Raw genomic sequence first — 288,358 nt, forward strand, 5'->3', positions numbered from 1 at the left:
GCCCAGTCAGCAGAGGCGCACGCTGTTCAGCTGGGGAAGAAGACAAACGTGGTAGGGAAGGGGGAAGTGGGCTGGCTTCCTCAAGCCGTGTCAGTGAGGAATGACACCTCCCACTGCAAATGTCCCCAACAGCTATCATGCGTTAAGAAAGGAGGGGGAAAAGGGCCTGAACCTAGCTAAGAGAGCAGAGTATTCCTGACAAGAGTAAATAGAAGGGCTCGGTAGTAAACCAGAAATGAGGTCCCAGTTTTCCCCTTACACCTCCTTCATACCAGATCAAGTTCCTTGACTCCCAATCCATCCCCAAAGGAATAATCTTCCCACTTAAGCCCTGTGTTAAATGAGCAAAACGTCATAGAGTGTTGCAAATTGTTTGACACCTTGTAAAAAACCCAACAGAGGGCTTCCCTGGTGGCGCAGTGGTTGAGAGTCTGTCTGCCGATGCAGGGGACACGGGTTCGTGCCCCGGTCCGGGAAGATCCCACATGCCGCGGAGCGGCTGGGCCCGTGAGCCATGGCCGCTGAGCCTGCGCATCCAGAGCCTGTGCTCCGCAACGGGAGAGGCCACAACAGTGAGAGGCCCGCGTACGCAAAAAAAAAAAACAAAAAAAACAAAAAAAAAATCCCCAACAGAAAGACGGGCAAAAGACGTGAACAGGCAATTTGCTGAGACTGTGAAGATACAATCAAAAAGAAGTCCAAGCTAATTATTCCTCAGAGAACTGCAAATGCAGACCTCAGTGAGACACCTACACCTACCAGGTTAGCAAGAATTAAGGACACTGACAACACCAGGTGTGGGCGAGGAGGTAAAGCTACAGGAAGTCTTTCACATCCCTAGTGGGAATGTAAATTGGTATAATGACTTTGGAGACCCATTTGGTTTTGTTGTAAAGTTCAACATGCATGTAACTAGGACTTTGCAGTTTCGCCCTGGGTATATATTCTACATCAGATTTTTTTCCCAAACAGGCTCCCTTAGCAGGTCATGAACCTAGTTGAGTGGTACACAACCAACATTTTTGTTTGTTTGTTTTTGCGGTAGGCCGGCCTCTCACTGTTGTGGCCTCTCCCGTTGCGGAGCACAGGCTCCGGACACACAGGCTCAGCGGCCATGGCTCACGGGCCCAGCCGTTCCGCGGCATGTGGGATCTTCCCGGACTGGGGCACGAACCCATGTCCCCTGCAACGGCAGGCGGACTCTCAACTGCTGCACCACCAGGGAAGCCCACACAACCAACATTTTTAACAAACAAAATAGAATACAATAGAGTAGAAAAACTTAGAGGACACTGTCTGTAGTATGGGTAAGTTTTGTTTCCTAAATTGTTTCATATATATGTGTGCATCCATGTGTGTGTGAGTTGCGACGTGATTTTCATGGTTGATAAATGAACCAGGCAAGACACCTGTTGAGGAGCAGAATGTTTTCTCCTGGGATCAGCCTTTGAATGCTAAAGCAGAAAAGGTTTCCAGAATAAGTTCACCCAAGTTAGTAACAGGTCATGTTCCCTGTCTACATTTCTTGACTAAAATAGATTATTTTCTTCAAACTGTATTTTTGCACAAACCCATTTTTACCAGTGGCAGTACAGCATGTGCCACCTGGACCAGGCTCTTCTGTGGACACAATTCATTAGCTGCCCTCACTCTCACAATGCCAATGAAATGGTTGCATCCTTTAAACTGAATATAAGCAATGGCTTCCAGGCATGCGTTTGACTCAATAATTCATGAAGTACTCATGATTACTTATGACTGAGAATAAAGTAAATTTAGCCACATAGAAGCCCAGGAAATGTATCTGCCATAAAGTATTAAGTGTCTCTACAGTACAGCAAACTTTACTGTCTTGAAAACCATTCCTAGTCCCAAGGACTTACTGGAATAAAAGCATCAATTGTAAACTATTCGGCTTGCAAAGGTGGAACAAACTTTCATATCTTTGTGTTATGGGTTGAATTGTTTCCCCTCAAAATTTATGAGTTAACCCCTACTACCTCAGAATATGAGCTTATTTGGAAATAGAGTCACTGTAGATGTAATTTGTTAAGACAAAGTCATACTGGAGTCGGTGGGTCCTTAATCCAATATGACTGGTGTCCTTCTATAAAGGGGAAATTTGGACACAGACATGCACACAGGGAGAATGCCATGTGAACATGAAGGCAGAGATCGGAGTGATGCAGCAGAAACCAAGGAATGCTAAAAACTGCCAGAAAACCACCAGAAGCTAAGCAAGAGGCATGGAATAGATTCTCCCTAACAGCCCTCAGAAGAAGTCAACCCTATTGATATCTCAGTTTTGGATTTCTAGTCTCCAGAACTATAAGACAATGATTTCTGTTACTCTAAACCACCCAATTTGCAGTACTTTGTTACAGTAGTCATAGCAAGCTAATACTTTGGATCATTAAGATTTAGGCAAATGCTTTATCTCCTATTTAAATACTAAATATTATAATTACAACTCTGTAGGTTTATAGTCAACATTTGAAGTCAGGAGACCTGGAATAAAGATTCTACTTTTAGTTGGCTGTTTAACCAATCAGTATCAGCTGCTTCAGTGTGATGAAGATTTCTTAGCATTAAAAATAGGCATAGGGCCACCAGTTTAGAACTCAGATAAAGGACCTCAATTTTTTGTTTTTTTGGCTGCACCGCATGTGAGATCTTAGTTCCCTGACCAGGGATCAAACCTGTGCCCCTTGTGTTGGAAGCGTGGAGTCTTAACCACTGGACTGCCAGGGAAGTCCCCAAAGACCTCAATTTGGAACTGGCTTCCTGATCCTGGGTGGTCCACGTTGAATTAATCTAGATCCACTTTCATACCCCCTACCTGTTCCCAGCCTTCCTTACCCCCAAAAGGCTAGTGTCTTGTTTTCAAAAGCTACTTGGAAGAACTGGTAATTCTCTCCTGGTGCAATCACAAGCGAATGAATGGTTCATTGTTAAAGAAGTCATTCAGCTGAATAAGGCAATCTCTCCTTCAAACAAAGTTAGGGGTGTTGGAACAAACGTTATAATTAAGTCAAGTATTTGTCTAGTTTCTTGTTATGCAGCTCAATGTATGTAGGCGTTTCAAATAACTGAATTTTGGGGTTCCATCAATGTTATTTACTTATTAAGACGAATGAATTTATAGATGAGTATGTAGTAAAGTACAATGATACTATCTTACTTTTTAAAAGGGTTCAAAGACATCTGAGATGTTTGAAAACTTAGACATTTTACAGAGGGTAGGAAAAGCAGCTAGCAATTTCCTGAATTGCTAAGAGCATCTTCTAGAGTTAAGTTACCAGTACAATTATACTTTTACTAGATGCCCAAATCCTACTTATCCGCTTATAATTTCTGTTGATTTGTGAGTGAGAAATAAAGATATAACTTACTGGCTAAGCCAGTCCTATAATGAGTGGAACAAAACAGGATATGCTTGAGAAGTAATAAGCACTTGTCTTTGATTTCCAACACTCTGGTCAGGAAATCTGAACTGCTCGTGATTTAGATCTTTTGGAAAAGAAAAAAAAAAGTGTTGTTAGGGTTTCCTAAACTTTCTGCTGGGAGATGTTAGTTTATTTGTTTGTTTGTTTTATTGTGGTGAAATATACATAAAAATTACCATCTCAACCATTTTTAAGTGACAGTTCAGCAGCATTAAATACATTCATTCACATTACTATGCAACTATCACCACCAGCCATCTACAGAACTTTTTCATCTTGCGAAACTGAAACTCCCTACCCATTAACAATAACTCCTCATTTCCTCCTTCCCCTAGCCCTAGTAACCTCTATTCTATGTTCTATGTCTGTGAATTTGACGACTCTAGGTACCTCATAAGTGGAATCATACAATATTTGTCCTTTTGTGACTGGCTTCTTTCACTTAGCATAATGCTTTCAAGTTTCGCTCATGCTGTATGTGTCAGAATTCCCTTCCTTTTTAAGGCTGAGTAATATTTCACTGCATCCAGATATCACATTTTGCTTATCCATTCATCTGTCAGTGGACACTTGGGTTGCTTCCGCCAGAGTTGTTACTTTTCATACCTTGTCATTTTCTGACATCTCCCGTCTTTGGATCACTAAAGAAAGTCAGACACAGCTGGGGAGGGGGCAGGTGATGGGTTGAAAGTGAGGCAGGTGAGGGGGAAAGATGAGGCAGGGTGGGCAGCCAAAGGGCCTGTGCAGAGGGAGGCAGAGGGCCAGGCCGGCTTCCCCAGAGGCCAGTCAGACAGCAGCACCATCTGCCTGAAAAGCTGTACCAGCAGCGGTTCTTCTTAGTTTCAGGTGTCCTTTGACCCCTGTGTTTAGAACCCCTGGTCAGGTACAGCCTCTGGTAGGTGACTCTAGAATGACACTCAGATTTCTAAATCAACGTTCCCTGAAGCCCATCAGAAAGACCTTTACCAGAACTAAGCAAGCCAGTGAGAGCATTTTGAACTAGTCCAGATGAGTAGTTAGGAAGAGTGAGCTCCAAACCCCCTATTAACTCTAAACACCCGCTTTTAAACCCAGGTTTTCAATTTGACTGAAATGGGATCGTGTTACAAGCTCTTCCTGAATTTACAAAAAAAAAAAAAAAAAAAAAAAAAAAAAAAAAGGAGGTATCTGGTCTTGGGCAAATTAGGCTGTAAGACATTCTGTAAGTAAAAATATTGATAATTTCAGTACTTCGACACATTCAACATTGATATTTAAAAGTCAATTTAGGGCTTCCCTGGTGGCGTAGTGGTTGAGAGTCCGCCTGCCGATGCAGGGGACACGGGTTTGTGCCCCGGTCCGGGAAGATCCCACATGCCGCGGAGCGGCTGGGCCCATGAGCCATGGCCGCTGAGCCTGCGCGTCCGGAGCCTGTGCTCCGCAACGGGAGAGGCCACAGCAGTGAGAGGCCCGCGTACCACAAACAAAAACAAAAACAACAAGTTAAGCAGGTGTGTCTCACTTTGCACAGCAGCTGTGATAATAAAAATCATATTATAAATGTAGTATAGAGGAGCTAGCTATTTAAAAGAAGCCTATAATCGGGACTTCCCTGGTGGTCCAGTGGTTAAGAATCCATCTTGCAATGCAAGGGATGCCAGTTCGATTCCTGGTCAGGGAACTAAGATCCCACATGCCGTGAGGCAACTAAGCCCTCGTGCCGCAACTAAAGAGAAGCCCACGCACCGCAATGAAGAGCCTGCATGCCGCAACGAAAGATCCCGTGTGCCATACCTAAGACCTGACACAGCCAATAAATAAATAAATAATTTTAAAAAGAAGCCTATAATCAGTTATTTTAAGTTTTGTTTTGTTTTTTTGCTGCTTTGGGTCTTCATTGCTGTGCGGGCTTTTCTCTAGTTGCAGCAAGTGGGGGCTACTCTTTGTTGTGGTCCGTGGGCTTCTCACTGCGATGGCTTCTCTTGTTGCGGAGCACTGGCTCTAGTCACGTGGGCTTCAATAGTTGTGGCTCATGGACTCTAGAGTGCAGGCTCAGTAGTTGTGGCTCACGGGCTTAGTTGCCCCGCTGCATGTGGGATCTTAGTTCCCTGACCAGGGATCGAATGGGCATCCCTTGCATTGCAAGATGGATTCTTAACCACTGGACCACCAGGGAAGTCCTGATTATAGTCTTCTTTTAAATAGCAGAATGTGGGATCTTCCCGGACCAGGGATCAAACCTGTGTCCCCTGCATTGGCAGGCTGATTCTTACCCACTGCACCACCAGGGAAGTCCTAAAAGATCTTTTCAAAAATAACTTTTTATTATAAAATAATATATTCACTGTAGAAAATCTAGAAATTATAGAAAAGTGAATAAAAGAAAATAATGCCACTGTCTAGAGATAACTTAACATTTGTGTTCATATCCCCCCATTTTATACACTTCCCCACCACAAATACATATTTATATATGTATATATTATGTATATGTATATTGTATATATAAATATATAATATATATATTTCCTGTCATTTTTCTTCCCTATCATTTCTCCCCTGACCCCCAAACCCCTCATAAACTTACACCTTAGACTGTTGACCACTCTCTCATCCTGCCTTACGTGCTCATGGATTTGTGGCTTATCCACTCTTATTTTTAAAAATTGGCCTTATTCCATTCTTACAGTTTGGTAGCCTGGTTTTCTCACTTCATAATATGTTAAGAGGGCTTCCCTGGTGGCGCAGTGGTTAAGAATCTGCCTGCCAATGCAGGGGACACGGGTTCGAGCCCTGGTCCAGGAAGATCCCACATGCCGCAGAGCAACTAAGCCTGTGCGCCACAACTACTGAGCCTGTGCTCTAGAGTCCACATGCCACAACTACTGAGCCCACATGCCACAACTACTGAAGCCCACGCACCTAGAGCCCGTGCTCCATAGTAAGAGAAGCCACCGCAATGAGAAGCCTGCGCACCGCAATGAAGAGTAGCCCCCGCGGTCCAGGAAGATCCCACATGCCGCGGAGCGGCTGGGCCCGTGAGCCATGGCCGCCGAGCCTGCATGTCCGGAGGCTGTGCTCCACAACGGGAGAGGCCACAACAGTGAGAGGCCCGCGTACCGCAGAAAAAAAAAAAAAAAAGAGTAGCCCCCGCACGCCGGAACCAGAGAAAGCCTGCGCACGGCAACAAAGACCCAGCGCAGCCAAAAATAAAAATAAATTTTAAAAATAAATTTATTAAAAAAATATGTTAAGAGCATTTTCCCATGTCATCATATTTTAAAATAATTTTCAGATACATACTTTTTAATAGCTGTACAGTAAGAATCCTTAAAAAATAATCACCTCTTATTATCTTTTTGGGAAGTATTCATGTTCTGGACTTTCTCAGGGATACTGTAGAGTTTTAAGAAAATAATTAAACCTGTTTTTACAGGCGTCCCACTGGGTAGACTCTTCCCTAAGACTGTTAATCCCATTTTATAGATGGTGAAAGACAGACACGCAGAGAGTTATTTCTGGTCTGGTATTTTTTTCTAAATGGCAGGAATATTGATCTGTTACATATGGGAAAGAGACATGCAGAATAGGCCAATTCAACGTGGCATTCAAACTGTCAGAGGAGGAAGAAAATCCCTAATTTGGACAAAGACTCCTAAAAAATATGAAGACGCCCTGGAAGATTATTATGTAAAAATTCCATGAGCAGCTTTTGCTTCAGAGTTAATTGACAGTTAATAATCGTAATGATGCTTTGGCATCATCAGACCTTTGGGGCTCATGCCTTCATGTGTGTCTTTTTATAGAGCAATTAATAAGTGTTGGCAGTGTGCTTGTGATCCTTCTGAAATGCTTGGGAAGGATATTGTTGCTGCTGTAGCTTTGAGTATTTTGGGTCTTACAAATGATTTACCACTTACTAAATTCAAAATCCAAATTGTGGATTTGGCTCTCACTGTTGCCAGCTAACAAATGCTATAATACTGGGAAGAAGTTAAGAAGCTATTATAGACTGCTTCAGGGTAATCATGTGGAAGAGAAACTTCTCTTAGCAGGTTTGAGCCCTGCTCTGGGAAGATCCCACATGCCGCGGAGCAACTAAGCCCATGCGCCACAACTACTGAGCCTGAGCTCTAGAGCCCACGAGCTGCAACTACTGAAGCCTGCGCGCCTGGAGCCTGTACTCTGCAACAGGAGAGGCCACTGCAATGAGAAGCCCGTGCACTGCAACAAAGAGTAGCCCCCACTCGCCACAAATGGAGAGAGTTCATGCACTGCAACGAAGACCCAACGCAGCCAAATAAATAAATAAATAAATAAATAAATAATAAAAAAGCAGTATGTGCACTTTAAAAAAAAAGGTAGATAATTTGTATTATTTAAAACAATAATTGTCATATCCCCATATGGAAAAAATTTCTTCATTGTGTATTTTTAACATGATATACTTCAGTAAACAACATTTTTTTAAAGGTTATAAATACTGCAAGTTACAATTTAAGTAATAATTACTAGATTGTTTTAATTGTGACTATACAGCTAAATAGTAGACTATATTTTCCTAAGTATTATCATTCTTCTTCCTTTTGCCTTCCCTCAAACTGTAAAAGAAGAGAAAAAAACACAACATACAGAAACATCAAGGCACAAATTTACAGGAAAATGTGAGAATGTACTGTTGCTGCTGCATTGTAGATTTAGACTAAAATGGTGCAATTTTTCATGATCACATCTGCTAGCAAAGTTAATTGTGAAGAATCCCACTATTTTCCTCCTATCACTTCATAGTGAATAAGATGCTGCTCCTTAAGCATCAAAGTCAGTGACAATCCACCATTATCTAATTAGTACCACTTCGTCCATCATCCAGTTTGGAATATGTTGAAATATACTGTTTTGCTGGATTTCAAATGATAAATATAGAATTTTAAAAACATTAGAACTGGAAAGATGTTATATATCAGTTATTCTTACTTTCTCAATTTACAGATAAGGAAACGGAGGGGGTAAACAGAGACGGTAAACAACTGCCTAAAGGCAGATTTTTTTTTCATTTATTCACCCAGTCATTTATCCACACATTCAAGCAACCATGGTTAGCAAGCAGGAGTTAATGTGAGGCCCTCCGAATGCAAAAAAGAGTGTAAGACACCAACACTGTCCTTAAGGAATTAAGGAGAGGAGAGGCTGGCAGCCCCACAGCTAGTCGCTACAGCAGACTGTGGTGAGGACCTTGATGGCAGCATGGGCTAAGTGCTACCAAAGCACAAAGATAATTGTTAATTCTACCTGAGGAGGTGAGGAAATCTTCCCAGAAGAGGATACTTTTGAGCTGGGCCTTGAGGAATGAGCATTTCTTGTATTCATGTAGAGGAGAGCAAAGGGCAACCCAAGTAGAATATACAACATGAGCAAAGCTACAAACTCATGAGCATCTGTGACAGGATTAGGGAATGGTCAACAGTGTAAGGTGCAAGTGTGCAGGGAGAAAAGATAGGGGAGAAGAATAGCAGGAAATTGGTCTTAAAGAGTCTCATGTGGCTAAATTGGTAAAAACTTTGAATGTCATGCTAAGTGTGAATTCTATTCCAAGAAAATATGGGTCTGTGGAAGGTTTATAAATAGGGCTGGGATATGATCAGACCTCGGTTTGCACTGGAGATGAGTTAGAAATTTACATTCTAAACAGGAGATGATGAGAGCCTGAATGTGGAAGAGTGGCAATGAGGAACAAAGAAGATATATGAATGGCCAATAAGCAAATGAAAAGATAGCCAGCTTATTAGTCATCAGGGAAATACAAATTAAAATCACAATGAGATAACACTACATATCCACTAGATGGTTTAACTTACAAAGGCTGACCATACTAAGTGTTGGCAGGGATGTGGAGCAACTAGAATTCTCATATACTGCTAGAAGGAATGTAAAATGGTACAATTTTGGAAAACAGCTTGGCAGATTTCTATAAAGTTAAATATACACTAACCATATGATCCAGCCCTTCCAAATCCAATTATTTACCAAAGAAAAATGAAAACATCGTCATTTCAGTATTTAAAGTCCACAAAGTCCATACAGAGACTTGTCCATGAATGTCCATATCAGTTGTATGCATCGTAGCCTAAATACTGGAAACAACCCTAATGTGTATCAATGGATAAATGGCATTAAAATGGATACTCAGCAATAAAAAGGAATGATCTATTGATACACATAACAACATGGAGGAATCACAAATGTGTTCTGTTGAGTAAAAGAAGTCAACACAAGAGTACATACTGCGGGCTTCCGGCACAGTGGTTGAGAGTCCGCCTGCTGATGCAGGAAACACAGGTTTGTGCCCCGGTCCCGGAAGAGCCCACATGCCGCGGAGCGGCTGGGCCCATGAGCCATGGCCGCTGAGCCTGCGCGTTCGGAGCCTGTGCTCCGCAGCGGGAGAGGCCACAACAGTGAGAGGCCCGCGTACCGCAAAAAAAAAAAGAGTACATACTGCATGATTACACTTATGTGAGACTCTGGAAGAGAAAACTCTAATCTATAATGACACAAAGAAGACCAGTGGTTGCCTGGGGCAGAGGGTGAGGGAAGGATTGACTAGGAAGAATCACAAGGGAAGTTTTTGGAGTGATAGGGTTGTTCTATACCTCGATTGTGATGGCAGTCGCAAGGGCATATAAATTTGGCAAAACTCAATAAAATGCAGATGCATTTTATGACATATAAATTATACTACATTTCATTTAAAATAATAAATTGAACTTAGATGGTAAAATAAACTAAAAACATGGCAGCTGATCTGATTTGCAGGTTTTTCCATTGGTTCTATTTAATTATGAATTGATGTCTTAAAATAATAAAGAAGACACAGACAGAAAGAAATATAGAAAGGATCTCCCATTCCATTCCATTCAGCCAACCAAAGGGAGAGACTTATACAATAAAATTCAGTAGCCAGTATAATACAGAGCCCCAGTTCCACACGTTAGCAAAAAGCAACTCAAGTAGATGTTAGTGTGGTATTAATAAACTCCACTAGATTGGAAATAATTTATGTTAAGGATTCATGCATCATCTTTCACCCATTTGAAAAGTTATTTTTATATTTTTCTATATTTTAAATGTGTCTCTGCTCTATGTAGTTAAGTTTCATAAAACAGTTATCTTTAATAATGCTGGTCTTAGACATTTCTTTTCTTTTTTTTTTTTTTTTTTGTGGTACGCGGGCCTCTCACTGCTGTGGCCTCTCCCGTTGCGGAGCACAGGCTCCGGACGCGCAGGCTCAGCGGCCATGGCTCACGGGCCCAGCCGCTCTGCGGCATGTGGGATCCTCCCGGACCGGGGCACGAACCTGTATCCCCTGCATCGGCAGGCGGACTCTCAACTGCTGCGCCACCAGGGAAGCCCTTAGACATTTCTTTATTCCTTTGTATTTTCATTTTTATCTTATTTTCACATTTTTAGTATACATCCAGAGGAAAAGAAATGTGGAAAAGTAAAATATGATGGAGGATAAAGTGAAAGAGAGAGACATTGCCCAGAACTCATTCTATAGCCGCTCTGCCATCATTTAGACTTTATTGTTTTCCATGTTACTCTTTAAAGGAGTGATCCCCTGGGAAGGAGCAGAACTTGGTCAGGAAGCCAGAAGAATTGAGACCTGCTTTATCTCTGTCTTCAGGGGAAATTCCCTTCCTTCTTTTCAGGAACCTCTCTTCCTCCCTCCAGAGGTGTGGTTCTAGGAGGGCCCTCAAGCTAGGCAAGGACCCAAGCTGGACCAATCAGAGTACTCATCCCCTGGCCAGTGTTAGGGTCAGGTAGGCACACAGGACCCAAGCAAGTCAATCACAATCTATCTCCATTTCCCTCATGTACAATTTATTGGGGCAGAGCATGTCCCTCCCTGATAGCCAAGTAAGAGGTGAGCCAAGAGCTCTGGCAGCTGTGTTATAGCCTTGTGAATAAGCCAATCTGAGAGAAAGAAGCTAATACTCAGAGAGAGGTAGAAACAAGACAGAGAAAAAGTCTTGACCATTTGGCACACTGGTCATCCCTGTCTTTCCTGAGATTTTATGACATGAGAAATAATTCCCTCAGTTCAAGCTGGTTTTCTGTCTATTACAACCTTTTAAAAGGAGTGATTAACATAGGTCTCTTGTCCTCTGGCAATGGACTACAATGCAATCAACATTTCCAGGGCAGCAGAGAGTGGTTGGGGGCTCTAATGAAAAAAAAAAATTCAGGGGTCCTCCAATAAGGGCATATGTATACTGATATGCAACTTGTTGGTTTCCAGGACCCCTTCCAGATCACTGCACCCCAGATATTTCTAAAGGGCCTCCCCTCCCACTCCCATCCATTCCTCCCCCTTCCTGACCGAGATTACCATTTCCATTCAGACCTAAGTGTCTTGAGCTCTAAGTTCCCTTCTTAGAGCCTTCTTGGATCTATCAGATGCTCTTGCTTCACTGCAGTCATTTCACTGGACTGCTGCCTATAAGCCTGGAGGCCAAGATCTAAAATATTGCTCTGAGACCTCCAGGAATATCTGCTTCATCCTTTCTTCCCTCCATTGAGAGAAACCGCCTTCTTGAACTCTTCTGAAGAATGACCTCAATGTCTTTTTCAAGTTGGAGAGAAACATGGGTTTCATCCCAACTCATGCCTGGCTCCTTAGCCATGATATATAGACAATGGTCCCTCACTGGGAACTTTGCCAAGAACTGAGTAGGAGCTGATTCCTAAGAGTTTGGTGGATTAGGGGGGAGTTTCTTCCTCATATTTACCTCTTCCACCAAACTGATGGCCTGAGAGGGATGCTCTCCCCCATAGGAACTTGAACATGAACAAAAACTTTGAATAACTTGTGGACCAACTGAGAGCAGTTTGGAGCATTCAAACAAGATTTTTGCTAAAGATTTGTGGATAACAAAAGGAAAATAAGCAGAGAGGGAAACAAGAATCTAGATCACCTGGTACATAAATTACAGTTCTTGCTTGTGACCTCAAGAGCTCCTGTCTTATCTGCTTGTAATTTGGTGACCTAAGAGGTCCTGCCTTTTTATCATTCTGTGCATTCTTCCCCATCTTGCAGGTTCTGCCTTCTTCTGGAGGAAGAACTTTAAAGTATAATAACCACCCAACCAATGAAGAGTTTTGGTGTCTAAAGGCACATAGACTCTGAGAAGTCTTCAGAGCATCCCTTGATAAGAGAACCTGGGCACAAGTGAACATCCTTCAACTAGAGCAAGAGCTTTAGTCACACATTTCCCTCTCAGTGCAGCAGACATTGCTCTACTCAAAGAATGTGGGAACTGCTTGAAGAAGAAAAAGTTGTAATAGTTAATTTTGCTGTGTAACAAACTATCCCATAACTTTAGCGGCCTTAAAACAACAACCATTATTTCTCATGATTCTGTGGGTTGACTGGGCAGTTATTTTGGTCTGGATCTGCTCAGCTGGGGTTGGATGGTCTGGAACTTTCTCTTTTTTTTTTCTTTTAATATTTATTTATTTATTTATTTATTTATTTATTTAGGCTGCACCAGGGCCTAATTGCGGCTTGTGGGATCTTCACTGCAGCATGTGGGATCTTTTATTTTTAAGCTGCGGCATGTGAATTTCTTAGTTGCAGCATGCAAACTGTTAGTTGCGGCATGCATGTGGGATCTAGTTCCCCAACCAGGGATCGAACCTGGGCCCCCTGCAGTGGGAGCACACAGTCTTACCCACTGGACCACCAGGGAAGTCCCTGGAACTTTCATTCACAATCTGCAGGTTGACAGGCTGTTGATCTAGGACCTCAACTTGGACAACTCCCTTTCATCCATGTGGATAAACCAGCCCAGGGTTCTTCATATGGCCATCTCATTTTTGGTTTCCAAAGAGCAGCCAGCAAGGGCAGGCAGCCTTTACAAGTCTCTGCTTGCGTCACATTTGCTATTGTCTCCCTGGCCCAAACAAGTTACATGACCAAGCTCAGAGTAGGTATGGGAGAGTCCAACCCAAAGCCATGGATACTGAGAGAATATTTATAATGGCCATTTTGCAAAAAATCTGACCACAGGGCCCACAAGTTGGTCCTGCCTAATTAAAGAACCTCTTCACCCTGCCCATAGTGGCTCAGGATGGTGCTGTGGCTCAAGCTGGACAATCAGAGTCCCTGCTGCTTGGATGGACTGTCCAGCTTTGGGATCACAGTGCTGATAGGATGTGAAATTGTCGGTAGTATAGTAGGAGAGAATAGGTCAAAACACAATAGTCAGAACAAAAAGGCAAAGATAAGCAGAACTATGAGATGAAGATGATGATGTTGTTTGAGCCCCTGAATCTAGCTAGCCTGAAGATCATACTTGAAATATACAGATACCTTTTTCTTTTTTTTTTTTCTTAAGCTACTTTGAATTGGATTTCTGTCAGCTGCCATCAGAAACCTAACAAAAAGACCTGAATAGAAGGTCAAGGGGGATAAGTTCCTTTTATTTGATAGATTAAAAAATTTTTTTTAATTTTATATTGGAGTATAGTTGATTAACAATGTTGTATTAGTTTCAGGTGTACAGCAAAGTGATTCAGTTTCACATATACATGCATCTATTCTTTTTCAAATTCTTTTCCCATTTAGGTTATTACAGAGTATTGAGTGGAGTTCCATGTGCTATACAGTAAGTCCTTGTTGATTATCTATTTTAAATACAGTTCTTTGATAGGTTGATGGTAATGGTGGGAGTAGTTACATATGGTAGATGTAGCATCAGGGCCTCTTGTTACTATACTCCACTTAGTGTCCTCTTACTAGAAACCCCATCATTAGGAGAGGGTTAAATGCCTTATAGTCTATGGGTTGATGTCAAGTGAGTAGGAGTTAACCAAGACAGCAAATTGCTGCATGTCAATAACTTTTATGCATTTTTGCTCATCACCTAGACTGCTTTAATTCTTCCTTCCCTACTTGTATCACCCCAACCAGGTTTAGAACAGAGTTATTCTGGAAAGGACTCACTGAGTCAAACCTGATATAAACTAAGAACTTAGCTAGTTACATCAACTTTCAAAATCAAACAGACTGTCCAGAGCTTGGGATACCAGAAGAACATGAAGAATCACAGGCCAGCTTTCTTAGGAATTGTTTCTTAACTTAATTTGGGCATCATTCAGTAGGAAAGGAATGCCAAACCAGACCTGATATTAAACAGAAGCCTGAAGATATAAATAACTCAAATAGCAAATCAAAATCACTGTTTCATTAGTAATAGGACAGAAAATAAAGTGAAAAATAAGAAGGGGGGGTTTCGCTGGTGGCGCAGTAGTTAAGAGTCCGCCTGCCGATGCAGGGGACGTGGGTTCGTGCCCCGGTCCGGGAGGATCCCACATGCCGCGGAGCGGCTGGGCCCGTGAGCCATGGCCGCTGAGCCTGCGCGTGCGGAGCCTGTGCTCCGCAACGGGAGAGGCCACAGCAGTGAAAGGACCGCGTACCGAAAACAAAAATAGTAATAATAAGAAGGAAAAGACCAGACTGTGAACTTTTGAAGGGAAATATTTGCAAGCGAGAGACACTGAATAAAATGAAAAGCAATGAGATGCTCAGTGAAGGCAACATTACAAAAAAACTCACGGGCTTCCCTGGTGGCGCAGTGGTTGAGGGTCCGCCTGCCGATGCAGGGGACACGGGTTCGTGCCCCGGTCCGGGAAGATGCCGCGGAGCGGCTGGGCCCGTGAGCCATGGCCGCTGAGTCTGCGCGTCTGGGGCCTGTGCTCCGCAACGGGAGAGGCCACAACAGTGAGAGGCCCGCGTACTGCAAAAAAAAAAAAAAAAAAAAAAAACCTCACATAAAACAGGAGCTATTTAAAGAAAAATTAATTATGAGATGCTTGACAGATATAAAATGCCACCTAAGTTAGATAAGAAAGCCTGAACAGGAAGCTAAGATAGCAGGGTTCTATTCAAGGCCTTTCCCTAAAATATTGTAGCCAATATGTATTGGTGATAAATTTTCAATGAGTACTTAAGTCCTAAAAAGGTCTTTCACAAGAAGATAAATGAAAAAATAGATGATCCCTTTTCAAAGACTTTATTAAGTCTCATCCTAGACTAAGACTTTTATAGCCAACTGCTTTGCAAACAACCATAGCTAAAGATAGCACATGGTCACCTAGGGGGTATGGTATTCCCTATCTAGTCTCTCTGATATTAGTTAGAATATTAGTAAAGAGTATGTAGACACTTCTCTAAACACCTTGAAAAACACTTAGGCTTGGCTTCATTTCGTTTATTGCCCTGTATTCAACAAAAAATGTTAGCCAATATACTCTAAGCATTTCTATATGAGTTTCTGGTTCACCAAATTGATTTAAGGAAACTTGACCTTTGTAAGCTCTGTTAACCTCTGGTAGCTGTATGGCTGGAATATCTAAGGGAAGGAGTGGTGAATGAGTGAATTACCACTGGTCACTTCTCAGTAGCATTATCATTCTGGAAAAAAATATTAATTGGAGTTCCCTAATTTGAAGACTCATTTAACTCATTTATTGAGCCCCTGCATTGCACAAGGTACAAGCCTAGGCACTTGGGATAAAAATCCCTGCCTAGGGGAGACGTTTATTTATAGTTTGGGTAACCCAAATGTCATGACTTACTAGACGGGCTATTGCTGTAGCAGAATCAGGAATTAAATGACTTGTGTTTTGTTTGTTTTGTTTTTAACTATGCTAGTTCTATTTCCTAAGTAGAACCTGAGTCGTCTTCTTTTTTTTTTTTAATTAGAGAAGTAAAGTGAAATAGAAGAAGCCACCTGGTGCAGAGCTTGAGTGTGGCTTGTGGAACAGGACTTTCTGGCTTTCCCTTTCCTAAGCTGTGTGGTTTGGGTTATTCTCTGCACCTTTCTGTACCTGACATTCATGAGCTACATGTATGGCAAGGATGACTGTAATGGTACCCAGTTTCTAGGAATGTTGTGAGGATTGACTGAATTAATGTATGTAAGTGCCTAGCAGGTTAGCAAACATCATTATTGGCTATCCAGTCACTTATCTATGTTCATCTCTTACATTCCTGTGACTCAAAGAACACTTCTTCCTTCAAATGTAAAGCCTATCTCTGTTGGTTTCCATCTATAGCAGGCATTAATACAGATAGAAGAGGGGAATGAGAGTAAATTTGGCCATTAATTGCCTTCATTGTTGATTTGCAATTCGATTCATTTACCACTAGAATATTTAGCCACTGGCTACTTTGGTCAAAGGACTCAACTTCTTAACACACAAAATAAGTACAATATCACCATTTTATTTCACCATAAGTTGGTAGCAATGAGAAATGAATTAAGAGCATTAGAATGTTAGGTCAAATGAGAGTATTAATGATTAGGGACATAAATTATTTTTCTAATAATTGCTGCTTTTCTTTTGACTTCAGGAAAACTTGACTAGAGATTGAATTTTGACATTAAACCCAAGAAAATTAAGTTTTGAAGATAATTTCTCTAACTAGAATTTGGCCATGTTACCATGCTGAGCAACAGTTTCAAAGAGAAAGATAATTGGGATTTTTAATGAGCTTTGAAACTTACCAGAAAGATGGGATAAAAGCTATAAAAGATGTGGTATTAGGCAGCGTGACTTTAGATACCTCTTACAGGATACAGCCTAGTGGTAATATCTTTCTTCTCTACTGTGATTAGCCAGAAAATAATCTTTTCCTTATTAGCTTTTCTCCTCATCTCCTTTGAGGAAATACTCCAAGGTCAGTTGTCACCCAATCATAATGTCCCTAGGATATTGACTGATATACTCAAATTTGATTAAGTCAATGGGACAAGTAAGTCAATTCAATACAAGAAACAGGGCAACCACTCATTTTTTTCTTGCCAAGCTATCAGCTAGATTTTATAAAATAAGAGATAAGAGTTCAGAATTGGGTTATGGTGATGCTTCTTTTCAATCCAGTTCTTAAAGCACCATGATTTGATTGTTATCTAGAAATGGAGCCCACCTGCCATATTCATTAGATGGCAACCATAGCTGAATTTTGTGGAAATAATGCCTTGCATTTTATAGAATATGGCCTCTACCAATTGTTATTCCAATACTGTTCAGGCTTTAGGAATCTCCTGCCAAGTTTAAACACTGTGGCACTAAGAAAAGAAAGAGACTCTGGGGAAGAGGAAATGAAATTAGCTTAATAAATCCTAATTTGGAAGGGAGAAAAATGACAAATAGAAGAAAAATGCAAATGGCAGAGAGGCAAATAGTTTCCTCTAATGTCTGTCTCCTGATAATATTTTAGAACCGAGATTATATATGGACAACTAAAGCTGAAAGATGAGTAATAAAAATATCTTGAATTCTACTGGAATATCATGTTCTACATTATTTTTTCGCATTCTTGGGAAAACGAACAAAAATTACACTAATTGCCACAAAAGAAAACTCAATACTGTTACATATAAGTAGAAAGTATACAATCACATTCACTCCAAACTATCTTCTTGTCCTCACCTATCCCTAAGTAACTCCTGAATTTTCAGGGTAGAACCCTTTTTTGGGTGATGGAGGAGACTGTGCCTACAATCCTTAGCAATGATTTCCTGACTGCTGAGCAACATTAGTCATGCATCCTCCTCATGCCCATAAATGGAGGACAAGCCTACACTGATGCTCTCAGATGAATTTAAACAAGGCCTGTTCTGAGAGAACCCTCAGAGCCAGACTGACAACACTCCTGCAGCAAACCCATCTTCAACAGAAGCATGTTTTGTTTCATCGTACGCACGCTAATAGAGGTGTAGAACAACTTGGGATCGCTGTGCACACCTAGGGCTTGGAGCATTGTGGTGTTAAGCTGGGGTGTTGCTCTGCGAGCCAAAGTTGAGGTCCACATACTCAGTGTTAAGAGGTGACTGTATTTTCTTTTTTTAGTTAATTAACTAATTTATTTATTTTTGGCTGTGTTGGGTCTTCATTGATGCACATGGGCTTTCTCTAATTGTGGCGAGTGGGGGCCCACTCTTGGTTGCGGTGCTCAGGCTTCTCATCACGTTGGCTTCTCCTGTTGCAGAGCACTGGCTCTAGGGCGTGTGGGCTTCAGTAGTTGTGGCACGTGGGCTCAGTAGTTGTGGCTCGCAGGCTCTAGAGCGCAGGCTCAGTAGTTGTGGCGCACGGGCTTAGTTGCTCTGTGGCATGTGGGATCTTCCTGGGCCAGGGCTTGAACCCGTGTCCCCTGAATTGGCAGGCGGATTCTTAACCACTGTGCCACCAGGGAAGTCCCTAGACTGTATTTCTTTTGATGAAGAGTTTCCTCTTCGATTAGAGCATTCATTCATTCATTCATTCATTCGTTTATCCATTCATTTACTTCCAAACATCCGGGTGCCTACCTGAGAGCCTGGTATTGGGCTTCAGGCTGGGTAGCCCTTGTGAGAGAAAAATTCAAGTGATTTTCACCATTCAGCCAAGCCAACACAATCTTGGCTAATTTTAGAGCAGGGTTTATGAGAAGAGAATCCGCTTTAATTCTTACTGTCTAACCCACTTACTTATGCCATAGGAAGGCAGTATGACGTGGTAGAAGGAGCAATGGACCCATAATTATAAATCCTGGGTTTAAGTTCCAGTTCCACCAAAAAGAGACTGTGTGACTGTGGGCAATTTACTTAACCTCTCTGGGCCTCACTTTCCTTTTTTGAAAAATGAGTGGGTTGGACTTAAGATTCCTTCCATCTCTAAAATTCTTTTATTCTATATGGTAACACATTCCACAAAGTTTCCTTTGTGACCAGAATTAGTTGGTGATTTCTTAGCTCAAGTTTCCCTTTGCCCTCTTTTATTGTTAAACCAAATATGAACAAGAAGCAATAACATTTTGTCACAGCCAACAAATTGCCCTTCCACTGAATGACCTTTGGAGGTCAGGCCACCCATTGCAATATCTAAATCCAAAGGCAATGGTATGACCAACTTGTGAGCTGGCGGGCTGCCATCCAAAAGGATGGAAATGGTTGTAGGCGGCCAAAATTCTTGGCTGGTACATTTTAATAAACATAGAGAATAAGAACAGCATTTTCCACTTGGATTGCTTAATTTGGTGCCCATACCATCAGAACATTTGCTGTAAGGATAAAGATGATGTGATATATCACTTATTTAGTGCAGGATGAATTAACTTTCACAAATGAGAACTAGGTTATGGAGTCATCTGTAAAGCATTTTTATCCTTGCCTCTTGTCTCTGGCAAGAGGAGATAGTTTGAGTCACTACAGCAACATCTCCACCCCTTTTGGCCCTTTGTAAGAGTTTTCCCTGAAACATAAGCTCTGCTGGATTTACTGTATTGCTATGAATGAACTAAGGCAAATTGGTGTGGATTCTTTGTGGTCAAATATGTCTTAATACTTTTCCAGGATGGTTTGATTAAGTCTTATTATAACTTTTCCAAGAAAAAAGCCTCCACAGCAAATATTCTTTGGCTAATTTGGAGAATATTTGAGGTACATGTGTTTTAATTACATAAATGACAGTGAGTATTTATGATAAGGCAATGAACCTCATAGTTAGTAGCTATGGTTTTTAATTGTGCCTATTGCACACTCATCTGGTTCTTGGGTTCTCTATTTCCGTCTCTACTTGTAATATGGCAACAAAGGCATTTGACTGGCAAGGCTGTTTTCTCTCCAGTGCTTGGAGATCCTTGAATAAAATGCTCTTCTGTGATGGTAAGCTGTAATTAGACATGTGGGTGGAAATTAGTGTTCAAGTACACCATGTTTAAGCAGAGGCACCGTACCTTTTGACTACTTGAGGCCACTCTGGTCCTGTGCCATAGGTCCAGATCACTGAGTATATAAGGCTGTTGGTTTGAGGCTGCAGGTTCCAAAAAGAAAATAACTTGGTATTGAGTCTGAAATGGGGAAGCTTTTTATAGTTAAAACTGGGCCACACAGTTCTATTATAGACAAGTCAGACATTCACCAAGTATGACTATAACTTGTTCACTTTTCTTTTGGAAGTGTAAATGATCTCAACTATCAAAACTGTAATTTGAATTGTGCCTCCATCTTAAAATAAAACACCAAAACTTTTGAATAGGTTCCTGGAGTCATGGCAGGTCTTCCATTTTGGATTAGATCCATCCTAGTCATCTTAAAAAATACACACTCCTCCTCGGGACTACAAGAGGCCTGCAATTTGTCCAGTTTAAGTTTTCATTTGATTTTTGGATTTGCTTTTCGATACCTAAAAACTCCCACAACTATAAATCCTGGCTTCCTGGATGGACTCCCCCCGCTCCCCATGCCATTGACTTTAAATGTTTTCTTCGCCAGCATTTTACGTTTACCTTTTCAAGGTGATTTCAAGACCAAACGAATGACGAAAAATTTAAAACTATCATTATTTGACATCACTCCCAGGACCCCCCGCCCCTCTCTCCCCGCCTCCCGCGGCCGGAATTCCCTTTTTGCTAATGACGATAGAAAGCGGTTTCACGGGCTGCGTTTCTGTTCTTCCATTCCCGCTGCTGCACACGATGCCGCGCGCGTCTCCCGGCGACTGCGTTTCCCCGCGAGTTGGCTGCGTTCTTTCGGGGATGAAGTCATCCCTATACTTGGTGTGTGCATATCAGCTCGTTAAATCGGTACAACACACTGGGATTCCTCGGGAAGAAAAGGAGCGAAGCGAACAATGATGACCATATTTTACATTTATACGCCACCCCTCCCCCCCCCGGAGGACTCGCGGGGAGCGGCGCGCGGCGGGGGCGGGCCGTGAGGCTGGCCGGGATGCCCATCGACTGGCAGGTCCCGGTCCTGAGATAGCAACAGTACGAGCTGAAGACAAGCCCCGCACGAGGGCACCCGGACGGGCAGATCCGGAGTCCCCCGGCCCGGCGCCCAGTCACGCATCCTGGTTGCCGCCTCCTGGCTTCCCAAGCCGGTGGCCGCAGGTCCCGCGCCGGGAGGTCCCGGCGCCCCAGTCTCCGCACTCCGGCGCGGGGGAGGCCCGGGAGCTCCCCCAGTCTCAGGGGAGCGGTAGGCGACCGGGGGGGGGACGACGGCCAAGGACAACCCCGGGGGAGGAACCCTAGCCGGCTGCGGGCGGGGGGTGAGCAACCCCGATCCCAGGGGGCTGGGGAGGCAGGGTGGGAAAGCAACAAAGAGCCTTTGCTAACCCGTAGTCGCCGAGCCCGCTCCCGCCCCTCCCCGCTCTCTGCAGTCCCGCGGGGGGTCCGGCCGGCGGCAGGGGAGCGCCCGGCCCCCCGCCTCCCCTCCCCCCTCACCGCCCCCTCGCCCCCGGGGGAAGGGGGGAGGAGGGCGGCGCCTGCGTGTTCCTCCGCCGCGCGCCCCGCCTCCTCCCGGGCTTCTCGAGGCGATCCCGACTCTCCTCCCGCGGCTGCCGCAGCTGCCGGTTGCACACGGCCTCGGCGGCGGGCGCGGCGAGCGCGGGCCTGTGGAGCTGCGGCCGGGCGCGCGGCCCCGGCGGGCACCCCTCCGAGGGCGGCCGAGGAAGCTCCCGGGGGAGGAGGAGGAGGAGGAGGAGGAGGAGGTGGGGGGCTGTGGCGGCCGCGGGACCCGCTTGGCGCCTCGGCCTCTCCGCCCCCTCCCCAGCTTTTCTTTCGCCCTCTTCTCTCCCACTCCGGGCCGGCGCCTCGGCTTTGTGCGAGGAGATGGTGTAGCCCCGCGGCCGCCCGAAGGAGAAGCTGGACACTTGTCTCCCGGCCCCGAGCTGCGTTCCCGCCCCTGGAGGAGAGACCCCCCTCGGCTCGGCGCCTCCCGCGTCTCCCGGCTGCTGGGGAAGCCTCGGCGCGGCCGACACCATGAGGTGAGGGGCGCGCGGGGCGGGGGCCGGCGGGCCATTGTGCCGCGGGAGCCGCGACCCCGCTCTCCCCGGACCCCGCCTTCCCTCTCCCGGCCCGGCGAGTCTCCCCGGTCTCTGGTCTCTTTCTCCCCCCTCCCCCTTTGTCCCTTCTCATTTCTCTTTCTTTCTTGTAATCCTCCCCAACCCTCTTATGGGGGGGGGTCCTCTTTTCGACGTTGTCCTGTTTTTCCTCAAATGCTCCTCTTTCGCCCAGGATTTCCCTTCCTAAATTTAATTTGCTCCTGGCTCCCTCCCCCCACCAGCCTTGCAAGCCAAACCTGGGAGATGGGGAGGGGTTCGAGAATCGAAGCGTGCATGTTGCTGGGAAACAGGTATTTTTCCGTCTGTATGTAAAAATTCCGTGCACTTTTATAACAAAACTCTCGTGTTTAATTAAAAAAGGGAGAAAAGTTTGAAAGATCTGAAATTCCTGCGGGGAATAAAGTGCTCTGGTAGCGATAGGTGAAAGCTCTGAAAGGTGAAATTTCACGATGGTGGGGGAAGGGAAAGAATTTATTAGGTTTATATTTGGGGAGACACAATGAAAGACTGGGATAAGTAAGTTGTTTGGGGTGTGTAAACGGGGGCGGGAGAGGGATTTGTTTGGAAAACCGTTTTCTCTCCTTCCTCTGTAGCAGCCTGTGTTGCATTGCAGCAGCTGCTTTTTCCTTTTACTCTGTAATCAGTAAGACAGAAGCTAAATTTTTTCAGCCCCAAAGAATTGAAGGTACGGTCGTAAAATATTTTAATTGATACGATGAAACATATGGTGTGATATTTTTCGGTTTTGTTTCTCCAATTGTGTAAGAGAATAAACCATGATGTGGTGTGTCATTCATTGGAGATTTTTTTCAGTCTTTTCTAAGCCTGTTTTGTGTCCCTAACCTTCTCTTTTCGGATTGGTGCAAGACTTCGTGAGAAATGGGACTTGGTAGACTGAAGGCTGATCCATTCTGCGTTATCATCCTTACGGCCTTCCTTTTAGGTTAAACAGTTGTGGATAAAGTAAATTACTCCATTTCTGTCTTCTGGAAGAGATAGTCTTACAGTTCATTTGGATTTGAATCTCCTTTGTGTTAAAAGATTAATGGCTAACCGTTGCCAAGACCTTTATAATGTAATACAATGAGATTTGAATGATATAATCTACACATTCCTGCGCTTTGGCAAGAAAATGTCATGTCATTGGAATTCTTTCTCAATTTAAGTAGTTTTCATTTTAAACTTTTTTTTTCTGTCAAGGTTGAACACTACCACTTTGTTTATATGTATATGTTTTTTGTGGTATAAGCTGTGTTGAGTTTTCACTTCAGCTTACTGTGAATTTGAATTATGTTTTTCTTTAATTCCAAGTTATAGACCTTTATTTGAAGGCTTTAAAAATTGTTTTTAATGCTGTGTTTCTAAGTGACCCTTTTCCTTAGTGATTTCACATGCAAGTTATTTTCAAATATAATGGATCAGTTCGAAATGTAATTATGGCATACGAACCAAAAAACATAATCTTCATAAAATGTGGCTTGAAAAATGCGAGTCATGCATTTGAACGTGGTTTTTTTTATCAAGTTACTGATGTCCTTGAAGACTCAGGAACTATAATAAAACATCCGTAATGTTAACATCGTGTAATACAACATATTGTTGATTTCTGCTTTAAAGATTTAATGCTTATAGGGGTCCTGCAGACAAGAATTTATCAAATTTTTCCAAACTTTGGGTAAAATTTTCTCAACATTGAGGAATGTAAAACAATGAAAGTGGGATATTTTAAAATAAAATGATCGTAAAATTGTCATACTCAGAGATTGTGAACCAAAAAAAAAAAGTTAGAAGTATTCAGTGAAGTTTGATCACTATCATGTATAGTTGTGAGTCTGTCAACAGTAAATTATGTCTTCACTTAAAAGTTCCTTTTCTTATAAAAAGTAACTTGTAATTTTTAAGCTGTTTTCCTGCTCTATTATTAAATGTAGAGAGGAACGAATCACACTGATTCTTTCCAGTAGCATAAATATAGAACATGGTACACAGGTCAGAAAAGTTTGTTCAGGTAGTCTACAGTAATTCTTTGTAGACTAATTGTGAATAATTTAAGAGCAGAAAAGAGGATCAGCTTTTCACTTTGGAAGGCATTGGATTATTTGGTAGGTGGTTTGTACAACTCATATATACACATTTCCTTCGATACCTGTAAAAGCAGGATGGTGTGGTATGAAAGTAAAAGGTTCTTGTGCTGGCTGCAAAAAACTCTGCGATATTTTGGTGCTTAAGAAAGGGCTCTTCAGGTTATATTCGTATTTGACTTAGTCCAAATGATGCTTTCAAGTATGGTAGGACATAAATGTTATGCTAGTCAGTCGAGTCTCTCTTATTTATATTAAGGAGTAGTTCTGATGTTTTAAAGGCCATCCGGAAATAGGAGTGCATGAGTAGGAATTTCCATTTAAGTTGGTCAGAATTCTGAAGAGAGGATATGCTAAATATGTTGGCGGTTTAGGCATTTGTGATAAGATCTTTCAAATGACTGTAATTTCAGGAATAGCACGCTCATTGTGGTATTCCTATAAGAAGGAAACAGAATAATACTGTACATTTCTGAAACAATCTTAACGGCATTCTGTACTTGTAAAAAGCTGTATATAGAATTACTTGTTAATGTTTTGCTTACAGATAAGAATTTAAGAAATGAGAAAGTGTATTTCTTACATAAGACAGTGAAAGGGTTGAGACCCAAAAAACTGGTACTTTAGTTAGTGTAACACCCAACTTTTTGGTTCTGTTCTTATTGTTAATTTATGTAATGTTTCAAAAGTATAAGATTTATGATTGAGGTAGGTGTATATATGTAATATTAATATAGTGTATGCTTTTTAAATGATTACATTTTTACTTAGTTGGTTAGTTACTCAAGATCTTATTTTGGTAGAAAGAGGAGCTTGTCTGATCTAAAATAGTTGCATGTAGCCTAGTGGCTAAGAAGAGCTCAGAAGATTTTGGATTGACATTCTTAGGTCCATATTAAATAGTCCAGGCTTCCACTCACTATTCTGTGACTTTCTCATGGAAAAAGGTGTTGTGGAGTTGTGAGGATTCATCCAAGCCACTTATTAGCTGGATGACCTTGAGCTGATCACATTATTTCACTCATCTGTATTTTAAAATATGTAAAAATAGGGATAATTCTTTACTGGGTATTAAGGATCAAATGATAATGGAAGAGAGTGTGTATTGTGTACTTGTAAGCATTATACAATTATATTACTTCTCTTGTTTTAGGGCTTAGTTCTGTTTTAGACTAGTTATATAAATCTTTTGGGTAGTTAGCTTCACCTCATCCAGTCCAAGTGTGGCAAGAAGGTTTTTTTTTTTAAATAAATTTATTTATTTACTTATTTTTGGCTGCGTTGGGTCTTTGTTACCACGCTGGCTTTCTCTAGCTGCGGTGCGGTGCGTGTGCTTCTCATTGCAGTGGCTTCTCTTGCTGTGGAGCATGGACTTGAGGCGCGCAAGCTCAGTAGTTGTGGCTCGCCGGCTCTAGAGTGCAGGCTCAGTAGTCGAGGTGTACGGGCTTAGTTGCTCCGTGGCATGTGGGATCTTTCCGGACCAGGGCTTGAACCTGTGTCCCCTGCGTTGGCAGGCGGATTCTTAACTGCTGTGCCAGCAAGAAAGTCCCACAAGCCGGTTATGTTTTGCTTATCTACTCCCAATTGGTAGTGACTGCCATGTTGATAAGGACATAGCTGCATTTCTGGGTTTGGTGAGAAAGTGCCATGATTAGTAATGTTTAATTGGGATGAGGGTCCCAGAGAGTGGCAATAGAGTGTTTCCTGGAATGCTCATTATTTAACCATCTGTGATCTAGTCCACCCTTCTTATTTTATAGGTGAGGAAACCGATCTTTAAGTTTCCTTCCTGTGTGTATATTTAGTCTTTGAAGTAGTTGTTGTGATTTTGTTACCTTCATTTAAATTTAATATACATTTTAGAGTGTGGCACAATCAAAGCTCAGAAGATCCAGGGTTTATATGCTGACTTGTTAATGGAGAAAACAGATAAAAATGGAGATAATTCTATTATTTCAAGGATTGTTGTGTCAGATGTCAAGTGAGATACCCATGAAAGGATATAAATAGTCTCTGTGCCCACGGATCTTCCTTTATGCTTGTAGCTTTTGGATGTGTGACTTTCTCACAAACGTTAATTTTAGGGGCAGGAGCCAAATTTGCATTTTTTGGAATGTTAGTGCATTGTATTTAGGCATTGTTTTGCCTTGTAGGTATTAAGTGAACACTTCTTGAATAAGAATGTAGATTAATGAAGAAAATTTACCGGTTTTTACAGTAGTCAAGGTTTTGGATACCTTTTTAGCCCAGTTGGAATAAGCAAAATAAGTGGCAGGCCCATTTGGCTGGTATAGAAGAAATTACATACTGGACTGACAGTTTTGGTTACTTATCCTACACACAGCTTAACTCTGGGGTGACTGTATAACTTGTAAAACACCCAGTCTTTATCATAAGTGTAAGAAGGATTTGGAAAAATGTGATTTCAATTTTTATGCAGTTGTTGGGGAGGAAAAGGATACTTAGTCTCTTCCTGTGCCACTCTCCCCCTTCTTTGAAACTGACAGATGGAACTGAGTGGAAGTAAAAGTTAAAAAGGAGAATCTGAGCTGAGGCTGTACCTCAGTGAATGATTCCCCTAATAAGGGCTTATGAAGTTTTCTAGAATAGAAATCAGGAAGGGAATTCCTTGTCAGACTTTCTGGGAAGTAGTCCTTGATTTATCTGCCTCCCAGCTCTCCCTTTGTGTTACTATGTACTTTGCATGTTTTTTGGCCATTGCATTTATTACATTGTTTTATAATGATCTGGGTCTATCTGTCCCTCTTCATTGTAGGCTCCTTGAGGGTAGGACAGCGTTTTTATATTCACGGTACCAGCAAAATAGTAGGCAAATAGTGGGTGCTCATGTAAATGCTTAACTTTGAGGTGTCCTTTTCCAGAATCTATGTACTAACAATAACCACCACCATTTTTGGAGCACCTGTAGTGTTCTAGAAGCTTGCTGGGTATTATAGGATGTAAAATAGTATTTGGCATATAGTAAATGTTAATAAAGTTATTTAATGGAAAGAAACAAAAACAAGCATCCTGACCACAGGAATAGTGTTCAGAAACAAATAGAGTATGTTTCTCACTCAAACACAAAGCTCAGAAGTGGCCAAAAAGAGTCAAACTCAGGGGCTTCCCTGGTGGCGCAGTGGTTGAGAGTCCGCCTGCCGATGCAGGGGACACGGGTTCGTGCCCCGGTCCGGGAGGATCCCACATGCCGCGGAGCGGCTAGGCCCGTGGGCCATGGCTGATAAGCCTACGTGTCCGGAGCCTGTGCTCCGCAACGGGAGAGGCCACAACAGTGAGAGGCCCGCGTACCGCCAAAAAAAAAAAAAAAAAAAGAGTCAAACTCAGGTTTGTCTAACTCCAAAGCCCTTTTGGAGGATACCGGGTTTCCTTGACTTTCTCATTAAATTCTCCATTAACAGAATGGCCATCATTCTGTTTTTTAGTCTCTTTGATCATGGGACTTGCAGATATTTTTGAGCAACAAGCTTATGCATGTCTATTGGTTTACCTTATTTCTGCTCTACTTAATGACTGCTTTGTTTTGATTCTTAGTAGTGCTTAAAATACCAATAATTGGATAGTTTGTGATATTTATGAAGGAGGATGTATTAGCTTAGGATGCTGTAAGAAAATCCCACAGGAATTTATTTTCTTAAAGTTCTGGAGGCTGGAAATCTTGAGATCAGTGTGCCATTATGACCAGGTTCTGGTAAGGCTCTCTTTACTGGCTTGCAGACTGCCATCTCCTTGGGCACCTTCTACTATGTCCTCACATGGCAGAGAGCGAGAGCGAGAGCGAGAGCGAGAGCGAGAGCGAGAGCGAGAGCGAGAGCGAGAGCGAGAGCGAGAGCGAGAGAGAGAGAGAGAGAGCGCGCGAGAGCGAGAGCGAGAGCGAGAGCGAGAGAGAGAGAGAGAGAGAGAGAGAGAGCGAGAGAGCGAGAGCGCGAGAGCTCTCTCTCTTCTTACAAGGTCACTGATCCTATTGGATTTGGGCCCCACCCTTATGAACTCATTTAACCTTAATTACCTTCTAAAAGCCCTGTCTCCAAATATTGTCACATTGGGGGTTAGGGCTTCAACATATGGATTTTTGGGGGGGAAATAATTCAGCCCACAGTAGAAGATACCCAGATTTTTTTTGTCAGTGGATATAACTGATGGAAGAAATGAATCTGTATAATGCTTAGATGATTTATAGATTGGTTTTATTAAGTAAGTCTACATGAAGAAATCATTTACTAACAGGGAATGATTTACACAAGAGACCTCTTATATTTTCTAGAAATTTCTGTATGCTGGAAGCTTCTGTTTTATAATGATTCTAATAAACTTAGTTAACATGTACTTTTCCAAAGAATCCTTTTGGTGTAAAGCAGTCAGTGCGCGTATATTTCAGTGCAGAGGTTGCATGGAAGAGGGTAAAGAGGACAGGCTTTGAAGTCAACCTGAGTTCAAATTCTATTTTGACGTTTATGAACTAAGTGATTCTTGAGTAGGTTACAAACAGTTTTTGAGATATGAATTCCTTCTGTAAAATGGAGATGCTTTTTGCATTACAGAGTTGTTAGGAAAATTAAGTCAGAAATTATATAAAACCCTGGCATAGCATTTGGCATGTAAAATGGGTTTGAGAAGAGTAAATCCCCTACTTCTATGAAAGTCTGACATCTCTTAAGTTTATGTTAAGAATGTGAAAAACGATGTAAAATGGTGCAGCTGCTTTAGAATCAGTGTGGTAGTTCCTCAAATGCTAAACATAGAGTTACTAGATGACCCAGCATTTCCACTTGTCGGTATACACCCAAGAGAAATAAAAACATATATTTGTGCAAACTGTACACAAATGTTCATGGCAGCATTACTCATAATAGCCAAAAGGAACATGGATGGAAACATGCTAAGTGAACGAAGTCAGACAGAAAAAGCCACTTATTTTATGATTCCATTGATACGATATGTCCATAATGGGCATATCTATAGAGACAGGAAGTAGATTAATAGTTGCTACGGTCTTGAGATAGTGAAGGAGGAGTGGGAAGTGAGTGTGTGCAAAAGGGTTCCCTGACCCCATTCTACTCTGTGTGTGTGTGTGTCCGGGGCGGGGGGAGGTTGGGGGCTTCCCGAAACCAACAGGCAATTCCCAGATGCCATCAGGGTGTCTGAGAATTCATCTCAACCCTGACACTGTCTGCCTGGAGATAGAATGAGATTCCAAGGGTAAAGGGCTCAGTCCCACAAGACCCACCCTCCACTTCAGAGGTGAGTTGCAAGTCCAGGTTGTCACCTGTACTTCTGACCAACTGGCTGTGAATCAGAGGGTCCCCACAGCTCCCTCCTCAGGTGTGGTTAATTGGCTAGAACAGCTCACAGAACTCAGGAAAACTTGTTTACTCACTAGATTACTGATTTATTATGAAAAGATTATATTAAAGAGTAGGAGCCAGATGAAGAGCTGCTAGACAGGGTGAGTTCCTGAACAAGGGAGCTTCTGTCCTCGTGGAGCTTGGGGCCGGCACAGTGGCACGTGGAAGTGTTCTGGTTCCCCAGTGTGGAAGCTTTCAAAAAAGAGAGCCTAAAAGGCTGTTCTTTTGTTTTTTGTGGAGGCTTCTTTACATAGTCATGATTGACTGAATCATTGGCCAGTGGTGATTGATTCAACTTCCAGCCCCTCTCTTCATCCCTGGGGACGGGGTGGGGTAGGGGCTGGGACTGAAAGTTCCAACCCTCTAATCACTTGGTTGATTCTCCTGGCACTAGCTCCCATCCTTAGGTGCTTCTGAAAGTTACCTCATTCACATAACCAAAAGACACCTTTATCACTCTCTACACATAGGAAATTCCAAGGGTTTTGGGAGCTGTGAACCTGGAACTGTGGAGGAAGACCAAATATATATATATCTGAATGACCAAACATATATCTTACAAATCACAGTGTGTATGGGGTTTCTTTCTGGGGCGATGGGAAATGTTCTAGAATTAAACAGTGATGATAGTTGCACAACCTTGTAAATACACTAAAAGTCACTGAATTGTATACTTTAAAATGGTGAATTTTATGGTATGTGAATTATGTCTCAACCTCCACTCCCCATCCTTGGATTATTATTTTCACTTATGCACTAGAGTAAATAATACCGGAAGATGGTCTTGTTTGCTTTACATTGTTTCTGACATTTTTGTTACTTTGGACTAATATTTTAAATTGACATCTTCATGTTTTCTAAAGAAGAGATATTGAAGGTAGAACCGTTGGGCTTTTCTCTTTAGGGAACCAGGCAGGTAGGAGTGGTGAAGTGGAAACATTAATTAGTGGTGCCTTTGAGAGGCCTAAACAAATTTTGGAGTCATATATTTGTGCTCAGGTAGCAGCCATCTCTCTGGTAGCCCTGTTATAAGCAAGAATGACTAAGGTCACTGATTATATCAGTGAAGCAAATCCATCAGAATCTTCAGAAAACTGTTCAAACCAGGTAGTGTTTTTTTTTTTTGGGGGGGGGGGTCTGTTTACAGTAATCTCAAATACCAAAGAAAGGTTTTGTCTTTGGGAAATGAAGCAACCTTGATGACATTTTTTTGCCCTTCTAGAACATCTGGTTTTGGCAACCAGTACATCTGATGATAATGAAGTCAAAATGACTAACTGTGCTTCAGAGGTCTTCAATCTATCCTTTTTGGTATCTGTTATTGTATGTGTCAACTTGGTAGGGAAGAAGATTCATAAAGAACCTCAGAACATAAAGTGAAATAAAATGAATAGCTCTTTAGGTCAAATCTCAAGGGAGTCCAAATTGTTTGTCTAACAGTGCAGTGAAGGGATCTTTCTGTGCAGGTTTTGTAATGATAAAATTGGTTATATTTGAGTGTCTGCTTTGCTCTGAGATGTCCCTTCCTCTCCTCTCCCAAATTCTTGTCTCACATTCGACTAGTATCACAAGCAAATTGTTCATTTTTTAACAATTTAAGATTTACGAATCATAAGTTTTCATTTCAGTTATTTTGATCTCTTTTTAGTCTCTTTAATCTTTTATTTGCAGTATTTTAAGAAAATGAACCAGTTTACTATTATCCAAATAAATGTCGGGTCAGTGTTGTTTTATAGAATTACTTTTTTTCTTTCACTATAAAGCAGTACAGGTTTTGCATAGATTTTAGAAGGTATGGAAAGTATAAAGATTTTAATAACTTAAGTCCAAAGCATCTAGAATTTTGATATTTTGATGTATAGCTTTCTAGACTTTCTGTAATGCACATAGGCAGCCATAAATGTGCTTGTGTGTGTATGAGTATGTTTTAAGTAAGTGAGATCATACTATTTAGAAGTGAAATTATGTTCTGTATTTTGTAACTGGCCCCTTTCCACATCTTGTCACTAAATAGAAATCTAAATAATTTTAAGTGACTGCACAGTGTTCTCACTATGCTTGGAGTGACCTTAATCTCTTAGGGATAGACTTTTAGATTTTTTTTTCATTATTTTTGTTATTATAAAAAACACTGCCATGAACATCTTTGGGTATATATCTTTGTACACCTGTGTATCATATTTTATATCTGCACAGATACTTATATTTTAGCATACATTCCTGGAATTAAAATTGAGGACTAGTATTTATTTTTCCCCTTTCTTTGACTTTTTTCTGTCAGCAGGTCCCATCACGTCACCCTCCCCTTGCTTCTCTCCATCTCACTGACACTGCTCAAATCCAGGCCACTGTTAACGCTCACTGGAACAATCAGTATCTCCTCACTTGCATTCTTGTCCCCCATTCTCTATACATCAGTTAAACTGATCTTAAAGTGGAAATCCGATAGTGTTCTTCGCTTGCTAAAGCCTTCAATGCCACCTTAGTGCTCTTAGGATAAAACCCAAATTAATAATAAAAGCAAAATTATTAGTAGGTCCTGCCTGATCTGACTATATTCTAGTTCCTAGCATAGGCCTCTGAGTATGCAATAAGTATTTGAGTGAATAATAAATGAAATTACCAGACCAGAGGGAATTTTATCAGTTTTTGACACACATTACCAAATTAACAACATGGATGAGAGTGCCAGTTTCACCACATTGTGATCAACTCAAGCCATTATTGGCCTTTTTAATCTTTGCCAATCTGATGGCAAAAGGTGTTATCTCATTGTTTTAATTTGTATTTCTTTGATACTAGAGTTGGACATTTCTTCATGTGTTTACTGGACATCTCTGTTTTTGTGTGAATTGTCTATATCCTTTGCCTGTTTTCCCATTGGGATGTTTAGTTGTTCCTGTAATGATTTATACCATCTTTAATAAGTAACCCTTTATGGTGTAGCTATATTGATATCATACCAGTTATCTAATGTGGTATTACAAACCGCCTCAAAACCTAGTAAAACGTGTGAGTTGGCTGGGCAGTTCTGCTGGTCTCACCTGGATTCACTCATCTTTTCATTCCCTGACTGGGTTCACGTGGTGTGTCTGTCTGTCTCTCACTTAGTAATAGCAGCCTTCCATTAGATCATGCCCCAGTGTTCAAGCTTTTATCAAACTTCTGCCTGCATCCTGTTCCCTTAATCTTCTTGGCCAAAGCCAGTTACATGGTCAAGCTCAGAGTCAGGGTGGGAGAAGAAGACACAAGGGTGAATCAAGAGGTGTGACTGTTGGGTGCTGTGATGTAAAATCAACAGACGTATCTTATAAAGAAATTTATCACTTGTCTTTTAATTTTGCTTTGGTAAACAAACATCAAAATTTCCTGTCAGATCTGTTGGTTTTACCTTTATAGTTTCTGCTTTTGGTGTCATGCCTTTCCCAACCTAAAATTATATTAGTATTTACCTACATTTTTTACTATTACTTTTTGGTTTATGGTTTCATTTATGTTTAAATTTAAGCCGTCTGAAATTTGTTTTGATGTAAGATGGGAGGTTAGTATTTGACAAAATATCACATATTTAGTCCTTTGTCATTTGTTGAATAATCTGTCTTTTCCCATTGATTGGAAATGCCACACTCATTGTATGCTGAATTCCCATAAATACTTGGTTCTTTTCGGACTCATGAGTTACTTGTCTAATTCTTTGTTACTACCTCGCTGTCTTAATTACTTTGAGTCTGTAGTATATTTTAATTTCTAGGAAGGAAAGTTACTGTTCATTTTCTTGTTTTTCAAAACTTTATTTGCTATTCTACTTACTACATTCTTTTAGATTAGTTTTGGAATCATTTCATCAATTAAAACGAAAATGAAATAAAAAAGAAAAATTGCACCCCGAAACCTGTTGGAGTTTTGATTAGAATTGTGTAAAATTAATGGATTAATAGGGGTAGGGGAGAGAATTGACCCCTTTATAATACTGAGTTTTTCATTCTTTTTTCTCCTCCATATATTCAGATTTTTAATTTCATCTTTAGTAAAGTGCATCAACACTTCAGTTTCTAGTTTAGTAGGTTTGATATGGTACCTTTAAAAAGTTCTTACATATTTAGAAATTAAACTTTCAGCTTATTTTTACTCTAAGTATATCTGTTCTCATTTTTGTCTTAATTTTATTTAAAATGTTTACTTGTATTTAAACATAAAGCCTGTGATTTAAAAAAAGTTTTTTCCTTCTCCAATAACTCAGTTCCAATGTTGGCATTTATGTTCCTCAGTTTTCTTAGATTTTGGAATGTAATAGCTAATGGTTACTGAGTACTTACTGCCTGCAATATCAATACTTCCCATATTAACCATTTAATATTCCTCTTATAACTTATAAGGTAGGAACAGTTGTTATTCCCCTTTTATAGATGAGAAAGCTGAGTCGCAGAGGGTTAAGTAACTTGCCCAGGGTCACGCACTGGTAAACAGCAAACTGGGATTCCATCCCAGGCAGTCTGATTCCAGAGCCCATGCTTTTAACCAGTATGCTTGGGTCTCTCATTCAGACATGAACTGAGGTCTGTGTTTGAATTTTTTAAGTGTTGATGTGTGAATGAATAATTTACTTTTTCTTTGTGATTTCATCATATAAGGAAGGGTTCTTTATTTTCTGAAAATAATTGGTACAAGAACAAGGCCATGTAGGATGAATTGACCTAGAATAGGAGTAACATTTCAGAGATAGCAAGGGTGGGGAGAAAAGACTTTACTTGGGTTTAATCTTGAAAAATGAAACAAAATTATGGAAACATTCATGTTATAGTTGCTACGATGTGTTAAATTCTTAAAATGGAAGAAGAATGAATCAAGTGTTGGTTGCTTGTTTTGCATAATTTTTCTTTAAAAATTGCAAGATCGCATGAAACTATATACTTCGTGTAATGATGGACTTTTCTAGTATGATCCTAAAGAAGTCCATTTTTGCCAAAATATTCAAAGGCTTCATTATCAAAGCCCACTTATATTTTCATATTATTTTCTTTTGCCCTCCTATTATCTCATCTTCATTAGCTTTCTCCAATTATTTGCTCATGTTATCTGTTCAAATGCTTTCAGGGGCAAGTATCAGACTTAAAGTACTTAAACGTTAAGAACATTTACTATTTCATATAATTGGAAGTCCCGATAAAGAGTGGGCTCCAGGCCCACTACACTCAGTGGCTCATGGATGTCTCTGAGAATCCAGGTACATTTTGCCATCTTGAGTATCCATTTCATCTTCACACAGGTAGCAAGCAGGCCATGGGATTTCTAGGCTTCACATTCAGAACTAGCAACTCTTACAGGAAAGAGGACCATCTCTTCTTTTGTTCCTTTTTTCCCCTCTTAAGGTATAATTTACATACAGCTAAATGTATTAATCATAAATATATCTACAGGTTGATGGATATTTACTACATATACACATCTGTGTAGCTACCAACCAGGTCAGGATACAGAACATATCGAGTACTTTTCATCCCATTAAGTGCCCTTACGTTCCTTCCCAGTCAGTGTCCCTCTCCAATTTTCATTTCTGCCAGTGGCTTTGCCAATAGTTGGAAACAGTTCTCATCATTTTTAGTGACTTTGTAAAGCCCTGCATCTTTTGGAAGCTTTGCACTTCTACTTTGTACATGATACTCATTGTGTTGCTTTGTCATTGAAATACCTGCCATCTTTGAGAGACTGACAGGGCAAAGGTGAAGTGGACTGACAGAGGCTCCTGTTACCGTAGGACAGATGTTTGACAGGGATGAATTTTATAAGTTGTCAGTTCATTAGTTTTTCTGGTGTGTGTGTGTGAGGATGACTTTGCTTCCCTGGGCGACCTGGCAAGTTGTGGGAGTCTGGCAATGAATCATATTAAGACCCCTGAACCTATTTTGGCCTATGTTACATTTTTACATATGTGTTGCTGTATTTTCTAATTTATTGCATTGGCGTATTACCCCATCCAGTATGTGATCTATGCAGCAGTCAGGTCTTTCTGAAATTCAGATTTTATCAGCTCAGTCTTACCTCTAAAACACTCAGTGGCTTCCCATTGCTCTTAGAAGTAATACCAAACTCTTCATTATCATGGCCTACGTCCCACATGGTTCCTCTTGCTCTGTGATTCCAAAGTTAGTAAAATGGCCCAGTAAGGTGAATCCTCAAAAACCAGTTACAGGGAATTCCCTGGCGGTCCAGTGGTTGGGAGTCTGCATTTTCACTGCTGTGGGCCTGGGTTTGATCCCTGGTCGGGAAACTAGGATCCAGCAGGCAGTGCAGCGCGGCCAAAAAAAAAAAAAAAAAAGGAAAAGAAAAAAAAAACCCAGTTATAAAAAAGTCAAGATGTGCATGGACATACCCATTCCCTTATGCTTACAGTTTAGTGGGGGAGGAGGCATTAATCAGTTTGGTACATGGTATTGTGAGGGTAGAGACTTTCATATATTTTTGTTTGATTCCTTTTTAAATAATGTCATGTGCAAATAATATTTTAAAATTTTGTCTAGTATGTATGCCTTTTAATTACAGCAGGTTGCCAGTGTTATTTTATATTGCTTTAGTATTTTGTTATACCCGTTTATTATTTTTTTCAAAGCATCTACTTTAAGGGAAATTCCTCCATCATCTTTTTATATTCCTCTGGATACGGAAGTTTTTCAAGGTGGTTTCATTTGGGGAGGAGATAGGTCTAATAGAATCATCATTGGCTTCAAAGCTTTTCTGCTCTTTACTGACTGTGAGACCTTGGCTGTGCCCAATCTCAATTTCTGTTTCTGCCAAATGGAATTAATAATCCATTGCCTTGTTTTGTGGTTTGCCATAATGTATTTAGAGAATTTATGGATTTAGTGTATTCTAGCTATCGTTTTCTTTGTGTTGCACCATAACTTTCTTTAAAAAATGAAGTTCAAGCTCCTGAATGTTCTTTTGCCTTTTTCTTTAACTTTTAATGTGAAAGACTTCTTATTTTAGGCACTCTAAAAGCAAGGAGCTAGTTAAGTTCTTAAAGAACCTATATTTTAAAATGTTTTAAACTTTGTTAAAATGAATCTTTAAAAAGCAGACCCCCTGAACTGTGGAACCGTTATTTGTATCACTAGGAACCAGCCCCCTTTCTCGCGCAGTGGCCACCTCAAGTCTCTCACTCTACCTTCCTTTCATATGCTTGGTTCCTACTTTGTCAGCTATTCTTCCCAAACTTCCTCCTAAAAAACCTTCACCTGCACTCTGTAGCACACAGATGTCTCAACCTGGCATTCAGGGTCCTCTGCAAAACATTCCAGCCATGCCTGTCCATACACCCCACATGAATTCATTTCACAGTGGTCTGCTGCTTGTTCCCCAAAGGTTCTGGTGGAATTTTGGTCTCATTACTTTTGTTCTGTCTTCTGGAAAGCTGCCTTCTCTGTGCTCACTCAGACTCACTCTTGCTTCAGTTTCCTCTGCTAGTTTATGTCTTTAGTTATTACTCCAGGCTAAGTCTCTCTTATTGAACTCAGATCATCTGTTGACTGTTCAGCTCACTTGGTACTTCAGACCTAAAATTTTCCCTCAAAAAATCAAGCGTGAGCTCCCTTTACTCATGGCACATTTCCCTAAGCACTTTGTAGCATGCTGGGTACAATCAGGGACTTCCAGTAACTTTAAAAAAAGAAATATAAAAATTAAACTCATGATTATTGAGTGTTTTAGGCCTTCTCATTTTAATTCTCTAGATAAATCATCTGATTTTCAAAGGTATTAGGTAGTAGTTCGCACAACTTAATATTAAACACAGTATGTTTTTATACTCCTTTAATAAAGCTATGTAAAGGTATGGATAAGTGGTGGTAATGATATTTGGATTAAAAAATTTAATATTTACTTGAAAGCATAAGGACCAACACATCAAATATGTGTGTGTGTGTGTATATATGTGTATATGTATATATATACTTTTTCCTACCTGGAAATCTTATACAAATAAGAATTGTGTCATCCAGTCAGCAAGCCTGTTTCCCTTCAAAAGATTAACTGTTGTAGTTCTTTCTATCTGAGTATGTAAAAAGTACTAAACTTAGAAACTAATTCAGTAAGGTTTTTATACAGATCATGGATACAGTGATGAACTAGGCAGTTTATTTTTTGTGACCTCCAGATCTAATCTTTCCCTTCCCCCATTTTCCTAAATGTTCCCATAATTTCTGTATCAATAAGATTCTCTAGAGAAAAGAACTAATATTTATTCATTCATTCATTTAAAGAAACTGACTTACATGATTGTGGGGGCTGATTAATCTGAAATTTGTTATGCAGGCTGGCACACTGGAAACTCAGACAGGAGTTGATGTTGTACCTTGAATCTGAAATTTGTAGGGCAGGCCAGTAGGCTGGAAACTCAGAATTTTTATGTTACAGTCTTGAGGCAGAATTCCTTCCTTGCCTCTTCTAGCTTCTGGTGTGTGCTGGCAATTCTTGGCATTTCTTGGCTTACAGATGCACCACTCTAATCTCTGCTTCTGTGGTCATAGGTCTGTCTTTTCCCTGTGTGTCTCTGTCTTCACATGACGTTTTTCCTCTTTTAAGGAGACTAGTCATACTGGATTAAGGGCCCAGCCTACTCCAGTGTGATCTCATTGTAACTAATTACATCTGCCATGATCCTGTTTCTATTCTAAGTAAGATCACATTCTGAGGTACTGGGGGTTAGTACTTCAACACACCAACTCTAGCCTGAGTTTCCCATTTGGGTATGGACCACGACTTTGGTCTCATTCACCTCTCACTTTAATCAGTTGAGCTAACTGCCCCAGATGACAGATACAGAGGGTGACATGCATACATTAAATATAAGTACATGCAAAATATCCACAGTAAAGCTACTAGAACTAATGAATGTATTCAGTAAAATTGCAGGGTACAAGATCAACGTGCAAAAATCAGTTGTTTCTATACACCAGCAATGAGCAATCTGAAAAGGAAATTAAGAAAGCAATTTCATTTACTATAGTATCGAAAAGAATAAAATACCTAGGAGTAAATTTAACCAATGAGATGAAAGACTTGTATACTGAATGTTACAAAATATTGCTGAAAGAAATTAATGAAGACCTCAGTAAATGAAAAGACCTTCTGTGTTCATGGATTGAAAGATTTAATATTGTTAAGGTGATAGTAGTACCCAAAGTGATCTACAGATTCTGTACAATCTCTGTCAAAATCCTAATGGTGTATTTTTGCAGAAATAGAAAAACCCATCCTAAAGTTCATATGGAATTTCAAGGGACCCGGAATAGCCAAAACAGTCTTGAAAAAGAACAGAGTTGGAGGGCTCATATTTCGTGATTTCAAAACTTAATACAAAGCTGTAGTAATCAAAACAGTGTGGTACCAGCATAAATTAGCCCTGTAGATGGATGGAGCAGAATAGAGAGCCCAGAGGTGAACTCACATTTATGGTCAGTTGATTTTTTGACAAGGTTGCAAAGACCATTCAATGGGGAAAGGATAACTTTTTCAACAAATGATGCTGAGAAATCTGTATATTCGTAGTTCTTTTGAAAGAGTTTAGTATTTTTTCCTATAATATGAATGCCTACATCTAAATCAGGGTTTCTCAGCCTTGGCATTATTGATATTTGAGGCCAGATAATTCTGTGTTGTGGGCGCCATCTTGTGCATTGTAGGGTGTTTAGTAGTATCCCTGCCTCTACCCACCAGATGCCTGTAGCTCACCGCTAACTTCTCTTCCTAGTGAAATTTTGCATGGGGGAGAAATCACCCCAGTTGAGAATTATTACTACTCTAAATTCTAAAATGTCAGGAATTATTATATAACTTTTAAACGTTTTAAAAATATGTTCAGTTTATTTATTTATTTATTGGCTGTGCCGCACAGCTTGTGGGATCTTAGTTCCCCGACCGGGGATTGAACCCACGCCCTCAGCAGTGAAAGTGTGGAGTCCTAACCACTGGACCGCCAGGGAATTCCCTTAAATGTTTTATGTTTATTTTTAAAATAAATTTATTTAGTTATTTATTTTTGGCTGCGTTGGGTCTTTGTCGCTGCACGCAGGCTTTCTCTAGTTGCGGCGAGTGGGGGCTACTCTTTGTTGCAGTGTGTGGGCTTCTCATTGCGGTGGCTTCTCTTGTTGTGGGGTACGGGCTCTAGTTGCACGGCCTTCAGTAGTTGTGGCTCGCGGGCTCAGTAGTTGTGGCTTGCGGGCTCTAGAGCGCAGGCTCAGTAGTTGTGGCGCACGGGCTTGGTTGCTCCACGACATGTGGGACCTTCCTGGACCAGGGATGGAACCCGTGTCCCTGTCCCCTGCATTGGCAGGTGGATTCTTAACTGCTGCGCCACCAGGGGAGTCCCTGTTGTATATTTAAATGAAAAAAAAGTGACTTTTGCTGTTTCTTTTTTTTTTTTTTACATCTTTAATAGAGTATAATTGCTTTACAATGGTGTGTTAGTTTATGCTTTATAACAAAGTGAATCAGTTATACATATACATATGTTCCCATATCTCTTCCCTCTTGCGTCTCCCTCCCTCCCACCCTCCCTATCCCACCTCTCCAGGCGGTCACAGAGCACCGAGCTGATCTCCCTGTGCTATGTGGCTGCTTCCCACTATCTATCTACCTTACGTTTGGTAGTGTATATGTGTCCATGCCTCTCTCTCGCTTTGTCACAGCTTACCCTTCCCCCTCCCCTGCAGTTTTACATTAGAGAAAACCAATGCTTAAGTGACTTAGCTAAAGTCACATGGTCTAAATGACACCTGAGATTCAAATCAAAATCCTGCATAAATCCAAAGACCTTGCTGTTAATACTTTGGCCTCTAACTGTTCTACCTTTCAGTGCTGCTTCTCAGATTTCACTTTCCATCCTTAAGATCACATCCAATAGTGTCTCAACTTTCATCTTGGAGTTTGTATAGGAAGGAAGTGATGGGAAATGCAGCAGATTGGACTGGATTATAAAATCCAGTAAGGCTTTGAATAACAGGAAAGGAATGAAACTAATATGCCTCGTATTTCTATACACTTTTTCTTCTAGTCCTTACAGCTACTCCCTAGGGTAGGTATCACCCTCATTAATGCCCTTGGCTGAGAGTACATGGCTAATAAGTGGTGGAACCTGTCCGTGAACCCAGCTTTGTCTCACTTCCATACCTGTATGCATTTTACCCTATGTCTTCAAAATGGTTTGAACTTTTCTGGTGGATTAGTGACTTCTAATTTGTGGGCTCTGGGGGCAGCTGTGGGATTATTGTAGGGAGATAACTTGAACCCCTGTGCGCACCAAGCTTTGTAACCCAAAGATGCCTGCCTTCATATATGTTATATTTCAAGTATGTAGGCGCTTTTATAATAAGATACAGATTTATTTAAAAAATAGTAAATTTTAAGTACTTTTTTTTTTTTTTTTTTTTTGCGGTACGCGGGCCTCTCACTGCTGTGGCCTCTCCCGTTGCGGAGCACAGGCTCCGGACGTGCAGGCTCAGCGGCCATGGCTCACGGGCCCAGCCGCTCTGCGGCATGTGGGATCTTCCCGGACCGGGGCACGAACCTGTGTCCCCTGCATCGGCAGGTGGACTCTCAACCACTGCGCCACCAGGGAAGCCTTCTAAGTACTTTTAAATCACATTTTCTCAGTCAACCTGTATTAAAAGTAGAATTTATGAATTTAAAGGGCCTTCCTATCTTAAAAAAGGCTGAGAACCACTGTTGTAAATTGATTTTATGTGTATTTGATCTGTTTCTTAGGTGGGGCTTGGCAGCCATTTAACTTTCTCAAAAGAAGGGGATATCCCAAAACAATGCAAGTATTAAAGATACGGCAAGGATAACTGCAAACTTTAAATTTTTGTTCTTTAGATGAAGACTTCTGTAAAAAAAAAAAAAAGTTACTGGTTACTATATAGGCAAATCCATAAAAATAGTTCAAATAAATTTTAAGTAGGAGAAAATTTAAATTGTTAGGAAATTATAGCCCTTGCTCTTATAAATTAGGATTTTTTGAAAATAAACTGAAAGGATCAAATTACTTCTTTTAAATTATGAAACAAAAGGTATGTGGTATGCTATTACATAGGATTTTTAAAAAACAGCTCTTACAGATGATGGTTTTAAAAGAGAAGTTCAAATTTAAGTAGCAGTTTTATTCTAGCACATAGAGAAACATTGAGAGTGAAGGCATACCAATACATTCAAGTTGTAAATAGGCTGGAATTTGATTCTGTAGTTTTAGAATTTATATCATTAGGCTTCTGATGTTGGTAGTAGTCTCTGCAAATTTGTTTTTGCATGTTTTCTCAGCCTCTATGGGGTTAACTGTGGCTTGGCAAGCCAAGAAAAGGAGTTCTGTGCTGTTTTCAGACTGCAGGATCTTGTTGCTATGCAACAAACGTTGTCAGTCAGCATAAGGTATAGTAAATTGGTATTCTCTGTCCCTTTTCACCACATGCTCATTTTGTAATCTGAGAGAAGTGGTTTCGGGCTATTTTGCAAGGTTTTATTTTAAAACAGGCATTTAAAGACTTTTGTTGCTTTTTGTAATTGGGTACATTTAAGGTCTGTGAAGTTTTTCTGTTCTTGTGTAGTAGATACACTAAAATGCTTGTGTTCAAAGAAAGGGTTTTATAGATCTGTTTCTGAGTAGTTTCAGGTTAGAGCAGTATTTTTGTTCTGGTACTGTGAGAGGGATGATACTGCTACTTCCAATGAGTAAATTTTTGCTTGAAAATTCAAGTTAAATAATTTGAACATCAGAGCTTTACCATAGCACAACATATTATTTTATAATTTATTTTTGAAAAGTATGGACCCTGAAGTTGGTATCAGCATCCCTTAATTGATAAAGTATTTTTATAGGAATCCTAAACTTGTATAAAATCTCCTGTAGAATCTGATAGTTTATATTCTTCCAGGGGAAATTAAAATGTTTCAATAGCAAATGGGTAATTGATAATAGCCTTTTCCTAAAAAAGGGGGTAAAGTATACAAAACATAAAATTCACTATATTAATCATTTTTAAGTGTACAGTTTCATGGCATTAGGTATATTCACATAGTTGTACAAACCATCATGTCTCCATCTCTGGAACTGAATAATAGCCTTTTGCATCCATTTAGTAACTTAATCCAGGCCCTCTTCTAAATGCTTTAGATAAATTAACTCATTTAATCTTTATAACAACCCTATAAAGGAAGTATTTTTTTTATGTTCCAGATGAGAAGACTGAGGCACAGAGAAGAGCACACACTAGGCATGAGTGGAGCTGAAATTCAGATCCCAGCAGTCTAGCTCTTCTGTGCTCTCAGCCACTATGCTGTGTTGTCCTCTTTTGGAATTACTTTCATTTCTGTTTAGTGGTAGGAGCAATGATTTTTTTTTTTTTTTTTTTTTTTTTGTGGTACGCGGGCCTTTCACTGTTGTGGCCTCTCCCATTGCGGAGCACAGGCTCCGGACGCGCAGGCTCAGCGGCCATGGCTCACGGGCCCAGCCGCTCCGTGGCATGTGGGATCTTCCCGGACCGGGGCATGAACCCGTGTCCCCTGCATCAGCAGGCGGACTCTCAACCACTGCGCCACCAGGGAAGCCCGAGCAATGATTTTTTTAAAAAAATTACTTTTTGTAGTTTATTCAAGTAAAGTTAACATACTTTAACAGCGTTACAGACTATTAATTTAGTTTGGCCATATTTTAGGCTTTTTTCCTAAATATTTAAGAAGGATGTAGTTTGTATTGTATTATGGTTAATTGCATATAAAATTATGTATGTTTTGGTTAATCATATAGAAAAGATTTAATTCCCCTTTTCAGCTTGTTTCTGGACCATTTACCATGCTGTTCCTTCCAGTAGAGTGTATGGAGTATGCAGATTATTTTCTGATAGTTTAATACTAACATAAAGGAAGGTACATTGTTACTAAAGAATTCTAATGTGATGCCATTTAAAACCTAAAGCCAGTTGGTGTTGGATCATCTGCTTCTTAGTATTTTCTAAATTCATGCTGTTTATATTTCATGGATAATCTGGAGTTAATTATGTATTGGCAGAGTAAAGAGCAATGGGCAAGAGTGAAAAGGGAGAAAAGCAGTGCAAGGTGTCATTTGAACTTCTGGTTGATGCAAAGGGATGGAATTTTTTGAACTCCGCTGCTTTCTGCTTGGTGCCCTATGTCTATTTTCATTCTTTAACTGAAGAACTTAACTTTCCCCTCCGACCCCGCACTACCCCCCTCCCCCGTTCCAGTAGATCTTCTGCCTTGAGAACCCTTGACCTTGATCTTCCCTGATTTATATGATCTCATCCTGCTCTAACAGATCAGTTTTCTTTTCATTTCTCTTCACAGTTGCACCATCTTTAAAAAAATTTTTCCTCCTTTTATTTTTGTGCATTTCTATATATGTTTGATTATGCATTTTTTAATTTGTTCACTTGATATGTTTTGCATTCTCTATGCTTTTTAAAAACTCAGAATTTTATTAGTTGCGTATTTCACTGTAATTTACCTATTTCCTTTTTTGTTTTTAATTTATTTATTTTATTTATTTTTGGCTGCACGCAGGCTTTCTCTAGTTGTGGCGAGCAGGGGCTACTACTCTTTGTTGCGGTGCAAGGGCTTCTCACTGCAGTGGCTTCTCGTTACGGAGCACAGGCTCTAGGCGTGCAGGCTTCAGTGGCAGGTGGGCTTAGTAGTTGTGGCTCACGGGCTTAGTTGCTCTGCGGCATGTGGGATCTTCCTGGACCAGGGCTGGAACCCATGTCCCCTGCGTTGGCAGGCGGATTCTTAACCACTGTGCCACCAGGGAAGCCCTACCTGTTTCCTTTTAAATGGCTGTTTGTATGGTTTAAAGTGATTTTGTATAATGAATAATGCTTTCATAAACCCAGAGGGGTTTTTTTCCCTCCTAATTACAGACTAATTCCTTAAGATAGATTTCCAGAAATAGTATTAGATCTCTGAATAAATAGAAACAGTTTTAAAAGCTCTTGAATCATATTGCCAAATGCTTTCCAAAAGTGTTGTGCCAGTTTTCATGCCAGCCTGCAAATATATGGAGTGTCCATTTCACCACAACCAGCAGCAGCAGAAAATGTTTTGACGCTGACCTTTAAATCTAAGAAGAATTGACTTACAGCTCGGCTGGGCCTTTATCCTAAATTACACCTAGAATTATAATTGTGGTGGAATTGGATTTGAGAGAAGTAAGGCCTGGCTACCAGTTTCTGCTCCTTAGACTGCTTTTTAAGTTCTGTTTTGATGCAGTCACTGCCCAGATAGGGTTTCATTTAACGCTGTATGCTTCTGGATGTGCGAAGTGACTGGTTTTTTTCTGCTTTTCAATCCCTTAATTATTTTGATATGTTGGATGGTATGGGACAAAGTGGTGTGTGTTTCAGATGACATTTCCCTTTGGAGCCAGGGCAGGAATAGGTTTGGCTCTCTCCTTCGCCCTTCAGGGGGCTCTGGTGGCAGCAGAAGCACCTGAGATCAGGTTCAGTGGCCACCTTGTCCAGGGCGTGCTTCTTGGATATAGCCTGAGTTACTGTTACTTGTTTAGCCAGAAAATAATTAACAACTCTGGAGTTAAAAGTGGCTTTTCCCTAAAAATTTGTTATAGAATTCAGAAAAATTAAGTACTGTTAGAATGTTTTCCCTGAGTAGAAGAAAGTTCAAGGGAAAAGCATTCCTGAAAGTTGATAAAGTGGAAGCCACCTCTGGCCTCGTAACAGCATTCAGCACATCCTGGCCTTGAACCACTTTGACTTCGGTGACTTTCAGTTCTCTTGGTTCTCTCCTTATCTCATTAGCTGCATCTCTTGGTCCTCTTTCTCCCTTTCTCTTCTCACTCTGGACTTCCATTCCTCCGCAGTCTTATTCAGCCCCTGGACTTTACCCTGTGTTTGCTGATTCCCAGATTCAAGTTTCTGGCTGGCTGTCTCTTGTGAGTTCCAGATAAGAAGCTCACAAGTAGTTCATTTTGTATAACTAATAGGCACCTTAAACATCACGCGTCCAAATCAGAGTGTGTGATATGTACATACAAATTTTCACTTACTGATAAATAGGTATTTCAGTGACAGTTTTCCCTCAGACTTTCAATCATAACAATAACATAAGGGGCTAAATTATAAATAACATCAATATAAGACTTGTAATATTGAAATGAATGCCTTCCACACTGATTTTGTAAGCTTTAGATCCCATGATTTTTTTTTTTTGGTAAGCCAGAAGAAAGCTTACCTATTTTCTTCTGAATGTGTGAACAAAGAAAGGTATTTATTAAAGGATTTTTCTTTTGTGAGCTTTTATATGCTATGTACCTGTACCATTAAACACCATTCCTTTTTCTCAGTTTAATATTTCATATGTCAAGCTGACAAACAATAATTTGAACTGTTGTATGGTGGTACAACTTGCATACTCAACAGTTCAATTTTGTCGGTATCAGTGCCTTTGTAGATTATTGTTATGCATTTATTTATTGTACTATTATTTTTTGCCCTCATAAAAATGAGAGGTGGGGCTTCCCTGGTGGTGCAGTGGTTGAGAATCCGCCCGCCAGTATAGGGGACATGGGTGCAAGCCCTGGTCTGGGAAGTTCCCACATGCCACGGAGCAACTAAGCCCATGTGCCACAAGTACTGAGCCTGCGCTCTAGAGCCCGCGAGCCACAACTACTGAGCCTGCGTGCCACAGCTACTGAAGCCCTCATGCCTAGAGCCCATGCTTCACAACAAGAGAAGCCACCGCAATGAGAAGCCTGCGCACCGCAACTAGAGAAAGACCACACGCAGCAACAAAGACCCAACACAGCCAAAAATAAATAAATAAAATAAGTAAATTCATTAAAAAAAAATGAGGGGGGAAGTAGAAAAAACAAAATGTTAGTAACATCACTGAGATAAATATGGAAGTCACTAGGTATTCCAAAAGTGATAATTCTTCAGCCTCAATGGGACTGGTCTCTATTTATACTTAAGCTGGTTGTCTGTGTCTGTATATCGTACATGGTAATTTTGACACTGATGGAAACTCAAGTTAGCTGAAGAAGGACCCTAGTATAGCTTACAGCATCAAAGTGAGAGTGGCTGGAGCCAGGGCCGCTCTCAGACCTCAGGGATGATAACAGAGCTAGCAATTTTGGTTGACTAGGAGTTACTTGCTCTCTTTGCTAGGCTTTATTCTTTGCCCCTGTAGTCTTTCTTCACATGGTTTTTCTAGATTCCCATATTCCATCCAGCTTTTGTAAATTGAAGTCAAAGAATGTTTCTTGTAATCTTTAGGTAGAAAAATCCTGGATGAAGACTGGTGACAAGCCCTGTCTAGGTCACTGTCCTGTCTTCTCTAGTAGGGGTTGGGATACTGTGATGAGCACCAGTGGTAGTGGGGAATGAGCTTTTCTAAAGTGAGAGAAGGAATCCTGGCAACAGATATCCATTATGATATTCAACTAAGAAAAAGACAATGGCAAAAGTCAGTTATATATAAAAAACACGGAAACATGTCTCAAAGGTGAAGTCTTAGACGGTGGAAGAAATTGGAGATTAATGTTAGTGATCTGTTAGATATACAGGGTTATAGAGCTTTTTGAAGAATGTAGCTTGCAACACTCCTTTTCCTTTATAATAAAAGGAAGTTGGTGGGGGGGACTTCCCTGCTGGTCCAGTGGTTAAGACTCCACACTTGCAATGCAGGGGACACAGGTTTGATCCCTGGTCGGGAAACTAAGATCCCACCAAAAAAAAAAAAAAAAAAAGAAAAAGAAAAAAAAAAAAGGGAAGGGTTTCCTAAGACAAAGTTTAAAGAAAATTGGTTAGATAACATTTCATTTCTTCTTTTAAAAAATATTTACTCATTTATTTTATTTGTTTTGACTGTGTTGGGTCTTAGTTGTGGCACGAGGGATCTTTCGTTGCGGTGTGTGGGCTTCTCTCTAGTTGTAGTGCGGGCTCTAGAGTGTGCGGGCTCAGTAGTTGTGGCACGCGGTCTCTGTAGTTGTGGCATGTGGGCTCTGTAGTTGCAGCATGCAGGCTTAGATGCTCCGCAGCATGTGGGATCTTAGCTCCATGACCAGGCATTGAACCCATGTCACCTGCGTTGGAAGGTGGATTCTTAACCACGGGACCACCAGGGAAGTCCCAACATCTCATTTCTTATAAAGTCCCTGAGTAACTGAAAAAAAAAATCACTTCTGTCTACTAAATACTGCTTTAGGTAAGCCAAGAAACCAGAAATTTAAGGTGAGAATTATTTAGACAATTAATTTTATCTATATTTTTTATTCATTTAAGTGATTGCTTGTGCCTTAGTTTTTAAAACTAACATTCATCTGCTAACTAGGGATTTCCTATCTTTCGACTCTTGGAATGAAAACTCATTTTAAAACTAAGACTATTGCTTAGCTCTTAGACATCCTGCTTTCAGGAATGGGTGATGTCTGAGAGAGTAGGGATACTGGAATTCCATGTCTGAGTGTTCCATGTCCACTTTGTTGACCCTGGTACTCCACCATAAGAAAGCAGACTCAGGGAGGAGGCACTTCACATCCCAGCAGGTCAGGGTGGTCCTTACTCCTTAGCTTTCCCATTTATTTGTAACCACCATGTAAGACTGTGGCCCAGAAAGAACTCACCCTGTGACGGGGTATAAGGATCAGCATCCTGGGGTATTTCCCCTCCAGGGGATCTTGATCTTGGCTTCTTCTTCCCCTTTAGCTGGAGTCCAGATGTGGAGGAAAACAGATCATCCTTTCATTGTCTAGAACAGATTGTCTAACCTCCACTAAATCATGAAGCTTTTAACATTTAAAGCTTGGCTGTTTTCCAAGAGATTTGTTAATGGAAGTATCATGGTACTTTGGATTTATAAGTGACATTATGGGTTTTTGATTGCAGATAAAAAGACTTGTTAGTTATTTCCTTTCTTTTTTTCTCAGTCACCAGGTGTTTTTTAAGAAAAGCACCAACACAAAAGAGTTAACCTCTAATCTCAGAGCCCTTGGGGAAGTATTTTACTAATATTAAGCAAAACAGAAGAATTGGGGGAAAATAGTTTAGAAAACAAATCAAAGGGACTAATTTGCTAATTAATAGATATAATGCAAAGAACAGAACAACAGAATATAAAAGCTAAGCATAAGAAGCATGTATCCTTAAAAACAAATAGTAAAAAAAAAAACCCTCTTTGTTTCATCTTGTTGCTTTCTCTAAGCCTGTTTTTTTCAGAGATATCTTAAGTCCATGGTAAGAACTCTAGTGTCTTGGAAGTTCCTGGCTGCCTTTCTTTGGGATCTTAGTGTAATCCAGAATCTTTTCTGCAATACAAAAGTTTTTCTACTTCTGGAACTTTAACTTGAAAGTTTTTTGCTTCAAGTTGAGAAGTCTTCTGTAAACCGGCTGGCCACGTGTGTGGGGTTTCTCTTTAGAAGCGTCTCTCTCCCCCGCCCCGCCCACCGTTTGTAGTTTCTTCCTTTTGCAATTCACCCTTTGAGTGACTTTACGAAACATATAGGGTCCCCCACCCTTCAGCCTTTTCCTATAAGCTATCTTTACGTGTATAAGGCTTGCAGTTCTGTCATTCTGCCATAGTTTCATAAATGTTTAATACAACTTAGACATTTTAACAGCTTTGTTGAGGTATAATTGACATAAACTAAATGTCACATTTAAAATGTACACCTGGGTAAGTTTTCATATGTCTCTACCCATGAAACCGTCACCACGGTCAACTTAGTGAACCTGTCCATCGCCCCAGTTTAAAAGGTAATATAAGCATGTCAACAAAAATTTGGAGAATAGGGGAAAAAAAGGGAAGTCACTCATAAACCCTAACACTTAATTTGCATGACCTTTGGTGTCTTTTTTTTCATTTACCACAGTATCGATTACACTTTTCCCCTTTGTTACCTGGTCTTAATAGTGGCAAGACTTTAAAGAGTTGGCCAGTGACGTGTTAAAACACTCTCTTTACACATCTGACACCATAGTACACAGAATGTTTCATGTTGGGGGTAGAGACAGATTTTCAGCTGCTTTTGGAGTAAGAGATACCAAGAAGGAGGCAAAGAGAGAGTAAAAGAGCAAAAGCATATCTGCTGGTCCCCTCTCTTCCTTCCAAAGTGAGTACTCTTGTCTCCAAGGGCTGTGAGAGGTACAGGTATGCTACAGAGAGCTTGTATGTTTTAACTAAATGAAACTGAAGCTGTGGGCTGAGGCAGGTGGTAAATGAGAGTGCCTAGTTGGGATGTATTCAGTTGTTAAAGGCCCATGAAGCACATGGCAAGAATTCGAATTTGAAATATTTAATTTAGGGAAAACCCGCAAAGAATTTGGTAGGTGGAATGACAGGATCCTCATGGTGTGAATGTAAAATAATATTAATGGTTAATTAAGAGGTAGGTTTGTTTCTTTATTTACACACGTTCATTTCTTCTTTTCCCCAGCTATGTATGTTGAGATGACATGTAACATTGTTGACGTATAGCATATGTAAATTTAAGGTGATATATGTATATGTTATGAAATGAATACCAATAAGGTTAGCTCACACCTCCATCCCCTCACATAATTAATTTTTTTGTGTATGGTGAGAATAAGATCTATTTTCTTAACAACTGTCAAGTACAGTTGACCGTTGAACAATGTGGGTTTGAACTTTGAGGGTCCACTTATATACAGATACTTTCGAGTAGTAAATACTACAGTACCACATGGTCCCTGGTTGGTTGAATCTGGATGCGGAGGAACCTTGGATACAAAGGGGCACCTCTAGATTATACTCGGATTAACCGCCGCGTTGTTCAAGGGTCAACTGTATATGTACAGTACTGTTAATATAGCCACTCTGCTGTACATTAGATCTCCAGAATTTATTCATTTTGTAACTGGAGGTTTGTACCGATATCTCCCCATTTTCCCCACCCCCAGTCCTTGGCACCCATCAATCTGTTCTTTGTTTTATGAGTTCAGCTTTTTTTATTTTTGTCTTTTTTTGGCGGGGGGGCAGTACGCGGGCCTCTCACTGCTGTGGCCTCTCCCGTTGCGGAGCACAGGCTCCGGACGCGCAGGCTCAGCGGCCATGGCTCACGGGCCCAGCCGCTTCACGGCATGTGGGATCCTCCTGGACCAGGGCATGAACCTGCGTCCCCCGCATCGGCAGGTGGACTCCCAACCACTGCGCCACCAGGGAAGCCCTCCGGTTTTTTTAGATTCCACATATAAGCAAGAATATACAGTATTTGTCTTTCTCTGGCTTACTCGTTTAGCACAATGCCAAGAGGTAGGTTTAAAGAGATAATTCTCACGGCCCTACTGAGTGGGTCAGGAGGGTGATAATGTTACCAAACCAAGCTTGAGTCCGCTCGCTGCTCCGTAAAGGCAATCTGCTGACACCAGGTTGTGGTGAAGAAAAGCGCACTGTTTACTGTAAGGTGCCATACAGGTAGTCCGGGATAGCTAGCGCTCAAAAAGCCCAGGCTCCCCGATGGGTTCCCCCCACTCCTCCCCCATGGGTTTCAGGAAAGCATTTTTAAAGGCCAGGTGGAGAATTCCCTGGCAGTTCAGTGGTTACGACTCTGTACTTTCACTGCTGTAGGCCTGGATTCTATCCCTGGTCAGGAACTAAGCCACAAAGCCACGAGGTACGGTCAAAAAAAAAAAAAAAGGGGCCAGGTGAGGGAGGAGAGGGGGTCAAAGGGTATGTGTCAGCTCAGGTACTAGGCCTGGGGGCTTCCTGCTCATGGTCATCATGTAGTTAACATCTTCCATTTGGTGGGGGTTTTAGCATCTGTAAAACAACTCAGGAAATGTGCATCACATACTGTTATCTAGGTACTTCAGAAAGGAGCTAAAGCAGAGGATATGGGGGAGGGGGCTGTCCCCTGAAGGCCCCATAGGGTCCTGCTCAGTTACAGTAAGTATCAATATGATGAGAATGGTTGCTGGGACAACTTTAGATTATTGGTAGGAATATGAAGGAATGTTTGGAAAAATTTTTCTTGAGGATAAAATAGCATTGATATACCAACGACTCCAGTGAGATAAAGATCGTGAGGTTTGAAAGGATAGCCAGTGTTCTGGAATTCGGTAATAGGTAGGATGATAGCATTGTCACTCCTCAAAAGATTTTAGGCAAGTTGAAATCAGGCAAGGATTTTCTGGAGAAGATTTGTTGTAATTCAGGACACATTTTATTGTTTTGATAGTACAAGACTCTGCAAAGAAGTGGATTTTTTTTTTTTTTTTTTTTTTTGCGGTATGCGGGCCTCTCACCGTTGTGGCCTCCCCCGTTGCGGAGCACAGGCTCCGGACGCGCAGGCTCCGGACGCGCAGGCTCAGCGGCCATGGCTCACGGGCCCAGCCGCTCCGCGGCATATGGGATCCTCCCAGACCGGGGCACGAACCCGTATCCCCTGCATCGGCAGGCGGACTCTCAACCACTTGCGCCACCAGGGAGGCCCAAGAAGTGGATTTTTAAAGATTAAAAAGGATTGTCTCTACCATTAAGGAGCTTATGATCTATTGGTTTGAACTGAACATACTTTCAGAAAATAAATCAGATAGGGCTGATAGAAGTGGCGGGCAGAGGTTGAGGCTCCAGATTTGGTAATTGTGTGAAAACAAGAATGAACCATGGGAAAGTACTAGGCTTTTAATAGAGGAGAAACCAGTAATGGTCATATTGGAAAAGCATTCAGAGGGACTTCCCCGGTGATCCAGTGGTTAAGCATCTGCCTTCCAATGTAGGGGATGCAGGTTCGATCCCTGGTTGGGGAACTAAGATCCCACATGCCACGGGGCAACTAAGCCTGCGTGCTCTAGAGCCTGCCCGCTGCAATGAAAGATCCTGGATGCCTCAACCCGATGCAGCCAAATAATAAATAGATAAATATTAAAAAATATATATATATAAAGCATTCAGAGCTATTAAATCACATCACAGCTTAATATCAGATAGTCTCAGCTTTTGAAATCAATTGGTAGGAATTTAGCACATGTCTTTCTGTGGAAACTGTTGTAATGAGGGGTGATTAGGTCCTTAATCCTCAGGCCGTTTAATTCATCATGTCTTTGATGTATTACACTATTAGGTCAAGAAGTGTCAGATATTGGCAATTGAATATGGTTCAACCCAGTACATTTCATTATCACCAGACATTTTTGATGTCTGTAATTTATTTATTTGACAAACCCTGGGGCTACAAAATTGACCTGACAGACATGTCTTAAAACATCTCTCTGGGACCATCCATTCGGAGTTTCCAATTGAGATGCCCAAGATCGAAGGTTCCCCACTCCCCTTGATGTTGCTCCCTCTCTGGCTGGGAACAGGGATTCTCCTTGGTCTTGAGGTTCTCATGGGTCTTCTCTCTAGTAGTCATCTTCTCTTTCTCTGTCCCTAAAATAAGATGAGGGCGTGGGGAGGGAAGAGGGGTAACAGGGGAGTGTTTTAGGATGCTGATCTTCAAACTGGGTGTTTTAACAGTATTTGTCAAAATTGAAAGAACAGAAAATAGCAGCATACATTGCATATGGTAATGGCAAGTATTATTCCATGAAAATGTTTCAGTTCTCTTTGTATGTATGTACTAGGTCATAGTATGTACTGTGTATTTATCACCGGCTTCAAAAATTTGATGCTGTTTTGGGAGATGAATCGCTATGGGTTGGGCATCTCGGGGTTTCAGGTTCGCCATTGTAGGGTCCTGGGACTTCCTTAACTTCCTTTCTACTGTGGGCTTAAATGATAGGCCTTCTTTCCTTTCGCTGGGTACCATCAAGCTCCTCTAAACTCCAGCTCATGTCCTTTTCTTTACCTGCTACGTAATGAAATACAGTCTTATACAGGGTGGAATCCTTTGGGAGTCTTTTTTTTAAGGGGCTTCCTAGTAGTTGCTGGTATAAAGGTAGTTAAAAGCAGAAAGCCTAAGGCACAGAGGTGCCTTTCTCCTTTTTCATTTCAGTGTTGTAAGTAGAATGTAAAACTTCCTAGTTGAGGGACTTCGCTGGTGGTCCAGTGGTTAAGATTCTGTGCTTCCACTGCAGGGGGCATGGGTTGGATCCCTAGTTGGGGTAAGATCCCATGTGGCATGGGCAAAAACAAAAAAACAAAAAACCTTCCTAGTTCTGTACAGAAATCACTAAGGATTCATCTGTGATTCAGAGGAAAACAAGATAGAAGAGGACATTTAGTAGGCACTCAAAAAATATTTGTAGACTGGTTGAGTGATTGGAGAGAGTCTGAGCACTTGTCTGGCATCATTGAACTACTTATTAGTGAATGATGAAGCACAAGTGAACAGAGGCGATTATCTTTCCCTTATTTTTATGCTCTACTCTGAAGGAGAGAGATAAGGAGAAAGAAATCCCAAATGGGCAACTGGTTGGTTAAAAGCAGTCCCTGTGGCCAGTTTTGTATCTGGATGGCCATTCTTTTTTTAAGAGAGATGGATAAACCATTCATACAAAGAGCTGCTGGTGGTTTTAGTTTTGAGGGATATTGGCCCACGGTTCACTTTTTCTTTCTCCCCAGTTATTGGAAAAGTTGATTGTTAGGAAGGCTGATTGCTTTCAGGGAGTTGTCATTTTCCTCCAGGGGAATGTTTGAATGAGAATGGAGGGACTGCTTTGGCAAGGGCAACAGCTGCTAAACAGTCTGTTTGGGGATTAGGTGCAAGTTGGTATATAGTTGAAATCTGCCTCCTGGTTCCTGAAATTATGTTCCTTTGCTTCAAGGATAAATGTTTTTCTGCTTACTCCAGTTAGATTCATTTAGTTCTGGCTGGTAATGTTTCCAACTGATAACCTTTCTCTTTAAGGGAGCTTCCTTGATGCAGTATTTGACAGCTATTTACTATGAAGGAATTTAAAATGTTGCTTCTGTCTTCCCTTAGTTTTTGCTCAGAATTTAATCACAAGTTGGCGGTAGCAGAATGTTGAATTAAAAAATTAGCTGTATATTACTTGACCATTTTGGTAATGGTAGAGACTTGAGGTGCCTTTTGATCCTGTGGATGTCAGTATCAAACAAGATTTACCCATATTTTGTGTTGGAATTTAAATTCTAATAACCTTTAAAAGCGTTAGTAATAGAATTTACTTAGGTGGTTGAATCTGAAGCTTGCTGGTAAATTGGGGTTGCATACATGGGGCATATTTCTGACCAGTTCTCATGGTACTAATTATGTCAAGAGTTTACAAAAGAGGCTAAATTAATTGCCAGCCTGTTGCCCATTGCTCATTTAGCACTGTTCTGTTAAGATCCTTTTGATTATCTGAGTAAATACTTTTTTAATACTGTAGAGATAAGAATCTGCTGTAGGTGCATTAATTGGGGTGTATGCTGACTTCTATATATCAAACAATGTGTCTGAATATCCTGAGCCAGTGTCTTAATAACCCTGGTCTCTGTTTAGGCCTGGCCTACAAGTTGTCAGTCAGTAAGCTGGAAAGTCTTTTGTGGTATCTCTGAGCCTGGAAAGGTAAGATACAAGGATTTGGAGGTATATTTGCATATTTGCGTATTTAGTTTGGTTGCATCTTTGTGAGTAGAACTTAATTCACTTTTTTAGAATTGATGGTGCAGTTGTCAGTGGACAGGTAAATTTTATCTAACTTCAGAATGAGAGGTGGAAATGTCCTTTTCATTCTGATGTCTAAGGTTGCATTTGTTAGCCTGAGCTCAGCAGATTTTCAGGACTTAAGCCTGGTGTCTTCAAACCTTGATTTAGTGTGTGGACTCAGTTTTCTAATCACTAGTAGAAACTCAGTGACAGTAAATTTTGAATGCTTGTATTTTATTGGAGTCTGGAATTACTCTCTCTAAAGGGTGGTTTCACTTTGATTCTTGAACATCTCAACTAGCTTTTCTCTTCAAAAAAGGATATTTTTCTCTTCAATTTTTATATATGGATACAATATAAGTATAGTTGCAAATACTACATATAGTTAGGTTCTTGTGAAACTGCATTTCAACTACAGATCATTACTACAGAAGAATAAATGTAGTTAGGCTGTTTTTCTAGTATATTTTAATTTGAAATTCACTTATATGAGTAAAAGTAAATTTATTTAATTTTTTTCTCAACATTATTTAATATTGGCATATTGGCTCCAGTGAGTTCTGAAATAATTCTCATGCCTCAGATGTGACTCTATTAAAATATTACTCAGAGGGTTTGTGTGTGTGGGGGGCGGGCATTGGGATGGTGGGCATAAGATTGGTGTTGGGGGAAAGGTTATTATAAGTACCTTATGGAATCAGAGATTTGAGGTAGGTCTCTAAATTTCTGAAAATTGGTCAGATATGCTATGGAGTGTACTACAGCATTATCCTTTATTAGGAAGAATATATAATTAGTGATTTTGTTGTTATGACTGAAAACTAGACCCTTGCCTTGTCCTTAGGGAATATCCACAAAGTTATGTTTTCTTTCGCTTGGTGTTATTTGCCCACTGAAGTATTTTTTTTTTTTTTTTTTTTTTTTTTTTTGCGGTATGCGGGCCTCACTGTTGTGGCCTCTCCCGTTGCGGAGCACAGGCTCTGGATGTGCAGGCTCAGCGGCCATGGCTCATGGGCCCAGCCACTCCGCGGCATGTGGGATCTTCCTGGACTGGGGCACGAACCCGTGTCCCCTGCATCAGCAGGCGGACTCTCAACCACTGTGCCACCAGGGAAGCCCCCCACTGAAGTATTTTATATTTAAAAATAAGGTTAAAGGGAATTGCCTGGCAGTCCAGTGGTTAGGACTCCACGCTTTCACTGCCGAGGGCCCAGGTTCTGTCCCTCGTTGGGGAAATAAAATCCCACAAGCTGTGCCACCTGGCCAAAAACCACCAGCAAAACAAAACAAAAGATTAAAAATATAAAAACAGTATGTGGTATTATAGAAAATCAACAAAGTATGGAAAAGAACAGGTTAATCAGTCAACTAATATTATTGATTAGCTTCACAAATATTCATTATTACTGTCAGGTTCAGTTCTCTGGCCTGGAGATATCTAGATAAATAAGATAAGAGTCCCAAGGAGTCTCTCAGGATGGCAGAGTGGAAGGACCTTGAGCTTACCTTCTCTCACGAACACACCAAAATCACAACTAACGTCAGAACAACCATCGATAAAAAAGACTGGGACCTACAGAAGAAGATCTTCTACATCTAAAGGCATAAAGAAAAAAGCACAGTGAGACGGTAGGAGGGGTGCACTCGAAATATAATCAAATCCTTATCCTCCACCCCCCCACTCCCACCCTCTGCCTTGGGTGACCTTGCAGAGGCTGTGCCACAGGAGTGAGAGTTCTGAGGCCCACATCAGGCTTCCCAGCCCGGGGGTCTGGCATCGGGAAGAGGTGCCCCCCAGAGCATTTGGATTTGAAGGCCAGTGGGGCTTAATTGCAGGAGCTGCACAGGACTCGGGGAAACAGAGACTTAACTCTTAAAGGGATTGCACAAAATCTCAAGTGCATCGGGACCAAGGGCAAAAGCAGTAACCTCATAGGAGCCTGGGCCAGACCTACTTGCTGGTCTTGAATAGTCTCCTGGGGAGGCCGGGTGGGGGAGTGGCTGTGGATCCTGCTGGGGCCATAAAAGCTGGTGGCAGATATACTGGGGATTATTCATCTTCATGAACTCTCCTTGAGGCAGACATCTTGCTTGGGTCATTAGCACCAAGACCTGCCGGGCCCCACCCAACAGCCTATAGGCTTCAGTGCCGGATGCCTCAGGCCAAACACCTAACTGGGTGGGAATACAGGTGGGAGTATGGCCCCACAGCCCCACGCATTAGCAGACAGGTTGCCTAAAGACTCCCTGATCACACAGCCCTGCCCACCAGAGGGCCAGGACCCAGCTCCACCCACCAGTGGGCAGGCATCATTCCCTTCCTGACAGGAAGCCTACACAAGCTTCTAGACCAGCCTCACCCACCAGGGGGCCAGAAATCAGAAGGAAGAAAACTATGATCCAGTAGCCTGTAGTCTGCAAACGTAGGCCAGACACTACCCTGGGACCGCTGGCCCCTGGCCCTTGGGTGAGTGCACTGCTGGGACCCATAGGACGTCTCCTACAGAAGGCTCCTTCTCCAAAGTTGAGAAACATAATTAACCCCAAATGAGGTGGCAGAGGAATGTGTTTCAGATGAAGGAACAAGATAAAACTCCAGAAGAGCTAAGTGATGTGGAGATAGGCAATCTACCCGAGAAAGAGTTCAGAGTAACGATTGAAAAGGTGATCTGAGAACTCGGGAGAAAAATGGATAAGTTAGAAGGATTTTTAAACAGAGAAAATATAAAGAACAACCAAACAGAGTTGAACAATACAATAACTGAAGTGAAAAACAGACTGGAAAGAATCAATAGTAGAGTAAATGAAGCAGAATGGATCAGTGAGCTGGAAGACAGAGTAGGGGAAGTCACTACTGTGGAGCAGAACAAAGAAAAAAGAATGAAAAGAAATGAGGACAGTGTAAGAGACCTCTGGAACAACATTAAGCGCACTAACATTCACAGTATAGGGGTCCCAGATGAAGAGAGAGAGAAAGGGCCTGAGAACATATTTGAAGAGATAATAGCTGAAAACTTCCCTAACCTGGGAAAGGAAACAATCATCCAAGTCCAGGAAGCATGGAGAGTTCCATACAGGTTAAACCCACAGAGGAATATACCACGACACATTGTAATCAAAATGACAAAAATTAAAGATAAAGAGAAAATATTAAAAGCAGCAAGAGAAAAGCAACAAATAACATACAAGGGAACTCCCGTAAGGTTATCAGCTGATTTTTCAGCAGGAACTCTGCAGACCAGAAGGGAGTGGCATGATACATTTAAAATAATAAAGTAAGAGTCCCTGTACTCAGGGGGCCTACATTCTAATAGGGGGATGGAGGAGAAAGATGAATATACCAATAAATCAGTTATTCTCATGTCGTAATAAGTGCAAAGAGGAAGATAAAATGTGGTGGGAAAAGGCGGGGGGAAGAGGCTGCACGAAGGCTTGACTTGATTGGAGTGGTTAGGGAAGGCCCTTCTTGGGGGGTGAAGTTTGAGTTGACTCGAAAGACGAGGGAGACAGTCGTGCGGAGATCAGGAGGAGGAGCCTTCTAAACGGAAGATACAGTAGGTCCAAAGGCCTTGAGATGAGAATAAGCTTGCTTTGTTCCCAGGGGCAGAAAGCAGAAAGAAAATAGTGTCCCTAGCAAACCCATAGTAAACATCCTTCGAGTCTTTTTTGTTGTATAGTTTGGCTTGTATTTGTAGAATTTGTATTCTGCTTTTATCACATTTGCTTCATAATAGAACATTCCCCCATTTCACAGTGAATGCTTTTAGTCAACGTTTTTAGTTTTGGCATAACTAATTTTGTAAATGCATCATGATTTTCTTACCTATTCCCTGATAATTGGACATTTAGATTTCTTTTCTTCCCTCCCAACCTCCCTCCCTCCCTTCCTTCCCTCCCTTTTTTCTTTCTTTCTTTCTGTCTGTCACTATTATAAATGTTACGTGAGTGCTTTTGGATTGAAAGCTTTTTTGTTTCTTAGGATTGGTTCTCAGAAGGAGAAACATGAACTGGGGCAAAGATATGAATTACTTATTGCCAAAATACTTTGCAGTTACCATTGTATGAGAGTTCTTAACTATATCCTGGCTTGCATTATTATCTTTAAAAAATTTTTTTTAAATTTTGATTATGTATTTATAGCATAAAATTTACCACAGTAACCATTTTAAAGTTACAGTTCATTGGCATTGAGTACATTCACCATGTTGTACAACTAGTACTACTGTTTAGTTTCAGAACTTTTTCATCACCCTAAATGGAAGCCCTGTACCCACTGAGATTGAGCAGTCACTTTCCAACACTACCCCCCCAGTCCCTGACAACCACTAATATGCTTTCTGTCTCTATGGATTTGCTTATTCTGGGCATTTCATATAAATGAAGTCATAGAATATGTGGCCTTTTGTGTCTGGCTTCTTTTATTTAGCTGAGGTTTCAAGGTTTATTATGCCATAGCAAGTGTTAGTGCTTTATTCCTTTTTATTCCCTTGTTTGGTACGTGTTTGGGTATGTGTTTGGATATACTGCATTTTGATTCTCCATTCATCTGTAAATAGACAATTGGGTTATTTCTACCTTACCGCTATTGTGAGTAGGTAGAGTTGCTATGAACGTTCATGTACAAGTATTTGTTTGAGTATCCATTTTCAGTTTCTTTGGGCGTATACCTAGGAGTGGAATTGCTGGGTCGAATGGTAATTCCACTTTTAATCTAATGAGGATCAGCCAAACTGGTTTCCACAGCTGTACCATGTTACATTCCCACCAGCAGTGTATGAAGGTTCCACTTTCTCCACATCCTCTGCCAACACTTGATATTTTTGCTTTTTTTTATGGCCGTCCTAGTGAGTGTGAGTGAAGTGGTATCTTACTGTGATTTTTGATTTGTGTTTCCCTAATGACTAACGATGTTGACTATCTTTTCATGTGCTTGTTGGCCACTGAAATTTTTCAATTTAAAATTTTTATTGATTTATGACATGTATAACACCTACAGAAGTATACCTATCATTAGTGTTGTCCATGTAACCAACACCCAGATCAAGAAACAGCTCCCCTCGTGCCCTCTTACAGTTAAAATGTCTTCCCAAAGGGTAACCACTCTGACTTGTAACAACATAGATTAGTTTTGCCTGTTTTTGTACTTCCATAAATGGAATCATACAGTATTCTGTGTCTGTCTTCTTTGGCTTAACTTTGTTTGACCCATTCATCCATATTGTTCATTTTATTCCACTGTGTGAAATACTAGTTTGTTTATCCATTCTACTGTTGATGAACATTTGCATTTGTAGTTTCTAGTTTTGAGATATTATAATGTTCTGAGCATTCTAGTATTTGTTTTTTTTCTTGAGCCTGTGTGTGCTGAGTATATTTGGCTTCTATAGCGGTTGCACTAGCTTCAGGTTTAGTATTATTTTTGCAGTGTTGCCATTGGTATAAGTATTTCCTCTACTTTGTTGGTTGGCTTTTTTTTGTTTGTTTAATTTTAGTTCTTTTTTGGACATAGGGAAGTTTTTAGTGGTTTCCTTTTTTCATTTCTTTGGTTAATTTTAAATTGAGAAAGTGACAACTCCATCTAGAGTTTTGATATGGAGAGTCAGCTCTGAGTCAGATAATCTTGGTATGAAGTTGAAGACGGATCAGATGTAAGCATACTTGGAAAAAAAAAGAATATTTTCTGACCTGGGGACCTGGCATTGTTTTGTTTTCTTATTAGATTTTGAGTGTCCTCCAGTACTTTTTACAGTAATTATAAAAAACACATTTATTTTTAACCCCACAGTGGGATCTAAGTGACTTATTGAGGCAGGAATAAATATTACTGTAATTCTTTGTTCTTTGAGCTCTATTAACCTTCTACTCCTTAAAAGTACTTTATTTTAAAATTACAAAATAATGCATATGTGATATAGAAAACTTGAAAAATACAGAGAAGCTTTCATAAAATGAAAGTAATACCACTACTCTAGAAAAAAAACACTTTTGGTGTGTATACTTCCTACTATTTTAATGCAATATTAGTTTTCTGTTGAACATAATGTTCTATAATGTGATTTCTCCCTTAATAATGTACTGTGAATACTTTGCTCTGTAATTAAATATTATTCTTTTTTTAACATTTTGGTCACGAGTATTTTTATTTTTTTGAATTTTATTTTATTTTTTTATACAGCAGGTTCTTATTAGTTATCCATTTTATACGTATCAGTGTATATATGTCAATCCCAATCTCCCAATTCATCCCCCACCCCCCCGGGCCACTTTCCCCACTTGGTGTCCATACGTTTGTTCTCTACATCTCTGTCTCAGTTTCTGCCTGCAAACCGGTTCATCTGTACCACTTTTCTATGTTCCACATATATGCGTTAATATACGATATTTGTTTTTCTCTTTCTGACTTACTTCACTCTGTATGACAGTTTCTAGATCCATCCATGTCTCTACAAATGACCCAATTTTGTTCCTTTTTATGGCTGAGTAATACTCCATTGTATATATGTACCACATCTTCTTTAACCATTCATCTGTCGATGGGCACTTGGGTTGCTTCCATGGCCTGGCTATTGTAAATAGTGCTGCAATGAACATTGGGGTGCATGTGTCTTTTTTTTTTTTTTTTTGCGGTACGCGGGCCTCTCACTGTTGTGGCCTCTCCCGTTGCGGAGCACAGGCTCCGGACGCGCAGGCTCGGCGGCCATGGCTCACGGGCCCAGCTGCTCCGCGGCATGTGGGATCTTCCCGGACCGGGGCACGAACCCATGTCCCCTGCATCGGCAGGCGGACTCTCAACCACTGCGCCACCAGGGAAGCCCCATGTGTCTTTTTGAATTATGGTTTTCTCTGGGTATATGCCCAGGAGTGGGATTGCTGGGTCATATGATAATTCTATTTTTAGTTTTTTAAGGAACTGCCATGCTGTTCTCCATAGTGGCTGTATCAATTTACATTCCCACCAACAATGCAGGAGGGTTCCCTTTTCTCCACACCCTCTCCAGCATTTGTTGTTTGTAGATTTTCTGATGATGCCCATTCTAACTGGTGTGAGGTGATACCTCATTGTAGTTTTGATTTGCATTTCTCTAATAATTAGTGATGTTAAGCAGCTTTTCATGTGCTTCTTGGCCATCTGTATGTCTTCTTTGGAGACAAGTCTATTTAGGTCTTCTGCCCAGTTCTGCATTGAGTTGTTTGTTTTTTTAAATATTGAGCTGCATGAGCTGTTTATATATTTTGGAGATTAATCCTTTGTTGATTCGTTTGCAAATATTTCCTCCCATTCTGAGGGTTGTCTCTTTTACAGTTTCCTTTGCTTTGCAAAAGCTTTTAAGTTTCATTAGGTCCCATTTTTTAAATGTTTATTTCCATTACTCTAGGAGGTGGATCAAAAAAGATCTTGCTGTGATTTATGTCAAAGAATGTTCTTCCTATGTTTTCCTCTAAGAGTTTTATAGTGTCCAGTCTTACATTTAGGTCTTTAATCCATTTTGAGTTTATTTTTGTGTGTGGTGTTAGGGAGTGTTCTAATTTCATTCTTTTACATGTAGCTGTCCAGTTTTCCCAGCACCACTTATTGAAGAGGCTGTCTTTTCTCCATCGTATATCCTTGCCTCCTTTGTCATAGATTAGTTGACCATAGGTGCATGGGTTTATCTCTGTGCTTAAATATTATTCTAAATGAGGATTTTTAAAAATAAAAGCATGATATAAAGTTTAGTTTTTATCAGAGTAGTACATACGGTCAAATAGTTCTTCAAGGCTTAGACTTGGTAGCGGGGGAGTAGTCCCTAGCTTTTTTTCCCCCCCCTCTAGAATCCAGCTCTCCAGAGGAACGACTGCTGTCTTTTACTTGTTTCTTCTACAGTTTTTTGGTATTTCCAGATAACATGCTTAAACCAACATTTCTTAACTTGCTCCAGTTTTAGAATTTATTTCTTGTCTTCCCACTGTGGAAGATAGGAGTTTAGTTTTTAAACATTGCCTCCCTCCCCACGATGTGTACTTCCCATATTCTAGATACGGTTATATGACAAAGTTTGGTTAACTAAGTTTGCTTTATTATGATCACATAATATTTACATCTGTGCCATGTTTTGTATGCTCTGGTTACATTTTCTTTTGAAGCAATGTTTTGTTTTATCCAGATTTAATGAATCTTTGTGTTCATTTACTTAGTTTTACATGCATTCATCACTTATTCAGCTCCAAACTCTCCTTCTGATGTTTAACTCTCCTTTCCATATAATCACGCACATCAGGTAATCTTTCATTGTTTCTAAGTTTTTTTCTTGGATACCTTTAACCTTCTGTTCCAGTTTGGACTGGCTGCTTCCTTGGCTGGCTTCTTTTTTTTTTTTTTTCTTTTTTTTTGCGGTATGCGGGCCTCTCACTGTTGTGGCCTCCCCCGCTGCGGAGCACAGGCTCCGGACGCGCAGGCCCAGCGGCCATGGCCCACGGGCCCAGCCTCTCCGCGGCACATGGGATCCTCCCAGACCGGGGCACGAACCCGTATCCCCTGCATCGGCAGGCGGACTCTCAACCACTGCGCCACCAGGGAGGCCCTGGCTGGCTTCTTGTAGTGGAACTTTTCTTCACCATCACCATGGGAATTCTCTTTGCCTTTTTTCTGTGTGCTTATTATTAGTAGTAGCTCCCTCATTATTGAAGCATGGGAAGCAAATTCTTTTAGACCTGGACTATATAAGAATATGTTTTTTAGAGCCTCTTCTGACCAGTAATTTGGCTGTAGTTAGAAGTCAAAGTTGGAAATTCTGTTTCCTCAGAATTTTGAAGGCATTGCTCAAAGTGTCTTCTAGTTTCCAGTTTTGCTGTGAAAAATCTGATGTCATTCGGATTCCCAGTCCTTTGTAAGAAACCTGCTTTTTCTTTCTGGGAGCCTTTAGTATCTTCTCTTTATTCCCGATGCTCTGAAACTTTTTAGTGATGAGTCTTAGTGTGATTCTGTTAAAAAAAAACAACAAAAAACTCATTGTGCTAGACCTTTTAAATCTAGAAACATATTTGCTTCAATGCTAAGAAATTTATTATTTCTTTGGTAGTGGGCTCTGAAAAGGAAGAACTCCTGTTATGGGGTTTTTGGGCCTTCTGAACCAATTCTTTTTTTCTTTTTTTTTTTTTAACCTCTTTTTTGTTCCGTTTACTGTCTTTGTTGTTGCTGTTCTTTTCTTTATATTCCAACTCTTACTGAATTTAAAATTTTTAGTGTCTTTTTTTAATTTCAAAAGTTTTTTTGGTTTGTTTTATGAATGTTCCTTTTAATAACATTCTTTTTAAAAATATTTATTGCTGCATTTGGTCTTTGTTGCTGCACGCAGGCTTTCTCTAGTTGCAGTGAGTGGGGACTACTCTTCGTCGCAGTGCATGGGCTTCTCACTGCGGTGGCTCCTCTTGTTGTGGAGCATGGGCTCTAGGTGTGCGGGCTTCAGAAATTGTGGCACGAGGGCTCAGGAGTTGTGGCTCGCAGGCTCTAGAGCACAGGCTCAGTAGCTGTGGCGCTTGGGCTTAGTTCTTCCGCAGTATGTGGGATCTTCCTGGACCAGGGCTCAAACCTGTGTCCCCTGCATTGGCAGGCGGATTCTTAACCACTGCACCACCAGGGAAGTCCCAATAACATTCTTATTTCACCAATGAATATGTTTTTCTCCGTCTGAGGATATTAATCCCACATAGTTTGAAATTTTTCCTGTTCCCTGCTTTAATGTATTTGTTTTTGTATTAAAATTTCTTTTCCTCTCCTTCTGTTTTGTATGAAATTAAAGACTATGTTTGTTAAAGTGCCTGGACATATTGTTGCCTCTCAAATATTCGCTATTGGTCTTTCTTCTTTCCTAAAATACTGTGTTTTGTGTATCCTTTTTTTTTCTTCTCCTTCTTATTTTTTTTTTTTGCGGTACGCGGGCCTCTCACTGTCGTGGCCTTTCCCGTTGCGGAGCACAGGCTCCGGATGCGCAGGCTCAGCGGCCATGGCTCACGGGCCTAGCCGCTCCGTGGCACGTGGGATCTTCCCAGACTGGGGCATGAACCCGTGTCCCCTGCATCGGCAGGCGGACTCTCAACCACTGCGCCACCAGGGAAGCCCTTTTTTTCTTATTTAATATCAAGAAATGTCAATTTCAAATATAGACATATATTATTTTTTAAATTACCATATGTTTTTCTATTCACAAGTGATTTTCAATACTGGCAGTTTCATAAGGTTCAACCTAAAAATGTATTTACCCAGTCTGTCCCTTGGTGAAACTTCCCATCATCACAAGTTGTTGGTTTAGCATTCTTATACATAGGTAATACACTTACTTAAGTGAAACCTACGGAAATGTAATCTGCTTGATTAGTGCATATCTACATTTCAAAGACTTTTGATGTTTAAGGACAAACAGCTTTTCAAAATGCTTATTTCACCTTTATCAACAAGCTATGATCATGCCCTTTTTCCATTCTGACATTATCGAAGTTTGAAAGGATATCTTGTTTTAACTTGGGTTTCTTTGTCTAGTGAGCCTCAGTATTTTCCGTATCTTTATCAGCCTTCTCTAAATGTTTTGTGAATTGTCCATTTTTATATTGGGGTATTTGGGTTCTTATTTTTTAAAGATATCTTTTCCATTGCTTCTAGATTTGTCTTGTGTAAAAGTTGAAAATTCTGTTATTGTTTTCCCATTTGTTAATTAAACTAAAGAGAATAGAACCTTTTATCTCCTGGATGAAGAAGCTGAAACCTAAAAGACCACATGCATACACACTTGGTAGTTAAAGGAAGGATTCTCTGTTCAGATTGCTCAAGTTTGACCCCTGATTTTATGGTTTAGTACCTTTATAATCTTAGGCAAACTCTTTAACTTCTAAGCCTCAATTTCTTCACCTGAAAAATGGGAATAACAACAGTATATATTTCATGATTGTTGCGAGAATTAAAAGAGACAGTGGTTGCTAAGCTCCTGTCCAGTGCAGGTCACATAGTAAGTACTATGTGGAGTGTTAGCTGTGAGCGATAAGATTAGTTAATGGTTGTGGGAGTAGAATCCTTGATTCCAGTGCCCTTTGTTTATTGGCATTCCTAACCTTTTCACTAGAAACCCCCTCAGCGTTTAATACAGAGTAGTATTTATTTTAAATAGTATTTATCATTTTTCATCTCAAGACAGAGTTTGTTACCAGCTAATTGTAGTTAGTCTTAAAACAATTTCTTGAATACATCTATTTAGTTGCTTTTGCTTTTTCTAATTTTGTGATCATAGTTTAAAAACAGAATAAAACTAACACGACATTGTAACTCAATACTTCAATAAAAATAAAAACAAAATACACCATATTTAAGAGGGATTCCTATTGTAACTCACCATTGGTTTTTAGTAGCAGTCAATAAGTGACCCATGTTTATGATGGTTTTGCTTTGGACCTGGTTTTGTTACAACACAGGCTCACAGGCACAGCAGGCACACCCTGGATGTATCTTGATTGTTGGGAAAGTTAAGGCTTGCACATTACAGGAACTGTGAGGAAAGGCTGGTAGATCTTGCTTGGTTAAATACTAAGAAAAACTGATGACTTTTCTTTTTTTTCCCAGTAAAATTTAAAAGTTAGATCTTTGTATCCAGTCTGTTTTAAAATTAGATTATAATTTATTCACTGTTTAGCCATCATTAGTAGTACATTTTGTGGTATAGCAGGACTGTTTGAAGAGCAGATGTAACTGAAAAAAGTAAGAAAAAAGTAACAGTAGTAACTTCACTGGCCAAAAATGGTGAAAGAGTGTGGACTTTAATTAGGCCTGGATTGCCCCCTAAGAGTTGGGTGTTTTCAAAAAGGAATTCTGGTTTTCATGTCTACCACTAAAAATAGCTTAAGTTTCTGTTTATTTAGTGTAATGATAGTGTTATTATTTTTACTCATGCTGTGTACTGTTACTTAAGATTTTTTGACATATATGCAAGTTTTTGCTTATTAGAAGTTTCTAACAGAAACTAACAAAAAAAAAAGATTACCCACAAAAAGTTTTACATTGTATTGTATGTAGTTGAATAAATAAGATTTAGAATAAGGTTGACCCCTTAAAACCTGATATTTTAAAGGCTATTGGGTAGTACTTTCATGTTTTACATAATAAATTTCTGATTTTTTTTTTTTTTTTTTTTTTTTTTTTTGCGGTACGCGGGCCTCTCACCGCTGTGGCCTCTCCCGTTGCGGAGCACAGCCTCCGGACGCGCAGGCTCAGCGGCCATGGCTCACGAGCCCAGCCGCTCCACGGCATGTGGGATCTTCCCGGACCGGGGCACGAACCCCTGTCCCCTGCATCGGCAGGCGGACTCTCAACCACCGCGCCACCAGGGAAGCCCTAAATTTCTGATTTTTACAGTCTTTTTCTTTACAGTCCTAAGTGATCAGCATTTTTAATTTTGACTGTTTAAACCCATAGCCATATGCTACTTAAATTTGTGAAATTTTAAGTTAAGTGATTAAGTGTTAAGTGATTTGTTTTACCATTTTGCATATTGGCTAATGCTCTAAGTTTTAAAACTTTACATTTGGAAAATACTAATGTTTTTCTTAATGTACTTTTTCACAGTCCTTCTGATTGATATTCCCTGAGTGTTGTCTTTGAAAAATAAACATGACTCATAGCACTTAAGTAGCCAGGCATGCCTATAATGAATGCCTCTGTGTACATTTTGAGGCTGAGGTAGAATAAACATAGCAAGCAACCCCTTTTCTTTTTGAAAGTGAACTTGATAGTAGTGTTGAATTTAAAGGTGAACAGAATTTCAGTTTTGGAGAAAGAGAAAAGCAAAGGTTTATATTAGAAGACATACTTTTTTCAATATTCTCTAATTTAATATAGAATATTCATGTATAATTAAAAATAACTTTGTAAGAGCTGAAGATTGCCATCTCTTAAATAACTCATTTCAGGGGTTATTCTTCACTAGCTCTTAAACGTGTACTTTGAACTCTAATAAAGAGGTGTATATGTAGTTTAAAAAATCCTTTAGAAGTTTTAAGGAGTTTCATATCTAATTTTAAATGTTTGTTTTGTCAAATTTTTAATTTCTTTTTACTTCAAGAAAATGACTCTTAAGGTAGAGTCCTCATTTTGTATGGTCAAGAGCCATTGATTAAACAATCCATTTTTTGGGCCATTGATTTGTGGTGCCCTTTTACCCTTTATTAAATTGTCATTTAATTTTTGGTGTCATGGAGTAAGTTCTTATTCAGTTCTGTTTGGCCATTTATTCTTGTGCTCATACCTTAATGTTCTTAATATTGTGGCTGTAACTTACAGTTTGTCTTAATGTCTGATCCTGCAAGCTTATTTTTTTTAAAGTTGATTTAGTTAACCTTTTATTTATTTATTTATTTATTTTTTTTTTTTTTTTTTTTTTTTTTTTTTCTTTTTTTGCGGTATGTGGGCCTCTCACTGCCGTGGCCTCTCCCGTTGCGGAGCACAGGCTCCGGACGCGCAGGCCCAGCGGCCATGGCTCACGGGCCCAGCCGCTCCGCGGCATATGGGATCCTCCCAGACCGGGGCACGAACCCGTATCCCCTGCATCGGCAGGCGGACTCTCAACCACTTGCGCCACCAGGGAGGCCCTAACCTTTTATTTTTGTATAGACCTTTTAGGTTAAGTTTTGAGTTCCTTAAGGAATCTAACTAGAATTTTAGATTGCATTCAATTTATAGATTAATTTTGTAGAGAAATGATGTTCTGATATTTGTGGATTATATTGGTTCTTTTTTTTTTTTTTTTTTTTTTTTTTTTTTTTTTGCTGTATGCGGGCCTCTCACTGTTGTGGCCTCTCCCGTTGCGGAGCACAGGCTCCGGAAGCGCAGGCCCAGCGGCCATGGCTCATGGGCCCAGCCGCTCCGCGGCATATGGGATCCTCCCAGACCGGGGCACGAACCCGTATCCCCTGCATCGGCAGGCGGACTCTCAACCACTGCGCCACCAGGGAGGCCCTATATTGGTTCTTTTAGATAGGTGATGTCACAGACAACAGTGCCAGTTTCCTCTCTTCCCTTCTAAAAGTTACCTTTTCTTTTTCCTTTCTCTCAGTGTTGGTCAGGGCCTTCAGCACTGTGCAAGTCAGCATGGTAGTATCTTTTGACTTAAGGGAAATGCATATGAAGTTTGTTTTATATTTGTTATAGTATTTGGTATATATAACCTTTACCAGTTAAGGAAACTTTCTTCTATACCTGGTTTGCTAAGATAAAAATTATTAAACAGATGCTGATTTCTTGAAGTTTTTCTGCTTCTGTTGAGATAATCATATATTTTTTCTTTCCGCTTTTAATATGAAGAATCTTGTTTTTTTAAAGTACACTATTGGATTTGGTTAGTCAATGTTTTATTTAGGATTTTTTTACACCTACTTTTGTAAGTGAATTGGCCTGTAACTTTATAGTGTTATCTGGTTTTGGAATCAAGATTACCAGCCTGATAAAATGAGTGAGGCAGCTTTTGCTCTTCTTTACTTTCTGAAAAAACTTACTTTAGATGAGGATAAACTGTTTCTTAAAATTTACCTATTAAAAAAACCTCAACCAGAAATTTTTTTGGAGAGGAGCATTGCCATTTTAATTACCTTAATCTTTTAAAAAATATATTTATTTATTTTATTTAAAAAATTTATTTGGCTGTGCCAGATCTTCATTGCTGCTTGCGGTATCTTTTAGTTGTGGCACGCCAGATCTAGTTCCCTGACCGGGGTCGAACCCATGCCCCCTGCATTGGGAGCCTGGGGTCTTAACCACTGGACTACCAGGGAAGTCCCAGTTTCCTTAATCTTTTTTTTTTAATGAATTAATTAATTTTGACTTTTGGCTGTGTTGCGTCTTCACTGCTGTGCTCAGGCTTTCTGCAGTTGTGGCGAGCAGGGGCTACTTTTCGCTGTGCTGCGCGGGTTTCTCACTACAGTGGCTTCTCTTGCTGTGGAGCACAGGCTCTAGGTGCGCAGGCTTCAGTAGTTGTGGCTCGGGAGCACTACAGCGCAGGCTCAGTAGTTGTAGTACACGGACTTAGTTGCCCCGAGGCATGTGAGATCTTCCCTGAACAGGGCTCGAACCCATGTCCCCCCGCATTGGCAGGCAGATTCTTAACCACTGTGGCACCAGGGAAGCCCTCCTTAATCGTTTGATCTGTTTTTCAATCTGTTTTTCTTCCAGTCTATTCAGATTCTCTGTTTTCCTGTGATAATTTTGGCATTTCATTTAGATTACACATTCATCAGGGTTTAGTTACCCTTGTTAGAAAACGTCTGTCTAGTTTAGTTATTTCCCTTCTCTTGGGTCTTCTTTTTCTTGATCAGTTTTACTAGAGTTTTTATCTGGGTTATTAATATTTACCAAAACAGCTTTTGGTTTTGTTAATCTTCTCAGTTGTTCTTTTGGTCTAGATTTTCATTGATTTTTGCCCTTGTCTTTGATAGTTCCTTCCTTTTTATTCTTTTGGCTTTTCTCTGTTGGTTTTAAAATTTGTAACCTTTTCTATATCCTGATAAATGTGTTTAAAGCTATGTATTTTTCTATTAAGTTCTGCCTTTGCCTTTTTTATATATAGAAAAACATATTTTCTAAATGTTACTTAATTTTTATTGATTTCCTTTTTAACATAAAGTATTTAATTATACTTTAGGAGTTTCTTATAGTTATTTTCTACTTTCTGCTTTCTCATTTTATTGCAATTATTATCGGAACATAGCCATAAGATAGATTCTTTGGAATTTAATGAGGCTTCCTTTACTCCCAGTACATGGTTATTTATATAAATGTTTTAGATATGCTAGGAAAAATACATGCTTTCTCTTACATTGGGGCAGAGTTCTGTGTATTTCTAATTTGAGCCTTCTAGTTAGATTGTTTAGGACTTCAGTATTTTTGCTTATATTTTGTCTGCTTGATCTATCAGTTCTGAGCAGAGTAGATTAAATAATAATTGATTTTTCTCCTACAGTTCTGTTAGTTGTTAGATATATTTTGAGGCATATATATATGAGTGAGTTTCGTTATGGTGGATAGATTTTATTCTCTTGTTTTCTTAGTGTATAACTTCTTTATATATTTTAAAATTCCTTTCAATTTACTTTTTTTGGGAAAAATTTCATACCTTTAGGAAAGTTACAAGAATATTACAAAGAAAATTAATGTATTTTTCATGTAGATTCACCAGTTAAATATTTTTTCATATTTGCTTTCTTACTAATTTTTCTTTGTATATTCATGTATTTGGCGCACTGTATGAGATTCTCACACAACACTTTACCCCTGAATATAAGCATGGGCACTCTCCTATGAAATCACAATACAGTTATCTTGTTCTAGGTGTTTAGCATCGATAACCATAGTATTATCTGATACACTGTCTACCCTCAGGTTTTCTTAAATTGCCCAGTAATGTTCTTTATTGCTCTTCTCCCCTTCTCTCCATTCATCAGTTACATTTAATAAAACTGTCTCTTTAGTCTCCTTTGATCTAGATTCTAGAACATTTCTTCAGCCTTTTTTTTTCTTGATATTGCCATTTTGAGGAGGCCAAGTCAGTTGCTTTGTAAAATATCCATTATTTTGATTATGTTTGTTTCTTCGTGAGTATATTCAGGCTAAACATTTTCGTACAGGAGTATTATATTACATAGTGAGGTTGTATTCTTTTCAGTCCATCATCTGGAGGCCCATGATGGCAGTTTTCCTGGATACTGGGATGTTAAGTTTGATTGCTTTGTTAAGATGGTGTCCACCAGATCTCTCCATTTTAAATTAGGCATCTTTGTCTCTTTATAATTATTAAATGATCTGCAGGGTGAGACTTTGAGACTGAGTGAATATCCAACAACTTCTGCTCCAGTGCTTAGCATCCATAATATTGATTTTTGCTTGAATCAAATATTATTATAGTAGTTTAAAATGGTGATTTTCCTGTTTCTATTATTCTGTTAACTGTCATTCCTCTATAATTTTGCCTTTTGATTGGGTATTAATATTGCTCTTCCATTGTAAAGCAACTATACTCCAATAAAAATTAAAAAACAAAACAAACAAAAACAAAAAAAAAGCAAAAAAGATTGCTCTTCCAGCTTTCTTATGTCTTTATATCTTTTACTATCCTTTTATTCTTCCTTACCTCTTCCTGCTTTCCACTGGATAGATGGAATTTTCTTTTCTTTTTAAATTTTATTTATTTATTTTTGGCTGCGTTGGGTCTTCATTGCTGCGCACAGGCTTTCTCTAGTTGCGGTGAGCGGGGGCTACTCTTCGTTGCAGTGAGCGTGCTTCTCATTGCGGTGGCTTCTCATTGTGGAACACGGGCTCTAGGCACTTGGGCTTCAGTAGTTGTAGCACGTGGGCTCAGTAGTTGTGGCTCATGGACTCTAGAGCGCAGGCTCAGTAGTTGTGGCACACGGGCTTAGTTGCTCCACGGCATGTGGGATCTTCCCGGACCAGGGATTGAACCCGTGTCCCCTGCATTGGCAGGCGGATTCTCAACCACTGTGCCACCAGGGAAGCCCTGAAATTCTCTTTTGTTGGTTTAAAAGGTATATTTTCATTTTGTGTATGTGTCTTAACCATTTGCTCTTAACTTAAAACATAGTTCTGTTTATATACTTTTTTTTTTTTTTTGGCTGCATTGGGTCTTCATTGCTGTGCATGGGCTTTCTCTCTAGTCACGGCAGGCAGGGGCTACTCCTTGTTGCGGTGCACAGGCTTCTCATTGCAGTGGCTTCTTGTTGCAGAGCACGAGCTCTAGGCATGTGGGCTTCAGTAGTTGCAGCACACAGCCTCAGTAGTTGTGGCACGTGGGCCCTAGAGCATGAGGGCTTCAGTAGTTGAGGTGTACAGGCTCTAGGGCACATGGGCTTCCGTAGCTGTGGCACACGTGCTCAGTAGTTGTGGCTCGTGGGCTCTAGAGCGCAGGCTCAGTAGTTGTGGCGCACTGGCTTAGTTGCTCTGCGGCATGTGGGATATTCCCGGACCAGGGATCGAACCCGTGTCCACTTCATTGGCCAGTGGATTGTTAACCACTGCGCACTACCAGGGAAGTCCCTGTTTATTTACTTCTGTTGGTTTCTTAAAAATTACCAATGTCTGTATCTTCTCTAATAAGACAAGTATTTTAATACACTTTCATGTTCTTGGGTGAGGTTTACCCTCACCCAATTAAGTGGATATTATTTAGGATTTTTAGTTCTTATAATTATGAGTATACTTTGTCTTTCCCTTTCTTTTTCCTTTTTTCCTTTTTCTTTCTCCCTCCTTTTCTTCCTTCATTTCTTTCTTCTCTCTTGCTTGTTCAAGTTTTGAAACTCGTATGTAAAAGTATACGAATACTCTTGTATGTGGAACAACTCCATTCTCTTTTAACTTTACCACATGAGATGTTACTGTGTTAAATAAACATCTTTGTAAAGGGGCTTTTGGTCCTCCTGGGTGCTCTGAGGGAGGTTCCTTCAGTTCTTTGCAGCTGTTACCTTATCTTTAAAAAGGAATTAAGAATACTGACCTTGCAGAGGTTTTGTGAAGATTGAGGTCATATAGAAGCATATAACTAGATGATAATATTAATAATTGTAAAAAAAAAACAGTAAGCAGAGGTAAACTCTTAATACCACTGATTAAGAAGCAAAGATATAAATTAAAAAGTTAAACAGGTTGATTTCAGATTTGGATCTCTTTAGAATGTGATATTAGAATATACCTAGTAGGACTCATGCATTATTTTTTCATATTTTGTTCAGTTTTAGTATAGCAAAAGAAAACAAAGAAGTGTATTTTCTCCTGGTTCAGAATTCAGTTCAGATGGCATGTTGGGTTTGGTTGTCATGTCTCTTTTAATATGGAATGTTCTTCAGTCTTTCTTAAGCTTGATCTTTTTGATGAGTAATGGTTATTTGTATAATGTCCTCCAAAATGTCCTCTAATTTTGGTTATTTTTTGTTTCAGTATCTACGTTGTTCCAAAGCACTACCATTACAAAACCTGGAGTCCCTATGGGTAATGATTTAACATGGTTTTTTTTTTTTTTTTTTTTTTTTTTCTTTTTGCGGTATGTGGGCCTCTCACTGCTGTGGCCTCTCCCGTTGCGGAGCACAGGCTCCGGACGCGCAGGCCCAGCGGCCATGGCTCACGGGCCCAGCCGCTCCGCGGCACATGGGATCCTCCCAGACCGGGGCACGAACCCGTATCCCCTGCATCGGCAGGCGGACTCCCAACCACTGCGCCACCAGGGAGGCCCTAACATGGTTTTAATGTTTAAATTGTTATCCTTCACCACTGGTAGAATATTCATTTCTTGGCAGAACAGAAACATAAATAATGGGCTACTTTGGGTATATGTCCCGCATATAGGAATGGTGTCCACTACTTGACTGGAGAGCTTTTATTGTCTTTTTCAAGAGAGTCTGAGAAAGGAGGGGAGAGATGAGAGGGGGATTTAATTAAGTCTTCTGACCTAGACGTCTCATCAGAATGAGAGAAACAGTGCAGCTAGCAGCTGTGGCCACTTGTTCAACTTAGGTACCATATTTATGTCACTGGTCAAATGTTTTATTTCAATTTTCATTTAAATATCTAGAGAAGAACTGAAGGCTTAAGGTGGCAGCTGTGTGTGAGGAATAGCCTATGGAACTGCAAGATAAACAGTAATTTTTAACCCTTTGCTGCCCAATTTACATCTGTATTACCTGATTATGATATGATTTTTATCACCTCATTTTATCACCTGTGATTTGTATCACCTCATTTTATTCTTTAACTTTTGAAATGAAATGGTTATCTGTATGATCAAGTTTTCAACTGTTTCCCTAGACCAAATAAGTCAAATTTCCTAGAAACTGTTAAAACTGATTTAGAGCAATAAACATAAGCTAAATCTCTCCTTTTAGGCTTAATAATTAGAGAATAATTGTGGTCTTTTTTTTGTTATTGTGTATTTTAAGTGTTATTTGATCAACAGTTAAACTTTTTGAAAAGTACTTTCTGAAGCCAGCCCTCCCCTGCACCCCAACCCAAGCTTCACCAAGGCTATACGTGGTCTTCCTAGTTTTGTAATATGGCTTGGGTAATTTCAGGGACGATTTTACTTTAGAGATCAGGAAATAGACGATCCAGGAGGGCTGAACTCAGCTTGAGTCCTCCAGACTCTGCTGACCAGGTGCCAGGTCTGACTGGCAGAGGGATCAGCTAGGTGGGTTTCCCTGGCATGCTCAGCATACGTTAAGTCCCTATTGTGATTGTTGCTAAGAGAAGAAAAGTATCTGAAAATTGGGTTTTCCAGTGAGGAGTACTTTGTGCTAGACATAGCTGTCTGTCTCACTAGCACTGGGACTTCTGGAAAAGCGTATTAAAAGATAGCATGAGCCTTTTGCAGCTAAGTGGCTTATGAGGTCAGTCAAGGAAAGACAAAATAAGCCAGCTTCAAAAAAGTCTTTTTCAATTAAACCTGTGGGAGGGAATAAGGACTGTGTCAAGATACTGAGAAAACTATAGTTCTCTAAATTTTTAGCCAAATAGAATATCCTCTTTAGTAGTAGGGAAATAATAATAAAAAGAATACTTGAAGTTTAGTTGCAGGCATTACATATCTTGAGGAAAAAAGAGGACACTTCTAAAATTAAAATGTAGCCCATAAACATTTTTAATTTTTGTGAATTGAATTACTCATCATTTTGAATGTTGCCTTCTGCTAAATTACTCCTTTAACATGAATTGAGTTTGACTGTTTTGTTCAGTCATTCCTAAATGTTAGATGAAATTCATTTAATGTTTTGAACTTTATATTTTTAGATGTACTCTAAGAATTACACAGCTGTTGCTTGGAGAGATGTATGTGAATTACTGTGAGAAATAGGATCATGATTTAGGTCCTATGCCAGCTGATAGTCAGCTGCCACAAAATTAAAAGATTAAGTTAACACATGAGAATATGGGTATAAAATCGTGCTTTAGAATGTTCTGAATATGCCTACCTTGTTTTAGATACCTAGTAGTCATGACAAAGTCATGCATTTCGTGATTGGAACACTGGCTTTAGGTTTTCTATTCAAAAGCTGGGAGTATTTCCCCCTCATTTTGTTAAGAATTAGAGTTAAGTGTGACCAGCTAACTACTCATGTCAAGATATATTTCATTAAGTCAACTTCAGTTTTGGACTTCATCTGATTAAAATTAATTGATTAGGAGAAATATTTAGTTTGAATCTTTTGCCATGATTAATTTGGTGGTTTTAAGATTGAGTTGCTCCCAAGGTTCAATTAAATAGATCTGACACTGTATGTTGTTTCCTAGATGCCCATTTTTCCTCAACTGTATCAATTCCATATGTTTATTTAGTGCATAAGTAAATATGTATACAGAATTTAGAAGGTTAGGTTCTAACCTTCACTGACTATGCTTTAGCAAAGGTGTCTATAAAGTAAGAGAAGTTTACCATTTACTTCAAATACAAAATTGCATATTACTTCTTTGGGAGATGATCGCTAATAAAAAAAAGTTTAAAATAGTGGTTGTCCGTGTTTCATGCTGGGCAATGTAATCCGTTTGCTCACTTGACATTCAGCAAATACTTGAATATACTTCAGGTATTAACACTGTAGATAGAGGTGGTGCTGTTCTCTATACCAGGATGTGTCCTGCCTAATGAATTGTTATAATACAGTAAGAATCATGCTGTGATAGGAGGACTCCTGGAGTTCTGTGGTGCTTGCAGACTTACTTGAGGTGTGGTGTGGAAAGGGGCCAGTCCAAGAAGAATACTTTGATGTGACCTGTAAGGTATGGATTGAGCAGTAACAATTAACTAACAAGATGGTGAGGGCAAAGAAGGCTTTTGAACATTCAGGAATAACCTGATTAAAGGAATGGAGAGAAGAGAGACGGTGCCCCGGTGGAGCAGCAAGATCTAGGAGATTGTAATGATGTCATTTCACTGAAGCAATCCCAGAAACAGACTTTGCACTGCTTGAAGATGTCCTCACTCAAATTGAAAAAAATTAAAAATATTGCATGTGCTTATGACTTTGCACAACCATTTAAGAACAAATGCCCTTGAAGTCTGAATCTAGCAACGTTCCAGTGAAGCCCTGTAGTTGGTTCCCAAGATAAAATAATCTCTGCATTTCTAGCCTCACCTCAACATTTATTGCATGCACACTCATTTCAGCTGCTTCTTATGGTAGACTGAGAAGAGAATTTTACAGCTGATACTATGTAAGAATAGCAGGTATTCTCAAGGCACATTAGTTTGGCTACTTCTTCAGCAGGTTCCAGCGGACAGTCTTCCCTGCAAGCAGCTATTGATTGTTATTAACTCTACTTTGTTGGTATTATTAGAAAAGCACAGCACTAAGGCCTTCTTGTCCAGCAACTTAAAAAAAAAGTAGCAGTTACCATTACACCTTGTTTGAACATCTTGTAGAAGTACAGAACAAGAAATTCAAAATTTCTTAAATGTCATGCAGTTTGTATTTGGCTGAAGACCAGTGATAGAAGTGGGGCTGCTGTTTTTCAGATTACGGCCAGTCATTCTCTTTGGTCACGCTGTGCTAGAATTACTTTCAGAACACACGTGACAGAGTTTGTGACAAAACATCATATGCTAGTGATTCCTAAATCCCTCTTAGCTTTTATCATGTTTATTCTGTTGTCAGTGTCAATCTCGTGACTCCTGACTTTCCATCTATGTGTTTTCCTCCACTTCCCAGCGCCTGCATGAAGTTTTGGTATTCATCTTGCAGTTCAGGCTTCCTCTTGTAGCGCTGACGGCACTCTTTGGTACTTCCATCTTCTCACACTGCTGGGTTACTTGTCTCCCTCCCCGGGACATGCTGCAGTGTGCTAGTGTATGGAGCAGACCGTAAGACAAACATGGGCTCTCTACCTGGAGCGTCAATTTTGCTGAAAGATTTTTGTGGAGAACATCCTATTGAACTAGGCTCTGTAGTAGAGTGAATTGCAAAATATTCACTATATTTTAGTTTGAAACTTGCAAGAAATTTGTTTGCTGTAGGCTCTGCAGGGCTCCTAGACTTCTTTAGGGTATGTGTGTTGAAAGCCTACCGTGTGCCATCTCCTGTAATCTTCAGATACTTTTTCTGGAATATTTGTTTTATGATAGTCATCATAGTCTAGTCCTCAGAACTAAAGTGTGCTGACCTTGTTTGATTTAGCTAATATGTGCCAAGGGTGATATGGCATGTCATTTAGGGGCTGAATTCCTTGTCTGTGTGGAAGAACTATATATGGAGAAAGAGGAGAGAAGTATGCTTTCCTAGCTGTAGTGGACAGACTGTTTTTCAGGGCAGAATTTCACCACTTATAAAAAGTAGCTTTGAGCAACATTTGGCAGCTGGTGAGTGTTGAATGTGTTTGCCAAATTATATAAATATCTGGTCTGGAACCATGAATGTCCAAGAAATACTCTTGGGAAATTAAGGGTTTCCTTAGGGTAATGGGAAAACCAGGCACGCTTCCTTAGGTGGTTATTCTTAAGCCTGAGAAGCATTGTTTATAATTGACTTAGTGTGACTAAGTATCCTATGTACCTGAATATCATATTCATATTTGTCTTATTTTAAGTTGACTTGTAAATCAAATATTAAATATTAACAAAAAGCAACTTCTTATGACTTGAAGAGTCCATAATCCTTATTAAGTCACATGCAGTAGCAGTTAAATTGAAACATGAAGCTAGAATTATATTGCAGTCCCATAGAGGTGTGCTAAGCAACAGCCATTTGCAGCAGTATACTTGTGACATTTCAAGGCTATTATGAACTCCCAGATCCATAAATAACCACTGTAGCCTGTAATAGCCACCAAATTAAATAGGTACCCAAGGATGGGTAGAAATGAAGAAAGCCCCATTGGCATGCAGGTGATAGAAAGTTCATCAAGCTCACTGTCCGTGCACCAGACTGGCAGAGTGGGAAGTTTCGATTCTTGTATTGCTTGAAGGATGACTCCATGCATGCCATGGATCTTTAGGTTTGTTTGTCAGCACATCAAATGTTAAGGGTAGTTCTTTGGTGGTGTTGCCATCACTTGTGATCCTGGAATCCCATTTATTTGCTGTCCCCATTTACCGAAATGCTGTTGCTGCTGATACAAATAATGGCTGACATTATTGAGTGCCCATCACGTGCCAGATACTGGAAGTGCTTTATGTACACGGTTTTATTCTCACGGCAGTTCTATGATATAGGAACTCTTACATTCCACTTTAGAAATCAGGAGGCTTAGGCTAAATAGCAACTTGTTTAAGGTCACATATATGTGTGCACGGAAATGTCAGAGCTGAAATTGAAATTGATTCAGGTTCAACTCCAGATTCTCCGCTCTTAACTCCCATGCTCCAGCACTTTTAAAGATACCCACTCTGTGCCCTGTAGAATCTAGTACTGATGACATAGATCTTGGAAAGAAATTTGAAACCTTGTTGAAGTACAGGCTGTTTAGGGGGGAGGGAGGGAAGTATAGCCCATGTATCAATGATTTTGATAATTTGTATATGCTTAGCAACAGTTCTGTGGTGAAATCTAAGATCATCACTGTCACCTGGTCTTAACTATAAAAGTGATGTGGTAATGTGAATAAACTGTCTTTATCAGTTTACGCTGAAAATGAGATTAGTGGAGCCATCAGAAATGTAAGTCTATTTTGTAAAAAGTCCTAATTAAAATATTCTTAACTGGAGTCTCTTATGAAGAAATAGTAGGGCATCATATTTTCTAGGTAGTATTAAGATGCTTATCTCTGTTCAGAAAGCGCTGATTATCCGGCTTCTACCCGCAGAGGGTGTAGGTAGGAATGCTATTTTGGAGGGCCCTGTAGTAATTCAGGAAATAATGCATTAAAGCAGTGACAGTGGGACAGATGGAGGGGGTATTAGTAGAGACTTAAGGGTGGAGTTGACAGGGCTTGGTGGCTGATGTGGGGTTGATAGCCGAGGAGCAGTCTGGAGTGGCACTTGGGTTTCTAGCTGGGGCCAGACAGTAGGACTTTTGGTATCCTTCACCTGGGATTGGAAATAGGAGCAGATAGGGTGAGGGAGGAAAGTAGGTTGCATTTTGAGGTTTGCTTGTGGTATGTAGATAGAAATACATACTAGGCAGTTGTCTATATAGGTTTAGAGCTTAGAAGAGAAGTATGGGCTGGAAATAACTTTTTTGGCACTTTTTAACAGGTATTAGTTGAAACTGTGAGTGTGGACTCTGATCTAAGCCGTGGTGGTGTGGTGGTTGTGTGTGTGTATTTTGAGTGAGGGGGGAGGGGATTAGTCACTAGATTACTTGCCAAACTTGATTATTTTCATCTACACATTGTTTTTCAACCCATTCAATTAAAAAATTTTAGAGTTTTTACTTGAATGAACATGGAGAATTCTATAAAACATGCCAGTCTTTTGTCTTTCCTTTTTATTACTGAAAATAAAAAATGTACTGTATTACATAATCATAATTTTTATTATAGGTATTGAGTCTGTGCATAACTAGCTCCTTTACAGAGAAGACTACACAGGAATGAACGTTTGGTTAATTTACCCCCCAACCCCTAATAGTTTATTATGAAAAATCGTAAACACACAGAACAATTGAAACGGTGAAAATCTACATGCCCACCATCTAGATTCTACCATTAATATTTTACAATACTTTATCACTTATCCATCTAGCCATATATATGTGTGTATATATATATATATATATATATATATATATATAAAACTTTTATGAATTTCAAAAAAGAGTCATCAGTGTACTATTTCCTAAGTATTTCAGTATGTATATCATTAACTAGGATTCCATAATACAACTTTTTTCCTTTTGTGGTAAAATATATACAGTGAAATGCACAGACCGTTGGGTGAGTTTTGATAGATGCACGCACCTGTGTAACCCAATCTTTTTCAGAACATCCTGGGGTGATGGCAGAGTTCCCTAAAGCCCCTTCGCATGTCATCCTCATTTTCACTGCCCCCCCCCACAAACGACTGCTGTTCTGATTTATTTCCACTGTAGATTAGTATTTCCTGATCTTGAACTTCATCTATTAGGAATCATAAAATACACATTCTTGTGTAAGGTTTCCCTCACAGTATGTTTTTGCTATTCATCTGTGTTATTGCATGTATCTGTTGTTTGTTTTTCTTGCTTTGTCATATACCATTGTGTAAATATACAACAATGCATCCATTCTATTTGTGGGTACCTGGGCTGTTTCTAGTTTTTGGCAATATCTAGCATTGCAATTGAAGGGTCAGAGGGTAAGGTCTCTATAAAAAAAGTACTAAATCATCTTTGAAAGTTGTTTAACAATTTTACATTTCCGTTAGCAGTGTATGGGAGTTACAGTTGCACCACATTCTAACTCCTCTGGTGGATGGGTAGTGACATTTCATTGTGATTTTAATTTGTATTTCCCTGATGGTTAATGGTGTTTAGCACTTTTACATGGATTTACTGACCGTTTGTATATCACATTTTGTGACATTTGTTCACATTGTTTGCCCAATATTTTATTGGTTGTCTTTTAATTGTTTAGTTGAGTTTTAAAAATGCATCCTGGATACCTTTCAGATTTATGTTTTGCAAGTATTTTTTTCTCATTTGTGCCTTGCCTATATGGAAATTCCCTCTTGGCCTTAATTCCCTCCTTCCCTACTTTCCTTCCTTTCTATAGCAACTTTAAGATATAATTCATATACCATACATATGCAGTTTTTTAAAGGTCATTTTTAATGAGAAAATTTTAACCTTCGTACTTTTTTCTTCTATGATTATTGCTGAAACCTTTGCCTACCCTCAACTCATGAAGGTATTCTCCTATGTTTCCTTCTAAAAGTTTTGAGTCTAGCTTTTATGTTTAAGTCTGTGATAATCTTGAATTATTTTTTTTGTATGGTGTGAGGTCTGGGTTGAGATTTATATATTCAGTTGTTCTAGTACTGCTTACTGAAAAGACTGTCTTTTCTCCACTAATATGCCTTTGTAACTTTGTAAAAAAAAAAATCAGTCCGTATTTCTGGACTCTATTTTGTTTCATTGATACATTTGTCTGTCTTGAAGCCAATACCATACTCTCTTGTTTGCTGTAGCTTTGTGTCTTGAAATCAGATTGTGTTAGCCTTCTAACATTATTCTTCTTTTTCAGAGTTGTTTTGGATATTCTGTGTTCTTTGTGTTTCCATATGAATTTTAGACTCAGTTAATTTCTACAAAAATGCTTCCTGGGATTTTCATTGGAATTGCATTTAATCCATAGATTAATTTGAGGGAGCCTTTATATCATAACAATATTGAGTCTTCCCATATATGAACATGGTATATCTTTTTATTTAGGTTGTTTTTAATTTCTCTTACCAATGTTTTATAATGTTCAGTGTAGAGATTTTGCACATCTGATATTAAATTTATTCCTATGTCAAATACTTGAATCCTGCAAACTTGCTAAATTCACTTATTAGTTACAGTAGCTGCTTTGTGGATTTGCTAGCATTTTTTTCTTTCTTAATTAATTTATTTTTATTTTTGGCTACCTTGGGTCTTTGTTGATGAGCGTGGGCTTTTCTCTAGTTGCGGCGAGCGGAGGCTACTCTTTGTTGCAGTGCGCGGGCTTCTCATTGGGTGGCTTCTCTTGTTGCGGAGCACATGCTCTAGGCGTGCAGGCTTCAGTAGTTGTGGCTCGCGGGCTTAGTTGCTCCGCAGCATGTGGGATCTTCCCTGAGCAGGGCTCGAACCCATGTCTCCTGCATTGGCAGGCATATTCTTAACCACTGTGCCACCAGGGAAGCCCTCTAGGATTTTTTATATAAATATTTGTTATCTGCAATTAGAGGGCATCACTTTTTCTGATCTTTTATTTATTTATTTGCCTTGGTGCAAAGGCTGGGAGTGCCGCTATAGTGTTGAACAGAAATGGTGGTGAGAAGGGCATTCTTGCCTTGTTCCTGATCTCAGGGGGAAGGAGTTCAGTATTTTACAATTAAGTATAATGTTAGTTATAGCTATTTCTGTAGATGCTCTTGATCACATTAAGGAAATTCCCTTCTGTTCCTAGTTTGCTGAGAGCTCTTGTTATGACAGATAATGCATTTTATCCAGTGCTTTTTCTGCATCTTTTGCAATGCACAGTTTTTCTCCTTTATTCTGTTAATGTAGCGAATTACTTTGGCTTTCAAATGTTAAATAAACCTTGCATTCCTGGGTTAAACAATATTTAATTATTCTTTAAATATATTGCTAATTTTGATTTGATAATAATTTGTTAATTTTCACATCTGTATTATGGAAGGACAATGTCATTTTATTTGTAATGTCTGTCCGATTTTGGTATTAGAGTCATGCTGACATCATCAAACAAACTGGAAATGATTTCTGTTTTCTGAGAGTCTATAAAATTGATGCTATGTTTTCCTTAGATATTTGATACACTTCACTAGAGCAACCATGTTTGTGGAGTTTTATTTGTGGTAAGCTCTATAATTTCTTTAATAGATAAAGTAATTTAGATTTTTTTCTCATGTCAGTTTGCTTTTCAGGAATTTTTCCAGTTTCATCTAATTTGTCAGATTTGGTGGCATAATGCTGTTCATCAAATTCCCATAGTATTATTTTTAACATTTGTAGAATCTGTAGTGATAAGGACTCTTTCATTTCTGATAATAGGTAATTTGTGCTCTCTCCTTTTCTTGATCAGTTTAGCTAGAAATTTTAATTTTTCTTACTGTTTTCTGTTTCACTGGTTTCTTTATTATTTTCCTTCTCCTACTTCCTTTGGGTTTTCTTTGTTCTTTTCTAACTTTTTAAGAGAGGGAAGCTTAGATATTTGGTTTTAGACCTTTCTTTTCTAATGTAAGCATTTACAACTCTAACCACTAAGCACTGCTTCAGCTGCATCTCATGATTTTTGTCATATTTTCATAATGATTTAATTTGAAATATTTTCTGATTTTCTAGTGTTTTCTTCTCTGACCCATGAATCACTTAGAAGTGTGTTTTACCACCCCACCCCACCCCAATTTTTTTTAGGTATCCTAGTATGGTTAACTTCAAATTTAATTCCATTTTGGTCAGAGGACATCATTTGCGTGCTTTCAGTTATTTTAAATTTATTGAGAATTTTTTTAATCGTCTAGTATATCATCTGTGTTGGTGATCATACCGTGTGTACTTGAAAAGAATGTATATTCTGCAGTTGTTGGGTGTAATGCTTTTTAAATATCAGTTAAGTCATAGTAGTTAATAGTTTTCAGATTTTCTGTGTGTTCAGTATTTTTTTTTTAAATAAATTTATTTATTTTTGGCTGTGTTGGGTCTTCGTTGCTGCACGCGTGCTTTCTCTAGTTGTGGCGAGCGGAGGCTACTCTTCGTTGCGGTGCGCGGGCTTCTCATTGTGGTGGCTTCTCTTGTTACGGAGCACAGGCTCTAGGAGCACAGGCTCTAGGTGCGTGGGCTTCAGTAGTTGTGGCGAGCAGGCTCTAGAGTGCAGGCTCAGTAGTTGTGGCGCATGGGCTTAGTTGCTCCGGGGCATGTGGGATCTTCCCGGACCACGGCTCGAACCCATTTCCCCTGCATTGGCAGGCGGATTCTTAGCCACTGTGCCATCAGGGAAGCCCAGGTGTTCAGTATTTTTTAATGTACTTTATAAATTATTGTCTAGTTTTATCAGTTAACTGAGAGGTGGTGTTAAAATTTGCAGCTAATGTTGTGGAAACGTTGTTCTCTCTTTAATTCTGTCAGTTTTTTCCCCAGCTTTATTGAGATAAACTTGACATAATATTGTGGAAGGGGCTTCCCTGGCGGCACAGTGGTTAAGAATCCACCTGCCAATTCAGGGGACACGGGTTCGAGCCTGGTCCGGGAAGATCCCACATGCCGTGGAGCAACTAAGCCCGCGAGCCACAACTACTGAGCCCTTGTGCCACAACTACTGAAGCCTGCGCGCCTAGAGCCCATGCTCCGCAACAAAAGCCACGACAATGAGAAGCCCATGCACTGCAACGAAGAGTAGCCCCCGCTCACCGCAACTAGAGAAAGCCTGCACACAACAACGAAGACCCAACACAGCCCCCCCAAAATAATAATAATAAATAAATTAATTAATTTTAAAAAAAGATTGTGGAAGTGTAAGGTGTTGATTTGATACAGTGATATATTGCAAAATAATAATTCAGTTTTTGCTTCATGTGTTTGAAACTAATTAGATACATGCACATTTATGATTGTTGTATCTTTCTGGTGAATCGAACCTTTTATAGTTTTTACAACCTGATGAAAATAATGTGAGGCAGAAAACTTCAGGAAACGGGTGAAATCTCTAATCAGTTGCTTCAATTCTTGTTAATGGGGGGATTTGCTAGGTTAGGGAAGGTATGTGTTGCCAAGTGAAGTGTTTACCCGTATTTTTCCTTCTGTCACTGACCATTTCTAAATATACTTACTTTTGTGAGCTATCATGCTGTTATTGAGGGTTTAGGTTTGCTGATGCTCTGGGAGTTAATCTTTGAAAACTTCAGATCAATTAAAGAAAAAGATAAGTGTGTAGATACAAGATATGAGCCTGTTGATTGTGTGCTGTTTATTGTGTGCTAAGTGCTATGTGGCATGTGAAATAGAGGTTGTCTTGGCTTTTAAGTTTACATAAAACACTGTATTGTATATTTGAGGGTCTCTGAGAGAGATCTTAAAAGTTCTCATCACAAGAAAAAAAATTGTAACTGTGTGGTGATGGACTTACTGTGGTGTTCATCTTGCTATACACACACACAGACACAAATATCAAATCATTATGTTGTATACCTGGAACTAACATACTGGCGGAAGAAAGAAATTTAAGATCTTGGGGGACAGGCAAGAGGATGTGTGGAGGTGCTGTATTGGTTATTTATGGCAACACAATAAAATTACAGCAGTATTTAGTGGCTTAAAACAACACACATTTATTATCACACAGTTTCTGTAGATTAGGAATTTGAGTACAGCTTAACTGCGTCCTCTGGCTCAGGGTTTCTCAACAATTGCTGTCAAGATGTTGGCCAGGGCTGCAGTCTTAACCAAAGTCATCACGGGGTGGCGGGGGAGGATCTTCTAAGCTCATTTACATAGTTATTGATTGAATTCAGTTGCAGGCGGTTGGACTGAGGGCCTCAGTTCCTCCCCATAGTTGGCCTGTCACGCCAGCCTTTCCCACAGGATAGAAGCCACAGTCTTTTTGTAAATGAACCCTAGAACTGACATTCCATAACTTTTGCCATAGAATAGAAGCAAGTTGATGGGTGTAGCCCACACACAGGGGAAGGAGATTACACAAGGGCATGAATACTAGGTGGTGGAGATCATTGGGAACCATCTTTTTTGTTGTGGTTGGGAGGAAGGAAGAAGATGCAAATTATTTCTTATAATTATACTCGTAATAAGAGCCAGAAACATCAGGGAGAAATTATAAACCAAAGTTTATAACTAGGAAGCTAATGGTTGTCAGTGCAGTCCAAAGAGTTGTCTTATAAAAAGAAATAAGAGTAGCAAAGCGTCTCAAATGACAAGACATAACAAAACTTTAAATATTCGTTGTAACACGTTGGATTAATTCTAGACAATGTTATTGTTTGTGTTTTCTTTATTAACATAAAAATTTTGACTTGTATTAAGACATAACCTTTAACCAAATGCAAGTGGGATTAATAAATACAGTCTTATTCCTTGACAGACAAAAATACTTTTTTACATTTTCATGTTTTCTTAATATTTAAAACTATTATATATTTTAAAAATTGTGGTAAAATATATAATACAAAGTTTATATATTTTCACCATTTGTAATCACAGTTTGGTGGCCTTAGGTACATTCACATTGTTGTGTAACTATCACCACCAACCATCTCTAGAACTTTTTAATCTTCCCAAACTGAAACTGTACCCGTTAAATAGTCACTCCCCCTCCTCCCCTCCCCACAGCCCGTGAAAACCACCATTCTACCTTCTGTCTCTATTAGTTTGACTACTGTATGTCCTTTGTATAAGTGGAACCATACAGTATTTGTCCTTTTGTGTCTGGCTTATTTTAACTTAGCATTATGTCTTCAGGGTTCATCGTGTTATAGCACTTGTCAGGATTTTTTCCTTTCTAAGTCTGAATAATATTTTATTATATATATATACCACATTTTATTTATCCATTAACCTGTTGATGGACATTGGTGTTCCACCTTTTAGCTGAATAGTGCTGCTGTGAACATTCATAGTACAAATATCTGGTCAAGTCTCTGCTTTGGGGGCTGTCTCAGAAGCTGCCTAGCACAGGTGGGCATGGAAAGGAATTAGCTTTAAGTTTAATTCTGATGAAAAAGAGATCTATAGCAGACAAGAGAGGTTTCTACTAGTTAAAAAATACAAGTGATAGATACCTAAGTAAGTTGTTTCATTAAACTTTACCAAGTCACAAATGGTGTTAACAGGCCTTTTTGTGAAAGACTGAGCTTTTCATAGAAAGTTTTCATAAAAAGTTTCACCAAAAAAATCAAAAACAAAACCGTTTCATAAAAGTTTCATTTTGGGGACTTCCCTGGTGGTGCAGTGGTTAAGAATCCGCCTGCCAATGCAGGGGACACGGGTTGGATCCCTGGTCTGGGAAGATCCCACATGCCGAGGAGCAACTAAGCCCGTGCGCCACTACTGAGCCTGAGCTCTAGAGCCCTCGAGCCACAACTGCTGAGCCCGAGTGCCACAACTACTGAAGCCCGAGCGCCTAGAGCCCGTGCTCCACAGCAAGAGAAGCCACAACAATGAGAAGCTGCACACTGCAACGAAGAGTAGCCCCCACTCGCCGCTACTAGAGAAAGCCGGCGTGCAGCAACGAAGACCCAACACAGCCAAAAATAAATAAAAAATAAATAAATTTATTTTTTTAAAAAAGAAAAAGTTTCATTTTGTTTTAATGACTGGTTTAAAGAATAATTAACTCTATGCACTTACTGTAATTTAAGATGATGATGTTTATGGTATTTTAGAAAATAAACTACCACACCAGATGTCACTGGGTCTGCTGACCATTCACATTTTCTACAATAATTTTGGATTCAGATTATAGTTCAGGTGTGCCCAATTTTAGGAAAGTCAGTGACAGTAAATTAGCCACTTACCTAAGGTGAGATTTCTGGCAACTTTAACCATCTAGAACTCAGCCATAAAATGGATCTTTCTTATATTGTACTTTTTTTTTCTTTAATTATCACTTCATCCTGCACCAAGTCTTTGATTCAGCAGAAATTTAGTGAGCTCCTAAGTAGGGACTGAACACCAGCTACTGTTAAATATATCAGTAAAACACAGTCCCTCCCCTCCCAATCTAGTTGGGAAGACATTAGTAAATGATTATAATGTTACCCCTAGTTCAGTCTGTATTCACAGTCAGTCCTCTTCTTTGTTTTCATTTATCTGAAAGCATCTTTGTAGTTTTAGGTTGAAATTTTATCTGAATTTTCTAGTCAGTACTATACTAACTTGGATGAAAATAACTAAAGTTTCTTGTATTATTTCATTTTACCTATTCTTTTTGAAAAATGAGTGATACTCCTCATATTAGCCTAGTATATTTTAGAGTTCATGTACTCTAATGCTAAATTGTTACACTGTATAGTAACAAAATCAGGGTAGTTAAAAATAATGGAATGGTGGGTGCTGTTCTACCATATGACTTGTTTTAAAAATCATATTTATAGGGCCTCCCTGGTGGCGCAGTGGTTAAGAGTCCGCCTGCCGATGCAGGGGATACGGGTTCGTGCCCCGGTCTGGGAGGATCCCATATGCCGCGGAGCGGCTGGGCCCGTGATCCATGGCCGCTGGGCCTGCGCATCCGGAGCCTGTGCTCCGCAACGGGAGAGGCCACAACAGTGAGAGGCCCGCATACCGCAAAAAGAAAAAAAAAAAAAAAATCATATTTATATATTCTTCATTTGTGTGCATGTGTGTGTGTGTGTGTCTGTGTGTTGTGTGTGTGTCTAGTTTGATGTCTAAAAGGCTTCCCACAGATTTTGCCTTCATGTAATTCTTTGAAGAATGTTGAGGTTCACTTTGAAGGAAACTTTCCCTGAAGTATTAATTTTATGCATATGTTTTGTACTATCTTTAAAAAAAAGTCTGTGATAGTCTAGATACGTTTTCATAATAGTATAAGGTATAATTTTCTCTAATGAAGTCTTCAAAGGAATCCTGGTTTATTTTTACAAGAACATCAATTTCAGCAAATATACAAATTCCCTTCCCTTTGCTTCAACAAATATAACATGAAGTATAATGCAGAAATGATAGAAAACTTCTGAGGAGTTAATTTTATTGAACTAATATAATTGGTAGTTATGCAAACTCTAGCTCTCTTATTCAAGTAGAGTGATCGTAAAGTCCAGACTCTGAAGCAGACTGGCTGCTTTGAATCCCATTTCTGTCACTTCATACAGTATGTTGTTTGGTCAAATTAATTCACTTCTCTGTCTCAGTTTCCTATCTGTAGAATGGGAATATTAACAAGTATCTACCAAATAAAGTTGTTGAATAAATAAATGAATTAATAAAGGCAAAGCACATAGAACAGTGTGTGGATCTTCTTAAGTATTATGTTCATATTAGTATTTGTTTTTACTATTAGTATCATTATTATCATCACAACCCTGGCTCAGTAATTAATTATATATGTCACTTATTTGTCTCTGGGTTTTAGGTCTTTATTAATGTAAGGAGATTTCTTTACGACTACAACTGGGGATATGTCAGTCTATGCTAAATACTGTAGATAGTCAAAAATTAATAGATTTTCCCTCATTGATTTTGTTATGATTTTTGTGCTTGCAGTTAAGCAATACTTTGAAACATAGGCTCCGAAAATATTTATCTATGGATAGTTGTAGAGTACGGTCTCCTGAAACAGTTGGTTTTAATTTTTTAAAAATAGTGTTTGCTTTTTTTTTTGTTAACTAGTCTTCTGTATCACAGGAAGGGCAGGAGGGCTTGATTTACCTGGGCTTCTTCTCGGCAGCAGGCCAGGGCTCCTTCAGTACGTGCCCAGCCAGTTGCATGCAGAGGCAGGTTTCCATCCAAGATTTTCTGTCTTAGTAGTTTCTTAATTCTCTTTTTACTTCCTGCCCAATAGGATTTCATTTTCTTTTCTCTCTACAAACCCTTATAAATTCCATCCTTGTGTTCTCCTCTCTCGTGGTTCTAAGAATATCAAAATAGTTGCATTTTCATTTTCTGTATTATTCCTCTCTCTCCAGGTATATTGTTGGCAGAGGCAGGTTCTTTTTGTTGGCCACGTCACATTTATAGAGTTTTTCATGTTCTATACTTATTCAAATAAGAGGTATTCATAATTAAAGTCAAATAGTACCATAAAGATTTTTTTAAAGGCTTACATTTATTCCTAAACATGCATAACTGCATGTAGGAAGTGCCTCCTTTCAGGTACTTTTTCTACATAGTATTTTACCAAATGATTTCTCCTTTTTTTTTTTTTTTTTTTTTTTTTTTTGCGGTATGCGGGCCTCTCACTGCTGTGGCCCCTCCCGTTGCGGAGCGCAGGCTCCGGATGCGCAGGCCCAGCGGCCATGGCTCACGGGCCCAGCCGCTCCGCGGCATATGGGATTCTCCCAGACCGGGGCACGAACCCGTATCCCCTGCATCGGCAGGCGGACTCTCAACCACTGCGCCACCAGGGAGGCCCATCTCCTTTTTTTTTAAGAGACTTTTTCATCCTATGGGATAACCCAACAGATTTGCTGAAATGTTTTCTAAAACATGCTATCTTGCTTTAGATATATTGGTCATTTTCTGTGGTGACTGTGGATCTGTCATATGTTAGATTACAGTTGTACTTTGCACGTGAATATAGATGTTATGGGATGAAGAGTTAAGTAGTGACATTGATCTTTTCACCTTTTTAAAAAACCTTTTAGAGGTAGACATAGAGAATGGACTTGGTGACATGGGGTGGGAGGGTGAAGCTGGGGCGAAGTGAGAGTAGCATCAACATACACGCACTACCGAATGTAAAATAGTTGGCTGGTGGGAAGCAGCCGCATAGCACAGGGAGATCAGCTCCGTGCTTTGCGCGGCGACCTAGAGGGGTGGGATAGGGAGGGTAGGAGGGAGACGCAAGAGGGAGGGCATATGAGGACATGTGTATGCATATGGCTGATTCGCTTTGTTGTACAACAGAAACGAACACAGTATTGTGAAGCAATTATACTCCAATAAAGAGCTATTAAAAAAACCCAACCTTTTAGTATTTCTTAGATGAATGGTATACAACTCTGTGGTCTTCAGTGGAAATTTTGCCTTTCTACGTTATTGGAACTACTGCGTCACAGATGGTTTTCTTGCCTTGCAGAAAAGAAGTTTGTTTGCTGCCTTATTTGTATCTGCTGTTTGTCAGTGGCATTCACAGAGTTTTCCCGTGTCCTTCAATCAGGCAGCCAGGACAGCAGCACCTAGCTGTTCTAGCAAGCAGCACCCGCCCCCCGCCCTCTGCCCCCCCGCCATTCTTAGCAAGTTTTTTGGTATATGGATGGAATATGAAAGGAGAAAAGCTAGTTAGTATTTCACAAATGTAGCGTATAGTAGAAGCTTTTGTATGTAATGTGATCTGTACGGGTGATGATGGTTGGTTAATTGATCTCAAGCTTGCTATCCTTAAAAATGACATGTACCTTAGAGCATTTATGTTCATTCTGTGACTTTTTTTTGGTAAAGCTTTTAGTGTTAGTCTGGTGATGAGAAGTCTACATTATTTTTCTTTCCTAAAGCATGCCCATGTTTTATCTTCAGAGTTTCAGCTTTGGTTTTCTTTAAAGTGGAGAGAGAACTTAAGATATATGCAAAGCATTCTCAGTAGAGCGGTCTGCTAGACTTGTGTGATTCCCCCGTCTTTTATGTACATCTTACAATTTTTTAGTGACTCATCTTGATAGGAACTTAATTTTCATAGAATTTCTATATATTCACATTGTATCCCTTTATATAATATTTAAATTGCATAATTACAGTACAAGTACAATTGGAATGAATATATTTGGTCACAAACACAGCTGACTTCTTAATAAGTATACAGCCTAACTGGGAGCAGGAGAGTGCGGGGTGATTAGAATAGTTTACTAGCTCAGAGCTGAGTGTTTTGAGTGCTAATGGTATGTTTTGTTTTTTTTTGTTTTTTTTTGTTTTTTTTGTTTTTTTTGCGGTACGCGGGCCTCTCACTGTTGTGGTCTCTCCCCGTTGCGGAGCACAGGCTCCGGACGCGCAGGCTCAGCGGCCATGGCTCACGGGCCCAGCCGCTCCGCGGCATGTGGGATCTTCCCGGACCGGGGCACGAACCCGTGTCCCCTGCATTGGCAGGCGGACTCTCAACCACTGCGCCACCAGGGAAGCCCTAATGGTATGTTTTACAGATGGAAAGGAGAAGGTCTGAGATTGTCCATTTGGGCATTGGAAGTCAGAAAAGCGAGCTTTCACTGGCCTGTTTTGGGGCTCTTCCTCAAAGCTCATGGATTTTTACTTTTTACAGTTAATATTGCTCACTACTTTCCAAGTTAGTACTTCCACAAGTCTTAATTAGGAGAGATGAAAAGATACAATGCCGACCCTTCAGGGATTTAATATGATGTTGTTGGAGACATGATGTGCATAGTGTATTGTGAGAACCCAGAGGGTGAGTTCCTATTATATATTGAGGGAGAAGGGAAAAGCTTTCAAGGGGATGTGACACTTGAGTCTAAATTCTGTCAGTATGAGGCGAGGCGGAAACGTGCAGGTAGGTTAGGTACAGGGCATGTGCAAAGGTGTAGATACATGGACGAATACGGCCTAATTGTTATTGCTGCAGTGAATACTGATGTGCCCCCAGTGGTGGGATGTGCCACCAGCAGCAGGATGGTAGAACGGTGTCTTGGACACATTTCATGCTGCGAGTATTTGAAAGAAAGAAAGTATGAATGTTGAGAAAGAGGCCAGATCGCAGTAGACCCCTTGTGCCATGCTATGAAGCCAAAGTTTATCGTGAAACGAGTCTTTAGAGGGTCTTAAGCACAACAGTGATGTGATGAGATTTGCTTTAGAAAAATTTCCCTCTGGAAGCACTGGGAAGAAGGAGTAAAATTGCGGTCAGGGATGCCAGTTAGGAGACTTGAAATAATCCAGATGAGCAACTAGGGACGGCCCACCTTGAAGCTTTTGAGCATTGTGAGCAAAGGGAGCTAATGAATTTAGGAGTTTTTAGGAAGTAGAATTGACAGGCCTCGGTGACAGTGCCTGGCAGGGTGAAGGGCAGGGAGGATGCTGGTGTGACCCCTAGGTTTGCAGGATGGCTAGAGTCTAGAGTGGTGAACTGAGAGAAAAAACCTTCTGTTTGTGACTCCTCTAGGGCTTAACACCATACAGGGCATGCTGTTTATTGCTTACTTTCCTATTTGAAGAAAATACATGCTTATTAGTCCCGATTTGAGTGCATAATCTTTTATAACTCTAGGAGGCCATGGAATGCAGGTGTGACAAATAATTGTGGAATTGAATTGAAATCAAATTATGTTTAAGCCTCTTTAATGCTTGAAATGTTATAAAATTACAAGCTTCAGCAAAATAGACATCAGAGAAGAAGATGGAAATACTGTCTTTAAAATTACCAACTTTTTTAAAAAATTAATTTTATTGATTTATTTTTGGCTGCCTTGGGTCTTCGTTGCTGCGTGCGGTCTTTCTCTAGTTGCGGCCAGCTGGGGCTACTCTTCGTTGCGGTGCGCGGGCTTCTTGCTGTGGTGGCTTCTCTTGTTGCTGAGCACGGGCTCTAGGCGCGCAGGCTCAGTAGTTGTGGCGCACGGGCTTAGTTGCTCTGCGGCATGTGGGATCTTCCTGGGCCAGGGCTCGAACCCGTGTCCCCTTGCATTGGCAGGCGGATTCTTAATCACCGCGCCACCAGGGAAGCCCTAAAATTCCCAACTTCTTTGTGTAATTTCTTTCTTAATATTTTATCTTCTGAATAACTGACATCTTGATTCACAGAGTGACTCAGTATCATAACAGACAAGATGCTAATTATCTTTCGTAGGGTAAACTCTCTAAGTCATTGGTAGTATAGCAGAGGTTATCGTATAGACCTTGATAACTTACTGCAGACTAGGCTCTGTCATTCGAAGATAAATGACATTCTCCTTTTCAAAGATGATGAATACATTTTTATATGTATGTAAAAATAAATTAATTGGGACCATGACTTCCGGTAGTGACATCTTTTATAGCATGTCACATACTACTTTGGGAGTATCAGTAAAATGCTAGGTGACATAATTTTTCTCTTGCCTTTGGTTGTCCCCTCCTTCCCCTTCTCCTTCGTCTTACCTACTAGCAAATCCTGTCTCCTGTGCTTCTGACATATATATCCCATATGCTTCCCTCTCCTTTATTTCTAGTCTGGTCCAAATCTCACCATACACACGTCTCTCACTGGTCTTCATGCGTGCATTCTTGAATCCCTTCTCTTTATAGTAGCCGGAGTCCTCTTTTAAAAGTGTAAGTCATGTTCTGCTTAAAGCCCTCTAGTGGCTTCCCAAGCACTTGGAGTAAAATCCTAACTCCTTCCTGTGGCTCAGATATTGCCTCCGCAGAGAGTCCTCCTGATGGAAAAATTAATGAATGCTATGGGAGGAGGGAGCAATTAATTCTGGCTTTGGGGACTCCAGAGAGGCTTAACAGAAGGAATGGTATTTGATCCAGGTCTTGATGATCCAATTCTTGAGTAGGATTTTGTTAAATGAAATTATGTACTGAACGAGAATTTAAACAATGCCTACTCTGTGCCTAGGCACTGCATATTCATACTTACTTTGACAAGTAATGGTTACTTTGAAAGGAAGTTTCTATTTTCAAAAACTTGGCTTTATTGCAATCTCAGTAAACAGCATAGACAAGAATAGCCAAGGGATCCTTACTCTGCTTAAATACCAGGAACCATTTCATTCACAGGTAACCTATAAAAATAAAATTGGGCCAGCATTTTCTACCATCATATATACCTGTTCAGGAAATTTGACTATATTCAGAAATGAATTTTTATAAAGCCACAAAATTGGATTGTAGTGTCATGGTTTTTATACTTTTTTTTAAAAAAACAGCTGTCTTTAGCCTTCTAATGCCATATTTCATTTTTTAAAAAACCAAAATTAACATCAGGAAAATGAGGTATAATCAATTACATATACCATTTGCATTTGGTCATAAAATGAAATTTTTGTTTATAACTAATTTACTGCCTGATCTTCACAAAAGTACAGCTCAGTAATTTACTAATTTAATCTTTTATGTACTTCCTTTACTGGCTCAGAATGTTGAAGGCTTTGACTAGGTACTCATTTTGAGCCTTGTTATAATTCAGATAGAATGATAATATAAAGATTATAAAATTTTTGTCTTTTTTGCTGTGCTTGTTTAGATCTTTATTTTCTTTAATTTTTTCCCCTTTTTGACTCTTCAGTAGCTGTGGTTCTTAAATCTTGCCTTCCTTCCATGTTACTTTTCCCTGAAAAACTGCATGTATGTGAATTTATGAAATTTCATCATTTCAGAAATTCACTCATTGACTTTCTCATCTAAAAATCCTCCTAGATAAAGTTGGAAATTCTTACCAGAAGAACCTCTAAGCTGTCCTGTCACTGCTCTAGTGCTTGTAAATACACCAATGTACAGGCAGTTCTGTTGTGACTCAGGCCAGTCATATAGTCATACATATAAAGCAGGCAGGCTTATAAGTATTTCACTGGGCCAGGGAGAAATGGGAAAAAAAAAAAAGTGGGGGCTTCCCTGGTGGCGCAGTGGTTGAGAGTCCGCCTGCTGATGCAGGGGACACAGGTTCGTGCCAGTCCGGGAAGATCCCACATGCCGGGGAGCGGCTGGGCCCCGTGAGCCATGGCCGCTGAGCCTGCGCCTCCGGAGCCTGTGCTCCGCAGCGGGAGAGGCCGCAACAGTGAGAGGCCTGCGTACCGCAAAAAAAAAAAAAAAAAAAAAAGTGGGCAATGTAGAGAATTGTATGGAAAGCTAATTATTATATTTATAGTATATTACATTGTATTTATTTTGAGATTTTTAAGTTCCAAAATATCTTCATTTTAGTAAGTTATGGTGGTCCCCTACCTTACCCTGAAATCTCCTACCTGGCAAGTAGGCCAAAATACTGTCAATCCTGTTCTGTATTGATTCATCCAGTCGGTTTTTGAAGTTTATGGGTTTGTGAAATCCAAAACTGGGTACCACTAGCTTATTTTGTGCATACCTGTAATTTGGAGTTGGTATATTGAGTGGGAGTTTTCTTCTCAAATCAACAGTCTGTTCTCTTATTTTTTTGGTACAAACTGGGTGTCCAGCAATTCAACTGAATTCAAACACTGACTTTCTGGAATTAGTACAAGATGCCATAGGTTGAGGGCTCAGTCCCACAAGACTGCTCCCACTTAGACCTGGCTGCTGTCAACTGAAAAAAAAAAAAAGTACAACGTGACAGTAGTGAGTTAAGTGGTGAGTAAGTTTTATCTGGGGCCAAATGGGAACTATAGCCTGGGAGACAGCTTCTCAGAAAGCTCTGGGGAACTGTTCCTAAAAGATAAGGGGGAGGTCAGTATCTTATGTGATTTTGGCGAAGGAGGATCAATCAAGCACACATCTTGGCAGAAGGTTGCAGCTAGTCACGAGGAGCAGATGTCTCTGTTAATGATTTTCGTGCTTTTCTAGATGTGAGAAGATGCAAGAAATTGGGCTCATAGAGTCTTCTGAAAATACCTAACTATCTGAAGGCCTGTTCTGCCAGTTTTTCCTAGAGCACAGAGTGCCTCATTCCTGATCTCCGCCCCAAACTCCTTTCAGGGGGTGTTCAAGGTCAGCGACTCCAGTGGCTTCATGTTTGTAGAACCAGATGGCAAGTGACAATTTTTAGTTGGCACTGCCAGTGGGGTACTTAGGTTACCCACACTTAGGCCCGGCTGACTACAAATTCGGGGGTTCCCAAGACTCCCCTTCGGGCTCAATAATTTGTTTAAATGACTCCCAGAGCTCAGGAAAGTGTTTTACTTACCATTACTGGTTTATCATAAAGGATACAACTCAGAAACAGCCAGGTGGAAGAGATGTATAGGGCAAGGAATAGAGAGCTTCTAGGCCCCTCTCTAGGCATGCCACCCAACCAGCACCTGGATGTGAGCTCGATTGGGTGTTTTTACGGAGATTTCATCATGTAGGCATGATTGATTAAATCATTGGCCATTGTGAGTGAGACTGGTCTCTGGCCCTTCTCTCCTCCCCAGAGGTGGGGAAGGGGTGAGACTGAGCATTTCTACCCTCTGATCTTGGCTTTGATTTTCTGGTACCCAGCCCCCATATGGAAGCCTGGAGTCATCTCATTAGCATACCAAAGACACTCTTACTGCTCAGGAGATGCCAAGGGTTTTAGGAGCTCTGTTCCAGGAACCTGACAAAGACCCAGTATTTTTTGTTATACCATAGGATGTGTGTCTCTAGTTGAGGAGAGGTCCTCAGGTGTGTGGAAAGGAATGGAAAGACTTGGCTTGGTCTCTAAGAGCCCACTGGACAGTGCCGTTCCTTCCTGGCTGGGCCTTGATTTGGCTTCTCTGAGTGCCGGATGCCTTGTAGAACTACAGGGTTGTTTGGGGCTTAGCTTGTATCTTCACCGCTTGCCGCATAACCCGCGTGGCTCTGACTATACCTCCAGTAACACTTCAGCTCTTACCCACATCTTATTTTTTTCTCCCCTTTAACCTTGGCTTCTCTTGGTGCTTCTTGGTTTTGTTTAGAGTTAGATTTGTATCCTTAACATCTCAGTTTGAAGATATCTTTTCATCTTCATTAGAAAACTAATCAACCAGTTTTTGTATTTTTGGCCTTTCTTGGCTACTTTGATACGTTCATTTAGAGATGTCTTTGTTTCTGTGGTTATAGGGAAATTGAAGCGACCAGACATTTGCTTGCTGACTAAGTGGTTTATATATATCTTGAATAATTAAGCATTAGTCAGAACTATTCAGTGAACTCGGTGCTTCAGGAATTTGGACTGTCTCCGGCATCCCACTGTAGAGCAATGAGGAAGAAAAAGGTGGAGGAGAAAGTTGGGACATTTTATTTAACTCTCCCGGTTTTAGATTTCCTATGTATCGTTTGTAACTTTTTTTTTTTTTTTTTTTTTTTGAGGCATGGAATGACCTGATTTACAAAATAGGGGTTCAACTATTGCTTTAGCTTCTATGATCCCAGTGGAACTTCTTGAAGAGACATTATTTCTTGAACCTTGGGGAAACATCGTGTATGTCCAAAAACGTTCATTTTGGAACTGGAAAATACTGTTCTGTATTAATTTACAGATTTGTTTATTAAGTTGTTATTTACAGTTAGTTAGTAAATTTGTTTCTTGGATTGTATGCTGTAAGAGGCACTTTGCCTTAGCTTGTTTCTTTCTATAGGGTTATGTAAATTTTGTTCCTTAACAAGTATTTTTGTTGTGAGCGATGAAGAGATTTCAACGGCTGTGCTGACAAAGGCTCTTTAATCAAGCTTTTAAAAATAATTCAAGCTTTAGTCATTGCCTCATTTTTACTCCCAGAGCTAATTTACTAAAAAAAATTCGGTGCAACATAAAAATTTAGACAGTACCACTGGGTTTATTTCAGTGTTTGTGCTGCACAGGTATTGTTACAAGTTTTTGTAAGATTTAGCTAATGGAAAATTACAAGCATTTATAACCCCACTGTTCTGGGTGGTTTTATTGCTTGGTGCTGTGACCTCTTTAGGTCTCCCATGATCTTCTGTCATCAAGTCACACAACAAGTCTAGTAAAGCACATACATATACTGTTGAGAGATGGGCCAGAAGTGTGGGTAAGAAGGGAGGGCATGAAAGCGACTGTTTCCCAGGATGTTGGGGAAGAACCCACATGATTTACTGTTTAAAATCTTGAAGGCTAAAATTGGTGGAATGAGCAGTGCTTTCATTAAAAGATGGGGTTGGATGAGCTACTTAGCATCTCCATTAACAGCTGCTTAAGCAAGCGTCAGGATAAGTCTTCTATATGGAGATTGAGTCATTTTAATTCGGTTAGTAGCATGGAGTTAATATATCTGTTCTGTAGTTCACTTTTGGTATTTCATTTTTAAAAAATAACATATGGTATAAAATAAAGTAAAATTCCAATCAGTCTTTTTTGCCCAGCATTATTTTGGAATATATTTGAAAGATGAAACTATTGCTTAATATAGAATTAAGATCATCTCTACATTTTATTTATTCATGTATCTCAGTTTCACTTGGTAACAAATAATTAAGATGAAGCTGAGATTTAAATATTCTATCATGCAGTTGGTCTTCTTTTCTTCAGTATTTATTTGTGAAGCTTAGAATTTAACATCTAGAAGAATCCTTAGAAATCATCTTATTTTACTTTTTCATTTTTAAGTGAAGAAATTTGAAACGTAAGATGTTATTATCTTGCCTGAGTGGAGTCAGGGACTACTCAGTCACGGGGCTGTCCATTGATTGCTAGTGGCCACTGCATAGCTCAAGGGGCAGAAGAGCCTAGCAGAATTTGTTACATAGACCTTGAAGCAAGCCTGATGATAAAAGTAATTTTACCAGTAAAGAGAGGTAATCACAAACAGTTCACCAATATTATAAACAGATGTATACAGTTAAATAATGATTAATTTATATTTGTAGTTATATTCAGTTTAATGAACGTATTAGATCCTCAGATTTAGAAAAAAATGTTTCCTATATCTAAGTGCTCTTTGTGGATCCTGATCTCTTTCTGGTCCCTCATTACAGTTCATTTTTGGGTCTGTCTTCCGCATCAGACTCTACCCATAAGAGCAGGAAGCCTCTGTCTTGTTCATTGTTGCTGTTTCTAGCACCCAGTAAAGCACTAATTGTTGACCAACTGTTCGGTTAGCTAACTCTGGTTTATATGGCTATGTGGGAAGCTTAGCATATTTTAAGTATCTTAAAAGTTTGCTTTTCTTCCCCCCCCCCCCCACCCCAGTGAACAGAGTATCTGTCAGGCAAGAGCTGCTGTGATGGTTTACGATGATGCCAATAAAAAGTGGGTGCCAGCTGGTGGTTCAACCGGGTTCAGCAGAGTTCATATATATCATCATACAGGCAACAACACATTCAGAGTGGTGGGCAGGAAGATTCAGGACCATCAGGTAAGGGTCTATTAAATTCTTAACGTTATCTAGTATTACACAAGGACTTGATACATTCAGTAAAATAAAGAAGTACTTTAAAATTATAGACAAAAGAGTCTCTGTGGGAAAAAGGATATAGGTTTGCCTTCCCGCCCTCTCCACCTTTTATAAAGCCTGAATTTAGATGAGGATTTAGAACTAATTGTTCAAGAATATAAATCTGAGTTTTTCAGTTATGAATATTCTTTAGATGCTTTGGCCTTCAAACTAGCTAGGTTTTGGAATCTAAAGTAAATTTAAGACAAACTAATATGTGAAATACACTTAAGTAGCAGAGTGTGTTTAAGGAATTCATTTCCCACCAAAGGTATGGGGTGTGGGATTATAGGAAAGAGTTCAAAATGTAAGTAGTTTCATAAAATATTGTTAAATTCATATACGATAGAAAAATTGTAGGTATTAAGGTTGCCGGAAGAGTTAGGCTTTTGTAATTCATGTCTGCCATGACAACTAAGCTTTTACTGATTCCCTGCTCTGGATTTCTTAGAAAGGTGACTGGATTATCTGATTACTTGAGTTCTTGGGCCTTAACAGATCAGGAGCAGTAGATAGAGGAAAATACAAATAGGGTCTTGCTAGCATTAAGTATATGCTAATAGCAGTGAGGACTTTTATAAAGAACAGATTTACAAAATACTTTTTTTTGGCTCTGGTAAGATGGTAAAATCAACCAGTATTAAACATATGCAGGGAAAATGTAACACATTTCCAGCTGAGTTCTTACTAAAGAAAGGTAGGTCCCTGCATTTCCACTAGGAGACAGGGTGGTGTAGTGTGGGGTGGCCAGATGCTGCAGCAGCCCTGTGTTTTGGGATGGAGATTATGAACTGGTAGTATCCAGGGACTTAGATTTTGTGGCCTGTGAGAGGCTGGGCTTTGAAACCAGCATCTCTACATAAAGCTGAGCCTCTTCAAGGGGCTGCACACCATAAAAAGAGGACTTAGAAAAATCCTCCTAATCAGCACAGGTAGGCAAAGGAGTTTGTTTCTGTCTGAGCTGGTTTAGGAGCTCCTCTGAAAAATGGGAACCTCCAACTTCACTTACACAACTCCAGTCAAGAAATTAACCAATACTGGTTGCAGGCCAGTGAAACTCCTAGGGCACCTGGCAAAAACAAATGCATTGCTCCCCTGGAGAGGAACTTCTAAAGACCTGAATCAGTTTGCCAAAAGGCAGGTCACTGAATTTAGCAAGTTTAACCGTTAGTACTAACTGTCCCAGCCTGCCCTCTGTCCTCTCAGGCTCCCTTCTCTTTCCCGTGCCCTCGCCCCCTACCCTGTTCTTCCTCCTCCCTAGCCTCCCTCCTTTTGCTCTCTGTGCCTGTTGCTCAGCCCTTCTCTGGTCTCCAGTCTCTGTACCAAGAACCCTCTCTCCCTGGGGGGGTATCCAGGTCGTTCTGAGTACTTTCTCTCCCCTTTGTCTTTCCTCCAGCAAAGTGAGTTAGGCCAGAGACAAATTGAATACTTCCTAAGATGCTACTATAGAGAAAAACTGGAAACTGGACAACTAGAACTTTGTAGAAATTATTGAACATTTTAAACACAACATTCCAAACTAGTAGCTGCAAAATAAATTTTTGGTCAATTCAGTGAATTGGTCATTTGATAACACTGATGAACAAACCTAAAAGTATCTAAATATTGGCAAAAAAGAAAATGAATATTTAAAAATAATTGGGTCAAATCATTATTTGTAAACTTGAATATAATGTTATACGTCAGTTATACCTCAGCTGAAAAAAAATTAGAAATCTGTGTAAGTCAGGAAATTTCCACATGAAATACTGAAATTTTTATTCATAAGAGAAGTAAACTATCCTATGACTTCCAGTTTTGACAAATGGAGTGTTTCTTAAAATACTGGAAATTTAAAAACACACTTCTAAATAATTTGTGACACTAAGATGAAACCATTATGAAGATTAGAAAATGTTTAAAAATTTAAAAAAACCAACCTGGATCTGAGTGACAAGATATTACATATAGAAACCTGTGGGATGTCTAAGTTGTCCTTAGATGGACCACCCACCCCCCGTCCCCCCGTTTATTCTCATATCTGCAAATCTGTTTCTGTTTTGTCATGTTTGTTCATTTGTTTTGTTTTTTAGATGCCTCATGTAAGTGAAATCATAGCCTATTTGTCTTTCTTTGTCTGACTTTTTCAGCATTATACCCTCTAGGTAGGTGGACAAATCTTAATGGCATATAATAAGCAAACCCAAAAAAGCAGAAGGAAATACTAAAAATAAAAGAAAAAAATAACTAAATAATAAATAGAAATTATTAACACAAAAGCTGCTTCCCTGAATAAATTGACAGATTCAAACAAAAAAATTAAAAGTTAAATAAACAGTATTAGGGTTGGAAAGAGATATCACTATAGTTATAGTAAGGAAATAAATTATAATATTATGAACAGCTTTACACTGATAAATGGACCATTTTGTAGAAAAATATAATTTACAACACCTGGCAGAAAAGTATAGAAACATAATAGACCTCAATCATAAAATGTATCAGTAGTTAGTAATCTACCCCAAAAAAATTTTTAAAAAGGGCATCCAGAGCATTTATAAACAAAATCTAAAAACCTTCAAGCTATTACCTGTTTTATGCAAACGGTTCTAAAGAAGAGTGTTTTATGAGGCTAGTATAATTTTGATATCTGAGACATAGAAGAGCCATTTGAGAGAGGAAAACGTATAAGCATGTTTCACTTAAGAACATTGATATAGATATAAAACTCCTCAATAAGATATTAGCTGACCAAATGCAACAATGTATATGGGGGGGAAAAAAGACCACCACTTGACCAAATAGGATTTTTCTCTTTATCTCAGTAATGTAAAGGTAGTTTAACATTAGATAACCTATTAATTTGCTAGGAGAAAACCTATAAGAAACAAGAGTCTCAGGAAAAACATTGATAAAATTAAAATCCATACATAATAATTCTCAGCATGTTTGGCATAAAAATGAGTTTTCTTAAGCTGATATGGATGAATAATATAAACATATAGGAAACATCTTACAAGATAGTTCAATGTTGGAAGGATTTCCATTAAACTCAGGAATAGGTTTGAGGATTTCAGCTTTTTTTTTTTTTTTTTTTTTTTTATGCGGTATGCGGGCCTCTCACTGTTGTGGCCTCCCCCGTTGCGGAGCACAGGCTCCGGACGCGCAGGCTCAGCGGCCATGGCTCACGGGCCCAGCCGCTCCGCGGCATATGGGATCCTCCCAGACCGGGGCACGAACCCGTATCCCCTGCATCGGCAGGCGGACTCTCAACCACTTGCGCCACCAGGGAGGCCCGGATTTCAGCTTTAATCATCTTCATTTAGTATTGCAGAAGAGGCAACCTAGTAATATGAAGATGAAGAAATAGAAGCAATAAGGATTGAAAAGGAAGAAACAGAACTGACCTTATTTGCTGATGATATAATTGTCTACATAAAAAATTCCCAAGAGTATCTGCAGATAAAATACTAGAACTAATAAGATTGTTCAGCAAGGTTGCTGGATATAACATCAGTATATAAAAATCAGTAGCATTTGGGCTTCCCTGGTGGCGCAGTGGTTGAGAGTCTGCCTGCCAATGCAGGAGACCACGGGTTCGAGCCCTACGGGAAGATCCCACATGCCGCAGAGCGACTGGGCCCGTGAGCCACAGCTACTGAGCCTGTGCGTCTGGAGCCTGTGCTCTGCAACAAGAGAGGCCACGATAGTGAGAGGCCCGTGCACCGCGATGAAGAGTGGCCCCTGCTTGCTGCAACTAGAGAAAGCTATCGCGCAGAAACGAAGACCCAACACAGCCAAAAATAAATAAATAATAAAAAAATCAGTAGCATTTTTGGAGAACTAACGATAAGCAAATTGAAAATATAATTTTATATAGATACTGCTTAAAGTAACAAAAATGATAAAGTACCTAAGAATAAATCTAATAAATAATTGGTTTCTTTTCATTCCAGAGTACCTTTTTTCATTTCTTAATGGTTATCAGTCTGTTCTAAGTAGAAACATATTAGTATAATTTATTAAACAACATCTAAACTTTCTGTACTAAGAGCCATTAAAAAAAATGACCCACCATTTATTTGTAAAATTGAGTATGTACAAATTATATACATATATATGAAAAGCTACCATTTTTCTCTGTAATACTTGAGTGCTTATTATGTTCTAGGCATTGTAGTTAGGTTTTATATAGATAATAATTCCTGACCTTGAAGAACAATGCAGTAAAGAATGGGATATTATGCATGGGCATAAAAGAATGATCACCTTGTTGAGAAGATGGGGAAGAGGGTTGTGGATGACTTCATAGACAAGATAAGCTATTGAGCCACGTCAGAAGGAAGTATAGATGTTTAACTGCACGGTTTAATCTGTTATGATCAGGCTAAAAATGGATGGGTGTGCGCAGTATGGAAATCACTAATCTAGATGCAAGCTCATTGGGTTTGAAGTATTAGGATTATGAAGAAGTCCAAACCTGATAACATCCTTAGTGAATATCCAATAAACAGTTATTATTAAATGAAGGTATATGCATGCCCCTTGACTTTGAAAGCTTTTTGAGATTATACAGCTTTTTTTTTTTTTTTTTTTTTTGTATCAGGCCTCTCACTGTTGCGGCCTCTCCCGTTGCGGAGCACAGGCTCCGGACGCGCAGGCTCACCGGCCATGGCTCACGGGCCCAGCCGCTCCGCGGCATGTGGGATCTTCCCGGACCGGGGCACGAGCCCGTGTCCCCTGCATTGGCAGGCGGACTCTCAACCACTGCACCACCAGGGAAGCCCCGAGATTATACAGCTTTGTCAATTCTTGAAAGTTAGAATCGAATGAAATAATTTGTTCACATTTTAAAATTTCTATATTGGAAAAAGTGAACTAATGATTTAGATAATTCTGTTTTGATTCCAGTAATATTTTCCTCAACTTTTTCTAATATTCCTTCACTGAACAAGTTGAAAAAGTGAACATAACTATCTTTTTTGCCTGCCCTTTTAACCTATTTGCCAAGCAGGGATATATATAGATTTGCCTTAAAATTTGGTTTATAATTTTCTGGTAATGTTAAATTCTAGCTTTGGGTTTCTAGTAGCTAAGGATTTGTGACCTCCCTACCCCCCAGCCCGATATGTATAGAAATCATATGGTAAGAGGCGATCATATCTTTTTAATTGTAGTAAAAATAACAAAATTTACTATTTTAACCATTCTTAATGCACAGTTCAGTGGCATTAAATACATTCATATAGTTGTGCTGCAACCATCACTGCTGTTCATCTCCAGAACTTTTTCATCCTCCCAAACTGAAACTCTGAACCCTTTAAACAATAATTTTCCATTTCCTTCTACCCATAACCCCTGGCAACCTCCATTCTCCATTCTATTTTTATGAATTTTACTATTCTAGGCATTTCAAATAATTGGAATCATACAGTATTTGACCTTTTATATCTGGCTTATTTCACTTAGCATAACATCTTTAAGTGGTCATATTTTAAAAATTACTGTCAAGTTTGGGAATTGATGGATGAGGTAATTTAGACAGAGTCTCTCTCTGTGAACCAAAACAATTGGACAGAATATTTAAAAGAAAAAAGTCTATTTGGAGAGCTTACGTGGCAGTGAAGAATTATGGGTCCATGACCTAAAAGCAGAAAGAACCAGAGAAGTGAGCCCAGCTTGGGACGTATGTTTACCTGGAAGCACATATCAGTTTTGAAAGAGGGGACTGAGTAGCTGAACAGAGCTTTTGGCAGACTCCTGGGACTAGTAGAACAAAAATTGTAAGTTAGGGCCTGCTAATGAGGGGAGGGTTGTCTTGGTAATCCCTCAGGCCATGATTTGGGACCCAGAAGCCCCATACCCTGGGGAAGAAGTTAGACTCATAAGTAGACTGGAATTTATAGGAACTGATACTCAGCCTCTAATGACATTTTAATCACTTTTGGATTAAGGTAATTTGAGATTGTTAGTTTCCCTAGCTGCTTGTCAGAAACAAATGTAAATCTTCCCTGGAAAAATACAACATCATTGTAGGCCTCAAAATTTCCATATAGTTGTCCATAGACAATGTCTGGCATTCAGTCAAAATAACCAGAATGCTACCAGACAAGAGGAACAGTAATAGAATAGACCCACTGGGAATCCAGTTAATGGGATTACCAGAAATTGACTTTAAAATAACTGTGCTTAATATATTCAAGGAAATAAAAGATAAGATTGAGAATTTCAGTAGAGAACTGGAAACTTTTCTGAAAAAAGAGCCAAATGGAAATGTTGGAATTGAAAAATAAAATAACTGCTATTAACAACTCAGTGATGGGTTCTACAACAAATTAGAAACCACTAAAAAGAATTAGTAAACTGGAATATGTCAGAAGGAAATATTCAGTCCGAAGCTGTGATGTTCTGAGAGAGAAAACTATGGACATATGAAAAAGCTTAAGAGACATAGGAAATACAGTAAAAAAGTATAAGGTATACACATACGTTATTGGAGTCCCAGAGGAGAGGAGAATGGGGCAGGAGCAGTAATTGAAGACATAATAGTGAACAAGAATTTTCAGAAGTGATGAAAGGACATCAACTTCGAAATGCTGTAAATTTTAAATGGGATAAATACAAAGAAAACCACATATAAACCCATCATATTAAAATCACTGTAAACTAAATTCAAGGTGAAACTCTTTAGAGCAATCAGTGAAAAAAGGACAACTTTAAAGGAGCAACAATAAACTGTCAGCTGACTTCTCAGTAGAAACAACAAATCTTAAGAGGCAGATTGCAAAGAACTAAAAATAAGTGGCCACTTAAAGTTCCAAACCTGATACAAATAGTCTTCAAAAATCAAGGTGAAACAAAGATATTTTCTTACAAACCAAAATGGAGATAATTCATCACCAGGAGATCTGCTTTGAATGAAATTCTAAAGGTGTTCTTCAAGATCAGAAATGGTCCAAACAGAAGCTTGGAGAGGGCAGAAGGAATAAAAAGCAATAGAAAATGTAACTATTGGGTAAATCTTAAATGATCATCTACTGTATAAGACTACTAATAATGTTTTATGGGGTTTAAAATGTCAGTGGAATTAAAACACCTGATAAAACTAGTGTAGGACTCCTAGGATGGGCATTGGAAGAAAGGGAATGTTATTGGAGATAAAATAAGTCCTTGTATTGTTGAGGTAAAGATAAAAATACTAGTTTTTATTTGTCTTTGATAAGTTTAAGGTACCTGTTGTAATCTCTAGGGCAACCACTAAAACAACAGTGAAAACATGTATAACTAGCAAGCTAATAGAGGGGACAATAATAAACAACTCTAAAAGAAGGTATGATAGATTTAGACCCAAATTTATATATAATTTACATTAAATGTAAATGGACTGAACACTACAATTAAAAGAGACTGGCAGATTGGATAAATAACACAAAATTGATAGTATAAATTATAGCTGCACACAAAGGACTGAGAACAGCCAAGGCAATATTGAGGAGAACAATAAAGTAGGAGGACATACTCTAGTGTCTATCAAGACTTACTATAAAGCTGCAATAATTAAGACACTGATGTTGGCTCAAAGATAGGCATATTGGCTAGTAGAACAAAATAGAGCCATTTAGTCACTTCATTTATGAAAAAGGTAAACCTGCAGCAAGCTAATAGATAGTGCTGCATCAACTGGACAGCCATATTGAAACAAAAAGGAAACTTGAACCTTATATCATACCATAGGCATAAATCAATTCCAATTGGATTGGAGATATAAATATGAAAGTTAATACAATAAAGCTTCTATAAAATAATAGGGGGATGATATTTTCATGACTTGGGATTGAGAAACATTTCTTAAACAGGTTACAAAAAAGCATTAACTATAAAGAAAAAGATTGTGAATTTGGACTGAATAAAAGTTAAGAACTCCTGTTCATCAAAAGACACCATTCAGAGAGTGAAAAGGCAAGTCACAAAATGGAAGAAGTATTTGTAACACATAACTGATGATCCCAACAGTGAGATCATCCAGAGTATGTAAAGGACTCTTAGAAATCAATAAAGAAAAAGATGGACAACTCAGTAGGAAAATGGGCAAGAGATTTAATTTAAGCAGGTATTCATAAAAGAAGATCTCTAGATGGCCATTAAAACGTGAAAAGGTGCTAAATCTCAATCTTAATCAGGGAAATGCTAACTAGAACCTCAACGATGTAGTATTAATACCCAGCAGAATTGCTGAAGTGAAGACTGACTATGCAAATTACAATGTGTACTGTATGTGCAGGTGTGCAAGCTCTTGTATACTGCTGGGGGAGTGAAAATTGATAAGACCGATTTGGAAAGCTACTTTGAGTTTTCTACTGAAGTTGAACATATGTATGGCTTGTAACAGTTCCACTCTTGGGTATGTGCCCAACAGAAATGTGTGCTCATTTGGTGGACATTTGGTAGGATGTTTATAACATTGTTATTTTTAGTAACACCAAGCTGGAAATAATCCAGGTGTTCATTAATGGGAAAATGGGTGAGTAAACATGATTTGTACAATGGGATACCATAGAGCAATGAAAAAGAATAAACCACAAGTACATGCAACAAATAGATAGCTCTCATAAATAATTTTGAGGGAAAGATGGCAGATAAATTACAATATGTATTGTGTAACTCCATTTATATAAAATCCCAAAACCTACAAAACTGATCTTTGATGTTAGAGGTAGGACTAATACCTTTTGGGAGGCAGGAGGAGTTGAGGAGGAGGTTTCTGATGTTAACGTCCTATTTCTTAATTAGGGTTTTGGCTACATGGGAGCAATCACTGAGATACATGCTTATGTTTTATACACTTTCTGAATTTATAATACCTCAGTAAACATGTTCAAATATATTTAATGAGGGATATAGATTTTCTTTCATTTTGCTGATTTACTCTTTTAAGGCCAGACCTTTGTAACTATCAGACAGCCTAACGTCCATCAGAATGTTACTTCTGCAGACTAATTTTACCCTGGATGATTGTTTTAACCATTTTTTGCCAAGGTGTGTCAGGAGCAGGTTTGAATGAATATGTCCAATCAGGCTTTGTTGACGTTGATTTTGCCAGTTATTTGCCAAATATTTTGCCAAATATTTTATATTTGCCAGTTATTAGCTTGACTATAAAAAGAATTACTGTCTTTTAGGTCGTGATAAATTGTGCCATTCCTAAAGGGTTGAAGTACAATCAAGCTACACAGACCTTCCACCAATGGCGGGATGCTAGACAGGTGTATGGTCTTAACTTTGGCAGCAAAGAAGATGCCAATGTCTTCGCAAGTGCCATGATGCATGCCTTAGAAGTGTTGAATTCACAGGAAACAGGTAGGGTGTCCTCTGGTTACTTGTTTTCTTGAACTGAAGTGTCATGTATATGTTAAACCAAATCTTTTCTGACCAACTTTTAAATCATGTATGTATTTGAAGTGATTATTGAATTCCTCTTGTTTTCTACAAAAATGTGAACTTTTGGTTGTTGATGATAAACATATACTATAAAAGGATAATCTTATGAGACTGTTAGTAGTTAGTAATTTTTTAACCTTCTCATTTGAAGTTATTTAGTTTGTTTATTCCGATCTAGAACCTCAACTTTCATTGCAAGGACAGGAGACCCAGAGAATATACAGTGGATTGAATATGCATATTTGTCATCATCTTATTTTTTATGAAAAAACACATGTTTTCTCAAACATGTTTTTTAAGCCACTACTGAACTTCAAGTAGGACTGTCTACTTCCTAGTAGATAAAAATTCCATTCTAAAAGTTGTTTAAAGATTTTTTGGAGTGCCCTCAGGTGGTACAAGCCATGAATTGCATGTCCTCTGACACTGCATCGTGGTCAGAAAGATGTGTAGAAATAATTCACATTATTTAAAAAAAATACAGGATTTAAAACTGTGTATGTATCAGAGGTGAGCTCTGTTTTTATTTTGGCTTAAAAAAATAGGAAAAACTATACCAATTTGTGGTTCTCTCTTTGGGGAGATAGATTTTATAATCAGAAAATTAAGGTTATAATAAAACAACACATATGATTACTCTTGCCTTTGTGTATTTAGTAGCAATCTTATTGATATAAGCATGCCATAAATAAAATTTATTTATATATTTTAAGAGGAAGGACTTATATAGTTACATTAAAATTTGGTATTTTGTTGAAGGTATAGAATTTCAAAACCTGTTATAGATACTTTAAATTTTATACCTTGCCCTATTCTAAAAAGGATTGAAACATCTAGCCCATGTGTTAGTCTATTTCACATATGAATTTCAAAGTAAGAAAGCCCTTTTGAATCTTGCTAAAACTACATTATGCCTATAGGTGGTTTATATTAGATTTTCTTTTGAGGAAATTAGTATCTCTATAAATAATTTGTACATAATTCTCATATCTTATCTATTTTGAGAAAATAAATCACTGGAACTTCTTTTGGTTTGTCAGTAAGTCCAGAAAATAGCATAGAAAAGTCTGCTGTTATGTACAGTCTTGTATGTAGATCATCTAAGTCACTGTACTTTTCTTTCAGGCATCAGTATTTTATCAACATTCTCCTGTAGGTATAGAATTGCTTTTCTGTTGCCATAGTTTTACCATAAGGAAGCAACTCTAATTGTGGTTCTTAATATCTTAATTAAATAGATCAACTACATAATAAATAAAGGATCAAAGTTTAGATCTAAGAGCATATGTATGACAATGACGTTTGGCTTCTCCATGTTTGGAACAATGTAACATTACTTTTACTTCTGAACCTTCAAAAGAGTATCCTTGGATATTGGGAATTAAATGTTACTAATCTAAAGTGGTTAAAATTATTATTGTTCATCTTGTCATCAGTTTTTTTAACCAATTGGAAAAGATTGTTTTTATCGGTGTATAGTCATATAATTTGTTTTCAAAATGCAAATGCTAACTAATGTTTTTTCCTTCTGATCTTGATCTTTTGAAATTAATGAGTCTTAATGTGGAGAGACTCAATTGCATTCTCTATTGTAATTTCCACATTATAGAAAGTTTAGTAAATGGGGAGATCACCCATCATCTCACTAGCTACACAAGCATTTTGGTAAGGCAGAAAAATTGAATAGATTCTTCTCAGATAATTTTGAAGCTTTATTCTCTTCTCTGTCACAGTCTCAACTTATCATGGGCTGAGGAAAGAGAGAGAATGGTGGAAGAAGTTGGTCCATCCTAGCCATCTCCTTGCATCATGGCCCCAGTCACTGGCAAAGGAACTTTTGGTTCTGTAGCTTTTTCATCAGAGAAGACAAAGAAAACATATAAAATGGCTGATGTTCTTTATAATCTGATTTCTTTAGGAAATGACTGTTTTTGTAAATTACTGTAGTTAAACACTGTCTCTGATTTTTGATAGCATAATTGGCTTGGCAGTGGAGGCATAGGAGGGTTTAGATGATATGAATCAGAAGTGTCCTCAGGAAAGGGTATAAACTTTTCTATAGACCTCTGAAGTAGGATAGGAATGTACCCCACCCCAGAGTTATTTAGTGGGCCCTTCCTATCCACCTAAACAAACATACCCAATAATGTCACCTCTCATCTTGAACATCTTTTCCCCTTCCACAGCTGTTTGCTTTGGGTTCATAGCCAATTTCTTGCTAAAACCATCTATTCTCTTCTTGCCAAAACCAAGTTGGGAAAGCTTAACTCTTGCATGTCCCTCCCTAAGCAAACAGTGTACCCCATAAATCTCTGATCAGAAGTGAAAGAAACAAACTTATTCATAAAGGTAAAGTAACTACAGCTGTTAGTCTTTTTTACTTAGTGTTTTATCACTTTTTAAAACCAGTTTTCCATATTGAATGCTTCTGGCTTTTTTGTTTAATAGGTGTTAATGTATTATTCGTTGAATATTGGTTAGTCCTTCTTTAGTGGTGTTCAGGCATTTTTAAGTTATGGACACCCTTGTTCAAACAAAATATTTTTCAGATGCTCAGTTCATATACAGACCCCTCCCCACAAAACAGAGCTTCTCTGATTAATGTGGGAGTTGGAAGCCCATAACCACTGGGGCACTCATGTACCCTAGAGCAGGATTTGGAAATTACTAACCCATCTTCTCTGCCAAAATTAAAAATCACACAATTCTCCCTTCCTCTTTCCCTTGACCCCCACGTCTCTAAATCCTCAAGCAAAATTTTTAAATTAAGAAAAAAACAGCTTTTTCTGTAGCTAGTCATACTGACCTTTAAAAGGTGCTCTGTGTACATGTTTAATATTGCCATTTCTTCTATGAAAAGGGTGGGTGGCAGGAATGTTTTCCTTTATTTTGTTTTTAACTTGATGTGCAAGTATCTAATATACTGGAAGGTACAGGAGGTGCTAAATACAGTGAGTTATATTTGGAATTTAAAAAACGCAAGTCAAATGTTCTAACATTTTTGAAGAAGAGTTGAATTAGTGCTTTCTTTTATACCAAAAGCTGCAGTTTATCAGTTTCCTTTGTCTAATGGAAATGGACTCAAATAAGTACATTCACAATGCGTTAGCCCGCCTGATATTTTTGATTTCTGTATTATTTATCAAGTACATTTATAGCAGTTTTGCAGATAATAGTTATGGATTATGTAAAATGTAAAATCAATCCTTTTCGTGATTAATGGATGTGAACTTGCACAATCTATTTCATTTTGAAAAAGGTTTAAGTCATTTGAAAAGGAGATAATTTTTAAATTCCATTTTTTAAAAAGGAAAATCGTATTAGAGTTCAGTAAGATTATTCTACTATTGTTCTACTGAACCAAGATTAAGCATACCTTTATAAGAGGAAAACCTTAGAATATTTTACCATTAACTAAGACTGCTTTTGCTGGATTCTGTTTTATATCTATTGAAAGCAAGATATCCTCCTGTTGGAAATTTTCTTTAGACTTGGTAATTAAATATTTATAAAGACTGAGATTCCATTCATTTTTTTAACTGTTAATTTGGCCTGATAAACCTTTCACTGTGTGCATTTGTATGGGTTTTATCTTAGCATTTTTTAATCTTTTTGAGATATGTTTTGGAATTAAATGGATTTAAAATATCTCAAAAAGTTTCTAGAAATACTTTATATGTTTTATAGTGACAGTTATTTTTCATTCTTCCAGAGTGCCGGTATTCATAGGAGCAATATTAAGGTTATATCACAGAAACCATCAAACAGGTTTTGAGCGTAGGTCCTGTGCTAAGCACTGGGAATAAAGCTAACATGATAAGGCCTATCCCTTGCCTTCCAGGATTTCACAGCAAGATTAGAATTCGGTTTGTAAAATGTTGTGAATGAAGTATGCAGAAGAAAATTCTAGGGTAAAGGGAAGTTTTGAAGAGAAGGTGATGCTATGGTTTTGTTTGTTTGTTTGTTTTTTTGCGGTACGCGGGCCTCTCACTGCTGTGGCCTCTCCCGTTGCGGAGCACAGGCTCCGGACGTGCAGGCTCAGCGGCCATGGCTCACGGGCCCAGCCGCTCCGTGGCATGTGGGATCTTCCCGGACCGGGGCACGAACCTGTGTCCCCTGCATTGGCAGGCGGACTCTCAGCCACTGCGCCACCAGGGAAGTCCATTGAGCTGTGTTTTAAAGAATGAGTAGGTGATAGAAGAACATTCTGGATTGGCTTGGAGGCATGAGAGCCTGGAGCAGTTGGGAAACAAGCAGGTGATGTTATAGTTTGGGCAAGAGAGTTTCTATTGGGGGAGGGAAGTCACAAGAGATAAGACGCGAAGGGCCTTGTATTCTTGCTGAGGGGTGTGCAACTCATGATGTCGTCTGCAGTACAGTCTTTGAAGGGTGCTGAATAAAATGTTTGATGTGATCAGGTTTGTGCTTCAGGACAAAAGTGATGGATTGGTGAGCGTGTGGTTGCAGGCATGGAGATGGGTTTCGGACGCCGCTGTGATAATATCAGTGAGAAGGATGAGGCCTGAAATGACACAGTATAAAGAGGAAAGGAGCAGAGTGAAGAGGAGGTGACAGACTTTATTCAGTGCCTACCGTGCCTGTGAAGACATTGTTCTAGGCCTTCTACTTATGTCCTCATATAGTCGTTGAAGCAGTTTTGAGGCAAGAATAATAATCTGTTTATTAGGCACCAGCTGTGTGGCAGGTCCTAATTGGGCACATTTATTACTGATAAACTTTATAACAACACTGCAAAGTTGGTGGCATTATCCTTGCTTTAGAGATGATGTTGGAGCTTTCAGAAGGTCACTGGCCTGGCCCAAGGGCCCACAGCTAGACAGTGGCATAAGTGGCGTTTGTACCCAGATTTAATTTTAGCATTCAGCCTCTTTCCACTATATCTGTGAGATGTAACGGACAGGTCAGGGAGGGGAGGATGGTGTTCTAAGACAATTTACCAGATGTGTCAGTTTGGGCAACTGGTGAAGATGGATTCTAAAGCTGGTCTTGGATAATAGTTTTCACTTCTAGCTTTCCTTAATCAACAATCTTACTGGAGAAGTAACACTGAAACAGATAAAGCGTTAGCTGCTCATCAGGATTAAATGAGAAACAGGTTTGGGGGTTGGGTGGGTGGGACAAATTTTTTTTGTGGGTGCTGCCATGTACTGCTTCCTTCTCTAACTGACCTCTTCACACCCTTCCCCATTTATAAATTCAGTCTCCACAATAATGTGAGGTTAATCTGTCACCCCCAATTTCCAGTTAGGAAGACTGATATGGAGAGATGGGACTTCCCTGAGGTCACATATACCTAGAAAGGGAGGCACAACTGGGATTGGGTTTTCCGACCTCCAGGCCATTTCTTTTTATTGCATTCCTCTGCTTTTCAATTCAAGATCTTCAAAGCATATTTTAAAAGGCTTTTGAGGGAAGTCAGTTTCAGGTGAGAAAACAGGAAAGAGAAGAACTTTCATTTACTTTTTGTTTTATGGTTTTTAGTAAAATTTTGTGGTCTTTCATTTTGATTTGGTGGAAAGAGCTTAAAATTGGAGGTAAAAGACTCCAGTGTTGACTTTCCCTCTGGTGGCAGGTTGCCTTCTCTGAAGCTGTTTCCTTATACTATATAAAAGGATCATGAGAATACCTGTGTTAGGATATCATGGGAATTAAATGAGATAAAGACATTAATATTTTTAAACTATACAGTAGAATGTTATTTTTTAGTGCTAACGTTTAAAAATACACAGAAAATTCTACCATGTGGATTAATTTACTTAGAGGAATAAAAGTGGTAGAGAGACTTTGAAGTTTTCTCCAACCTCTTCTTTGTCTTTACTGCCTGGTACAGATATACCATGTTATGTTCCTCCTCCCCTGTAGAAAGTTAATTAATTTATCCATCCTTGGATACATGCAAGGGGAAATAAGACTCAAATCTTGCCCTCAAGGATTCTTCTACTCTTGTAGAGGAGATAAGACACAGTCATAATCCAAAAGAGGAAGTCATATCTGAGGTACAGATAAAATCCTGTGTGAGTATGAGAAGGGAAATGAGATTTCTTTTCACTGGAACAGTTGGGGCAAGTGTTAATGATGAGATGGCTTTTTGAACTGATTTTGAAAGATGGATAAAATGTAGGCATAGGGACATGACTGGGGGAAAGGCATATCCAGCCTAGGAAATAGCGTAGGAGTACAAAAGTGGAAATAACGAGCTTGTTTGTAGACCAGGAGTTGTTTGATTGGCCTGGTGGGGATTAAAGTCAGAAAGGTAGGTCTGATCAAGAAGGTCCTTTGAGAGCTGTGGGTGATAGAGATTTAGTACGTTTTTGAACAAGTGGAATGATATGAACAAAGCTGTACTTGAGAAGGCCAGCAGTGGTTTGAAAAGGGAGCTGCTGGAGGCCATGAGACAAGCCTTAAGTTTCTGAGTGGAGGCAGAAATAGTAAGAATAGAGAAGAAAATTCAAATAGGAGAGGGATTACAGTGGTAGAATCAGGTGCATTTAAACAGGAAATCACTGTTGTACGACTGCTTCATCCCCTTAGGTAAGTTTTTCTTTAAAAAAGAATTCTGGCTGCCCATTTTCACATGACAACAATAGAGATCTCTGGGAGAGTATCATATCTGTTTGCAGATAATGTGGGACCTAAAATTATTTCTGCTATGTGAAGAAAATCAGTAGTTTGGGAGAAAGAGGTGAAAAATGAAAATGTAGTTCAGCATAAGTTTGAATTTTTCCTGTGAACCTGAGTCCAGGTTTTAGAAAGAATGATACATGGGCACAGTCTTTGTCTGTAAATAGCTTTTAGAGAACAAATATGTTAAGCCCACAGTTTAGTAATTTATTAACAGAGTTAGCATACACGTTATATATGAATGTCCTTTTCCTTGGGAGATAATTCTGCTTGGGTTAGAACAATGATTTTCAACTTATTACCCACAAAGCTACTACAGAACAACTGATAGAGTTCTGAGATAATTTTCAGTGTTTTGGAAAGCTAAATAAACGATGTACATCATACATTGCAGTGATAGGGTTGTACCTCCTAACTCAGATATTAAGCTTCTTTGTTTGAGACTAAATTTGCCAGCTCTGTGGAGATGCTTATTTATCTAAAACCAGTAAGTTCTAATTAACTGCTGTTGACCCTTTGAAGATCTTGTGACTGTGCCAAGATACTGGTAAGAAGAGTTGCAATAGTCCCAGTGCCTGAACTGAACACGACCATTTATATATCTTTGCTTACTTATGGAAGAACAAAGATTAATGATAAATACACTTCCTTTGGACAAGCTCACCCTAAACATGGAGTCCAAGGGGGTTAGTTAAAATAATAAATGGGTTTCTAGTTGTTGAAAAGGTTGGGAACTACTGAGTTAGGCTTCTCGTTCCTGTGCCCTACCCATCGTATCTTATAACCTCTCTCCCAGCCTTTCTCAGCCAGCGTTACTAAGAGAGCTAAGTGCTTATGCAAAGTGATTTGGGTGACTGTTCTAACATATGAATTATTATATATATTCATATGTGAATTTTAATTTATAATAAAGGAATTTTAAAGTATTTACTTCATGACTTTTAAGCTTCTAGTCGCTAACTGTTTGGGAAAGCTGCTTTGGCTTGACCATAACTCAAGTCTGATATTGCATTTTTCATAAGCACAGCTTTAGTGTTATGTTGTGGGACTTACGATATTGTCCTGCTCCAAAGTGGGATTGATTAAATAGCTAAAAGAAACACGGTTTTTTTTGATAAACCTGTATTTCATAATCATATAGAAAGTTATTTTAGCCTGAAGTTTGTTGTCAGACAGACACTATTCTGTCTCTCATTCTTGTTTCTCTGCTTCTCTGGTAGTTGGGCATCTTATTAATGTATTGTCTGTTACAGGTCTAGCTGGTAACTTCAGTTCTTCAGGCTTATTTTACAGTAAGTTTGAAATTTAATTAATGGTGCTGCAGTGAACTGAGGATGTCATCCGTGATTATTTATGTGTTTTCCTGTGTGAGAATAGTAATTTGTATACAGTTACTTTACTTGTATTCCTGAATTTTAATCATATTTGTTGCCCATAAATTGGAGAAGCATTTGCTGGCTGTTAAACAGTCGAAAATTCTGATACCTTTCTGTTGGACTTTTTCATCTTTACACGGGGATGCAGGGAGAAGCTTTGATAGAATAGAATCTGACTTGTCCATTGATGACAAGACATGAATTGCAAGAACCACTTCTACTCTCATGAGACCAATCACAACACACAGTGGCAGCCAGATCTGTGGCCCAATTTTTACAGCTTAATTTTTTTCCAATTGAAGTATAGTATATTACAATATTGTATTAGTTTTAAAATCACAGCTTAATTTTGGACATGCTTTCCTCAGTCTGTAAGTGATAGTGTGTACCGTTGGGTTGTCCATGTTTGTATTTAGCAGAGAGCAGATGCACATCGGTTCAGTGCCTCTGAATTAACATTGGGCATTCCTGTTTTTATGATCTAGGCAAGATAGAAAAATTCTAATTAATCTTTTGAAGATGGTATTAAATAGGGGTATTTTGACATCACCTTTTTATATATAAAGAATATTGTGACATTGTTTTATTAACCCATTAAAAATTCCTAAGAGGTAGATGATCTCATCTAAAAGAGGAAAAGCCACAGTAAACTGAATTACTTGTACTCCTAATAAAGGTACTGTGTTACATGATACTAGGGAAACAAAAATGAGAGATTCGACATTGCTGAGCTTAAGGAGCAGTTGTGTAGAGAAGATACGCCACGGTCAGAAATATCTGCAAGGCAGTGTCAGTACCGTGCGTGGTACAGAGCGGTAATTAGGAACTGGTATAGGCAAACATAGCATGCTACTCACGTAAAGATACCAGAAATAACTCCTTTAAGGTAGACCTGCTATTTCTATAGGCTTTTGCAATTTCTGAGATGATTCACGTGAGGAGACAAATGACTACTGTTTTCTGGAAATTTTCTGTGATATTAGGCTATGAAAATGCCATTCATGTAGGAAGAAATGTATTTTTATTGAGGAGTTTCCTATGCAAATATTGTCCTGATCTTTACTGTGATAATACTATTCAATATACTAAAAACAAAGAATTACTTTTTTCTTATTCAGATTTAAAGTCACTGGTCTCCATGGATTTAACATTTTCTTTAAGTCTTAGAATCATACATCCCCAATTTGAAGATATTGACTGGATGGGTGATGTTAATTCCCGGGAAACAGGTCTCTAGTGTCTTCCGCAGATAATACTAGAGAATGACCTTATGTCCATGGGAGGTAGGGTGGATTTTTGCATACCTCTGTTGTGTGTACCAACTAATCTTGCAATGGCTTTCCATCGCTCTTAGAATAGAGTACAGGCTTCTTAACGGGACTCTGGGTTCCTTCATGAGCTGGCCCCTCTTGACTCTGCATTAACTAAACGCAGTCTCCCCTGCTTCAGGTCCTTGCACTTTCTGTTCCTTCTTTCACCACAATGGGACTTACTGTTTTCAAAAACACTTTAAAATGATTATTTCTGGACTGTATAAATAAATTTGGCAGAGCCAAAGTTAGTGACAATCCTAATACAGTGACATTTACTAGCAATTTTATTTGCACATAAAGATCAAATTATTCAAAGTGTCTCCTTCTGCCAAAGGCCAAAAGATATATGCATACATACATTTAAAAATGTACCCTACAATCTAATTAATCTGGACTAAGATATATAAACAGCCCTCAAGTATAGTTAATACAGTAGTAGTAATTTATAGTATTATTTACATGAATAGATGTTTGAGTCTCTAGAGTTTTGTTCTTAGGAAGCTATAACTGTTTTTTTGCTCCAAAGGGATACTATTCTTTTGGGAAATCAGCTTGAATTATATCTTTTCCCTCTTAAGTAGGTACTTTGGCCTCAGTTTGGGTAGTACAGTTTTATTTTCAAGTATCATAACCCAGATAAGAGCTAGGTTTTCAGGACTCTCTGATATTTCCACATTGTCGATTAGTCCAGCAGTTATTTATTTCTCTGCCAATATTTATTTACCCTTTTATTCATTAAAGTATGAATTTGAACAACTGTCACTTAAAACTTCCCATAAGTATTTCTTGTGCATTTTATCTTCCTGTGAATAGTGATGCTATGGTCCCTGCAGCCAGCCTGTGGAGTTTAGACTTGCTTAAAAACAAATTCAGCATAAGGTCGTTGCCGGAAGAGACATAATCAGATTGCCTTTCTAAAGACACCTCCCTGTTTTCTAGAGTTACCCCTCCCTTTAACAGTTCTCTTGTGCCCTGCCTTCTGATGCTTTTTGGTCATGAGGCTTGGGGAAATAACTTACCTTCACCTGAATTTCTTCACACTGGGAATTGGCTATGGACCAGGCTTTTTCCTTGCTTTTTTTTTTTTTTTAATTTGATTTTTGGCTGCATTGGGTCTTCGTTGCTGCACGCGATCTTTCTCTGGTTGTGGCGAGGGGGGCTGCTCTTCGTTTTGGAGCATGGACTCTAGGAGCGCAGGTTTCAGTAGTTGCGGCGTGTGGGCTCAGTAGTTGTGGCTCGCAGGCTCAGTAATTGTGGTGCACGGGCTTAGTTGCTCCGCGGTATGTGGGAATCTTCCCGGACCAGGGCTCGAACCCGTGTCCTCTGTATTAGCAAGCAGATTCTTTTTTTTTTTTTTTTTGTCGTATGCGGGCCTCTAACTGTTGTGCCCTCTCCCATTGCGGAGCACAGGCTCCGGACGTGCAGGCTCAGCGGCCATGGCTCACGGGCCCATCCACTCTGTGGTACATGGGATTTTCCTGGACCGGGGCACGAACCCGTGTCCCCTGCATCAGCAGGCGGACTCTCAATCACTGCGCCACCAGGGAAGCCCCGGCAAGCGGATTCTTAACGACTGTGCTACCAGAGAAGTCCCTTCTTTGCTTTTTAAAGAGTTGATTTTTTTTTTTTCCAGGAAACTTGTGGGATCCCAACCTTATAGTCCATTAAAAACTTCAGATATAGATTTCCTGGGTGTTCTGGGATTTCTTTATATTATGATGAACAAGACTTTATAGGAACCCCCACTTACCCATCCACATAAAGGTGGTTTTGTAGTTGAAGACGGTTTTATTTCCCTTTCGTTTAAATATTCCTGGTCTTGTATATATCTCCTGCTTCTTTATTATAAAATTATATACACATTCATTCATTCTCATATTTATTCTCTCCTATTTGCATTATTTAGATGGATTGCTCTATGTAAAGGTACTTATAACACATAGTAGACCTTTAGCGAGTTCTGATTAAGTTACATTGATTCTGTAAAACTCCTATTTAGTTAAATAATCAGTCACCTGCAATGTGCCAAGTACCATACTGGTTGCTGGTAATGGGAAGCTGAGTATGACACAGATACTACCTTTGAGTATCTTGAAGTCTAGTGAGGCAGACAGCTGACTCTAACACAATATAAAGTAGTAACTCACAATAAATTGGAAGGATCTTAGGCTCGACCAGTTTTGGTATTTTACAGTGTGTTTCCTTCTGAGCTCTAGCTGGTATTGAAGTTTTCTTTTTCCCCTCCCCCTGTTTTGTTTTTAAATAACAATATATCACTGCTGCTTTTGTAGTTCATTTTTAGAGAATGAGTAGTAAAAGACTAATATTTAATGTGGAAAATGTCTAATGAAGAAAGTAAAATGACATAAGATACAGGTTGAACTAAAATATTACTAAGAATATCATTTAAAATACGATAGTAAGTATTTTGTGCACAGTTTTCCAGAAGAAGTTGTTCTTTATCAGGTAACATCCATGGATTCTTAAGAGTGGTAATATGGCATCCCTAATTTAAAGTTTCCTTAATTTTTATAAGTTTGACCACATAGCTGATGGCTTTTTTCATTTTCTTTGTTTGTCTGAATATTTGATGTTTCCTCTAAATAACACACCCTCACGTTTGAATTGTCATATCAAATTTAGACCTACTAATTATGAGTCATTTTTTAAACAGTAGTGAAATAAAGATACATATTGCTATGGATATAATTACATTTCAGAGACTGAAGTTAATGATGTTTAGTTTGTAGGACAAGTTTATTTTTATGTACTTGCTGACAGCCCACACCAATAACTTTATTTATATTTAATTCTATTTCATAAACCCCATGTGAGGTAAACAAACCCAGTTTATCTAATTTATTATATATTCATCAAAACTATTCTTTTAATAAAATTTTACTTATTTTTGAGTTTCCAAAAGTAAATGTGGACATCTTTGTCATTTAAGTGTTAGGGCTGTCTGGGGTTGTTTTAGATAGAAGTTGCTTCTTGGTTTCGTTGATGAAGTATCACGAATTACTGTCCAGAGAAAATGAGAAGGGCAAGGGCGGTAGGGTTCCCAGGGGGAAGTAGACAGCTGTCCTGGTTAACTAGGACAGGCCTGGTTTTCAGTGAACCATCCTGAATGGATATGTATTCAGAGTCATGACCTAAGAAATGGCTTTGATTTTTGATTCCTCCTGAAAAATAATATGATGGCAGAGGAACCTTCCCAGACCAGCTCTAGTGTTTGGAAGGGACATCCAGGTGCTGGCTCTGCAGTCCTTCCAGACACTTGGGGTCATGCTGGTACTATTAATTGAGTCACTTCTTTCATTGTGTACATCCAATTCTCTCGTCAGAACGTAGAGCTGGTTGCAGCTCCACCCGACAGGAACTGCTCTGGGCAGTAGAACTCGGATTTCCAGCACAGCATTTTGTTTTTCTAGCGAAAAAGTTTTTTCTGATTAAAAAGTTGTGTGCTTCTTATAAAAGCTTAAGCAGTACAGAAAATCATAATGAAGAAAGTAAAAATATCTAAAGTTCCACCATTCATGCAATAGTTAAGAATCCACCTGCCAATGCAGGGGACATGGGTTCAAGCCCTGGTCCCGGAAGATCCCACATGCTGTGGAGCGACTAAGCCTGTGTGCCACAACTACTGAAGCCCGCATGCCTAGAGCCCGTGATCTGCAGCAAGAGAAACCGCTGCAATGAGAAGTGTGCACACCACAAGGAAGAGTCGCTCCCGCTCGCCACAACTAGAGAAAGCCCGTGCTTAGCAACAAAGACCCAACATGGCCAAAAATAAATAAATAAGTTTTTTTAAATGTTTAAAGAAAATCCCACCATCCAGAGGTAATCACCTTTAATATTTTCCATAATAGAAAAGTAATAGGCACTGGGATATTTTTCAACTTTATGTTATAAACAATTCCAAGATGAAGAATACAAGCATGACATGGGACTTTTTCTTTTCCTTAATAGCTTTACTGTACCATACAGTTTACCCATTTAAAGTATACAATTCAGTGGTTCTTAGTATATTCATAGAATTGGGCAGCTATCCCCACAATCAGTTTTAAGAACATCTTCATCACATGGGGAAAAAACCCTGTGCCCCTAAGTCACTATCACCACCCCTACTCTTACCCCACTCTCATTCCTTCATACCTCCCAGCTCCTGGCAGCCACTAATCTGCTTTCTGTCTCTATGTATTTGCCTGTTCTATACATTTCATATAAATGGAATCATACAATATGTGATCTTTCATGACTGGCTTCTTAGCGTAATTTTTTCAAGGTTCATGTATTTTGTAGCAGGTATCATGTATGGCAGTTTGAAAAGTAAGTCATTATAAGAAAGCATGTGTTCATGTATCTAGGCATACTCTCTAAGTTTTAACAATTGACTTTCTTATTTTCACAATTGATGTTTGTGTATTAAAGTTATAGGAGTATGGTATACAGTGAAAGTAATGACTAATACTTAATATTTTTTTTAAATAAGGAGGTTACAACCAAAGCAGAAAGGCTTCCTCATATTCTTTAGTTTAAAAAACTCAACATTTAAAAACTTGGTAAATTGTGCAAGTAGAATTGTGTAGTAGTTTTCTTTGCCAAATTGAATGTAAATAGAGATGAATGCTTGGCCATTTGTGAAATCTCTGAAGTTTATTCTCTTGGTCCCCAGGCTCAGTTTTCTTGCCCAGCATTGTCCTTCCTTCACTTTTTTCCCACATCCAAGAGCATTACCTTAGAACTGCGTACTTTTTTGGTTCTATTAATTCTTTTTCTCTTACAAAAGTAGGAAAGAACAGACATGGTCTTTGAAATTTTCTGTATTATACTTTTAGAATGAAAACACTTTTTTCTTGGTTAAAAGAATTTCAGCTCTTTACGTGTGGATGAGGAAGCAAAATTGCATGCGTTTCCTTAAAAATGATCTGAGGTGGTCTCATCTCATTGGATTGCCCACCACCCCCAAATGAGCCTGGCCCATGGAATTGGGTGTCTTTATCATCCCCCCCACCCCAAACTTTCTTTTTGTAGGATGTCACACATCTGTTTTCTCTCTGTCTCCCACTTTCTTTCTTGTCTGAATATAAGTTTGTACCACTTTGCCTAATTTTAATGTATGAAAACTTTTCTCCTAAGTCTTTAGACAGATTCTTCATATTTCTTAGAAAATTTGGTATTACCCAATTTTATACTTATGCTTATTATCTCCTTTCAAATTTTTTGAAGTGGATAACTGGGGAAAAACATATAATTATAAAACTAGAAATAGGAAATAAGAATTCTGAGTGAAGGAGGGAGAAATAATTACATTAGTTGTCTGGGGGCTAATAGTAACTCCAATTGAGTGTTGACTGCCAGAAAGTTCTAATTAGTACAAAAAGGAAGCATGCTAGTTGACCAAGAAAAGAACATCACAGGCAGAAGGCATGTGGCATGTGTAAAAAAGGGCCCTGCAGTGGGAGGAGCATATAGCTCATTTGAAAATTTGGAAGAGCAATGTACCTGGAGTGTAGAGAGAAACAAAGTATGAATGTGATGAGTTAGGCCACAGCCACGTCATGGGGAGAAAACACTGGAGTTTGGTATTTATCTTAAGATCAGTGGGAAGATATTGAAGAGATTTTACTAAGGGAGATGCTTTGATCTGGTTTAGTTATTAAAGTATCACTGGCTGCTGTGGGGAATGGGAGAGGTACAGCATCAGAATGGACAGTTTATTTAATAGTCTAGGCTGGTGGTCCCTTAATTTTTGAGCTTATCTCCTAATGCACGTGTATTTATAGCTTAGGTATATGTTTGGCGTTGACATATTGCATACATTGTAAAACATGAAAAAGTAGAACTGTAAAAAGGATGAGAAAAAAATTAACAGAAATGGAAGTACTACTATGTTCTTTCCTACCCTAGGGTATGTTTAGCATTCTGGGATATATGAATCCTACTTTGAAAACCAAGAGATCATGGAACATGAAGAGTGACAGTGGAGATAGTTTGGAGAACAATGAGGAGACTGCATTAACAGGACTTGGAAATAGGTTAAATAGTAGTAATGGAAGGGCCCTAGATATCTGGTTTGCATAACTAAATAGATAACAGCGCTGGTTAGAGAGTTAACAGATACTCTAGTAATAAGCTAATCATCTTTGTTAAAGTGCATTCTACCTGAATGTGGTGTTTTCTCTGAGCATGTATGTACTTAATAGTGCCTTAATAACGAAATAGAAGGGGGTGGGGATGGTGAGGGGATTTGATCTCTGCTCATGAGGAAGAAGCAGAGAAATGAATGTGGGACATGGATTACTCTTACCTTTAGAAGTGTTAGGATATGACAGGATTGGTAAATTATAAACCCCTCAACTTCTAGTTGACTCTTTCAGTTTCTTTAGCTGGAGACAGTCACTCATTCCACATCTAAAAATAAATGGCTTACAAAACAGATGTTGGACTGATGCTATTACCAGTCAAGCCTAATCAATTATCAGCAATTTATCAACTGTTAGCAGCCATTTTCATTCTTGCTTAGAAGGGAATAAAATGCATTTGAAGCCCTAAGTTGGGGGAGAACTAAAGAAATGAAGAGGGGCGGGGAAACCCAGTCATATAAATAGCTTTGCTTAAGATTCAGTAATGAAAAAAAAAAAAAGACAGAGCAGTTCTATATGATGGTATTTTTTTCACAGGTGGCTATAGATGCATGATACCTCATTTTTTGAGATATATAACGATTTTCCTTTATTAAAAACTGCATATATTTTAAAACAAAATTTGAAATTCTTTTGAAAATGATTTAAAATGCCACTTTAAAATTATCATCACTTTGAATAAAATTTACTATTTGTTAATTCTCATGTCTTTTAGCACAGTGCCCTGCAAATATGGTACCTTTTTCCTCCCAGTTTTTTTTTTTATTTTTATTTTTTTTATTTTTTTTTTTTTGCTGTACGCGGGCCTCTCACTGCTGTGGCCTCTCCCGCTGCGGAGCACAGGCTCCGGACACACAGGCCCCGCGGCCATGGCTCGCGGGCCCAGCCGCTCCGCGGCATGTGGGATCTTCCGGGATCGGGGCACGAACCCGCATCCCCTGCATCGGCAGGCGGACTCTCAACCACTGCGCCACCAGGGAAGCCCTCCTCCCAGTTTTACTGAGGTATAATTGACAAATAAAATGGTAAGGTGTTTAAAGTGTACACGATGATGATTTGATACACATAAATTTTGACAGGATTTCTTCCATCTGGTTAATTAACACATCTATCACATATTTATCTTTTTTGTTTGGTTGATTGGTTGTTTTGTTTTGGTGAGAACATTTATGTTCTGTTCTCTTAGCATATTTCAGTAATACAGTACAGTGTTACCAACTATGTTATCAACCGTGTTTTACATTAGATCTTCAGTCTTTATTCATTTTGTAACTGAAAATGTGTACCCTTTTACCAGCCTCTCTCTATTTCCCTCACCCCCCAGCCCCTGGCAACCACTTTTCTGTGAGTTTAGCTTTTTTAGGTTCCACATCCAGGTGATTCCATGCAGTCTTTGTTTTTTCTGTCTTATTTTCTGTCTTTGTTTTTTCTGTCTTATTATGCTTATTTCATTTAGCATAATGCCCTCAAGGTCCATCCATATTGCTGCTAACAGTATTTCCTTTTTCCTATGGCTGAATAATATTGCAGTGTGTGTGTGTATGTATATATATATACATATATATATATGTATATATATATACTGCATCTTCTGTATCTGTTGATGGACACTTAGGTTGTTTCATATCTTGACTATTGTGAATAATGCTGCACTGAACATGGGAATGCAGGTATTTCTTCAGTATCCTGTTCTCAATTTCTTTGGGTATATACCCAGAAGTGGGATTGATGGATCATATGGTAGTTCTATTTTTAATTTTTTGAGGAGTCTCTGTACTGTTTTCCATAGTGGCTCTACCAGTTTATACCCCATGGTACCTATTTTTGAACACAGGCAACCATACCACTGCAGTGTCTTCTTCCATTCTGTTCTATATACCTTAGAACAAACACAAACACATTTGCTTTCATGCCCTCTCAAAAATGGTTATAGTAGAACTTTGCGATCATGAGGATAATACCTGGGGCCCTAATGATGGTCAGAAGTATGATCACTGCTAAGTTGCATGCTATGCTGTGCTCGCTCAACGGACCAGCTTTCCAGAGAGTACAAATCAAATTAAAACCAGCTGTAAGCAAACATTATCTCATTTAATCCTCAGGAAAAATGCTGAGCTGAGTAGTTTCCTCATTACAAATTTCTTTGAGATTAACTCCTGATCGTGGAGACCTCTAATGTTAAAAATGTGAATGCTAAGGGTCTACTATAGTAATTATATATTGCAATAAAATACAGTAATACCGATCAAATGACAGCCTGTCATTTTCTCCTACTAATATCTCACCCAAGGTTTGTGTATTTCCCTGCTTGTACAAAATACCTAATGCTAAAGGATGTTAAAAGATGGGGGAAAGCCTGAGGGATAGCTGTTTTACAAACTATCTTAGAAATAAATGAACAACCATGACAAGACTATTTCAAGGTCAGAGTAGCTCATAGAGATGGTCTTTCTTCTTTTCTAGACGTCTAATATAGATGTTAAGTTTTGCTTTTTTGATGCATCTTAACTGCTTTAGTTAACCTCTTTAGTTCATGCTGTGCTTTAGGGTGCATCCTTATTTCTCCCAGCCGTAAGCCTGTTTTAATACACTGATTTAAAGAGAAGTGTCTTTTTTTTTTTTAACTGAATTTACTCAATCTGTACACTGAACATTCTTTTCCCATATTCCACCCTCCTCCCTCAACTGAGTGAAGAAAGAGTTAACAGCATCAGTATTAAGCAGGAAGTGCTGTTAGCCTTATGCATATGATGGAATGAATAATTTAGTATCTTCGGGAAATGCAAACTGCAGTGGAACTCAAGCAACCTTATCAGAATTTAGATGAGTATTTTACGGGATGTTATGAAGTAAAAGTCAGTAGAAAGAATATGTTTAAAGATACCAAGTGCAAGAATGTTGCATAATAGTTTACACTGACAAGATTGGGGATTTTGGGTCTTACGTGGCAGTAATGTTTTACCTGAATTCTGACGATTGTCAGATGACTTTTTACCAAAGTGATCGGTAATGGAATGTGGCAGTTTCTTTGCTGTCAGAGACGAGATAATTTCTCAGGTTTTTCCTGTAAGTTTTAATTATTTTCCTTATTTTTTTTCCTCCTTTAAATATGAATGAAAGGAACTGAAGGGTAAAACCTGAAGACTAGACATGTTTATTTAATAAAGGCTTTATAGAAGTAGTCATTTACAAACATCGGTAAGACAGATTTTTTAAAAAGTTTAAACAAAATATAATTATTGAAAATCTTCCAAATGGTTTATCGTCTTTGGCATTATCTGATTAGGCTAGTAGACATTTTATATGTATGCCTGTGGTCTTTTTTATGTCATTACTGTAAATATTGTGCATGCAACTTTAATAATAATTGATTAAATGGGTGGAAGTACTTAGGAAAGGTGACATTCAACAATCTTATTTATTTTGTGTGTGAAAATATCTGCTATATTTAATATCTTTAAAACAAGACTTAAACGTAATTGGATTGTATTAAATCTAATTTCTAAAAAACAATAAAAAATTCTCTTATTTAAGAGTTATTACCATTTTCAGGTGTGCATTCTTTAAATATAAATTGGTTTGGTTTTGATTCTATGCAAACTTTTAGTTAGCATAAATTGTATTATTTAAAGAATACAGTTTTAAGGGAAATCTAAATTACTGTCTTGTTTGCCTTTATGTAGTCTTTCTTAAGTCAATATATTTTTAACTTGTTTATTGTTTCTTGATTAATACTAATGGAAAGAGAAAATCTTTCCTATGCTGAAAAGAATTTCTGTAGTATTTTATTTATAGAAAAGTATTGATGTAAAGTTTTGAATGTCACTAATGTAAAACTAAAAGAAATTTAATTTTTGTTTTTCCCACCCCAGTTTTGAGTGTCACCTTGCTTTTGTAAAAGCCTTTCCCCTTTTCATAAATTATCATCTCCTTCTCATTGAATTTTTTCACTTAAAGAGAATTTACCTCATTAATACTTAAGGTAAATTTTAGTATAGGCAACCTAAATATTAAATGGCTTTTTGAGGTGGCCACGCATTTTTTAACAAGATTTTGTCAAATTCGTATGCATATATACATATTGAAGAAAAAAGGAAAATAAAATGTGGCTTGATAAAACAATGAATAGTTTTGCTGTTTTTCAAAGATGAAAAATGAAGATATTCTTATTTGACATCAATGAATATATAACACTTTAATTGCTGGAGCCTGTGTAAAATGGCTTTGGTCTTCAACTAGTAGAGATGAGTTCATCTCATGTTAAGCTTATCTTAAGCATTTCCCTTAAATTTTTTTCAGCTGCAAATTCTTTTAAATGAGCAATACTAAAAGAGGGTAGCTATCATGGAATTAACTAATGGCCATAGATCTGACTTCCTGTATCTCAGGTCCACTTACTTTTTAAGATAATTGTAAAATGCAAATCGATTGCATTCTCTGATTGTATAACTCAGGAAATAATTAAGCTATAAGTGCATCATTTGGTCTGTGGCTTATTATAGGGTTTTTTCCACAAATAAGATTACACATAAAAATTTTTAACAAGTTAATGTTAAAGAGGATACGTTTTTATTAAATTACAGAGTATCCAGAATGAGGATCTAGCTAGGACGTATGTGTAATACTTTTGAACCTTTCAAAGCACCTTTTAGTTTATGTGAAGTTCTTCAGATGGCCCCGTTGTCCTTTGAAGCTTCTAACACCAAGGTGTCTGTTGCAGCCCAGAGCAAAGTTACTGCTACCCAGGACAGCACTAATTTGCGATGTATTTTCTGTGGTAAGCAACATTATGTTTACATTACTTTTTCAAGCTGTGGTACATACTCCTTGCGCATTTCCATAACTTTTGTTTCCTTAGGCCATGGTCTGGTTTGTGGTATTTGGGATACACAGCAAGCTACTGTTTTATGTTGTGATATTTGTTGTGGTTCATGTAGGTGATTTGGTCAGCTTTTGAGTTGGCTTCTTAGAAAGGATTTAGTTAGAATTAGGATCTCAGAACTAATTCTTGTTCACTTCTTCCAACACGAATGAGAGGGGTTTTTGTTTGTTTGTTCGTTTTTGTTTTTAACTATTTTGTTTGAGAGCAGTCTTTTAAATTAGAATTTAAGGGGAAAAGTTATATTCATCTTAATATGATTTGGGGAATATAAATGTGATTTATTGGAAGGGAGCTTTTGCTTAACTTGAATTAATTTTCAGGTGTACATGTTGTAAGGTAGATGTGAGCTCTTATTAATAGGTTGATTTCTGATTGACAGCCTCCTTTATTCAGTAGGTTAGATATCTGTGGCTTAGGAGTGAATTTAGGCTTATTAGAGTGTTTTCTTTCACTCTCACGCTCATATACACACGTGTGCACATATATGTGTTGTCTGCATGGACAAACCGGTTATGTCACTTAACCATTCCACATTACAGTTAATCAGGTATATGCATTATATGCATATCCTTCTCCTTACACTAGGATGTATCTATATGTGTACACATATACACAACACACACACGTCTGAATTCTTTTTATTCTCATTTGATCCTAAACCTTTCTGATTTGAAAACCCAAGTTCAAAAAGTGACTTTTAAATCTTAGACCCGTTTTTTTTTTTTTTTAACTCGTATATACGTTTTTGACTACTGTATACCTTGGCTGGCCAGATTATTTTATGAGAGATAAAATGATATATACTACTAAAATTTTATATAAACAATTCAGCTGTGTATATGTACTTTATCCATGTGAATCAGAGTTTTTGATATGATCCTTCAGTATTACTTATATTGTTTCTTGCCCTATAAAGAGAATTGCTTTAAGATTGATATACTTGCTGGTTTAGGCAAAGAAGCATGTGTTATAAATTTCCAAAAATGAAAATTCTAATGCATTTCTTAATCACCTGAGGTTTTATTTTACGATCTCTCCAGGTGACAGTTACAGCAGTGAGCCTGTTGTGCGGCTCCTTATAAACTCTCCACTCCTTCTCAGGTTCCTTAATTAATCATTACAGATTAAGTGATTAATTAGTAACTTCTAGTTCTCATTTTTCTGCCTCCTCCTGGGGGTTCTTCCAGGCGGTCTTTTGAACTAGCCATGGGTGATTGTTTGTGTTTGTGTTATCAGGACTCTTTTTAGCTCTTTTTGAAAACCTACTTGATGTTCTATACTTCGCTACTTAATATGTGTAGTTCACATGCAGAATAATAGAGTTTACCCAACTGCAGAGAAAAGATTGATTTGGCCTTCATAAAGGTGAACTTTTTAAGTTGTAAAATAATGTGTTAAAAAGCAGTTTCCCCCAGTAGTATGTTTAATTGGTTTAACTGTGTACAAACAATATAATTACCACATTGCTAAGTTTAAACTTGATTGTATTGTGTATAATAACACCTATTTGTCTTTTAGTCCTGTGTTTTAAATAGTCTGTGGCTAAGTGTGAAACTAGGTCTGTGAAAATTAAAATGTGACAATAAGTGAAATACGCTTTAGCCAAAACTCAGTATTGAAGTCAAGACTGAAATGCCATTCATTCTTGGTTTAGAGAGACATTCTATTCTGATTTCCATCATTTATAAGATACCATATCAGTGACATGGACACATTTTCTTTATTAGAAACATGTGATTTACATACTTTGCTATATGAATTCTAGCCAGGACAAATTAAGACCAACCATTGTCTTTGGCTGTGGTAACAGAACAGAGAAAACTAACCCTCACGTAGCTACTGTTCTTTATGATACAATAGTAGGAACAAAGCAGGTTCACTTGTCCCTTCTCCTTTTTCCCCCAAAAGAGCTGTTAACCACCCTGTGATGCTCATAAAATATTGTTACTTAGCCACTGGTTAGGAAAGTACCTTTTTTGCATTCTGTGAGAACACAAATACTCATGTAGGCATATGACCTATGTGAAGTAACTAATAGTTATATTCCAGAAAATACAGTGGCAGCTGACAGCCTTGCCTAATCTTAATTGCTGCTTCATGTTGTGTGTGGTGCCTTTGGTATAATTTAACAATTGTGTAACCCAGTAGAATGTTTGACAAGAATGAAGAATATAATTGAGTACCTGAAGTTCATAATTTACCTAAGACTCTTTTATTTAATGCTCACAGTATATTTATATTATTTCTTAAATGCACATGAATTTCAATGTGCTTGTTATTGTTAGTTGACAATATTGATGAAGAAGAAACAAACGAAATAACCAGGTTAAATATGGATGTGAGAAAATGCCAGGGGGAAGACATCCTCTCTTCTGCCCCCCAGTTAAAGAAGGTGTTTGGGAAGACAAATAACCCACTATCACCAAGAACCATGTAGAAAAGAATTTTAAGAGTTGTTCAGTTGTTCTTGGATTCCTCCCCTTTTAAAAGGATCTTCCTTGTAGTAAACTATTTTTATAATTAATAATATCAGCCAGAAAATATTGCCCACATTTTTAAAACCTCCTTTTAAAACCAGCTTGCTGAGTAAACTTTTAAATTAAAAAAACAATCCAAAATAGTTTTTATAAATTGCTCAAAGAAACCTTTCTCACATTCAGACATTTTTGTGAGTTGTATCAAACTTCGGACAGTTTAATTTAAAAAAAAACCTTTAAATAAAATCAGTAGGATTGAGTTGAAATTTTGACATCTTTCTCTTGAATTTATGTATTTGAGTTAAAACTTACATCAAGAGATTTTAATTGGTGAATCTAATCTATTAATATTATTGTTGAGCTACAGTGCCTGATGTAGATGTGGATTAGTAGGATCGGATTCTTTGCGACTGATGCCAAACAAATCTACCTACTGACATTCACTGCTTAATTATTTGAGTTGCATGAAGTTTTAACTTAAATACACAAACATTGTTTTTAAAACTAGTTAAACCATGGTGGTCTTGTGAGTTGCCCATGCTGAATGCTCACATTTAACATTTTTGGATAAATATAACTTTGGAAAATACTCCCCCAAATTGTTTATATTTTCTCACACTTACCCTCCCACCTTGTATCTCCCCCTCCTCTGCCAGAAGAGACGAGTAAGTACTAAACATTAGGGTATGGCTTAATATGACAGTCTATTTTTATATCATTATGTTAATATCCGAAAGAAGGAAAGAATTCCAGTCTGTCTCCTAGACACATTACATATTTTCATTTATGCAAACATTTAAGTACATTTTTAATTTTAAAAGCTTTATTTTATTTTATTTTTTTTTGCTGTTACTGATTACATGGGATTAATATATTTTTATATTTCCTCTATGTGGCTCTTAAAATAGCAGACTCTTTTAGGAAATCTAATGAAATATCACTGCAGTTGTCATCTAATTTGTCTTTAGAGGACAAATTAAATGATTAATCTAAAAACATGTGTAAAGAGATGAGGAGAAAAATTAGTAGGTAAGTTCAGATCAAATTATTTGTTTTTCTGCACTTGGGATATAAAAGTACTGTATTATATTCTAATGGGCCTTATCCTTCTCTTTGTGAAATCTTCTCCACTAGTATAAAATAGATACTTTGTGCTTTTAACTCACAGATTACAAGAGTGTGCTTTAGCACATAGAAGCATTTATTTATTAACTGTTTTTTATACTAGTGGTCTACGAAACACTTTCAAACTATCTGTTAGGGGCCTTTGCTGGCACACTAGAATTCACAAATACGTGCAGCATATCATTACTCATATATTTCTCTCCAAGAGTGGAAGATAACTACTGTTTCTTTATTCTCTTGTTTACTGGATTAGATTTCAAGATTGTTCTATTGTAACCATAGGCATTGTATATTAGGTCCAGTCTTTTATTTATCTCATTTTATGACACATAATTTTTATATCCAGTGACATTAAAATGTCCCATTATTTAGTGGCCTTCTTTATGAGATGCTAAAAATGGGTCTGCATTTTTATATGATGTGGGAATGAATGGTCATTAGTTTCTCATGACAGAACCATGTTGGTTTGAATGCCAGGTTTTTTTTGTTTTGTTTTGTTTTTACCCCAAATGAAAAGTTATTATGATTACCTGTGTTACATTAAAAATTCAGAGAAGTAGGTTAATTATATATGGAAGTTTAGCAAATGTTTGTTTTCACCAGTGCTGGAAATGCCAGGCCATTAAATAAGAATGGCAACTTAAAGTGGGCAAATTTGATAAATGCATTAGCATGCATCAGTCTAGTAATAAGGTTCTCATGCTCTCTCTCTCCTGTTTTTCATTTCCAGTGTTCTATTTAGGTGAGTTTTTGAATTCTGATTTTTCATTTAAGTTCTCCCTCTCCACTTCATGAATAAGTACCCCAAAGAGAATGTCTCATTGTCTTAGAAACGTCAAGCTTAGGTGCCTATTAAGATGCTCATTGAACACTTGTTTTACTCAAGCTCTTCATATATAAATGTTTATTTTTCTTTTATCGTTGATGTTTTCCATTTGTTTCAAGTAAGCCTTCTGGAGATAATGACAGTATTATGTTGCAGTCTTTCATTTGCTGTGTGTTATATGAAGCTTATATTTTATTTTGCTAAACAAAAAGAAGATACATTTGTAAATATGTTATGGTTTTATGTTATTCTCATGATTTTATCTCCTCTATCCAGTGCAATATAAAGATAATGTTCATCTATAATGTTTCCCTCCCTTTTTAGGGCCGACATTGCCTAGACAAAATTCACAACTCCCTGCCCAAGTTCAGAATGGCCCATCACAAGAAGAATTGGAAATTCAAAGAAGGTAAATTCACAAGTTATTTGCACCTTTTCTTTCTACTACAGAAGACCAATCTGTGAACATCTGATATTGAAAGTAGATGATGTCTCATCAGCCATTTGGAAGTCTGAACTTCTATTGTTATATTAAGTTTTAGAATCACTGTTAATAATCAAGCAGGTTCTTAATAGGCTGGACAAAAGATGTTATAAAATTTCATATATGCTTTTTTGGTAAAAATCATACTCAGGAATTTAAAATATTTTAAATACTCTTTACAGCATATAAAATGTCTTTATACTTCAAGCAGTCTTATTTTTATAGCAGTTATAAATTAATCTGTGATCATTATGCCTGTCATATGACTGGGAAGTTGAAATAGTGTTGGCTGTTTGTATAAGGCATTGAATATTGAACAGGAATAGTAATGGAATACAGAATCATTCTGTTTATGATTCAACTGTGATTGAATGAAATCAATAATGTCTTCATTATCTCAATGCAGTTTAGAAATACATTTGAAATTATAATACAGCCTCATTTAGGGGTAGTTTTTTCTGAATTAACCCAGAGTCTCTAAATTAGAGGCTACTTTACAACAAAATAGTTTTGTAAAATTCAGTCACATTCAGTAACTAAAATTGAGCTAGTCAAACCAGGTGCCCCATTTTAAACAAATTAAAACTTTTTAGAGATGTTGATACTGCTTTTTGTTACTAGGAGGGCACCCCTGTTTTGTTCTGGGGAATTGATAACCATCTTATAGATGGGATTTTCCAATTGAGAGGCATTTGCTCCATGGCAAGCCAGCAATTTTTCTTGTCACTTTTGACTTGGACCTCATATTTGAAATGTTCTTCATATTCTTTATGTTGTCTTAATATATGTGCCACGTTTCCCTGACAGACCGTCAGAGGCATCTTTGGCTGTGGTTCTGTGTTGTTGCTTTATGTGTAACTCCTTAGCTCTTGAGGAACACCCTCCAGGATCTCTTAAAGTGAACTTCGTTTCTGCCACAGTCTATATATTTCGTTAGATCACTCTGGAACTAGCCTCCAAATTTGGTGAAACTTTTTCTGCTCTTTAGAGTGATGCTGTAACAGATATAAATAGAATTAAGTTTCTGTAGAAATAAGGGAAGTTTAAGGAATATAATCATGTATTTGAGTTCCATATTGAAAGTTTTAAACATACTAGAATACTTCCAAGAGTTAGAAATTGTATGTTGTCACTCACACACCAAACGGAAAAGTAATTAATAAAAAATGATCATAGTTTTATTGAGAGTAACACATTCGTAGAAAACTAGGAAGAACCAGGAGAAAATCCTGAACATAATAGATCATCTCCAGTACTACAGGGTAGGCAAGCAAGTAATCCCAGACACAGCTGCTGGAGTCCAGGACGGCACAGAACACAAACAGAAGTCTTCTGCTGGTACTGCTGCCTTGTCAAGGGTCACAGGTGGGTCATCTGCTTCACAGAGGGTTGTCAAGAACTTGCAGCAGGCAGTTTTAGTTGAAAACGAGTACTGAGTGAATGTTTAGTAATTGTTATGAGAACGCCATGCCCTCATGTATATCCTTTCTCATTTCAAAGCGTTCATCTGGACTTGAGGTTTTTCTCTTTGTATGTAAGTAGATACTTAAGGGTTTGAGAATTGAAGGTGTTTATATTACTTATTTGTTTAGTTGAAGGCTTTAACTCAGTCATTTTGAAGAGTGGAATCCGAATTTCTGAAAAATTGGTATGAACTTTAAATTATTTTCTGTCCATAGTCATGCACAGACTCTTCTTTCTTCTTCTACTTGACACCAACCAATTTCCTTCTCTCTCATTATTAATTTCATCTCTATTCCTTTTCTTTACTCTTCGCCCCATTTCCTTTTTTTATGTTTTTTTGTTGTTGTTTTATGGGGGGTTTTTGGCTGCATTAGGTCTTCGTTGCTGCGTGCGGGCTTTCTCTAGTTGTGTCGAATGGGGGCTCCTCTTCGTTGCGGTGTGCGGGCTTCTCATTGTGGTGGCTTCTCTTGTTGCAGAGCACGGGCTCTAGGCACGTGGGTTTCGGTAGTTGTGGCATGCGGGCTCAGCAGTTGTGGCTCGTGGGCTCTAGAGCGCAGGCTCAGTAGTTGTGGCACATGGGCTTAGTTGCTTCACAGCATGTGGGATCTTCCCAGACCAGGGCTCGAACCCATGTCCCCTGTGGCAGGGGGATTCTTAACCACTGTGCCACCAGGGAAGTCCCACCCCTTTTCCATTTTAATCTCATGAAATCTGCTTTGTGTTCACAAATCTACTGGATGTGCTGCTTCCATCATTGACTTATTCTAGTTTAAATGTCTTCTCTTGGTCTACATATTCCACTTCTCTCTCTTCCTTTTGATGCTTTAGAGTATCTTTTTTGCTAACTCTTCTCCTTTTCTGTACCTCTTCCTTTTCTTATATAAGGCTTTACACTTAGCTATCTCTTTTTTATTTCTGCACACAGTATAACCTTTGAAAAGTTGATGATTTGGTTGGATCTTATAGTTTTCTTTTAACTTCTGTGCCGATGGCTTCAAAATCTACAGCTCCTAATTATCCAATGGAGAGCCAGACCCATATTTCCAGATAAATGGAGTAGTGTCATGGGTCCTTTTGAGAATTTGATAGAAGTAGTGAACTACTGCCCTCTTCCATCCAGTCCTCCCACCCCACCCAACCTAACCCTTCAGATATGTGCATGTGATTTTGCACATGTGCATGCATGTGTGCCCTTACAGGGTCCAGAGGATCACAGACCCCCTTAATTCCAACAGTGGATCCTCAATGAGAATTCCTATTTTAGAGCTCATCCATTTGGGTATCCTACTGATGCCTCAGTTTAAACCCTTATGATTTCATTTTTAATGTACATTCCTTCTCTCTAATATTTCTCCCAAAATTTCAGCTTAGAAAGTCTATAATTATCTTCATTCACAATATCTATTCAAGTACATTTTGTTATTTCTTTCTCTAAAAGCCTGTTGGATTTACTCTCCTGACATTCTCATTACTAATAGCTTTCTCCAGTATTTATTCTCTTGTATACTGCTATAGTTTTCTGACTTCCTAGTTTTTCTGTCTTTAAGCTAGATCCCTTTCACTTATTCCTACTTTATTACTGCCAGATTATTTTTTCTTAAACTTTTTTGCACAAACAGTGCAGGAGGGTCTAAAAGGGGGGGAGGGTGATCTGCTGCACACTTGTGCCCTCCCCTCATATTAATCATGAGACTTAATCACTTTTAACCATTTCTACTTTTAGTACTTTTGATGAGTTCTCCTATAGTAATATATAATGTGTTTATATTTCTGTTTCTTTTTTTTTTTTTTTTTTTTTTTTTTTTGCGGTATGCGGGCCTCTCACTGTTGTGGCCTCCCCCGTTGCGGAGCACAGGCTCCGGACGCGCAGGCTCAGCGGCCATGGCTCACGGGCCCAGCCGCTCCGCGGCATATGGGATCCTCCCAGACCGGGGCACGAACCCGTATCCCCTGCATCGGCAGGCGGACTCTCAACCACTTGCGCCACCAGGGAGGCCCTATATTTCTGTTTCTTGATTAGTCACATTACAGATAGTACCTATTGACTCTACACTATGAAAAAATGAAGAATTCTTCACTTCCCCTGCCAATCATGAGTAGTTATTATTTTTAGTTCTTCTAACCTTAGTATCTCTTAACTCTTCACTCTGTAAGAGGAATGCAGTAGTTCTGCACATCTCCCTATCCCTTTTCTTCCATTCTACCACCTAGTTTTGATAGACACATCATTTTTTTAATTTAATTTTTTTATTTTTTATTTTCATGGTTTATACATTTGCAGTCTTTCTATTACTGTCATTAAATCTTTGTCTTTATGTTAGTAGATGATCTTTTTTCCCCCTTCCTAGAATCCTTTTAAACCTGCTTACTAACCATGGTAGTCTGAGTTTTCACAAAGATGTGATATGTTTTTGGTTTTGGGGTCCCCCCCGTTTATTAAACTTAGTACTTAATGGACTGTTTCCATTTGAAGACTTATTCACAACTCCTAGATTTCTTTTTTTAATTTTATTTCTTTAGCCATTTCCTTCTCTGTTTCTTCTGTTCTCTTTTTGGGGAGCTCCTACTGATCAAATGCTGGACCTCCTGGGTTATTTCCTTATGATGCTTATCTTTTCTCATTTTCTGCCTCTGTTTCTGTGTTCTGTATTCTTTTTTTTTTTTTTTTTGCATTACGCGGGCCTCTCACTGCCACGCCTCTCCCGTTGCGGAGCACAGGCTCCGGACGCGCAGGCTCAGCGGCCATGGCTCATGGGCCCAGCTGCTCCACGGCACGCGCGATCCTCCCAGACCGGGGCACAAACCCGTGTCCCCTGCATCGGCAGGCGGACTCCCAACCACTGCGCCACCAGGGAAGCCCCTGTGTTCTGTATTCTTGATGATATTTTTAACCATATGTTCTAGACCAGCGTTACCTAGTAGAAATATAAACTACATATTTAATTAACATTTTTCTAGTAGCCATACTAGCAAAAGTAAAAAGAAACAGGTGAAATTAATTTTAGTAACATAAAATATGTTGTTAAATAAAATATTTAACCCATTATAACGGAAATATTATCATTTCAAAAAGAAATAAGTATAGAAATGAAGATATTTTACATTCTGTTTGTCATACTGAGTCTTCCAAGTTCAGTATGTATTTCTTACACTTACAACACGTTTCTGTTCAGGCTGCCCACAGTATGAGTGCTCGAGAGCCACATATGGCTCATGGCCACCTAATTGGACAGCACAGTAGTTGATCTCCTAAAATTTAATTTTATTCTCCAAGAGCCTTTTGCGGGGCAGAGGCGGGGGGAGCGATTATTCCTTTTTCAAAACAGCCTGTTCTAAATTCATGATTGTATCTTAAGTCCCTCTTGTTTCTCATCCTTCGTTTGAATTATCTCCTTCCTATAGAGTAGTATTGTTTGCCTTATTGGTTTTACCCAAATATCTAGTAATCTTTGGTGGTCTCTTTATTTCTAAAAAAAGAATTAGGCTGAATGACGTCAGTACTTGGCTTGGCTTTCCTCTTCCATTATGAGGTTTGGGTGTCTGTGGACAGCATTCTTCCCTGACCGAGGGCTGCCAAGGGGGTCTGTGCAAGTGGCCAAGCAGACAGACGGACAGGCTCTCCTTTGGGGTACAAGAGTGGGGAGCAGACAGGCCTCAGCCCCTCAAAGCTGAGCCACCTCTAGTTCTACCAGACACCCTGGCTCATCTGAGGCAGCTTGTTCACTTTGTTTAGAGGACAGTCTTCTGTGATAAATGCCATTCAAGTAGAGATGCTGACTACTAGGCAGTTGGATGTACTAGTACATAGGAACTGGGAGAGAATTCTAGACATGTAACTCCTCCCTAACCCTTTTTGTCTTCCAGAAATTTGATGATACATTTGGTCTACTAAAGACCACTCAGCTCAATTGTCTACTTTGTAGTGGGTTTATTTATACACATTTTTGTTATTTTTCTGGAATTCCAGTAGAATCTTGGAGCGGGGGAAGACAGTTTGACTGCTCAAATGTACCGACTTGAGTAAGAAGAGTCCAGGAGCTCATGTCACTTCCCTGCTCCCAGTACGGGTGGCCAGCTCTCCTCGCATCCAGTTTAACTCTTTGGCCTGACACTTAAGAGCCCACCCCATGTATCTCTTTCCTCCCTTATGACTGTCTGTACACCATACTCGGTTTCTCCCTCTGTGCTTCTCTGTAGCATTTACCTCTCTGTCCTGCCCTTCTCGTCCTTTCTGTCTTGTCCTTTTCTGTAGACTGTTTTCCAGGCATATTAATGGTTTTCGTTTCTGAACTCCTGTAACTTAACCACACGCTCTTTTATTGTTTACTTTACATATGAGTCCTATCTCCACAGTGAACATTGTAGGCTACTTGAGAGTAGGGACCTGAATAAAGTTTTGAGTAAAAAGCCAAGAAGTTCAGTGGTACTGAATTCATTTATATGTAGGTGTTGGGGCATAACAGGCAGACAATATGAGTTCATGAGGTTGTTGGGACCATTAAATAAGATAATACACACTCTTTTCATGCTGCCTGGGCTTTTCTGTCTGTGCTGTTTGGGAGACAGTGGGAGCCGTTCCTGAGGAGATGCTCTTTGAGCTATGCCTTGAAGGGGAAGTGAACTAGAAGTTTCCAATCATAGAATGGAAAAGCATTCTAGGCGGTAAGAGTCTATGTGTAAGAGCCAAGGGAGTGCACACCACCTGTGTGACGTGAGTACTGCCCCTCTCCCCCCGCTCCAGGACTGATGGTGCTCTTAAATTAGTACGTAAAGGGCCTTTATGCCATGCTAAGACATTGCTTTTTAATATTCTTTCCCTGTTTGTCATATAATAAAAAGGCATCTTGCTTTGTCAAACTTTAGTATTTTCAAGTTATAAGAAAAGTATATGCCATTTTCTTTTGACCTACATGCCAAACAATCTGTTTTTGCTTATGGTTGAAAGATACTTGGGAAAAGGTACTACAAAACCCAAAAATATCTGCTAAATTTTATATAGACAGTGCTGGTCTTCACTTTATCTCAGCCAGCAGCTGTGCATGGCTGGATCTCGTTTTGTAGATTAAAAAACACAGTGACAGAGGGATGTACAGCACACTCTAGTGAGATGTTTGGTTCCCAACAGAAATTATATTTTCAAATTTTATTTTGGGTAGTTAAAATAAAATAAATTTTCTTGTGCTTGATTTTATTTTCGGAGGCATGATAAAATACCCTTGGGACAAGTTTTATTTCATAAGTTAAAAAAGTAACTTTATCCTGTTACTTTGGCTATTTAACTGGATCTTTCTACGCCATTAACTGGAAAATGTAGTAGAAGAGAATATTAATTTGCATCATAACATTCACCTGCAATTTTAGTAGTTACATTTTCAGTATCAAGTTCATATTATAATAAACATTACATTTCTGTTACTACTCTTAGGTAAGCTGTTAGTGGGTATCAGTAATTGATTTTTGAAGACTGGTAAATGGTTCGTATTTGCTGAGCTAATAATAATGGATGGGGTAGGAGGAAAATGACGTGAGTAGTATGCTTCTTGGGTATATGTGTGCATGTGTATGTGTGGTGTGCATAACAAACTTGATAGGGTTTTTTTTGCTCAGAACCATAAATTATAAATGGATTATTTTAATCAATAGCTAAAAATTCTTATTCTTCAAGTTATTTTTCTTGGCTTCTGACTGTTACAAAAAGGAAATGAATTGCTTAAAGAAAAGTTTAACAACATATTTAGAATCTGGTTTTGTTTGGGACTGTCCATTGCACTTTGAGGAACATCAGTTGCCCTTTAGGGACATCAGTTGTCCAATGTGAAGACAAGAAATGGCCGTCTACTTGCTGGTTTCTAAAATTTTGTTGATGAGTGGTGTTACAGATTGAACAGTGTCTCCCAAGAAAGATACTTGAAGAAGTCCTGGGACTTCCCTGGTGGTCCAGTGGTTAAGACTCCACACTCCCATTGCAGGGGGCATGGGTTTGATCCCTGGTCGGAGAACTAAGGTCCCGCATGCCGCATGGCACGGCCAAAGGAGAAAAAGAAAAGAAAAGAAAGATATATTCTAATCTCCACTACCTCAAAATGTAACCTTTTGGAAATAGAGTTGTTAGTTAAGATGAGGTCATACTGGAGTGAGACGGACCCCTTTATCCAACACGACTGATGTCCTTGTAAGAAGAGGAGAAAGTTACAGAAGCAAGATGGCCATGTGAAGACACAGAGACACAGAGAGAACACCATGTAAAGATGGAGGCAGAGATTATAGTGATGCTTCTACAAACCAAGGAATACCAAGAATTACCAGCCTTCTTGAGAAGGAAGACCAAGGCATGGAACAGATTCTTCCTTAGAGCCCTTAGAAGGAACCAACACTGCCAACACCTTGATTTCAGATTTGTCACCTCCCATACTGAGAGAATAAATTTCCATTGTTTTAAGCCACCTAGTGTATGGTTCTTTATTATGGCAACCACAAAAACTAATACAGGTGGTAACTAGCTTAGTAGACCAGCAAAAGCTAAACTAAGCCAGGACAGAGAAGAGAAGGGTTGAGTTGCTGTGGTGCCTCTCAGTGGCAAGCCGTTTCATCACGCTACACGTAGGAGGGTTAGGTAAGTCTTTATAAGGAGGGTTTAGCTACCCAGATTTTCCCCACAACACCCAAACAGGAGACTAGAGATTTATTATCTTCTAGAGATGCTCTAGACCAGTGCTGTTCAATGGAAATATAATGCAAACTACATGTCATTTTAAAGTCTTCTAGTGACCATTTTTGAAAATTTTAAAGAAACCAGTGAGATTAATTTTATTAGTATATTTAACCCTATACATCTAAAATATTATTTCAATAGGTAATTGATACAAAATTTTAGAGATGTTTTACACTCTTTTTTTTCATACTAGGTATGAAAAATCTGGTATGTGTTCCAAAATCTGGTATGTGTTTTTATATTAAAAGCATATCCCAATTCAAACTAGGAGCATTTGAAGTGCTCAATTTGCAACATACAGCTAATACCTACCGTTTTGGACAGCATTGCAGTGTAGGCTAGGAGTTGGCAAACTAGCTCACTGGCCAAGTCCAGCCCTTTAGGCTGTTTTTGCATAGCTGAGAGCTAAGGAGGGCTTGTACATTTTTGCAGAGTTGTTTTTTTAAAAAGAAAGAAAAAAGAATATGGACAGAGATACTCTCTGGCCCTTTTCAGCAGGTTTGCTGACTCCTGGTAAAGCCTGAGGTATAGGAGGCACAGTTGTGAAGGTGTGGGTGAGAGGCCATACTGAAGAGAGATGAGTGAAAGTCAGCCAACTTGGTCTCTTTCCTTTGCTCAGCTCCCAGTCATTGGCAGCCAGACCTGTAGAACTCAGGTAAGGAACTTGAAGAGTCCTCCTCCGGAAACTTGGCTCGGCCAAGAGAAAAGACAAAGATATTGACACCCAAGGTCCCTCCCAATTGAAGCTCATTTATTTAAGGGCTTCTGATCAGCTTCAGTACCACTTATAAACATGAATGGACAACCAAGGATCATCATACCTTTAAGGACAGCTTTTATAACATGAAGACAGATCAAAACAAACAGAAAAAATTGAAATTGGAGGAAACACGTCATAACAGGGAACAGAAGAAAACCTAAAAAATACTATAAATGAGCTTCAGAGAACTAAGAATATATTTTATTCGTAAAACAAATGTTTGTAGTTATTTAAAAAGAATCAAAGTGTAAGAAAATGTACTTAGAATTTTTTTAAAAGCATTAATTTTAATGCTAGGAGGTTTGAGAAATAAGGTTGAGGAAATTGCCCTGAAAATAGCTGTAAAAGATAGAGATAGTATATGAGAAAAAAAATAAAAGAAGATCAGATTAGGAGGTCCAACATCTAAATATTAGGAATTTTAGGGGGACAAAACAAAAATGTGAGGAAATGGAATCTGCAAATAAATAAGATAAGAAAATTTCCTGGAACTCAGTGACTTGATTGTGGTCAGAGGTGCCGACTTTTTCTGAAAAGGGCCAGAGGGTAAAGGTCTTAGACTTTGTGGGCCACGAGGTCTTGTGACATTTGTTCAGCTCTTCCTTTGTAGCTTTGCCACAGACAATGCGGAAATGATGGGTGTGGCCAGATTTGGGCCATGGACTATAGTTTGCCAGGTCCCCTGGTCCAGATTGAAAAGATTCACCAAGTGTTCAGCCCAATAAGTAGGAAAACATAAAAAGATCTACCACCAAGGCATATCACTGGAATTTTAGAATATTAGAATAGAAGATTTTAAAAGTGGGGGGAGCTTCAAATTCCTGAGAAGTTACTTCCAATCTAAAATTTCCTCCTCTGCACAGTTTCCTAGGAAGCTACGGGAAGATGTATTCTATTAAAATGAGAGAGTAGGGCCTCCCTGGTGGCGCAAGTGGTTAAGAGTCCGCCTGCCGATGCAGGGGATACGGGTTCGTGCCCCGGTCTGGGAGGATCCCATATGCCGCGGAGCGACTGGGCCCGTGAGCCATGGCCGCTGGGCCTGCGCATCCGGAGCCTGTGCTCCGCAACGGGAGAGGCCACAACAGTGAGAGGCCCACATACCGCAAAAAGAAAAAAAAAAAAATGAGAGAGTAAACCAAGAATGATGATACCATGGGAGGAGCCAGGAAACAAGGAATCCAGTGTAGGAAAGAGATAAGGGAATTCCCAGCTTGACTAAGGCGAAAGCAAAACCTAGGGACCCAGCAGGTCTGAAAGTTATAGAAGGGGAATAATAATCCCAGCACCGAAGCGGGGTGTTGGAGCGTTGAAAGTGTGTAACCCTACAGTTAACCTTCAGAGGCAGGATGGACCAAAAGTTTCTGGGGGGAAAGAAAAACAATAAGCAAACAAAAAATAGATCACCTGATATACTTGACCCTATTGAGAGGGTTTACAGTTCTGATGGAGAGTTAGGGGTCGGTACAGAGAAAAAGAATCGAATGTAAAAGGTAGCCATTTGTAACACCAGGGTTAAGAAAGGGATTGTCCTGGAAAGTAAATATTGTCAGCCATGAGTAAGTTAGATGGATGCTGATGTATCCAAAGTACTATCGTGATTTTATTGGGAGAAAGAAGAAGGAAAGATTTTAGGGTGTTAGAGGGTGTAGGAATTAAATCATTTGTGTAGTATGAAGTCAGTAGATAACTTCTGAATCTGAAAGACTAAGAAGTATTAGTTCTAAACAGATTAATGTATTTAGTTAGAAATGTGAGATAAGTATCAAAGTGTTGAAAGTAGTTGCTTCTGGGGAGAGAAATCAGAAGTGGTAAGGGTTGAGAAGAGGATTAGTGTTTTGTTATAAATTTTGTAACACTCTTTGACCTTTTAAACTATACGTATTTTACAAGTTTAATTTTTAAATTTTAATGAGGATAAAATTGAGTTGATAAAACAAATGTTTACTTTAAATGTTAAATCTTACTAGTCCAATACTTTTACTATAGTAACACGATGATAGTGTAGTTTAGTTTTCTATTCATATGTTGTGTAGCATTTGTTAATATCAGTTTTTGGTTCTTACTCATATCATTAATTTGGCTTCCTTGGCTGACTGATGAAAAAACATATTCTAAGAAACATGAGTCAGTCCTGTGTCGGTCTCAACATGGAACTTAATGTAGTTAATATCTATAAATAGTTTGCAAATCACCACTATTGCCTGAAAGTTATAAAAGGGGAATAATAACCCCAGCACAGAAGCATTGAGTTGGAACAATGAGAATGTACAGCCCTCCGATTAGCCTTCAGAGGCAGGATGGACCAAGAGTTGACCGCCTTCTCTTGTAAGTATTGTCTCTTGTCTCAGGAGCTTTGTAATATTAAAACTTAATTATCTTGTTTAGTTTTATCCATTTTTCATTTGTTTACTGATAGAGAAGTGAAATGCCCACATTTTATTTATGCAGTTTTATTTTCTGACAGACGTCGGTAGCATTAGTGTTACTAGATGTTATCAGCCCGGAACATTTTTCCTAATCTGCCCTCCTACTTCATTATGTCAAATGTAAATCACTCTTCATTTACCTAACACTATTTTTTTGTTATACATAAGGCTGAATGAAATGTGTTTCAAATTTTTGTTATACAGGTTTTGCTTGCTTTAAGAAAAGTAAGTCTTTGAATTAAGATAAACTAAATGTGTGTTCAAATATATAAAAAAGCTATTAATCTCATGGATGGCTGGTGCTTCGTGCGTCTCTTTGCATTTGGGGGATAGCTCTTTTGGGTGAGAAATTCAATAGGTATTTTGGTGGTGGGAAGAATTTTTCCTGATATTTTTTAAATGCTCTTGGTTGCTATGATATTAGTCATTTGCACTATATTGTTTTCTGAAAAAATATATTTTCTCAGAAGGTTTCAAATTATTGTAAAATGCATATCCTAACTTAAAAGAAAAATTAGTCTTCCAGAATTTTTCCATAATTCAGAATTAGGGCCCTTGTACTTTGAAAAAATCTTCAGATGAAAACAGTCATTTGTAGACATAACTCTAGGAAGAATAGTCATGTGCATTTCCAGTATGTGAGTTGGCAGTGGTGTTCTAAGAAAAGCAGAATTTATACATTTGGAAACTGTCCCCCTAAGAAGATATACAGATGTCTTGCTTTAGAAGTCAAAACATGAAAGTCAGAAGATTTATATATACCATCCAATTTAGGTGGAATTATTCATTCCGCTAAAGATTTGTAAGCCTGAGATTTTTCTGTTTGACACACAACGTTGGGAAATATGTTTAGATGTGCTTCTTTTCAGTAAACAGGCTAAAAATTATATAGAGACTTTGAACAGTTTCCTTTCTTGCATCTTTCTTACTTTCAAATCAAGAAAATACACAGTCATCAGACTCTTCTACAGCTGTATGAACTGCCTACTTCAATCATCTATCAATGAACTTGGGAGATCTCTCTGGCACTGTGCTCTTTCCCTACATCAGTAGATACTCTTTTATTTATAGACTGAAAACCCAGAATATTATGACGTATGGAACAATCTAGGACACCCTAGTTGTAAATGCTGTTATTTAATAATTCTTTCAGATTCACTTTACTCGTACCTGGCCTTCTACTTGTGCTTTAAGCTTACTTTTTGTGTTAAAAGCATTATATGGTGTAGAGAAGCAGCCATTAACTTGGGGGTAAAAAAACTAAGAACTTGGACAAGAAATGAGATGTAGTCTTAGAGTACTGTGTGGTTCAGCTGGGAACAGTGTTTAAATTATCATATTAATAATGTAAACTCTGAATATTGATTTAACCAGAAATCAGTATTCTCCCATGACTATATTGGGAAAAGCCTGTGTGTGGTGAGGGAGTTATAAGAGATATCTTAAAAGCCAGTAGACATGTATAAAGTTAAAATAATCAGAAGAATTGACATATCTAAAGAAACAGCCAAAAGAATTGGTAGTAATTATCTCTGATATGTTGGAAACTGGGGTGGGAGGGTTGGAACAATGAGCTGCTATTTTTTTCTTACAAACTTAAAAACTATGTGCTTGTATTATTTTGATAAAATAAAATGAAAGAGGTGGCACAGGAAGGTAACAGGACCTAATAAATTGGATTTTTTAATCATAGATCTTGGTGCAGCTACATTAAAAGTTAAATACTTTCCCTTAGCTTCTGTTTTCAAATATATTCTAATTAGAATAATATGGGTATATCTTTTGTCTTCTGGACCCAAGAGATTGCTTAGAGTATTATTACATTTCACGTGCTCTTATTTTTTGATGCATGGTGTGTATTTCAAATGTAATATAAGCCCTAGCTGAGTTTATTCATTAGATGCAGGTTATTCAATAATAATAACTTCATCTAACTTATTATTAAAAACATTCTTCTGAATATACCTAATTTCTTGCCCTCATCCCTACAGTGATATTGTTATCCCTCAGAAACTTTGACCCCTAATTTATCAAGTGATAAAATGAAGTCAGTACTGTACCGTAAAAATCAGATTTTATTATTTAGTTGTCAGTGCTTTAAGCAACTGTTGGGTTGGCCAAGACGTTCATTTGGGTTTTTCGGTAACATCTTACAGAAAAAGCCGAGCGGACTTTGTCGCCAGCCCATAATCAACACTACCATAGGTGTCTTCTGTTTTCCTCTTGCACCGATGAAGTACAGTGATCTGTCCAGAGAGAAGCTTTGTGTTGTTGTCCCAGGAGTGGGATTGGGCTTCTCCTTTGTTTTATAGTCAGTTCAGGAACCATGAAGGGGAGGGATTTCTGGAAAGGTCTTACTGGCTTATTGGTAGTGTTGGCAGGAGCAAAGGGCAGCATGCGCATCCTGTCATGAAGCTCAGCCTGCACTCACAATCCAGCCAGTTTATTAGCCAGTCCAGGGAAAGTCTCAGTTTGAAACCACCAAATAAATATTACGATAGCTCCCATTTATTGAGTTCTTATGCTTCAGGTACTTAGTAAAGAGCTGTCGCGGTATTATCTCATTTAATCTTCCCCACAATGCTGTGAAATACTTTATGCGTAAGATGAGTGTAACTTTTTTAAAATCTTAGGGCGAGTTAATTTTTTTTAATTAATTAATTAATTTATTGGCTGCATTGGGTCTTTGTTGCTGTGCGCGGGCTTTCTCTAGTTGCATTGAGCGGGGGCTACTCTTCGTTGCGGTGCGCTGGCCTCTCATTGCAGTGGCTTCTCTTGTTGTGGAGCACAGGCTCTAGGCGTGCGCGCCTCAGCAGTTGTGGCACGCAGGCTCTAAAGCACAGGCTCAGTAGTTGTGGCACACGGGCTTTGTTGCTCCGCGGCATGTGGGATCTTCCCGGATGTAGGTCACTACTTCACATGTCAAGCCCAAGATGAGTTTCCTATGAACTAAGGATTTTATTGTAAAACTAAAAGTATGAAAAGAAAGTGTTAATAATTATATAATCTTGCTGTGGGACAGGACTGCCTAAGAAGGATATCAAAAGCAGATCACATAAAGGAATAATATTACTAGATTTTCTATGTAAAATTAAAAGCCATATTACAAAACAAAACTTTAAAAATCAAAGACATAAAAAAAAAGTGATAAAAGTTAGTGCATATGACTAACGTGTGACAAAGGGTTATTATCTTTAATATAGAAAAGAACTCTTTCAAATGAATATGGAATATTAACTATCCCCAGAGAAAACTGGTCAAAGAACATGTGCAGTTAATACTAACACAAAAATCAGTAAGCAGATTGCAAAGTACTTAACCTCAGAAGTAATCAAATAAATGAAAATTGTTATATGAGATCAGTCATATTAGCAAAGATTAAAAGCAATGATGGTGTTCAGTATTAGTGAGGGGAAAGGAAGGTGGGCGTTCTCATATACTGTTGGGCTTCTGTTCCTGAAGACAGTTTGGAACCGTGTGTCCAAAATCTTGATATTTGTATCTTTTCATTTAGCAAATCTGTGCCTCTGGTGATGATCCTTAAGAAGCAGGTAGAAAACGGTTCAAAGATACATGAAGATAAATGTTTATTGTAGTATCAGTAATAGTATTAGGCAAACTTATATAGTACCATAGGAGACTGCTTAAACTATGGACACGTAAACAATGGAATACTACTCAGTCGTGAAAAGTAAAGGTGCAAAACTGTACTTAGTGCCTTAGAATACCTTTTATAATAAATTAAGTGGGAGAGAAGAAAACAGATTTCAGAGTGGTAGGGACATATTCTAATTTATTTGGTTTTTAAGGTTTATATGCATATTTTTACATGAGGAAAAGTCTGGAAGTATGAATGCCAAAATGTTAATTATACTGACCTCTGGATGTGAGACTTAATATGATTTAAAGTTTATTTCTTCTTAAGTCTGTTTTTTTTTCCCATTCACCAAACATTTATTGAGCTAGTGCTGTGACTAGCCATTGCATTTTCTAAAATGATAAAATATAATTTATACAGTAAAAATTTGATGTTTTAGGGAGGTAGTTACAATTTAGAGATATTTCCATTAAATGATTGAAATAATGTCTTGGTCATTAAAGTGGTATGTTCAGTTATTCATTTATTTGCAGCACTTTATTCATGAAAACTACAGAATAAAATGAGACATTAGTGTAATGTGCTGAAGCAGCCCAAAATGATCCTAATAAGAGAAATTATTTTCATTCGTATGAAACATAAGCCATCTCTGTCTAACGTAGTCTTTCTTCACGTGGAAAGAGAGATGTTGATTGCATGGTCTACACTGCTTTGTATTTAAACCAGAAATAAGGTTCTCATAGGTTCACTGTGAAAAGAATGGGTTTTTAATGGTGAGTAGCCACAGTTGCATATTTTTAATTTCTTAATTTCAGGCAACTACAAGAACAGCAACGACAAAAGGAGCTGGAGCGGGAAAGGCTGGAGAGAGAAAGAATGGAAAGGGAGAGATTGGAGAGGGAGAGGTTAGAAAGGGAAAGGCTGGAGAGGGAGCGACTAGAACAGGAGCAGCTGGAGAGAGAGAGACAAGAAAGGGAACGTCAGGATCGTCTGGAGCGAGAGAGACAAGAGCGGGAGAGGCTGGAGAGACTGGACCGGGAAAGGCAAGAACGAGAGCGGCAAGAGCAGCTAGAAAGGGAGCAGCTGGAATGGGAGCGAGAGCGAAGAATGGCAAACACCGGTAAGAAGTTTCCCGATTGTTCCGTGTTCCTGATGTCTGAGCTTGGATGGCAGTGGCATTTTGTGTATTCGTGTATTGGAATATTTCACATTTGAGGTGCTTGGGATTAAGCAATACGATTTGAAGTTAGAACAAATATGTGGCTATTGCTGCTTTAACATTTTCTTTTTTTTATTTCTATTGCTTTTATTGCTTGGAGACTTAAAGAAAGCTCCAGGAAATTTTTATTCTGGCATTCTAATTCTTGGAACTCCCTATAAATTGGCTATAAAGTGTAAGTGTGTTTTTATGGGAAATTTTTATATTAGATGTATTCCAAATACATTTCCCTTCTGAGAGTGCTTAAATTGTCTTGAATACCGTAGCATTCCAGAAATTTGTTTGATTGTATTCTAAAGTTTTTGAAGGAGGCATTAAAAACAGTAGGTTAAAAAGTATCCTCTCTAGAGCTGACTAGTAATTTAAATATATGCAAGTATTGTGAAAAATTAGTAAAAGTTACTAAGTCTGATGGAATTTTATTGAAAGACATAAGGGTTAAGATAATTTGAGGTATTTTGACATTTCATTAATATTAACATTTATTATAGGATTTAAGAATTATTATTTTATTCCATATGGCCTATATCTAAAGTTTCAATGTGGGTTGATTAAATACTCTTTGATTGGTTTGTTGTTTGAGTTCATTCATTTGCTTTTGATTGCCTAATTGTTTTCTGGAGTTATAGCCAACAAAACAAAACTTTTCCACAAATAAGCATTGAATTTGGGGGTTTCTAGCCCTTTATGATAAACTTTTTGCTAGTTTCTCTCTTTATTATTTAAAAAAAAACAACTAAGCTTACTCTTCTTTGTGGTCTTATTCATGTAATGTTAATGTCCTTTTAGTGGACGAAATAATGAAAATTAAGACTATGATATTTTTCTTGTAAAGAATAAGCTAATCAGTTTAATTTATCAGTCAACTTGTTAGAGTAAAAGAAAACTTGTCCTCTTTTGGATCTCAAAATGTATTTATAAGTTAAGACATGTTGGGGTGAAATTAGTTATTTGCCCATGTGCTTATTCTCTGGTACTAACTGTAGTCTACATTTGTACATTTTGTCTGAATGCTGGTTTTGTGGCTTTACTAGCTCCCTTTTTCTCTCTCCTTTTTTATCCTGTCTTTCGCCGCTGCTTTCCACCTCTGTCCAGCTCCATCCTCCGACAGCTCCCTGTATCATGCTCCACTTCCTGAGTATGCCAGTTGCCAGCCTCCTTCAGCACCTCCTCCATCATATGCTAAAGTCATCTCAGCTCCAGTGTCAGAGGCCACTCCTGATTACGCTGTAGTGACCGCTTTGCCACCCACTTCCACACCCCCTACACCACCACTTCGACACCCCGCGACACGTTTTGCAACATCTCTAGGTTCAGCCTTCCACCCTGTTCTTCCCCATTATGCTACAGTTCCTCGTCCTCTGAACAAAAACTCTCGACCTTCTTCTCCTGTGAACACACCCTCTCCTCAACCTCCAGCTGCGAAGCCCTGTGCCTGGTCTACTTCCAGTTTCTCGCCCCTCCCTCCGTCTCCTCCAGTAATGATTAGCAGCCCCCCAGGCAGAGCTACTGGTCCAAGGCCTGTCCTCCCCGGTTGTGTTTCTTCTCCTGTGCCCCAGAGGCCTCCGTCACCGGCGGCCCCCAGCGGGCTGCTCGACTCTGTCCCGTGTCCAGTGTCTCCACCGCCTACCTCGGGGCCAGCCGCGCTGCCACCGCCTTCCCTCGCACCACTCTCACACTGTGGATCTCAAGCCTCTCCTCCTCCAAGCACCCCTGTTGCCTCAACTCCCTCATCCAAGCCTAGTGTTCTCCCTTCTCCCTCTGCAGCTGCCCCTGCCTCTGTGGAGACTCCTCTAACCTCTGTGCTGGGAGACTCCTCTGCTTCTGAGCCAGGCTTGCAGGCAGCCTCTCAGCCGGCCGAGACTCCAGCCCAGCAGGGTAAGCCTTCCGTTTTTGCGACTAACAGCTAATCACTTGGAAATGCTACACATCCACAGCTTTAATTGCCTAGAAGAATGGGGAGGATGGTTTTTGAAAAAAGGCGAAGGTGGGTTCTTTTCTGTTGGATTAATTGCATTTGGAGGATCAGTATGAGGGATTTCCATATTGAACTAGATGTGGATATCTTCTGCAGTGTCATAGTCAGAAGTGTTATTCAGTATTTAAGGGCCTCTGTATGTTTCTTTTCATTTTCACTAGGAAAACATGACTTGGTACATTAATCCACACAATAAATATATTGATATAATCAAACTTGTCTTCCTTTAATTTCTGGGAAACATAGAGATTATATTTAGTGCCCAACTGTAGTCGTTAGATGTGTCATCCAGGAGTCTCCTCTGGGACAGTTCTGATCTTGGACCCTATTTCGTTTTGGCCTCTCCTGTACGTATTGGGCTTCTCATATCAGACTTCCAGGGATGGGTGCCAACCTAAGCCCTGGGGAGCAGCCCAACTTTGCACAAAGGGTGGAGAGGATGGCAGGCTTGATATGTGCCCCAAAGGGTTCCATGGTCCAAAATTCCAAGAAGTAGCAGGCTGAAGGGATAGTTGGGAGAGGATAGCTCCTCTACAGTTATCCCCCCACTCCCCATGCCTGAACTTTGCTGTCACAGTGACAGGGGAGGGGGGATGTAATCTAAGTATGGATTATTTGTAAGCAGAGAAGGACCTGGTTCTATAAGTAAATAAGAATATGCTTAACCTGCTCCCTTTTAAAGTAGGATTTAGGGAGGATTACAGGAAGGAATATGACAACAAATTTGTATTTACAAAGGAACGGTGTTATAGTCTGGATTTAAAACATTTATTTAAAAACAAATCTTAGTTCTTAAGGGCTTGTTATTGCTGTGTGTATATTTTTCATGTTGACTTACTGAATTTGCTTAAAGGTCGAGTCACAACTCTAGTAGGTGCAGTTCAGTATCATTGTGAAAGTGATTCTGGAACAAGAGAGACACAGTTAGCCTGACAGAGTCCAAAGGCCCACCTCCTGTATCCTCAGAGCTCTGATGACCCCTCATGCAGCCCATCACTATATTCTTCCAGCAATTTATGATTCCAGCTTGTGTAACTGTTCAAAGTTAGCAGTTTCAAAAAACTTACCACCCAGTTTGCAAATACCATTTTATTTGTCCTAAAATACCCCTTTAAGCCTTAAGGAAGGGGGAGGACCTACAGGGTCAGTCTCCTGGTTCCTGTTCTTGTCCACTCCTTTGTAATTTTACAAGATCTGGACATTTCTCTCTTAACCCCTGTCTTCTGTACTTCCAATTCTATGTCTCTTAATTATTTCTGATAGTTGTTTTGAGGTTTTACTTTGTTCTAGTAGATTCCTTTACTTCAATGATTCTCCATTCTCTTTATACATTGCTTTTAAATGTGGAATATTTTTGAGATATTGAAGCCTGGGACCCACCCTTCTTTCATGTTCTCAGTTCAGCCACTTTGGAAAGCAAGTAACTATATGCTTTCACTGTTGCAGACTTTATCGTCTCAGCCCTTACGGTTTACCCAGATTGTTTTGGTCCGTCGTTTTGAACAGCACTAACTGCCATCCTGTACGTTCATTCGTCTTTTCAGGGATGCGGCCTCTGTCCCACATTTTATAAGCATTTATTTTGTTTATTTACCAAATGCCCGTGAGCAAAGGAAAAAAAAAAAACTAATTTAGACGATCTGTTGCAAAGTTCTATGAATGAAGCTCTAACAGTAAAGGGAGTAGTTATACACTTTGGCCGTAATTGTTAGTATTTTTTTAATACTGATTTGGACTTTCAATGTTATGATAAATTGAACTCATTAATTTGTACTAAATGTTCAAGTTCATTGAGCATGTCATTCTACATGCTTTTCCTCCTGAGATAGTGTCACTTAGCTCTGTTGTTGACGGTCTTAACATTTCTTTCTCTCAGGCATTGTCTTGGGACCACCTGCACCTCCACCCCCTCCTCCACTCCCGCCAGGTCCTGCCCAGGCATCAGCCGGACTTCCTCCTCCCCCAGGACCCCCTCCACCCCCTCCACTCCCGTCCTCAGGGCCCCCGCCTCCGCCTCCTCCGCCGCCTCTTCCTAATCAAGTACCCCCTCCTCCCCCCCCACCTCCTGCTCCTCCCCTCCCTGCATCTGGATTCTTTTCGGGATCCACGTCTGAAGACAATCGCCCTTTAACTGGACTTGCAGCTGCAATTGCTGGAGCAAAACTTCGAAAAGTGTCACGGGTAAATGCATCTCCTCATTAATTGTATTTTTTATGTTATGTCTTATTCTGTCTCAGTATCTAAAACATCGAATTTATTGTATTCTGATTTTACGAACCCTATGTTATTAACTTCATTGACTAAAAAACATGTGAAATAACTTAAACTTAATTAAAGTTGCAAGAATCAGAGTTTCTGTAACATCCACCACTTAACATTTTACCACATTTGCTTTATTATTCTTTGTGTATGTTTCCTTCTGCATAAACAGACACACACACTCTCTTTTTGTCTGAATTGAGAATAAATCAGAGACACCTTGCCCTATTTCCCTAAATACTTACCTCTGTATTTTGTAAGGACAAGGACATTCACCTACATGACCACAGCCTGATTATCAAAATCAGGAAATTCAATTGATATAATACTATAATCTACAAATCTATGCAAGTTTCATCTATTGTCCAATAATGTCTTTTATGGCACTTTTTTTCTACTCCAAGATCACCTGTTATATTTTGTTGTAATGTCTCTTTACTTTTAATCTGTAACATTTCCTCAATCTCCTCTTTCATGATATTGACAATTTTGAGAACAACAATATAATTATTTTGTAGATCGTCCTTCAGTTTGGTTTATCTGATATTTTCCTAAGATTTGATTCAAGTTATGCATTTTTGGGGTCAGGTTTTACATTTTTTACTACCAACGTAATATATCCTTTTCAATGTATTACACAAGGGGACATGTGATAGCATTTTATCCCATTATTGGTGATGTTAGCTTTGATAAAACTTCACTGATACATAAAATTACTCCATTGTTCCTTAAAGTTTAAAAAGTCATATCTAGGTGTTTTTATTGAAATGAATGCTGATATATCCTTCTGTTTTGAATGTAATATATTAATAAACATAGGATTGTCCCACATAGGAGTTTATTATGTATGTATATTCTCATTAAGATGGAGGATGCCTCTTTCCCAAGTGGAGGGAATACCATTGGTGTGAATTCGGCCTCATCTAAAACAGATACGGGTCGTGGAAATGGACCCCTTCCATTAGGGGGCAGTGGTTTAATGGAAGAAATGAGTGCCCTGCTGGCCAGGAGGTGAGTGAGAAATTATATGGATGTGTCCAGAATAGAGAGGATTTTGTTACTTTTATTCTAAGTATAATTTAACTAGATGCAGTTCTTCCCTTTTGGCATAGTTTTACACTAAGTTTTTTTAAAAAATTGATTTACCTTCTTTCTAGGAGAAGAATTGCTGAAAAGGGATCAACAATAGAAACAGAACAAAAAGAGGACAAAAATGTAAGTTAATAAAAATAGCCTACTACATGGAGACTTCTCTGGCGGTCTAGTGGTTAAGACTTTGCGCTTCTACTGCCGGGCCGCGGGTTCGATCCCTGGTTGGGGAACTAAGATCCCACATGCCGCGTGGTGCAGGCAAAAAATAAATAAGTAAAAATAAAAATAGTCTACTACACCTGAAAATGTGAAATTCAAGTATAGATCATTCAGGAAATTGTGTCAAAGATTAGTTTGAACTTAATTAATTTCAACTAACAGTTGTTTCTTTTTAACTCTTCAGATACTAAAAATGGTATTATTTATAAATTTTTAATGGCATTCTTACTTAGTAAAATGGGTTGAATGTGTGCAGTTGGGGGAAAAGCACTGAAATTCTCACCTTTAGAGTTTAATTCTGTACCCAAGCCTACCATTGAAGGAGTGAATGACCTTTTACTAGGTTTTTTTAAATCTCTTAAAGTCTCAGCTTCCTTGCATTTATAAATTTATTTATTTATTTTATTATTTATTTTGGGCTGCGTTGGGTCTTTGTTGCAGCGCGTGGGCTTTCTCTAGTTAGTTGAGGCGAGCGGGGGCTACTCTTCGTTGCGGTGTGCGGGCTTCTCATCGTGGTGGCTTCCCTTGTTGCGGAGCACGGTAGCGCGTGGGCTTCAGTAGTTGCGGCTCGCAGGCTCTAGAACACAGGCTCAGTAGTTGTGGTGCACGGGCTTAGTGCTCCACGGTATGTGGGATCTTCCCCAGCCAGGGCTCGAATCTCTGTCCCCTGCATTAGCAGGCGGATTCTTAACCATTACATCACCCGGGAAGTCCAATTTCCTTGCATTTAAAATGAAGGAATTAGACTAAATCACGGTTTTTAAATGTTTCCCCTAGGAGCCCTGTGGTTATTAGCTGTGCCCCCCTCTCTAGTTCAGGAGGGCAGACTCTGCTTTATTTGTTTTATATATTAGTGTTTAACAGTATAATTGTTTTCCCTGCTGCATTTGGCCTTCTTTGATGCCATTCAAATCTCTCTCTCATATCTGGCTTGATCACATTGGCGAGCACAGCTCTCAATGAGGACGCCTGAGGAAAGGAGCCATGGGGAGCGGCAGCGGGTGGCAGCGGGGTGGAGGTGCTAAGATAAGAAAAAGGTCTAAACTAGTGTAGAAGGGAGAAAAGATTGATGAAGGGAAAAGTGGGAAATGGCAGAACGTATGAAACACCAAATGTCTACAACAGGTTTCTAGAAGATGTGGTATTATTAATATGTATTTCTGTACATTTAGGAAGATTCAGAGCCTGTAAGTTCTAAGGCCTCTTCAACAAGTACACCTGGTAAGTTCGAGATATATTTTAATCTTTATGAACTTTCTGTAAGTATCAACACTCCTCAACTAAAAATTCCCCATTTCCCTATGTTTGGATAAAGTGGCTGCTTAGTTACTAAAACGTTCAAGTTCTTTGTTCACACTTGAGAGCACTGACTTTTTCCTCTACCTTTTGTGACCCCAGAAGCAGCTGTTAATTTCTTTCTGATATTGGGAGATCTATTAAAATCCAAAGTTTTTTTCTGATGACTCTTTCTCTGAAAAATCATGATTTTTGCATATTCTGTGTATATTATTGTTAATGACTTGAAGTTATTCACTTATACAAGGAAAAATATGTTATCCATATGAAAGGGAAATATTTTTAGTCATTGATTCTTAAAGGTAAGGATTATGTGAGCATGTAGCTAGCATTGAAGTCTATCTCAAAACATTCTCCCATTGAATCGTCATTTTAGCCATTCATTTGCATAATATTGATAAGGAAATAAAGCTTCTAATTTGTAAGGTTGAAAAAATTTGAAACAACAAGGATTTACTGTATAGCACAGGGAACTATACTGTAATAATCTATAATGGAAAGGAATATATCTGTGTGTGTATAGCCGAGTCACTTTGCTGTACACCTGAAACTAACACAATATTATAAATCAACTATATACTTCAATTAAAAAAATACTATAAAAAATCTCCTTAAAACGTTTGGGAAATGTTCTTGAATTCAGTAAAATTTCTGACATTGAGAAGTCTTGGGCATAGAATATATTACTTAGAATATTAACAAAATACATTTCACTGGAGGTACTTAATGATGACTATATCCATATTTAGAATATGAGATTGTTACAGCGTACATGTCATTTCTTCATATTTGACTAAAGGCTAAGCACTAGACTGTCGATTCATCTCCTTATCTAATTTGGAAGGAAGTGACATAAGTAAATTTGATGAGTTTGATGAATTAATATCTAGAATGAGCCATAAGAATCCATTATAGGGAATTGTCTATAACCATTCCTTCTCATTATTGAATAGTGACTGTTCAGCAGTCTGATTGCTGTATTATAATTAATATTGTGACTGTGAATAAGTTTTCCTCTGAATAGGACTCAAATCAGTTTATGTTATCTTCATTAAAAATTCTCTGGTTTGTGACTTATTTTACCTTTATCTTCTATAAGCCAAAATCAAAATACATGCTGTTATTAAAACCATAGATGTTTTAGAATTCAACTATAATTTGGGGTCACAGAAACTTTTAGAATTTGAAAAGAGCTATGAACCCTCTCCCAGGGAGGGAAAAATCATATTTTTATACAAAATTGGTCACATTGCAAAATATTGGTGAATTCCCTGAGGGTTATCTATGGACTCCAGTTAAGAACTCCTTATCTAATATATATCCCCTTATTTAAAATATGAAAACTGAAGCATGGATTTTGCATGTGTTTTTGTGTGTATGTTTGCACATGTGTGCCGTGTTTATAAAATTAAGGATTCATTCAGAAGGTCTAGAGGCTTCTTTTTCACTTGTTTCAGTCAAAAAAAATTTTTTTCCCCTAATTGCCACATGTCAGACATTTGACAGGCCAAAAAGAAGCGAAAGATAAAGTCACCCTAAGCACAAGAAATCCATGGTTCAGCTGGGATGATGAGATACACACAAGTGAAAAGTTCATCTTTTACAACCACATGTTGAATATTAAATAATGTGTCAAAGAGGGAGGAGATTGTATAGTTTGGAGTCACCTGGGTCGTCTTAGTAGGAAAAAAATGACATTTTACCCTGCCTTAAAGAGTATTTACCTTAGCTGAAAGTAGAGGAAGGGGTGCTGTTTCAGGAAGTGGGTACGTCATGGGCAAAGATGGGGAGTTGGAGCTGGAAGAGACAAGGAAATATCAGGTAGACTTGCCTGACTAGGATAGAGGGTTCTTTTTGGGGAGTATTGGGGGAGAAAGTTTGGAAAAGCAAGTTAGAAGTAAAATGTTGAAAGCTTTTTATGAAAAGATCAGGAGTTTAGACTTCATCCTGCAAAGAATTGAGTTGACAATCAACTGAAACTGTTCTAGGAACATTAAAATTGCAGTTGTGAGCAGAGTGAAGTAGAAATCAGGGAGGACCAAGATAGGGAAACTGGTGCCAGTAAGGATTTGGTGTGTTTCCAAAGACCCGATGAAGGCAACCTAGCCTCTGTCCTTCCTCCTGAAACCGACCTGGAGCCCCTCAGAGAGAACACGGCCTCACTATCTGCAGAGCCAAACTGAACTGCTCTTCCTCAAAACCAGATGCGCTCTCTGAAGATTAAAGGATAGTTCTGGTTTGGCTGATTGAGAAAGGACGTCAGCCAACTGTTAAATGGTAGCAATTGCTGCATCGTATCATGTTGGAATTATTTCTTCATCTCTTTGCCTGCCTCTTCTTTAGTGACAGTGTCCTAATGGCTCTTCTCTGCCTGTCCAGTTGTCCTTCAGGATTTCCCTCTTTTCCCCTCCTCTGGCAGGTGCCTCTTGGATGTGTTTCTGGTTCTGTCTGTCGTGGACCTCCTCATCTGATTATCTGATGTCCCCTGGCTCACTCTGTGGTGGTCAATGAGAGAGTGTGTTAGCTGTTAGAATACAGATGAAGGAGTAACCATTGATTGATTGACAGGGAGTAAAGCAAGATGAAAGATGACTTTTGTTTCACACCTAGGTGACTGAATGCAACAGAAATCCAGAACAAAAGCAGTGTTTCAGAGTTTGAGTTGAGAGTTTAAGTTTAGTTTTGCATATGTGCAGTTTGAAAAGAGGACAAGCTCCCTCAGTAAGAATGTGCATAGGCCAGTTGAGGGGCTACATTGGAACTCAGACCAGTTTTTTTAGCTAAAACTCTGTGCAACTTGTATGTAGACTTGATTCTCATGCAGCCCAGATTCATCCTTCCATGACAAGCTTCCACTCCAGATTTCATGCAGTCATCCAGTGAGGCCAGTGATGGCATCAGCGAGGCAGCCCAGGTTAGAAAAACAGTTCAAAGCACAATCAACTAAAAGCTCAGAGGGAACTTTATTTAACTGGAGTTGTCTGCTAAGTCCCAAGAATTGGATTGGTTGTTTGACAATCAAGGAAGTACAATACAGTTGGATGATTCTGAAATATATTTTGAGTTTGAATTTTTTCCCAAGAGGACTGTTTTGAGTTTAGATTAACTATTGAAGTACATGAACACATTAAAGATTCTTTTTATTCGTTTTACCATTGGCACTAAAAAGAGTTTAAAAGAGTATAGTTAATACTGTCCCATTCAAACTATCCTTATTAATTTAAAATAATTTTCACAATTCCATTCTAATTAAAATTATCCTACTCTTAATCTTATTATCCTATCTTTATTAGAGAAACTTCTTACCATCTGGTGTTTAAAATCATTGTATTTTAGATTTAACAATCTAAGTTCTTCCTGGGGAAACTTGTCATTCTTGCTTATTAATTTCGTCTCATTTTGGGGTCTGAAATGGTACAAATTAGAATCCTAACTCTGGGAGCGTATCGGATATTTAATAACTTACGTTCTTTTATTTTTAAAGAACCGACAAGAAAACCCTGGGAAAGAGCAAGTACAATGAATGGCAGCAAGTCACCTGTTATTTCCAGGTATCAATTTTTTTCCTGAGTTTTATTTTAGAATTGTACCTGAAAAGAAATCTGCATTTTTATTGTAGAAAAAATTCGAATGGTAGATCTGAAATTGTACAAAGGAGCAACTAAAACATCTATAATCCTACTGCTGTTGGACAACTAAGCCCCACTGTATTTTTATTAGTAATTGTCTAAATTCTACCCTATGCTTATTATTGTCACCCAGGTTGTCTGAACTTTTAAGATAGCTTTATTCCTCCCAATTTTTTTATTTTGAAAAAATTCAGAACTGCAGAAAAGTTGAAAGAATAGTATAGCAAACGTCCGTGTATCCATCACTTAGATTCACCAGTTATTAACATTTTGCCAGCATTGGCTTGAACTCATATCTACACATCCACACTTTATTCTCTCTGAATAGGTGGAAGGCAGTTTGCAAATATGTGCTGCTTCAGCTTGAATACTTTAGCATTTTTATTAAGAAACAGGACATTCTCCTGTATAACCTCAATACCATTATCCCTGTCAATAAACAACATTGAACTTTTGAAAGAAACTTATGTTTTGAACTGAAAGGCAGCTGGGGAGAAAAAGCTACAATGTTTAAGAGAGAGTAAAATAAAACCTAAAATTCTGAATTTATAAAGTAGAAAGATTTATTTTTCAGTTGAAACTTCTGATTATAATCGAGTTAGAAAAAATAATGCTCAGAAACAAGACTGGTTAATTCGTGTTTCTACAAGTGGCTTTGTGTGCATGGTCAAGCAAATTCAGTATTTCTTAGCCAGGCATACTTTACTATCATAACTAACTTTATATCATAGGTCTTTAAACATAGATGAAACTTTTTCTTGGTTTATGAGACAGTTTAAAGGACTCATATTTTTTCCAGAGAAAGGTATGTATCTAGAGACTAAAAAGTTTTTTTGCCTTTTCTTTCTGAGCTATTTGTCTTATTTTTGCCTCATAAAAAGTAAACTTGAGTCTAATTATAGAAACCTAATAAAGAAAAATGCAAGAATAGATCTTATATTGTCACAAGTCTGTTGTGTGTTAGCTTCAATCTAAGTTTGGATTTGCTTTTTGTGTGGTTCCTTCTGTTAGTGGGAAGATTTGGTGATGACATAGTTATTTAAGCTCCGCAAAGAAACTGAGCCTTTTTTGAATGTATAGAAGCTTTCAGTTTCTAAGTGACTGAAAGATGAATATATTTGATTTTAGGAGAAAATGGCAGAATTGCTTTTGGTGAACATGTTTTTTCAGTAGAGTAGAAAAATTGCACATTTATGTTCTCAGGTACCTAATTGATGTGGCCTTCTAATGCATCTCCAGTAGTTGTTACAGATTTTCTTCAGTAGCACATTACGAAGCCTGGTTTATCAAGTGCATATCAGAACAGAACTGTGATGTGCCATTTGTCCTTTGTCACTACTTTCATCCCTTCCTCATTGATAGGGATTCTGTAGTGAGCTTGGCTAAAGCTAAACTTAAATTCATGGCAAAAGTCCTATCTTAGAAGGGACATGGAAAAGCTTCTCCAGGTGGAATGTATGTGTTCCTTGATGTGGGTGGGTTCATTTAATGAAGGAAAGAATTTTATTTCAGAGATTTTTCAGACTTCTAAAGGAAGTTTAAGTAAGTGCTCTAAACATCACCATTTAAAAAATATTTTGTCAAATATGGGTTCTTATATCTAGTAGTGTATTGTAATGATGTTCTAGCTCTGGTAGATAGTTTTCCTCTCTCTTCCCAAAATAGACGTTCCACTTATTTCCTGAGCACTCATATCCGTTTTGATAGATTTGATCCAACCACTGATATGTATGTCTTAAAATTTCACTGCAAGCAGTTTTAAACCATAAAAGATTTTTAAAATATGTTTAAAAGGCTAATAACTGTATTGCTTTTCTTCCTAAATTATTTACCCCGTTCCTTCTGAAAGCAAGTATATTGGCCATTTTTTCTTTTTATTTGAGCACACTTTATTCTTGCACAGTACTGAAAGTACCCATTTCTCTTCTGAATATCCATGTCAAAATTATGTTAGTGATAAGATGGATTAATATCCTATAATATACATGAGATATTGCATTATGCTGTATTTATTAAGTGAAGATGTCAGACAGAATAAAAGCAAGAGTGTTGAAGTTAAAAATGCTCTAGATCATGACTGGAACATAACATTGGAAAGTTTGTGAATTCTTCCTGTGGCTTTTATTAAGAGCTTACAGATCTTGTATTCAAGATGGAAAAAGAGTTCTTTATGTGCCTCCTGAGAAGAGTTAATTATGTATACTTCAAGCTGTAGTGATTTTTATTGTGTTTTTTATTTGAGCCTGTAGTTTTATTTATATTCACTCTAATAGAAATGTCTTTGGTTGTGTTCTGATACTTGGTGAATCTTTGTATAGGTAGATTTTACTATATCTGCAGTCTGTAAAAGTAGCCATTGCATAATGATTTTTAAAAATTCTCTATAATTGTCAAGTAAACAGTGTCCTCACATAACTAGACTCAGTCTCCAAATAATTTTTTTTAATTGGAAAAAATTATTTTAAAGTTAATGGACTCCTTTAGTTCTTCTTCTGTTTGCTATAACTAAAAACCTATAAAACAGTAACATAATGAGAATTTTTTAAGTTCTATTGTATACCCCTTTAAATGGTTTTTCCCCTTCATAGACGGGATTCTTCAAGGAAAAATCAGATTGTTTTTGACAACAGGTCCTATGATTCATTACACAGGTATCATCCTGATGTGACTTTGTGATTTGAGACTTTGAAATAATATGTTATAGGGCTGAGCTTTTTCTACATGGATTGGTCATCACCACAGGGAGAGATGTAGGCAGATCGAGCCTTTCATATTTAGCTGTATTTAGAACATTTTTTAAAAAAATTCTGAGCGATTTGAATGAGAAAAATTAATAGATTAATAGTATTCATTTCCCCGCCATCAGTTTATATTTGGATTATGATACATATAAATGATAAACATATCAGAAATACTAATATAAATTATAAACATATCAGAAATACTAGCGTGGGAATCTAAGGCCTCATATATCTAGAGTGTTTGTGGCTTTTGCATTTTATTTTAAAGGCCGTTCTCTTTATAAGACAAGGCTTTAAAAAGTTGAATAGAAGATCCTGTACTGTTTGTCACTGGAACACAGGACAGTATTATAGCCACAATTGTGAATAATTTATTATTTGAGGAAAATCTCTATTTCCTACATACTTTGCAGTATATTGAGTATCTTTAACAACCTAACATCCTTGAGATTATTTCTTTTCTAGGATGAGTCTTATTATACCATTTTTTAATTAAGAAAACTTAGTATATGAGCCATGTATTTCTTTCTTAATTAAAAAAATTGACAATTTCTTAAAATCCTCAAGTGCTTAAGCCATATTTAGAATTAATTTGGCAGAATAGAGACTTAAACAGCTGTAGTACAGTTATTTTATAGGCAGGTATCTAGAGGTAACACTCTCATTATAAAGTAATAAAAACCTCTGAGAATCCCCCTTTTTTGTTATCAGTTATGGTAAAAACCCTTATGTTAGAAATAACTGAGACATACCCGTGTTATTATATACATCTAGTTTTAAAAATACACATCAAGTCTACTAGGAGCATGAATTAAATAGTATATGGAGGGGGTGTCTATGGCAGTGAGTAAGGAGTTCTGTAATCAGACTCTGTGTGGCCAAATTGTTATTAGCTACAATTATTTTCATGCCGTAGATGATTAAAATATTTGGTAAGTTCATTTTGTCAGCCAGTTAAATCTGCATAAAGTGTTCATAATACAATAGTGAAACAATTTCTCCTGCTTTTTTTGAGATGGTTTAATTGTTTGGACCAAAAGACTTATTTAGAAAATTTGCTAGCACATAGAAAAGTAGCATTTAACAACGAGATTTTCTGTTGTAAATCTTCTCAGTTACCTTGCTGCTTTCATACGTAGTGCCCCCTGGGATAATGTTGATAAGCCTTTTTTGAGAAGTGGTGATTACGTCTTTCCTTCAGTATGAAAAGTTCCCCCCTTTAGTTAATTATCACGGTGGTGGTGGTGGTGGTGGAGGTGGAGGTGGATTGCATGTTAGCATGAGTTAAAGTTTTTAAAAATTGCATGTTTCCACAATTTTCTGTCATATAACAATAATTTTTGCATTGTTTATTAAATATGTATATATTCATAACATACTGCCTGGTTAAGTAGCAGACCGTAGTTATTCACATGAATTTCAGGGATAGTCTGTAACATCTTACAAAAAACCTGACGGAAAAACTCGAACGAACTCTTTGGCCAGCCCAGTATAAGTTTAGGAGAAAACAGTTAGCTAGTTTGTACCAGTTAAATGTGAAATGTAAAAGAAAAGCAGAATAAATAATAATGTACTTCTGGAGAGCAGGAATGGACTCTATGGGCGAATGAAATGCACAGTATGTCAACCTTTATGAATATTTACTATATAGACCAGGCTCTCCAGAGCACTGTGACTTGCACACTGTGGGTCTCAATACGTCTTAGTTGACTATAGAATTAAGTAGTCTCAGCAAAGTGAAAAAGGTGTATTGTCTCAAGAGGGAAGGAAGTATGTCATATAAATCTTCTTATCCAACCCAGGGCCTAGCTCAGTGCCTCTTGAATGAGGTTTTCTGAAAGTTATTATTTTTCTTGTTCATATAAACATAGCAGCAGATATATAGTAAAATTGGTTGTCTTCCTTCACAACAATCTTTTCAGTTGTCATATGATTGATGTTAAAGCAGATGAACTCAATATTTCACCTTCACAGACAGTGCCTATGGGTTTGAAGTATAAATATGCCTTATAACAATTATAAGTTTGAAAAAGTTATTATACCTATTGAATCTTGGTTCAAATTTCTAACATTGGTACTCTGCAAAGTTGGAAATATATGACCTGACTAATGTTTTCATTTGCATTGATTTGTGACCCTTAAAAAGTGGCCACTTAGTATATACTAAACCTGAAAATAAAGGACCATCTAATTAAAATTCTAGATTTTCCACTTAGTATTTTCTCTCATTGCCAGAATTGGAGAGGGAGCCATGACTGACTGACTTGATAAAAATATACCTAATACTTAAGACTTATTTCTTCATGTAAAATTTTTAACAGAAGCTAAACTTTTGAAAGTGCAATAGTAATTGACCATCTGTTTCTGTGTGGCATTCCGCTCCCTTTTCCTTTTAGAAAAATAAAATAAGTTTATGGAAGTAGTTAGATGACAATTCAGATGACATCTTCTTAAAAACTTCATTGGGAAATAGCCACATAGCCAATTGGATATGAATATACCTTTAATTTAATAATCATTTTTCCAATATCCTTATTTGTTTTGATGCTTACAACGGAATAAAACACATACAAAGAAATCATACTCATTAAATATTTTTCCCCCTGCATAGAATTTGTAAATTGATTTATATAGAGTGAAATATTCAAGTCTTTATAATTTCCTGTTCATTGGTTTGCCAGATATTTAGTAGATAATGTACAGTTTCAAAAGGAGAAAACATGATGGTTTTACTTGGGCTGGGGTGCTGCAGCTAGCCTCCCGTCTGTCCTGATCACCATGCCACACGTCACCCAGTTACCCTCCTCATGCCCAAAGTGTGTTGTCCTCTACTGGAGAAGTCTCGTCATCTTATCACCTTTTTCTGATTTCTTTACAAATAACTGATAATACTGAGAAAAGTGAGAAATACTTTCATATGTTCTTATCAGTTCTGCAACTATTAGGACAATTAACTTTTTAACTCATGTTTTAAGAAATGTACTTTAATCTGGTGTTGGGCTGGTAAATTTGCAATGACTAATGAACTCATTAAATATCCTAAGCGTTATTTACCTGTCCTGAAAATGTCATTTGTACAGACCAAAATCTGCGCCCTCGTCACAGCCCAGTGCCAACGGAGTCCAGACGGAGGGACTGGATTATGACAGGCTGAAGCAGGTGGGCGACCAGTGGCAGCTTCCCTTTATTTGTTCTTGTTCTTTTTAAAAAATATCCCATGTGCATATATTTGACAGGTTGCAAATGTGTTTGAAAAGAATGTAGAGTTAGATATTTTTTTACTCACGTTAAACAGTGGCATTTAGTACTCTGTTATTTTTTTCAAATCCTCATGTTTTGGTTCATAAGTTTGCATAAAGTGCCAGCAGTGGTGGAAGGTAGGGGCAGTGGTTTAATGGTATATTATAAACTTTAAATGTAAGTGAATGGTGTACAATTGCTTAAAAAAAAATGGGCTTGCACTTTTCACTTATCATTAGCCAAAATGGACCCACCAAGTCTGGTTTTGGCAAGAATGTGAGGAAAGTGGGCACTCTCACCTCACATACTTCTGCTTTCTAGGAAGCAGTTTGGGAAAACAAACCAAAAGCCTTAAAAATAAATGATTTACCTTTGAACCCGGCAACTTCACTTCGAAGAATTTATGCTAAGAAAATAGAAGTATGTAACTATATAGTATGGAGGAGGGCTCTGCAGCTATTAAGGAACCATAACTGAGAATATTGAACAATGAATTGTGAACACTTGCCCACATTAGGTGAAACAGACAGGTAACCGAACAGTATGAACAGTTATGTCGATTTTATAAGAAAAAGATATTGTTCATATTTTGGATACATATGCATTATATTTAATACCTGTATACACAGAAAAAAAAATGGAAGGAGTAATAGGTGATTTTGGAACCTTGAACTATCTTATTTCTAGAAGAGGTAAATAATTTTTTTTAATAGTGGTGTTTAAAAGATTTGAAATGGAAGGCAGGACATCTTAGTAAAAAAAACTATCAGTTTTGCAGACCTGAGTACAGATGTGCCTGTAGTGAAAAATGTAATCTTTGTCTTCTTACCCTGCACTTCACGGTAGCCTCTGAAGATAACAGTTGTACAGATCACTGTAGCAGGCATTTATTGACTGTCTGGCGGACTTCAGTGCTACGCATTTGCTAGGTTATTAGCGTGACATTGTCTCCTAATCTTCATAGTAGTCAGATAACATAGTGTTTGTACTCAAGTTGTGCACATCTGAGGTTCAGAGAAGTTAAATTTACTCAGTCCCACAGTCAGGATCAGAACCCAGTCTAAAGACACAGACCTACTAGAGAATGGACTTGAGGATATGGGAAGGGGGAAGGGTAAGCTGTGACAAAGTAAGAGAGTGGCATGGACATACACTACCAAATGTAAAATAGATAGCTAGCGGGAAGCAGCCGCATAGCACAGGGAGATCAGCTTGATGGTTGGTGACCACTTAGAGGGGTGGGATAGGGAGGGTGAGAGGGAGGGAGATGCAAGAGGGAAGAGATATAGGAACATATGTATATGTATAGCTGATTCACTTTGTTATAAAGCAGAAACTAACACACTTAAATTATTTAAAAAAAAGAACCCAGTCTTTCTTCGGAGTCCGCTTTCCCCATTCTATCACTCATTTTTTAAAATGCCAACAAAGTTTGAGTGGGGCTTAAAAAGGGACCAATAATGTTGCAATAATGAGTTCAAAGTAAAAGTTAAATAGGAATTAAAGAGACAAATACTAACAATTTCAGATCAACCTTATTTTTATACTGCAAAGCTGTTTGAACAGTTCAGTTGAGTTATGTAATTTGAAAAGCATGTGGTCATTGATAATCAAGCCCTTGTTTCCTGTGTGTTAAACATGGCTTTCTTTTCTTGAAAAGCATTTTAAAATGGAGCACTTGCACACATTTAAAATATGGTAAGTTCTTGGCAATCTGAAGTAGGGGACTAGAAGAGAGGATAGATTTGATTTTAGGACTGATTTTAAGTTAATTTGAAAAAGGATATCTGCTAGTCCATATAATAACTTCTGTGCCTCACTTTCCTCATTGGAAAATGAAGGAATTAAACTAATTGATAGTTTTCAACCTTATTTTAAGCATGAAAAGCTTTTTTAAAAAATGAACCTTAAACGCAGAGCAATTTAATGTTAACCTGAGGTGTGTGCAGTATTAAAGAAAGTCAAATAACTTGAAATTAATCCTTCCAAAGGATAGCTATTTTTCACCCATTAAAATTGTGTCAACTTGGGCTTCCCTGGTGGCGCAGTGCTTGAGAGTCCGCCTGCTGATGCAGGGGACACAGGTTCGAGCCCCGGTCCAGGAAGATCCCACATGTCGCGGAGCAGCTGGGCCCGTGAACCATGGCCGCTGAGCCTGCGCATTCGGAGCCTGTGCTCCGCAACGGGAGAGGTCACAGCGGTGAGAGGCCCGCATACCACCAAAAAAAAAAAAAAAAATTGTGTCACCTTATTAGCCCTTTTAGCTTTCATATTACACAGTCTTCAGTTTTTAACTAGGAGGTATCCATTATTTCAAATTGAACTTTATAAAAAGAGATTTTGTAAAATATGTAAAGATGGATTGGTTTTCATAGAGGAAGGAGGGTCCAGAACATCACTATTAACTAGACATGTAACAAGGGCCACACAGTACTTTAAATTTTTAGTAGCCGCCTTAAATACAGAGAAACAGGTGGTATTCACTTTAATATATTTTATTTAACCTAATATAGCCAAAATAATATTTCAGTATATAATCAGTATTTTAAAATTACTAATGAGTTATTATACATTACTTGCTTCATACTAAATCTTTGAAATCTGGTGTCTGTTTTACATTTACAATGCATCTCGCTTCAGACTAGCCACGTTTCAGGTGCTCAGTAGCTATATGTGGCTGGTCCCTGCCTTCTTGGACTGTGCACAACCAGCGGAGTCCAATCCTCTTCCTTCCCCACCTATTAGGGCAGCCCCTGAGGGCCCTCCAGGGGAATCCTAGATTCCTTGAATCTTAGTTTAGCAGCTCTGGTGATTCCTAAGGAGTCCCCATACTTCAGACCAGATGACAGATTTGCCAAGCGCTGATTGTCCAGTTCACGTGTCTTCTTCCTTGAAACTTCTTTATGTATTACCTCTTAGACAGCTCCCAGAAGAATTAGATTAAAAGCAGAACCATTACGTTTTCTAGAAATTATCTGAATCACACCTTTCACTGGATGACCAAGTAATTATTTTAGTTTTAGAAAACATTCTGCTGCACATTTTGCTAAGCTAGAGTAAGCAAAGATTGGGAAGCAAAGACTCTTAAAACAAAATTTACCAAGGTTAATCTTCTAAGACATAAATTGTGACTCTGGAAACAAAAAGCATATGTAATATTTCATACATTCTTAAAATTTTATGTGAGCAAGAATCTTTTTAACAGTTTTTTTTTCTGTATTTCTGATGTTTTTCTCTTAATATTTTAGGACATTTTAGATGAAATGAGAAAAGAATTAACTAAGCTAAAAGAAGAGCTCATTGATGGTGAGTGTCTAAACAAATTTGCTACCCTTATAGAGTAATGATCAAGAATAGCCATTTTAGGGCTTCCCTGGTGGCGCAGTGGTTGAGAGTCCGCCTGCCAATGCAGGGGACACGGGTTCGTGCCCCGGTCCGGGAAGATCCCACATGCCGCAGAGCAGCTGGGTCCGTGAGCCATGGCCGCTGAGCCTGCGCGTCCGGAGCCTGTGCTCCGCAACGGGAGAGGCCGCGACAGTGAGAGGCCCGCATACCGCAAAAAAAAAAAAAAAAGAAAGAAAGAATAGCCATTTTAAAGAAAATGCAAATAAAGAAGTCCACAGTTTATTACTTGAGGGCATAAAACACTTACTTTTCCATATTATCCTGCCCTTTACTTGGTTTAGGATGTCAGAGAGGAGCTCTGTCTCCGTCATATAATGGAAATTAGTTTTGAAAATAGGGGTAAGCAAGATTCCTAAGTTTCCGGTGTTGAGGAGTATTAGATGGAAAACTAGGTGAACAAGTCTTTCTCTAGGTTACTTCTATTCATCCATCCCATCCCACTGACCTCTTGTTTTAAGCCCCAAAAATCGGTGTTTTCATTTTGTGTACAAAATGGAGAGAATATATAAATATATAGAAATTAGTGTGGTCTTCATAAAAATAAGAAAACAAAGATTTCTGCAATGAAAGATGCAAGATCAGTGTTTCTTTTATTACTGTGAGTTTGAATACAGTCGTTAAGATTTCTTAAGAATGAATCACCCATTTATTTTACCGTATCGTTATATTTGCTTTTAATATTTTTCCTTTTCCTACCCAGCAATCAGGCAGGAACTGAGCAAGTCAAATACTGCATAGAGAATCAAACTAAGGAGAGATAGGACTTTAATCTGGAGAAAGGAAAAGAAAAAAAAAAACCTACAAAGAACAGCTGTGTTAACAACAACAAAACCCTTACATCTTGTGAGCTGTAAGAAGAAAATGGAGACAAACAGTCGGAAGGAGGGAAAAACCAACATACTTTGAAAGCCTTCAGACATTACTACTCTGGCGATAAGCTGTTTCCCTCACAGTTTTCTGCTTTTCTCTGACCGCTACAACGGGATGGAGGAGAGTCATATAGGAGTTCCTGTATCAGTTATGCAGAAAATACTGAATCCGTCAGGCAAGATCACCGTGCATTGAAATACTTTCATGTCAAGAGAAAATCGCACGTTTTCCACAGTCCATTGCTAAAATAAAGAGGAGAAAGGCTTGAGAATTTTTTTTTCAGAGAATGGTGATGAGGAATTTAGCAAGTTATGCTATTGTATTGTAAATGTTTCTCTCAGGTTTGTCTTCCTATCATATTTGATATTCCATGAATAATTGAGCTCAGCCCTATGTAGGTTAAGATCATAAAATGTGGAACAAATGGAATTGTATGTGCTTTCAAAGGGTGATATTTATAAGAAAGTGTCCTAAAAATGATTTGTTCGGAGTGAGGAATTTTAGAATGATAGGAAGTTTCTCGAGTTTAGCCTTCATGCAATTTTGTAGATTCAAACATAAAATTTGTCCAGAATTTAAAGATTTAGATGCCTTCCTAAATTGTTACAATGCTTTACCAAATCTGTGACTCCTACATAACACAAACCAGTGGTCAAATGTAAAACAGTATATTGTAGATTCACTGTAGGTTTTCAACCTTTTTTAGATTTATGCACGTGGACATTTTTATAATGTAATTACAACCACCACAAAATTAGCTTTTTAAATTGCAGACAGTAATGCATGTCAAACTAATATGTAGTGGCCTTTTCAAGGCCTAGTCCCAGGGAAAACATTTTGTAGAGTATAGGGGAGCGGGAGGAAGGGAAGGAATAATTTTTTATTTAAAGTTAACTTCTGCACTATCTTTGTTCTCAGTTACCTGCATGAATAATAATGAGGACTATTTTGTGACTTTAATTGGTAAATATGTTAACAGCACCAAGTACTTGATCTTTTACATCATGTCTTCAGCTATTTGTATTTTAACTTGAGTAAGTTCAGTGGTCTGAAACATGATTCTGAGCTTCACATGAATTACATCTTAGTGTGGAACTCAAAAGTTCCGTCCCTGAATTTGGCAGTTGTTATTACCTAGGCGCCCTGCAGTTATACAGGTATTCAGGTACACATTCCTGACTACAAAGCTGCTTTTGAACCTTGTTATGTTGAAATACTAGAAAAGTAACAATGATGGCAGCAATTAAGGTCACAGAAATCATTAGATAAAGGGAAAACAACGAGGGGGGGTCCTGCATAATTTTCTTTTAATAAATAAAGTGAGACTTAGGTGGTGGGAAGAAGGAACTAGATACTCTACTTACCACCATGTGTGTGCGTGCGTGCGTGTTTGTGTGGACACTCACGTGTGTGTATGTTATCCACTCCCTTTTCTTTGAAACTTCTAAGATTAAAATAGAGGAGAAATCCTGTATGTTGCAATGATAGAATTTTTTGAAATTTTAGGAAATCACAATTCTCCAGGCTCTCCATCTTGATTTATGCTTGAGTTATTATGTGCCATATTTGCTTTGAAACCTTTGATTATCAGTAGTTTCACTAAAATTTTGGAGAAATAATCCACTTTCATCTGCTTTCTAGATTTTCTTAATCTAAGTTCATAAGACAGAACTTGTTGATAGCATAGTTTTCTAAGCGCTGCAAGTTTTCTAAGCGCTGCAAGTTTGCAGCCATTACCACTTCAAAGAGGTTTGAATGAGGGAATTTTTTTCCCTTGTTAAAATAGTTCCTGTTTCTGTAGAAACTTCATTTTTAGATCTGTGATGGATGAGCTATCATAATTCAAGTATGCAGTTCTTTTTTTCTATCAACTCTTCATTGTCATCCAATAGTGAAGACATTAAAGATGCAGCAAGCTTATGAAGTACTACTTTCTAAAAGAAATAGGAGGCATTTTCATCTTTATTATTGTACTTTTGGTTATGCAAACACTATGATGATACCAATGTGTATGTCCCCCATAAATCTGGTCAGAAATCACTTTTGATTTTGTTGATTAAGTTAAACAGTCTATAGTAGGATAGAGTACTGGGTACAAGTGGTCCAAAGTAAAATAAAAGACTACGGTAAAAATGCTAGATCTTAAAAAAGAAACCGGTTTATGCACTAAACGTTTTGTGCCTTGGTCTAATATTAACATGAGGTCTGTGTAAAATGACAAAAAGAACTAGTGTTGAATCACGTTTTATTTCCTGTCGTTCTGCATTATCCCAGATTGCTAAATGTGTTCTTTCCAAGAAGTTTGATTGAATTACTGTATACATTTGCTGTCCTATGTGACAGTTTTGTCATTGTTAGAGATTTCAGTAATTAAAATGGGCAACAGAAGCTTAGGTTGTTTTCCTTATCAAAACTATGTTCCTTGGAGCCACAATATTATGATGGTTTTCGTGCTCTTGTACACTGGATGTCTTAAGCTGAACGCAGTTTAGGGGATCCTGTCTAATTACAGGAAGGTACTTCTTTCCTTCAACACTGTGATCTGACCTGTGACAAATCTGTACTATACACTATGTAAATGGCTAACAAGTCAACTGCAAACCAACTGAATGTACAAATCTTAGTGCTGGTGCTGAAATCTCTTCAGAATAGTCATCATGATCTCAAAGTTTGTTTCAAAATTTGCAAGCATCAAGTGTCAATCGAAACTGAAGATGAAACACTAATGAATGTTGAATTCTCATGCTTTAGGTGTACTTCCTTATTAGAGTTTTTGGTTCTCTGCTATTTTTACCGTACTGTTTCATTTAAATTTCCTACATGCTAACTTCGTTTGTGCGATTGAAATAAAATTGCAGTATATACGTGTTGCTTGTTCGTGACACTTAGATAATCTTCTGACATAATCTTTTGGTTCTAAAATAAGTTGTATTGAATGTAAAAAACACTCTTTCAAGTCCATGACTTCACTACTTAAAGTTTACATACCAACACTACAAAGATTTCATAAGTCATAAATACTAAGTAATGTATACAAAGGGAATATGTGATCATGTATCTATCTACTTTTTGCTTGAAATAGCTGTTGGGTGTTCCCTGTGTGTTCTTATTTTCTCTCGGCCCAGCTTGGTACAGTGTCTTACAGTCAAGAGAGTGATAAATGTTTAAGTTTACTCCATTTTGTTCTACAGCATAGATACATTAAACTCATTTATGCAGTTAAAATTTTCCTTTATATAGTTTGCAGTGTAAAGGATATTGTAAGGGCCTTACCAAGTACTGAGTTTTAAATATAGTGAAATCTCTATCTATAGTGTTTGTTTATACAGTAGTGTTTGTTTATATAGTGTTTGTTTATATGTAGTTCTTGAAACCCACATATAAGCAGCAGTATGTTTTATCTGACTCTTACGAAGTACTGATTTTGAGTTCGCTTTAAAATTCTAATGTCTTCATTAGAAATACAACAGTCTGTCTTCTTTCTCCTACCGGACCCCAACTTTTCCCTCCCTCATGCTCTCCGCTTCTCGTGGACCCCATGTTCCTGCCACTCACTGACGTTTGCAGTCATTACCCAGTCCACAGGTATAAACATATTAACTGATTTTTTTCTCTCTGTCCCGTCTCGGGGTTCTGGCTTCCCTTCATGTATAAATCAGAATGTTTGTCTACAAACTAAGAGTCACTTCCCATTCGAAAATGAATGAAGTAACAGGTGGTAACCTTTAAAATTTGCCTAGATACAACTTTGTCTCCTAAATTTGTATATACTTCCAGTGCCCTTGTGAAGAATTGGCCTTTAAGTTCTAAGTAGTGTTAACCTTTGAAGCACAGTTTACAAAGGTATGCTACAGGGTCTCTGATTCCTTTCTGTAGGCATCCTAACTTTATATATAACCCTATTACCCTTTCAGTTCTATCGATTAAGCATAAGAATGACATCATATAAAGCATACTGTGTGAAAGAACTCTCTAGGAGCTCTTAATTCCTTTATGAAGCTATTGCATAATCTGCTTTCCTGAAGACATTTACTCCAGCATTCACATTAAAACGCTACACGTGTTCCTGGTAGTACCGTTTTTTTTTTTTTTTAATAGATGAATTCGTATCTGTACATCTCCTCAAAGCTCTAAGGGATGAGAAAGGGATCCCGAGAGTATAATGAAATTAGTAATGCTAATACCTCAGACTTTTCACTGAAAAGCCATTTCATATTTAGACTTAGGTGTTTCTGAAGTATGCATAAGGAATCTTTGTCGATCTGGGTGAATAGAATTATCCCAGGTATCTTTGGCTACAAAAAGACACAGTGGAGAACATTTATTTTTAAGAGTAGTTTTCTCTCAGAATAAGCACATTTGCCTAAGAAGCTAAAGTTGGTAACCCCTCAAGAAATGACTGTTGAGCCAAGTACTGTTGAGGGTCTAGAATGCAGATTTTCTCTGTTCCAAACTTCCAAATAGGCTGTGGATTATGTTTGTTTCCTTTATGTTGTCTCTAGATAATTTTTGAGGCTCAGTAGGTTTTTATATCTGTTCATAATACTTTAAAAGTGAAACCTTCAAATTTTCAAAAAGTCTAAAATTGATTAGAAAAGAAAAAAATATTACTAGAGTAAATTTAGGAGGGTTAGGGATATGCAGCATCAACTTAAATGGAGGTCTAGGATATCTCCCTTGTTGATACCAATGGTGAATTCACAGAGAAGCAAATTGAACCAGTAAGGAGATACAACTGAAAGCTAATGTTATGAACTATGTAAATTTATCTCTAAAGAGCTTTTTTTTTTTAAAGTAACAGTCCCTGTGAGAGGGTAAATAAATGATTGTCATAATGACTTAGGATGTTGAAAGAATTACGGCCACATTTATTGGTTATTTTTGTTAAATCTGATGAAATCAATATATCTGAAGGTCAAGAAAGGAAAAAAAGGACTTTTCAGTTATTATAGATTCATCTGTTGCACATAAACTCTCTAAGCTGAAATGTTAGTATCAGTTAAGGCATGTAGTAGGCTTCAAATACTTGCTGATTAATTTAACATGAAGAATAAATAAAGCTGAATCCTCAATTTTAAGTGTTTGAGCCAAAAGGTCACCGTCACTGAGATGTACCCAACTTCTCTGAAGCATGTTGTATAGTTGGAGAAGTTGAGCAGAGAGCAGAGCCCCTGGAAGCTTCTGGTATAGGGCTGTGGGATTCCTAGATAGAGGGAAGAAATCAGGGCCTCAGGGAGGCAGCTGAGGGTAGGGAGGACATATGCATCATCTAAAGAGTGTTCTTTTACATCACTTTTTCATATGACTCTAACTGAAAACTCAAATACGACCTTTTCTCAACAGTTCTGAGAGGAGACAGCTTTCATTTCAATAGAACTTATTAGAAAAGCTTATATATTTCATTAGAGGACTAAGTGCATTTGTTCCATAAGTGTAAAAATCTATACAAATCACAGCTTCATAGTTTATCAGGTTTAAATTTGATTTAACTTTTTTCCCCTTTGGCTCCAAGACTGATTTCTTTAGCAATAGATAACAGAATTTTAAAAATATATAAAAAATTGCTAATGTAGGCAGTGAATAACGTTATATGGGTGCATTTGGTTTTTAGTTAATGGTGGTTCTTCCAAGAAGACTTAGAATATATTAAAAAGCATGCAGTTAGTTGGTCCTTTGGATTACACAGAAAATGGCATTTAGGAAATTTACATTGAAGAAGTGTATATTGATAGGTGTTTACATTGAAGGATATTTAATTCTCTGTCAGGTCCCAAAGTTTCCTTTCAAATCTATAGAAAATGAGAAAATAGGTTCTTGGCTTACACTTAAAATACAAGCTATTTTAATCATACAAAATAAGTTGCCACAGAAAGCTTTTTAAGATTATGGTTCATTCATGCCCTTAGTCGCGTCCATGGAACCTTAGTCTGAGTCCCTTTTTTAAAGATTAAAGGCATTTTTAGAGACGTTTTTCAATTTGCTTCATTTAAATTTTAGGTGAGAAATACCGATTTGGAATTTTTATTGTCATTAACCATGTTGAACTCGGGTGTAAACTCGGTTTGTTCTGCCTGCCGTGGCATTGGGTGTTTTACATGTTTCGGAGTTTCCCTAGATGCTCGTATTCTCAAGTCTGAGGCCTGTCCGTTCTTGGTGGTGGACTAACTTAGCGCTGTCACCCAGGCCCCGTGTGACCTCGGATGCTGCCAGGCTGCCTGGCAGTGGTGGTTGGGCAAGTGGAAGCTGGGCGCGATGAACTTACATGTAGACCTAAGTTAGTTCTGCGCCTTGAAGGGTTGGTGGTAGGCGCTGACTTTGTCACTAAAATGTCCAGGGAGAATCATTTCCCCCTGAGAAAAGTATTGGGAGGATTTAGATATTCAGAAGAGAGGCGTATTAAAATCTGGCTTCATTTTCTTTTCTACCTACTTATTACCAAGGGGAATGGGAGTTTCAGGCCTGAGCCAAGGAGTTTACAATTTGGTTTCCTTACCATAGACACCTCATCATTATAGGTTTCAGTTGCTGAAATTGAATTTTAGGGGGTAGTATTTGGTCCTCACATAAAATAGCCTTGTTTCTGAAAGTAAACATCGTTAAAAGATTCTTATTTTAACCCACTTCTTTGCCCCTTTCTTAGGCTGGACACTTCGTGTTTCTCCCACTTTGCCGTCTCACTCCTCCCTTTGTATGTGGGAAGTGGACCGGTCATTGGCCTGGACTCCAGCCAGCTTGACTAGCTGTCAGGCTGCAGGGCTAGTCCATGTGGTCTCCAGGCCGTGTCTCTGAGGTGGCCCCTCCCTTTAACACTTAGTTCTGTGTGTCATCATCCCGTGTGTACTCTGCAGCCACTGATTTGCTTCATTTCTTCCTTTTGATCCAAGAGAAGGGGAAAAGGGCCTGAGTTTCGCTCTCTGATCCTAAGTGCCGCTTTTAATTGTTTCAAAATCTTAGACCCTATTCACTGGAAAACATGCATCCTAGGTGTGAGCACTAAGGTAAAATCGATGAAATGATGATTTTGCAGTCGTGCCGCGTGTAGTGTTAGTGCTGTGTTACCTGCTGTCCCAAGGCCCTCTGCTCACCCGTGAGATTTCACAGATTGGGTTTCAGGTGTCTGCGTTCTCCCGGCCACGGCCTCAGCCTGGAAGCACAGGCATCCATCCATTCCCACAGACCAAGAGTGATACCGTGTGGGATCATGTGAGACGTGAAACCGTGCTCCGGCTATGATTAGATCAGTGACAAAGCCCTTTTGATTCTTTTTCTGGCCCAGTAGCTTTTTTTTAAGTAAACACTGCAGAGCTGGATGGAGTGAAGCAGCCCTTCTTTGTTTCTTGGGGAGGAATGCACTTCAGCAGCTCTCATATCCCCTGAGCCTGCTGTACCGTGGTTCCTTCTATCTCTGTCATCCACGGGGGGAATAATGCCCTCCCCCCTCTGCCCTTCTTATATACGAGTGTATAAGCTGCCATTCCTTCCCAGGTCCTTGTTGTTAATCCAAAAGACTCATAGCAGTTTCTTAGCCAACGAGGTGACCCTTCCGCACCATTTGGGTGAATGTTGTTCTTAGTCCTTGCTTGATCTTAAGGAGAAAATAATTGGCACAAAGTCAGAGGCTGAATGGGATTAGAGATGATGAGTCCTGTTTTGCAGATGTTCTTTTCCTTCTGTTCTTGGTGGGCATGTGTGTGTTTGGGAATTCACTTTTTTTTAGCAATAAGACACGCTTTTCATACTGTGTGTTTTTTTCTTTTGGGGGAAAATGAAGTGTTTCTAACAAAAGTGAATGAGCTAGAAAGAAGATTCTATCTTGAGACATCTGTAGTTGGTGCAAAATATTCAAAACTCAATTACAGTATTTACACATTTTCATAGACATTCTTTTTTTGGTTTGCTTGATAAGACTGAATGAGGAAGCATCCCTGCAGTCTGTGGTTATAGCAGCATTGCAAGTCTGGTCTGTAGCTGGGGTAGAGAGAGTGGGGGAGTTAGGGCTAGTCCCATCTGTGCTTGAGCAGATTGGGACTTCAGGCAGAGGTCGATCCAGGTAAGTTCCAGTTCAAAGCGTTCTGTTGCCTTGCCTGTGGGAGGAGTTTTCAAAACCTTTTACTTGGCCTGAACGAAAATCAGTTCCATTGTGCTTTCTGCTGACCTCTGGGGAGTTGGGATGACCATAGGAGTGAATGACAGGAAGGCTTTTTTGGTGCTTTTTATCTGACTTTTGAGAAGTGGGGGAGTCAGGGATGAACCTTTCTGGTTGGAGAGCAACATACACCGTTTCCATTATGAGATTTAGAATGTTAAATACATTCTCCTTTTCAGACCTACCTAGTTGATAGGACAACAGCATCCTGTAGAAGAGCCCAGTTGGTAAAATTTAAAGGTGAATTTCTTGTGGTCCAAATGGACCTGCTTTGCTACAAAATTTTAAAACTAGAAATGTGCATTTATGTCCTTAAAGATTATGCAGAGCGGTTTTCTTTGCTAAGGATGTGAGTACATGCAGCCCATTAATCTAGGGCTTTATAATCTGGGAGTGAGCCTCTTAGGGCAGTATGGACTGAAATAACACTTTAAAGTTAAGGTTGATTTAAACATATCCAAGGCCATATTTGAATTGGAATTAGAAATTATTTAATGTGTATACAGAACCTCGTGTATCTTATCTCATGGAATTTCTGAGTTACTGGCCTTGCTGAATTTCAGGAGTAAAAGAAACTGGTAGCAACTTGTTTTCAAGCAACAAATTGTAAATTGCTGCTTGACTCAAAAATCATTTGTAAATCCAAATAAAGGGAGATCTTATTGTCAGGAAACATTACCTTCCAAGTTTGGAGCCTACCTTTAAGAAAGAGAAGTGGAGGAGAGGGTGAGACAAGAAACCAAAATGGTTGGCAGGGTAGGTGGGATTAGATGGCACCAGGGTTTTGCACCAAAGTTTCAAATATGAATAAATAAAAAGGAGGACCACTTGCAAGACAACTTAGGAAGGACTTGCCAGAAAGTAGCAGCTCCTGCTGCACAACAGTGCCTTCAAAATGATTCTCTGTGTGAATTGCATGCAATTTCATGTAACCGTAAAGTGTAACCTGTATGTGCATGACGTGTCTAGAATGTGTAAAGTTAAGTTCAGCGGAAAAGGGGCGTAGCCCTGCCACTGATGGGTCAGCGAGCCTGCTGAAGTCCTTGGACTTAACGTGTGACTTCTTAGAGCCCTGTGTTTGCATTAAGCAACCATATTGAAATCGGATCCATTTCTTCCTTTGTACTTTCTTTCCTACTTTGCAGCTTTGCTGGTTTTAACTGTTTCACTCTTCTGCTTCTTGGTATCCTTTCTTGTTTTGAAATAAAAAGATGAAATACTTAAGTCAACGAAGACTTGTTTTTATTTTACCAATGCTCTTAATTTATCAAAAAATATATGATGTGAAAAAGAGTGTTCCACTTTCTTGGTTGTGATTCTGACCTCGAAATATGCTCAGTTCTAAAAGCTTGAAGAGCATTTTCTGGGCCTCCTCCTGCATTTCACCCCATCACTAAGGAGGGTGTCAAGCAACCTGCCTTCATCCCTGCATGTTGCTTCCACTTCTGTCTAATGGTGTCCACAGAAAATAGTGCCGTCCTCACTGGAGCCACCCAAGGCCGCTGCCCAGACTCAACCAGCAGCCTGATGGACAAATGAATGGCTGCCTCTGGGCTACCAAATACCCTGTGCTTTTCAGTATCAACTGTGTTGTGTCTGTAACCCAGGAATTGTGCTACCACAAAATCACTGCATGCGGATGCTGGGAGTGTTTTGGAGTTCTAGAGAATGGAGGGCACCTGAGACTGCACGTTCTTGTCTTGTGACCATCCCATTCTCGCTGGATTTCCTAGAGGCCGGTTACCTTTCAGCCAAGAATATCTGCGAGCCTGTGGTTTGTAAGGAGCTTGCTGGTACATTCCTGTAGACTATGTGACCACTTAATGGCCTCACTTTAACTTCTGCCTTTTTTTCCCCATACTCTGAAGTCAGGAAAGCAGAAAGAAGGCTCTTCATAGCCTGAACTAGAGCAACTTGAGTGCTTTCCTTTTTCACTAGCCTCATTTCTAGCTGAATTTCTTTTCCTCTCCTCCCCTTTTCAGATATCTGAGAAGCCCCCGAGGTTCACAGGAAAGGAGTCGGGGAGGGTGCACCGCGATGTCGGAGTCCCTCGCTCCTGGATACTGATGGTTTTCATCCCAGGCGCAATCCCATTATCTATAGCGGAAGAGGTTATCCTCTAAGAGACTCGATGATAAAAAGACTTGCCAGCTTCCTCAGATCCAAGTAAGATGTTCTCTTGGAGCTTATTAACATGAGGTGTGATATCCTAAGATGCTGCATTAGCAATTGTATGCCAGCAAGAAGTGCAGAGGGGAAGGCAGCCCCTGGCAGGGTGGTCCAAGCATTGGGGTTTGGTGCTTCTGTTCTCTCAGCTGGAAAGGTAAGTGTCTGGGTTTTCCGACATCATTCCAGCTCAAGCTTTGTGGGTTTTATACCCGGCTGCAGGCAGCTGAGGGTCCCCACCACAGATGGGCCAGTCTGACAGACATTCAGTATCACAGAACTGGAGACTGCCCCCCAGACTTTGCCGGCAGTGGCAGACCGGTGGAGGTCGTGGAGGTCACGTTCACGGCTCCTCCATGGACCAGGTGCAAAGAGCCACTATCCTGCCATTTCTCTCTGTTCACAGGGTCAGTCCTAGCAAAGGCTGAGAGGTATTGTAATGCTGAACTGATGTTAATTAACATTTGTAAAGCTACCCCGTGGGGAGGAGACATTGCAGCTCTAGTCTTCAAAACTCTTTGATTTAAAAGTCACCTGGGATGTGACAGTGACTTCTATCGTTCTTGGATGATTATGGCTATGTATATCATCACTCCCGACCCCCAGAACAAAAATTTGTATGGAAAGCCTGGACGCTGGAAATGTGATGCATGGTACAGAGTTGTGCCTTTCCTGTCTCTGCTCCTGAGACTGAGTGGAGTTCTGGGACCCTGCAGACAGGTAGTGTCAGCCCAGGAAAGGGCACCCCGTCCCTGCAGTGGGGCTTGATCCCCGAGGTGAGAGCAGAGACCACCTCTCAGGAGCCAACCAAGCCCGCACCAGGGCTACCGTCAGGAGTCCTCGCAGCTAGCATCCAAACCGCCCCCCCATATTTTGCCTCTTTTTCTTTTTCTTAAATGAAGTAAAACACAGAAAAGTGCACTTACATGTACAAGTCACTGACGACACTGTAAATGCACCCATTGGACCAGCACCCAGATCAGGAAGTGACATTGCCATGACCCCAGAGCCCTCTCGCGTTCCCTTCCGTCCACACCCAGGAGAAACACCCTCCTGACTTCTAACCCTGTAGATTAGTTTTGGCTGTTTTTGTGCTTTATTTAAATATACTGGTGGGACTTGCCTAGGGGTCCAGTGGCTAAGACTCTGTGCTCCCAATGCAGGGGGCCCCAGTTCAATCCCTGGTCAGGGAACTAGATCCCACATGCTGCAACTAAGAGTTCTCGTGCTGCAACTAAAGATCCTGCATGCCACAACGAAGATCCAGCACAACCAACCAACCAACCAAATAAATAAATAGGACGGGTGCCTTTTTTCTTTCTTTCTTTTTTTTTTTTTTTGGCTGCGTTAGGTCTTCGTTGCTGCGCGGGCTTTCTCTAGTTGTGGCAAGCAGGGGCCACTCTTCATTGCGGTGCGCGGGCTTCTCATTGTGGTGGCTTCTCTTGTTGCGGAGCACGGGCTCTAGGCGCGCGGGCTTCAGTAGTTGTGTCTCACGGGCTCTAGAGCGCAGGCTCAGTAGTTGTGGCACACGGGCTTAGTTGCTCCACGGCATGTGGGATCTTCCCAGACCAAGGCTTGAACCCATATCCCCTGCATTGGCAGGTGGATTCTTAACCACTGCGCCACCAGGGGAGTCCCATGGACGGGTGCATTTTCTGTGTCTCAATACTGTACATGAGTTTCATTTATAATGTGTGTGGTGGTTGGTTGTCCATTCTTACTGTGATAGAACAGCTCTCAGCTCAGGACCACCGGGGCTAGCAGTGCCATGAAGGTCCATCCCAGTACTTGTCTTTGGTGACCATAGGCATATGCTTCTCGTGGGCATGTACCTGGGTCATAGCGCATGCCTGTGTCCAACTTCAGCAGATACTGATCCACTTTTCAAGACACTCATGACAGTGACGGAGACACTGTTACACATGCGGGCATGTCCACTGGAAGGGCCAGTGCACCTCCGTTCCATCATGCTCCCCTCTGTGAACGGCCCACCGTCCACAGGGAAGGTCAAGGGGAAGAACCAAGCCTGCCTCCGTGAGATTCCCTAACTGGAGTCTGATCCTGTGTCCCTGAAACACGGAATCAAGGACTTTCTCACACAAATTCCTCTCCCTCTTACTCACCAAGAACACAATTCATGTCTACACTTATTGTGAGGAATTTGCTCAGAAGATAAGCTTCCTTTTTTCCCCCTCCAGTTCAGTTGTTTGTACTCAATGAAATTGTTTTTAAAATTTATTTCATTTAAAATGTCCACCTAACAAAGCACAGACGGATGGAGCAGTTGTTTGTGGCCTGCAGATTACAGAAATGGCTCTCAGGGCAAAGGAAGTGAGGTACATGCCCAGTAACCTAGAAAGTAGCTGCCTTTTGTTCTGTTTTTGTTTTTTGTTTTTTCCTAAAAAATGCTCCCTCTAGGGGGAGTTCACATGCTTCGTGATGGCATGGGAATTTGCTTGATTTGAGGAAGTAATCCCACCCGCTGTGTGGTAACCCAAAGATTTAGGGCCTGAAGAGGATGTTAAGATACAAATCTCCAGTGTTAAGTTCCAAAACTTTTTGCCCATATGATGATTTTTTTTTTTTTTTTTTTTTTTTGCGTTACACGGGCCTCTCACTGTTGTGGCCTCTCCCATTGAGGAGCACAGGCTCCGGACGCGCAGGCTCAGCGGCCATGGCTCACAGGCCCATGGCTCACGGGCCCGCGGAGCGGCATGTGGGATCTTCCCGGACTGGGTCTCGAACCCGTGTCCCCTGCATCGGCAGGCGGACTCTCAACAACTGCGCCACCAGGGAAGCCCTGAATTATTATTTTTTAACTGGGAGCTATTCAAAATCCCAAACTCCTTTCCTCTCCTAAATTTTCAAAAAAGGGAAAGACTTTTCCCCCTTAATATCATCCGAGAAAATATCAGATTCTCTTGTTAATATTGAGATACGTTGGTAAACAAGGTCCAGAAGGTTCAGATTGGGGCAGCAGATGGACCCAGAGTGAGATTTTTTTCCTTGTAGATCCCTTGCTTTACCAACCACTTCATGGCAGAGCATCTCAGATGCCGCTTGCAACCTGGTGATGCGAGCAAAGGATCCAGAGAGCTATTCAGAATGCCTCCAAGTTAACAAAAGGCCAAGAAGAGTTGATGTTCTGGATTTTCGGGCATTTTTTTCTGGAATCCTCGTGGATTAATTTAGCAGGAATGGATGTTGAACAGCAGGGATAGGATTGGGTCTATAAACTCAAAAAGCATGATTACCAAGAGGGGTATGCCAAAGGGCTTAAGATCCAAGAAAAACTGTCTATTAGAGTTTAGAACTGAGGGTAACCAGCCCTGCCAGACGGTGACGGCACCACAAGGCAGCTTGTCATTGGTGGAGCCAGTGCCTTCCAGCAAGCTGCATCTCAGGCCTCAGAGGGAGCTGTAAGGGGTTGTGGTGGGGGATGTAATTGGAATTCAGCCAGGAGTCAGGTACAATTAGTTTGTAAATAATGTGAATAAGCTTGAAAAGATCATTTTTCCCAAGATGGCTCAGTTTAAAGTTCTCTCTTCACAATAAACTCCATCACAAATACAAAAGAGCCTCAACACCCAAATAAGAATGGAATGATATAAGTCACAGGGCCAAATTTCGGGAGGTGGCTAACTCTGGATGCTTTTTACCCTTTTTTCTCTAGAACTGTAAGGTGGGGAAGAGGGAGAAGCGTGTATTACTTGCCTCTAAAGAGTGGCCCCTACCCTTGCGCGGGGTAGGGGGAGGAGATCTGAGAACTATTTGGGCTGAAGTTAGTTTACAAAACCAAAGTCACAAGGCATGGGTAACAAGTTGTATATAATGACACAGACACAAATGAAGAAAGAATACATTCATTCTTTCTGCGTGTGGGGTTGATGGGAAAGTCCATTCGCCCCACATCCAGATGGGCTCCAAGGAGCAAGTGTTGCCAGGCGAGAGTGGGGAAAGGGTTTCCAGCAGAGCCATCAGCCGTGCTTCGGGGTGTGAGTGCAGGCCTGCTCTGCAGACGGGCGGGATTGGAGGTGAGAGATGGGTGTGGTGGGAGGTGGAGTCTCAGGGGTGGGAAAGAACTGGAGATATTGGGCACTTTCCCTTTGAAATCCCAGCACGTGCCACACCAGACTCCGTGGTTTCTGGAGAGGTTCAGAGGTCCTCATGAGAGAAAGAGAGAAATTGATTCTGATTTTAAAAAAGAAGAAAAAGGCCTTAAGGTTCTAGGACTGTGTGAAGTTTGCAGAAGATATAAAACTGTGTGACACAGTCCCTGCTTGCAGAGCCCACAGTGGTACCTGTGTTAACATTCTTCTGCATGTTTAGACCCTCTGTGGAAAATATAACCATTTCAAATGCCTTCTATCTGAACAGACTGGTGGTTGCCAAGGGGTAGGGGTTTGGGGAGGGATGGAGTGGGAGGCTGGGGTTAGCTGATGGAAGCTTTTATATATAAAATGGGTAAACAACAAGGTCCTACTGTATAGCACAGAGAACTGTATTCAGTACCCTATGATAAGCCATAATGGAAAAGTATGAAAAAATAATGTATGTATATATATATATATATATATATATATATATATATATATATGTATAACTGAAACACTTTGTTGTACAGCAGAAATTAACACAACATTGTAAATCAACTATACTTCAATTCTTTTGTATAAATTTATTTATTTATTTATTTATATTTCATTTTTGGCTGCGTTGGGTCTTCGTTGCTGCGTGTGGGTTTTCTCTAGTTGTGGCGAGCAGGGGCTACTCTTCGTTGCGGCACGTGGGCTTTTCATTGCGGTGGCTTCTCTTGTTGCAGAGCACGGGCTCTAGGCACGCAGGCTTCAGTAGTTGTGGCATGTGGGCTCAGTAGTTGTGGCTCACGGGCTCTAGAGCGCAGGCTCAGTAGTTGTGGTGCACGAGCTTAGTTGCTCCGCGGCATGTGGGATCTTCCCAGACCAGGGCTTGAACCCATGTCCCCTGCATTGGCAGGCAGATTCTTAACCACTGCGCCACCAGGGAAGTCCCTATACTTCAATTTTTAAAATATCAAGAACTAAATGAAACGAAAACGCCTTCTATCTAAATTGTTTTACATGTTCAGAGGAAAAGTAAAGAGTATCGGTCCCTTCAGGAAACAAGATGCCGCTCATCTCCTGGAGGACGTATTGCTGTGGTGATGTGGGTGTTGCTGGGATTCCGGCATACGCTGCCAGGCCATCGGGGATAGTGACCTGTGATACAGGAAAGAGTAAGTCCATTGGCCTAGCGCTTTCCTGAGTCTGTGCTATGAGAGAGTTAGTGGGAGACTGGGTCTCCCAGGGGTCACTGGGTGTTGTCGGGATGCCTGGGCTAACCTGACAGGATGCTTCCAGCCATAAGTAACAGAACAGCCACCTTAAAAGCAGCTCAAATAACAGGAGTTTCGTTGGTGTATGTTGGTGAGGGAGGGATGCACACCCAGGGGTGCGGGAACGGCTGAACACACCACGACCACCCCTGGACAGAGGAGTTTGGTATCAGTTATGGGTCACCTGTACTCACTGCTCAGGGGAGGATGCTGCACACCACGCACGCTGCACACCACGCACGCTGCACGGGGTCACAGTCAGGATCAGAGAGAACAGCGGGGGCTGGGCGGCGGGGGTTGGGGAGTGGTTAGTGATCCCAGTAGCGCAAGGAGTCCCACGGTTCGCGCAGCAGGACGTGACCGGCAGGGAAGTGACACCTGCCACTCGGGGACCAGCAGGGTGCTGGGCAGGGGAAACCGAGAGGTCCTCCTGAATCTCCTTATGCGCACGAGACACCCTCACCACACGCAGCTGGTTCCCGAGGACAGACTCCGGAGAGGAAATGTTGACTCAACAGATTTGCTCATGTACAGTATTCCTCCATATGCTCAAAGGACTTGTCTTTGCCAATGTGGGAGGAGAGAATATCGTGTTGCTCTTTTGATTAGGATATTGCATTAGTTAGAGCTCTCCAGGGAAATAGCGCCAATAGGATCTGTGTATATTCACATATATATCATAAGGAATATCATATAGCATATCTATATATGCATGTGGAATTGCTTATGTGATTGCAGAAGCTGCCAAGCCTCCAAATCTGCACTCAACAGGCTGGAGACCCGTGCCTGTTGTACAGTAGTCCCCCCTTATCTGCGGTTTCACTTTCCACGACTTCAGTTACCTATGATCAAGTGGGGTCCAAAAATATTAAATGGAAAATTCCAGAAATAAACAATTCATAAGTTGTGCACCGCTCTGAGTAGTGTGATGAGATCTCGAGACCTCCTGCTCTGTCCCTCTTGGGTGGCCCAACTGTCAACATCGTCTGCCTCTGTTACTCAGCACTCAGCCATTTGACATCATCATGGTTCAATGATCCAAGATCACCCAAAGCAGATGGTACCAGAAGGTCAGTGATAGCCTAACATTATGTCACAATGCCTACGGCATTCACCTCACTCCTTCTCATCAGGTAGGCTTTTTATCATCTCACATCATCACAAGAAGGGTGAGTACAGTACAATAAGATATTTTGAGAGAGAGTCCACATTTACTTAACTATTATTAATGTTTGTTTGTTTGTTTGTTTGTTTGCGATACACGGTCCTCTCACTGTTGTGGCCTCTCCCGTTGCAGAGCATGGGCTCCAGACGCGCAGGCTCAGCGGCCATGGCTCACGGGCCCAGCCACTCCACGGCACGTGGGATCCTCCCGGACCGGGGCACGAACCCGTGTCCCCTGCATCGGCAGGCGGACTCTCAACCACTGCGCCACCAGGGAAGCCCCTACAATGTATTTTTATAATTGTATTTTTTTTTTTTTTTTTGGCTGTGCCGAGTGGCTTGCAGGGATATTAGTTCCCTGATCAGGGGTTGAACCTGTGCCCTCAGAAATGAAAGTGTGGAGTCCTAACCACTGGACCGTCAGGGAATTCCCTATAATTTTTCTATTTTATTATTAGTTATAGCTGTTAATCTCTTACTGTGCCTAATTTATAAACTAAGCTTTATCAATAGGTATGTATGTAGAGGAAAAAACATAGTTATATGGGGCTTCCCTGGGGGCTTCCCTGGTGGTGCAGTGGTTGAGAATCTGCCTGCCAATGCAGGTTCGAGCCCTGGTCTGGGAAGATCCCACATGCCACAGAGCAACTGGGCCCATGAGCCACAACTGCTGAGCCTGCGTGTCTGGAGCCTGTGCTCCGCAACAGGGGAGGCCACGGCGGTGAGAGGCCCGCACACCGCAATGAAGAGTGGCCCCCGCTCACCGCAACTGGAGAGAGACCTTGCACAGAAACGAAGACCCAACGCAGCCAAAAATAAATAAATAAATAAATTTATTTTTAAAACCCCAAAAAACAAACATAGTTATAAACATAGTTCATTGGTATGACCTGCAGTTTCAGGCATCCACTGGACACCTTGGAATAAATCTCCAGTGGATAAGGCAGGATACTGTCGTTCTGGCCTGAAGGCAGGCAGGCTCCAGACCCAGGAAGCGCTGATGATTCAGGTCAAGTCTGAAGACAGGAAAAAGCTGATGTCCCAGCTCGAGAGCAGTCAGGCAGGAGTTCCCTCTTACCCTGCGGGCCTCAGCCTTTTTGTTCCATTGAGGCCATCAACTGATTGAGTCAGGACCACCCACACTGGGGAGGGCAATCTGCTTTACCCAGTCTACTGATTCAAATGTTAATCTCATTCAAAAACACCCTCATAGACACACCCAGAATAACATTTGACCACATGTCTGGGCACCCCATAACCCAGTCAACTCCAACATATAAAATTAACCGTCATAGATATGTCCTCTTGATCTTCCCTTGGCTGCCAAAGACCTAGCAGACACTCTGGAAACAGGACTTTTCTCCACTTAGGCCAGATCCAAACGCTTCCTCCTACGCTAAGAGTAAGGGAAACTTTATGCCCTTTCCCACCTGTGACCAGAAAGAGGTTTTGCCCCCATTTCATTGCCAATGGGAAGAAGTTGAATGCAAAGATCTGCTTCTGTATTCCATTTGTGATTCCCCAGATCTTTCTAATTTACCGACCTGGGCCAGCCTGTCCTGGTGACCCCTGGGGGGTGCTCCACCAAGGAGACCCTGTCCTGGGAGTCTGTAGGCTCCTGGTGGGGACAGGGGGCATTGGTGAAAGGGGGACAACACCTAAACACAGTGAATGCACCCCATGCAATGTGGAGGGATATAAGGGGGGTGGTCAGGGGGAGGGTGTGACAACCTGGGGCCACTGTAGGCCTTAGGCGCAGGTGACGGCAGGGGGCTGTTGGAGAGCAGAGTTGGACTCAGCCCTATAATATTCTTGGATGTGGTGGGGCTCACGGGGTGGCGGGTATTGTGCTTCTCCATGGAGTGTTATTTCCATTCTTTCAAAGGCTTTGCATCACTCCCCGTTACACCATCCACGCGATTCCCATCAGACCCTCGCTCCCGTTCACACCTGCTCCCCGGCCACAGCATCCGCGGTTTGGGTCCGCATCCGGGTGAGAGGGGTTGCAGCGAACTACTGACAGTCTTGCAGGAAGGCAAGGTGAGGCGCCGGGATGGAGCCGCCAGGCCTGCCGGGGTCTTCCTGGCCCGTGGAGCTGGGTGGCGGCGCTCGGGCGACCCCTGGCGATCGCGTTCGACAGTGACACCTCCCCACCCAGCCCAAAGCGGGTGTGTAGCGCCCCCTTCCGGCCAACAGCCGTTATTTTATTTTCCTCGAATTTTGCCTTGGGATTGGGAAGTGCTGTTACTATTCCCATTTTACAGTTAAGAAAAGTGAGAAACAGAGAAATTAAGTAATTTATCCAAAGTGAGACTGACTGAGAAGGGATGTGAATCCGGGCATTTTGAATGCAGCATCTGCGTTAAGACCAAGATAGCTAATATGACCTCAAGTTATGTCCACAAAAATGTGTGCACAGAGCCTTCCCCCAGGCCCAGCGAATCTGACCACTCCTGGGGGCTGTGTTGAGCCCTGGGTTTCCCACTTGCGGAAAGCCATCAGCGGCAAACTGCAACACGGCCAGGTTGAATGGCCAGAATGGTGAGAGGACTCAAAGTCCAGTCATGTGAGGAAAGATGGAAAGAATGGGGGGTTTCAGCCCAGAGAAGGGACTTAGGGAACACGAGGGGACTCCACACACCCAAAGGGCTGCGTGGGGAGGAGGGTCGGGGCGCGCCGGGGTTCCACGGTGGGGACCGTGGACAGACCGATTTCTGCCGTCCAGAGCCTTCTGCCAGCCTGGCTGCCTCCAAAGGAAGGAAGTGCCCAGCGAGGTGGACACGGCCTCTCACTGACCCTTGCCGGCCGGGGTGGAGGGATGTGGACAGACGTGAGGGGCCCGTCAGGGCGCTTACAGCTTCTCGGGGGATGCAGGGCAGTGGGCGTTAGCAAAAGGGCAGGAGGCCCGGCCAGCGCTGGGGAGGGCTGGAGGCCATCTGCTCTCTTCTATGGGGGTGCGGGGTGGCTCACGAGGTCCGGGGGCTTCGGGGGTGGACGCACCGCAGGGCCTTGCTCCGTCGGGGCACAAGACACGTCTTACTCGCCAGCCTCTGACAGGCCGAGCTCCCTGCACCTGGGGCGTGGGCGCTGCACGGGGACCGGGGGGGCGGGTCATCCTGCCCCTCGCCAGGGGTGAACCCGAGGCACAGATACTGCCCCGTGAAGTGGAAACTGAGGCAGAGGGTGTAGAAGAGGTGCCGCGGGTGAGGTTCTTCAGGAGGCCAGCACTGAGCCAGAGTTAGGGGCGCAAGAGATTTACCGGGGAGCAGCACCAGCGGAGAAAATGGGTAGGAAGAGCTGGCAAAGTGCCACTCGGATCTGCTACACTCGTCTCCGCAGCCCAGTGGATGCTGGGAGCCCATCAGAGGAGCCAGCGGAGGACGGAAATGGCCAGGCCCACGTGCCCTCACCTCACTCAGTCACTGGCTGAAGGGGCTGAGAGGAAGGTGACCTTGACCTTGACTCAAAATCTGAGGCTGACCCCGTCCTCAGGGTAGCCATCAGCTCACCACCCTCCTTGCTGCTCCTTCTGAGAGGCCCATCTGGGAGTCGCCTGACCCCCGCCAGTGGTGCAGGGTAGCGAGGGGGTGAGGAGGGTTGGTGGGGGGGGGGGCTGAAACCAGGTCTGGTGCCCCATAACCCAGGGCTTCCCCCTAGGGGCCACACTGCTACTGACCCAGCCTCCTGCGAGGCTCAGCCCCACCCGGAGAACAGGAGGTTCACTGCATGGCCCTCCCAGTTATCCAGTGAGGAGAGGTGGTCCCCCAACTCTCTGGACTCCCTGGACCCCCAATAAAGACTGGGGTTGACTTCTTAAGGCAGTCCCATCCCTCACAACTCACCTCTGCAAAGGTGGCTTGAATAGGAGCCTAAGCACAGCGTGTGTTCAGGCAAAGTTGGGAGTGTAAGTGGCCGGACAGAAAGGCCACCACCTTCTTCAGGGCGACAGTGTTGGACCCCAGCTTCTCACTCACTTCCAGCCCTGTCCTCTCCCCAGCCTGGCCGAGTGTGCTGGTCGCCTGCTGGCTCCGGGGTCTCTCTGCCCCCACTGGTGTCTGTCTACTCTTTCCTTTTATGCTAGCAATGATGGTGAGTCACAGCCTTGGGGTGCTGGGACCTCCCCTCAGGATGCCCAGCCCCTCCCACCAGGTGCAGAGCTCCAGACCCTCTCACCCTTCTGCTCTCATCCCCATTTTCCTCTGGCCCAGGGGTCCCCAGGCAGGTACAAGGTGACAGTCACTCAAAACTGGCATTCATCTCCCTAATACACAACAAATAAGCCAAGCATTCTCCTGTGTTAGTTGATAAGGGTTGCTGTAGCAAAATACCACAGTCTGGAGGGCTCAAAAGGAATTTATTTTTCACAGTTCTGCAGGCTGGAAGTCCAAGACCAAGGCTTGGCAGATTCAGTGTTTGGTGAGGGACTGCTTCCTGGTTCATAGATGACCATCTTCTCACTGTGTCCTCACTTGGCAGAAGGAGTGATGGAGCTCTCTGGGGCCTCTTTTATAAGGGCACTAATCCCATTCATGAGGGCTCCACCCTCATGACTTAATCACCTCCCAAAGGCCCCACCTCCTCATATCGTCACATTGGGGGTTAGGTTTCAACCCAGGGATTTTGAGGGGACACATTCAGTCCACAACAGCTCCACGTGATTCCTCACCCTTGAAACCCTGATGGGGTTGCTAGTGGTGGGGGTGGGCGTGTCTTCCCGGATTCTTCACTCCAGCCTCTCAAAGCTTTGACCTCTCAAGGTAGAACTTTAGAACAACCCAGGCAGTTAGAAAGTGTCCAGCCGGCTGCAAGGTGCAGAGATGGGAGAGGTCCTGGGGAGCAGCTGGGTAGGTGAGAACAGCCTGGTCTCCTCCCTGCCAGCTCCCTGATGCCAGCGCCTCCCCGCCGTTAGCTCTGGTGAGGCCTATTAGTAGCAGGCACCATCCACCTAGCCCCAAACCAGGAAGGATTCTTGGGGTTGGAGGCTGCCCTGTCAGGTACTGAGGCTCCCAGTTTTACGGAGACACGGAGTCCCAGAGCACGGGGGTGAGAGTTGTCTGAGGTCACCCAGCATTGGATATCTGCTCCAGAACTGGGAGCAGATCAAATTGCCCACCACCAAGTGGACTGCTCCCCAGCTTGCTGAATTATTTCCTTTCTCTGCTGCTTGGAGTAAGATGTTTATGTTTTATTGTAGGAAGTGCTGACACTTACTGAGCACCTACTGTGTACTTGCTGCTGTGCTGAGTGCTGGGAACACAAAGAGAAGTAAAACACAGTCCTTGCCACTGGTGAGTGTGTTGCCTCATTGAGGTTTGTCCTGAGAGCACAGACCAGCTCTGGACACCAGAAAGTCGATCTCCATGTTGCTTTATTTATGTGCCCAAAAGCCGTTTCCAACTCTGGCTGGTCTGAATTTCTTTCCTTCGGCTGTAAGACCAGTCTTATTCTTGGCTCCCAGTGAAGTGTTTGCAGCCACTGCCCAAGTTTCCCCAGCAAAACTTTTATACAAGCAGGCATGCTCCCCACGTGGAGGTTGGCCACCAGAGCTGAGACCCCAACCTGGGGGCCACCAAATGGCTTTCCTGAGCCAAGCCTGTTGCTCGGACAAAAGTTAAGGGATCCAAGAAGGCCAGGGTGATCTGAGGCTTCACCACAAACTTGTCCTGTGGAGACCCCCACCTGGGTGGATAGAGGGGTGGGAGGTGCCAGGGCAGAGATGGTAGAGTCAGCCCCGGACTCTGAGACCGGCACCCTGCATTAGTTTGCCAGGGCTGCCGTAACCAAGTGCCACAGACTGGGGAGCTTAACCAGCTGAAATGTATCATTTCACAGCTCTGGAGGCTTAAGAGTCCAAGATCAGGGAGTCAGCAGGTGGGTTCCTTCTGAGGGCTGGGAGGGAGAATCTGTCCCAGGTCTCTCTCCTTGGCTTGTACATGGCTGTCTTTTCCCTGTGTCTTCTTATGGTCTTGCTTCCCTACATGTCTGTGTCCAAAGTTCGCCTCATAAGGACACCATAATAATCTCGTTACCTCTTGATTACCTCTGTAAAGACCCTATCTCCAAATAAGGTCACATTCTGGGGCATTGGGGGTTAGGACATCAACATACCAACTGGCGGCGGGGCACAGTTCAACTCCTAACTCACCCCAACCACAGGTTGTCATGGTTACTGGTATGCAGGTCAGGGAGCTCATTGTCTATTTCTGAGCCTGCCCTGTGGTGTCTGTTTCCTATGGCAGGGGCTCCCTGTCCCTTTGGGGCTCAGAGCAGGATGCCCCAAGATGTATCGCAGTGGCATATTGATTATCTGAATTAAAGTTATTTGAGAAACAGCCAGTGGGGAAAAAATGACACAGAAAAACACTCTGACTCCCCTCTTTCCCAGTGAAAGTGGTAAATAAATCTCCCATGTGAAGGTATCCTCCCTATACGGAAAGGATAGAAAGCATCCTTATCACCAGAGTCAGGGAATTCAAGGCTAAGAAAGCTGTATAAACAAACTTTGTTACTTCTTCATTAGTCTGCAGCCCCAAGCACTGCGGCCCTTTGTTAAAGCTTCACAAATAATTATTTCTTTGTCTAAAACTGATATATAAACATCCTGATTTGGTCACTTTGGGAGTCCCATTTCTGTAAGGCCTTTGTGCATACAAATTAAGTTGTTTTTCCTCCTGTTAATCTGTCTTGTATCAATTTCATTATTAGAGCAACCAAAAGAACCCATGGGGGATGGGGGGAAATCCCCCCTTCCTGACTCTTGCATGGAGCACTTACCTGAGTACAGTGTACCCAGGCCTGTCTAGAGAGTCCATTGCAGTGTGTGATCACCTGGGGACTCAGGCAGAACACCTGAGCATTTGGGGCAGGAAGCAGGGCCAAGGAGGAGAATATGGGAGAAGAAAGCACTTAGGTTTAATTCCTAGCCTGGAAGTTCCTACACACTCCTCTTCAGATATGCAGGATGGCCCCAGAAGAGGATTTGCCTTCTTTTTAGGGCAGGGCTGTGCAGGAGTGGCAGCTGCAGCCTGTTTGCTGCTCCTGGAAACTTCAACTACCAAACGGCCCTACTCTCAGGGGGTTGCGGGTGCAGAGTTCTCCTGACTCAAGATTGGCGTATTTAGCAAATAAAAATACAGGATGCCCAGTTCAATTTCAGTTTTAGGTTCACAACAAATATTTTTTTAGTACAAGTATTTCCCAAGCATTGCAAATGGGAGGATTGCAAACGGGAGGTCAGGAAAGAACTCTCTGAGGGACATTCGGGAAGAGACCTGAATGACATGGAGGGAGAACTGTGCAGATCTGGGGCAATGGTAGAGGCAAGCAGGCGAAGCTGGGTTGAGGAACTGCACAAGGGCCGCTGTGGTATGTCTCAGATTTTAGTGCGAGCTGGTGAACATGCAGATCCTGCGCCCTGCCTCTCATTTAGTAGGTGTAGGCAGGAACAGGGCTCCCTCCCCCTTTTTTTTTTTTTTTTGCGGTACGCGGGCCTCTCACCGTTGCGGTCTCTCCCGCTGCGGAGCACAGGCTCCAAGGCCATGGCTCACGGGCCCAGCCGCTCCGCGGCATGTGGGATCTTCCCGGACCGGGGCACGAACCCGTGTCCCCTGCATCGGCAGGCGGATTCCCAACCACTGCGCCACCAGGGAAGCCCGAAGCCCCCACGGCTCCCTTTTAAACAAGCCCTCCTGGAGTCTGTCTGTCTCCCTCCCCCTCCTTGCATTTCCTGCACACAGTCCAGGGGGTTCAACTCAAGCTCTGGGGGTCAGAAGTGGGAAGCCCCCTCAGGGATCACATGGTGCAAGCCCCTCCGGCTCCTGGCGAAGGAACGGTCCCAGGGGTCTCTAAAGACCTCATCCACGGGGCTGAAGGGGAGCGCGTGGCTCTTCCGTGCCTGGGCACACGCTCCCTGGTGACCAGAAAGCTCCTTATCCTTCCCTTCTCCAAGCAGGATGTCTGTCAATCGCGGGCCTGTGACCCTTCCCGAGAGGCCTGGGCCTCCAGCCCCCAGGGCCCCTGAGAGCCTCACGGGCCTCTCTGCCCGCACCTCCATTCAGGAGCCGCCTCGGCGAAAGGAAGCCAAGGGGTCAGAACTGCCCCCGCAGTGCGCCCCCATCACCTCCTGCCCCCGGAGGGCGGGGCGAGCCGCTTCTCCGCAGCCCCGCCCCGCCCTGGCCACACCCATCCTCTGTGGAAGGAAGCGCGTCCCCGCCCCACCCCCGCCCTCCCCCGCCCTCCCCCGCCCTCCCCGCAACCTGGAGACAGAGAACCGAGACAGGAAATGAGCTCAATAGCTCTAGCCACAGAAAGGGCGGCTCCCGCAGGCGGGCGCTGCAGGTGGATCCAAGTTCCCTAAGCGCGGAGACCTCACTGCGGCCCCCCACCCACCCCCGCTCCTCTCCTGTAGCGTCAGGACCTGGAGAGCTTGAACACACCACTTGGTCGGAAAGCCTTGCCCACAGTCCGTCTTTGCTGCACCAACGGGGCCAGCAGCCCCCCCTGCGCTTGCCAAGGCTGAGGTGAGGAAAAAACACCCCCAAGACCCTGGACGGGCCCCAGCTCTCAGCAGCTGCAGTGGCTCCAGGCCCGTCACTTCGTTGCTGGGTCTCCGTTTCCTCAGGGAGTTGTGGTGAGGCTGAGATGAAAACACGTGTGACGTGTCGTGTAAACTGGTGGATGACAATAACCCGTCCGTCCGCCTTCTTCCTGCCTGTCCTCCCTGGTGCCTTGTCAAGATATCGGGAGGGGGCTAGCCAGGGGTAGAAGACGCATCTAGGGTGCTCATCCAGTTCATGATGCCCCTTGTTTCTCTGGAGAATATGTCCCTCCATGTCCTGGCTGTGTGATCTTCGGCAAATGACTCAACTTCTCTGTGCCTCAATCAGACATTGGCTAAATGGGAGTAATATCATTAATACCTACCTCACGGGGTTGTCATGAGGATTAAACAACGCATGTAAAGTACTCCATTCTGTAAGTGCCTGGCACATAGTAAGTGCTCAACAGGAGTCAGCTCTGGGTATGCCCCACCCCTGGGGGAAAAGAAGCAGAGGCCAGCAAAGGGGCATGGCTGATTCTCGTTGGCGTGCCAGTGCCGGGACACTGTTCTGTACCTCCATCTTTAGGTCCCCGCTGCTTCCTCATCCTCTCTCCAGTGAATCACCTTTTTTTGGGTAAAAGTTAGGATCTCTGTTACTCCCGACTGAACCTTAACACTGGAATGTAAAAGAAACAACAAACATCATTTTCCTAAACTAAATTAATCTCACCTCAAGCTTGTATCTCCCTGAGGGGGATCGTCCACTTTTTATTTCTGGAGAACCCCTCCCCCCAACTCCATGGGCTCATCAGGAGTCCCGAGGATTTCAGGGGAATAGGAACACGAGAAGGGGCCTGGGCCACAGTCCGGGGGGGTCATCGCTGCCTCTCCTGTTCCTGAGCACTGCCTCCACCTCCAGAGGCTCCGAGATGTCCCCCACAGGGTCTTCCTGGGTGGCCACGGGCACGCACAGGGATCCCCCCTGCCCTGCTCTTGAGACTGGGGAGCTCTGTGGACTTGTGCAGGGCACCTGCCATGTCGCCTGGGCAGTCTGACCTTCCCACTGGAGGAGTCCAAGGCCTAGGCTCTGTCCCGGCCAGGCCTTGGGCAACCCAAGTGGATTTTCTTGGGCCTCAGCAGCCCCTGAAGCAACAACAATCAGTCGGCCTCTGTCCCCATCTCTCCTTTTTTCTGAGAGCCTGGCTGAGGAACGTGAGGCCTGTCTGTCTTTCCAGATTGAGGAAGTGAACATTCCTCCTGTTTCATTCCTCATGCGCAGACAGTTTATTTCACAGCCATCCTGCACACTTGCAGCCAAAGATGTGTGATCAAAGAACAAAGAGTGTGGCTCACCACCCAGTTCTACAAGGGTTAAGTCTTAACCCACTGCAGTCCCACCAACAGTGCACCCTGAGAGGAATTCAGGATAAAAAACAGGATGAGACACCCTGTGCTTTGGATAAATGGGCCCCTAGATGGTTAGATGTATATCTCAGGAAGAATTTCCATGACCCTATATTTTTGCATCTTCCCATACATAAGAAAGCACTAAAATCATTAACTTGAGATATCTGTTCTTTGTGACTAGCAGTAATCTTTTACCAAGATGTATGCTTGATTGCAAGTATTTCCTAGCCAAAAATCATATATAAACTGGCTTTTCCCCACTTTCTTCAGAGCAGTTTCCTCTGAGCTGCTGAGTGGCGTCTCCGGGCTATAGTCCTCAGCAGGACCCTGGATGAAACTTAAACTCACAACTCTTATGCTGTGTGTCTTTCTTTGAGTCAACAGATGTCTCAGAGGAGGCCACAGGGTTCAGGGGAAATGATGCTCAAGTCTTGGTTGGTCCAGACCACAACCCCGGGCCACAGCCCACCGTAGTCCTGCCTGCACCTCTGCATTGGCACTTGGACAGGAGGACCCCACCATGCCCACTTCGCTCACGCAGAAAAAGATGAGGCTTTATATTTCCTTCCCCGAGCCTGAGCTGATCAGGCATTGTCACATCCCCTTTTCACGATCCCACTTCCTGTCCCACCCGGGCCCACGTGCTAACCACCTGCACTAACCTGCATTATCTTCTTCACAACTTCTTCTGTCGGCTCTCAGGTCACCACCAAACACCTAGATTGCCCCTGGGACCAGCGCTCCTGCTTACAGAGGCAACTCGGATGACTCCTAAGCCTTCTTTCCCTGTTGTTCACAGCCCAGGCCTCCAGCCTGCTCTATTCAGGCTGTGCCTCTCCCTCCACCCATGGAGCCTCCTCCACTGGCCTCTGCTGGTCAAAGCCCAGAGCTGGCTCCTGGGGCCTGCAGCACAGGCAGCCTCAAGACCCACACCATCCCACCCCAGCCCACCCCGCCTTCCATCTCTGGTCATCTCCTCCCTGAGAATGCAGAATAGGCTTGCAGGCAAGAGCTATGGGTAAACACCTAGACAAGCCTCCTAGGTCCTGTCATTAAGAGGGAGAGAAAAAGGGAGCTGTTCGGAATTTTCAGATGTGAGCAAATCCCAAGAAGAATTCTTTATTTTTATTTATTTTTAAGCAATGGGTCAGTGAAGTCTTTCTTGCTGAGCAGAATTATATCCTCAGCATCTTTCTCAAGCCAGTGCTTCAGGCAGACGCCACTAATCGAAGGATTTTATTTGCCATTCCGGTAAAGCTAAGCCCCCTCACCCCTGACCACGTTAGCTCAGGTCGGCACCAGCTCTCATCAGGAGGGAACCACGGCCCCGTACCCACTTCCTGCCTGTAGCCTCACTCACTCCATCGCTGCCCACCCTGCGGCCGGCAAGGTCTCATCCTCCTGTTCATCCTTGTTCCGTGGTGAAACGAAACTGTCTCTGCAGAGGGTCAAGTACATTTTCAGGCCATACGGTGGACTCCGCTATCCTAGCCTAGGTGGGGCTGTGTTCCAATAAAACATTATTTACAAAAACAGGCGGCAGGCTGGATTCGATCTGTGGGCTGCGGTTTGCCAGCCCTGATCTACAGAAGATGTGGACAGCTCGGCATGTCCTAAGAGACCTCTCCAGGTGTGGCTCCTTTCTCCCTCTTCACTTCCCCCTCCTACACCCCTCTGCCGCCCCCCTCCCACTCACCGCCAATTCCACATTGCTTCAGGTGCCCCCAAGGCATTCTGTTCCCACTGTGTCTTTGTTTATTTTTTAATAAATTTATTTATTTTATTTATTTATTTTTGGCTGCGTTGGGTCTTTGTTGCTGTGCGCTGGCTTTCTCTAGTTGTGGCGAGCGGGGGCTACTCTTCGTTGTGGTGCGCGGGCTTCTCATTGCGGTGGCTTCTCTTGTCGCGGAGCACAGGCTCTAGGTACGCGGGCTTCAGTCTTTGTGGCACGTAGGCTCAGTAGTTGTGGCTGGCGGGCTTAGCTGCTCCGCGGTATGTGGGATCTTCCTGGACCAGGGCTCGAACTCATGTCCCCTGCATTGGCAGGTGGATTCTTAACCACTGCGCCACCAGGGAAGTCCCCCACTGTGTCTTTGCATGTGATGATTCCTCATCCTGGGTGCCTGGGCTCCACCCTTTCTCCACCCGAGAATCTCCCACCTGTCCCTCTAGATTCAGCATCACCCCTCCCAGGGCCTTTCTGTGCACACCCACCCCCAGCTGCTCACCTTTCTGGCTTCATTCAGCCTGACCTCTGACAACACCAGCCCTTCCCTCGTCTTCCTTTGGATTCCATCTTGCCCTGCTTTCTCGGTTTCCTCCTGCTTCCCCGGCTGCCCCTCCTCCGTCTCCTTCAGCTCTGCCCGTCTCACCACTGGTGTTCCTCGCTGCCCCTCTCCAGCCCTCCCCACTCTCTCGCCCTGGGAGATCTCCTCCCCATGGCCTCCTGGATGCTGACGCTCCCAGATCCGTGCCTCCAGCTGGACCTCTGTGGAGCATGAGGCTCTGGACTCCGGCCGACTCCACACCCAAAAGTCGCATCAGCTGAGCGTGTCCACGCCTCAGCTCATCGTCCCTCTTCCCGCATCCCTCTCTGTAAGGTAGCATCTCAGGTGCACGTGGTTTTGGAGCATACTTCCAGTTCACAACAACCCCCTTAATCACAGCCACCTGTCCACCTCCAGCCATGTTACCCCCTCCCCTCCCTTGGTGCCAGGTCACTTCCTGTGGTTCAGCAGGACACTTCCGCCCAGGTGAGCACGAGCCAGCTGGCCGTTCAGTCTCTTCCCTGGGAATTTGGAACCAGGTGGTGCTGGTGTTTCTTCAGGTGAATTGGCCTATTCTCCATGGGTGGGAGAGGCACTTTCCACCAGCCTGGGGCCTGGAGAAGCAGCGGGAGTTGGTCTGAGGAGAGCTGTGCAGGCAGGATCAAAGGTGAGAAGGCTGAGGCCGAGGCCGAGGCTGGAACGTGCGGTGGCTGGGCAGGGGTCATGCGCCCATTGTACAGATGCTGAAGGAAGAGTCCAAGGGAAGAACGATGTGGTCCCCAGGTCAGTAATCCAGGCTTTTCGGCCTTGACCCTCCTTCCCTCAAGTTCGTCCGGTGCCCCTGAGCTTTTGCTCTCTGCAAGCAGGAGGGTCCCCTGAATCATCTGAAAGCCCGTCATGCTTTGGGTGGCTGGACCCCCCTGCCTCTCTGCAGCTGTGCCCCTCTGCTGCTCCTGCCTCTTCCCCAGTGCACTCCTGACAAAGGGGCTGAGAGCAGGGAGGGCAGGACCGACCTGCTGAGTCCGGGCTGGTTTAGGCCCAGGTCATTCTTTATCTTGGTTTTCACAGAACAAAGCTGTGCTGTTCCTCCCAGCAGCAGGGGTCCTGGGGTGAGGAGGGGCACGTACTCCTCCCGCTGGCTCTGGCTTTTGTGTTCTCTCCTAGCCTGGTCTGGGAGCCCAGCAGGCCCAAGACGCTGCAACCTGGACCGGCATAGCCAGCAGGGACTGGGGAGGGCCTCATAGTCCCAGCAGAGTAGCAGAATGTTTGCCAGAGATCTCCAACAGGCCATCTGCTTCCAGAGAGCAGAGTACAGGGTCTTGACAGAGGCAGCCAGCCGGGGCGATGGAGCCACAGAGGGCTGTCCTAAGGGAGTTCCTTTTTTAAAGGTTTGTTTTATCTGTCGTTGGCTCATTTGGGTTTGAATGTGTTTGAAAGCAGCCCCTCTAGGCCTGGCCAGCTGCTGCCGTGCCCTGCACCTGCCCTCCAGACCCTGGCGGACATCCTCAGACAGAGAAGGGATGAGGGACAAACAGTGGATGGGGGCAAGGGGGAAGGGGAAGGTTGTGGGTCCTCCAGGTCCTTCAAAAGCAATCCATCCCTCTGGGTTAGCTCTGGCGGGGGCAGGAAGCCCCCGACGCTGTTCCCCCTCAAAACACTCAAGGGCAGCTGGAGGGGAGAGAAGTGCCTCAAAGGAAAAGTGCAAGTACCTCCCTAGCTGGGCCATTGCAGTGGCCATGGTTCACAGCAGGGCCTTGAAGACCCCCGCTGGGAGAGATGACCCACACTCTCTGTCACTTTTACCCTGTAGATGCTGATTAGCAATTCAACCCTGGAAAGTTTTGCTTCTTCATTTTAATTTAATCATATTTTATTTATTGATATTTATTTATTTTTGGCCGCGCTGCGCGGCATGTGGGATCTCAGTTCCCTGACCAGGGATCGAACCCGTGCCCCCTGCAGTGGAAGCGTGGAGTCTTAGCCGCAGGAAAGTCCCAGGTTTTGCTTCTTGGGCTAAAAAAAGCAACAGGGGGGAGCCCTCATTGGGGTAATTGTGAGAAGTAAACCCCATTTTCACCTGAAAGCACTGGTGGGGAGAGCTGCTCCCAGGTGGGTGGGTCATTCAGTCATTCAGCAAGTGTTTATGTAGAGGCCGTGACGTGAAAGGGTCCTGAAGGATAGGTAGTGTCCTATGTGGAGTGTTTGGACGTGGCGGCATAGGAGAGGATCTTGCAGAGGTTAAGGGCAGGTGGGGGATGATTGGTGGCAGCTGGCTAGCCATTTTGGCTGTGGTTGCTGCTTTTATGTGAGATCAGATTTTCCTCAAGCATGACAAACAAGAAAGAGTAGTGGCACAGGCTGACTTTCTGAGCAGAATGCAAATTTTGGTCAAAGCCCATTACAACCCAATTTTGTATCAAAATAAACATACTCTATAGTTCAAAAAACCCTCAAACCGGGCTTCCCTGGTGGCGCAGTGGTTGAGAGTCCGCCTGCCGATGCAGGGGACACGTGTTCGTGCCCCGGTCCGGGAAGATCCCACAAGCCGCGGAGCGGCTGGGCCCGTGAGCCATGGCCGCTGAGACTGCACGTCCAGAGCCTGTGCTCCGCAACGGGAGAGGCCACAGCAGTGAGAGGCCCGCGTACCGCAAAAAAAAACCCCAAAACCCTCAAACCTCAGCTAACCATTCTATATTGTTGAAACCCTGAATATGCTCCCAAAGCAGTAAAACACAAACCCTCGCTGTTCCTTGCTCTTGGTTGAGAGACCGTGGTCATCTGCATCCTTCCGTGAGCATTTGCATTCTTCGATGCAGGAAGGGCCGCCCAGGAGCCTCCAGATCACACACACCCACCAGGGCTCAGCTGGTGTCCGGAGGCTCCCAGGACTGGAGGATTAGACAGTCTCTCTCCTGCTCTCCCTACCAGGTGCCGGTAGAAGGACTATCTTCAGTGGTTCTCACATAGGTCTGCGCTCCCGGTCTCCTAACCTCACCCTCACTCACTCCTCCCCCGACTGTGCTCGTCCCTCCTCTGACTCCCAGTGGCTGCCTGTCCTCAGCCCGCCTCAGGGCTGACACCTCCAGCCTCCCCTTCTGGGTGCCCAGGGCTTAGTCCCCGTGAGCCTTTCCTTTTGCTTCCTGACTGTCCCCACCTCCTTCTCTGGCCGCTCTTCCTCTGCCTCCTGCCCTAAGTATCAGGAACCTCAGGTCTCCATCATTGTTTCTCTCCTCTCCCCCTCTTCCGACTAGACTCTTACGCGCTCTCATTCACTCCCGGGGAGAACAAATATATTCGGTGGTGTGGAAACCTGTCATCTCCTGGCCTCCTCTCTCAAGCTCCTGTTCCATTAACCCGTTGTTACATGGAATATCTACTGGATATCCCAGGGGCATCTCAAATTCATCATGTCCCAGGCTAAACGTGTCCCCTTCCCCCCAAATCCTTGCCCCTCCGTCAGTATTCTCTTTTTTTTTGAAAAACTGTATATAGTTTATATATAATTTGGTTTAAATATTAATTTTATATAGGACCCCTTGTTCCAAGTGTGCAATGCTCTAGCTTGTCCCGGTTTGGTCCTAATATATAGGTAATTCAAACTTTCTCTGCCACCTGATATGTGCCTGGTGATTCCCACAGTATTTCTCCCTTCCTCCCTCCCTCCCTCCCTTTCTTTCTTTACTGGGGTATAGTTGTTTTACAATGTTGTGTGAGTTTCTACTGTACAGCGAAGTACAGTTCCCTGTGCTATACAGCAGGTTCTCGTTAGTTATCTATTTTATACATAGTAGTGTATATATGTCAGTCCCAATCTCCCGATTCATCCCAAACCCCCTTTCTCCCCTTGGTGTTCAAACGTTTGTTCTCTACGTTTGTGTCTCAGTTTCTGCCTTGCAAACCGGTTCATCTCTCAGAGACGTCCCCTCCTCCAGCTAACCCACCCAGAAGCCCGGGGGTTAGAGGAATGAGGCTTCAGAGTCGAACCACTTGGTGCAAATTCCAGTTCCACCACATCCTGTGTTAGCCTGGCAAATTCCTGAATCCCTCTGTGCCTCAGTTTCCCAGAATAAAAACAGCCCTTCTTAGAGAGTTACAGTGAGGAACAAAGGAGATGTTCCATGGGTCGCGGCCATACAGAAGGCGCTCAATAAATACGAGCTGTTATCAGCTCCCTTCCAACGAGAACGACAACAATACACACACACACACACACACAACCCTGTGGGCTCTAGCTCGTCTCCACATTCAGGCCCCTGTTCTCCACCCTCATGACCACAGCCTTGACTCAGACCTTCATTATTTCTGCCCTGAACTGCTGCAATAGACTCTCTCACCCTCCATGTTCCCTCTACGCCAGTCCAGCTGGAAATTCCTTTTTTAAAAAAAAATATATAACAGCTTTATTGAGATATAATTGACATACCACATAATTCATTCGTTTAAAATGTATATTCAGTGGTTTTTAGTATATTCACAGAGTTGTGCAAACATCTCCACAACCATTTTTAGACCATTTTCAGGGCCCCAAAAAGAAACGACCCTGAGCCCATTAACAGGCCCACTTCTTCCTCCACCCCCAGCCCTAGGCAACCACTAATCTCCTTGCTGTTGCTATAGATTTCCCTATTCTGGACATTGCATATGAATGGAATCATACCATATGTGGTCTTTTGTGACTGACTTCTTTCACTTAGTGTGATCTTTTCAAGGTTCATCCATGTAGCAGGTTATTATTCCTTTTCATGGCCAAATAATATTCCATGGTATGGGTGTGGCACATTTTGTTTATCCATTCACTGGATGATGAATTGAACAACAAAGAATTGTTTCCACCTTTTGGCTATGACAAATAATGCTGCTATGAAATTTGTATACTGTTTTTGTGTGGACATATGTTTTTATTTCCCTATATACCTGGAGGTCATACTTTATGTTTAAATTTTTGAGGAACTGCCAAACTATTTTCCAAAGTGGCTATACCATTCTATAATCCTCTCAGCCAACCTCGGGCGTGGTCTTCCTGTCAGGGTGTCCTAAGCTGACTTGAGCCACATCTTCTTCCAAAAATGAGTATTTTAATTTTAGTTGTGTTCTTGTTATCGTCTCCGGCTTGTACATGTTTTCATGATGTAAATTGTTTTATTATGACTCACCAAGGAGTGGGGGGGTTCTTCACTCTCCCACTAGAATGCACACTCCCTGAGGGTGGGGGTGCTCTGTTTGTTCCCATCTGTTTCCAGTGCCCAAAACAAGTTCTCAGTAAATATATGTTGACTCAACTGACAGTGCTCCATCAACTGCTACTAAATCTATAGTTACTGACCCTGATTCCCAGCAACTGTTAAAATAAAGAGACACCCCTTTGTATGATGGAGCATTGCTGACTTGTGATGGGTGTTCTGTTTGGTCCAAACTTTAGACTGTGTGGCACATTTCTAAGAGTGCCGGATTGGGTAACTGCTTTTCCTGTGAAGTCCTGTGTTCTTTTATGCACAATATATAGCTTTAATGAGAGTGAACATTTGTTTGGAGGATTTGCTATATGTCAGGAGCTGTGCCGAGCGCTTAATGCATTACCCCATTTTACCTTTATAACAAGCCTTATGGGGTAAGTACTATCATTATCCCCATTTTACAGCTGAGGAAATGAGGCACTGACCTTCCCAAGATCACATGCCTGCCAGGTGAGAAGCTGGGAGTCCCAGTTCAGGAAATATGTCTCTGAAACTGATGCTCTTGATCACTGTGCTATGCCCCTCCCCCAAATAAATACCTGGCCATTAGATTTTGCAGGGAAAATGCATCCAAACACACATTCTCCTAAGCAGCTGAATTTTGAAGTGTTTTTCCCCCCATTTTTTAATTGTGGTAAAATATAAATAAAATTTACCATTTTAAGGGACTTCCCTGGCGGTCCAGTGGTTAGGACTCCGCGCTTTCCCTACTGGGGGCGCGGGTTCAATCCCTGGCTTGGGAACTAAGATCCCACAACCCCGTGCAGTGCAGCCAAAAAAAAAATTTTACCGTTTTAACCATTTTAAGTGTACAGTTCAATGGCATTAAGTATATTGATGTTGCTATGCAACCATCATAATCATCGTCCGTCTCCAGAACATTTCATCTCAAACTGAAACTGCACACTCACTAAACAACTCCCCATTCCCCCCTCCGCTGGCGTCTGGCAACCTCCATTCTACCTTCTGACTCTATGAATTTGACTAGACCCCTCGTATAAGTGGAATCACACAGTAGTTGTCCTTTTGTGACTGGCAATATTTCACTTGACCTAATATTCTCAAGGTTCGTGCATGTTGAAGCATGTGTCAGAATTTCCTTCCTTTTTAAGGCTGAATCCTATTCCACTGTATGTATAGACCACATTTTGTTCACCCATCCATCTGTCCAGGGACAGTGGTTGCTTCCATGTTTCAGCTGTTGGGAATAATGCTGCTGTGAACATGGGAAACATGCTGTGAAGCATGTTTTTATTAAATCGATCAAGGAAATCAAGGCCTCAGTGGGGGGTCCCGAGGGCCGAGCTGCTGGGGGGGAAGTGCTCTCACCTCACCTCACCTTGCCCCCTGGCTCCTCTGCCATCCACCACTGCCCTTGACCATCCCTTTAGGCATCTGCCTGTCCGTCTGGCTGTGAGGACATATGCTGGGTTTTACTGTCTTATTCCACTGCTTTACTGTCTCTTCCTGGCACCTGAAAGCCCCCGTTCCCCCCAAATCCAGGCAGCAGGGACCCTAAGAGCAGCACAGGATCTGGGGGCTCCGTGCTGAGAGGTACCTGCTCCGGGGCTTCTGAGTGGCTGCTGCTTTAGGCTGCTGGGGCGGCTGGCCCAGCCCTCCTCATCCCCAAGGGGGCGCCACTCAGGGAAGAGGAAGAGGTCCACTTACCCCTGGTCCTCCATCCAAGCCACCCCTGTTTCCTTTCCTGGCCTCCGTTTTTGTCTTCTCCTCTCCCCAGAGCATGTCTGACAAGTGGGGACAAAGCAAGGGGAGTTTGAAGATTTCTGACAGGCACAGTTCCTAGAAACTTTTTAAAAAATTTAAAATAAATGCTCCAGGAGGACTTCCCTGGGGGCGCAGTGGTTAAGAATCCACCTGCCAATGCAGGGGACTCAGGTTCGAGCTCTGGTCCGGGAAGATCCCACATGCTGCGGAGCAACTAAGCGTGTGTGCCACATCTACTGAGCCTGCGCTCTGGAGCCCACGAGCCACAACTACTGAAGCCCACGCCCCTAGAGCCCGTGCTCTGCAAAAAGAGAAGCCACCGCGATGAGAAGCCCATGCACCACAATGAAGAGTAGCCCCCGCTCGCTGCAACTAGAGAAACCCCGTGCAGAGCAACAAAGACCCAACACAGCCAAATAAATAAAATTAAAAAAAAAAAAAAGGTTCCAGGAGATACGGTTCTGCCCTAACAAAAGAGTCTCTCAAGTGCGGGTCTCCAAAAGGTCGCCAGGTTACATTACTCGGTGCTGGGTGAGGAAGTAACTGAATGGCAGGGGACTGGCTGCAAAGAGCCACCACTCCAGGAAGGGAGACTTTTCTTTCTCCACACTTGCTATTCAGAGGGCATCTTATTACACCACCACCGCATCTGTCCTTGTGAAGAAAGGACAGCAAGCTGCCTCACGCACCAGGGCAGTGTGTTCAGTCTTTCACTCCCTTAGCATTTGGGGAGCACCTGCTATGCCTTGTTCTAGGGTTGGGAAAACAGACAAACTCCCTGCCTTGCAGGAACGATTCTAGCTTGGAAAAACTGATGAATGGGGTGACACGGGCGGAAAGGGCTCTGGAGAAAAGGAAAGGAAGTATGGGGTGGTGGGGAGCTGTCATTTTCAACGGAGTGGTCAAGAAAGACCTCACTGGGAAAGTAACATTGGGGTAAGACCTGAAGAAGAGAGAGAGAGCACCCGGCAGTGCTGGAGGATGTTCAGGCAGAGAAGGCAGCATGTGCAAAGGCCCTGCGGTGGAAGCCAACAGCTAGGAAGCCAGAGTGGCTGGAGCTGAGTGGGTGGAGGGGGGGATGTCAGGGGATGAGGCCAGTGAAGGGTGTGGGCGTGGCCTTCTGCACCACTGTGAAAGAAGGGAAACCACCGGAAGGTCTGAAGCAGACCCATGACCTGTCCTCAAGTTTTAAGAAGAGAACATCAATTGGTGGCTGTGTGGCAAGCAGCCTTCAGGGCAAGGGCAGATGCAGGGGATCAGTTACAAGGCTGTTACAATAATTCAGGCAAGAGATGGTGGCAGTGAGGGCATGAGAAGTGGTCAGGTTCTGGATAGGCAGCATTTTGGAGGTAAAGCTAACAGGATTTCCTGACAGGTCAGATATTTCTATTTTAACACAGAATAGAAACAAATATACGAGCCCTGGATTCGCTTTCAACAAGCCTGGCTTATAGCTCTGACTGTGCCTCCAGCTAGCCATGAGACGAGGATAAGCAAATCAGCCCCTTAGATCCCAGCTCCCTTATTTGTAAAAAGGAAATGAGAAATATCTGCCCCTTTACCCGACAGGTTTTTTTGAGATGATCAAAAGAGAAACTGAGGGTGACCACTCCCTGAAAGCTACAGAGTGCCATGCTTCTGCCAAATAAAAAAACCTGATGATTTGTTTTAATGACAATTATATTTCTCTCCATCAGTGGAGTCTCTTACCTTGGGGAGGGGGTGCCAGAGGGATCAGCCCCCTCCCTCCGCCTCCCCTCTGAGTGCTGGTGTGCTGGGGTCGGGGACCTTCCCCTTCCTATAACCTACCAAAAGTGCCACGGACAACTCTGCAGGTTGTGCCCTGTCCAAGGGCTCCTGGGTGAGATGCAGTGGGTGCTGAAATCCAGCCTGTGTGTGCCCTGCTTCAGACCTTGTACCCTGATGGGGGGCTGCACCTGCCCCAGGAATGTTCCTTGTTTTGTTTTATTTTTTTTTCTCTTATTTGCACAAGACAGAGGACCAGGCAGCCCCAGCTGCCCCTAATTCAGCAGCTGAGGCAGAGAAGGGAAGATGCAGGTAGGGGATGACGTGGTGAGCTCATATTTTACAGTCTTACAGGAGAAAACATTCTCTGGGGAAATCTTTTTTTTTTAATGACTTTATTTCTTTAGTTTTGGTTGCATTGGGTCTTTGTTGCTGTGCGTGGGCTTTCTCTAGTTGCGGCAAGCAGGGGCTACCCTTCGTTGCGGTGTGCGGGCTTCTCCTTGCGGTGGCTTCTCTTGATGTGGGGCACCGGCTCTAGGCGCGTGGGCTCCAGTAGTTGTGGCGCACGGGCTTAGTTGTTCCACGGCATGTGGGATCTTCCTGGACCAGGGCTCGAACCCGTGTCCCCTGCATTGGCAAGTGGATTCTTAACCACTGTACCACCAGCGAAGCCCGGGAAGTCTTTTTAACTTGGATTGATGTGGGTTGCACAAGGCAAAATTGGGGCTCTGGAATCATTTGAATGCTAGAGAAGGAAAGGACAAAAAAGCAACTGAGGGATCCTACCACCGGCCCCTTTCAAAGTGGCGCCACTGTAGAGAAAAGATGGAAACTTGAGATTTAGGTGGATGTGTTACACTGCGCCCCACCCGATCGGTTGCTTAGGGTGCCGAGGGCCTGATCCCACCTTGTCCTGACCCCCTGCTTTGACCTCTCACCTTCTGACCCTGAAATTCAAGTGTGGCTCCCCTATGGCATGATCTGTGCCCATCCTCTGGTTTGGTTAGCAGCTGGCTGCTCTAGCAGGCAGGCCTGGTGTCCCAGCCTGTCCTCAGGCCATGGTGAGAGGGCTGCACATTTTCAAGGTCATTATCTCTCCTCCAGGTTCCCCAAATCAGGTGAGAACCAACTTTGGTAGAATGGGTTTTGTAATGTATTAGCGGATCAAGCTCTACTGGAAGTACCAGATCTATGCCTGCCCCTCCCCAAAAGGCACCAAGAAAGTAATTTCCTTTTTTTTTTTTTTTGCATAAGCCACTTTTTTTTTTCTCCTTGCAAATTACTGCAAAGGTCCTTACTGTGTAGACCACAGTTCAGAGAGGGCCGCTGCCCATAGCGGTGTAGCAGAGTGAGGTTATATGGGCCACTGTGACCTTCCCCTGACATAAAGCCGAAGGCTCTGACTGGGACCGTTGGTACAGCTGGAGTTGCACTGGCTAATGGCGAGCTATGCCTCAGGAGCTTGACCTGCCTTAGAGGGGACGGGCGGGTCAGACCCAGAGGCTGCCTCTTCAGATGACCTGGGCTCCTCCTGGACCATCAGCCTCCCCTGAGGCCTGGCCTGCACTTCCTGTCTCTCTCACTCTCTCTGTGCCCTCTGCCCTCTTCCCACCTTTTCTACATCTGCTGAAATCCTGCCCACCCCTCAAGGCCCATCTCGAACGCCGCCTGCTCCTGTCACCCCTGCTGCTCCTGTCACCTCTGCTGGCATGTCCCCAGCACAGGAGCCCTCTCACTGTGGTGGGGACAGCACTGCATAACAGGAGGGCCAGGCTCCCTTGAGGCAGGAGGGCTGAGGCCTGGCTCTGCAGCCTTCCAACTGTGTGAACCTGGGTACGTCGCTTTGACCTCTTTGAATCTGATTGTCCTCATCTGTAAAATGGGAACGACACTCTACCTTGAGAGTACAGACCTTGAAGAACCTGGATGCAAGGTCCCAGAGAGGCACTGAGACTCCTGAGAGAGGTAGGGTGCAGGCAGAGGGGCCCAAATCACTGCTCCCAGAGCCCTGTGCTCTAGCGTGGGATGCAGCTGCAGAATGACTCCTGCAGGCTCACCCTCCCCCAAAGTCCTCCACAGGGGCCTGGGGACAGCATGGAGGTGGGCCTAGGCAAGAAGGGTATCTGTGCCCTGAGCTACACACCCCCTGTGGTCGGGCACTTGCACCCCACATTTTCTCCTTTCTCCGAACCTCAGTCGAGAGGGCAGATTCCACAGGGACAAGGATGGATTCTTCCCCATCCTGTGAGCTTGACAGGTGAGCCCAGCCCAGTGGCATACAGGTGCCTCTTTAACTGGATTGAGAAAATGGAGTGTTTCCCCTCCCCATTAAAAAAAAAAAAAGAAAAAGAAAAGGTTGAATTAAGCAGAGCTCCAGGCAAATGCAGAGGATGAAAACAAGAAAGGTCACATTTGTTGTTCCTCAGATACAGCCCTGCAATCTCAGCTCTCCACCCTGTTGCGGGTTCCTTCACTCATTCAGCTTTACAGAAAGGGTGTTTCTAGAATTCCTAGTCTGAGGGAGGCTCCTGGGGCACAGAGTGAGGAGGGGCAGATCTGTTCTCAGGCTGCACAAACAGCGGGCACCCCAGGCAGGAGGCCTCAGACACCATAAGAAACAGCCAGACAGACGGAGGGGCTGGACCCCAGAGGCTGGCCAGATGCCAGACCCTGCGAGGGCTAACCCTGGCCTCCCCCACTAAAATGACTCTTCCTTTCCTCCCTAGGGTGGACAGACAAGCTGAAAACCAAGTGGGTTGAGCTTCCTTCTCCTTAAATCTCTGGCAGGGACAGGATGGAAGCTGGGGGCTGGGAAGGGAGGGAAGCCAAGGTCTGGCTGCAAACCTCTGATCACGGCGGCAGCGGGGGCCAGACCCTAGGGGGCAGGAGGGCAGTGCCCTTCACGTGTTTATCCCGCTGTCGAATAGCCGAATGCTCGGGTCCAAGTGCCAGAGGATGAGAGGCTTTTGAGAATGGAGAGCTGTGAGAAATCTCCGAGTCAGATTTACACCAGGACAATAAACTTCTGGGAGAATTGCAAGACCCTTAACCAGGACAGCTTTGCAAAAATCCCCCAAGCCTCGCATTCTCTGCGGTGTGCTTGGTTCAAGGTATAAATATCCACTGTGATTCAGTCAGATGAAGCAAAGAATAAATATTATTCTGGGCTAAAGGAATAAAAAGTCCAGAGGCTAATGACAGAGATGTGTCTAAGACGGCTGAATGTTTTCCTTGAACATTGTGGGTTTCCAAAGATCTCCTGATTCCAAAGAGATGCTTTTGGTCAATAAAATACTGAATAAAATGCATCATGTTCCCAGAACCAAGTCCAATTCCATTGGGAGGATAAACGAAATCAGACCACATGGTGATGCTTTGAATACTGGGAGGAAGGCCCTGTATAGTGGGTACTGTTCCGAATCTTTGGATGAGAAGGAACAGAAAGCAAGACTGACCAGCTGTGACTGCCCACCATTGCACCGTGGTGTGTGCTCAATTCCAGACCAGCCCCTAATCTGGGGAGGGAGGTCAAGGCCAGATCAGAGGGCAGCAGACGAGGGAGGGGCAGTGGAGATGCCTCACAGCCCCAGGGAGACCCTGGGTCCTGGGAGGGTAGGGATTAGTGTCTTCCTGGAGGCAGACTCAGTGGGGTAGTGTGGAAATGGGGTGACAAGGAAGGAAGGAAAAGGAGAGAAGGCCGAGAGAGGAAAGCGGCCTCTCCCTGTTCTAAATACCAAGTGCAGTAGGAATCCTTCCAAGTTCAGTCCCGGCCCCCTCCATTGAGGGGGCTGCTTGCAAGGATGCCCTCCCTCCCTCCCACCCACTGCTTGCTGAGCCTGACTTGGACGCCCCCCTCTGGGCCCCATTGTTTCTCCCACTGAGCTGTGGCCTGGCCCTAGCACAGTGCTTGCAAACCGCAGGTGCTCTGGAGGTGATGTCTCGAATGAGTGAACATCTGTCCGCTATCAATCTGCAAGATGCCTGAGGCCCTTTCTCCAGCGTCCTGAGGCGGGTGTGCCCTTTACTGCGGGCTCATGGTCCCAGGCACTGTACAGAAGGCCCTCCATGCAGTGCCTCAGGGGTGCCAACTATATCATTTTCTTTCTGGCAACAAAATTTTGGATCACTAGAAGTGTCTTTGAAATGCAACATTTTAATTACAGAATGAATACTGCCCCTGGGAAGGGGCCTTTGCCCAAACACTACAGGAACGACTTGGCAGGATGTCCTTCCAAGGGAAGCAGAGCCCAACCAGTGCCTGTGGCTGTGACAGACCTAATGTCCTGTCCAAACAGGAACCCAAAGAGGGGGAAGAGCAGAGGCCGCCTGAGACAGAAGCCCCCCAGCTCCCTAGCATGCCCCCCACCCCAGGAGGTCCCTTCCACCATACGCCAAAGGCTGGGAACTAGGGTCTCTGCAGACATAGTCCCCTCCACCTGTATCAAAATATTCCCTCCACTCTATGCAAAATGGCGCCGTCTTCCTGGAGCTTTAGGGCCGGTGTGTGTTGACATCAGTCAGCCGAGCCAGCAATGGCCTTCCCATGTGTCTCGGGCCCGGTCACACCCACAGCTCTTCTCTTTGTTCTCAGGAACCAAACAGAGCCAGGAGGGCCAAAGCTGGGAGGGGGCTTCCGGAAACATCCGGCATGGCTGGACAGAGGTGAGCCGTGACCCTGGCTCGCTGCAGAGCTCTGTGTGGCCTTTGGAGGCCAGCCTGCCCCGAACCCCTGAGAACTCCACATCCTGGAGTTTTCCTGGGCTGACTCCCTGTCTTGGGAGCTGGGTATTTATATTCATATCCCAAATGCTAATTAAGATCAAACTGACTCTGCTGTTCACTCTGGGGGACCGCAGTCTGGACAGGTGACACAGCCTCTGCCAGTCCTCCAGGGGCACCAGCCTGCAAGGGCTTCTCTCGGGGAACCGCCAACATCATAGTCCACCTTGGGGGTGTGCTTGGAAATTAGTTAAAGGTGTCTAATCTTTAAGAATGATGAGAAACTTGGGAGGAACTATGTTGACAGCTGACACTCAGACGTTTCCTCAAATACGCATGGTAGAACCACTCCCAGTCTTGCTTTTCCAGTCTTATTTACCTGCTGAGCCAGGGGTAGCAGGTGGCAGAGAGCTGCAGGGAGGCTGTTTTTTCTCCCCCTTGATGGGTCCCCCAAACCTTGGGAGCCAGTGAGGTTCACACCACCTGTGCCCTCAGGATGCCTTTGATGTGACTGTCAGAGAGTATGTCTTCTTGTGGCTCCATCAGGATGTCCCATTTCATGAAACTTCAGTATTTCTATCCTTAAATGGCATATCCTCACTGAAACTCTGTGGTCTCTTCTCAAGCAATTTTCCAGTAAAAAGTTTTCCTGGCTAGCCTGTAAGCAGTATTTTCTAGCATTTGTGTTAGCACTGATCCAGGTGGCAATTTTTGACCATCTGTGAGACTACCTGGCAGGTTTTCAAGATCAAGCAAATCCACAGGCTTAAACAGGCAGGTTGGCTCAAGCCACTGAAATGCCCTGAGACACGGGGTGGGGAGGGACAGGGCACCCATGTCTCCTCCATCTCCTGTCACCACTGACCCATGTGCTTCTCACTCAAGTCAAACCATAAGGAGGGCTGTTAATTTTTAGAGAAAATCAAACTATTTTTTAAAAAATCAAATTGCATTCTTGTAAACACTCTTCTGACTCTCCCATTCTGATGGGACAGGGTTACACTTTGGGGACTCTTTATCAGGTGCCAGGACCTGGGTGCTTCTCTGGAGGACAAGACTCGCTCCCCTCCTAAGCTTCCAACAGTAAAGGCTCCAGTTCATTGCCGACTCTGACCCATCACCTTCCTCTAAGATAAGCTTCCGGGTTTTCACGTTGCAACACACACCAAACCGCAGAGGTTATGACTTCTCTGTGTTTCTCCTCTCGTGAACCACCAGGCAGGGCAACAAGCCCTGCCCACTTCCTGTTCACGTGTTGGGTTTGCAAAGACCTTTTATTCCATGAAATGAAGTCAAAAGCAAACCCTGAACAATAGCCAGGGGACTCTGTGAGGTGGACACCCCAGCCTGGTCACCGACTCAGAATTGCCTTATCTTCAGAACAAACTGCAATTACTTATGTAACAAATCCCAGCCAATCTCATAAACTGCAGCCTTTAGGAATGAAATATGGATTAACTCTACTCTTATGCATAAAGATGTTGATCTTCTATCTCTTGTATTTCTTTTTTTCCCTTAGTGGTGTAGCTGAGGCTCCCAGGGGAGGTGTAAAAGAAAGAGCTTCTGATAGAAGCAGATATGAAGAGTTTGGAGACTGGGTTTTTGTGACATCAAATAGCCCTGCAGGGGGCTGTTTTTTTGTTGTTACAAAGAGCACAGCCTAAAAAGACAGCTGCGCAAACAGCAAGCAACTGATTGGGTGTGTTCACCACCCTGTGCACAGCCCTGGTTGCCAGCAAAGGGGATGGATAATGAGGTCACATGACAAGTCCTAGCTTTCCTGGTGCCTACAGTTCATGAGCCAACACCCACATCAAGCCACCACTCTCACTGGGTATATAATTACTGGTTCTGAGGGGGTGGGGCAGACTTACCACCAAGGACATCTTGTGCCCTGTCCCAACTCTCTGGGAACCAGCTGGGATTTCAGCTGCTCTTGGCTGGCCTCTCTTAGCCCCTTGTAGGTAACCATGAGCTCTGAGTCACTCTTGGTTTCTCTTCCCAGCTCTTCCCACTTACTCCTTGTGTCAACCTGGCAAGTCAGTCAGCCCTTTTTTTCAGTTTCTTCACCTGCAAAATGGGTATAATGTTCCCACCTCATTGGACTGTTGGAAGGATTAATAGAGCTATCTGCACACAAGATCCCGGCGCTTAGTGGAGTTTTATTTTTATTTATTTTTTATTTTTAAAAATAAATTTATTTATTTATTTGGCTGTGTTGGGTCTTCGTTGGGGTGCGCGCGTTTCTCACTGCGGTGGCTTCTTTTGTTGCGGAGCACAGGCTCTAGGCGCGTGGGCTCAGTAGCTGTGGTTCGTGGGGCTCTAGAGCGCAGGCTCAGTAGTTGTGATGCATGGGCTTAGCTGCTCCGTGGCATGTGGGATCTTTCCGGGCCAGGGCTTGAACCCGTGTCCCCTGCATTGGCAGGCGGATTCTTAACCACTGTGCCACCAGAGAAGCCCTGGAGTTTTAATAAGTGTTAGGAAGATCATACATCTTTGTATTCAGAGATATTGGCTGGCCTGCAGTGGGCTGCCGCATTACTGTGCGCAGGACAGAGGGCAGGTCCAAGCACTGGCCTAACTCTTCACATTTCCCTATTTTTTTCTCCCCTCCAGTATATCCTTTAAAATAATCATGCCAGGATATACAACCCCAACTCCCACTGCTGAACACTTCTGTGGTGTGGCCCTGCAAGCAGCCAGCAATCTGCCACCTCCCACCCCAGGTGAGGGTACAGCACGCTGAGGGACAGCGCCACTGCAGAGTGACTTGGGCAGATCCTGACTGTCAGGAAACTCTCCGGGCCAATAGGTCCACGTCACCATAGCAACCAACGTCACCCCTCCACGGTGGTACATTTTCTTCCTCTGTTCTTCTCATTCTTTCTTACCCTTTTTTCATCCGCCCAAGTGTTTTTGTTTGTTTTGTTTTCTTATCCATCCAACAAATCTTTATACCATGAGCCTATACCAAGGCTAGGACACAAAGACCACTAAAATGATGAAACGGTGCACATCTTCAGTTTGGAGTTAGAGGCCAGCACACACATCACACTCACTGACGTGCTGATACCAGTTACAAGGGGGGACATGCAGCATTAAGTCTTTGTTAGCCAAGACATGCCCTTCTGATGGCAGTGCTGGGCCTCATCCAGATGTGACGACAGCCCTCCCATCTATACTTGACAGCCCTCTCTGAGGGCTCTGGCCGGTCCAGGCAGGGCACTCTCTGCAGTGCTCCCCAAAACATTTTGATGGCCAGCCCTTTCCTCCTCCTTGGGACAAAGATGGTGCCTCCAGGCCCTGTCATGCTGGAGTGATTGTCATGTGAATCAAGCCTTTTTTGTTCTTCCTATTTAGAAACTTGAAACAAAACAAAGGGGGTCAGATACTGTTTTATTCTCTCTGAACTCCTTAGGTGCATGACGAACAGAGAAGTTTCCAGCGCCTTTGCTTTCGGTTTCATCTGTTCACTGCGATAAGGTTCTAGAAGGGCTCCTGAGCTGTGCATCACTTACCCGTGCCAGGAACCGCACAGACAATCCAGACTTCTGCCTTGAAAGTGAACCTGGCAGTCCATCAACTTCTAGCTACTTTTTAAACACCCTCTGCTCCGTCCTCTTGGTTTGTGGATTATAAATTGTTCTCTTCGTGGAAGAAGTAGAAGCAGAATTCTCCCCTGCCACAGCTGGCTGACGCAGAGCCAGGAGAGGGAGTTCGGGGGTGTCATTAGTTATTAATTAAGTGTATTCGGAATTTCTAACACTTGGCACATGGGCAACAGGAGAAAACATTGAAAGATGATCCAAATCTTACCAACAGGGAGAGAAACTCGTCATGAAACACTGCTGAGCTTGTGGCCAGGCAAAGCAAGTTCATGTCAACATGGGCTTCGATGGCCATGTGATTTTCAGGAGCCCCAAGTCGGATTGCCGAAGCTGGTATGTACCACGTCCCATGTCCTCCTCTCTCTACCCGAGGCGAGTGCTTTCCTTCTGGACCCAGATCATCAGTCCTCAGGGAACACCGACCTGTTGGTAAGCTCTTAAAGGCCCTGGTGTGAACTCAGTGAGTATTCCTTGCCAAATCCACGTAAAGGCAGAGGACGAGGTAGAGGCCTTGGTTTGTATGTGGTGGGCAAAGAGCATGCTCAAGTAATTTGAGAGACTTTCTTCATGGTCCCTGGCATTTTAGAATCACCTGGTGATTGCAAAATCACCAGCAATACAAGTATTTTGGGCAGGGGGAGGATATTTTTGGATTTGAGGTATTTCCAAACTCTAGGAAAGACATTTTTCCAATTTAGTTACTCTAAGCTGTTTTAGGGACGCCAAAGAACTTATCTGGTTATAAAGTAGTCAGTCCAGTGTCACTGCTCTCAGGGATTGGGTGATGATTTTCCAGCCCAAAGTGTTAATTCAGGGAACTGGAACCTCAGTCTCCTTCTTGTGGGAGGCTGTGTTCTGAACCATAGCTAGCTGGGTCCACTAACTTTTCCAGGCAGTCTAATTCCAGACTGCCATGTGGATCCTTGTTGGAAAGGCTTGTTCCTCAAAAGCAGTGAACTTGGGCTTCCCTGGTGGCGCAGTGGTTGAGAGTCCGCCTGCCGATGCAGGGGACACGGGTTCGTGCCCCGGTCCGGGAAGATCCCACATGCCGCGGAGCGGCCGGGCCCGTGAGCCATGGCCGCTGAGCCTGTGCGTCTGGAGCCTGTGCTCCGCAACGGGAGAGGCCACAGCAGTGAGAGGCCCGTGTACTGGGAAAAAAAAAAAAAGGCAGTGTACTTCATCCCCTTTCCTGCTATGAACTTATATCTCATTTAGATAAACATAAAAATTCCAGGCACTACTGGAATTTGTTGTAAAATTTGTTTTAAGTTTTGTCTTCAAATTTCTTCCATCATAACAGTTTCATACATATTTGCTGAATGAATGACTTAATAAATTAATGAATCAGAACTATTTAGTGATTGCTTATTGTTAAATTTAAACCTCACAACTGCGCTGTGAACGATGGGTATTATTTTCCCCATTTTATAGATAAACAGTCTGAAGATAATATTTAAGGGCCTGAGGTCTGAAGTGTAGGTGGAGAGGTGAGGATTCAAGTGCAGGTCTTCCAGTCTCTGAAATCCACATTCTCTGTGGGACTCCATCCTGCCAAATCAGTAATCCTCTGACTCTTTTAACCATGGGTTCTTGGAACAGAAAGGAAACCATCCTGCCTCTTAGCTATCATTTCCCTGTGTATATTCCAGAGGGTGATGTAGCTCTGGACTTTAAATGCTTATGTGTCCAAAAAGTTTACCCTGCAAAACATGTACCGCCAACATGCTTTTACACTTCTCTTCCCTCCTCGGAAACCGGGCTGGTTAACTGTCACTTCACCGGCCTCTACTCACACATTCACCAATGAAAAAATGTTTCCTTGCTTTGCAAAGGAGAGTCCCATGAAAGAGCAAATATGTTGAAGCTCAGTTCTCCTCCTCCTTGAATTAATTATCCTGAGATGAAAGTAACTTGAGGCAATAGGTTGCTTTTGTGTTAATTTACTCTTGTTAATATTTTATATTTTAGCTCTACTCAAGTCATATTTTCCTAAGGAAAGGGGAAGAGTTTGTCACTTACTTGCAAACATTTTTCTTGCCTTGGCCTAAAGAAGTTAGAAAGTTTTGATCTATACTATATACGACACTAACTGGTATTGTACTTAAAAAAAATGCATGACACAAATACCTCTTAGTCTCTTAGTGCAATAATTTTTAATCTAATGGGCATATCCTGAATCAAAATTTCCAAGGTGCCTTGACAAACCATATATGATATTATAAAAATATTTAAAAATCATAAATATTTTAAAATTTATTTATTTATTTATTTATTTATCCCACGAGGTATGTGGGATCTTTGTTCCCGACCAGGGATCCTACCTGTGCACCCTGTATTGGAAGCATGGAGTCTTAACCATTGGACTGCCAGAGATGCCCCCATAAATGTTTATTTTATTAAAACATTGGTAGTACCACCTTACACCCCTTAGGATGGCTACCATCAAAACCAAACAAACCAAAAACCCCCAGAAAATAGCAAGCATTGGTGAGGATGTGGAGAAATTGGAACGCTTGTACCCTGTGGGTGGTACACTGCAATGGAAAACAGTATGGAGGTTTCTGAAAAAATTTAACATAGAATTACTATATGATCCAGCAATTTTACTTCTGGATATATACCCCCCCCCCAAATTGAAAACAGGAAGTCATATACCTCTACACCCGTATTCAGAGCAGCAATATTCGCAATAGCCAAAAGATGGAAGCAACTCAGGTGTCCATCGATGGGTGAATGGATAAACAAAGTGTGGTATATACATACAATGGAATATCATTCAGTCTTAAAAAGGTAGCAAATTCTGACATATGCTACAATGTGGATGAACCTTGAGGACATTATTCAAAGTGAACTAAGCCAGTCACAAAAGGACAAGTACTTTGTGAATCCACTTATATGAGGTATATAGAATAGTCAAATTAATAGAGACAGAAAGTAGAATGATGATTGCCAGGGACTGGAGAAAGGGGAAATAATTATTTAACGGGTACAGAGGTTCAGTTTGGGAAGATGAAAAACGTTCTGGAGATGAATGGCGATGACAGTTCTACAACAATGTGAATGTACTTAATGCCACTGAACTGCACACTTAAAACTGGTTAAGATGGGGCTTCCCTGGTGACGCAGTGGTTGAGAATCTGCCTGCCACTGCAGGGGACATGGGTTCGAGCCCTGGTCTGGGAGGATCCCACATGCTGCGGAGCAACTAGGCCCGTGAGCTACAACTACTGAGCCTGCGTGTCTGGAGCCTGTGCTCCGCAACAAGAGAGGCCGCGACAGTGAGAGGCCCGCGTACCGCGATGAAGAGTGGCCCCCGCTCTCCACAACTAGAGAAAGCCCTCGCACAGAAACGAAGACCCAACACAGCAAAAATAAATAAATAAATAAATAAAAAGCCACAGTATTCCAAATCATTGTATAAAAATAAAATTAAAAAAATAGAAGGAAGGCTGTATATTTGTAGAAATGACATTTTTGATGGGTGCTGCTGTTATGCTATCTTGAAGGTTAATGCTATGGGAAGGCTTATAATCTTGTACTTTTGGTACTTTACAAATGGAATCATTCTGAATGGTCCAAGATAAACTTTCCTTTGTTACCTTACATAGACAAAAGATTATTTTACTGAGATTTCAGAAATCTAAGTATGTAAAAACTGTACTCATACAGGCAAAAGTGGCATTTTGTTCCACAGTGTGACTTACCCTGGAGAAGACTCCAGTTCAGAGTACCATGACTTGCTTTGCTATAGCAGTGGTTATCTCTGGGATCCTAGCCTTCTGTATCAAACATAAACAAGCAAAGAAATATCTTAAGTAACTTAGTATGAAGATGCAATTTTTTTCTGCCAAACTATTCATGTCAACTAATATTTAGAGTTGTTTAATGGCTATTCAAGCTGATTCAGTACAGCTTTCAAATACATCTATATTGCAATTACATTTCATCTGTTTTAATAGATATAATATTCACATATATTGTTCATCATTTATGTAGGTGTGTGTTCTGAATAAAAATAATCCACTACTGTGCTCCAAATAGGTTTTAGGTTGTACAATCAGTTAGGATGCACTTGCTCAAGTAAAATGAAGAAATTTAAAAGAATTCTGCAAATCTGATTTTAAACATTCATCTCAAATATTTTACCTCATCGCCCTCAAACATGTTTTAAGCAGATTTAATTGCACTGGATGCTGTAGTAAATATACTACAAAGATTACAGCGATCCTGCTCTTGCTGTCTCAAGGTGAATTTTCTAAGACGGCCCCTTAGAAGAAGGAAGGAAGAGGAAGACATACAGGCAATTTTACAGAGTCCAGAATTAGGGCATCAGAATAAAGAGTCATGGCGGAAAGGATCACAAGTGGAGACAAGGGTAAGTTTGCACACCAGGTGTGCTCAGAGGAGCATAGTCACAGGGGTTCCGTGACCCCAAAATGTAGACAAAAAGCCCACGAGCCGTATTCTGATCAGCCTGTGAAGCGTCCAGCTGATATGAGAGTGGGGTCATATCATAATTGGGAGTTAATGGCCGGGAGAACCAGGAGGCTGCCCCGGGGACCAGGGGGGCTCAGGTGGTGGGAAGACCAGATGCTCTGGAATCCTTAGACCTGGGTTAGAATTTCCGCTCCAGCACTTATTTGCTGGGTGTGACTTGGTGCAAGTTTGTTGACCTGAGTCTTGTCATCCTAAAAATGGAGATAATGATAAGTATTTCACTGAGTGGATTTGAGCCATAAATAAGATAAGGAATGGAAGAGCTCTCCACACAGCAAGGTCTCATGACACATTAGTCCCCTCCCCCACGTTGTCCCTTTCTCCACCGCCTGGATGCCAACTGCAGGTGCTCCCCAACTTTTCCTAGAGGGTACGGAGCAGTTTTAGTGAGAGGGTCGGAGCAATCACTGAAGAGAAGTGTAAGTGCTGAACCGTACCACTGACGGCTAAGGCTTAGCTTTGGCTAGAAGCGAATCAACACGGCAATTACATATTACATAAACGAGTACGCTCTGTTCTACACTTGAGCCCCCAGTCTGCCCCAGACAGACTCTGGGTAGGAGGCAGGGGTGGAAGGCTACCCTCAGGGACTCACAGTTTAGCAACTGTGCCAACACAAACCATGCATCTGTGTTGTGCATGGTTTGTGTTGGCACAGTTGTGCAACCCCACATGAAACATACAGTAGGTTCTTAATTGAAACATATACTGGATTAAAAGAGATGAGGGCGCAGAGATGAAGACCAAGGCAGAGGGGAATTCCCTGGTGGTCCAGTGGCTAAGACTCTGTGCTTCCAATGCAGGGAGCACGGGTTCGATCCCTGATCAGGGAACTAAGGTCCCGCGTGCCATACAGTGCGGCCAGAAAAAACCCAAACAAACAAACAAAAAGACCAAGGCAGAAGGAAGAGCAGCCAGCATAGTGGATGGCGATGGTGAGGAAGCCGGACCAGTGGCAGGGGACAAGGGAGTCACAGAAGGGAGGGCAGTCAAGCTGTGCTCCCAAGGCAGAACGCTTCTTCATCTACCCTAGTTAGTGGGGACAGTTAGTGCCAGCGAAAGTTCTATTGCTTCTTGCCTTAATGCAGCCTCTTAGAAGCTTAGTAACTAGACCAAGAGGGAGAGAATTTACTTAGTCTGGCTTTTAGAGGAGCATAGATGACACAGTTTCACAATTAACTAATCATTCATTTCTTTAATGGGGAGAGATGCAAAGAGGAATAAAATACGGTTCCTGCCTTCCAGGATGCCCATAACATCAGGTGTATGTGGGAAGTGCCATGCAGACAGAGAGACAGGGGAAGCTTTGCTGAGGATGAGCAAGAAGGCCATTCTCAGAAGAAGGGAGAAGGCATTCAAGCAACATGTCTGTGGCCCCATTAGAAATTTTGTAGAAATGGAGGGTGAAGTGAGTGGGAAAGGTAAGATAGGCATAAAAAGGAGCAGAAGGGGCTCACCCCGGCAAAGATCTACGAGGGCAAGGGTTTCTGAAGCCCTTTCCTGTATGTCATGCTATGAAGTGTGAACTTTTTGCTGCAGAAAAATAATTCAGGACTCCCAACACATCGAAGCAAATTTTACACTAATTAAAAAAAAGTTATTAAAAAAGTTATTAATCAGCAAATGTTAAAAACAAAATGTTTGAATAATAATTACTTTCTGAACGAAGGATCTTTAAGTTTTAAGATTAAATTCGGTGAGTGGGTTAGATTTTTTACTTAGAATAGTATAGACCAAAAGACTGAAGGTACAGCAGTCTTATATTTAAAAAAGCACTACAGGAGGATTCAAAGGATTTAGATACTTAGATAAAAAACAACAAATGCATTAAAATTTTATTGATACATATGATAGTCCAGATCCTCTGGGAAGCAGAGCCCAATAATGGGCACAACAGAAGACAGCACACTGCAGTTCTGGTATTTCATATGTAAGGTTGGTTTCCTGGTCCCATGTGTGTTTTTTGGCTGTTTTAGTGGCAGCGCTGATGGGCTTTGCTTCTCCACTACTCCTTTTCCTTGTAAGTGCAGAAGGGGACCGTGCCACTGATGGCCACTTTAACACCAATGCCAAGACACAGCTCTTCAAGTGACTTTTTATATATTCTGAAAATCCACAGTTGGCTAATTGTGGTTGACAAGTATCTCTCTGAGGACTAAACTGGGAAATTCTCCACTCCCAAATCTACATAATTTTTGGTAGTCTCTAAAAAAAGAAAAGGAAGAGGAAAATACCAACAGTTCCTTTACTGAGAAAGTAGCCTAGATATTCATCTGATTTTTTGAAATGTGCTCCAATCCACTAACTAGAAATAAACAATAATTATTCTTTAGTTCCTCTGATGTCAAAAGCAGTTGTATTAAGAATGTCTTTAAAAATTTATGAGGTAGAATGTTACCTAAGCTAACTCTAGTGATTTATGATCTTTTAATTTCATTTTATTATGATGAGACTTTATAAACCTGACCTTTAAAATGAAGTGTGTGTTTTAATGAATCTTCTTTTATTTCATAAGGGGAAAAATCCAGGAAATGTGTACCTCAAGGGAAATCCAGTGAAATCTTGGTTCTGTGTAGAAGATAGGAGAAAGGAATAATGAAGCACTTCATGGCTATTAGGAATAGTTACTATCTTAGGTCCCCCCATACCCGCTACAGTGTTTTCATTTCTGTGTCATTTGCTGCAAAATATGAGGTAACACTAATACTATCTCACCTTAAGGGCTAAGACAACTGAGGCTGAGGTCTTTGCCAAAAATCACAAAGGTTTTCTGACATTGTAGTGCAGTGTGCATTCCTATAGCTCAGATTTCCACCCAGGGCAAATTTGATGACAATGACAATTTGATGTCAGAATTTGTTCTAGGGAAAGTCTTTGATGAACCCATTCACACTGGATGTGAATGACAGAGAAAACTCAATGTATTTTTTTTTTCTTATTTTTGTAGTAGTAAACCTGGGTGTTTTGTAGTTATTAAGTGTGAGAAAATGAGAGCTCTTGCACCCGAAGCTGGGCTATAAATGGTAAAGCCTACTTATTATAATTTAATGGATAGTGCTTCCAAAATAGAAATTCACTTAAATTTACCTAGTAAGTTAGGTTAACCTAGTAGTTGGGTTAAGAGATACTTTGATTAAAACCACACTGCAAAATGGGGAACCTCATTGGATTGCTTTAAACTCTTGACCTCAAAGGAAGGAAACAAACTAACCAATAATGATAACTTGGAGAGGAAAAAAAAAGGTTTAGGATCCATAACAGATTCGGAGTTAACAATGTAATGATTCAGCATTTTGGAGGCCAAGTAAAACCAGACTTGTGGGATGCACGTCAAGTGGCATCTCACTGTGTACGACACAGAATTTTCTCTTCCACGCCGCACGTTGTTGAATATCTTCTACCATATCTCTGCAGGACCTCCACTTAATGTTAATCCCCCTCCTCACAGCAGTCGGCCTAGGAACGCTGCGAGCTGTAGGGAACCCTTGGACATTCTTTACCAACCCCCTCCCACCCACTGGCCCCACTGCCCCCAAGCTGCGGTCCAGGTCAGTTTCTACCGACGTGCAGCCATCGCCAAGACAAAGGAGCCCCAGATTGCCTTCGAGGCCACTGCTTGGCCTGGAGTCTTGTTTTTTTTTTTTTTTTTTTTTTTTTCTTTTAACACGGTAAGGAGAGCAGTAATAGTGTTTTAGCAAGAAGTACTTTCAGTCTCGGTCAGTTGATCTTTAGTTATCACTATGCAAATTTACTTTATAGCCCTTTTATATCTCTCGCCAAGCCACTTCACACACCAATTTCCCTACTGTGCATCGCCAGACAACTGTGGCGAGTGCCGGGAGGGAAAGGGCGGGGAATGCTCGCGGTCAGCGGGCTACAAGAGTGCCTGGGCGGCTGAGATAAGGCCCGCTCAAATATGCCTTCTGGGCCGCACCACGGCCACACCCGCCGGGATCCTCTTCCCCCATCACGGGCCTTGACGCGAGGTGGGGCGGGGCGGGGAGGACGCGCCATGTCTCAAAACCAATCGACAGCGCCGGGCACTATTCAAAAGGCCGATGGGCCAATGGGGGCCCTAGGAAGCAAGACGGGGGGCGGGTCTAGGAGAAGGCGGGGCCGGGGAGGCGCGCGCCCGGGCTGCGGGACCGCGGGGCGCGAGAGCGCGAGAGCCGGCAGTGTCGGGCGCGCGGAACTGCCGCCGGGTTGCTGCTCCGCAACTCTCCCGGAGCTGTTCGTGTTCCCGCCGGAGTCCGGAGCAGGTGAGCACCCGTACCCACGCCCCGCTCCCCACGGCGCAGTCTCCGAGGGGCCGGGGGGGAGGCCCGCGGGGCGGGCGCGGCGGGTGGGCCGGGGTCCCTGAGCGCCGGGCCTGGCGCCGCGGCCTTTCCCTCCCCTCCTCCGAGTCGGTCCGGGCCGCAGCTGGCGAGGCTCAAGGTGCGTCCGGCCCGGCCAGCTGCGGAAATGGAGCTGCGGTTTTAAATTGCAGACGTTTCCCTCCATTTTGGACGCGCCGCGTCGGAGTAAAATGATGTTGGCTGGGAGGATGTGTGGGTGGGTGACCCACCCCGGTCCCTTTGTCCCCGCCCTGCAGCACCAGCCCTCCCAAGCCGGCTCCGAGCGCCTTTTTGACAGATTAGCGGGTGGCTTGGTGGGCCCTGCTCTCGGGGAGGCAGAAAGGGCGCGGCAGCCTGGCGGACGGGGAAGTGGGGTTGCAAAGTTGCCTTTAATTCTCGCTGGTTGTCCCTGGCCTTGAGGGTCGTGGCGGTCTCTGTTCGGCTACTCTCCAGTGCTGGCTGCGCGCGTTGCATACCCTCGCCCGGTGTTTCCGTACACTCAAGAAACGGGTACTTAGGCAGGTTTGCGTGCTCCAGCTAAAGCTCGATCCTATTTTTTCATCTTTTTAAAGGCTTAAAAAAAATTCTTCGTAATGACACCTTCCGACACTCGCAAGGGACACTTAGCGCTTGATGGCAGAGGGCCTGGTTCCAGGCGGTTCCATCAAAATGATTGCACGGTCTGGTCGGGAGTCAGGCTGTGGATACTCAGAACGACCCAGTAGATACATTGGACAGCGCGTGGACAGTGCCAGGGTTCAGCCTGGAGCGAGCGAGCTTGCTCACGGGCTGTGACGGGCATGCATCCGGCCGGAGCCCAGCTAGATCCACGCTCCTGGTCCCAGCCCTCAGGGACCTTGCAAATAAATACGTGCAAATTTGTAATTACACTTTGTAGCAACTGCCGTGGAGGAAAGGGTGTGTGTGTGTGTGTGTGTGTGCGCGCGCGCGCGCGCTAATTTAGACTGGGCACCAAGTCCAGTTTAAGTTTAGTTTCTGAGAGCTGTCTAGGGAGGAGGGAAAAGAGTGATAGGAGGGGGATTATTGTTACCTTCAGTTCTTTATATTGCTTAGGGGAGAAGTCAGGCCGTGCCGCCTCTACAGCCAAGAAGGTGGCGTTTCTTCTGCATCCTGCGACAGGGGCAGGAGGTAGACCAGGGGTTCCTGTTTGGGTTTTGCCTGGCAGGCCAGCCTTGGGCCCAGGTGTTGAAGAGGGAAGCTGTCAAACTTCATCTGAGCTTCCCTTTCTCTGCCACGTTTAGACTAACTTGGGAAAGTGAGTAAAGATGACCAAAGGCCTCTGTAACACTGCGATCAGCAGAGAATAGCACATTCTGTTGTGCTGATAAACAGTAATATATTGGAGCTGATATGTGTGGGGATTCCAGTGCCAATTGACACAAGTTAGCAAGCATGTTGTGGCTTAATAGAGAAAAGCCTGAGGGTCCCCATGTTTCCACTGCTAATGGGGAATGAAGACATTGTGTTCAGTAAACAAAATCTTTCTTTGCCAACCTACTTGGCTAAAACCTCCCTCCTGAGGGAGGCCGATCCCTGCGTGTTTTGACTCCATCAGGTGAGCATAGCGATGTGCACAAACGTCCTGGGGCTTTTCTGTCCTACCTGGCTAATTCAGTCCTGCAGAATTAGGATGTGATGCACTGTGTGACACTTGTGTGTGGACCTTGTGCAAAGTGGAGGTGCACATAATGTTGGTGGTTTCACCTTTTGGAACATTTGTGTGTGAGATAGTGGTTTCCTAAGGAGCGTGCTGGTTTGTTCCTATTTTTTCTTTTTTTCAGCCATTATATGAAAGATCGTTATCGAGTCCTAATTCCTAATTCTTTTTTTAAAAAAAGTTTAGAGACCTAACAGATATCCACCAGCTATCTTAATTTGTTTAATCCCAAATATTTAACTGATAGCAGAAAAACCTCTTTGGCATTGACCTGTGTCCAGTATTGCACAGCTACTGTGTGTGTGGTGTAAAATAGGTACAACGGAAAGATGCCAATAAATGAATTTTCCAAAAAGGACAGACTCTGCTCAAGGGCCTTTTAAGAAATCTAGGTGGCCCCCAAGTCCTGAGGGCCTGTGTTTCAAAAGTTTATAAAGAGTTGTTTGAAACTCGGATGGCATCTTCACGTAGAAAGATGTAATTGCCTTCTGCCAAACCTGGTTGACCAATGTCAGAGAACTAGTACTAACAGCAGTGGTTTGATTTTAGGGGGTCTGAGGAGAAGGAGGGGGCACGAGAGAAGGAGGGCACATTTCCTTCCTCTTTCTTAGTGTTTGGAGGCTCAGAGCTAAATGTTGAAATAGGCAAAACTTGCTGTTGTCACCTTCCTTTTTTGTGCCCCTCATCCGGGTCCCAAGGTGTCCACCGCCCTCTGCTTCCCAAGTGCCCCTCACGTGACTCCTCAGCCAGGTGTGACTTCGTCCCCAGAGTGTCAGGGATCCTCCCCGTGCCCCTTCCCCCTGACCCCCCCAAGCCCAAACCTTCTCATTACCCCAGTGATGCTATCTGAGGTAGGTTTGGGAAGAAAGCCATCTCTTGTACCTAATGTGTAAATGGACTGACATCTTCTAAGTCTTTGTGTTTTCTTGCATCTACTGACCTAGCTCCTATCTAAGCAAGTGAAGCTTGTGAAGTTTTTTCCTCAGGCAATTAACAGTGAAGAAATGTGGTGCTTGGGAAAGACTTTTTCTCAGGAGGGATGTGGTAATCTTTCTCCTTTCTTAACTCTGGAGCGTGTTCAGAAGTCCTCAAGCGTTGTTTTTGTTGACAGGAACCAGGTGAGGAATGTATCTTTATATGCCCAGAGGATGTTTTGGGAATTGCTTAGTTGGTGGGATGAGGGTGACGTAGGGAGAGCTTTTTTGGTCCTACTCTCTGCTTCTTAGACGAGGCCCAGCTAGTTCCGCTGGTGTTGGAGCTGTTGGCAGGCGCTGGTTTTGTCCTGTGGAAATGTGACTCTGCTGGTCCGAGGAGGGAGAAACATTTCTACCTAAGAGCTTGAAGCACCCAGCAATCAGTTGATATTTGAAAAACAGGCCTCATGTAAGTGGCAATTCCTGCAGATTGCTCGTGGCTTCTTAGAGTGTTGTTTTCATACCAGGCTTCATGGGCCATGTTTTGGTTCAGTGGAGAAGAGGGTTATAACTGGGGGTTGATGTCTGCTGTAGGCTTTTGAAAAAAGAGCTAGGATGCTGGCCCAGGTATGTGGTTGGCAGTTACTTGGTAGGCATTTGAGACTTCAGCTGTAAGACTTGAAAGTTTGGTGAAAACCCCAAATTTGCTCTTTATTTTAGATTTGGAGTTATATTTTTCTCCCTGTTGGTAGGTTATAGTAATGCTAATTACACAGCCTTGATTTTCCCAGTCTGTTGCATAGTTTACTGTTTTTAACAAAGGTAATTTATTAAAAATTAGATAATACATCTTTAAAACCTTTGTAAGACGACAGTCATCCCCCCTTACCCGCAGTTTCACGTCACCTGTGGTCCAATAATATTAAATGGATAATTCTGGAAATAAATAGTTCATAAGTTTTAAATTGTGTGCCACTTGGAGTGGCGGGATGAAATCTTGGGCCGTCCCTCTCCGTCCAGCCTGGGACGTGAATCGTCCCTTTGTCCAGCGCATCTTGCCCATTAGTCACTTAGCAGCCATCTCGGTTATCAGATCAGCCATCGAGGTATCACAGTGCTTGTGTTCAAGTGACCCTTATTTTACTTAATCATGGCCCCAAAGCACAAGAGTAGTGATGCTGGCAATTCAGATATGCCAAAGAGAAGCCGTAAAGTGCTTCCTTTAAGCGAAAAGGTGACAATTCTTGGCTTAATAGGGAAAGAAAAAAAAAATCCTATGCTGAGGTTGCTGAGATCTATGGTAGGAACGAATCTTCTGTCTGTGAAATTGTGAAGAAGGATACATGCTAGTTTCGCTGTTGTACCTCAAACTGCAAAAGTTACAGCCAAAGTTACGGCCACAGTGCGTGGTTAAGTGCTTAGTTAAGATGGAAAAGGCATTTAATTTGTGCCTTGAAGATATTTTGAGAGAGAGACCGACCACCTTCATATAACTTTTATTAAAGTATATTGTTAAAATTGTTTTATTATTAGTTATTGTTGTTAACCTCTTACAGTGCCTAATTTATAAATTAAACTTTATCATAGGTATGTATGTATAGGAGAAAACACAGTATGTGTGGGGCTCTATACTATCTGTGGTTTCAGGCATCCACTAGGGGTGCCTGGGGGTCTTAGAATATATCCCTCTTGGATAAGGAGGGAACTACTGTATGTGCAGATTTATCAATCAGAAAATGTGTGTCCTTTGTGAGATTGTGCCCTGTTAATTAAAGAAGCATAGTTCCTGCAGGCGGGTAGCGTTTTGCATGGTGCAAATCATTTGGACCCTTTATGTTTTGTCATATTTAATCCCTAGTGCCACTTCCGTGTACCGTGGCCGTATAACGTGATTCCCAATGAGATACGGTGTAGCAGAAAGAACAACCCCTGTGTCCTGACTCTGCCACTTCATGCCGTCTGTTTCTATGCCCTTGGACAAAACAGTTAACATCTTTAAGCTTCCGTTTTCTCACCTTTAAAATAGGAGTTGTTCACCCTCTCTTCTAGAGGCTTTTGTAGCCTGAAAGTCTTGACCAGTTAAACATTTTGGAAAGTTGTATTTTAGCTTTTAATCTATGAAAAAAGACAAATGTAAGTGTGTATGCACCGACTCTAATTTTTTTTTTTTTTTAAACGACTCAGACTGATTTTCAAAAATGCCAAGTAGGAAATTTGCCGATGGTGAGGTGGTAAGAGGTCGATGGCCCGGGAGTTCACTTTATTATGAAGTAGAAGTTCTGAGCCATGACAGCAACTCCCAGCTTTACAGCGTAAAATACAAAGATGGAACTGAACTTGAATTGAAAGAGAGTGATATCAAGGTAAGCACTCTTTGGTTTACAGAGCATGTTTATAATAGTTGGGAAATCACTGTAGGTGTGGTTTTTAAGCTTTAGAGCAGTCAGGTCTGGCTCTCTGCAGGCATAGGGTCGCTCTCCTGCTTTAGGTCAGATCCTGTTTTTTGGCTTTGGGAATGTATGAATGAGGCACAGTGCCCTGTTGCTAGAAGCTGACTGTCTGCTGAAGTCAGACACTTAACATCGTCCTTTCCCTGGTTTAATGCACTCTGTCATTCGGTGACAGTTTGTCGTGCGTGGTGTTGGAGCACATCAAGGGTAGGGAAGGCACTGGGTTTTGGGGAAGGCTTTCAGAGCTGAGTGCTGAGGACAGATAGGGAAAACTCAGGTGATGGGGTGGGGGGACTTCCACAGCGGACAGCATGCCAAAGGCTTGGGTCGGGGGACACAGACGACCAATGCTGAAAGGGTGTGGTGGGCGAGGGCCAGAGGAGGGGAAAGAAGGAGCCAGAACTGGAGGGGTTTGGGCTTCATCCCAGACACCGAGGATTTAATCAGGAGAGTGACATTAATTAGATTTGAGTCCAAGGCTTCTCAACCTATCTGGTGACGACCTGAGCTTGCAAATATCTGGTCCATGGTCTAGAAGTATTTACGTAACATACCATAATTACTAGGCAAATGGGAAAAAAAAAGGTACAAGATAAAACCCTAACTTTTCACTGTCAGATTCAATAGACATAAAATTACTCTGTCAAAATGCTATAAAAATTGCTGCCCATCTCTTCTCAGTTTCATTCCTTGCTGCAGATCAGTAACAAACAGTTCTTGAGCCTACAGCCTGTGGATCACAGTCTGAGCGCTCTAGACCAGGGGTTGGCAACATTTTTGAGTAAAAGGACTTGTAAATATAGTCCGTGCACTGCAGGAGCAGCGGTGGACATGGCTGTGTCCCAATGCAATTTTATTCATGGACACTGAAATTTGAAGTTCAGATGATTCTCACATGCCACCAAGTTTCATTCTTCTTTTGATTTTGTTTGCAGTCCTTTGGGAACTGTAAAGCCATTCTTCGCTCCTGGGCCACCCGAAATGGGTGGGAGGGATTTGGGCTGGAGGGTCGTTTGCCTTCCTTAGGTCTAGGTTCCTGGAAATATTAGGAGTAGGTGAGTGCAGGGTAAAACGTTGCTAAGTAACCCAGTCTTGGACTCGTTTTCAAGGTCTGACCGTGTTTTATTCAGAGCAAAACTGTGAGACGAATTTTCTTGTTATTGTTTGTGTGCTAATTTTTTTTTGTCCTATCATCTCAGTTTTAATCAGTGTTATTTGTATCTCTTCTATATGTTATTAGAAAAATGTACAGCTGCTTGGTTTAGAACATTCATTTCCTGGCAATACCTTCAAAGAAGAGTTAGGGGTGGAAAGGCTGCTTTGGTCTGAGGAGAGACGGGTCATTATAGCTGAAGCTGTTATTGGCCTCATCTGATGGATGCTCAGATCCCATGAGTTCCCAGGGTGGTTTTAGAGTCACTGGCACAGTCACCACCGTTGCTGCCCTCTGGCAGCGTGGGTCTGCGTGTGTTATGACTTACGGTGAAGCTCTGCCTTTTCTCCTCCCTCTAGCCTTTAACCTCCTTCAGGCAAAGGAAAAGTGGCTCAACTTCCAGTTCTCCCTCCAGACGCAGAGGGAGCCGCTCCAGGTCACGCTCCCGATCCCCTGGCCGGCCCCCAAAAGGTTCCCGCCCATCCCCATCCGTCTCAGCTTCGCACCAGGCTGACATTAAGGAAGCCAAGAAGGAAGCAAGGAAGGAAGTGTTGGAAGTTAAACTGACTCCGCTGGTATTGGTATGTGTGTTTGGGAGATCTCCAACCTTACACGGTGTTTAATCTGCCCAAATCATGTCTTCCCCTTTATGTGTACTCAAGTGATTTGCAGTTAATAATATTAAAGATTACATTAAAAAATGAATGTTTGGAAGAATAGAAGGTATAATGCTTTTAAATACCATGAAAAAGAACATTTTTAGGTTATGAGTGCAATTTAATATTGTGTTTCTTTTTTTAAAAGCAGTGTTTAAATTTGAAATAGATGTAGATTATAGATTGAACTGAATAGTTTTTATAGTGAATAAAAGTTCATGTAGAAAATAATGAGACATAACTGTATCTTTTTAAAATTTTTTTTTAATTTTTTAATTTTTTTTGTGGTATGTGGGCCTCTCATGCTGTGGCCTCTCCCGTTGCGGAGCACAGGCTCCGGACGCGCAGGCTCAGCGGCCATGGCTCACGGGCCCAGCCGCTCCGCGGCATGTGGGATCTTCCCGGACTGGGGCACGAACCCGTGTCCCCTGCATCGGCAGGTGGACTCTCAACCACTGCGCCACCAGGGAAGCCCTCTTTTGGACTCTTAATTGTGATCTTTGCAATACCTTGCCTCACTGTGTGAATACCGTGTCAGTTTGCAGTCAGTGCAGTTAAGGGTCAGCTGACTAGCTATGTTACAGGATTACATTTGTGGTTGCTGTGGATTACACATTGGACCTTTGAAAAACCGAGAGTGTAGTTTTTAGGTGGGTCCATTTGCTGCTAAGTGGCTCGTTGGCACTTTGGTAAACTTAAGTATATGTTGAATGCTGTCACTGCTCAGTTAGACCTTGATTTGAACTAGAACTTGATACTATATTAATGCCGTCTTTTGACAGCTGGCCTCCCAAAAGATGTATTTGTCTTTTTAATTAATCTGTCAGTGACTTTAAAGGAGCAAAGTCACCTATTTCAGCCATACATTGCCTGGAAAATGTTTTGTAAGCGAAAGTCCTTCCTCTGTACAGTCAGTAAGAAATTCCCTCCACTGCTTGAAGAGAATGACATTCAAGGAAAGAGACTGAATTGAGAAAAGAGACATTACGGAGAGAAAATGTAAGGTTAAGGAGAAATAAGGCAGATGAAATTCAGAAAGTAGGCAGTTTGTAGGTTACTAGTAATACTCCATAAGTAGCTACTATTTCTTAATTTCCTGTTATTTGCTGTTTGGGGGCAGTGAATGTCTTTTCCTCTTCTTTTTTTTAACCAATTAATGAGCTGATTTACCAATTTTTACTGTATCTCCCTCTCATGGTGAATATTATTAGAGCATCTGTTATCGAACAGTGAAATTATAAGATTTAGTCTAATTTTGTTTAAAAGATGAAAGATCTTATGTGGAAACCTCTACTGTAAGAGCCAATCTTTTGAGAATTGGGAAATTCTAATCAATTTTATTCCATTTCATTTTTTTAAAAAGTGGGCTGAAATTCTCCAGCATTACGGCTGTGAAAATCTTTGGTTGGTTTTATTGCTTGGTTTCACAATACTGAATTTTTACCATCATGTTCCTTTTTACTAAGGTATCATTCTTATGGTTAAAATGTTTTATATTTTTCAATTTAGAAGCCATTTGGAAATAGCATCAACAGATATAACGGGGAGCCTGAGCATATAGAGAGGAATGACATACCTCACAAAAACATGCAGGTACAAAGGGGTTCATTTTCCTCTCAGGTAATTTTTTTTGTTGTTAAAGTGACTTTCTCTAAAGAAGCACATTGAAAACCATAATTTTTCTTAGAATCTTTTCTAAGATTCTGTTCTTAAATTAAGACTGAGTATAATTTAAAAAATTTATTCTTATTAGTGTATATGGCTATATTAAGATGCTGAATTAGTTAATGTGGTAGCATTAATGATACTTACTGACTACAGATATTTAATACTTTTTATTTTTTAAATAGGAAAAATTCCCTTTGTCACAAGAGAGTAGTTACATACCTACACAGTATAGCCTTCATCCGAGAAGAGAAGAGGTCAAATTAAAAGAAATAGATTCAAAGGAAGAAAAAATTGTTACAAAAGGACCTACGTCGTTGAGAACCTTTGAAGTGACAGCCACACAGCAGAAGGACTTGGAATTTGGAGGAGTACCTGGTAGGCATCAGAACCGGCCTAGGGAGGGCAGGCAGGGTAGGCAAATGCTAGCTGCTATAAAGTGAGCAGCAAAGGGCTTTCTCTGAAGAAACCTGAAGGCGGCCAGGGTAGTGAGCCAGGTGGGAGCCTGGGGAAGAGTTTCCAGTCAGAAGGGACAGCAGGTGCAAAGGCCTGAGTAGGAGCATTTTTGAGGGTTTCATAGAGTAGAAAGGGCGCCATTGTGGCTATATTTAAAACTTCTAGCAATCTTTTAATAGGTTTTGAGCAAAGAAGTGCAAAGAAGTGATGATGGGAAGGTTGGTATGACTGTTGTATATAGGAAGGACGGTGAGCTATTCGTGACTGGGAAATCTGCTAATAATCAGATCTCAGTGACAGGGCCTGGCTTGGCAGTAGCACTGGGAATAAGCTGCATGCATCCAGTGGGTCCATGGTGTCTACCCTACCTGTTAGACAGGTTGCTTTTGAGGGTCAAAGATCTGAAGCATTCAGAGGCTTGGAGTTACTAAGTGTGTGGAGCCAGTGAGGTCTTATGACTTAGTAAAAGAAAGTACTTCTTGGTTAAATGGTTCAAAATCCTGCATGGCTTAACTGCTTTGTATTTTGTAATTTATAACTCTTGGCTAACTGAATCTGTTAAAGATGGTGTCCAGCATCGCTTAAAAGTCTGTGCACATGTAATGTGAATGTGATACTATTTTAATTGTTAGAAACTTAGGGGTATAAAGTGTTTTGTTCTTTAAAGATTAGACCAATAGTTTTTAGATGTTCCAATCTTCAGTTTGCTGGAGTTTCAACATGTGTGCTCCCATAGTGGTTGGATTTTAAATGTTTTAGAGCTTGGTTTCCGAGGTGGAATTTAGCTCTTCAGTGCTGGGCATTTGCTGTTTTACTACCTTCATGCCTGTGGTTGCTTTCCCACAGGATGTGACAGGTAGAGTTAAGACTTTCTAATGATGCATTAGAAATTGGTTTCAAACAGCTAGCCAGACTTGAGTTTCGACCTTAGAAATTCAAGTGATTTTTGAAAAAAATAAAATAACCTGGATTGAAATTAGAGCCTTGAATGTTCACTAATTATTTGCAGGTGTTTTTCTCATCATGCTTGGCCTGCCTGCTTTCCTCTTCCTGTTGCTGTTGATGTGTAAACAGGAAGAGCCCAGTCTTCTGAATTTCCCGCCTCCTCTGCCAGCTTTGTACGATTTATGGGAAACCAGAGTATTTGGGGCCTACCTCCTCTGGTTTTTCCTTCAGGCTCTGTTCTACTTACTGCCGATTGGGAAGGTAAGAGTTTGTTGATGGGGCATATGGTATTATGAGAGATTTTCTTCCCCTCGCTCCCATGTTTATATAGAGACATTTATAGTAGTTTTAAGGTTAAAAGCTGTCCTTGGTCATAACTACACAAACTTACTTAGTTTTAGTTTGTTAAGCATTTACTCTTGTATTCTGTAACACATGCTTATTAAGCGAAACTTAAAGAATCTGATTGAGGGTTCTTGTGTAACTTTCCAAACCAAATAGAGAAGAATAAGCCATTTTTCAAAATAGCCTGACTAATGGTAGAGGTGGCTGGGGAAAAAAAAATTCCCTCTCACTATATGTCATTTCAGATGCAGAATTTTAAGTTACCAGTTGATAAGCTACTGAGCTCAATGGACATTAGTCCGTATCTTTTACTTTTTTTTTTTTTTTTAATATGATGAGTTTCTGATTTTCATCTCTTTCAGAAATTTGTTGTCTGGACCATTGAATGTTCTTTTCGGACTCATGCAGTGTCTTTAAAACTTGTCCTCATTGCTAAGTGTAGTTTTTTCTTCTTTCATTAGAATACTCTACTTGGATATATTTAAAAGAACATGAGATTCCCTAATCAATAAATAATTCATTTAAAGATCTTGTTCTTAGAGCTTTGCAAGTTTGCCAACTGTCTGTAAACCAAAGGATCAGTTTTATTAGGAGTGGCAAATGCCAGTGATAGGAGCATAGAGCTGCAGACTTGAAATACTTTGGAACCTCACCATAACATTGGCTCTAGAGAGGATTCTTGTGATGTGAACCTTCAGGTATTTTTGTGATAAGGCTCGAAAATAAAAAATCACAAATTCAGATAAACTCAGGTAAAGCGAGTTCAAACTAGATAATATTTATTGAGAAAAGCAGTTTTGATGGTTTATATATATATATGTCTGTATCTATATCTATATATATAGCTGTATGTCTATTTTTTTCCCCACAGACTAAAACCCAACGCAGTAGTTGTTAGATACCTTTAATAGATAAGGATCATTAGAAATTAGCCTGTGGGGTTTTGCTAATCCTGTAATCTCAAACAGATACTACATTTCTCCTGGGTTCCCTTTCATAGCTAATGAAGGGTAAAGTAGTTTGGCCCAAGTCAAGTGATACCATATTAGTATTTTACAATTTATAATGAATTGCACCATTTCTGAATAGTTATTTTTGGGAGTAAAATGTAGCTGCCATTGGGCAAGTGGACTTTTTATTTTAACTCATCCTGTTCAAGTAGTGTGTTTCTTGAGTACCTTTTATGTGGGGATGCTGTGGGTGATCCAAATGAAGAGATGAAATGGTCCAGTGGACATGCTCTCGGTCTCTTATTGGAGATAAAAGAATCACATGAAATGATTGAATAACTAAGTGAGCGTATATGTATAAATAGCAGAGCAAGTAAGTATATGAGTCTGTATCATCAAATAGCACATGGGCCTTGGGATTGGGGTAAGTGGGGTTGAACCCGCTTGAAAGGATGACACCAACGTGAGATAGTGGAGTTGTATTCTGCATTGTAAAGCAGTGGGGAGTCATTGCAGAGTTTTGAGCTAGAGATCGACTAGATGTACAGGTTTTTGAAAACACATCTAGTCTTGTGGTGGGACATGGGATCATTGGGGGAGAGTGGCTATTGCAATAGTCTCAGTACACGGAGAAGTCATTACTAGATTTGTATTTGAGATAAATTCCTGAAGGTGGAATTACTTTACCTAAGGGCGTGCCATGAAGGTTTTTGAGACTTGTTACTAAAGTTTCCTACTAAAAGATGATCCTCCTTCTTGGGCATGTTGAAATTTAGGTGATTTTACAAGACATATATATCATGGTAAAGTGTTATGCTTTTTAAATTTTAAATTAAAAAAAAACCTTTTCTTTTAAGGTTGTAGAAGGAACACCTCTTACTGATGGAAGAAGACTCAAGTACAGATTAAATGGTGATTTTTTTTTTTTCAAGACTCAAATTGATGACTTGATAGCTCAAACTTTTGGGTGCTGTACTCTTTAAACTGTCAAAGCTGATTATGCCAGAGCAGTAAATAGTACATTTCTCTCAGTAGTCCGAAGAGCATGCAAATAAACTGCTCGCACCTGCAGCCAATATGTCAAAATTATGCCATGTTAAGTAACAAGCCACTCAGTCACTGTTTTCCACTCTCCAGTTTTATTTTCTTAATAGCATTTATCGCTCATTGAAGCAATTTTGACTATGTATTTTATCATCCTGAGTCATCCCCATAGCCTAAGAAGTTCTGCACTGATGTGGGCTTCCTGGCCACTCCTGCCCTCCGGACCTCTTGCTCTTTTGCTCCAGCCACTGGCCTCCGGGCCGTCTCTAGGCTACATTCTCAGTGCTTTTGCCTGGAAAACTTCCCCCAAAGTGTCGGCTGCTTCATCCCTGACGTGTCTCTGCTCAGAGGAGCCCTCAGATCCCTTTCTTTCCTTTACCCTGCTTTATTTTCCTCTATGACAGGTCTTCCTGACATCAGTGTACTTATCTCTTCACTGGCGTCTCCCCATTAGAAGGTGGCTTGTGGGCAGGGACTTGGCTGTGTTCATTGTGGTACCCTTGGTTCCAGCAAAGGGACTGGCCTGTAGGAGGCGCTTGTTGGTAGGAGCCCTGAGTGGATGGAATGGAAGTCTCGATGAGCATCTCAAGAAGTGGGCATTGTCCCTCCTGACATGGACACCTCCGGGGGTAGGAGTGTGTGCTGAGTAAGGGGAATAGTCCACCTTTGGCACGTGAAGACTTTGATAAAGTACAGTTAACCTGCTTTTAAGAAATACGTGTATAGGGTCGTTATCCTTAAATGATTTTCCATTTTAACTAGATTGGGTAGACTGTTTTCCTTTTCTTGGGAATTATATTGTAAATTTTAATTCTTGGCCTGTTTTAATCCTATCACTTCTCACCTTTCGAACTGTGGATACTTTTTTTTCAGTGACTCATCTAGCATCCACTGTATCTGAAATCACTCGACTGGGCTCTAAAAGGGAAGCCAGAGGAATTATTTTAGATGACTGCCTCTTGTGCCAAGTGGGTGAGGCGTTGAACCTAGCTCAGCGCCTGACCCGTGGTAGATGCTTAGCACCGACTTGCTGCTACTGTCAGATACTTTGTTTACTTTTACCAGATTCCTTGCTGCTGGAACCAGGTTTAGAATCTCCAACACACCGTCTCTCCTGCACCTTGCGGCCTCAGTGAGGCCAAGTCTGGGGGGGGGTGGGGTGTTCCCTTTGGGCCGTCCGCTCTGTCGCTGTTCGTGTTTTGCGGGCTTCTCTCTAGGAACCCACTTACTTCTCTTCTAAGTGCTCTCTTCTGTTTTTGCTTCCCTTTGAGGGCGTGGCTCACTCGGAGGCTGAGAACAGTAGTACTGGGCTCGGAGCTGTCCGAGCAAGCAGGCAGTGGCTGAACTAGTTGCTTGATCCTTCCTTTGAAAATTTCCTCGTTACTCTGGTTCTAGTATTACGAGATTTTACCATCATCAACTAAGGAGATTCCTAAGACATTTTGAATAATTTAATCCACGTGGGCTAGAGAGCAAGAAACTGCTTCATCTATCATTCTTTTTCTTTAATATTCATAAATTTTATGAGCATTAAATGAATGCTTTACAAAGTTAAAGGAAAAGTTTAAAAAGTTAAAAGTTACTCTTTGGAGTAAACCTGACACTGTGGAAAATGTGGATTTAAATAATAAATTAGAGATGACCATTTGACTTTACAAAAGCTTTGGTTTTAGAATTCTTACAGAAATAACACCTACGTCTTTTCTGTGTTAGACTGTTTTTATCCAAATGCGGTTTGACTGCTTACTCAGAGAACAGTTTTTGCAGGCACTCAGCTCCTGAAAGGAAAACTGTTTCTTGGGTCCAAAGAAAAAGCAGCCAGTACACACAGCTTCTGTCTGTTGAGCCATAGCAGGGCTAGCTCGGAACAGGAGTTCCTCCTGTGGGGCCTCGTGGGTGCTTTCGACTTTGGAATGAACATCTGTGGGCCTGGCAGTCCCTCCCTGACATCCCCACTCGGCTGGTCCCCTCAGTCTCCTGCCTGGCCCTGGGGAACATTTGGGTTGTGGCCTCTTCTTTGAGGGCAGGGTCTTGAGGTCTTTGGGAGGTGGAGTACGACCAGGATCCTTTGAAACCCTTATTGATAAGTTATTTCAGGTAAAAATATTTATAACTTATAACCACCAACATTGCCCTAAAGGCTTTAAAATGTGTGTTTGGCCCAGCTCTGTCAATAATTAGCCATTTGACTTTAGCCTGAGGGGTTTGGATTATGTGAATTTTGAGGTTCTTTTCAGCTTTTTAATAGTGAATTTCTATGCACTTCTTTTCAGCTCTCTCTTCATTAAAAGCAGATGACTGTTCACAATGAAAAATAATAACTTAAGTATGTGAGAATATTTCACAAATTGTGTGCGAGACATGGCATCTGTATTGAAGACTGCTAACCTCAGGGGCACTGCTCGTTCATATATTTGTGTGTGTGTAGCCTAAATAATGAAACTAAGATTTTACAAAATAATGTATTATTTTATAACGGTGTAAATCTAATGTGAACCCTGGGTTAACAATTTTTTGCCCTCCCCCCCCCTTTTTTTAAAGGATTCTACGCTTTTATCCTGACATCTGTACTCGTCGGAGCATCTTTCTTCTGGGATGTAGAGCTTTATTATGTGTACAGTCATTTCCTTCAGTGTGCACTTGCAGCCACTGTTTTTTCTGTGGTCTTGAGTGTTTACCTCTACGCCAGGGCTTTGAAAGCACCCCGGAATGAACTGTCGCCGGCCAGCTCTGGTGAGCAGTGTTAGAACGTGGGTCCCACAAACGCCTCCCACACCCTCACCCCACTGGCCCCCCAGCATCTGTTTCTAGGGTTTCATAGAATTCTCTTCTAGCTTCAGTTTATGAGAGATGAAGAGAAATCGGAAAAAAAAAAATGGTGAAAAAATTTAGAGAAAAATAAAAGGAAGAAAATCTGATTTTTTCCCCTTGCGTTTTCCTATTTGTTTCTTCTTCCTTTTTTAGTCACTTGATGACAGTAAGACATTTTAACAACTTACAGCATTTTAGTAACATTAGTGTTATAACAATTTAGGACAAATATTTTTTGTCCAAAATAGTAAACATCCTTTAAAAAAAAACAAACAACAAATAATAGAGATTACAAATTGGTTGATTCTAACCTAAAGTACTTACACATTAAAAAAAATTAAGTGGCTTATTTTTAAAATTGTGAGTCTACATTTTAAAAAGCTCTAGTTCCCTCAAAATCTAGGAATCTCGCCCCATAGGCCCCATGCCTATAGCAGCATGGATGTTTCCAGTTGGGGCCAGCATCCCCTGCCCCCTGTGTCCTCATGGACCCTCTTGGCTCTCACCACCATGCCTTTCCTCGCTGGCTGTTTGCCAGGCTCCTGGAGGAGATTGAATTGTGACCCTGGAGAGTGGACAGCAGTGCAATTATAAAGCCTCATAATTGGGTTTGGAATACTGTTTGGATATGGACTTTTCCCTTCACAGGAAATGCTGTCTATGATTTCTTCATTGGCCGTGAGTTAAATCCTCGGATTGGTACTTTTGATCTCAAATACTTCTGTGAATTGCGCCCCGGATTGATTGGATGGGTATGTCTTTTTAAAAAAAATTTCAATTCAGTAGTACAGATTAGTCTTGCATTTAGAAAGGATTGTAGACAATGTTAAAGTAAGCTGTGGGTGGTATGTTTTTAGGAGTAATCACCGCATTGCATAAATCTGTCTACTGAAAATATTTTCTTGCTGTAAATGTAGTCCAGAGGGTTAAGATGCCCTGTTACAGGTTATTAAACATTAAAAGAGTTTGTTTTATTTTGATTATATCTGTTTATGTTTACGTAGGAAAATAATAATGTATGAATTAAGAAAAAATGTATTTTCCTCCCCTTTAAAAAATGTATTTTGACTTAATTTTAGACTTGTTCGAGTTGCAAAAATAAAGAGTTACTTCATACCACTCTCCCCAATGTTAACATCTGGCAGAACCATAGTATAGCTATCAAAAACAGCAATTAAAAAGAAAAAAACCCACAAATTAACATTGTTACAGTAGTATTAATTAAATCCCTAGACCTTATTTGAGTTTCACCAATGTTTCATGCTGTTGGCCTTTTCCTGTTCCAGAATCCTCTTCAGGGTCCGACAGTACATTTATTTGTTATCTGGCCTTAGTCTCCTCGAGTCTGTAACAGTTGCTAGTCTTTGTCTCTCATGACCTCGACACTTTTGAAGATACTGGTCAGTTATTTTGTAAGAGTGTCCTTCAGTTTGGGTTAGTCCAGTGTTTTCTCATGATTGGAGTGAGTTATACGTCTTTGGCAAGAACACCACAGAATAAGTGTCCATCTCGGTGCATCTTATCAAGGGACTCCTGAGGTTGATATGTCTTATCACTGATGGTGGCTTCTCAGTAAGGTGGTGTCTGCAGCTTTCTCAGCTGGGAAGTTACCACCTTTCTCTCTGTAGAAACTATACCTGCCCCTTTTATTTCAGGTGGTCATTAACCTGGTGATGCTTTTGGCTGAGATGAAGCTACAGGGTCGCACTGTTCCATCCTTAGCAATGATTTTGGTCAACAGTTTCCAGCTCTTGTATGTGGTGGATGCCCTCTGGAATGAGGTAATTAATTTTAAGAGCTTTGGAGTCGGATAGCATTGAGTGTGGGTGACTGACCTGACCCCTCTGAGCCTCAGCTTCTTACACACAAAGTGGGGAGAATATAACCTGTCTGCAAGGCTTGTGAGGATTAAAGGAGTTGTGAAGCCATGTGACGCATTGAGCTGACACACAGTGAGCACTGACAGAGGGTAGGTGTCGAGAACTTTGTTGATACTTCCGTGTATATCAGCTGCTCTGTCAGGTGCTAAATATTTAAGATCTGTGGATCTTGGCTTTGTGGGTATGACCGATTCATATAAATAGAACTTTATTTATATGAATTAATTAACATTAATTTCTAATGATTCTATCAGATGAAAATGGATGGACAGATTATCATCGAATTAAGATTGTGTGTTTTGGATTGTCAGGGGGCAGATAGTTCTTAAATAAAGGGGGAGATGTTTTATTGGTGGTGTTTCAGAATAAAAGAGTAGCTCTAATTAGATGGATATAAAACCAGAAATCATGATACGTCGAGGAAACCAGTTTAAATAAAGCTAATTTCCTAACACTTGGCTTCTCTCATACGTTGATACATCATCAGTTTTTTCTGCCACTTGAAGACTGGTAAATGTTTGCTAATCTCGGTCTCACCTAACTATATTCCTCTTTTTTTTTTTTTTTTTTTTTTTTTTTTTTGCGGTATGTGGGCCTCTCACTGTTGTGGCCTCTCCCCTTGCGGAGCACAGGCTCCGGATGCGCAGGCCCAGCGGCCATGGCTCACGGGCCCAGCCGCTCCGCGGCATATGGGATCCTCCCAGACCGGGGCACGAACCCGTATCCCCTGCATCGGCAGGCGGACTCTTAACCACTTGCGCCACCAGGGAGGCCCACTATATTCCTCTTGAAAATAATTTCTTCCTTGGGTCTGTTTTACAACTGTCTTATCATTTACTATTATCTTTGTCATCATCTCCTCCAAATTCCAAGTTGAGTTTTCTTTCAGTTTGAAAAACAAAATTGGCAGCCCTCTGTCATAATGTTCCAAAATAAACTTTCTTGGCAGTCTGTTGACATTTTGAGAGAAGGTCCATCTCCTTTAAGGTGTTTTTTTAAAAAACTGTCTTATTTGGTCATATTCAGTCAAAATGACTTTGAAAGCTTAATATTGATTTGTCGATAACCTTCCTTTTCTTTGGGAGGAGATTAGGACCTCTTTGAGGTGAACAGACCTCGAGTGCAAGTAGCCACATTTGGATTCTTGTTGAGCTCCTGCCACTGAACCACAGACCTGGGCTTAGCCTTAGAAGGTGCAGAGATTGTGGGAGCATCTGATACAGAGTCCTTTGAAAATTCCAAGTCTACTCAAAATTAAACATGCTTTTGAAATTAAAAAAAAAAAGACCCCAATTCTTGTAAATGCACTTAGTCTTGCCAGTTGTAGGTCTTTCTTTGATTATGTAATAAAGGGCTCCTAAGAAGATGGTAGGTTACATTGTACAAGTCAGATGATATTTCCTCTGTTGCTTTATCACCTCCGAGATGTTTTTTTTTTTTAACTTCCTGTCTGGAAGCTTTTCAGAGGTGAGTAATTCTTCCTTCTAGTTTTCTGTCGTGTCATGGTAGTCACTTTTGAAGTGACTTAGAAATTCATATTTTCTAGAGATTTAAGCAAACATTGATTTCTGTTATTTAACAGAAAATGTTTGTATTTTAAGGCAAAACTGTTAAGGCAGTTTTTCACCAGGGGTAGTGGATTAAAGTTGGGAAGTTATTTTTTTAAATATGTTATCAGTATCTCAGCCAGATTATAGTAGGCTTCTTGAAGAAAGGACTTGATTTTACGATTTTCTTTAGTATCTGGCACACTTTCGGGCAATTAGTAGATGCTTAATAATTTTCTTATTAGATTGGGTGATAGAAATTCTTCTATGTGTTGATGTGCCACACCTTAGAAAATGGAGAATACAAATTGAAGTATAGATGACCCTTCCCGTGAGCCTCCGCTGGCTGTCCGGCAAATCCCCTGAGGCCCCAGGGACTGGGTAGGGCTGAGAGTTCTGCCTCTGCTCACATCAGCTGCTTATACCTTGTCCCTCACTCACTGCCCACTCCCGTGTGCCCTTTGGTTATCACTGGTCTGCTCTTGTACCTGCTCCCGTGTGCATAAGAATAGGCGCTCTTGACTAGAGGGTGAACCAAAGGGCCTGGAGTTATTACATCCATTTTTCTGTTCCATGGTCCCTTTGCTTGCTTTCTGGGAAAAAAAATGCGTTTTGGAGATTATCACTCTTTTTCTTTAACCTAGAATATTGATTTTTTTAAATTTTAATTTTATTGGAGTATAGTTGATTTACAATGTTGTGTTAGTTTCAGGTGTGCCGCAAAGTGATTCAGTTATACATATATTCATTCTTTTTTAGGATCTTTTCTCATATAGGTGATGTGCCCTGTGCTATACAGTAGGTCCGTGTTGGTTTGTTTCTTCAGCAGAGCTTACTTATACTTGCTAATTTGTCTAGTCAGCGGTGAGTACTGGTGTCAGAGGCAGATTAGAGATGCCCTTGGGCAGGGCCATCTCCACTTCCAGAGCCGGGCCTGAAGGTTTCTGGTCCAGGGGGATCTGGCTGCTGGCTTGTGCTGACCACATCCACAAGAGAGTGCGTTCAGGTCCTGATTTACCCTGAGCAGCGAGGCAGGCATTTTCCCATGTTGCCGGGTAGTGTGGAAAAGCTACACGAAAAGCCAGATTGCTGTCAGAAGTTAGGTTGGTGCATGTGTGCTGGGTGCAGGGGTGGCAGGTCGAAACCCGTGCTCCCCGCCTGCCATCTTCTAGTCTAGTGGCGAGAGTCGCTTATTTACAGGACAGTCACATGGTGGCTCCAGGCTTCAGCGGGTGGTGGGTGGTGGCATCTGAGAAGTGCCTTGTCTAGGGAGAGGGTTGAGGAAAGCAGCACGGGCGAGGCTTCAGCTGAAGTTGGAGCGGGGTGTTCCAGGCAGAGGCGTGGAGGCACAAGGGGCGTGGCAGCTCTGTTGTTTCAGGATCGTAGAGGGAGAGGGTAGTGCGACAGGAGAAGAACAGAACGATACACGTGCCAAGGGAACCGGATCCCCACTTCCACTTTAAAACGGTTCTGGTTGGTGTACTTTCCCTTCGCCCTGTATAACTTTGACTGTAAACTACAACTTTACTTGAATACTTTAAACATGGAAGCTTTTGTCCCCCAAACTTTAAAAAAAAATTTTCCCCCTCTCCATACCCTTATAGGAAGCACTGTTGACAACCATGGACATTATCCATGATGGATTTGGATTCATGCTGGCTTTTGGAGATTTAGTGTGGGTTCCATTTATCTACAGCTTCCAAGCCTTTTATTTAGTCCGTCATCCAAATGAACTGTCTTGGCCAATGGCTTCTCTAATCATTGCTCTGAAATGTGAGTATTAACTTCAGTCTCTGTGTATTAAATATTGTGTGCTGAGTCTGTTGTGCTGTGGTATCTACATATTTATAGCGTGCCCTTTTATTTTTTAATTTTTTTCAAGTCTCAGTGGCTCTTTTTATTATAATAAATGGATAAATAACCACTTAGTCCCAACAACCCAATTAAGTACTAAGTAACCAAGTTCATATTTATAAAAGGGACAAATATGGCAGAGTTATGTACAAGAAAATGCTGTTATACACTGTGGGAGCAGCTATCTAGCAACAGGACACAACTACAGATCTTATCAGAATGAGGTGACTGAGAAAAGCAAGGCTGATGGGAGGGAAGAACAGAAGACACAGACATAATAAGATATCATCTTAGGTAGCAGAAGGCATCTGGAGAATGGGGCTCGATGCTAGCTTTGACACTAGCTGTGTATTCTTGTACAGGTTACTTGCTTTCTCTGATCCTTGAGCTCTTTTGGAAAATCGGGATTGAATTTTAGTCTTTCCTGGACCTTTTTTTTTTTTTAAACATCTTTATTGGAGTATAATTGCTTTACAATGTTGTTAGTTTCTGCTGAATAACAAAGTGAATCAGCTATACGTATACATATATCCCCATGTCCCCTCCCTCTTGCGTCTCCCTCCCTCCCTCCCTATCCCACCCCTCTAGGTGGTCACAAAGCACCAAGCTCATCTCCCTGTGCTATGCGGCTGCTTTCCACTAGCTATTTTACATTTGGTAGTGTATATATGTCCATGCCGCTCTCTCACTTTGTCCCAGCTTACCCTTCCCCCTCCCCGTGTCCTCAAGTCCATTCTCTATGTGTGCGTCTTTATTCCTGTCCTGCCCCTAGGTTCATGAGAACCATCTTTTTTTTTAGATTATACATGTGTTAGCATACGGTATTTTTCTCTTTCTGACTTACTTCACTCTGTATGACACACTCTAGGTCCATCCACCTCACTACAAATAACTCAATTTCGTTTCTTTTTATGGCTGAGTAATATTCCATTGTGTATATGTGCCACATCTTCTTTATCCATTCATCTGTTGTTGGATGCTTAGGTTGCTTCCATGTCCTGGCTATTGTAAATAGAGCTGCAATGAACATTGTGGTACATGAGTCTTTTTGAATTACGGTTTTCTCAGGGTGTATGCCCAGTGGTGGGACTGCTGGGTCATATGGTAGTTATATTTTTAGTTTTTTAAGTTACCTCCATACTCTTCTCCATAGTGGCTGTATCCATTCACATTCCCACCAACAGTGCAAGAGGGTTCCCTTTTCTCCACACCCTCTCCAGCATTTATTGTTTGTAGATTTTTTGAGGATGGCCATTCTGACCTGTGTGAGGTGATACCTCATTGTGGTTTTGATTTGCATTTCTCTCATGATTAGTGATTAGCTGCCCTTTTAAATGGCCATGATTGCCTCAAGTTTGAAGTAATCTGTGATGGATGAGTTGAGTAATAAAAAGATTCTTGCATCTTACAAAGAGAATGGATGTTTCATTCTTGGGTTCTCAGTGGTTCTTTAAACATAATTTTAAACAAACCATTTGGTTTTAAAATTTATTAAATTTAGTTTAAAATAATAAGTTCATTTAAAATTTTATTGTCTTAGTAATGATTCATTTTTTCTGTTGAGTGCCTGCCTTTTCTGGTAGCACCTTAAAAAGTAGGGAGATTGGTCTTGCCCTCCTAGAGCTTGCATTCTAGCGGGAGAAATAAGACGCTCAGAAACTGCATTGAGTAGAGGAAGAGTCTAGAGGAGAGACTTACAGACCGAATATGATGGGAGTTTAAGGTAGAGAGTGCATCTCTCTGGGGGAACATCAGTGTAAACCTATTGGAGGACATGGTGCAGTGGGGAAAAGTGGGATGGGGAGGTAGATACATCGGACAGAGGGAACCACTTGGCCAGGGTAGATGCTGGAGAAGAGCGAGGAGAACACTTTGGCCAGGTGCTCGTGGGTTAGCTTCAGGATGGCTTTTCTTTCGTTTCACTGTCGGTTAAACACCTCCACCAGAGGGAGGGCAGGGAAAATTAGCACTGGACTCCAAATATTGCTAGTTTTGCTACACTAATCAGCATTTATGGTAGAAGAAGACATTCAAGCTGTTGGTTGAAATTAAGATTTAGTTTCTTCCTTTGTTTGGTTAAACGTGCCTGTATGTTATTCAAGACAGGATATGTATATTTTACAGTTAAGCTAAAAATAGCGAGTAGAGTTATGTCTTACTCCTTTATTGAGGACTGATAATAAATAGTGGTATGTCAGGGCCTCTCAATTTTGACATTTCGGAGTTTGAAATAAAGCTGCCAACTTGGAGGCTTACAGTGGGATTCGGCATATATTTCTGTGCAAGTTGTTCTGGTGCCGATTTTGAGCTATAGTTTTATTAATAAAGCATTCATGTTGTGGCCAGTAGGTATCATAACTAACAGGTGAACTCCAATATTGATTTTATTGTAATGTGGGCTGCATTAGATTTTATTCATGGATGTAACTATATTTGTTAGTTTTGCCTTCAAGGTAGATGATGAAAGCTGTATGATAGTGAGATATCAGGATCATATCTTCTTTTGACCTTCTAAGATTGAGAGGTTTTGAATTGTTAAGAAATCCAACTCTTCTGTACTTTGCAAATTTCCTTGGAGCACAGGAATAATTTCTAAATGAAATTACAGATGCTTTTAAATAAAGATTATATCTAAATTGTTAACAAATGAAATTTTTAAAAAATTACAGTGTGTGGATTTGTAATCTTCCGATGTGCAAATTCTCAGAAAAATGCATTCCGGAAAAATCCCACTGATCCAAAGCTTGCACGTAAGTATTGGTTTATATTTATAGTATTTATACCACATAAAGATTTTATGTCTGTTTGTCTAGAGATCATTAAAAATGTATTTTTATTTTTGTATAGATTTAAAAACCATTCATACTGCAACAGGAAAAAATCTTCTCATTTCTGGATGGTGGGGTTTTGTTCGCCATCCCAATTACTTGGGTGATCTCATCATGGCCCTGGCATGGTCCCTCCCATGTGGTAAGCATTTAAGAGAACTGATTTGACTCTTTCTCCGGCCACCACAGGATGTGTGTGTGCTCGTTGGGTCTGGGTGTTGCCTATTGGAGGTTTGGGTTGCCCGTTCCCCATCTGGGTGCTGCGCTTTTGTGTATCCAGCACCTCATTCATCCAGCGTCTGAGGGGAATTAGGAATTCACAGAGCCTGAAGTTTTACTCTAAACTTCTGCAAGCAAAATTTTAAGTTTTAAACTGTGCCTGGTGGCTTTTTTTCTAAGAAGATTATGTAGAAATTAACTTTCTATTCATGACTCAGTGTACGTAGGTTCTGAAAAACTTCGGTTCTTAAGACGAAGAAAAGGCACCCTCTGTTTTGTGTTAGTGTCAGCCCATAGCCTGCAGTGCTGTCTGCCCTGCCCACCCTGCCCCTCACGGGTGGCCTGCCGTCCTCTTCCTGAGCACCGGCGGGGAGGAAATGGGGAGATTTGCTTTAAATACAGAGGTTCTGATTTTGAAGGATTGTTAGGGTGGATTAATCACTGTTCTCTGAATAGCTTTTAATTCAAATACTACCTCCTGCCACACACTAGTGGGATTTTATGAACCGGTTTAGTTGTCTCCCCCGTTGGAGAAAATGAAGTAACGGGATGGTCTCTTTTTAGACGATTTGGGGACCAGCAGGAAACAATACTGTGTCATTGTGTAGTGCTAATAAAAATACCTAGTACTGTTTACTGTTGCTGTCCCCAGGTTTCAATCACATTCTTCCTTATTTCTACGTGATTTATTTCACCATTTTGCTGGTGCACCGGGAGGCTCGCGATGAACGCCACTGTAGGAAGAAGTACGGCCTGGCGTGGGAGAAGTACTGCCAGCGCGTCCCGTTCCGCATATTCCCACACATCTACTGATTCTGGTCTAGGCGCTCTCTAAATGCTCCTGCAGTTTTGGCTTCCATTGGCAGAAAAAGAAAAAAACCCCAAAATGAACCTTTCGTTGCACTGACAGGATCTTTATGTTTCTCTTTCTTTTTGAGGCAGGACTATAGAGCCAAGTAGTAAGTCTTTTAATGTAGCCGTGTTTATTTTTATTAAATCATAACAATTAACATAAGGAACATATAAAGAAAGATGTTAGAATTTGCATTCTAATAGGAAATTTTCAATCCTTAAAAATCTGAAAACAGAAAATAGTCTTACAAATGCACTGAATACTGTTGTTTAGGGTTTTTGATGACCTTTCAAAGTTTGATTCCTTTGTCCAGTTGGTTTTTCTTAAATGAAAACACTGTTACATTTTAAAGTACATTTATGTTTTATTGCATTAAGAGAATAGAATTTTCATTTGTTTCCCTTTAAATTAAATCATTTACTAGCTATGTGATTTGAAAGTAAAAACTGGTCCTCTCCGTTCAATGCTGTACGGCAAGGGGGATGTTGGATAGTGGACACTGTTTAATGAAGACCACTAGTAGTGGTTTGCTTAACCTCAACTTGTAAAACTGCATTTGAAACTGTAAATACATAGCTTCTATGTAATATATGGTGACTTCAGATTTTTCTGTATAGTATTTTGAATGTGAAATAATTTTCGGGACTAAGTATCTTTTTAACAAACATTTGCAGTATTTTAAATTAAGTTTTGTGAAGTACTACATGCGAATTAAACATTTTGAAGGAAGTGGAATTCATTAAATATTGTATGAAAGATGCTATTAAGAGTAGGAAGGGTATTTTTCGTAATCCAAAGTTTGTGAATTTGGCTTTGCTACCTCAATCGCAGGTGTTTGTTTTCCTTATAAACTGTTGCAAATAGAAAAATAGAATATATATTTTTGGAATAACATCACTATTTAAACACTTTTACAGAGTGGTGTTTGAAAATTTGCCATTTCTGAAAGGCTAATATTTTTATATGTTTTTGACTTTTTAAATTAAACTGTGTTTTTGCTACTGTTAGTTCAGGCAGTTTATACTGTATTTTGCATAGCCTTTATACTTACAAAACCCTACTCCCTGTAAAGGAGTGTTGTATTCATCTTTAGAAATCTATTTATCTAAATACAATTTAAGGGAATAGTTTAAAATCATTTCTTTTAGTTTAATAGCTGTGCATAAGACAGCTTTAGCCATTAGATTCTACTTAAGTTGATACAGTCTCATTATTAATCATCCTATAATGGAACGGTAGCAAATTCACTAAGGTTTCATATTCAGAGTTAAATTGTTCTCCAGAATCTTAAACATAGGGGAATCTAATAAATATAGTGTATATGTTTGGGTTTTTAACTATACATTTTACATATGAGCCATTTAGATATGCAGTGTTTGTTCTATGCTGCAGTTCGAGGTGTATATAACTGAACTTACGTTAACGTGATCATGAAGAACATTCCGCATCCTCTAGTCTTTAAACATTGTTTTAGTGAAATTTTCAGTGTTTTGTTAGTACTGATGTATGCAAGCAGTTTTTTAATGCTTCTCTTCTGGCATCAAAAAATGGCGTCCCAGCCTATTCTATACTAGATTCACCAATGAAGCTTTAGGGGAGGAAGAAGGACCTTTGATTCTTTACTTGGTAATGAGAAAAGAGCTGTTTCCAACACAGTGCTGCAGTTTCTGGATATCAGCTGCAATTTGTTTTTTATTTTGTTTTTGACATGTTTATTTGACAGGTTTTATAATGAAGTTTTAAGTTGGAAATAAAGTTGAAAATAAGATGTTGCTTTGATCACTTTGGAGTCTTTTTTTTTTTTTGGCCTGTAACTCTGGGATCATTGGGACCAAAACAGGAGCCCTTAGATTACCACTCCCCACCCAACCCCTGTTTTTTTCTAGGATCCTTTGGGACCCTCCTGGACCACAAGGAATCCAAAAGGCAAACTGGGACCCCTGGCAAACTGCTGTTTGCATTGAAGCTCTCAGAAGTTGGAGCTTGAAAGAGGTTAGTGGAGGGTCCCAACTCCCAGACAGTGGTCATGGATTTAGTATTTGCTCTTTGAGAAAAGAGAGGAATGATCAAAAGTATCATAGACTCAGTAATACTTTCAAATGAATTTGTATTACTCACAAAAGCACCTAAGTTGCATGTGAAAGACAGTACATGTGTGTGAGAGAGGCATTTGTGTGTCAGTGAAATGAGATCAGACACTTTCATGTCTTCATCTCTCTTCCCAGTGTGACATGGCTTTGCAGAACGTGGGTGTTTCGAATATGCACCAACAACACCAAGTAGGCTAAAAATATCACATCACATGAGTCTTATCTTGGTCTTGTTTTTGTACTCTTTGAGGAAAAGGCTTTGCTTATTGGTGGTTTCCATAACTCATGGAATGTTTTGTTTTAGCAGATTGTGGATAATTCCTAAAATTATTTTAACAAATGAATTGGACCAAATAAGATCCCACCTTGTATCTTTTGATAAAATCCTATGTTTCATCATTTTCTTATTGATTCCTAAATGACAGGGACTAGGTCTTTATAATTCTTTTCTATAGTGCTGTGTGTAATTAGATTCGCAGTGTATGTGTTTTTGATAATGTGACTTTCAGACAGTACAATTTCTTAGACACAAAAGTAAGTAGACGTTAATATTTTGTTCATGGCTGTTACAGAGTCTAGTTCTGGGTGTGAGCCCCACCCTCCCTAACCCCCGCCCCCTTATTACAGACAGAACGGATTGTTTGCTCTTCATTTGTGGAGACATGGGATTTGTTTTCTGCCAGTGGACCCATTGCTGAGGTAATGTGACAATGAACATGGCTTTGAATCCTAGCCCTGCTTCCTCCTGGCCGTGTGAGCTTGGGCAAGTCACTTAATCTCTCTGAGCAGCAGTTTCTTCTTGTATAAAATCTGGTTGATATACCACATAGTACACAGGTGGCCTGACGATGATAATATAGGAATTTTTATGATTATGCAACATAACTGGTGCTCAGTAATAAAAATCTACCTACAGAAACACATTTTGACATTTATCCAATTTTCTGAATTCTCAGCACTGAATTCTCAGGGTTGGTTTTTCAGTGGAAAGAGAAGGTCTGGTGAGTCAGAACAAGACCATTTCTGCAAGGGAAGAAGAGCCTCTTTTGTCTCCAAAGTGTGCAGTCCGGCCAACAGTGTCATGTTCTGTGTTCTCTCAGAGCAGCCTGGGAAGGTATTCCAAAGAACTACTCTTCATGTGTACGTTTTCTTGTATATAATTGCAGAAATCACTCTTTGGAATGCAAAATTTCATAAAAACATGCCCTAATATCTTGCCAGTTGCTGTAGTTTTCCCTTTTAGAAAAGTCAAACCCTCTGCTTTCCGGGATGTGCTCCCTCACCTGAACTGGAGCCCACCCACAGGGACATTGCTTAGAATGGAAGCAGCTGGGCGCTTCCTCTACGTGTTGAAGTTTTCATGTACAGATGGGAGGAAGAGACAGCTCTGTCTAGTCTGGCTGATGATACAGATGTTTTCCTGAAGGATGTACACGTGAATGTCTTGAAACATGTAATTCTGGTTAGGAGTCAAAAATTACATGGTTTGTTATGGAAGTTTATTTTTCATTCTTCACACACGGCAATGCAACTTGCATTGTGATCCAGTGACTAGGAGATTTCTTTGTGGATAAATACACGGACATTAAAAAATTTGAGGGTAAGCCAGTAGCTGTCAAAATACTGGACCTCTCAGGTGTCTGGTAAACTGGGCATTCAGAAGTATAGAGTTCTGTCTCTGTCTGCTTAGAAGCATTTAGTCTTTAAGCAGAAATCTGAAAAAAAAAAAATCCAATATTCAAATTGTATAGTTCAAGTAAACTCACATTTTCTTTACACTAGATTTGGGGGGTTTGTTACAAATTGAATACTTTTAACTTTAGATGGTTATGTGGTTATGTAACTGCATATGGAAATTATGCCTGAAGAATTTAACATTTTAAAGAGTAACTAATACAGCTTTATGGTACATATTCTTGAGAAATCACACTGGATGTTGGTATAGCATCTATTGTAGATTTTAGCAGTATTGGGGGGCTATTTTACCTGTTTTGTAGTCTAAAGTATATCAGCCAGTCTCCCTAGTGAAATCATAAGAATGGGAAGTAGAAGGAAGGAATGGTTTATATTACAGAGGGAAAACTCAGTGCTCTAAGACTTAATGATAAACATTTGGGTGGTTACCTTTGTTGGCAAGAAGTATATTTCAGGAAAATCACAGCATATCTCACAAGGCAGTGAGTGTTCTAGTATTTTTTCTTCATGATTCCACCTTGCCCCCTCAATGAATAAACCAAAGAGGTGAACTCCAATGTGTGTGGGGTCTGTGCCCTAAGATCAAAGAGAGGTGTTGTCAGTGGGTCCCAGATAGGACCTTTCCTTTAATAGAAGCTGCATCTGGAGGAAGGTCAGGGAGGAGGTCAAAGAAGAGGAGGTGCGCTTCTCTGCCATTGCCATGTGGGACCACCCTGTCCCAGGCCTGTTTTCCCAGGTTCTAAGGTGAGTACTTCATTCTTTTCCTACTCTGAGAGCATAAACAATTTGTACTCTTTGGTCTATATATGATGATCCGGGACTGACAAGTATTTCAAATACAGTAAAACTCCAAATTTCTGGAATTATAATCCCTTAGGCCAGTGTTTTAAAAGACAGCAAAAACAATTACAGAACAAGTCAATCTTCTAGCAAGATGGAAGAGTCGCAAGACCCTGTGCTCACCTCCTCCCATGGCCACACCATATTTATAGAGCAAATATTGACGAGAACGACCTGAAGACTAGCAGAAAAGATTTTCCACAACTCAAGATACAAAGAAGGAACCAAAAGGAGACAGGCTGGAGGGACAGAAATGCAGTATATAGGCAAGACCCGCACCCCAGGTAGGCACCTCACAGATGGGAGGATAATCACAATTGCAGAGGTTCTCCCCAAGGAGCGAGTGGTCTGAGCCCAACATCAGGCTCCCCAGCCTGGGGGTCCTGCACCAGGAAGACACACTTCCAGAACTTCTGGCTTTGAAGGCCAGTGGGGCTGATGTATGGGAGAGCCAAAGGGCTGTAGGAAACAGACTCCTCTCTTAAAGGGCTCATGCAAAATCTCACATGCTCTGAGATCCAGCTCAGAGGCAGTAATTTGAAAGGAGCCTGGGTAAGATCCACTTGCTGATCCTGAGGAACCTCCCTGAAGGGAGGAGACAAGTGGGACTCCCCCTGGGGACACAGATGCTGGTGGCAGCTATTTTGGAGAGCTCTCACTACCGTGAGGGCTCTGGTGTTGGCAAGTGGCATTTTGGAGTCCTAGTAATAGCTTATTAGTGGCGGTGGCTTACCTGCCCACCAGCAGACTGCCCCAGGACCCAGACCCATAGGCTTTGGGGCCAGTTCTGCCTACCAGTGTACCCAAAGCAGTCAGCCCCACCACAGCAGAAGGGCCCAAGTGGCCACCTAGGGTGTACCCCTAGAGAATACAGCTCTGGTGATCAGACGGGAGTGTGCTGCTGCGCCCCAAAGGACATCTCCTACACAAGGCCACTTCTCTAAGAACAAGAAATGTAACCAATCTACCAAATACACAGAAATTAACATGGAGAATTAAGCAAAATGAGAAGACAGAGGAATGTGTTCCAAATGAAATAACAAGACAAAACCCCAGAAAAAGAGCTAAATGACACGGAGAGACGCCATCTACCTAATAAAGAGTTCGAGCTAATGATCATAAAGAGGCTCAACAAACTTGGGGCAGGAACTGATGGACACAGTAGAAATTTAACAAAGAGTTGTTAGAAAATATAAAGGAGAGCCAAACAGAGCTGAAGAATACAATAACAAATTAAAAATACCCTAGAAGGAATCAATAGTAGATTAGATGATGCAGAGGAACGGATCAGTGAACTGGAAACAGAGTAGTGGGAAATCCCCCAAGCTGAACAGAAAAAAGAAAACAATTTTAACAAATGAGGATAGTTTAAGAGACCTCTTACATCAAATACAATATCAAGTGTACTAACATACATATTATAGGGGACACAGAAGGAGAAAAGAGAGAAAGGGGCACAGAACTTATTTGAGGAGATAGAGGTAATAGCTGAAAATTTTCCTAACCTGGGAAAGGGAGCAGACATCCAGGTCTAGGAATTTACAGAGTCCCAAACAAGATCCACCGAAAGAGATCCACACCAAGACATATTGCAATTTTAATTGCCATATTAATGGCAAAAATTAAAGAGAGAAAGTTAAAAGTAGCAAGGAGAAAGCAACTGGTTATGTATAAGGGACCTCCCATTAGACCATCAGCTAAATTTTCAGCAGAAAAAATTGCAGTCCAGAAGGGAGTGGCACAATGTATTTAAAGCAATGATAGGAAAAAATCTACAACCAGGAACACTAACTGGTGACGCTGTCATTCAGATTTGAAGGAGAGATCAAGAGTTTTACAGAGAAGCAAAAGCTTCTAAACATCACCACTAAACTGGCTTTACAAGAAATGTTAAAGGGACTTCTTTACGTAGAAAGGAAAAGACCACAACTAGAAATATGAAAATTATGAATGGAAAAATCTCATTGGTAAAGGCAAACATACAGTAAAGATATTAGCAGAAGAACCACTTATAAAGCAGGTAGGAAGGTTAAAAGACAAAAGTAGTAAAATCATCTATATCCACAATGCAGCCAAAAATAAATTTAAAAATAAATAAATAAATAGCTATTTATTACTGGAAAACAAAACAAAAAAAACCCAAAGTTAGTAGAAGGAAAGAAAGAAAAATCAGAGCCAAAATAAATGAAATAGAGACTAAAAAAATAGAAAAGATCAATGAAACTAAGAGCTGATTCTTTGAAAAATACCACAAAATCAATAAACCTTTAGCCACACATCAAGAAAAAATGAGAGAGGGCCCAAATAAAATCAGAAATGATAGAGAAGTTACTACTGTGAACAATTATATGCCAATAAAATGGATAACCTAGAAGAAATGTATAAATTCCTAGAAATGTACAACCTCCCAAGACTGAATCAGGAAGAAATAGAAAATATTAACAGACTGATTACCAGTAATGAAATTGAATCAGTAATCAAAACACTTCCAACAAACAAAAATCCAGGACCAGATGGCTTCACAGGATGTTAAAGAAGAGTTAACAACCATCTTTCTCAAACTCTTCCAAAAAATTGAAGAGGAAATAATGCTTTGGATCTCGTTCTACCAGGCCAGCATTACCCTGAAACCAAAACCAGACAAAGATATCACAAAAAAAGAAAATTACAGGCCAATATCATTGATGAACATAGATGCAATAATCCTCAACAAAATATCAGCAAATTAAAGTCAGCAATGCATTAAAAGGATCATACACCATGATCAAGTGGGATTTATCCAAGGGATGCAAGGGTGGTTCAATATCAATCAATATATATATAGTGGACTATTACTCAGCCATAAAAAAGAATGAAATCTCGTCATTTGCAATAACATGGATTGACCTGTAGGGTGTTATGCTAAATAAGTCAGACAGAGAAAGACAAATATTGTATGACTTCACTCATATGTGGAACCTAAAAAAACAAATGAACAAACATAGCAAACTAGAAAGAGACTCACAGATATGGAGAACAAACAGATGGTTGCCAGAGGGGAGGGGGGTAGGGGTTGAAAAGAAAATAAATGTAACGATGTGAGGTAATGAATGCTAATTAGCTTACTGTGGTGGTCATTTCAGAATTCATATTTATCTGAAACCATAAGGTTGTACACCTTAAATATATACAATTTTTTGTGTCAATTATGCTTCAATAAAGTGAAAAAAAAGAGAAAAGATGAATCATGGTAAAAAAAAAAGATTTCAGTCTGTTCAAACTTTGTCATCTACTTCTACCGTCCTGGGTACAATGGTTCATTTAGGCTCTTGAAATTTTAAAAGGTTGGGAAGGGTTCTGTATCATATCTTTGAATGGTATGAAAAAGGCTAAATGAGTTTTGATAAGTAGAAAATTCAGTCTCTAGCAGCTCCAATTCTGGGTAACTCCAGTTGTGTGTTAGGAAGGCTCTTACTTCTCTTGTCAGGCAGGTCACTTGGGAGAAGGGATGAGCATAGCTGTCCTAAGCTCAACACTCCAGGCCCCTGGGCCAGCTCTTCTGCAGGTGAGCTGCAGTGTGGAACAGCCAGTGCTGTACTCACTAACATTATCTGAGCTCAACTGTGGAACACAACTGTATCTGCATTCTCAGGCAGATTCTTAACCACTGCGCCACCAGGGAAGTCCGAACACAACTGTATCTGAAGCTGCAAACTGAACTCATAGAAAACACCTTGAAATTGTCTTATTCTATAAAAGACTCTTTCTGGAGATTGCTTTGTATAATGACTTTCACTTCTCTTTAACTCTTATGTAAATCCAAAGTTTCTTATACTGCATTTGCTCTAGTACTGTCCTTTCATATAAATCTTGGAAGAAGTTAATATAATGCATTTGACAAAGTGACTTCCATTTATACTTGACTTGTATCACTTGGCCATGGCATATGGGGGTCTTGCCTCTCGAAAAACTCAAATCATAGGTAATTTGTAAATAGCTCAGATTTAACTCTCCAGAGAGCCACTCAGAATAAATGGAAGTAATCTTACTTTACTTAAATCAAAGCTGGTTCTTGGTATAAAGCAGAAATAACTGAGAACATTATTGTGAGGTTAGAGACAAATGACAAAGTTGGGAGAGGTCAGCACATACTCCCTTCTCACCCTCTGTGAGGCATAAGCAAAGGCACCAGCAAACACCTGCTTCTCTGCAACATTTGCATGTCCAATGGGCTGTGTAGAAGAGGTTAGGATATGGGCTGTCGAGTCAGCTAGACTTGGGTTCAAGCCTTATGATCTGAGCTCTAGTGACCTCGAGAAGGCCCTTCACCCTCTTTGAACCTTAGTTTCCTGATCTATAAAATGAGGATACTTTTTGAGGATTAAATAATACAGATAAAGAGCTTAGCACAGTATCGGGCACATAGGAGATACTCAGTAAACGTTGGCTAATAAGCAACAGTGCCATCATTATCAGATAGACTGTGATCTTCTGGAGGGCAGGAGCCTTATCTTGTTCATCTCTATATTTGCACCACCTAGCACAGCACTGGACACACACACGCACACACAGGTATATGACATGATACATGTATATAATGCAAAATGATCACCACAGTAAGTCTAGTTAACATTCATCACCATATATATTTATAATTTTTTCTTGTGATGAGAACTTTTAATATTTACTCTCTTAGCAATTTTCAAATATGCAATACAGTATCATTAACTATTGTCTCCATGCTGTACATTACATTGCAGGTCTTCATTTATTTTATGACTGGAAGTTTGTACTTTTTTGACCACTTTTACCCATTTCACTCACCTCCCTACCCCAGCCTCTGGCAACCACCAATCTGTTCTCTGTATCTATGAATTTTTTTTTCTGGATTCCAAATATAAGTGAGATCATACAGTATTTGTCTTTCTCTGTATGACTTATTTCACTTAGCATAATGCCCTCAAGGTCCATCCATGTTGTTGCAAATGGCAAGATTTCCTTATTTTTTATGGGTGAATAATATTTATTCCATTGTATATTAGAGAGCAGATCCCAAGAGTTCTCATCACAAGGAAAAAAACATTTTTCTTTTGCTTTTTTTTTTTTGTATCTATGGGTGTTAACTAAACTTTTTGTGGTAGTCATTTCATAATATATCTAAGTCAAAAAGTCTGAGAAAACCATAATTCAAAAAGAGTCATGTACCACAATGTTCATTGCAGCTCTATTTACAATAGCCAGGACATGGAAGCAACCTAAGCATCCAACAACAGATGAATGGATAAAGAAGATGTGGCACATATACACAATGGAATATTACTCAGCCATAAAAAGAAACGAAAATGAACTATTTGTAGTGAGGTGGATGGACCTAGAGTCTGTCATACAGAGTGAAGTAAGTCAGAAAGAGAAAAATACCGTATGCTAACACATATGTATAATCTAAAAAAAAAGATGGTTCTCATGAACCTAGGGGCAGGACAGGAATAAAGACGCACACATAGAGAATGGACTTGAGGACACGGGGAGGGGAAAAGGGTAAGCTGGGACAAAGTGAGAGTGGCATGGACATATATACACTACCAAATGTAAAATAGCTAGTGGAAAGCAGCCGCATAGTACAGGGAGATCAGCTCAGTGCTTTGTGACCACCTAGAGGGGTGGGATAGGGAGGGTGGGAGGGAGGGAGATGCAAGAGGGAAGAGAGATGGGGACATATGTATAACTGATTCACTTTGTTATAAAGCAGAAACTAACACACCATTGTAAAGCAATTATACTCCAATAAAGATGTTAAAAAAAAAAGTCAAATCATTGTGTTGTATACTTTAAACTTATACAGTGCTGTATGTCAATTATATCTCAGTAAAACTAGAAAAAATATTCCATTCTATGCATATATACCACATTTTCTTTATCCATTTATCCATCAGTGGACACTCAGGTTGTTTCTATATCTTAGCTATTGTAAATAATGCTGCTATAAACATGGGAATGCAGATATCTCTTAAACATAGGGTTTTTGTTTCCTTTAGGTAAATTCCCAGAAGTGGAATTGCTGGATCACATGGTAGTTTTATTTTTAATTTTTTGAGGAACCTCCACATTGTTTTCCATAGTAGCTGCACCAAATTATATGCATTTAAATAAATGTTTAAGATCAACATAAGCTACAGAAGTTTTAAAAGATCTAAATAAATATTCATGATTGAAAGTCTCAGTATTGCTAAGATATCAATTCTCCAAAAATCAAGACAACTTTAAGGAAAAAGAAAAGTTGGAAGACTTTATACTACCAGATATTAAGAATTACTATAAGCTACAGTAATTAAAAGAGTGTGGTGCTGGCACAAAGATAGGCAAATAAATCAATGGAACAAAATTGAGACTCAAGAAATGGTCCCAGGCATATAAAATTACTTGATCTGTGACAAAGATGAAGTAGGGTAACGATGACCATTTCAATAAAAAGGAAAAGATGCCAAGTCAATACTTGGATACTCATATGGAAAAAATGACTTTTGACCCCACCTCATTACACACAAACTCAATTCTATGTGGATCATAAGCCTAAATGTGAAAGGTAAAGCAATATAGCTTCTAGAAGATAACATAGGAGAATACTTTCATGACCCTGAGATAGGCAAATATTTCTTAAAAAGGACACTCAAAAATAGTAACCCCCAAAGGAAAGATGGATATACTGGATTTTATTAAAACAGAGAAAAAGAAGACATTGTAAACAAAGTAAAAAGGAAAGCCACACACTGGCAGAAGAAACTTCTGATACATATATCCATATATATATTTGACAAAAGACTTATGTCCAGAATATATAAAGAACTTCTGTAAATCAGTAACAAAAAGACAGCCCAATTAAAACGTGGGCAAAAGACTCAAACAGGAATTTCACGAGAGGATATTCACATGTCAATAAGCATATTAAATGGTGTTCAACTTCATTAGTCACCAAGGAAAAGCAAATTAATACCATGAAGAGATATCAATACATACCCACCAGAATGACAAAAATTAAAAGATAAACAATACCAAATGTTGGCAAGGATGTGGACTAATCTTACACATTACTGATAGGTCTGTAGATTGGTACAATCACTTTCAAAAATGATTTGGTAGTATCTACACTTAAGCTAAATATATGACCCTCAATTTAATTCCCAGGTATATATTCAAGAGAAATGAGTATTTGTGTCCATCAAAAGACATATACAATAATGTTAAAGCACATTTAATCATAATAGTTCTAAACAGAAAACAACCCTAATGTCCATCAATCAGAGTACAGATAAGTTGTGGAACATTAACACAGTAGAATACTACAGAGTGATGAAAAAGAGTAATTACTATATGCAAAATAAGGATGAACCTCACAGATGTAATGTTGAGCAAAAGAAACTAGACAAAAGAGTACATGCTGCATGATCCCTTTTATAGAAAGTTCAAGATAGGAAAAGTAATTGATGATGATAAAAGCCGGAATAGTGATTACCTTTGAGGAGGGCATTAACTAGGACGGGATGTGAGGGAGCCTTCTGAGGTGGTGACTGACAGTAGTCTTATAGCTCGATCTGAGTAGCTGAGTGGAATACTTAAGATTTGTGACCTTTACTCTGTTTATGTTATACCTCAGTGAAAACAAGCAAAAAGAAACTAGTAAAAGAGCAATAAACCCGAAGAAAGCAGAAGGAACTAAAAAGATAAACAGGTTAAAAAAGGGAAAGCAAACGAACAAAACACCATTAGAGTTAATTAATAAAGGCAAAATTTGGTTTATTTGAAAAAGTAAATGAAATAGATAAACTTGGCCGGTTTATATTAGGAAAAAAAAAAAAACAGATGAGGAAAAGGATGTATAATAAAGAATTTGGCTAGCCTATGTCCCTGGTTCCTGGAAGGCGACCTCTAAACCCTTGGAATTTGTTATTCATGGTGGGCTCCTGGGACTACCCCTGAAGGTTTATGCTAATGAGGTGATTGTTGGTGGTCCCTGGATAGTTTATGCTAATGAGATGACTCAGGGTGGGGGTTGGCTATGCCAGAAAGAGCCACTGTAACATTAGAGGTTTGTGACATGGAGCCAAATGATAGCAGCCCAACCTCTGGGGATGAGAGAAGGCTGAAGATTGGACTCAGCCATATGAGCAGTGATTCAATCAAACATGGCTACATAATGAAACCCCAATCGAAAACTGAACACTGAACAATCCAGGTGAGCTTCCTGGGTTGGCAATACTCCATACACACCTAGCTACACCTCGATACCAGGAGGATAACACATCCCTGAAGATGTGGAAGCTTTGTACTTGGAACCCTCCCAGTCCTAGATTCTGCCCTATGTGTCTCTTCCTTTGGCTGGTTCTGATTTGTATCCTTTTGCTGTAATAAAACTGTAATTGTGACACTTTCCTGAAGCTCTATGAGTCTTTCTAACAAATTATTAAGCCTAAGATGGTTTTTCATTTGGTGTGAGGAGCCTTGGACAGAATTAGTTTTAGACAACTGTGCCCTTAACCTCAAGTTTGGCTAACCCCAGGTAGAGGACAAAGAGTAATTTGGAGGGCATTAAAAATCCTATTCACAAGAGAACCCCCCTACACTGTTGATGGGAATGTAATTTGGTGCAGTCACTATGGAGGACAGTACAGAGGTTACTTAAAAAGCTAAAAATAGAGCTATTATATGATCCAGCAATCCCACTCCTGGGCATATATCTGGAGAAAACCATACTTCGAAAAGATACATGCACCCCAACGTTCATAGCAGCACTATTTACAATAGCCAAGACATGGAAGCAACCTAAACGTCCATCAACAGAGGAATGGATAAAGAAGATGTGGTACATATATACAATGGAATATTACTCAGCCATAAAAAAGAATGAAATAATGTCATTTGCAGCAACATGGATGGACCTAGAGATTATCATACTAAGTGAAGTAAGTCAGACAGAGAAAGACAAATATCGCATGATATCACGTATATGTGGAATCTAAAAAAAATGATACAAATGAATGTATTTACAAAACAGAAACAGACTCACAGACTTAGAAAGCAAATTTATGGTTACCAAAGGGGAAAGGTGGGGGGTGGCATAAATTAGGAGGTTGTGATTAACATATATACACTACTGTATATAAAATAAATAATCAACAAGGACCTACTGTATACCACAGGGAACTCTACTCAATACTCTGTAATAACCTATATGGGAAAAGAATTTGAAAAAGAATAGATATATGTATATGTATAACTAAATCACTTTGCTGTACACCTGACACTAACACATTGTAAATCAACGCTATTCCAATATAAAATAAAAATTTTAAAAATCCTATTCACAATAGCAACAATTATAAACCACTTAGGAAAACAATCTAACAAGAATTTTCTAAGACCAATGTCACGAAAACAAAACTTACTAAAGAATACAAATGACCTAAGTAAATGGAAAGAGAAACCATGTTTCTATTTGGGTTGGCCAAAAAGTTCCTTTGGTTTTTTAAGTAAAAATAAAAGACATATTTTTCATTTTTATCAAGAACTTTATTGAACAGCATATTCACCGTTTTGTTCCACTACCTTCTGCCATCTTTCAGGCAACTTCATAATTCCATCTTCCCAAAACTTTTTATCTTTTTGAGCAAAGAACTGTTCCAGGTGCCTTTATAAGTCTTCCAGGGAATTGAAATTATTTCCATTAAGAGAATTTGTAAAGACCGAAATAAACGGAAATCCCAACGTGCAATGTCTGGTGAATAGGGAGGATGAATCAGAACTTCCCAGCCAAGCTGTAACAGTTTTTGCCTGGTCATCAAACAAACATGAAGTCTTGCATTATCCTGATGGAAGACTATGCGTTTTCTGTTGACTAATTCTGGACGCTTTTTGCCAAGTGTTGCTTTCACTTGGTCTCATTGGGAGCAGTACTTGTTGGAATTAATCGTTTGGTTTTCCGGGAGGAGCTCCTGATAGAGGACTCCCTTCCAATACCAGCATATACACAACATCACCTTCTTTGGATGAAGACCGGCCTTTGCTGTGGTTGGCGGTGTTCATTTCGCTTGCCCTATGATCTCTTCTGTTCCACATTATTGTCCAGTATCCACTTTTTATAACCCATCACAATTTGTTTTGAAAATTGAACGTTTGCGTTATGTTTAAATAGAGAATCGCATGTGGAAATACGGTCAAGAAGGTTTTTTTCGCTTATGTGGAACCCAAACAATCAAAGTGATTAACATAGCCAAGCTGGTGCAAATGATCTTCAGCGCTTGATTTGGATATTTTGAGTATGCTGGCTCTCTCCTGCATGGTATAACGTTGATTGTTCTCAATTAATGTCTTGATTTTATGGCTATCAACTGGTCTACCCGACTGTGGAGCATTGTCCGGCGAGAAATCTCCAGCACGAAACTTTGCAAACCACTTTGCCACGTCTGATCAGTCACAGCACCTTCTCCATATACTGCACAAATCTTTTTTTGCATTTCAGCTGTGTTTTAACCTTTCTTGAAATAATAAAGCATAATAGGCCAAAAATGTTGTTTTTTTTCTTCCATCCTCGATATTAAAATGGCTACATAAAAATTCACCAATTTTGGTGTTTTTTTAAAAATGCACCCTGATATGACAGCTGTCACAATACAATCGAACAAAATTAAGCGCTACTAGAGCCATCTTACAGAAAAAACCAAACTTTTTGGCCAACTCGATATTGGAAAAACTCAATTTTAAAAAGATAGTAATTCTTTCCCAGATTTATAGGTAAATGTAATGTAAGCTGATCAAAATCCCAACAGGTTGTTTAAAAAGTGAAATGTGGTTGGCCTACTCTCAAATTCACCTAAAGAGAAACAGGTACAAAAGTCAAGATAGTTTTAAAAGGGAACAAGGAGTTCATGGATTGGATGACAACACGATGCCAGTACTACCCAAAGTGATCTACAGATTCAACACAGTCTCTATCAAAATCCCAATGATGTTTTTTGTAGAAACAGAGAAATCCATCTTAGAAATTCATATGGAATCTCAAGGGTAACTGAGTAAACAAGGTAATACTGAAGAACAAAGTTTGAGGTCTTACACTGCCTGATTTCAAAGCTTATTACAAAGCTACACTAATCAAAATAGTGTGCAACTGGCACAAAGACAGACAACAGAACAATGGACCAGAATAGAGAATGAACCCAGAAATAAACATGTATATGCTCAAATGATTTGCAACAAAGGTGCCAAGATATTCAATGGGGAAAGGACAGCCTCTTCAACAAATGGTGTTGGTTAAATTGGATATCAGTGTACAATATGGACTGTTACCTTACACTATACACAAAAGTTTACTCACAATGGATCAAAGACCTAAACTGAAGAGCTAAAACTATAAAACTCTTAGAAGACAACATAGTTAAAGCTTTATGACATTGGATTTGTTAATTATTTCTTGGTTATGGCACCAAAAGCATAAACAACAACAAAAAATAGATAAATTGGGCTACCTCAAAATTAAAAACTTTTATACATCAAAGGACACTATCAACGGAGTGAATTGGCAACCCACAGAATGGGAGAAAATATCTGCAACTCATATATCTGATAAGGAATTAACATCCAGAATATATAAGGAACTCCTACAACTCAACAACAATAACCAAGAAATCCTGATTAAAAATGGGCCGAGGACTTGAATAGATATTTCTCCAAAGAAAATATACAAATGGCCAATAAACACATGAAAAGATTTCAATACCACTAGTCCTTAGGGAAATGTAAATCAAAAGCACAATGAGATACCACTTCACATCCTTTGGGATGGCTACTATCAAGAGCCAGAAAATAACAAGTATTGGTGAGGATGTGGAGAAATTAGAACACTGTGCACTGTTGGTGGGAATGTAAAATGGTGCAGCCACTATGGAAAAGAGTATGGCATTTCCTCAAAAAATTTAACAGAATTACCATATGATCCAACAGTTCCACTCCTAGATATCTACCCAAAAGAACTGAAACACGGACTCAAACAGATATTTGCATACCCATGTTCATAGCAGCACTGTTCACAATGGCCAAAAGATGGAAATGACTCAAGTGTCTATGGACAGATGAGTGGATGAACAAAATGTGTTATGGACTGAATATTTATACCCCCCCACCCCCGCCAATTCATATGTTGAAGCCCTAACACCCAGTGTAGCTGTATTTAGAGATGGGGCCTCTAAAGAAGTAATTAAAGTCACGTGGATGGGGGTCTTGATCCAATAGGATTAATGTCCTTACAAGAAGAGACATCAGAGAGCTTGCTCTCTCCCTCCACACATGCACACGAAGGAAAGGTCATGTGAGGACATAGCTAGAAGGCAGCTGTCTGCAAGCCAGGAAGTGTTCCGCAACAAGAGAAGCCACTGCAATGAGAAGCCCGCGCACTGCAACAAAGAGTAGCGTCTGCTTGCCACAACTAGAGAAAGCCCGTGTGCAGCAATGAAAACCCAGCACAGCCAAAACAAAACAAAACAAAAAAAAGAAGTAGTTAAAATGGTAAATTTTATGTTATGCATATTTTACCACAATAAAAAATAGTAAAAATTTGATTTAAAAAAAGGAAAAACGAGGACTGACTTGCTCTACCAAGTCTCCACATATAACTTTACAGCTTCTAGACATGTGTGGTGTTGGTCCTGGAATAGAGAAATAGATGCCTAGAACAGATTGGAGTTTAGTAAACAACAACAATGGCCTTCAAATCAGTGGGGCAATGGTGGGAGAGTGACTGGGCTGGGGGTGGCCTTGGGCATCTGGCTGTCTGCACACTCACACTCCCCGCCTAAACTGCCTCTGTTCATAATCAGCACGTTGCCCAGTGCCCTGAGTTTCACTGCAGGCTGGCTGGGGGTGTCTCCTTGAACCTAACTGAACTCTGGAATGAGTAGGCTGCTGGGTGGCAGGCAGTTCAGCTGAGCCACCCTCAGGAGAGGTTTGCCCCACTGGTTTGAAATACCACCTTCAAATCCCAACCTAGCAGCATTCAGTCTTCACTTATGTCAGGGGAGAGTTATAAAGTTCATTTATTGTACTTGTTTAAATCTTTTATTCATTTAATTTCTTTATAATTCTTTCCAACCCCCTAGAAGAAGAGTGGGAGAGATGGCATTTGATGGCACTTGGATTTCACGGGGACTGCACCATGCTCTAGTGTCTAGTATAGGGCAGGGCACATGGTAAATGAGAAACAAAGTTTTGTTGAGGGACTGACGGATGGACGGGTTGAATGAACGAATGATTACTCTTGCCAACCTTTGAAGTACTTACTCCAGTACCTCAAGGCTCTCCTGACTATGCTGAGTTTCTTCTGGATGATTATGGAGAACTCCTCACCTTTCATGTCTGTGGTGTCAGAGATCACATGATGGGTAAAAGCCAGGGCATCTGGAGAGATTCCTTGGGACCTTCCATAGTCTTGAAGCACAGCAGTAAGAAAGGCTTTGGAGAAAAACATACACCAGGTTCCTTGTGAGTCTCAGGGATTTAGGGGTTGTGCGCATCTCAACATTTCCCTTGGGGATTAGCAACACTGCCATCTCATGGGAAGGGATGAGTGGAGAAGCAAGAGTAAGGAAATGCAGGAGGTGGGTGTGAGACTGGGCTGGGTGGGAGGAGAGTGTAAATCCAGCTGCCTCGCTCGGGCCTGGGTGATATCAGTCTGGCCAGCAGCATGAGCTTCCTGGGGAACTCAGGTTCTTTTGTAGGACCGGTGCCCCTCCCATATTCAATATGGGTGTCGAGGGGCTATGGGTCCTGGGACCTCACCCACTTTTGACCCAATCTTGGCAACAATCATAGTACCTCATCTTCCTGGCAACAAACATGGGTCCCAGGGGCAAGGCCAAGACCCAAGTGTGTCACAGCCTTTCTCAAAATGACACATGGGTATTGGGAAAAGGAAGGCTCTTTTTCCTCTGGAGTTGCTCAACTGCTTGCGGCCATTTATTCCCTTGGTTGCATGGAGAAAGGCTATGTACGGCAGCAAAAAAACCAAAACCAAAACCAACAAACAAAAATGAGACCAAGATGTAGTGGAAACAGAGCTAAGATATGAGGAGGCAGGCTGAGAGTGACATGGAGGATGACTGACTACCTGAATCCAGCCATGCCTGAAGCCAGACCCCCTTGGCTTCCTTTCCACTTATATGCACCGATAACTTGCCCTCTTTTGCTTAAGCGAGTTTGGATTACATTCTGTAGTTTGATATCAAGATACCTAACACAACTCTTAACTGTTCTCCTTGACATCAGTTCCTCTTTCCCTTGTTTAATCCATTCTGCATAAATTGCCAGTTGAGTAACTCCATTCTACTTTTTTTTTTTTGGCCGCCCCGCACGGCATGACGGATCTTGGTTCCTCGACCTGGGATCGAACCTGTGCCTCCTGCAGTGGAAGCACGGAATCTTAAACACTGGACAGCCAGGGAAGTCCCTCCAGACTACTTCTTGATCAAGTAATGCCGCCGCCTAGAAGGCACCACACCAGTGCACACTGAGTAAATTTTAGTTTCCTTAACTGGGTAATTAGCACCCTGCCCGACTGGCATATCTCCTCTACCCTGCTGCTACCGAAATACCCACTAAGACAGTGAGCCTGACGTAGTGTCTTTGCTCAGCCATCTGCCTTAGATGATCTTTCTCAAATTTCCCTACAATTCTTCAAGGCCCAAGAATCTATCTCTATTGGCCCAGAGAGAAGTGACCTCCTCTGTGCCCCTCTCAGAAGGCTAAAGGCTCCAGGAGACAAGACCTGGGTTTTGGCCACCTCTGTGCCTGTAGCAGCAGCTGCCACACTGCAGCCCTGTCTGGGTGCTCAGTGACTCCTGGCTGCACTGTCTCTGTCCAGGCAGACATACGTCCTGAGCTCCAGGCCTGTAGAACCAACTGTTTACTGGACATGGTGTTGGTATTCTCCAAACATCTCAAACTTGACATGACTCCCATTTATCAGTTTGCTCCTCTCTCTGAGTTCCCTATTTCAGTCAACGACGTCAGCCTCCACCCAGCTTTCCAAGCCAGAAACCTGGAGTCATGCTTAGCTTCTCCCTCCCTCTCACCCCATCCTCTCAAACGTGGAGTCCAGCTGGTTCTGCTTCCTAAATGTCCTTCTAGTCAACGACTTCTTTTCAACTCCACCACCGCTGTCCACACCCATGTCACCACCAACTCTTGACTGGAGAATAAAGCAGATGCCCAAGTGACCAGGACCCAGACTCCAGTCCCGAGCTTCTCCAGTCCACCCCCGCCCTTCTTCCATGCTGCAGCCATCAGACCATGGGCCCCTTGCCTAGAGCGTGGCAGCGGTTCCCATTGCCGCTGGAGGGAGCAGGCTCCCTGGGGGCTGGCCTGCGCTCATCTCTCCAGCTTCATCCTAACCATTCTCCCTTTGTCAGTCTTTGGCTCTGGTCATGATGCACATTTGGTTTCTCTAATGTGCTTTGTTCCTCTCTCACCTCTGGGCCTTTGAATGGTATTCTCTCTCATAAAAATACAATTCCCAGTTTAGTGCAGTGGTTAAACATGTGAATTTCCAAGTCAGACAGGCTAAGTTCAAATCTTGGCTCAGTCCCTTAGTAGCTGTGTGACTTTGGACAAATTACTTAACTTCTCTCTGCCAAGGTTTTCTTGTCTGAAAATAGGGATAATAATAGTAACAACACCGTAAGATTGTCATGAGAATTGAATGACTTAATATACCCAAAGTCCTTAGAAGAGTGCCTGGCACCCGGTAAGTACTCTACAGTAAGTACTAAGGGTGTTAATTACTCTCCTCTTATTCGGTCCTGACCTGGATAATGCTTAACTGGTAACAAGCTTTAAGTCTCTTCTTAGAAGTTATTTCCTTAGTGGCCTTCCCTGACCCTTAGTTCTGGTCTCCCTGTTTCAGGCTCCAAGAGTATTCATCTATTCTTATATGCATTCAGAAAGTCATTTGCTCTTTCTTCAAATGTTGAATATTTATTGAGAAGTTTTCCAGTGGTGAGGGCTGCATTAGGTGCTTGAAATACAATAGGGAGTAAAAACAGACCTGGTTCCTGCCTTCATGGAGCTTACAGTCTCGTGCTGCCCCTTTACAACACCCATTATACCCCGACCACACATTATTGTAACAGGCTCTAGCTGGATATCTGCTGGACATTTGTGCCAAACTGGTGGGGCCTAGGACCTGGCAAACATTTATTTATTAATTCTCATTAACTGAATAAACGAATGAAGTGGCTGGAGCACGGAATCAATCCCTTGGGTAGGTGCCCATCTCCAGGAGTCCACTCTTAAAATGTAGGCACCTTTGGGAGGAATCTAGTGTTGTTGGTCTCTGACCTCATAGAATTAACGGCATAGAGATGAGAAAGTGAGACACCTGCTGGGGTGCAGGTGAGGTCTGACAAGGATGTGGGTTTACTTTGGTTCATGAGGAGATGGGGCGAGGGAGGGATGTGGGTGGGGAGGGAGAAGGGAGACTGCTCTAGTGCATGCAAGACGTCCTGGTACCTGTTGGGGGGTGGGTAGGGATGTCATAGGGGCCTCTAATCCTAGAGGGGAGGAAGACATGGGGGAGTGCTGGTGGAGGAACTGGAGACAGACTTGTCTGGACCAGGTGTCTCTGGTCCTGGTTCTCATGCTCACCTTGTGGAAAGAAGAAAGCTGGGAGCCAATATCTTGCAGGAAATCCTTCAAAAAACTCATTCTTTTGATCAGTGGGGTGTTGGGGGTTTTGGCTAGGTGATGAGCTGGACTGCTTCCAAGCTGTGACAAGTCTCATATACCTATTGGAAGGCAGACCGCAGGTGTAGTTAAGGGCATAATAATTGCACATTTTCAGATGATCTGAGCAATTTCTTCCAGCCTCTCCTAGATTCCTCCTTTTCTTTTCATCTCAAGCTCTCCCCCTTCTCTGGACCCTAGTCCTGTACTTTAATGAAAACCAGCTATGGCTTTAAAGCTTTTGAGACCACAAAGCAAGCACTGGAACACATTGGATTTGGGTAATAAGGGATGTTGTTATTACAGGAGGAATCCTGGCTGGGCCTTGTGGAATCTTGTGGATTGGTTTTGAGTTACTGCCTTCAAACAGTAACACTTACTTATTGTTCAGTGGTGTAAGAGACAGTTTGGTACAGACTTTGGAACTAGATTTTCTGTGTTCAAATCTCAATACTTCCACTTTCTAGCTGTGAAACCTTGGGCAAGTTACTCCATGCTTTTGTATCTCAGTTTCCTCATCTCTAAAATGAGGATGATAAATAATAGTACCTACTTCACATCATAGGGTTACTATGAGAATTGAGTCAATATGAGTAAAAGTACTTTGAAAAGTATTTGACACCTTGTGAGGTACTCCGTAAGTGTGAACTACTCTCATGCCTTTCAAATTATTTGTATTACGTATTAAGTACACTTAAAAATTGCATGTGACTATTTTTTATTTCTTTTCACATGTCTTCCTGCTAGTGTCACAAGCATAATAGAAAGAGGAATGTACCAGGTTTTGTTTCTACCTCTGTCTCTTAGGGCAGAGTGACCTTGTAAGAAACTCTCAACTTCTTAGGTCTCCATTTCCTCCTTCTAAACTGAAGATAAGGATCCCTCCTTTGCTTAAATTCACATGTTGCTATGAGAACCCCAAGAGGCCAAGCATGTGAAATTATGCTGTAAAACCATTAAGCTCAAAACAAAAATGAAGAAGAAATATAAAGCAGCTTTCATACATATGGACGATGTATTGCAGTGTAAGCCACTTGGCCCAGGTATTAAAGAAATTCAGCCTCTGGATGAGATCATTAACCCAGGAACTTAGGGGTTTACTTGACTTGTAGGCATGTTTCTGTTGGGATTTAGAAACAGGCACATAATTTTTAAAAGATTTGTCGTTGGGATCATTAAGAACATATCTGCAAACTTTGGTGACAGACTCAATTGCCAGGGATAAATAACTTGGCAAGAGGATGCTGTTTTCCAGCTGAAAGTACTTAATGAGAAATCTGAAGACTAATACCAAGGCAAATCAGCATAATCTTAAAAGTGCTTTGGATAAAACACTTGCAAGTTTCCATCCTGGCTAGTCTTTTATCATTTTTCTCAAGTTCTTTAATCCATCTTCTTTCCTGCCACCCCTCTTCCTACCCACCTCTTTCCCCTTATCTGGGAAGATTACCTTCACAGACCATTAAGTATAAGTAATCTCAACTTTCTGGCCTTCCCCTATACAAAACTCTATAAATCTCCATCCATTGTCTCTTTTTTCCCCGCTTTTCCTTCCAGTTCTGAGTCAAGTTGATTCCTGCCCCTGTGCTCTGTATAGCTCTTCTGGAGTATTTTTTCTTTTCCGTAGCTTCAGCTTCCCATTTTCCATCCCTTTGTTTATTAACACACTCTTCTATCTTAAATACACAAACCACCTAACACTTAATCTTACTTGTTTGATTCTCAAAAAAATAGCAAACTAAATTCAAGAATACATCAAAAGGATCATAAACAGTGATCAAGTGGGATTCACCCCTGGGATGTAAGGATGGCTAAACATATGAAAATCAAAAAATGTGATATACCACAATATAAGAATGAAGGATAAAAATCCTATGATCACTTCAATAGATGCACAAAAAACATTTGACAAAATCCAACATCTTTTCATGATAAAAACTCTCAATATTTGTTTGTCTGTTGTTGGGCATTTAGGTTGCTTCCATGACCTGGCTGTTGTAAATAGTGCTGCAATGAACATTGGGGTGCATGTGTCTTTTTGAATTATGGTTTTCTCTGGGTATATGCCCAGGAGTGGGATTGCTGGGTTATATGGTAATTCTATTTTTAGTTTTTTAAGGAAACGAATGGATAAAGAAGATGTAGTACATATATACAATGGAATATTATTCAGCCATAAAAAGGAATGAAATTGGGTCATTTGTAGAGATGTGGATGGACCTAGAGACTGTCATACAGAGTGAAGTAAGTCGGAAAGAGGAAAACAAATTTTGTATATTAACACATATATGTAGAATCTAGAAAAATGGTACAGATGAACTGGTTTGCAAGGCAGAAATAGAGACACAGATGTAGAGAACAAAAGTATGGACACCAAGGGGGGAAAGCAGGGGTGGTGGGGGTGGTGGTGGTGGTGGTGGGATGAATTGGGAGATTGGGGTTGACATATATACACTAATATGTACAACATAGATAACTAACAAGAAACTGCTGTATAAATAAAATAAAATAAAATAAAATTTTAAAAAGAAACCTCTCAACAAATTATGTATAGAAGGAATGTTCCTCAGCATAATAAAGGCCATATATGGCAAGCCTGTAGCTAACATCATACTCAATGGTGAAAATCTAAAAGCCTTTCCTCTAAGATCAGGAATAAGACAAAGACTCCCACTTTCACCATTTCTATTCAACATAGTACTAGAAGTCACAGTCATAGCAATTAGGTAAGAAAAAGAAAGTCATCCAAATTGGAAAGGAAGAAGTAAAATTGTCTCTGTTTGCAGATGACATAATCTTATATGTAGAAAATCCTAAAGATCCCACCAAAAAATTGTTAGAATAAATGAATTCAGTAAATTTGCAAAATACAAAATTAACATACAGAAATCAGTTGCATTTCTATACAGTAACAACAAACTATCTGAATGAGAAATTAAGAAAGCAATCCCATTGACAATAGCATCAAAAATGATAAAATACTTAGAAATAAATTTAACTAAGGAAATGATATACCGGTACACTGAAAAGTATAAGACACTGATGAAAGAGCTTGAAGAAATAAATGGAAAGTATTGTGAAAATGTCCATACTACCCAAAGTGATCTGCAGATTCAATGCAATCCTGATAAAAATTCCAATGGCAGTGTTTACAGAAATAGAAAAAGCTATCCTAAAATTTGTATGAAACCACGAAAGACCTTTAATAGCCAAAGGAATTCCGAGAAAGAAGAACAAAGCTGGAGGCATAACACCTTCTGATTTCAAGCTATATTACAAAGATGTAGTAATAAAAACAGTATGGTACTGGCATAAAAATAGTCACATAGAATAGAGAGCCCAGATATAAACCCAGGCATATACAGTCAACTAATTTTTTTTTACTTTCTTTTTTGACTGCACTGCATGGCATGTGGGATCTTAGTTTCCTGACCAGGGATCAAACCCACGCCCCCTGCATTGGAAGTTCAGTCTTAACCAATGCAGCACTAGGGAAGTTCCCATAGTCAGTCATCTAATTTTTGACAAGGGCACCAAGAGCATGAAATGGGGAAAGGATAGTCACTTCAGTAAATAATGTTGAGAAAACTGGACATCTACATGCAAAAGAATGAAACCAGACTCACAAAAATTCAGCTGAAATGGATCAAAGACTTAAATGTAAGGCCTGAAACCATAAAACTCATAGAAGAAAACATATGGAAAAAATCCTTGATTTTGGTCTTGGCAGTGATTTCTTGGATAAGACACCAAAAGCTGAGGCAACAAAAGCTAAGATAAACAAGTGGAACTGTGTTAAAGAGCTTCTTCACAGTAAGGGAAACAATCAATAAACTGAAAAGTCAACCTACAGAATTGGAGGAAACATTCGCAAACTGTCTATCAGATAAGGAGTTAATATACAAAGTATATAAGGCACTCATACAACCCAACAGCAAAACAAACAAACAAACAATCTGATTAAAAAATGGGCAAAGGACCTGAAATTTTCCCAAAGAAGACACACAAATGGCCAACGATACATGGTACATGAAAAGGTGTTCAGTATCACTAATGATCAGGGAAATGCAAATAAAAGCCACAATGAGATATTACCTTACACCTGTTAGGATGGCTATTATCAAAAAGACAAGAGGTAACAAATCTTGGTGAGGATGTGGAGAAAAGGGAACCCTTAAAAACTGTTGGTGGGAATGTATATGGTAGAGCCATTATGGAAAACAGAATGTTGGCTCCTCAAAAAATTAAAAACTGTACTCCCATATGATCCAGCAATCTGACTGCTATAAATGTGAAGGAATTGAAATTAGTATCTTGAAGAGATTATGTGCGATTCCATGCTCATTGCAGTGTTATCCACAATAGCCAAGATATGGAAACAATCTAAATGTCCTTTGATAGATGAATGGCTAAAGCAAGTGTCATATATACATGCAATCAAATATTATTCAGCCATAAAAAAGAAGGAAATCCTGCCATTTGTGACAACATGGATGGATTTGGAGGATATTATGCTAAGTGAAATAAGCCAGGCAGAGAAAGACAAATACTGTATGTATCATTTACATGTGGAATCTAAAAATAAAAAAGCCTATTTTACAGAAATAGAATAGAATGGTGGTTGCCAGAAGCAGGGGGGGAGGGGGAAATGGGGTAATGTGGGTCAAAGGGTACAAATTTTCAGTTATAAGAAGAATAACTTTTGAGGATCTAAAGCACAGTGACTATAGTTAATAATATGGTATTTTATACTTGAAAGTTGCTGAGAGTAGATCTTAAGCATTCTCACCACCATAAAAAAAAAAGTTAACTATGTTAACTATGTGAGGTGATGGATGTGTTAGTTATCTTGATCTTGGTAATCATTCTACAATGTATATGTATAACAAATCATCATGTTGTACACTTTAAATATATACAACTATAATTGTCAATTTTTCCTCAATAAAATGTTTAAAAACCCCTACTTGTTTGTTGCAAGGGAGACAAAAAAAAAAAAAGACCCCTTTTAGCTCTCTAGGTTTGATCTTCTTTAGTCAGGCTTCTTGAAGTTCATTGACTCCTGTCTCCTCTTCCCATTGCCTGCCAAACCTATTGTCATTTGGTGTCTTTGTTTGAAGTCATCAATGACCTTCTACTTTCCGTATTCATGATCCCACCCTATACTTATCCCTCCCACTTGTCTTATTTGTATTCTCTGCAGCTTTTGACTAAGTTGATTACTTCCTCCTCTCTTGCCTTGGCTTCTGTGTCCACACTCAATCTTAATTTTCTCTTGAATTCTCTACTTCTTAGGTCTCATTCCTTGACTCCTCTTTTCCTTCCCTTCCCTCCTTTTAAGGTGGTGTTGCCTAGAACTCCTTCAGCCTTCTTCTCTCCCTACGTTATATTCTGTCTCTCAGATCTAATCCACAGCTGTGGTTTCCACTACTTTGTCTAGGTTGATGATACCAAAATCTTGCTTTGCATTCTTATCCATTTTCTCTTGGATAGCTTCACTTGGAAGCCCCTCTAGCTCCTCGAGATGTTTCACGTCCAAGACAGGATGTCAGAATCTGCTCTCAAACAGCCTCTGTTTCTGCTTGTTTTGTCTCTGAATGTCACTACTGCCCAATTGTCCAAGCCAGACATTTCTCCCTGGCTAACTTCACCTCTTGCTTTTCAGTCAGGTATGCCTTCACCTCAGCCACATGTAACTATACTTAGAAGATTCCAACTGGGTCATATTCTCCCAACTTATCTTTGAACTCATGTGACTCCCAGCCCTTTCACTAATTAGCTTTCTTAGTAAGTCATGAAGCCTCTCTGCTCCTCAGTTTCCATATCTGTAAAATAAGGGTATTTGAGTAGAGGATCCCCAAGATCCTTTCAAGCTCTGAAGTCTTACGATTCTAAGTGTGTGAAGCTTGCAGACACAACATCTCAATTTTCATCAGTTTGCATTCAGTGTTTAAGTATTATAATTGTCATTGCTTTCTCTAAACTCTATGTTTTCTACCATAGGTTTTTAAAATAGCTTTATTGAGATATAATTCACAAACCATGCAATTTATTCATCAGGATTTTGTCCATTCTTCAGGAATATTTGAGTTGCTTCCATCTTTTGGCTATTATGAGTAATGTTGCTGTGAACAATCATGACAAGTTTTTGTGTGGGTACATATTTTAACTTCTCTTGGGAATATACCTAGGATTGGAACTGCTGGGTCAAATGGCAACTCTATGTTTCACTATTTGAGGAACTTAGAGACTATTTTCCCAAGTAGCTACATCATTTTACCATGAGCAGTATATGAGGGTTCCAATGTCCCTGTATCCCTGCAATGTTTATTATTATCTGCATTTTTGATTCTATCCATCCTAGTGGGTGTGAAATTAGATCTCATTGTGGTTTTGATTTGCTTTTCCCTAATGATGACTGATGTTGAGCATCTTTCCATGTGTCTGCACACATTTTGGTTACAAATAAATTTTAGCAAGTAGGCAAATTCACAAAGATGTAATTTATGAATAATGAGGATTGACTGTGTTTGTGACCGTGTGTGTGTGATTTCATCATTATTTGTAAGCATTATCCCGCTGATGCTTGTAGCTGTAGTTCCTTTACTTTCACTACTTGTATAGTCTAATATATGAATATACCATGTATTTTTCCGTCTTATTGTGGATGACACATTTGAGTTGTCTCCAGCATTTTACCATTATAGATAACGATGTTCTGAATATTTTTGTACATGTCTATTGATACTCATGTGCAGGGGTGTACATACTTTTTATGTAGTTGAGATAATACTGTACATGCCATTTTGAATTTTTAAAAAATTCTTTAGTCACAAAACAATATAACAAGCATCTCTCCCTCCTCTGCAATTGTGGAAGTTATGTGATTTGTTTCAATTGTTTTAGTGGTTACTCTAAAAATTACAGCATGCATACTTAATTTGTAAAAGTCTATGGTTATTATTACTTTTAACTTCCTTCCTTAAAACCTAAAAAGTCCATATACTCCCCAACCCTGGCTCATACGGTATTGTTGACTGTTTTTATTCTTGGTCTTTCCATTTCAAAACATTCAATATTCTATTCTTCTTTAAAAAAGAATCCCACTGGACATTAACATTGCTATTGTTTTTTATTTTTGTCAGAATTTATTTACCACCTCATTTGCCACCTTTTTCTCCTCTTCATTCCTTCTCACATCTCAGAGTTTCCCCCTCATCTCTTTCCTCCTGCCTAATGGAAAGGAGGAAGGACATTCAAGGTTTCCCTTAGCATTTGCTAATGATGAACTCTCTCTGCTTTTTCTCTTTTTGGTCTGTTTTATTTCATCTTCATTTTTGAAACAAAAGTTTTGTATATACAATTTTAGTTTAACAGTTCATTTCCTTTGACACATTGAAGATACCATTTCCATTCCTTTGAAAGTTACCTTTTTTTTTCCCTAGCTGCTTTTAAAAAGATTTTTTCTAAAAAAAAAAAAAAAAAAACACATAATGAAAAAGGGGGCTTCCCTGGTGGCACAGTGGTTGAGAGTCCACCTGCCAATGCAGGGGACACGGGTTCGTGTCCCGGTCCGGGAAGATTCCACATGCTGCGGAGCGGCTAGGCCCGTGAGCCATGGCCGCTGAGCCTGTGCATCCGGAGCCTGTGCTCCGCAACGGGAGAGGCCACAGCAGTGAGAGGCCCGCGTACCACAAAAAATAAATAAAAATAAAAAAAGGGCAGAAGACCTGAATACACATTTTTACAAAGAAGACATACAAATGGCCAACAGGTATATGAAAATGAGCTCAACATCATTAATCAACAGGGAAATGCAAATCAAAACCATGATATATCACCTCACACCTGTTAGAATGGCTATTATCAAAAGCCTGTCTCTTGATAGGAAGTACAGGCAAGGATATTGAGAAAAGGGAACCCTTGTACACTCTTGGTGGGTATGTAAATTGCTGCAGCAACTATGGAAAATAGTATGAAGTTTCCTCAAGAAATTAGAAATAGAACTACCATATGAATCAGTAATGTCACTTCAGGTATATATCCAAAGGAAACAAAATCACTGTCTCAAAGAGATATTTGCATTGTCACGTTTATTGCAGGATTATTCACAATAGCCAAGACATAGACACAGTTTGTGTCTAACAACGGACAATGGATTAGGAAAATGTGATACATACACACACAAAGGAGTATTATTCAACCATAAAAAAGAAAGAGATCCTGTCATGTTGTGGCAACATGGATGGACCTTGAAGGCATTATGCTAAGTGACATAAGTCAGACTGAGAAAGACAAATACTGTGTGATCTCACTTATATGTGGAATCTAAAAAACCAGAACTTAGATCAGTGAATAGATTGATGGTTGCCAGAGATGGTGGGTTTGGCGTGGGGAAAATAAGTGAAGGTGGTCAAAAGGTACAGACTTCCAGTTATAAGATGAATAAGTTCTGGGGAATTGTGTACAGCATGGTGACTACAGTTAATACAGTATTGTATGTTTGAAAGTTGCTAAGAGAGTTCTTAAAAGTTCTCATCACAAGAAAAAAATGTGTGACTGTTAAGTGATGCATGTTCACTAAACACATTGTGGTAATCATTTTACAATATATACATATATATCAAATCATTGTGTTGTACACCTTAAACTAATATTATATGACAATTACATCTCAATAAAACTGGCAAGAAATAGACACTATGTATTCATCGATTCAGAAAAAATTATACATGGTTCTTTTAATGTTGTATCCTCCATAAGCCCTATAAGGTATAATTTGCAGCACTATTAGTAGTGGATTGAACATTAAAACAACATTACATTTCAAATGCTATTAAAAATCAAAATAAAATATATACTATTTAATCTGCAAGCAAAATATTTCCTTTTAATAACCACTTCATCATGAGAGTGGGAAAGAGAACTCTGTGTCATCGTCTGTTACATCACTACTCAATGTTGGGATTATATATCAACATCTTACAACCCTTTTAGAATTTGGATTCCATGAAAGGGGGTTTCAGGTCTCTTCATTTTCAATCAATTACATATGCGAGCAATCACATCCAAAGGTCTTACCTAAGCATGATTCTGACTACTCTATTCATTGTTTTCTATACCCAGTCCATTTTCTACCTTTACCCCAACTTAATGGAGGCCACCAGGAGGCCATCTGAAACAACAGATTTGGTGGCAAGGCAACACCTCAATCTGATTACCTTTGTTGTTGACCTGGCTCCTGTCTAGAAGAAAGCATTTAATGTGAGGCTCCTGAGAAAAACCTAAGGCCATGGTCTTATCTTCTGATGTTTGGGAGAAAGAAATAGCTAACATTTTAAAAACTATGAGAGCCCAATTTAGTGGACCCTCAATTTAGATTGTAGGCTTAAAGTAGAGAGATCCTCCTTTACCAGAGTGATTATTTTTCATCTTTGCTTACAAACTAGTTTTATTTTTTTTTTTAAATCAAAGTTCATCTCTCTCTTATAGGACTTCAGTAAAAGTGGCAAAAAATCTACACCAAATTTCTGGCCACTTTTCCTAGAGCTACATGCTTGGTAAGCATGTGGTCTGTTTCCAAGGTATCACAGGTAACAGTTTTGCCAAGTGGTTAGCCATGGCATAACAAGGGTCATCAGCATTCAAGTCTTTAACTTGCGTCCTTATTGCCACAATCTGACTTTTAAGTCGGTGTCAGGTATTTTAGGATTTTTTTCATGTCACTGCCTTATTTATAGGTACTAAAATCTATATTAATTATGATACAAGTTCTGTCTGCTCTAGCAAAGATACAAATATAACAATGGCTTTTAAAAGGTAGAATTTTATTCTTCTCTTACATAACAGTCCAGGGCTTATACGTAAGCTCCACAGTATTAGGAACCTAGGCTTGGCTTCTTTTATCTTTTTTCTGCTATCCTCAACATGCACTTTCCATATCTAGGTCCCAGGTGGTTATTTTTAGGTCCCTGGGACTCCCTGAGCCTCAGTCCCGCTTACCAGCAGGCCTAAATACCAGCTCCAGGAACCCTGGGCCCTGTAGCCAGAGACCAAGAGGTCTGGCATTGCCCACCAGAGGGCCAGCATGTGACCAGCCTCACACACCAGTTGGCTGGCATCAGAGCCAGGACCACTGCAGTCCCACAGCCTGCCATGGCAGGACCCACACCACCCGCCAGTGGGCCAACACCAGTCCTAAGACACATTGGGCCCCTCAGCCAGCTGTGTCAGGTACCAACCCTGCCTGCCAGCAGGCCAACACCAGCTCTGGGACACTTTGGGCCCTTCAGCCAGCAGCCCCAGGATCCAGTCCCACCTACCGTCAGGCTGACACCAGCTTCAAGTCCCCCAGGACTCTACAGCCAGCCACCTTGTGACCCCAACCCATCAACCAGTAGCCAGCAACCTCTACACAAGGAAGGGACTGCCTGGCAACCAACCAGGCCAGCAGCCAGCCACGCCTACTGGACCACCCACAGTAGTCAGCTCATCACAACATAAGGATTCATGCAGCCCACATAATGGGCACCCCTAGACAATACAGCTCTGGTGACTAGGGGCAGGCTCTGCTGGGATACACAGGACATCTCCTACAAAAGGCCACTTCTCCCAAGTCAGGAAATGTAAAAAACCTACCAAACACGCAGAGAGAAAAAGACAGAGAACATATTTGAAGACATAATAGCTGAAAACTTCCCTAACTTGGGAAAGGAAACAGACATCCAGGTCCAGGAAGCAGAGAGAGTCCCAAACAGGATTAACACAAATAGGACCACATCAAGACACATGTAATAAAAATAGTAAAAATTAAAGACAAAGAGACTATTAAAAGCAGCAAGGGAAAAGCAACAAGTTACGTACAAGGCTACAAGGCTATCAGCTAACTTTCAGCAGAAACTCTGCAGGCCAGAAGGTAGTGGCATGATATAATTAAAGTGATAAAAGGGAAAAACAGGAATAATCTACTTGGTAAGGCTTTCATTCAGATTTGATGGACAGATCATAAGGTTTACATACAAGCAAAAGCTAAAAGAGTTCACCACTACCAAACCAGCTTTACAAGAAACATTAAAGAGACTTCTCTAAGTGACAAAGACCACAACTAGAAACATGAAAATTACAAAAGACAACATGTCAAATCAGTGGGAAAAACTGATCTAGAAAAAAAAAAAAGATCATATGGGAATAAAATGAAATTGAATATTTCCTGATTCACACCAAATATACAAACAAAACAAAACAAAAATTTAACTCCAGAGTAATTAAGTACTTAAATGTCAAAATTAAAACTTTAAAATATATTCGAGTATTTTTCTGGTTTGGGGGAAAGGAAAGATTTATAAACAAGAGCACAATATAAAAGTCTATAAACTGAATTGCATTAAAATACTTTTTTGATAAAACCTCACATTTAGTAAAGACAAGCTGTATACTGTGAGATGATATCTGAAAAATATATGTGGTACATAGTCGCCAAAGATAACCACCATTAACTCCTTCCCTTCTTGTACATGCATACCTCTCTACTCATCACAAAATGGAGTCTGTTTCTCCTCCTCTTGAATCTGAGTTGATCTTAGTGACTTCTTTTGACCAACAGAATGCTGTCAAAATAACTTTATGCCAGTTCCAAGCCTAGTCCTTAAGAGCTGTCAACTACAAATTGGCACTTGCCATGGGCACTCTCCATCTACCTCTGCAAGGATTAAATCAGGTGCCGCTGCAGCCGCTGAACTTCAACACCTCCTGAAGAAATTCAGGGTGGAGATCAGGAGTGAGACACTCTGTGCTCTGAGAAAAACTGGCAGAGCAGGTCTTCACATAGATATTTTCAGGAGCTGATTTTAGGAGCCCAATTCTTGCATCTCCTCATATCTAGAAAAGCACTAAATTCCTTCATGGTGACGTCTGCACCTCGTGGCTAGCAGAAATCTTCTGCAAAAAAATATGTGCTTGATTGCATATACTCCGCCTTCACCAAAATCACATGTATACTGACCCTCCCCCCTACTTCTTTGGAACAGTTTCTCAGAGCTATCTGAAATGCTACCTCCCTGGCTATAGTCTTCATTTTGCCCCCTTTTTTTTTACATCGACAGAGCCCTGCCAGCTTCGACTTTCCCCCTTGAAGCCAACAACTGTGTAAGAAATCCAACTACCCTGCTGAGACAACCATGCTCCAAGTCAGCCACGTGGAAAAGCTCTGAAGCGCCAGACATGAGTGAAGACATTTTGAACCTTCCACCCGAGCCCAGCCATCAAATAAATGTAGTCAAATGAGTGACCCAGGGCCACATGAAGCAGCAAAAACACCCAGCTCAGCCTAGAGCCTAGAGAAATAATAAATCATTCTTGATTTAAGCCACTGAATTTTACAGTGGTTTGTTAAACAGCAATAGATAACTGAAGTGACATCTAACATACATATCACAAAGGATTAGTCTCAAGAATGTAAAGAGAACCCTCACTGCACTCTCTCTTCAGCCAAGGAGCTGCTCATCCGCCAGTGATTGGGAAGGTAAAAGAAAGGCCGGAGGAGGAAAAGGAGGCAGGGAAGAAGTCTCAGCGGCTGTGTGACTCCAAAAATTTTGTCTCCCACAGGCCCCTGTTGAGGCTTCACTTGGCGGCACTGTCAGTGCGGTCGTGGAGCATCGTGGGTGGGAGGGAGATCTGGTCTCGCAACTCCGAAGGATGGCGGACGGTTTCCGGGATGAGCTCTTCAGCGTGTTTGGGGATGACTCGACCACTGCGCCAGCAGCCAAAAAAGACAAGGAAAATGAGAAGGGGAAAAGGAAGGGGCTGCCAGGGGCTACGGAAAAGGCTGGAAAACGTTTTGATGGTAAAGTACAATGAGTCAACTAATATTGGGAAAAAAAGAGAGATGCAGACTTCGAGGGCACAGATGAACCCATTTTCGGAAAGAAGCCCAGGGTAGAAGAGTCAATAACTTTAGACTTAAGTTTGTCAGACTTGATGCCCAGAGTCAAGGTACAATCAGTTGAAATTGTAGAAGGGTGTACACATGAGGCTGCACTTCCTGCAGATGAAGATTATCTACCACTTAAACCTCGAGTTGTTAAATCTGTAAAGGAATACCCATCCATTCTTGATGCTTTTCAAAGAGAAGCCATTCAGTGTGTTGATAATAATCAGTCTGTTTTAATATCTGCACATGCATCAGCAGGAAAAACTGTATGCGCTGAATATGCCATTGCATTGGCCTTAAGGGAGAAACAGCGTGTAATTTTTACTAGCCCAATTAAGGCCTTGAGTAAGAAATACCATGAAATGTATGAAGAATTTCAAGATGTTGGTCTGATGACTGGAGGTGTTACTATTTATCCTACAGCATCTTGTCTTGCTGTGACCACAGAGATTTTGAGAGGTTTGCTGTACAGAGGTTCTGAAGTTATGTGCGAGAAGTTGCTTGGGTCGTATTTGATGAAATTCATTACATAAGAGATTCATAATGTGGTGTCGTATGGGAAGAAACTATTATTTCACTTCCTGATGATGTTCACTATGTCTTTTTTTCGGCTACTATTCCAAATGTCCGACAGTTTGCTGAGTGGATTTGCCACTTACATAAACAGCCTGGACATGTAATTTACACAGATTATCTGCCTACTCCATTACAGCACTACATTTTTCCAGCAGGGGGAGATGGTCTGCACCTTGTAGTTGATGAAAATGGTGACTTCACAGAAGATGATGCAAGTACTTAGAGATGCTGGTGATTTGGCAAAAGGAGATCAGAAGGGGCGAAAAACAGGAACAAAAGGACTATCAAATGTGTTCAAGATTGTGAAGATGATTATGGAAATAAATTTTCAACCTGTAATTATTTTCAGTTTTAGTAAGAAAGATTATGAACCGTATGCACTTCAAATGACCAAATTAGATTTCAACCCAGATGAAGAAAAGAAGGTGGTTGAAGAAGTATTCAGTAATGCAATTGACTGCTTGTCAGATGAAAATAAAAAGCTCCCTCAGGTTGAACATGTACTTCCTCTCTTGAAGTGAGGGATTGGTATTCACCATGGTGGTTTACTTCCTATTTTGAAAGAAACTATAGAAATTCTCTTTCCCGAAGGATTGATAAAGGCCATTTTTGCCACTGAAACTTTTGCTATGGATATTAACATGCCAGCTAGAACTGTTTTATTTATGAGTGCCCGAAAATATGATGGGAAGGATTTCTGATGGATTTCCTCTGGTGAATACATTCAGATGTCTGGTTGTGCTGGAAGGAGGGTAATGGATGATAGAGGAATTGTAATTCTTATGGTAGATGAAAAGATGAGCCCAATGATTGGAAAACAACTACTTAAGGGCTCAGCTGATCCTCTAAATAGTGCTTTCCATTTGACCTACAACATGGTTTTGAACTTACTACGAGTAGAAGAAATTAGTCCTGAGTACATGTTGGAAAAATCCTTCTACCAGTTTCAGCATTATAGAGCAATTCCAGGAGTAGTAGAGAAGGTAAAGAACTCAGAAGAACACTATAATAAAACAGTAATACCAGATGAAGAAAGTGTAGTCATCTATTACAAGATTAGACAACAGCTTGCCAAATTGGGTAAACTGAAGAATATATTCACAAACCAAAATATTGCTTACCATTTCTATGACCAGGTCATTTGGTAAAGGTAAAGAATGAAGGAGATGATTTTGGCTGGAGTGTAGTGGTGAATTTCTCAAAAAAATCAAATGCTAAGCCTAATTCTGGTGAACTTGATCCTTTATATGTAGTAGAAGTACTTCTGCACTGTAGCAAAGAGAGCTTGAAAAATTCAGCTACTGAGACTGCAAAACCAGCTAAACCTGATGTGAAAGGAGAGATGCAGGTTGTTCTAGTTTTGGTGCATCTCCTGTCTGCTATCAGCAGTGTTAGGCTTTACACTCCTAAAGACCTTCGACCATTGGACAATAGACAGTGTTTTAAAATCAACACTGGAAGTTCAGAGACGTTTTCCTGATAGTATTCCCTTATTAGATTCTATTGATGACATGGGCATTCGAGATCAAGGACTGAAAAAACGTCATCCAGAAAGTAGAGGCTTTTGAGTGTAGAATGTATGCTCATCCACTTCACAATGATCCAAATTTGGCAACAATGTACACACTTCGTGAAAAAAAAGCACAGATTGCAATCGACTTCAAATCTGCAAAGTGAGAACTAAAGAAAGCAAGAACTGTCCTACAAATCAATGAATTCCAATGTTGCAAACGTGTTTTAAGGAGGTTGGGATTTGCTATGTACATCTGATGTCACAGAGATGAAAGGATGAGTGGCTTGTGAAATAAGCAGTGCTGATGAGCTCCTTCTAACTGAGATGATGTTTAATGGCCTTTTCAATGACGTATCTGCAGAACAGGCAACCTAAGCTGCTTTGTGTTTCAAGAGAATTCTAGTGATATGCCCAAATTAACAGTGCAGTTAGCAGGACCACTTCGTCAAATGCAGGAATGTGCTAAAAGAATTGCAAAAGTTTCAGCAGAAGCCAAATTGGAAATTGATGAGGAGACTTACCTAAGCTCATTTAAACCTCACTTAATGGATGTAGTATATACCTGAGCAGCTGGAACTACATTTGC

At 40.8% G+C, this 288,358-nt stretch overlaps 2 protein-coding genes and 1 pseudogene across 13 annotated transcripts; all 3 read left to right on the forward strand.

The window, feature by feature from the left end:
* Positions 1–22,153: 22,153 nt before the first annotated feature.
* Positions 22,154–175,130, forward strand: ENAH (ENAH actin regulator). 11 transcript variants are annotated; one of them, XM_060091363.1, is made up of 16 exons: positions 22,154–22,238; positions 100,398–100,563; positions 109,800–109,977; positions 130,256–130,312; positions 135,170–135,254; positions 151,105–151,409; positions 152,604–153,386; positions 155,363–155,667; positions 156,611–156,756; positions 156,903–156,960; positions 158,229–158,277; positions 161,837–161,903; positions 164,570–164,632; positions 167,803–167,881; positions 171,211–171,268; positions 172,068–175,130. In XM_060091363.1, the coding sequence occupies exons 1-16, from the start codon at positions 22,234–22,236 to the stop codon at positions 172,103–172,105; spliced, it is 2,442 nt and encodes an 813-aa protein (XP_059947346.1). In that variant the 5' UTR covers positions 22,154–22,233; the 3' UTR covers positions 172,106–175,130. The 11 variants fall into 11 exon arrangements, with proteins under 11 accessions (XP_059947346.1, XP_059947350.1, XP_059947348.1 ...); XM_060091367.1 differs by having other exon boundaries at positions 153,276–153,386; positions 172,068–175,101; XM_060091365.1 differs by lacking the exon at positions 164,570–164,632.
* A 51,809-nt stretch (positions 175,131–226,939) lies between these two features.
* LBR (lamin B receptor) lies at positions 226,940–253,382 on the forward strand. 2 transcript variants are annotated; one of them, XM_060091376.1, is made up of 14 exons: positions 226,940–227,067; positions 231,919–232,097; positions 233,697–233,918; positions 235,503–235,586; positions 235,844–236,036; positions 237,124–237,320; positions 239,212–239,266; positions 241,940–242,131; positions 242,858–242,961; positions 243,865–243,990; positions 247,241–247,409; positions 250,160–250,240; positions 250,338–250,460; positions 253,277–253,382. In XM_060091376.1, exons 2-14 carry the CDS (start codon positions 231,933–231,935, stop codon positions 253,375–253,377), a joined length of 1,812 nt encoding a protein of 603 aa, XP_059947359.1. In that variant the 5' UTR covers positions 226,940–227,067; positions 231,919–231,932; the 3' UTR covers positions 253,378–253,382. The 2 variants fall into 2 exon arrangements, with proteins under 2 accessions (XP_059947359.1, XP_059947358.1); XM_060091375.1 differs by lacking the exon at positions 253,277–253,382 and adding an exon at positions 251,190–253,158.
* A 32,066-nt stretch (positions 253,383–285,448) lies between these two features.
* Positions 285,449–288,358, forward strand: part of LOC132483341 (exosome RNA helicase MTR4-like) — a 3,100-nt pseudogene continuing 190 nt past the window's right edge.

This window comes from Mesoplodon densirostris, chromosome 2 (genome assembly GCF_025265405.1).
Source record: "Mesoplodon densirostris isolate mMesDen1 chromosome 2, mMesDen1 primary haplotype, whole genome shotgun sequence".
Lineage (NCBI taxonomy): Eukaryota > Metazoa > Chordata > Mammalia > Artiodactyla > Ziphiidae > Mesoplodon > Mesoplodon densirostris.

What these genes read in the sequence shown, in the direction of transcription:
- LBR (XM_060091375.1), top strand. Translation starts at nt 231,933, where the DNA reads ATGCCAAGTAGGAAATTTGCCGATGGTGAGGTGGTAAGAGGTCGATGG. An exon ending in TACCTCACAAAAACATGCAG is followed by an intron (nt 235,587 to 235,843) that starts GTACAAAGGGGT and finishes TTTTTTAAATAG; the next exon opens with GAAAAATTCCCTTTGTCACA. An exon ending in ACTCAAGTACAGATTAAATG is followed by an intron (nt 239,267 to 241,939) that starts GTGATTTTTTTT and finishes CTTTTTTTAAAG; the next exon opens with GATTCTACGCTTTTATCCTG.
- ENAH (XM_060091363.1), top strand. An exon ending in CGAGACTCCAGCCCAGCAGG is followed by an intron (nt 153,387 to 155,362) that starts GTAAGCCTTCCG and finishes TCTTTCTCTCAG; the next exon opens with GCATTGTCTTGGGACCACCT. An exon ending in AAAAGAAGAGCTCATTGATG is followed by an intron (nt 171,269 to 172,067) that starts GTGAGTGTCTAA and finishes TTTCCTACCCAG; the next exon opens with CAATCAGGCAGGAACTGAGC.